At 43.4% G+C, this 288,358-nt stretch overlaps 7 protein-coding genes, 1 long non-coding RNA gene and 1 pseudogene across 14 annotated transcripts; 2 read left to right on the top strand and 7 right to left on the bottom strand.

Annotated features, from left to right (window-relative positions):
* Nucleotides 1-108,537: 108,537 nt before the first annotated feature.
* Nucleotides 108,538-124,711, bottom strand: stk33.S (serine/threonine kinase 33 S homeolog). Of its 3 annotated transcripts, XM_018260356.2 has the most exons (15): nucleotides 124,575-124,616; nucleotides 123,635-123,694; nucleotides 122,754-122,853; nucleotides 118,855-118,971; nucleotides 117,457-117,570; nucleotides 116,898-117,002; nucleotides 116,434-116,572; nucleotides 115,985-116,073; nucleotides 115,397-115,484; nucleotides 114,173-114,248; nucleotides 111,895-112,007; nucleotides 111,277-111,362; nucleotides 110,524-110,769; nucleotides 110,289-110,372; nucleotides 108,538-109,570 (listed from the first exon to the last, which is right to left on the bottom strand). In XM_018260356.2, exons 4-15 carry the CDS (start codon nucleotides 118,969-118,971, stop codon nucleotides 109,346-109,348), a joined length of 1,482 nt encoding a protein of 493 aa, XP_018115845.1. In that variant the 5' UTR covers nucleotides 122,754-122,853; nucleotides 123,635-123,694; nucleotides 124,575-124,616; the 3' UTR covers nucleotides 108,538-109,345. The 3 variants fall into 3 exon arrangements, with proteins under 3 accessions (XP_018115845.1, XP_018115844.1, XP_018115846.1); XM_018260355.2 differs by lacking the exon at nucleotides 123,635-123,694 and having other exon boundaries at nucleotides 124,575-124,711; XM_018260357.2 differs by lacking the exons at nucleotides 122,754-122,853; nucleotides 123,635-123,694 and having other exon boundaries at nucleotides 124,575-124,699.
* Nucleotides 124,712-128,566: 3,855 nt separating this feature from the next.
* Nucleotides 128,567-146,235, bottom strand: LOC108715305 (annotated as a pseudogene).
* On the top strand, nucleotides 130,386-132,041 carry LOC121393194. Its single transcript, XR_005960826.1, has 2 exons — nucleotides 130,386-130,507; nucleotides 131,860-132,041. It is a non-coding gene; the product is annotated as an uncharacterized LOC121393194 (long non-coding RNA).
* Nucleotides 146,236-150,195: 3,960 nt separating the features above from the next.
* On the bottom strand, nucleotides 150,196-172,735 carry trim66.S (tripartite motif containing 66 S homeolog). 4 transcript variants are annotated; one of them, XM_018260353.2, is made up of 20 exons: nucleotides 170,371-172,735; nucleotides 167,070-167,156; nucleotides 166,033-166,180; nucleotides 165,808-165,937; nucleotides 165,295-165,411; nucleotides 164,156-164,270; nucleotides 163,730-163,876; nucleotides 163,429-163,546; nucleotides 162,297-163,186; nucleotides 161,997-162,164; nucleotides 161,270-161,533; nucleotides 160,713-160,941; nucleotides 160,020-160,080; nucleotides 159,550-159,724; nucleotides 158,875-159,275; nucleotides 154,860-154,995; nucleotides 152,922-152,996; nucleotides 152,454-152,606; nucleotides 152,132-152,164; nucleotides 150,196-150,877 (listed from the first exon to the last, which is right to left on the bottom strand). In XM_018260353.2, the coding sequence occupies exons 2-20, from the start codon at nucleotides 167,076-167,078 to the stop codon at nucleotides 150,623-150,625; spliced, it is 3,624 nt and encodes a 1,207-aa protein (XP_018115842.1). In that variant the 5' UTR covers nucleotides 167,079-167,156; nucleotides 170,371-172,735; the 3' UTR covers nucleotides 150,196-150,622. The 4 variants fall into 4 exon arrangements, with proteins under 4 accessions (XP_018115842.1, XP_018115840.2, XP_018115843.1 ...); XM_018260351.2 differs by lacking the exon at nucleotides 170,371-172,735 and adding an exon at nucleotides 167,605-167,929 and having other exon boundaries at nucleotides 160,020-160,077; XM_018260354.2 differs by lacking the exon at nucleotides 170,371-172,735 and adding an exon at nucleotides 167,605-167,928.
* A 2,887-nt stretch (nucleotides 172,736-175,622) lies between these two features.
* Nucleotides 175,623-241,289, bottom strand: dennd2b.S (DENN domain containing 2B S homeolog). Of its 2 annotated transcripts, XM_018260346.2 has the most exons (21): nucleotides 241,167-241,289; nucleotides 229,571-229,625; nucleotides 208,701-208,805; nucleotides 196,968-198,134; nucleotides 196,013-196,149; nucleotides 189,669-189,817; nucleotides 189,151-189,366; nucleotides 188,695-188,791; nucleotides 188,415-188,459; nucleotides 188,143-188,327; nucleotides 187,603-187,712; nucleotides 187,147-187,216; nucleotides 182,868-182,945; nucleotides 181,569-181,709; nucleotides 181,323-181,471; nucleotides 179,372-179,549; nucleotides 179,002-179,043; nucleotides 178,274-178,385; nucleotides 177,726-177,965; nucleotides 176,433-176,519; nucleotides 175,623-176,207 (listed from the first exon to the last, which is right to left on the bottom strand). In XM_018260346.2, the coding sequence occupies exons 2-21, from the start codon at nucleotides 229,585-229,587 to the stop codon at nucleotides 176,173-176,175; spliced, it is 3,360 nt and encodes a 1,119-aa protein (XP_018115835.1). In that variant the 5' UTR covers nucleotides 229,588-229,625; nucleotides 241,167-241,289; the 3' UTR covers nucleotides 175,623-176,172. The 2 variants fall into 2 exon arrangements, with proteins under 2 accessions (XP_018115835.1, XP_018115836.1); XM_018260347.2 differs by lacking the exons at nucleotides 229,571-229,625; nucleotides 241,167-241,289 and adding an exon at nucleotides 222,962-223,366.
* A 10,649-nt stretch (nucleotides 241,290-251,938) lies between these two features.
* On the bottom strand, nucleotides 251,939-255,655 carry LOC121403724 (traf2 and NCK-interacting protein kinase-like). Its single transcript, XM_041591525.1, has 6 exons — nucleotides 255,466-255,655; nucleotides 255,272-255,362; nucleotides 254,601-254,713; nucleotides 253,700-253,754; nucleotides 253,220-253,303; nucleotides 251,939-252,956 (listed from the first exon to the last, which is right to left on the bottom strand). Exons 1-5 carry the CDS (start codon nucleotides 255,568-255,570, stop codon nucleotides 253,236-253,238), a joined length of 432 nt encoding a protein of 143 aa, XP_041447459.1. The 5' UTR covers nucleotides 255,571-255,655; the 3' UTR covers nucleotides 251,939-252,956; nucleotides 253,220-253,235.
* Nucleotides 255,656-257,896: 2,241 nt separating this feature from the next.
* Nucleotides 257,897-262,076, top strand: LOC108715301. The gene is made up of 2 exons (XM_018260345.2): nucleotides 257,897-258,052; nucleotides 259,079-262,076. Exon 2 carries the CDS (start codon nucleotides 259,105-259,107, stop codon nucleotides 261,337-261,339), a length of 2,235 nt encoding a protein of 744 aa, XP_018115834.1. The 5' UTR covers nucleotides 257,897-258,052; nucleotides 259,079-259,104; the 3' UTR covers nucleotides 261,340-262,076.
* Nucleotides 262,077-272,399: 10,323 nt separating this feature from the next.
* LOC108714944 (achaete-scute homolog 3-like) lies at nucleotides 272,400-272,912 on the bottom strand. Its single transcript, XM_018259820.1, has one exon. It carries the CDS (start codon nucleotides 272,910-272,912, stop codon nucleotides 272,400-272,402), a length of 513 nt encoding a protein of 170 aa, XP_018115309.1.
* A 1,943-nt stretch (nucleotides 272,913-274,855) lies between these two features.
* Nucleotides 274,856-286,950, bottom strand: tmem9b.S (TMEM9 domain family member B S homeolog). Its single transcript, XM_018260344.2, has 5 exons — nucleotides 286,712-286,950; nucleotides 286,191-286,291; nucleotides 285,589-285,697; nucleotides 285,078-285,212; nucleotides 274,856-276,877 (listed from the first exon to the last, which is right to left on the bottom strand). Exons 1-5 carry the CDS (start codon nucleotides 286,826-286,828, stop codon nucleotides 276,722-276,724), a joined length of 618 nt encoding a protein of 205 aa, XP_018115833.1. The 5' UTR covers nucleotides 286,829-286,950; the 3' UTR covers nucleotides 274,856-276,721.
* Nucleotides 286,951-288,358: the final 1,408 nt, after the last annotated feature.

Below are 288,358 nucleotides of genomic sequence, written 5' to 3'. Positions count from 1 at the left end.
AAAGTTTCAAGAAAAGTTCTGCCCTTACGTTCCCGCCGGCAGCTTATTTAATTATTTCTGGTTCCCACTGATATAATGGCATTTTAACAGTGATCATATTAGCAACTGCCAGTTGATGGTGCCCTTGGTACCCCTGGAACTAAAGCATGGTGACTGTTACCCCAATGTTTATTGTTATGATCTAAGGGGGCCCAGTTTGTAGGCCAGTTAGGGGGAGATTTGGGGTGAGTGCTTATTTGTACCCTGGGTACCCCTGGAGCATCTATAGCTCTGACCAAACATTGGACACCCAAGGAGGGGATTTGAACCCAAAATGTCTGACAAGTGAGAAACACTTGAAAGCCTGAAGATTGGATGACAATTAAAGCAGCCAATGAGGTGACAAAAGCAATGCCCATCCCCATTAATAAAACAGTAAGCTCTTTTTAGTAAAATAAAATCTTAACTGCAAGGTTATGGAGGTCAAAGTGGACTGGATGGATTTTTTTAGCATAAAAGGGCAAATGCAGTTATAATGGGTAAGTAATCAGCATTAATTGATCCATTGAGCTTTCAAGTCAAGAAGGACTTCTACCCCCAACTGTGAGGCTTAATTACAATATGACCTGCTGGGGGGATTTTTTTTTCTTCCTCTGGATTTTTAACGTTTGACTTTCTAATTAGCTGTGCTGCTGGAAAGGTGACCACTAGGGATGGGCGAATTTATTCGCCAAGCATGGATTTGCAGCGAATTTACGGATTCTGCCCGTGGCGAAACTGCTAAATGGCAAAAATCCCTTCTGAATATCAGGCAGGTTATATATAAATATATGTAGGAAAAATGTTTTTTTGTTTAAAAGAAAGCCAAAATTCACTTTTTTTGGTGCACTGTTAATTGAACTGCAATTCTTTTTAAGCGCCGACTGTGTAATCTTAGAAGTGGCACCCTGCTCAATGGTGGAGCTGTGGGAGCCCTGGCAATTAGCGCAAATACCCTATGGGTCTATAGAAATGACACGTGGAGGGGACCAGGCTGCTCTGAATACAGCTGATTGCGTTCCTTTATTTTTAGGGATTTTCTTTTGTCCTTTTCTAGCAGGTTCAATCCTTTCACTCAGCGCCATATTGTTTCCATCATCTGCCTGAATTATATTGATTACTGGATTATATTTATATAACTGCCTTTCATGAACACAAAGGCATTTGGCGTGATGGGGGGATTCCTGTAGAAACAGATTTTCTTGTAGTCCCAGAAGGTTGGAAAAGCTGCTCTCCGTCTCGTAGATTCGACCCATAAACACGTTTTTAACTAGAAATAAATATATGGATAATTTTGAGGCAAAATAAATGTATCTGGTAATATAAATAAGAGTTGCATAATGACGCAGGTGCGCAAATGCGCGCAATGGCGTGAAAATTGATCACTATAAAAGACCCATTTGGGCTTTCAGACCTTGCCCATTATAGGTTTATACTGTGGTGTTTGAGCTTTGTGCTATTTGATATTCTGATCTTGATACCTGCTTTGACCCCTGCCTGGCTTTCGACGATTCTTAACTTCTGTATCCGGACGCTTGCCTGATATCCGACTACCTCTTCTGCCTAATCCTTCTGATTGATTTACTGGTTTGACCCTTGCCTGCCTGACTTCGTTTGTACTCTGCGTGCCCCGACCCGGCCTGATCTGACTACGCCTTGTACCGCGACCTTCTGCCCAAAGACTTTGCTTTATAGTTGTGCCCCTTCTGCTTGTCCAGAATCCCTCGCCTTGCACCTCTCGTTATAAGACCTGGTGGCATCTGTGTAGCTGAGGGCTCCTCCCGAGGCCAAAGGCGGCTGCTACAGGCAGAAGCATGAGCCGAGACCAGCGTGCTTGGCATCGGTTCTGGATTTAGGGTGCCAACCATGACATTATAACGGGACAGATGGACGAAGAAGGTCACGCCGCTCCTTCCACTACTGACACGCTTCTTACGACTCTGCTACAGCGCTTGGAAGATCACGAGCGGAAGCAAGATTATTTGATGCAAGGCTTCCATAATCTGACTCGCCTGGACACTTCACAACAGTCACCGAGTCCAGTAGTCGCTCCCCCTGTGGCCGTTCCTGTGGGTTCTCCTGCCGTGATGAGTAATGTACATAAGACCCATGAACCCAAAATTTCTTTCCCCGAAAAATTTAATGGGGATAGATCCAAATGTTTTGTCTTCCAGGAGGCATGCAATTTATACCTTAGCTTCTTTCCTCAATCCTTCCCAACTGGTGAGGAGAAAGTGAGGTTTGTAATGACCCTGCTACAGGGTGACCCCCACATTTGGGCCCTAAGACTACCCTCCACTGATCCTGCCCATTTTCCCCTTGAAACCTTCTTAAACACCATGGCGATACGCTACGATGACACGGATCGAGCATCATCTGCCGATTCTGCGATTCTTAAAATTCCGCCAGGGAAAACGGGATGTGGAGGTGTATTGCACTTAGTTCCACCGGTGGGCTGTAGAAACTGGTGGGAACGACATGGCTCTTCATAGCCAGTTCCAGATAGGGCTCTCAGATTCTGTCAAAGACAGCCTAGTAAATTATCCTCTATCTACCAACTTGGATGATCTCATGTCTCTTGCCATCCAGGTAGATAGAAGACAGAGGGAGAGAAGGGGTGAGAAGGGTATTTCCTTTCATACTGGGTTTACCAATGTCAAGTCTACCTTTCCTAATGTGGTTACCAATGTTAAACCTCCTAGTCCCTCTGTGCCTCTACCTCAGGAGGAACCCATGCAACTGGGCGTATCCCATCTATCTCCTGAGGAAAAGGCTCGCAGGCGGTCCCAGGGTTTATGGATTTACTGTGGGGAAAAGGGTCATTTTCTAAACCAATGTCCTAAGAGGCCGGAAAAATTCCAAGCCTAAATGGAGAAGGCGAGCTCCATTTGGGTCGAGAAGTTTCCTCTCCCCATTTTTCCTCTAGGATTATAATACCGGTTAAATTAACCTTGCCTACGGGCTCTGTAAAGGTTTCCGCTTTTGTGGATTCTGAGGCGGAGGGGAATTTTTTGGATGCTGCCTTCGCAGTAAGGTTTAATATTCCTTTAACCTCTTTAAATCCTCCTATGAGAATCTTAGCGTTTGACAAAAAACCCTTGGGGTCAGGTCTGGTAACCAAGAAGACTGCGGTCTTATGCATGTGCTCGAACAACCTGCATTGTGAGGACTTAGTCTTTTATATGACTGAGGGAGCTTCTTCTCCTCTAATATTGGGGTTATCTTGGCTCCAAACTCATAAAACACATATTGACGGATTAACTGGGGGGACTATGATTCTGTCTAACGCCTTGTACCATGACCTTCTGCCCAAAGACTTTGCTTTATAGTTGTGTGGATACAGGAGGAGCAGCTAGTGGGCCCCATGTGTGAGGCTTCATGGAGGCCCCCCCCCCACCCCAGCCTAATAATGTTGTCACAGTAGAAACCCGTGTTCCCCGAATGCTCCACCAGGCTAATAAGAGGCTCGTTCTTTGAAACATAATGATTTCCTATGATAAAAGCCCCCCCCAGAGACTTTGCAGGGAGCCTTTAATGAACGATCCGTTTCACTTCAGTCTGAGCCCCGGAATCCTGGCAGCCCCTGTGAGTCCCTGGGAAACTGAAGAACATTTCTTTCCAGCACATTTTTTAATAACTCTCCGTGATTTAAGCTTTCAATCTGCATTCCCTTTTTTAATAATTAAAAGAAATGTATTAGCGACGGCGGCGGTGGTGGTGTGAGGGTGCAAGGGGTGTGGGGGGAAGGATGGAAAAAGAAAAAAAAATTGAAATTTTGCTTCATAAAATTTCCTTGCGCTGCTTTGAATCTTTCTGCCTTCTTTTGAATTTATGTAAGTTTAATGGAGTGACCCTTGCGAGGAGCGATCAGTAAATGAATGAGAGAAGTGTATGTCGAGGCGCCTTTACCAAGTGTCAGAGCTGCCGCAACTGCCATTAATTTCCTTATAACTCGTTTCTTTCAGGTTGGAAAGAGGCGAATTGAATGTCCCTGTCCCCCCTTATCCCCTGTTCTGCATGACAAATTGTTTTAATAAACATAAACCGGCTAATAATAAAGTCATTATCCGCCGCCTTCGATCGCTGCCGTTAAATTCCCCCCATAAGCCAATGCTGACAATTACATAAGAGGCGACGTGCGGCCGGCCAATCACAATGGACAGATTTAATATGGCTGGTATATATGATTACTGGCCTGTCATTCGATTCTGTCGCCCCAATCTCCATTAAACAGTCGCGTCACGTTGGATATTTCCCCCGTCCAACGTAATGAACAAAAGAACTCGCCGCCCATAGTTAATATTCAATGTATCAATCACTGTCTTTAAATGAATTTTCCTTCTCAAACAGAAACATTTCCAATCGAATGCACCCCTTTTCTGCCAAGTCCGACAGACCGATCTGCAGACTTTTTATATGAGAATTGTTCCAGTAATGAATGGCTGCTGTTTAGAGAAGTAATTCTGTGTAATATTATTATTATTTGCATGGATTTGTTCAGCCACTCGGTCTCCCATTCCCACGCAAACTCCACATCTCCACCATCCTTTAGGAATGAAAAAATATGGCATATTTCACCTTACCCCTGGAACTATAGCAGGGTGACTGTTACCCCAATGTTTCTATATATCTGTAACCTTGTTATGAGCTAAGGGGGTCCAGCCTGAAGGCCAGTTAGGGGGAGATTTGGGGGGAGTGCTTATTTGTGCCCTGGGTACCCCTGTAACTATAGCAGGATGAATGTTACCCCAATGTTTCTATATATATGTAACCTTGTTATGAGCTAAGGGGGCCCAGCCTGAAGGCCAGTTAGGGGGAGATTTGGGGTGAACGCTTATTTGTGCCCTGGGTACCCCTGTAACTATGGCAGGATGACTGTAACCCAATGTTTCTATATATCTGTAACCTTGTTATGAGCTAAGGGGGCCCAGCCTGAAGGCCAGTTAGGGAGAGATTTGGGGGTAGTGCTTATTTGTTGCCCTGGGTGTTTAAGAGCGGCAAGCAAGCGTCCCTAACATATTTATGACTGACAGTACAAGCCAAACTCAGACCAAACACTCCTGCACTGTACATCTGAACTTATCTTTTCCGATTTTAGGCAGATAACTAGTGTATGTTCCGTCTGCGAGTATAGCACGTGACCGTGCAACGTCGTGATGTCACTCTACGCGCGGCCAGAAAATACACTAGTTCTATATCAGATAAGGAGAAAGCTTACAGCAGTACAGTCCATGCGACAGCGATTTAATAGTGCAGGCAGGCAACAGAATTATACTGAAAATTGCATTCAAATTGAAAAAACTGTGCTCCGTTACTGTCATCTTGGTAGGTTAATTATTTTATTATACAAAATATTTCTGATTACAAAATAATGTTGCGGAGGTATAAATAATATGAATTTTCTATAAATGTTGCTGTACTGTAACTGGATTTTAAAAAATTATGAGACAGAGACAAAGTATTCTATTTACCAGCATAGCACTGGACATTCACAGAGAGACTTGCCTGCTGAATATTAAAAAGTTATTGCTGAACTTGAACAACACAGTCCTATGCCAGTAAATGGTATTGGTAAATGGTGAGCTAGTGATAGCAGGCAGCCAGTTCCTCATACTGAACATGCTAGCCTGCCCTTCATTTAATATTTAATGGTTGTTTTGTAGTGTATATATATGAAATGCCTTATGGTGGTGTATAGATATATGAAGTTATGTATGAATTGCTTATGAAATTAATCTTGCTGAAGGTGAAAATTAATGAGGTATTAATACAATTAATTTGATATAAAGACATATGTGGACAGTGGATGTATTGTGGGACAAACACTTGACTTGGTGCTCTCTGACTGTGAGGCACTTTATGCTGGTTGGTTCTGTAAGCATCAATATTGTTCAGGAATTCAGGTAGGACTTAATGGTTAACAACATTTATTATACTGAAGGAGAGTTGTGAATATATCCTCAGAGATTATGTGGTAAAAATATACATATACACAGTAAGTTATCTTGAAAAAGACACGCGTCCATCAAGTTCAACCTTTTAAGCCTAACTGCTAATTGATCCAGAGGAAGGCAAACAGGCCCTGATCTGTGGAAAGCTGGCCTAGGGCAGCAGGATTTTAGGGGGCAGCGGCATGCTGCCCAACCACACCCACGTTGGTTCAAAAACACTGGGGATGGGCTGGAGATACAATAGTTTTTTAAATTTCCTGTGTGCCAATCCCCATTTCTCCAGTCCAGATGATGAAAATGTACACGAATAAAGGGGAGGGGACAGGGGCAACAAACGGCAGTGGGCCTAGGGGGCGCCAACTTTGTAAATCCAGCCCTGAACGCAAAAAACCCCATTTGAAGCCTCTCCAATTTGCCTTCCTGACTCCAAGATGGCAATTGGACAAGTCCCTGGATCAACTTGTAATATGAGCTATCTTCCATAACCCTGTATTCCCTCACTTGCTAAACACCATCCAACCCCTTCTTAAAGCTATCTAATGTATCAGCCTGTACCACTGATTCAGGGAGAGAATTCCACATCTACACAGCTCTCACTGTAACAAACCCCTTCCCAATATTTAGTTGGAACCTCTTTTCTTCTAATCTGAATGGGTGACCTTGTGTCAGCTGCAAGAACCTACTCATATGAGTGAGGACTGGAGAAACTGGTAATAACACTATGCTGTTGGTGCATACTGTATATTGAAAGGTGAGTTATAAAGAATTAGTGGCAGGGAATGGGGTTATTACAACATAGTGTAATAGCACAAATTCTAAATATATTTTTTTATTATGGCGGAAAAAAGAAACTCAACTTTACACGTCACTCTGATCCTCTCATTTTACCCAGTGCCACTGGGTTAGGAGTGTCCTGTAAAGTACCTCTCATATTTGTATTTCATTACATCCCCACACCAATCCAAACTTAATCCTTCAAGCAGAGAAATGTTGTATTCATCTGGCTGCACACAATGATGTCAGAATGTTATGCACTGTCATGTAAAATTCTAAAAATCAACACTTTTTTTTTTTTACTGTTTTTTGTTTGCTGCCTTTACTGGTATATACATTGGTTATGTTTTAATACAAAATGATTTCCAATGTATTGTCTATGTTCTTTCATTTTGCAAAACTGTCTTAATTGGTTTAAGTGGGTTTCACTTCCAGGAGTTTTTTTTGGGCGGGGGCCTGGGGGGACAAAAAATGTAAATCCGGCCCTGGCAGGGTGACTGTTATCCCAATGTTTCTATATATCTGTAACCTTGTTATGAGCTAAGGGGGCCCAGCCTGAAGGCCAGTTAGGGGAGATTTAGGGTGAGTGCTTTTTTGTGCCCTGATTGTCAGTAATGGAGGTTAGTGAGTGGACCTTCCCCATGGAGCTGTTTATTTCCCTGTGTCTTTAGAATATATGAAATAATCTTTACTGAAGGTTCCTCTCTGAAGATCTGGTCTGGGTTGCTCACTGCTTTCTGTGGCTCCACTGTACAGAACATATTGATATTTTATATATAAAGTCAGTTCTAAGGGTTCACTCTCTGGCGGGCAGGTTACCAATTTCTAATTTGTCTCCTGAGTTGGATTTCAATTCATCTTTATCGGTCTCTCTCTCGCTCAGATAAGGAAAGGAATCTTCATCCTCTACATTTCAAAATCCAAGTTCCTACCCTGGCAGGTAAGAGGGGAGCTACAGGTACGTGGGAAGATTAAGCTAATCCCTGCTGCAGGAAATCTGCCTGTATCATAATTAATATGTAGAGCCACGCAAAGAGTGATGGGAATATGGAGAGTTCAGCAATGGCAGAATAAGGGACATCAGAGCTGAAGTTGGAGAAAAGTGTGTTGTTTATAATAGGGATGCACCAAATCCAGGATTCGGTTCTGGATTTGGCCTTTTTAAGCAGGATTCGGATTCGGCCGAATCCTTCTGCCAGGCCGAACCAAATCCAAACCCTAATTTGCAAATTAGGGGCCGGGAGGGAAATCGCGTGAATTATTGTCAGAAAACAAGGAAGTAAAAATTTTTTCCCCTTCCCATCCCTAATTAGGGTTCAGATTCGGTTCGGTATTCGGCCGAATCTTTCACAAAGGATTCGGGGGTTCGGCCGAATACAAAATAGTGGATTTGGTGCATCCCTAGTATATAATCATTCCCTATAAGGCCTGGACTGGCAATCTGTGGGTTCTGGCAAATGCCAGAGGGGCTGCTATAAGGTCCCATAGAAAGTCAATATTTAGTTCGCTGGTGGGGGCTGTTTGGGCCTCTGTGTGGGCTGATTGGGCCTCTGTGCCTGAAATGCCAGGGCCTATTTTAATTCTCAGTCCGGACCTGTTCCCTATCATTGCTTTTATACACTTATGGGAAAGACCACCTGCCCTAAATACTTCACATGTGACACAGGCCTGACAGGTTGAATGTTCATTCTGAGGTGTTAGTGAAACTGATGTTTTAGAAAGGTTCACATGTGACGTCTATGGTTGGTGGAACAGAGACTTCAACATTGGATGAGCTCATCTCCAAAAATGTCACTTTGTGATATATATTTTGTGGCTGAAAGGGGAGAAAAGTCATTAGTCTTAAACCACGTTGCCATCTTCGGTGCTGGTCGTGAGGTCCAAAGCTCACTATTTATCCTTCCCACTCACCCCTGTAATGTTTTCATACAGACCCCAGACCTGTTCTTGAAATCTAAAGAGGCTTCAATCAATTAAATGGGTTCTGGGTGCCCCCGTGGCCGAGGATGTTAATGTTCCTGAGCAGAGATAAAATATGTTTAGTCAATCAGTGGATTTTGCCCAGAAGCTTGTGTTCTATTTTAGACATTCTGGGCAGAAAGCTGCATTGCTCATTTTTAAACCAATTTTCCTTCTGGTTCCTGAGAAACAACCTTGAACTATTGGATGTTCACCAATTTGTTTTTATGAAAATCCATTCCATAGGAATGTTAGCTTGCATTATCAACGTCTCTACTGGATAACTAGTTCCAGTCAATGGATATCAAACCTCAATTATGTTTAATCCAATGTTCCTATTTAATACCAAGATGGAGCTACATTTGCCCTTGGAATAATATTGGTCCCAGGGAAGAAGGGTCAAGTGTGTGTTTGGAAACTCTGTTTCCATTTTTTGGTGGAAAAGCCTCACTTAACCTTTATATTCCCCACCTATGTTTGGACCCCCCAGAAACACAAGACCACTCCTTTAAGCAGTGTCTTAACTATATATTACATTATATTTATTTAAATTGTATATGAAATAGGGACTTGTGAGGCCCATATACCTTATGGGCCCCCTGCAGCCATAGGGTCTGCTTCCTCTGTAGTTCCACCCCTGCCTTTAAGAGTTTCATAAAGAGCAGATAAATCTATGCCTTCTCCAAGAAAATAGTGTCTTCTGGTTCATCAGCACTTCAACAATGGGCTCTCCAAAGCACGTCCCTATGGCTCCAAAGATCTCTATGTGGATCAAAAAATACTCCAATTAATGGTCTAAAATTACTTCCTATTGCTCCATCTCTCCAGACAATTGTTCAGCTCAGAACTTGCTTCATCTGCCTGACACAGTTTCTCTCCCATCATTTTTCCAGGCTTTCAAGTCCCTAATCCTAACCTCTTCAGTTAGTGGAATTTCTGTTGTTGTTTAAGACTATCCACAAAAACCATGGTGGGGCCCGCAGGTTAAAGCTTCAGGGACCAGACCAGAGTTCCTACAGGAAGGCAGAGTTTGTAAGGGGCCCATACTCAGAAATTGATTTCTTTATGGTTAATACCAAGACTAGAGAAGTTTTCAGTCATGCAGAAGTGATCTGCACCTGTTCATTAAGTGTCTGTATGGGCCATTTGGAAAATTAGAGCCAAATGTGACCGTGTCTCTATCCCAGCGAATATGAAGGCAAAGCTCAAGGTAATGAAGCTAAATCGCCAGCCATTGAAAATTGGAAAATCTATTGATTTTCTTCTTTTCCTGATCACTCAGGAGGTTTTATCAAGCATGAATGGCTGGGAGCCCATCTGCTCCTTCAGTGAGAGTCTTTTAGGATTTGTGGCCGCAGCAAATAGAAATAGTAATAGTAATAGTAAAAGGTGTCAGAACTAATTTCACGTCCTTTCTTTATATTCTGTCCCCCCTTTCTATTGATCTGCCGAGCTTGGTGCAGGGTCACAAGGCAAGGGGAAATGAGTAGAGTCCATTGCTCCAAATAATATAATGAATTTGCTATTGACAGAGATGGAAACAGATTCTTTTAACACCTTGAGACTCCCTTTGGGCAATTTGTCATTTGGCTACTTCGACCATCGAATTGGCTACTTAGAACCTTCGACTACGACTTCGAATCAATCGATTCAAACTAAAACTTGTTCGACTATTCGACCATTCGATAGTCGAAGTACTGTCTCTTTAAAAAAAACTTCGACCACCTACTTCGCCACCTAAAACCTATCGAACATCAATGTTAGCCTATGGGGAAGGTCCCCATAGGCTTTATAGCCAATTTGTGATCGAAGGAAAATCGTTCGATCGATGGATTAAAATCCTTCGAAACGTTCGATTCGAAGGATTTAATTGATTTTTCCTTTGATCGATCGATCATACTAAATGCGGTAAATCCTTCTACTTCAATATTCAAAGTCGAAGGATTTTACTTCGATGGTTGAATATCGAGGGTTAATTAACCCTTGATATTTGACCCTAAGTAACTGTGCCCCCCCCGAGAGTTATTTCTATTATGGATGTTTATTGGTTATGGGTGCCTCCAAACCAGACAGGGCTATGAGTTGCCTCTGATTGATTACAGGCCACCTTTAGAAGTACAATTCCACTGTAGCTATAGATCTGCTCATTTGGTGAGGTCTGGCCAACCAGGCGATGGGTCAAATACAATTGTTTGACCCTTGAGCCAATGATTGGATCACACAGGGCCCTTCTGCTAACTTGTCAGGAGAGGGTTGGATCAACAATGCATTTTTCAACTGATTATTTGACCCCCAACCAAGATCCCAATAAGATTTTGGTGAGAAAGTATCTCTTTTTGTCTCTATGCAGAGCACATAATCTGCTGACAGGAGTGTCTCAATTAAAAGCCACTATTGGTCCACAACTGGGCAACTTTACTAGCTCTTGCGGGTTCAAGTCAACTGCTCCACTGACGGCAGCTGCAATCAGGGAGTCTAAGGGTCTAAGGGTCAGCTTGTCCTATAGGTCCTTCCTACTTTATTATTCGTAGAAGTCTATGGGCGACAACATTTTTGACAGAATGGCAAATTGTGTAACACAATTTTCCACCCATTAGAGCCTATGGGCATCATGTATGCTGTGAAAAATTTTGCTCATCACTACCAAATACCTGTCATCAAATTGTGAGAATTTCATGAAACTAAAGTATCAATTAAACTAAATTAAATTAATCATTTATATTTAATGTAAAACTAATTTTAAAATCAAATTAAATCACACTTGTAATATTATTTAATTTCATTAAAATGTATTTAATTGTATCTTTAATTGAATTAAAATACATTTCTTTTTTTAATTCAGATTTTTTTTGTTTTATGTAAAATTTGAATTTAATTTAAATGAATGTATTAAATTTAATTTTATTTATTTGTATTACATCATACTTAATGTCATTTTTTTAAAAAAAAAATATTACAATTAATTATATTGAATTAAAAAATGAATTATAATTAATTAAAACATTGCTATAGTAGTATAGTTATTATAGTTATAATAGTAATAAAACATGTGTACACGGATAGCACATTGTCTTTAAATATTTGAAATCCAGAATCACATAAATAATACTGAACAATATGTTAGGCTGCCAATATAATATTTTCTGAGATGATTCTGTTCCTTGATCTTACTGATTGCCCTGGGTTGCCATTGATTGCTTCCTGACTCAGCCAGAGAAAATCCTTTGCAATGCAGCCAACCCCCCCCCCCCCCGCTTCTCATGTCCATAAAAATCCTATAAGTTGTGCACAAGCCTCATGTCCTGCCTTCTTCTTATGCATTACTTTTCTCATAAGCTCGTTTCCATTTTGCTCCTGCCACCCAGGTCACATTAAGAGGCTCGTTTCTCTAATATTTTATTGGGAAATTATGCTGACAATCTTGTGATGTGCCGGGATTTCATTCTCCTACAACCTCGCCTCCGTCTAATATCTTCTATCTTCCGAACGGCCTCATCAAAATTTCTCAACTTGTACTGGCGGAAAAGAAAAAAGAACATGAATAAATATATAAAGAAAATATTCCGCTTGGTCATACACAATGGCGGCTTCTAATGTAAATAACCCTTCTCCAGTTGATTGGCTTTCTCCAATGTTGAAATGTGCCGGCACACTCCTTGTTTTAATGCACCAGATGATTACAAAGCCTCTTTGGAGGCCATGAATCAAGGAAAATGTATAATAACATGAGGTTTGATTGCAGTTCAGAGAATTTCCTTTTTTTCCATTCCCCTTCATCTATTTGCAGTCTGATTTCCAAGTTAGCAGTGAATATGATTTCTGCTTTATTGGATCTATGAGTGCTGCTCTGGCCACAAGACGGAAATCTATTTTCCATCGCAAGACTTTGCTGGAGTAATAAGTTCATATGTCGTTTCACATTAGTCACTGAACTATTTTTTGTTGTTCTTGTTGGCAAAGCAGATTTGGAATGAAATCTTCGGCCAATGACTAAAGCAAAGCTGTACAGGATAATTTACATATATTAATGAATGTGTATGTTGGAAATAGCTGGGAAAAGTGCAATAGGTCCACACAGGAATTTAAGCTTTAACTTCATCATGGAGGGGCACATGAGGAGCAGTTCTGATGGGTTCTAAAGAGGATAGGTGCTGGCATCAAACCTCTATAATGTCTTAGCTAAGCTCAACATCGTTGGCTGCACCAAATACACCAATGTGCAATCTCCACTTGGAAATTGATGACTTAATATATCCTCAGTGAGAAATGCCTATGCAATGCAGCGGTTTTCACATTGTGGTGTCCAAAACCTTGGCTGGAAGGGGGGGAGCAGGCTGAAGGTCAGTAGGGTGAGATTTGAGGAGCTCACTGTTTGCATTTATGTGAGTATCCATCCATGGTCTAACTGGTCCATATGATCTTTCCTTTCACTGGAGGCTTTTTGAGTTTGCCATTGCTGTATCTGTAATAAGCAATTTTGGATTGGCCCTTTGGTCTCCACCTCCTTGTTTAGACTAGCTGCTGGTCATTGTTTAAATAAGGGTCTTTTAAATTAGGGTCTTTACAACATGTTACTACCAGTTGCTGAGCCTGGTTCCTGAGTTCCTGACCTGGTTCTGAGTTCCAGTCCTTGTTCCTGAGTTCCTCTAAAGGTCCAGAGTCCCTGCCCGGTTCCTTGACTGGTTCTTCGGTATCTCTTTTGGTTTCTTACTATCTGCTGTGGATTTCTTGGTTATGACCTTTAGCTTACTGGACCCTACCTCTACCTGCCACCTGCCCAGACCCCTGTCCTGTTCACTGGACTCAGATCCAGTCTCCATCTATTGCCAAGAGCTTATTTTATTCTCTCACCATTTTAGCAACCTGCTCATGACCCTTATACCAGTCTTACCCACCATATGAACTCCAGCTCATCTAGACATAGCCTTTATATACTGATAATTATATATATTATATACAAACTTCCACAAACTTAATTTTCTGCCCCCCCCTGATCCCACTAAGCTCCAACATTTGTTCTACCCTATCTCTCCATGTCCCATGTTCCACTCTCCACCATCCCTGATCTCTCATTGCCCCATGTCCCATTCTCCCCATTCATCTTCTGTCACTTATGACAAACTTAATTGTTTTTAGTGATGTTAATCCTCATTATCATGGCCATCAGGCAGCAGGCAGTGAGAAGGTTAATGTCTTCTCTGCCCAACAATGGATTTGCTGTTTTATCATTAACTGAAACAATGGCTCCGAGATCTTGCGTCGCACTTGACATTAAAATGTCATTAATCTCGTGTTCAGCCGTTGAATTTCTATGAACCGACGCAGAATCTCTTGCATTTTTTTGGTTTCAAATTGTTATTTGCCGCACTTGGGCCGTTCTTGTAATCTCACAAAGTCATTAATCATTTTGTCTGTGATGTTATGTAGCACTGAGTCAATAATATCTTTTATAAATTACAATTATATGCTGAGTGCGACTCTCCTGCTTCACAAGCAAATTACATTCCAGCCATTATTATTAAAAAAAAAATCTCAGCGAATACATTATCTAAATTTGATTCCACAGCAGCAAAGATTTGTCTGAAATCCTAAAAACTTTTGTTATAATTATTTTAAAACAGCATTAGAATCATTTAAATACATTATTAAACTACAAGTCCTGAAGCTCTGGGGGCAGCACCTTCACAGTTGCTAGAGACTCTCTTTTCTGATCCCCATGTGAAGTATAATTTCCAACTTATATAAAAATTTCTAGCCATCAAAATTTCCAAGTTTTTATTATGTATATTATAAAAAAATAAAGACTATTCCTAGGTTGTCCCAGTAGGTTATCAATCTGTTGAGCCAGTTCCCTTTATATCTTGCCAGAATGAGGGTTTACTCTAAGGCCCCTGCAGGACTTTTATTGCTGGACCTTCTGTTCAGTAAAAATCAATGTAGAGTGGGCCCAAAATGAGTGCTCTAAACCTCTGTACATTAAGTAATCAGGAGTTCCTTGATTTAAAGAACAGTTCTAAATATAACTTTTTATGCGCTAAAAATGAGAAGAACTTCTTATGGATACTCTGTTCCTAAGGGAGATATATGAGCAGGGGTAGACTCTGAGAAAAGGGGAAAAAAGAAAGGTTGGAGGAGAGTAAGGCAAACATTTGGGGTAGAATAAAAAAGGAAAGGAGAGTGGATGAGAGACAGAAGGAGACAAGGGAAAGTGGATTAGCGAGTAGAAAGGCAAATGGAGAGGAGAAATATAGAAGGGGAGAGAAGATGGAGGGAAGGAGAGCGTAAGGCCAAAAGGAATGGAGAAGAGAGACACACTAATGGCCATACACGTGCAGATAAAGCTGCCGATATCGGTCGTTTGGACCGATTTGACAGCTTATCTGCCCGTGTATGGGGGCTTCCGACAGGTCATCCCGATCGATATCTGGCCACGATATCGATCGGGAAGGTTGGATTTTTACCCGACCGACCCGTCGGAGCCACTTGGCGCATCGTAATTCGATCGTTCGGCCATACGGCCGAACGCTCGAATTACCCCCGATATAGCCACGCAGTTTAGTGGCATATCGGGAAAAGATCCGCTCGTTTGGCGATGTCGCCAAACGAGCGGATCTTTAAGTCTATGGCCACCTTAAGAAATATAGGAGATAAAAGAGAGGATGTGCATCTCAGATGTCTTTTGCAACAGTAACATAAACTAGTAGAATTCTGTCTGACTGCTGGACAAAATGGCATACAAATTGATGTAAGTTGTTACAAATCCCTTATATTGGAAATGTAAACCTGCTAATATCATGACAACTAAAAGAAACAAAATAAACAATGTAAATTGCTAAAGTGCTCAGAAGAAAAATTTTACATTAAACTGTATGAATATGTATTTGCCCCATTATAGGGTAACAATACTCCCAGAACCAGCAATTGCAACACTCTATATGCGAGCGACTGAAACTTTTGGCGCATCAGTATGAGTTGCACTCACATCACTTTCCTTCTCCACATCACTACCTTTTGGATAGTGATAGGAAGAAAGATAATGCAGCAAATTCATTCTAATTAATCTGAGGAAGTTTAAAATAGTTTCTTTGTTTCCCTACTCCCTGGCCAGCTCAGTTTTAAAAGCAAAAAAAAACAAGTGTTTGCATTTTATTTCATTTGTTAGGACAAATTAAAATCTGAATAACCTACTTAAAAGCTCATCATGGTTTCCATGTCGTTATTATTTGCTGGGTACAGCACGAGCTGCTGCCTGTGGCAATTTCAACACAACTGAATCAGCAAATGACTGAATAATATCTTGAAAAGAAAATTGGTCACCTGGCTCCCCCTCCCCTCCGTTATTCCTCCTCAGCCTTCTGGTGCTTATAAACAGAAATTAAATAATGGAAATAATATTGGTTTGCGCTCCGCCTTTTAAATCTACACATTCATTCCTCATTGACAAGCACATTGTTGTGTATCGCTCCAACTGAAAAAGGTTAATTTCAGTGAATTCCCCTAGAAAGGCATCACATGGTTAGAAATAGACAAAGCAAGGTGGGGCAGTAAGGAACAAAACATGGTGACAAAGTGGAAAGAAGATAGTAAAGAAAAATGGTGTCAAGTAGGACAAAATGGAGACAATATGACTAGATGGAAACAGTAGAAAAACGTGGAAACGATAGAGCAAAGACAGTAGGGAAAGATGGAAAAAGTAGGACAAGGTGGAGACAATAGGCCTAGATGGAGACAGCAGGATAAGATGGAGACGATAGAGCAAGATGGAGACAGTAGGTAAAGTTGGAAACAGTAGGCCTAGATGGAGACAGAAGGACAATGTGGAGACTATAGAGCAAGATGGAGACAGTAGGTAAAGATGGACACAGTAGGCCTAGATGGAGACAGGAGGACAATGTGGAGACAGGAGGACAATATGGAGACAGTAGGACAAAATGGAGCCAGTAGGGCAAGAATGAGACAGTAGAGTAAGATGGAGACAATAAGAAAAATAGGGTAAAATGGAGATATTGTAGCAAGGAGAAATTGGGATATTAGGACACAATTCAACCATATGAGAATATAAGGACATTTTTGGCAAGATCTAATAGTTGTCTATAAGTGACATATGGGTGACAAACTGGTGACATATGGGTAAAATGAAGATAGTAGGATAAAATGGAGGCAGCAACACAAGACAATGAAAAAGTATCAGGGTTTAACATTAGGTCATGACAAATTTGAGTCTGTAGGGCAAGATGGAGACAATGAGGAAAGTTTGTGACATTATGGCAAGATTGAGACAGCAAAGGAAGAGAGAAACAGTATGGTAAGTTATCAGTAATCCAAGGTTTAACATTAAGAGAGGATGAAGCAGCAGTTCAAGACAGAGGCTAATGATGGACGAATAAATTCGGCAGGTGCAAAATTTTTTGGGAATTTCGCGCCAGCGAATACATTTTTGAAACTGCAGCAAAAATTAGCCGGCAAAAAATCCGGCACTTCAAAAAATTTGAATACGCATATAAAAATTGTCTTGGGTGTGAAAATTGACACGCATTCAAATTATTTTGACGCCCATTGACTTCAATTTCTCTCTGAGAATTTTGCTGTAAATTCGCCCATTACTAATAGAGACTATAAGAACATATGAGGTCATATTGGGAAAGATGGAGACATTAGAGCAAGATGGTGTCATTAGTGCAAGATGTTGTCAGTAGGGCGAGATGGTAATATATGGGCAAAATGGAAACAAGATATTGACAATAAATGAGACATTGTCAATAGGGAACCATGGCGACATATGAGCAAAATTAATGTAGTAGGACAAGATGGGGCAGCCCTGCGAGACAATGACACTGAGACAGAGTGGTGGCATTAAGCCAAGATGGAGATAGCAACGTGAAGACAGCAATACAGCATTGATGTCAGTAGGACAAGATGGAAGAACATAAAGGAAACAAGTTGGAGACAGTAGGGCAAGATGGAAAAACAATACCGGAGGGTATGAAACGCGTAAGGTGTATATATATATATATATATATATATATATATATATATATACTGTATATAGCATATTGTTGGTGCCTTTGAAACCAGGGCAAGTCCTTCTGGCTCATCTTGGATTTAAAGGAATCAGAGACATGGACTCCCTATAAGAATGGACAATAAGATGGAAAAACAAGACAAGACTGTGGCATTTTCTGTGTAATATTTCTCATCTTAAATTACCAACTACACTCAAATAACAGATGTGGAATTTCAAATTTTAAACATTTGCTATGGCCTTTTTGTGAAGGCATTTGACATAATGAAGCTCCCCCATGGTGGTCTTGAACAGCAGGTTGTATAGGACACCAAGATCATGAAGGCAGACCTGTTTAAGTACTTTTCAATGTGTCTTAGTTGTTGATATCAGGAGGCATCTAGTGGTACATACACCTACTTACTCTTCTCTACAGAATTGAGAGGCTTCTCTCCTCACATGTTTCCTTCTAAGGCTGAGCGAAAGATTTGGTTTTTACCCCCGTTGCATACTTTTTCAATTATCTCTCTTCCTGTATATTGAGGTTTCTGAAAAGAAGCCCCCTGTGACACAATACTCCGGGACGTTCGGCTTCCAAGTTAATTTGAAACATTATTTAAAATCTATTGCGCTGAGCAGCCTTCAGCTATTCCCGTTACTCGCTGTCGACTTGAATCTTGAGTTTCTTTTTAATATACAGCTGCAATTTCCAGGTTCCTCTTATAATAATCTGGGCTCATCTAGGTTTTAAATTTTATTTGTGTCAGGCAAAAAAGACACACACAGGACTGTTACACAATATTATCACTTTTAAATTAATTCTTCTTTGTAAGGAAAGATGTCTCTCTGCAATATAACAATTTACTGAGCAAAGAAATTCATTAAAACATAATTATTATATTCCTTTGTAGTGCTTTCTGTTCTCTCCCTGTAGCAAAATAAACGTGTTATACAAATGAGGGAGTCACATGTTCATCTCGAAGGAGGCAGAAGTCTGCTTAGAACACAGTTTTAACAAATTAGAAAAATTCACAATACATGATCTGAAGTGATGCTTATTTATGGGGCCAGACCTAGGGGTGATTCTGCTATTATTCTAGCTTCTTTTCCTTTAAGACTTAATATATATTTATGTGACAATCAGATCAGATACCACCAAGTTTGGAAGCCAGTGGTGTGTATGTGTGAGATTATAGATTATTATCCCCAAAGTTTGGGGGTGCAGCAGTATAGAGGGGCCAGTGGGGTTCCTGGCTAATGTACAATATCAAGATATATGTGAGATACAGATCATTAGCCCCAAGGTTTGGTGGTGCAGGAGTATAGATGGGCGAGTGGGGTTCCTGACTGATGTACATTATTAATATATGTGTGAGATACAGATCATTATCCCAAGGTTTGGGGGTGCAGGAGTATAGAGGGGCCAGTGAGGCTCCTGACTGATATACAATATCAATATATGTGTGAGATACAGATCATTATCCCAAGGTTTGGGGGTGCAGGAGTATAGAGGGGCCAGTGGGGTTCCTGACTGATGTACAATATCAATATATATGTGAGATACCGATCATTATACCAAGGTTTGGGGGTGAAGGAGTATAGAGGGGCCAGTGGGGTTCCTGACTGATGTACAATATCAATATATGTGTGAGATACAGTATCTCTAAGGTTTGGGGGGGCAAAGAGTAAATAGGGGCCATTGAGGTTGTAAACTTATTATTGTATATCTCACTTTTTTATATAGGACCCATAAACTATGAACTGAAGGTGCAGACAGTAGTATTTGTGGTGGTTCCATGGATGCCCCATCACCGGTGTCCTACTTGTAATATTGATATATTGTAGACTTGGGAAACATACACTGGAAGCAGAGTAACTGCAAATTAAGCTTTTATTGTGCATCCACACAATAAAATCTTAATTTGCAGTTACTCTGCATCCAGTGTGTGTTTCTCAAGTCTACAATATACCCGTAAACTAGGTCCCAGACAAAGTCCTAGCTTCAACGAGCGCAACCTCATAAGTAAGTGAAGAAGAAGCAACTTGTTACGACGGGGATGATGGGCTGTTAAACAAAACACTGGAAACAAGGCTAAAATTAGAAATAGATGTACTGAAATTAAATAACCCAAAGCATCAAACAAGGAAATAAATGTTTGATAAGATTACAAATTAATTTGAGGACATCTCAAGTGAAGAATCGGGACACTTCACAATCAACAATTAATATAATAAGCGCCAGTCTTATCTCTCTTCATATTATTACAAGTTTATCTGGTTGTAACAGAACGAGCAGACTGTGGCCTCTTACTCCTCATCTCCGGATCCTAAAAAGGAGGAGATTAAATATTCATTACAAGCATTCTTTCTAAAGAACAGCTAACAAGTACAGTACTTAACAGACAAAATCATATTTAAGGTAGTGGAAACATAGAGAAATGCTTGAAGACAGCATTGGATTTCTAAAATATGAGGGGACAATGGGACAAAATAGAATGAGCTAATAAGAGCAGGCAGTGCGGTTCACAATAGCATTCTTCAATTCAAGAGGATTTCTGGCCACAGTCTCCTCTTAGAAAAGAAAGAATAATCAGGTCTATGGGCCTTTATATAAAGGAAGAAATAGAAAAATAAATACAGGTATGGGACCTGTTATCCAGAATGCTCGGGACCTGGGGTTTTCCGGATAATGGATTTTTCCGTAATTTGGGTCTCCATGCCTTAAGTCTACTAGAAATGTATTCAAACATTAAATAAACCCAATAGGATGGTTTTGCTTCCAATAAGGAAAAAAAGGAAATAATTTTAAAAAATTTGGATTATTTGGATAAAATGGAGTCTATGGGAGTCTATGGGAGCCATTTTGTAATTCGGAGCTTTCTGGATATCGGGTTTCCGGATAAGGGATCCTATACCTGTAATATGGGTTGAATTTTTGTCACCTGTTTTGATTATTTAGCAAACACTAAATTCAACCTAAAAAGTTTTATTTTTCGGTTTTCATTTATCTAATATATGAGGTCAATTAACTTTTCAGGGCAAAATTTGTGGTGAAATTATCATTTGACATTAACACCTTGTTGAAAATAAGACATAGTAATAGAAATGTTATATGAAATGGAAAAAATAGAATTAAATAGGGCCTTTGGGCCTTTATATAAAGAAAGAAATAGAAAAATAAATTGTTTGGGTAGAATGTCCGTCACGTACTTTGATTATTTAGCAAACTCCAATTTCAACCTAAAATGTTTTATTTTTCAGTTTCCAAGTTTCTACTTTGTGAGGGCAATGAACTTTTTGGGGCAAAGTGGCAAAATCATTACATCACATTCACAGTTTGTTGTAAATCTATGAAATATAAATAAAATGTCTGTTTTGGGACATTTGCTATTTTTATACAATGTTTAATTCCAAAATTAAAAATGTTATAAAAACAAACACATTTGTTTCTCTAATAACAACGAAAGACCTTGAGAAACTGTATCAAGAAATTGAGTGTAGGACTGGCCAGATGTGGGATGACTTTGACGTAGTTGACCAGCTTAAATGTATTGCAATATATGGACAAACAATCCCTGTTTTGTTTAAAGGGTAAGACATTTTTTAGTAGCAGTATGCACAAAATGTCTCTGTCTTAAATATATTGATAATGGGTTGAGTGCAGAGGACTCTTGTATTTGTCTATATGTATCAACTATATTGGGACTCAATGAGACCTCAAATTTTTGGAATTCAAGTTTCCAAACTCACACTTTCAAATTTAAACCTGGAGGGCCTCTAGGGAAGTTTTTGTGATTTAGGTTTTTAACACTAAGGGGGTTATTTATGAAAGTCCGATTTTATCTCAACATTTTCTGCTACAAATCTGCTTGGGTTTTTTATGCTTATTTATTACATTTTTTCGAAAATTTGCTTTGCGTAAAAAATCTGATTTTCACGATTTCTTTGGATTTTTCAGTTGAAAACTCAGATTTCTTATGCTTTTTGCCAGAAAACTCTGAAAACCAGCGCACATCAAAAAATCATTGGGACTTCTCCCGTTGACTTTTATGCAACCTTGACAGGTCTGAGATGGCGGGTTTTCAGATTCGGACTTTTCCATCCTCAGGGTTTAATAAATTCCGAAAAATTTGTGAGTTTTTAAAAGTCCTATTTTATACAAAAAAATCACAACATTTTTGGGATGTTTGCATTCAGAGTTTAGTAATTAACCACCTAATCGTAGAAAAAAACCCTCTAATTTCAAAATGAATAAATAAGTAGAGCATAATAGGAAAATTAAAGTTGTGGAACTCTTACCTGAAGATATGGACAGGTGGATTCCATTGACAGTTTTAAGAAAGGGTTATAAGCCAAAACATGCAAGGTTGCTTAGATAAAGCAAACATAGCCCATTGAAACAAGTGCATGTATAATTGGCCAACTGAATACTGTTAGTAGAAAATTAATGGGAAAAAGTAAGCCTTGTCATGTTGCTCTGATATTCAGAAAATAGGGTTAGTAAGAATGGAATCAGCTCACATTTTTCTGGTCAGCCAAAATAAACGGCAGATGTCACCGTTGTTTCAAATTCATTATATTAGTAGTGTAAAACTGCTAATGTCTTGAAATTAGTAAAACAAAAATTCTTTGGTTGAATTATGTTGCATTATTTGCTGAATTAAACTGTGTACATATGTTGTATCAGATTTTTCCAAGGATGATAATGTTCCCACACATTCAGTTATTAATAACAAACACAGTAGAGGCCCCTAATATCTTGGCTGTTGCTCTTGTAGCTTTCATCTCTGTACAGCCAAATGACAGACAAACTGAAGATAATTAGGGGTACAGGAATTTATTTAGGATATGACAACTGCAAACCCCCACAGAGAGAGAGAGAGAGAGAGAGAGAGAGAGAGAGAGAGAGAGAGAGAGAGAGACAAGCAATTAGGAAAAACGTTCACCGCAAACGTTATTTTTGTTTTGTTTTTTTTGTTTTTGGACCTGTCATTTGCTAAGAAGTCAAGTCAAACTGTTGGATTTATTTAGCCTTTTTTATTATACAACATTTTTCTTGGCGCGGAGACATCCGAAGGGAAAACACCCTTAATTTATTCTGCTGGGAAAAACATAATTGCACACAAGTCTCTTTTAATAAGCTTCTAATTATGTAAAGAGAATGTGTTGTGGTTCCAACAATAACGATCTGAGCCCCAGGCGCTTTTGGCATGTAGAATATATAGCCTCAAGCAAAATGAAAGGCCACAGACCCACTCGTTGGCTTTGTTTCAATGAAAAAGATTTATTTTGGAACAAAGTTTCTCCTTACCAAGTTGTATACTAGAGCCGCGTACGTGTAGCCTCAGAAAAAGCGCTCATTACCTAGGAATCTGCACTAGCAGGGGTATAAATAATGTTATAAACAAAGATTGAAACTATAAAAATAATAAGATAAATAACGAAAAATAAATACATCATTAAAAAATACTTCAAATCTAAATAAAAATACAAATAATTAAAAAAGATATATAACAATATGCATAATAAAATAAATCAATAATGAAGTAACAATATTTATACAAATATTAATAAAAATATATAAATAAAAAATAATTACAAAAATAAGATATAAATAAAAATACAAGTATAAATGAAAAGATCAAAATAACTACAAAAAATTAAAATGTAAATAAAAATAGACCAAAATCAAACAGTACAAACAATCTCAAAATGGAATTTAAAAAAAATTAAAATAAGTAAAGGAATACATTCATATACATAAAACGATAAAAAATAAGAATTAAATTAAAATAACCAAAAACAAGATATAGATAAACATGCACATAATTAATAAAAATAAAATATAAATGAAAGATCAAAATAATTACAAAAGATAAAATATCAATAAATTAGATTAGAGTAAACCATATAAATAAAAAAAGTAAAAAAAACTGGAAAAAAACATTTAAGGAATACATTAATACAAATAAAAAGATAAAAATATAAATAAAAATATATTCTAAAATCTATTTAAAAAAATGAACATAATTAAAAAAATGTAAATTACTTTCAGAATTAAATTAGTTATGTTTTTTAAAAAGTCCACTTTCAAAGTTGCTGGCATTGCTGTCGCAATGGCTGCTTGTGGTTCAGCCCAACAGGTGGTACATGTGGGGGTTTTCAAAAATATCCCATTTGGTCAACTGGCTCCTGATTCACTGGACTCAAATCCGCCGTGCACTATGAATTAAAGGCGCAATTTCCTTTTAAATAAACGCCAGATGGAAAAGTAAATGGAAAATGACAATCTGTCATAACCTTGGATTCAGGCAAACGATCCCTGTATTTTTTTTCGAAGCCGTTAACGCTTATTTCAATATCTGCCCAAATCAGGGAAGGGAATTGGTTTTCCAGTCAGTGACCAGTTGATGAGCACCTTGCTATATTGAGTTATAATGCGCGTCCTACAATATTGAACACTGTCCGGTCTCTGCCTTCTCCAGTAACCCTTGCAGTCGTGCAGAAGGGTGCATTGCATGCGCTGCCGGACGCCCAGGCACGGAATGTCTACAGAGGGGAAGAGGTTACACCGAATAACAATCTTCGCTATGACGGATTCTGTTGACTTGTCACAAGAGACTGAATTGCGCTTTCATATTCCATGATGGATGGGAGTTATGGATCACTCACTCGCTTGCTGAAATAAATTTACTTCTCTGCCACCAACTGAGGTTTTTTTTTTTCTTAAATTGTATTTTTGCCAAAAATAACAATTTGAAAGGCTGGGAAAAAAAAGTCACACTGCTGGACACTTTGAAATTCCTACTTACTGACAATTCTCCCTGAATATAAGTAAATATCTATATATATAGTCAGTTTGAAGCAGCCGCACTCAAATCCGGACTTTATCTGAATGATTTCGGGTGCAGGATCAAAAGTAGTATATAAACCTGTTCAAAGATCCGCACTCCACTTTATAATTTATCAAATCCTGTTTATTTTGTGCATGTCATGATTCCTTGGAGTCCATCTCATGGATTCATGACATGCACAAAATAAACACGATTTGATTAATTATAAAGTGGAGTGCGGATCTTTGAACAGATTTATATATTATATATATGTATCAATACAAAATAGTAATTAATATATATTATATTAAATATATTTAGGGGGGTTTAAACAAGGACTGACCAGTGCCCCACAAACTGTGAAACAGCAGACATAGGTAGAAAGATATAAGGTATACTAGAGTAAGATGATGTCAATAGAACAAGATGACCTATTACATTGTTATCTGCTCCAGGCCTGCATAACTATGTTTGTCAATGAGGCATACACAAGGATGCTGAAGGTAATTGAGTTGTCTCTCTGGACTTCCCTCCACCTATCTGGTGATCAGGACCAGTTTTTATGACCCCTAGTTGAGGCTGCCAATCCAGTTTCGCCGCTAGTTTTTTAAACAAGTGAGCCCCTATGTGTGGCTCATTTTTGTCTACTAGTGATACATATCTCTCACTGGAGTGTATGGACAGTCTGATGGCCATAATTCTTGCCACCCTAGGTCCAGGCCTTTTGGGCCAGTCCAGTATACACCATTCCAGTGCCTGGGGTAAATAATGAAGAAGAGTATGTGCTATCTTCCACAGTTGCCCCTAGCTGGTGATGGCTTTCCATGCCAACTTCACCCCAGTTGAGTGTTCCTCAAGGAACATCAGCATTTGGGGCATCTTCTTCTACGTTTCTATTGCCACACCTGCCCCAAATTTTCTCTCCTTCCTGAGAGTCATTGTGGGCGCTTCCTCTAGTCATGATAGGCACTATATTGGTCTGGGCTGGTCTGGTCATTTCTCACTGGGTCTTCTACCAAATGTAAGCTTTGAATATGGCATTGATTCTGTTCCTCTGACATGTGACCAATTTACTGATGGGGTCTGGGCAGGGTTCAACTGGGACATTCAGGCCCATTGGGGCTGACTTCTTGGGCCGGAACCCAGCACTACCCCCAGGGCTGGTCCTATCAAATGTGGGGCCCAATTGGGACCATGTTGGCGGGGCCCCTAGACAAAGTGTTGCTGGCTACTGACACACCAAGTATTTAGGAAAATAAGGGCATACAGGCACAAAATAGAAAGGAAAGGGGCAGACAAGGTAACATAATAGGGGCACACAGGGTAAGAGAGAGAGGGAGGAAATAGGAGAGTGGACTGGGCCAATTAGTTTGGGGCTGGGCCGATTCAGCTTGGGAGCAGGCTTGGTTGGATTGGGGGCAGGCAGGGCCTATCAAGGTTGGAGGAAAGCTGGGCCTATGAGAGTTGGGGGCAGGCTAGACCTATGGATTTGGGGATGGGCTGGACTCTCAAAGTTGGGGGCAGGCCAGGCAGCATCATGTGCTGAGGGAAATATTATCTGTGCTGCCCTGTGGTGCGGGGCCCCCCAGAGGTGCGGGGCCCAATTGGTCCAATTGGCCTAAGGCTGGCCCTGACTACCCCCCACCCTGTATGTTTTAAAACCCTTTTCTTGATCAGGGAGAGGGTAGGTCTTTGGGTGGAGTGAGGGGACGTTCCAGCTGCACTGAGGAGTGGCCTGGGTCAGCGGGTCCCACGAATGGCAGGGCCCACTGGATTTTCCTAGTGTCCCATTGGCCCAGTCTAACACTGGGTCTTGGCTGCGTTTAGGCAACAGACTGTAGGTTATGGAGAGGTTTAAGCAGGAGAACTTTTTGTGGGTTAGCATATAGCAAAGAACATGGATCTGCCCGAATGCTGTTCCTCTAGAAGATCGGAATAAAACTTTCCCTCTGCACATTAAATGAAGCTTGAAAGCAAGAGGGGGGGCTAGGGTTGCATTTCATCTTTAATCTATTTACTTCTGAATATTTAACACCCCATTCTGGCAGCGCTCGCCAGATTTAACAGGGAAATTGCTCACTAATCTGTTTGCTTATTTGGAATAATTGGGGGAGCTGCCAGCACCGAGGATTTCCTTGGCTGTTTAAAGTCTCAGTTAGTAGTCCAATTGCGGCGCGGCGGCATAATTACTCTGACAGAGCCATAGCCACAGGCCCGAGAGTGGGGGTGCTTTTTTAAATCGTAAATTACAGAGGATTAGCATTTATGAATTTGAAATGAGGCTGTGGTTGGAGACAGTAAAGCTGCTTTGCCGCTCACAAACCCAGGCGATCAGTCACTAATCATTAACACTTTATCTGCCGGGTCCTCCTGAGATGAGGGGATCGGGGCAGGGTAGAATTTTGTATCAATGCAATACACCCACCTTGGCATGTGACCCTAACTATCAGATGACCCTATTTGCTTAATCAGTAATAAGTCTGTGTGATTTCAGTTTAACAGTGGTGTAAATGTGAACTGTTTGCCGTTTGAGGACTGTTTATCCTTAGCACAGTGACATTTGCGTGGTGATTGTGGCATTATTGTGATTAGTCAATAAGTCAACAATCAGATGATTGTTAATGTATCCCACCCCTGTGGACACCCCTGTCCTTGTGGTAATTTTGGGATCCCCCTAGACAGGGGCGATCTTAGCCCCTCTGCTGCCTGAGGCACCTCGCAGCCCTCACCTTATTGGTGCCGGAGGGGGTTCAGGGTGGGTCCACATTGCCACAGGAGGGGGTGAACTCTCTGCTCTAGAAGAGAGGATTTCCAGTCTGAAAACTGGAAAACGGCTCTTACAGCTACCAGGAGTGGCATTTTAGCCACCCTTGGGAACCAGTGGGGTGCCAGTTTCTCTTTGGGGTAGTGCCCTCAGATGCGGCTGACTTTCCAAAAGTAATTGGGCATCATTTGAGTGTTATTGCTCCATCATCAGTGAGATCCCTGCCCAGGCGCATTTCAGCAAGTGATGCCGCCTGAGGCAGTGCTGAAAATGCATGAAACTGTGATCTCTGTGCTAGAAAAGTCGAATTTCCGGTTTAAAAATCGGAAATTCGGCTTTTAAAGTTACCAGGAGCGGCTTTTTTCCGCCCCTGGTAACTTCTGTGGAGCTGCCTCCTGAGGCATGCCAGAAACGCTCCTGTCCCTGCCACCCAAGCCTGCAGGACCCACTCACTTGGCAGAAGATGAATTGCAGGAAATAGGGTAGGGTTGCCACAATTTCATTGTCCTCCAACAAAACATTGAAGTCAGAGGGTGGGTCAGATCAGATAATGTTGAAGGGGAGGGTGATGACATGAGGGGGCAGGGTGATTCATTGGCATAAGAGGTGGTGCAATGACACAAGAGGGCGGGGATTGATGTTTTTCAGGGCTCTTATTGGCTGAGATTCAGAACTTTGGAACAGGGACAGGCAGTTTTGAACTAGACAGCCATGTAAAAACCAGATGGGGCAATCCTATCACCAGGCTCCTTTTCTTGTGGAAAAAAAAAGTCACTGGAAGCCAAGAAAAATGGCTGCAGCACTTCTTTACATTTACCCACCTGCTTTACTTCACAGTTCTACAGCTCAAACCTCCTATTTTGGGTGTTCAGCAATTGTCTGACTTCTGCTACAAGAATATTCTCAATTAGTGGAAAGAGCCGTTTGAAACAGTTTATCGCCGCTGCGATAAGCCACGAATACCATTTCGCCTCTGTGGCTCCACCTTCTGGTCATTGCAAGGCATGAAAGCTAAAAGCATGAAACAAATATGGCACCTTCCCTTCCTTTGGAGACCTCAATAAAGAAGCAGCCTCAGAAAAGACAACTGAACATAATATAAGTCGACATTAATATGGTTTTCTGTTATGAACTTGATGCTGAAGCACTTACTAAAGCATCGACTGAAAGTGGGGCAGTGGTGCACTGGGGGGGCAGTTAGAGGGCCATATCATTTGAGATTTTGTGTGTAGTTGATATTTATTCCTTTATGGATCATCTGTAGTAATTTCTTAGCAAACCCCCACCCAACGTCGCTCTCAGATGAGGTTAAATGTAATAACGGGCACCTGCTGATAAAGAGAAAGCACTAGTGCTATAAATCGTCCCCCCTCTCTCATTAATATCTATAATTATATTCCTTATTCTCACACATTGTCATTGGTCACACTGACTCTAATGGGATCTAGCTTCTCGGTGACAAAGATATTTACAATATCCGGGCTGGCACGTTGCATTAAACACCGGCCTGACAGCATATATTCGTTAACTCGAGTCGCATTTCTACTGAAATATATGGGACTGTCTGCTCGCTGAGGAAAATTAGGCAGGAGACATTGTTAAAAGAAAATTATGTCCGAGGCATCCCCTCATTTGTGTAAGTCAGATATATATATATATATGTGTGTGTGTATGTGCAACAATGTGAATCCCAGAAGTCTGTGCAAGATTTCTTGCCCGGTTCTTCTGAGAATTCACTGGAAGGGGTAATTGATGGTGCCCCCTTCGTACTGCCGGATCCCTGGCTGTGTTTCCTGATCACTCATTATAATTCTTTCCATACAAATAACCCTATTAACAGACCTAAATCCAACAAACCCATAAACCTTCCAACGTCCCACTGGCAAAAGTGGAGCATGAATTACAGCAGCCGGAATCCTCAGAGGTACAAGGTGGTGGGGAGTTTCTTTGCAGAAATGACTTTAACCTCTTCGAGTTCAGGTGCTGGATCTGTTATCTGGAAAACCTTTATCTAGAAAGATTAAACACCACACCCCCCACATTGTATTGTGTGCTTCTAATATTGATGCTATCAGACTGCCTTAGAAGGCAATTTTGCATTAATAAAAAAAATAAAAAATACAAGTGGCACCAGCTTTATAGCATTGTCACCAATGTGCCATCTGTGACATCACTAGTGATTAGTGGTGAAACCCCCACCCCCTGGGGGTGGCACAGGACCTATACCTCCAGATTTTTTTAAGGGATCTCCTTATGAATTCTCATACTAAACAAGTGGAATGTTCTTCAGCTTCAACCCTATCCAATGGATACTGCCCTGAAGGGTCTTAAATTGGGGATTTTTTCCACCCTCATATTCTTGTTGATCAATGACCATCAATGGCTGGTGGTCCCCCATCAGAGAAGTAATGGTTAGATATTACAGACTTGACAAGGAATACATGGATATCAAGTATGAGATATGCATCTCCAGAGAAGTAGTAGTCGAGTGACTATGGAATTAATGATTTCATAGATGGGAAAGGACCAATACTTTAGTTTAAGAACATTGAGTTTCCACCCTTTACAAATAAGAGGCAGGATAGGGGCAATACATAAAGAAGACCAATACACATCTCCATAGTGTTTGTGTCGGTAGGTAGAGGCCACTCTTAGATAGCAGAGCCTTTAGTGGGTTCCATCTAAAAAGTAGGGATGCACCAAATCCACTATTTTGGATTTGGCCGAAACCCCGAATGCTTTGTGAAAGATTCGGCCGAATACCAAACCGAATCCAACCCCTAATTTGCATATGCAAATTAAGGGTGGGAAGGGGAAAAAAATTTTCTTCCTTGTTTTGTGACGAAAAGTCACGGGATTTCCCTCCCTCGGATTCAGTTCGGCCGGGCAGAAGGATTCGGCCGAATCCAACTCCTGCTGAAAAAGTCAGAATCCTGTCCGAATCCCGAATCCTGAATTCGGTGCATCCCTACTAAAAAGCATTGTCGGAAATTATATATCTTACAAAATGAATTTTAGGTAGGCAAGAACAGCCCTGGAGACGATGGTTTGATGAGTCTTTGGAGAATACTAGCAAGTCATCCAAAAAGACAGCCATTGATTGCCCAACATGTCTCTGAGTATGTCAACTTAACAATTTTTGGAAGGCAGCTGGGGAGTTGCAGAATCCAAAGATCTTCTGTGTTGAAATAAGATTATTGGCCCATACAGATAAAGCTTGGTTGAAGAGTTTGGGAGTAAGGGTCAAGGAGTAAAAACCTTTGTTATGGTAATTTTGTTGAGGCCTCTATTATCCATACTTCAGAGGAAGAACACATAAACCCTTGCAATAAAGGTGCCGCAGAAGAAGATGCAGAATAAAAGACTTTGGTTTAGTGAAGTGTAGGTCAAAAAAATTGAAACCACACCCCACCCTAACCTGCAAAATGTTGCCATTGTGGACCCACCTCCAGCCTTTCCCTGCGTCTTCCTATGCTACTTCTGTTTTGTTCCAAGACAGGGAATCTTCAGGAAAAGAGAAGTTACTTCCATTGAAGTGCCAAACCTGAACCTGCGATGGTTGCCCAAATTTCAACCTGAACCTACAAAACCCTCAGGTCGCACTACGAATGTTCATTAAGACCATGGGGTCAAATTTGTGTTTTTTGGTTAGTTTGGAGTTCACAGAAGCAATTGTGTGGCTTGATCCATAGGGCAATTAAGTCGTCTAACTGGCAGGACACAGCTAAAACTGAATGAGGTTTTGGTTTAGAAAGCTCCTTCAAGTCTAAGGGGGTTATCACTGTAGAGATAAGGTGGAATCTGGAATCTGAAAATCAGCAGTATCATTAAAAGTGCACCTAGGAATGTAGTAGAGTAAAGTAAGACCTACAGCAGGGCATCCTATCCTATTGTCCCACAGTATGATCTGATCCTTGCCTCAGGGGTCAAAATTTGCCCAATGTGCCAGTGGCAAAGGGGGCAAAAATCTTCTCGTTTGGGCACCTCATTTAATGAGCGGATCACTGCATACCAAGAAAATCTGACATGTAACTTAATTTCCCAGCATTCCTGGATTTGCAGGTAGACACATTTCATGGCACTGATAGCAAGACGACAGGTGCATCTGTATAAATGACAGAATAACTAAGCTTTATTCCCAATGAATAACTGTGATTTCTTTATGTGGCTCCATGTGAGTCTGATGGAAAACGTCGTCGTCCTTGTTTTTTTTTTAGCTTAAACCAAAAACCCCCAGTTAAGCCGTTTATAGAAAAATGTACAAAACCAGAAGATACTGAAAGTCATTCAAAGTCTCCGTGCCCTTAATGCAACTTATATATTCCGAAAATTAGATGTCACTCTCCGTCAGATGATTCCAAACAAGACTCCTCTAATCCCCTCTGTTCTGCGGATAATTCTCTTTTCTTCTGTGAGTCTGAGGGACTTCAAAGTGACGCCGTGACAGATAATCAGAATTATCAGTGCAATATTAGGCTTTTCAAAGAAGTCCTGCAGTTTTGATTATTTCTCTGCAAATGCAACAGACTCCAATCAAGAGAGATTTTATTTTTCCTCTTATATTTTATCTGCCCCAGTCATCGTTATTCCCTTTAACTGAGGAGCCGCATCTGAGCGATAGGAGGTATGGACGCACTTTTGTTGGAATGGAAATAAGCTAAACCCAATGCAATTACCTGATTATTAAAACACAAGCTGGTACCTGAAAAATTATCAATGACCCTCAGTGATTATGTCATTTTAATTATGTCATCAGCTTTGATTGTGTTGTGCAACATGTGCTACTATACGCACCATCTCTCTGCTATGCCACAGCCACACTCCCTTCCCAGAGACTATTATCCCACTGTAACTATAGGCACCATCTCTCCCTACTATACCTGCTATCCCACAGTCACACTCCCTTCCCAGAGACTATTACCCACTGCTACTATAGGCACCATCTTTCCCTACTATACCTGCTATCCCACAGTCACACTCCCTTCCCAGAGACTATTATTCCACTGCTACTTTAGGAACCATCTCTCCCTACTATACCTGCTATCCCACAGTCACACTCCCTTCCCAGAGATTATTATCCACTGTTACTATAGACACCATCTCTCCCTACTATACCTGCTATCCCACAGTCACACTCCCTTCCCAGAGACTATTATCCCACTGTTACTATAGGCACCATCTCTCCCTACTATACCTGCTATCGAACAGTCACAGTCCATGCTCTTCAACATTTTTTTCCAGAATTCCCAGCATCCGTCAGTAAATTGTGGGCACAGGACACAGACAGGCACTATTCCGTGTATAAATTGCCACAAAATCCCTTGGCACTATGGGAACAAATTGCTGCTTGTTCTCTGTGAAAATTTTCAACATGGATTTACTGTAAAACCCGCGACTTAGGGAACATAAAACTTTATTTTATTTATTTATATTTCCTTTTGCATTTGATGATTGTGATTATTGCTGGGAAATTTAGGGAAATGTCGGTGGATGATGCTGATTATGGTTTTCTTTTTTTATTCCACTGTCAATTTCTGAGATTTCTTACAAATCACTTGCTTTTTTGTGCGTATCTTTAATTCAGGCAAAAGGAAATTATGGGAGGGAAGAGGCTCAGTGGGATTTATTAATGCACATGCTCCAAATACGGAGGCTTGTGCCGCACCAGTCCTGGGCCAGCGCAGATCTCCAAATTATATTTAATTGGACAATTATTCAAGCTTGAAAACACCACACACTCAACTAAGAAGGTCCAAAAAAAACCACATTTTCTGTTCATGAAAAACAGGCGCATCGCTGGCCGACCCCAGAGGCTCAATTGTGTTTTCAACAAATTTATTTGGAAGTGACGGTGAAGTCGAGCAGGAACCATATTTATAAGGAAAGTAGAGGGAAGGGGGGAATAATAAACAGTGTCTCTTCCTATGACTGCAGATCAAATGATATTAACAAGAGCAACTGTATGTTTTGGGGACCCCGGGCCCATATATCACCGAGTGCCAAGGAGGCAACTGACGCTGTGACATGGATTGTACATTTGTCCCAAATAGAAATAAACAGCAGGTCTGATCCGTGATTTCCTTTTGTCTTCTAAGCGCAGATGCCTTTTATCTTTCCCTTTCTTCTAAATGAGGCCCGTGGTGAATTCCACCCAGAAAAACTTCCTAATTATTTTATCCTGGAGAAATTCTGTCTCATAAACAAAGAGAAATCAGAAACTGCACAATGTTTTGGGCACAAAATACGCTATACCCTCACACTGTAGTTACATAGTTACATAATAACAGAGTTACACAGTTAAATAGTTACACAGTTACATAGTTAGACAGTTAAATTTGGTTGAAAAAAGACCAAAGTCCATTGACTTTAACCCCTCCAAATAAAACCCAACATCCATACTCACACTCACATTGATTCCTCTATACACTCACATACATATACATACACTGACTCCTCCATACACATCACATCATCCCCGGCAGTGCATTCCCCAACATCACTATCTTCACTGTGATGAACCCCCGACTCTGTTCCTTTACATAAAAGTTTTTTTCCCCTAGTCTGAACGGGTGGCCTCTGGTGCAGTGATTCTCTTTATAGGTAAAAAGTTCCATCTGCTATTTGTCTATAATGTCCTCCAATGTACTTATAAAGTGTAATCATTTTTTCCAGAGCAAAACAACCCCAACCTTGACAGTCTCCTCTCATAATTTAACTCTTCCATCCCTATAACCAGTTTAATTGCATTTAGTCTTTGCCCTCTTTCCAGCTAATTTATATCCCTCTTAAGAACTGGAGCCAAAAACTGCCCATACTGCAGATGAAGCCTTACTAGGGACCTATAAAGTGGCAAAATTATGTTTCATCCCTTGCGTTTATGCTGTTTTATATGCAGGACAGTACTTTATTTGCTTTAGTGGCCACAGAATGACACTGCCTAGAGTTACAGTTTGTTATCCACAAATACTACAAAATCCTTCTCAGTTAAGGCATTTAATGTATAACTGACATCTATATTATTTCTGACAAAGTGCATAACCTTGCATTTATCAACATTGAACCTCATTTTCCAGTTTGCTGCCCAGTTTTCCAACCTAGTCAAATCTCCCTGCAAAGTGGCAGCATCCTGCATGGGACTTATAGTTCTGCACAATTTTGTATCATCAGCAAAAATAGAAACAGTACTTTAAATGCCCACCTCCAGGTCATTAATAAACGAGTTGAAAACAAAGGACCAAGCATAGACCCCTGGGGTACTCTACTAACAACACTGGTCCAATTAGAACATGTTCCATTTACCACTTAATCTATCTTTTAGCCAGTTCTCTATCCAGGTACAAATACTATGTTCCAGGCCAACATTCCTTAATTTAACCAGTAACGTTCTGTGTGGCACTGTATCAAATGCTTTAGCAAAGTCCAAGTAGATAACATCCACTACCATCCAAGAGTCAAGGTTCCTGCTCACCTTCTCATAAAAGGCAATTCAATTAGTTTGGCAAAATCTATTATGCATAAAACTATTTGGCACAGCTATGAAGTCAAGTATTTTATCTCTTTGTACCCCTTCGAAAAGTTTTCCTACCACTTATCTCAGACTAACCGGCCTATAGTTTTGAGGCTGTGAATGGAAATCCTGAAAAATTAAGTAAAGAGGTTTTACAATCACAGAGCCAAGCTTGTTTAGTACCCCGAGATGAACACCATCCGGTCCCAGACTTTTGTTTATCTTAACATGAATTTCCTCATGTGACCCATGCATCATTAGTTGTATTAATAGAATTAGGACTATTATGAAGGAAACCTTCATTTCCCAGCTAACTTGCCTTAAAAGCAGGACTTTACTTACCCACGTCAGCACTAACACTTCTATTGAACCACAAAGTTTTTACTTTGCAACAATGTTCCTTGCATACAAGGGGAATATACTGACATATAAATTAATTAAAGGGCACCTGTGGAAATTTTTTTTATCCCCAAGCAAAGGTGCAGGCTAATAGAGCCCACACTCAAGTTGGGGGTAACATGCACATGCGTGTGCCCCAAAATGTCCCAGTGCGGGTGGCCTAGCACTGACGGGTGGCAATTTAAAAAAAATTACTTTTACCCCCAACCAGAGTGTGGGCTCTATTAGCCTGCACCTTTGCTTGGGGATAACATTTTTGCCCAACAGGTACCCTTTAAGCATCATTTTAAAGACATCCCATTTTTGTTCTGTGTTAACCCTGTGAAAAGCCTTTCCCTCTTAACATGTTGCATAGATGCCCTTATACTGTCACATTTTGCACTGTCTAAGGGAATCAATATGGTACCTCCTCCCATATGTATAAATACAAATATACAGAGAAGGAATGTTCTGGGCACACAATACACTATACCCTCATATTGTACTGTATAAGGGAATCAATATGGCACCTCCCTCCTCCCATATGTATAAATATACAGAGAAGGAATGCCCTCGGCACACAATAAGCTACAGTAGAACCCCAATTTTACATTTTTCAGGGCAGAAAATTATGTAAAATCCAGGAAAATGTAAAATCAGGGAAATATATTATGCATAATATATAGGTGGGACCACAAAACAACAATGTAAAATAAGAGAAAACTTAAAATCAGGGGATGTAAAATGGGGGTTTTACTGTATACCCTCATACTGTTCTGTACAGTTATTGTCTGGGCACACAATAAGCTATACCTTATACTGTATAAGGGACTCAATATGGCACCTCCCTCCTCCCATATGTATAAATACAAATATACAGAGAAGGAAAGTTCTGGGCACACAATAAGCTATACCCTCATAATGTACTGTCTAAAGGCAGGTGTGCTCTGCCAATGAGGCGAGTTGAGTAACCAAGTGAGAGGAAAAGTTTGCAGAGGAAAGTGAAGGCCTTGTCTGCAGCAGGAAAGAAGGAAAAAGCTTGGGAACAGCACAGTACCTGGAGAGGAAGCAGGAGGGCCAACACAAGCCATAGACTCTGTAACAGCCCTGCCTGTCTCAGCTGAGACTTCTGCCCAGTGTTGGACTGGACCACCGGGATACCAGGAAAAGTTCCGGTGGGCCCAGGTGTCAGTGGGCCCTCATGCTGTTAGACATTTGGCCTATTTCATGGCCATCCCCTATTTCAATGAGAACTAAGTGGCTTAATAAATGGAATAAGATTATAATATTATAGTATGTAAAGAAAAGAGACTAGGAGAATAGAGGTTGAGTGAGGAGAGGAAGAATAATAGTAGTGAGAGTGGGCCCCTGGTCTAAGGTTTTTGGGTGGGCCCCTGGTGTCCTAGTCCGACACTGCTTCTGCCATTAATGCCGGGGAATCTGGTCAGGACGCTGGGGAAGGAACCAGTAGCTCTGCAATCTGTTTGGCCAGATGTTTACAGCCATCATTGAGGAGGCAGAATGTCTGAGCACTGTGGAGGCCATAGACTGGAGCTGCCATGGAGTACAGGCCAGCAGTCATTCCAGCAGCAGACCAGCAGAGGGAGCCCATGAGCTGGAAAGGGCTGCAGAGGGATTGTGCTGCAAAACCAACATGGTTGCTGGAAAGGCTGAAGAAGGACTGCAAACTACTGGCAGAATCTATTGCTGAGGAAACCTGAGGGGGAATGAAGGTACTGTACCTGCAGACAAGGTAGAATATTCTATTTCTTTGGGGTCCCAGAGTGCTAGAGACTTTGCTAAACTGAATATAGATTCAGCCCCCCTAAAGCAGCACAAAGGGGAGAGTGTGTTGGTCTCTGATACAATCATTAAAGCCATTAAAGCTATGGAAAGTCTGCAGAAGAGGAAGGTGGAACTGAATGGCACATTAATCAGACATATAGAAAGCACTGGCCTTGCTAGTGGGGGATCTAGGGCATAAAGACAATGGTCCAGTTAAATAAAGAGCTGGAGGAGGTGGAACAGGACACTGCTGGGACTATGGACATTATCAATCCCTGGGAAGACTTCTACCAGAATAAAGGCCGCTTTGGGACAATGAGCGGAGGGACACAAGTGACTTCTCAGACAGTTAAACAGATGATCCTGGACTTGAACCCTGAGCTCACTGAGCAGGGCAGAACAGACTCTGGGCGTGAACCCCATGTTGCTGAGAGTATGAGTGTAAGCTGTGTGGCAAGTGGTAGTGGGGGAGGGGCATGAGTGGAGGGTGCCAGTGGAATGGATCAGATTGGGGGGAATGAGTCATACAGTGAGTGCAGGCTGGTGGGTGAGCACGTGGTGAATGGGGGGGAATCCTGTAACGCAGCCCAATATTGGGGGACAGCAGGCTGCTCACAGAGTCTGGGGGAGGAAAAAGCTCTTCCCTTATCAGTGGCAGCAAAGTGGCACTTTGGAAGGGCAAGTTTTCAAAAGGCGGAATGTTGTGAGAATCAGGTGGGATAAGTTTCCTGGGACAAGATTTGCTGCAATTTAATCAAACAGTCCATGGGCTTCACCACAGATGACATTTATGCCTTTGTAATTGACTGTGATGTTGAATATGATGTCAGTTTCAAGCTCTCTCAGGGGCTGGAGAAATTCTGGCTGCTGTATGAGGAGAAGAAGGAAGGAATGGGAGGGGTTTAGAGTCATTCTCATTACCAGGCAAGAGACAAAGGTGGTGACTATCCTCTTCAAGAATGAATCTATCCCCCCAGAGGATATCATGGTCTGGCTGAGGAGGCAGTGCAGGGTGCTGTCCCCACTCATTCGTATTTACAATAAGGAGCAGTTCTGGGTGGCGGGGTACAGGGCACAAGTCGGGTTGGAGGTGCAGAATAACGTCCCTAAACATATACCCAACTCTTTCTTCATAGGCAAGGAGAGAGGCTCCTGTTTCTACCCTGGGCAACCTCACCAGTGCTTTATGTGCGGTTCCAAATGCCATCTGGCCAGTGACTATAAGAACAAAGTGTGTGTGCTGTGTGGGGCCCAGAGCCACGTCAGCAAAGAGTGCAGCAAAATCCGGTGTAAACTGTGCAGTACCTTGGGCCACACACACAATGAATGCCCAGATGCCTGCCATAATATCACCAAGGCTTGCCCACGGGTAGAGGAGGAACTCTTTCAGCCAATAGATGAGCCTGTAACGTTGCAGGGAAGAGCGGAGGAGCCAATGGAATCAGGTAATGATGCAGAAGCAGGAGAAGTAAGGGAAGGAGTGAGGAAGAGGAGGCAGGGGAGAAAAGTCGGAAAGACAGAGCAGAAAGTTCCCTCAAGAGAATGCATCCCAAAGCTGAGGTAAGTGGGGAGAAGCAAGAGGGGTGGAAGTTTGTAAGAAAAGCAGGGAAGAAGGCTGGAAAGGACATTGTTGACAACAGCATTGAGGTGTCCAACAGATGTGCTGCCCCAGGGTAAGAACTGGGGGGAAGTGGCAGAAGAAGAGGAGAAGGAGATGAGAAGGATGGGAAGGAATACTGGGATACTGTCATGGGAAAACATGTTTTTTTCAAAACACATCAGTTAGTAGTGCTACTCCAGCAGAATTCTGCACTAAAATCCATTTCTCAAATGAGCAAACAGATTTTTTTATATTCAATTTTGAAATCTAACATGGGGCTAGACATTTTGTCAATTTCCCAGCTGCCCCTGGTCATGTGGGAAATTATCCCTTTAAGGTTCATGTGATGTGAGAAATCACTGGGAAAGTCCAAAGCACAGTAACTGTTACTGTATAGAGAAGTTTATTTTTGTTTTCTATGATATGAGATAAAATAGCAAATGTCTTTGAGACTATTTAATATTTGTAATTGCTCTTTATGATGTCTGTGCATTTGCTCTACGTATATGTTTATTTTTTATGCTTGTTTTAACCTGTAATTTGTATTAATCTAATACAAAAAATTCCAGTGACCATGATGAGATAGTGCCGTGTCCAGCTCAGCATTTCAAATCCAGTCATTTATCTTCCCGTAAGTGCGCGGTTTTATTATCACTCGCTCTGCAAATCGTTTTCCGTAAATAAAAGTGCGACTTTGTTGCTGTTACTTTTCTTTCTGATAAATGTGAACAAAAAGAGCTTGGCGGTGGGGGGAGGAGATCAAGACAAAGTTTCATTTTTGTGTCATTCGCTTATCTATTCACACGGCGCAGCGTATACGCCCGTTGCTTTTTACTCCTTCCTCCTGGTATCTCTGCGCCGGCGATATAATTGCATTCTACATTATTCTGTAATAAGTCAACGGTGGTGAGATTATGACATATTGCTGCGGTGTCCCCTCATGTTTAGTCATCCCTCGTGTTTATTCATAGGGGCATAACTACAGAGGAAGCAGACCCTGTGGCTGCAGGATTGCCCAGGACACATTGGGGGCCCGATGAGGCCCAAATTAATGAGCAATTTCAGATTTCCCTTCTTCCCCTCGTATTGGCTCTGAAGGGGGATAATGAACAGAAGAGAGTAAAAATTAACTGTCATATTTAGTTAATACCGAGGCTCACAGGGGTGCAATTTAGTGGTTAGTATCTATTCATTGTGTGTTTAATGCTCCTATATAAAAACTCAATGGCAGCATGCAAAGTTCCTTGTGTAAGTGATCTTGTAACCTATACCATCCAATAAGCATATAGCATTCACTCTTCAGCAGATGGTTGCTATGGGTTACTAGACCTTTGCTTTATTTGTAACATTAATCTGGTGTTGAAAGACATTTGTAGGGTATGTGAACCAACGACCAGTCTATGTTTACCAGGAAGGGAAAGACAGGACTTCTGTTAGGGGTTTAGGTGTAGCAGGGTCCTGACTAGAGTCCTGTGTGGATCCTTTTTGGTAGCCTATGATTAAGTGTCTTATTGATACAAAACTCGTAAGGCTGCATCCTTGTGCACTGAAATAACTACTTTTTATTATTTGACAAGTCTGTCTGGAAGATTGGTCTTTGGAAGTCAGGAAGGTAGGAAGGTGCACTGAATGAGGTTCCTATAGGTAGAAAGAAAAGGCTCTCTGGTGTATTAACCTTAATACAGGGTTCTGGTAATTAGCGTCGGATCTACTCACAATTGTAAGGTGTCATTCATGTTTTGCAAAGTAAGGTACCGAATATCGTCTAATCACGGTCACCCTTATGCCTGTTGGATAAAGATAAGAATAGTGTAGCACCCTCGGCTATCACAGAAGGGGTAAGCGGATAATGCGCTTACCTGATATTATAATACAATTGCCGTTAAATGCAGTGATGTTCTTCCTAATGCCGGTTTCTGCAGAAGCGGTTCCTTTGTTGTAAAAGCCGGTTTATGGGATCTCTTTGCGTGCAGGTCTGCGCTGGTATCAGTGCGGCCTTTCTTTATGTTCTCAACTGGATTTTCTTGGTACTCCAAGCAGTTGGCGTTTCTCTCCTCGTGGTCAGCGGCCGTGGGTGGACACGGTACTTTATTAATTCACAACAGGCTTAATAGGCTTAATGGTGCAGCTGTTGGTGGGCTGCAAGTGACTAGTGGGGGGCAGTGGGAAAGTAGGTCTGGGTTTTTATGTTTTCTAGTTGGGTCCATGGCACCCTAGTCCAAATCAGGCCTCAACTGGGTAAACACACAGCATGGGCAGGGGCGATCCTGCCCATTTTGCCCCCCGAGACGGCTTATTCACCGTCGGGGGGGGTCCATGACACTGGTGCAGGGAGCGCATTTGCGCTCTCTGCACTAGATGAGCCAAATTCCCAGGTTGAAAACTGGAAATTTGGCTCTTAAAGTTACCAGGAGCAGTATTTTTGCCACCCATGGCAACCAGGGGGGCGCTGCCTCAACTTGCCTCATTGGCGGAGCACCCCTGAGCATGGCAATATCAAAGGACCCTGTTCTATAAGTGGCAGTGCATGTGGTCAAATCCTGGCATTCCATTTTCCAGAAATGGTTAAAAAATGTAATCCCACCCCAAAATCATAAAATAACCCAATACCCAAGTCTGTACAAGAGGCACCATTGCTACAAAGTATCTTAAGTGGCCACTTGTGGTGATACCAGGATGGAATCGGCTCCAGCTCCAGGGTTGCCAGATTTCTACTTTGGAAACCAGCCAAAGTTTTTTCTTGCCCTAATGTGCCAACCCTGTGCCTCCCAATGCATGTTGGGTTATGTAGTTTTTGTTAAAAAATTTGCCAATTGCCAAGTTTAATGTAATCATGTGATCATAATTTTGTAACTAAAAAACCCCTGTCTTTGTAAATACATGCATCTGCATAGATTACTGATATGACAGGGGACCAGGGAATGTGCATTGATCAATTGTTCTTCTTTTTTCTATGTCTGTATTTAATTTGGCCAGATCAGTAGCACTTCCATTGTATTTTAGTACATTTTCATTAAGCCATGGAATGCTCCCACAACCTTTCCTTTTTGCATTTTGTATAGTAGCAGATCTATTCTGTTCGGAAGTTCAGCAGCTATGATGCAAGCCAGGCTTCCATGTGGTTGTAGCACCCCCACACCTGTCTCTTTAAATGGTGGAACAATGCCTTTGAAAATGGGTGTTGGTCTGGGCAGTTTCTCTCTCTTAAAAGCCGCAAGCGGGGGAGGATTAATCTCATGGAACCAATGCTGGCGTCTAGGTTATCTCTCCCCTTTGAAAGCTAATGGCGGGGGAGGACTAAGCCCTATGATGAAAACCAATGCCCAGGTCGGGAGACCTTTTATTTCAGGTAATGCTCTTATGCCGGGAGGCTTTAGCATTTTAAATTATGACCAGAGGCAAATAGTTAGGGACCGCCATATGGGTTATACCTTGATGTGGTATGGTGGCTTATCAATCTTATGATCATAATTTTGTAACTAAAATTTGTGCCCTAATGTGCCAACCCTGTGCCTCCCAATGCATGTTGGGTTATGTAGTTTTTGTTAAAAAATTTGCCAATTGCCAAGTTTAATGTAATCATGTGATCATAATTTTGTAACTAAAAAACCCCTGTCTTTGTAAATACATGCATCTGCATAGATTACTGATATGACTGGGGACCAGGGAATGTGCATTGATGAATTGTTCTTCTTTTTTCTATGTCTGTAGTTAATTTGGCCATTGTATTTTAGTACATTTTTATTAAGCCATGGAATGCTCACACAACCTTTCCTTTTTGCTTAAAGGAAAACTATACCCCCCAAACAATGTAGATCTCTATAAAAAGATATTGCATAAAACAGCTCATATGTAAAATCCTGCTTCATGTAAATAAACCATTTTCATAATAATATACTTTTCTAGTAGTATGTGCCATTGGATAATCATAAATAGAAAATTGCCATTTTAAAAAATAAGGGCCGCCCCCTGGGATCGTAGGATTCACTGTACTCACAAACATACCAACAAACCATACATGTTAGGTCACATGAGCCAATTAACAGACAGCGTTGTGTCTTTTGCTTCCACACTTCTTCCTGTTACAGTTAGAGTTGAAGTATTTCTGGTCAGGTGATCTCTGAGGCAGCACACAGACCATCACGAAATGGTGGCTCAAGGCAAGAGATGTAAAAGGGCAATATTTACTTAAATATATATTCCAGTTTGGTAAGATTCTTTAATATGCCACTTAATATGATATGAACTATCTGTTGCTTAAGTGTTCATTTTGGGGGTATAGTTTTCCTTTAATGTAAGACTACACTACCCAGCATTCAATGGAACTTATTTGTGTAGAAGCAGGGAGTTACCAGATTTTGAGCTCTGTACCCCAGTCTCCCGTCCCTCTTAAGCTTTCTCACATTTTTCAGTGACTTTCCTCAATTTCAGCTAATTTTGGGGCAAAAATGTGCTGGCCACCAAAATGTCTTGAGACTATGAAGATTTTCATTCATCCAGGTCATGGTATATCTAGCATAGGTAAATCTAAAAACAACTGGACTTGCTGAGCAAGTCCAGTTGTTTTTAGATTTACCTATACTAGATATAAAATGTCTAGAGGTTGACCTGTTTTACCAATATTTATTGAAATTGTTTGTATTAGGGCCTTATGATGGGCGAATCTGTGCCATTTTGCTTCATGGATGGCCAAAAATTGTGAAACTGTGAAAAATTGAAAAAAGCATATTTTCACATAAAGTATATTAATTTATTTTTAGAAATTTTTCACTGTACCTATTGTGCTTGTTTGGCAAATTTTTGAAGTGCCACTAGTTTTGGGCTGGTTTTGTAATTGACTTTGGCTGTTTTTGAAAATTAGGCCTGGCAACCCTGTCCAGCTTATTTGTGCTTTTTCAGTGAAGCGTCGGGTGCAAAATGTCCCAATTCGTGGAAATACTCTCACATTTATAACTGAGCCATTTTTTTCCGCCTCCTTATTATTTTGTATGAATTTTTAAACCCAGAACTGTCAAGATTGCAGTGTGGATAATAAGCAGTTTAAGGCTCCGGCTGCTTCTCTTCTTAATAAATCCATCCCTCCGCCGAGTCCCCCGCGCTCATCTGTAATTCTGCACCAGCCTCTAATTAGAGACGATCGAGACAGAATATTAATTTGTATTATGATAAATGCCATTCACCTTTCCTTTAATAATTTAAAGAATTTGTCATGTAAATTAGCAGCTTCTGCATTTAAAAGATTTTGTTATTTACTTTTTTCGTTGGCAGGAGAGAGCGACAATCCTTCACGCAAATAAATGTCATTCCGCTTCTACAAAAGCGTGGGCCGGCAGTGAGTGATTTCATTGACCCTGACTGTCGTCTGAATAATTGCGAATAAATGGTTTTTATAAGTGTAATCAGGGCTTAGTTTATGGGGTCCTGGGCTTTATAAGGTCTGTGGTCCCTTAGATCTTTCCTGTGTGCGGGTAAATCTTCCCAGGCACCATGGAGCAGCGTCTTTATCTGCCTCCAGGGTCGGATTTACATAGAGGGCACCCCTAGGTCCACTGTCGTTCGTCATCCCCCGATCCCTCCATTTTATTTACTCAAATCATTGGGACTGGAGCAATGGGAATTGGTACACGGGAGATTTGAAAAAACTATTGTATCTCCTGCTCATCCCCAGTGTTCCTGAAGCAATGTGGGTGTGGTTGGGCAGCATGTAGGGTTGCCACCTTTTCCTACATTTTTTACCGGCTGGTGGGGGGCGGGAACAAAAAGGGGCTGATTGTGAAGTCAAAAGGGGCGGGCCATTACGTAAAAGGGGCAGGGCTGTGACACCGAGATTTCAAGACGGAGAGGGTGTGGGCCGAGGGGTCTTTTTTGCTGGTAAATTTGTAATACTGGCCCTGGCCTTGGCAGGTGTTTTACCAGCTAGACCGATAAAATACCGGCCAGGTGTCAAGCCTAGCAGCATGCCACCCCCTAAAATTCTACTGCCCTAGGCCCGGGGCTTGGTGGTCTCTCCACAAATCCGGGCCGGTCTGCCTCTCATGTGGTTTCTGCCAAATATAGAACATTTATTAAGTCTGGGGATCTCATGGGGGGAATCACTGGAAAGACAACAGAGCTGGTATCAATTTGTACTGATGGGGGAGGAAGGAGTGAACCAGAGTCAGGGTTCCCCAGCACTGGCCAAAGCGGTAACAAGGGAAGGGGCTCAATTCCAGGAAATATGGTCCATATACAATTGTTGCTCCTAACTCTTCCTGGTTTTTGTCTGGAAAGGGGGCATCCAGGGTTGAACTGGGCAGGAGGGACACTATGAAAAAACTAGGTGGGCCCTGCTTAAGCCTGGAACGATAATTGCTGTCCGCCCTGACTTCCCCCCACAACATAAAACAAGTATAGGAGAGGAGGACCTGATGATTTTGGTGTTGGTGTGGGGGCCCCTCAGGTGGCAGATCTATGTTGAGAGCACACTGGCCTTGGGTGCCAAAGCTCCTTGTTCTAGCTCTGAGTAATGAAGAGACATTCATACAAGTGATACTTCCATCATGCTACCACCAGATGTGTCATGTAGATGGGCATGGATACCAACAGAGACTCTGAGATTCATTGGGTTCCATTGCAAAGCTTAGTGTGCATGGTACCAGCTGGGAGCATTGCATCATCTGTTTAGAACTCAAAACCATGGGCAGGGGCCCTATGATTTATCCATCACCTTAAGGAGACTGCTGTGCATAGGGTGAAGATGTAATAAAAGTAACGCACCCTGGTAGTCTAGCGGGCCGGCGGGGACCCCCGCTACGCTGGTCTTCTCTCCGTGATGCGCCGGTTAACTAAGGGGGTGCAAGGCGCACCTCTGCTGTTTTTATAGGTGCAGACGCACTGACGTGTGATATCAGCGCGCAATGGCGCGAAGCATTATGGGTATTTAAAGGCCCATTCCACTGGTATTCGGTGCCCGTGATAGGAGTTTGTTCCTGGTGCTTCTGTGAGTTGCTATTCTGTTTTTTAACCTGTTTGATCCCTGTTGTGACCCCTGCCTGGCTTTTGACTACTCTGACTTCTGTATCCTGACCCCTGCCTGAATACCGACTACCTCTTCTGCTTTAACCCTTCTGATTGACTTGCTGGTTTGACCCTTGTCTGCCTGACTACGTTTACTCTCTGCCTGCCCTGATCTGACTACTCTATTGCCTAACGCCTTGTACTACGCCCTTCAGCCCACTACTGCTAACAGTAGTGCCCCTCTGCCTATCCAGAACATCTAGCCTTGCACCTCTTGTTTAAGTCCTGGTGGCATCCAAGTAGCTGGGGGCTCCTCCAGAGGCCAAAGGCGGTCACACTACAGGTGAAGCACGAGCCGAGACCAGGGTGCTTGGCATTTGTTCTGGTGTTGGGTGCCGACCGTGACAGTAGAACACTGTGCCATTCAGCTGAGAGTCACAGTTCAGAATATCGTAACCAAAAATATCAATTTCTGTACTAAACTAATCCAAGTGCAGCACAAATCAGTTTGACTGTGAAATACCCAAACCTGGTGTCATTCGCCTCGACACGCTGGTGGTTGTGAGTGAAATGAAGACAAATTCATACAATAAACATGAGATAAAAAGTCCCCGGGCGAAACACGTCAGAGATTTACAGCCCATTTAATCTGCCGGGTAAAACAATCGCCTTGTCGACACAGGTGGGGAAACCAAAATGGTCCCCATTTAAGAACAATATCTCTTTTTCTGGCTGATTTATTAGCGCCACGTCCTCCAAGACAATCATCTGTCAGGAGTCGTTTGTCTGATTTTTTTTTTTTATTCCTTTGGAACAAAGATTCTCCCAAGTCGGGTTCATGGATTCTAATGAAATGTCACTTAGGGGCATTAGACGGGGCATCGGTTAATGGGATGCTTTTAGGCAGTGGCCGTAAGACTGCTGAGTTGTTACGCATTTCCGACTGGAGCGGGGCACCTTAAATCTCATGCGTGTGACTCCCCCCTATTATAAATAAAATTACAAGTTAATTGCATGTCACTTGTTTTTATTTAATGATAAAATATCTAATGGGAGAAATACACCGAGTGGGATTTTGTATTGGAGGATATCTCCTTACAGTCAGTATAGTAATATGTATATATCTATATATATATATATATATATATATATATTTTTTTTTTTTTTTTCTGTAGGGAAAAGAGAGCAGAGCAGGCAGTAACCCTTCCTCTTGTCTCTGTCCTTATAAATTAGGCACCTGCCTGGGTATATCTATTGGAAACCATCAAAGTCACACAGTAATCCCTTTAAATGCCATCAGACAACTGCCATGTAGCCCCCAAGAGCAGCCCACCCTTGCACAGGCTGCTTGTACCATAGCCCTATTCAGATAATACAGAAGCGCATGATAAGAATCACAAACTGAGAGGCTTCGAGTTTCAAAATTTAATTAACATTTTTGGGCTGCTTTCAGTTCATAATTCACATGTCAATTGACCTTGGTAACAAGGACGATAATTAGTTTTTGTTCTGGATTAGTATAACTGATTACTTTTCTATTACCGCATATTTAATATACAACCAGTCTGATACAATGTGATATAATTATCGCTTATGGCCAGTGCCAGAGCTTCTCTGAGTATCATCCTCATCATTCAAAGGTGCTTTAATGCTGAATTTAATGCTACACAGACTCAGTAGAAAAGAAATTGGAAAGCTTCTTTCATTATCTCTTTTTTATTAAATGGACATTTTTTTTATAAAAACTGAATTTGTGTCATGGAATCAACTATGATATTGAAACAATTTTCATCTGTCACTGTGTTTTGTGTCCAATGTCCTCCAGTCTATAAGGTTTCTTTCTGATAATAAATTGTTTTATAGTAGCATATAGTAACAGTGGGATAATAGTCTCTGGGAAGGGACTGTGACTATGGGATAGCAGGTATAGTAGGGAGAGATGGTGCCTATAGTAACACTGGGATAATAGTCTCTGGGAAGGGAGTGTGGCTGTTGGATAGCAGGTATAGTAGACAGAGACGGTGCATATAACAACAGTGGGATAATAGTCTCTGGGAAGGGAGTGTGGCTGTTGGATAGCAGGTATAGTAGGGAGAGATGGTGTCTATAGTAACAGTGGGATAATAGTCTCTGGGAAGGGAGTGTGGCTGTGGGATAGCAGGTTTAGTAGGGAGAGATGGTGCCTATAGTAACAGTGGGATAATAGTCTCTGGGAAGGGAGTGTGACTGTGGGATATCAGGTATAGTAGGGAGAGATGGTGCCTATAGTAACAGTGGGATAATAGTCTCTGGGAAGGGAGTGTGACTGTGGGATAGCAGGTATAGTAGGGAGAGATGGTGCCTATAGTAACAGTGGATAATAGTCTCTGGGAAGGGCGTGTGACTGTGGTATAGCAGGTATAGTAGGGAGAGATGGTGCCTATAGTAACAGTGGGATAATAGTCTCTGGGAAGGGAGTATGGCTGTGGGATAGCAGGTATAGTAGGGATAGATGGTGCCTATAGTAATAGTGGGATAATAGTCTCTGGGAAGGGAGTGTGGCTGTTGGATAGTAGGTATAGTAGGGAGAGATGGTGCCTATAGTAACAGTGGTATAATAGTCTCTGGGAAGGGAGTGTGACTGTGGGATAGCAGGTATAGTAGGGAGAGATGGTGCGTATAGTAACAGTGGGATAATAGTCTCTGGGAAGGGAGTGTGACTGTGGGATAGGAGGTATAGTAGGGAGAGATGGTGCCTATAGTAGCAGTGGGATAATAGTCTCTGGGAAGGGAGTGTGACTGTGGGATAGCAGGTCAGGAGATGAGGATGTACGATCGTTCGTCTGATATTGCAGGGAAATCTTTGCGTCTATGGCCAGCTTAAGTGTTGCCCTGTTAATGTATATATTATATATTATTGTACTAAAATAAATCTATATAAATTTTGGATATCATTTTTTATTATATTATTTCATTTTTTAAAACAACCCCATTGTTGAGAAACGCTCAGATTGGGTTGCAAAGCTGAGATGAGTCATTGCTATTGATTAATGTGCGGCTAATTAATCATAGTGATGGGGGAGGGGCTTATTAGCTCATATGTATCAATAGATCATTCAATTCATGTTGAAGAAATCAGATGCTTGTCATGGAGCAGCCCCCCACCCCCCAGTAATGCCATGGGGGTCATTAAATCCCCATCTCGGTGGCGTCTGGATTTTCGGACGTTACATTTACAAGACTGGAGATCATTTCTCTATTAGCGGAGAGAGGCACGTGTGCACTTTTAGATGAAACTAATTATGTGGCCTTTAAAGAAACATATCGGCACACATGGAAAGAAACAGGCTTGGGTTGGTTACTTGGATCCTGCCACAATTTCATGAGTCCTTCAATGACAAAAATGCAGAGACAGAAACAAAGCGACGTTCTGGGCAGAACACAATAATAAACCACAGAACCTGCCAGCAGCAGAATAATGGACACAATAGCCCCGGGTTTTATGGCACATGATTCGCCTGCCGCCCCCCTAAACAGAAAATACAGAGTTTAAACCCAGAATCACAGATTTCTGTTAAAGGGGAAATGTATTAAGGTTTATCTTCTGTTTCCATAGTAATGTAGTAGTTGGGGTTGAATAAGGACACGTGTCCATCAAGTGCATCAGTGGATACAGGGTCCTTGTCCTGCTCTGTGTCCCATTTGGTATCTACTAACCCTCTATGGGAAATGGCATTCCCACATTTCAGCACTTTCTGTATAACGGATTTCTGGATCATGTATCCAGGGTCATTGCTGGGTCACTGGGAAAAAACACAGACCTGCTCCTCATGCCCCTTCCTGACCTACTCTCCTGGCCCTGACCACCTCATATCTTGTTGGGGCCAAAAACATGGCTTGTCACTTCTCATATCTTACCAGGGATCTGATCTATTGGATTGGAGTCCCCGCACTCATCCAATGGGTCTGTTTAGGCACCCGCTATGGTCCCATTTTTGGCCTTGGAATAAAACCTTTTGGAATCGCTGGATACAATAGGGATAATATTATGTTTGTGTATTTTATAGCATGAATATGTTAATAGAGAGACACAAAGAATAAACATTATTAGGATATTTCCCATTGCACAGGTGCTATTGGGTAGGTAATTGTGGGTGAACTTGATGGACGTGTGTCTTTTTTCAACCTTACTTACTATGTTACTATGTTACTATCAGGGGCGTAACTACCGGGGGAGGAGAGGGTGCAACTGGGCCAGGGCCCGCACCCCCGCAGGGCCCCCCCGGCTGGAGTCGGCTGCAGGCGCAGAGAAAAATCACACGGAGGAGGGTGGGGGCGGGCCCGGCTGCACGGCCTGCTCCAGGGCCCGCCCCCACCTAGTTCCGTTACTGGTTACTATGTTACTATGTATCATTAGTCCGACCCAGATGCGTAGGGAACAAGCTATACATCCAGCAGCTCATTACTATTATACGGTGGTCAGTGCATTGGCTCATAAGGGAGCCGGTTCTTACCTACCTCTGTTCCATGTGCTTCTCAGCTCCATAATGAGAAAGGATGGCAAAAGAGTGAAAGCCAAGTTTCAACTTCACAAAGCCTGGAAATGTTTCAAGGAATTTGACCCAGGCCTCAGAGATGGAGCAAAATAGACTTCCTGTTATCTAACATGTTCCTTCTAATTGGCTTTACTGTCTCCATCTTCCTCTACTGTTTCCATAATGTCCTACTGTCTCCATCTTGCCCCACTGTCTCCATCTTGTCCTACTGTCTCCATCATTGCCCTACTGTCTCCATCTTGCCCCACTGTCTCCATCTTGCCCAACTGTCTCCATCTCAACCCTACTGCCTCCATCTTGTCCTACTGTCTCCATCTTATCCTACTCTCTACATTTTGCCCTACTGTCTCCATCTTGCCCTACTGTCTGCATCTTGTCCTACTGTCTCCATCTTGTTCTACTGTCTCCATCTTGTCATACGGTCTCCATCTTTAACATTTTATTATATATATGTCATGCCTAGCTGTATATTTCCATCTCCTACCTCTATATAACACATTTTGGTTATAGTCTGCAAAGTGACCTCTGGTAGACTTGACATAAACTTCTTAGGAATCCAGATTGACTCTCAGGGTAGATACTGTAGTCTCAACAACATTTTGCACCCCTTTTTGGTGACTAATCAAACATTGGGTTTCACTAGGTTGGTGGGTTAGGGGCCTAAATGTAGAGGAAGCAGATCCTGCAAGTGCTGGGGAGCCCAGAAGGCACGGGGGCTACACTGACATGCATTCCCAGTACAAGTGTATGACATATAAGGATCTGTATATTAATTAATAATTAATGATCTGCAGACTTTATTATATACGTTATTATATATTTTATAATTATCTCTACCAACTGCTTTAAGGCCCCCAGCTCTTATTTGCTTTGATTGGCTGATAGTTTTTTATATATTTGGTTATTAGGCAGATCCGCTGCATTATGGTACTATATGTATGTGTTTGGCTTTTTGACTTTATGAGCCAGTGATGGGGCCCCTTAACTCATTCTGCACTAAATTAGCTCATTTGTGCTAAAAAAAAAAAAAAAGCAGCAGATGGTTCATTAACATGGGCACCTCCCAAGCTCACCCAAAGGTGGCGCTAAACCTATTGCCTGGGAATTTAGCAAAGTGTCCATGAAAAGGGGAAAAATGACAATATTTTATTAATCCCTTTCGGTTCTGTGGTTCTGACTCTTGGAATAATGTAGCAGACATCATTTCTTCTCCAGGTCTCAACTGGTCTTTGCTACATAGTTTCAAGAGTCAGAACCTGCAGTGCAGCGAACATAAACAGCCAGACAGACACTGCTAGCGGTATTGGGAATGAGTTTTTTTGTGGGAGATATTTAATCAATAATACGTTTTATTTAACAAAAAAGGAACTGATGTTTCTCTGTATCTGTCCTGAATCTACTGTACCACTGTATCTAGTGCTACCAATCCCTATTTCTTTAGGGAAATGAGAGCAGAGCAGACTGTAACCCTTCCAACACTTTCCCCTTTCTATCAATTGGGTGCCAAGAAGTAAAGGAAATTAAGATTTTCTTAATAGCAGCAGGAACAATCTTTGCAGGTAGACATTTTGAAGGGAAAGGCGCCTCTCTGCACATAAATTAGGAATGGAACTTGTCCGGCCCACACGCAGGCATCTCTCTCGGGCTGCTAAACGCATGTGTAATACAATGATTGGATGGATTAAGATTCTCCTGGGGCACCAGAATTCATTCACAATTGATTTAACACTGCGTGATTTTTATCAGAGCGCAGCAATCAGTAACCAATATTACATCACCGGCCCCATCTCCCCCTGGCGCCAAATATAGACATGCTTTTCCTTACAGAAAAGTGAAATTGGCAACTATTAGCGAGTGGCTGTTCTTGCAATTTCCATTAAGTGAAACGATTTCAGCTTCTAATTAATGTCCAGCTTCCTGTTCTCCCGACTCATAACTATATAATGTATGAGGCTTGGGAGAAGTGGATATAAGCACCTCAAATCTCTCCCTTACTGGCCTTCAGGCTGGGCCCCCTTAGCTCATAACAAGGTTACAGATATATAGAAACATTGGGGTAACAGTCACCCTGCTATAGTTCCAGAGGTACCCAGGGCACAAATAAGCACTCACCCCAAATCTCCTCCTAACTGTCCTTCAGGCTGGGCCCCCTTAGCTCATAACAAGGTTACAGATATATAGAAAAATTGGGGTAACAGTCACCCTGCTATAGTTCCAGGGGTACCCAGGGCACAACTAAGCGCTCACCATATATATCTACCTAACTGGCCTTCAGGCTGGGCTCCCTTAGCTCATAACAAGGTTACAGATATATAGAAACATTGGGGTAACAATCACCCTGCTATAGTTCCAGGGGTACCCAGGGCACAAATAAGCACTCACCCCAAATCTCCCTCTATCCGGCCTTCAGGCTGGGCCCCCTTAGCTCATAACAAGGTTACAGATATATAGAAACATTGGGGTAACAGTGACCCTGCTATAGTTCCAATGGGTACCCAGGGCACAAATAAGCAGTGATTTGGATATAAGTGAACCCCATGAGTTATTGTTAGGAAATGGCACAGAAACACCCTTAATATTCCAGCGGAGCCCCAGTGCCAACACTTCTTGGAATTACAAACAATTCAGGCCAAACATAAAATGGAAAAATTTAACATTCCTGGTGTTTAGGTTTGTTGGGGTGTTTAGACTGGCCGGGGCGCAGTGGCACTGATTCAGCCTCTGAATAACATTTCAACGGCCTTTGGGCATCACATACTAAATTAACTGGAATTTATTGCCTAAATGAGTTACAATTTATGAGAGAAAATTCAAAACTGCTTTATATTCATTTGACTCCCCCCATCCAAGAATGAGAGCCCATGCGTCAGTGGCTAATTTTTTTGAAGCAAGAAACCTTTAATGGAAGGACAAGTAGTTCTTATTCTATATTGTGCAGAACCCCTCGACCCAAACACAAGAAATTCATTCCCCACTTCCCAGTTCTGGATTTTTATTTCTACCTTTTGCCGAAGTTTAGCCCCCTCCCCAACACTCCCTGCTGCCCTGTGATCTTATCAGAACAGTGTGAGGATTAATCGCTACAAAATCCTATGGGACTGGTACTGACAAGCCTGACTCCATAGAATTATTTTATAGCAGGGATTCCAGAAATCACTCACAGGCACCCACAGTCCCTACTATTATCCCACATTTACTATAGGCACCATCTCTCCCTACTATACCTGCTATCCCACAGTCACACTCACTTCCCAGAGACTATTATCCCACTGTTACTATAGGCACCATCTCTTCCTACTATACCTGCTATCCCACAGCCACACTCCCTTCCCAGAGACTATTATCCCACTGTTACTATAGGCACCATCTCTTCCTACTATACCTGCTATCCCACAGTCACACTCACTTCCCAGAGACTATTATCCCACTGTTACTATAGGCACCATCTCTCCTTACTATAGCTACAGCTACACTGTTAACACTGGGTTAAACTCAAATGACAAATTGAGGGACTTTGGAAATAGAAGTAATTTTTACATTTTTCCAATTGATTTTGCTGAAGTTATTTACCGTTTACTTCTGTTCTCGTTCCACTCGTAATTTTCTCATAAAAACTTGTGTATAAACTGGGGCTCATGTTTTAAAAATAATATCAAATGTTATGTGAAACACTCCCCCCTCAGAAAGTTTATTGCCCGAGTGTCTCCGCCGTGGTTCTGGTGTTTGGATTTAGTATTTTTTTAAAGATGGAAAAACAGGATAATTTCAGAGAGAGGAATCTTGTGGCACATATTTTATCTGGTCTTTCCAGTCTCAAGGAAATTTAGACATTGGACTAAGTCTCCATATTCATCTTGTCCTTTAATGACATATTCTGCTTTACTGAACCACTTTTCAGTACCTTTACGTTACCAGAAAGATGAAATTCTGGACAGATACCTATGGAATGATCATGTCACTAAGGCTCATGTCATAGTAGGTAACTAGAATTTACTGGGCCTCATTATTTTGCCACCCCAAAACCTTGGGGATAATGATATGTATCCCACACATATATTAATATTGTATATAGGTCTGGAGCCCCACTGGCCCCTCTATACTCCTGTACATTCTAACCTTAGGGATAATGATCTGTATTTTACACATATATTGATATTGTACATCAGTCAGGAACCCCACTGTCCCTCTATACTCCTGGGTTTTAGATGAGATTTTGGATAAATCTTGTAGGGTTGGTTATCCACCATCTATTCCTTCATATGATTGAATTATCAGGTTTTATAGATGATGAATTATTTGCTTTAGAATCTTGATAATGTCCAGGTGGGTGCAACAACACGCAGGTGTGCACCATAAGGAGGCTGTGCCTATTCCCACATGGAAAGCCTAACGTCAGACTCATTTATGGAGGTCGGCATAATGACAAGCCACAAGGGGCCGCCAGCCAAACCTGTACTCTTTGTGCCCCAACTTGTAATAAATTTCCTAATACAACAAATCCTGCTAATTTAGCTGCGAGCCTTGAGAAATATTCAATACTTTAATTTTCATAGAGGCAAAATTGCTTCCGTTAATTGGAAATGGTTAAGGCCAATCAATAAAAAGTCTTAAATCCCTTTTATTTTAATGAAGCGAGTTGGTTTAATGGACATATTGTATGGGCCTAAGCTCTTAAGGCGTTTATAAAAACACACAAGGAACCCACGGAACAAGGCCTCATTAGCACAATCACCTGTGGGGGGTCCATGACTCTGGAACATATGGCAAGTCAGCGGTTGGTACCTTGGTCCTGTCATTAGCAGAAATACATTTTACTTAACTAATTGGGAGAAAAAGCTCATGTTCTGTGCACTTTAAATCAGATTGTAGGGCATTTAAAATTATTTGAAGGGCATTGGAGCTGAACTAGGGAATGGAGGCTCTGCAGCAGCTGAAGTATCTGGGATAGGGACAACATTGTAGAGATTATAGTATAATCTCTACCTGATTACCAGGATTGTCTCCTTCACCCTCTACATGTGAGCTACAACCTAAACCACCTCCCAGCATCTTCTACATACTAAAAACTTGGTGCTAGGATACCGCCAACATCAGTGACAATAGATAGTGGAGATGACCCTTGTACCTAATTCTTGACCAGGAATTGGCCTAACACCTTCTCCAGTTTCTTTGCCAAGTCATTCCATAACCAGAATTCTCTATTGTTAAATCCATGAGCTAAGCGCTTTGCTAAATCTTGGTTCAACCTCTGTGCCATATTCTTTTCAAGTTTGGGGCCAACCTTCCTTTATTACTTAATTATCCTCCATAGAGGAAGCCTCTAGTGAAAAGACCCATTTTCATGCCATGACGAATGGGAAAGGGCAAGATGAACCAAGCCACAAATCTATACAATTGCACTTGCTTTGGGGTCTCTGGGAGCAAAATCTATGGGGTGGTAACATGTTGCTCATGAGCCACAGGTTGGAGATTCATGCTCTAGGGCAGGGTCCCTAACCTTTTTAACCCGTGAGTCACATTAAAATGGAACAAGAGCTAGGCAACACAAGCATGTTGCACACAAGCAAAAAAAAGTTCCTAGGTGTGCCAAATATGGTCTTTGATTGGCTATTTGGTAGCCCCTATGTGGACTGGCAGCCTATAAAGGGCCTCTGTTTGGTAGTACATCTGTTTTTTACTCAACCAAAACTTGCCTCCGAGCCTGGAATTCCAAAATAAGCACCTGCTTTGAAGCCACTGGGAGCATCATCCAAGTTGTTGGGGAGCAACGACTGGTTGCTCACGAGCCACTGGTTGGGGATCACTGCTCTAGGGGGTGAGAAGCCATGCCACCAGGAACATGCTGGCAGGATCTTCACTTGACAGTAAGACTGAGGTTGGGTTGCAGAGCATTGTGGTGCTTTACACTGGTGTTTTCTTTATTTTTGGTAGTTACAGTATCTGTGTCTGAAAACAGGATATGTAGATATGAACATTTCCCTTCTGTGCCACACAGGGGACCTGCTCCTTTATGTGACTAATAGGATTTTGTCTTCATTTCCCAGAACATTTAGTGACAAAATCATAATGATGGCCCCTAAAAACATTTATTGTACAAAAAGAGCATACGTGAGTGCAAGAGAGTGCAGGCAAGTGCAGGAGAGTGAAGGTGTGTGTAGTAGAAGTACAAGTGAATGCAGGAGAGGACAAATGAGTGTAGGTATGTACAAGTGAGTTGCATATAGAACAGTGCTGCAGGAGAGCTCAAATGAGTGCTGAAGAGCACAGGTGAGTGCAGTTTCATGCAGGAGAGTGCAGGTGAGTGTAGTAGAATTACAAGTACAAGTAAATGCAGGAGAGGACAAATGAGTGTAGGTATGTACAAGTAAGTGAGTGCAGGTATGCACAAGTGCTGAAGAGTAGCAAATGTAGTGTAGGTGAGTGCAGGAGAGCACTGTTGAATGTAGAAGTGTGCAGATGGCTGCAGGTGAGAGGTGTGTACAGGTTAGTGGAGGAAAGTACAGGTGAGTGCAGGAGTGCACAGAGGCATATAGGAGAGCTCAGAAGAGTACAGTTGCATATAGAACAGTGCTGTATGAGTTCTCAGGTGAATGCTGAAGAGCACAGGCGAGTGAAGGTGCATGCAGGAGAGTGCAAGTGAGTGGAGGAGAGTGCAGGTGAGTGCAGTAGTGCACAGGTGAGTGCTGAAGAGTACAGGTGAGTGCAGGTGCATGCAGGAGAGTGCAGGTGAGTGCAGCAGTGCACAAGTGAGTGCTGAAGAGTACAGGTTAGTACAGGAGAGTGCAAGTGCGTGCAGGAGAGTGCAGGTGAGTGCAAGAGTGTACAGGTTAGAGCTGAAGAGTACAGGTGAGTGTAGGTTCATGCAGGAGAGTGCAGGTGAATGCAAGAGTGCACAGGTGAGTTCAAGAGTGCATGCAGGAGAGTGAAGGAGAGCACAGGTACATGCATGAGAATGCAGTAGCACACAACAGCCATATTTAGAAATATATGAGCTTTTAGTTGCACATTCAGAATAAGAGACATAAAGGGGTCACAACCAGACCCGTTGCGGCACATGCATTGACTCCAAACATCTCTTTCACGTTCAAAGCCTATAATGCTGTCAAGTATAAGAAAAGGTTGCAGCTCAATTGGAGCCACTTTAAAATTTCCCTCATTTCTCCAAAAATAAAAGAAGCCTAAATTTCACCTTGAAATAATTAGCTGGATTTCCCCTAATTTCTCTTTGCTTTATTCTTTCTGTTTCTCTCCAAGGGAAGAGTGACATTGTCTTAATTTAGATTCCCCCTCCACCCCCAGCATTTCTGATGGAGCCAATTTATGCAGATAAAAGTCATAGCAACAACAGATTCTTCATTCGCCGGAATATTCTCCTCCTAACGCCGGCGCTGCTTTAAATCTCAATTCTCGCCTGTGTTTACTCCATGTTTATTCATCGGCTCAGTAATGCATTCTTAATCCTCGCCATTAACAGGCAGCGAATGCGCATCTCTCCCCCCCCCCAACCCCAAATAAAGAGAAATGACAAGGGAATGTGGATAAAGCACTTTTACTTCTCAATAAGACATGATAAACTTTAGCGCTAGTGAAAGGTCGCGGCGCTATTTAGCAAGGTGAGCGTGTAATGAGCTGGTGGCGACTTTATTTGCAATTTGCGACTCGCAGGAATTAATTGTCCGAACTCCGTCTCGTTTGCAGACTTAAGTCCGACGTGTCAGGATGATCCATCTCTCCTGTCCCTGGGACTCTGCTCTGATTATAAAGGTGCCATCCGATCAATAAGAGCATTTCTGGTATGTTTGTGCTCCCCCCACCCTTGCACTTTATCAATCCCTCTGATCTAATGACCAACACCCCCAGCTTTCAGATGAATTTTGACAGATTACAGGGAGACAGCCCCGTGCATTTCTAATTGGCCTCATTAGCATTAGCAGCCCTGACTGGTAATATAACAGGACAGCACCGGTGCCAGACACAACCTCTTTGTCTTAATTCCCATTTATTTTCTGCCCTGAATGTCTCCCTGCTCCATCTGTGCTATAGGCTCTGTTTCAAGTTTAGACACATGGTGGCGCTGTTCTCTGCAACCCTATAAGAACCATTGGCCTCTGTCTATATATATTGTGCTAAAGAGGAAGCGAATGTTGCAATGGAGAAAAATAAAGTAACAAAGATGTGGCATTAGAGGTTTTGGAAATCATGATTAAACTCTATTTCTCTAACATTTATTCTAACATTCTAGTCCTTTATTTAAATATCCAAAGACAAAAAGTACAAATGAAAACAGCCGTCAAAAACACCAAATGAACGAACTAAACATTTCTACGACGATGAACGTTTTGATCTCCGAAAACGTTTAAATAAAAGGCTGATCTTTGTAAGAAAAGGGCTATTCCATCGACTTCTACGTGACCCCTGCAAATTTTACTTGCCGGAGATTTTATGGTTTTGGCACTTGATTAATTATGAAAAGAATTTCGAAGTAACTATATGAAAAGTTTGTTAGTTTGCGCTACAAAGTATGATTCAGAGAAACTAATGTTCTATGCCCCTTAGTGTCAGGTGCAAAGAGGTACAAGAGGAAGAAATAGGAAGTAGGTCCTTGACCTGTAGAGCTTGCAGTCTAAATGGGTTGTTTGAGACATTGACCCATAAGCGCCAAGACTAGATAAGATACTGTGCTAGTGACCCAAAGGGAGGTTCTGGTTTGAGCTTTAAATTAGGCTGAAGGAATGGAATTCAGGAATGATAGTTCAGAGCAGAGGGAGTGGTGGCTTTTGAGTTTGGGGAGGCTAAGCTATGCCCCCAGGAACATGAAGTAATTTATGAAGAGCACAGCCCACCATGTTTTGCACCCTGACCTGCACACTAAATGAATTGCCACTGGTCTGTCAGGCACATTGAAGCACAGAGACCTCCGACTAATACCATCATTACAGGGCTCCCTGAATTCTGCAGCGAATTCCCCCTCCTGCTCCCCAACCCCTAATTGCCATGTTAGTCAGGTTACAGGTTAACTTCAGGCACAGTTTACAATCTGGGCCTCATAGCCTGTACAGAGAGATTCACCTTGAAACTATGGCAGCATAGAGATTGCCCTGTACTAAGCACAATTCAACAGGAACAGCCCCCTAAGTTTGCTCACTGTACAGAGAGATACCATAAAACTATGACAGCATAGGTATTCCCCTGTACTAAGCACAATTTAGCAGTAACAGCCCACTAAGTTTGCTCATAGCCAGTACAGAGAGATACCCTAACACTATGGCAGTATAATATTAAACTTATATGAAATAACAAATTTGTATTAAGAATTTTTTTTAGCAACTGAGTTGCAATTAGCTGATAATCCAGTTATGCATTTTAAACAAATAGATTTGATGCTTACAAATGGATTCCACATATTCTCAGACGTTGGGGAAATGGATTTGCGACTTATAAAACTGTTTACTATTCAAGGGTGCCGGACTGATTGCTTTCATGGTGTAATTGAACGCTGACAGCACTCGGGGAATTAAGAGCCTTAAAGTGTCGCCATTATAACTGCCACTTACACCCATTTCTAACTCAAAAATTTTTGCACACGTTTGAAATCTGCCTGTGGGGGGGGGGCATCAGATTTGGAACATGTTGGTGGCAAAAGGAGCAGGTTTGGGATGAGATTGTCCATTTCTGTTAAAAAAAAAAAAAAAAGATAAAAAGAGTATGAGGTTTAATGTGTTATGTTTTTAGTTTTCAAATAACAATATGGCTGAACAGTTGGCAGATCCATATGGGGTTGCAAATTGTACAAAATCATCCACAACCATCACCTGACTCTTTCTGTGTATTGGGTCATTATTTGACCAGAGGAAGCCTACAGGCAGTGTCGGACGGACGGGGGGGTCCGGGTCCACCAGGGCTACCAACATCAGGGACCCAGAACGCTCCAGCTCCCAACCCCCCTCACTAGGGTTGCCATCTTTTCTGGAAATAAAATTCCGGCCTTCCTATATATTTATCTTTTTTAATAACATTAGGATCAACCGTCATTTTTACCGATCAGGCCGGTAAAATACTGGCCAGGTGGTAACCCTACCCCTCACCAAATTCAGGGTCCCCCTTCGGCAGCCGCCAGCAACCCATCTGCCCCCTGCCCCGACCAGTATCTACCTGCATTTTTCTTCTATCAGACAGGGCAGGGAGAGATCAACAGGCAGATAGGAGTGGATCGGGACTGACGGGGCCCACCTGGTTCTTCCTTGGTGTCCCACCAGGACAGTCCAACCCTGCCTAGAGGTCTTGCAGCTTTGGGCCAACATTTTTTTCCTTCTTGGGCGGCAGGAGGCTCAGGACCCTCCCGATCATGATGTCAGTACCTCCATCATGCCCAGCTCATGCCCTCCAGTGACATCAGATATGGATGGGTAGGGTGCAAGTATATAGGAGATTGTGGGTTCCACCAGGTTTGGGTTGGGAGGGGGCAGGTTAGATTTGGCGCTGCTTAACAATTACACTGTAGTGGTGTCAGGACTGAAACTAAAGATAGGTAGAAGAGGCAGCGGCCTAGGGTGCAACCAGGTCCGGACTGAGAATTAAAATAGGCCCTGACATTTCAGGTACACAGAGGCCCAATCAGCCCACATAGAGGCCCAAACAGCCCCCATCAGCCCACTAAATACTGACTTTCTATGGGACCTTGCAGCAGCCCCTCTGGCGTTTGCCAGAACCCACAGATTGCCAGTCCAGGCCTGGGTGCAACAGGGTGGGATACAAAGAGCTAGTGGTGGATGCTCAGAGCAGTGGTGCAGAATATCTTAGCACCAGGGTTGGACTAGGACAGAAGGACACTGGGAAAACCCAGTGTGGGTCCACCGACCTACTTCCCCCTTGTATTCCCCTACAGGCCAGATCTCGTCACATCAAGAAGAAAAAAAAAGGTACTTGCAGGGTTGCCACCTTTTCCAGAGATAAATATCGGTCTTCCTATATATTTATCTTTTTTCCCTATTAATAACATTGGGATCAATCATAATTTTAACAGGCCAGTAAAATACCGGCCAGGTGGCAACCCTAGGGACGAGGGGGTAGATGAGATGGGTGCAACTGGGGCACGGGCCTGGGGAATTCGGGCCACTGATGCATCAACCCTGGTGGGCCTTGGACCTCCAGTCTGATGATGCTTAACACCAGGCCTTGGGTATCACCAGAACTTGGCCTGGCACTGGTTAGTAGTAACTGTGTCCAGCCAAATTGTTAATTGGGGGTTGAATGCTCTGGCCAATCAACATTCATGGGATTTTTACAAGCCTCCAATATTTCTACTCCTGGTAGAAGGGTGATGCAAGGGTTGCGGTAAGTGTTCAACAGGGCATGGTCTGGGTATACTAGGGTGTGGTCAGGGCCAGAAAGTTGAAGGTTAAACAGTCTGCCATTCAGGCAGCTCACTGGAGATATATATTTATAATATTCAGTGTGAAGCTCACTCTCTCTTGGCCTGGTTCCTTGGTATGTGTGAGGGGGGGGGGTGTCACATGCTTGTTTGTTTGTTTCCAGTCTCCAAAACCTGTAAAGTGAGGCAGTTAATTAAATGTGTTTATTGGTGTTAGCCCGCAGAGAACTCATTTACCCGCATTAAAGTTATGAATCATTAAATCACAGCTAAATTGGCCCCTTGGGACAGACCGTTGCGCCGAGTCGCTGCAGTACGTCCTGTCCTGGGTGTGGCGAGCGAGTACTGCAAGTGCGAGTATCTTCGACTGCCTCTCTCTCTGGGATAGAAAATTGCACAAGTACTGACAAATTCCAGTTGCACTTACTTTGATTAATGATAGTATTTGAAAGGCAAATAACAGTTTTTCCTCCAACTGCTTATCAATAAGGGCCCCCTATTCAACTCCATTTGTCCCTTTGTTTTGCTCCTTCCTAAAAAAAAAAAAATATATATATATATATATATATATATATATATATATATTTTTTTTTTGAAATTGAGGAACCAGGGACCTTTAATCAGTGGCAGAGGAATAACTTACCCTTTAATGCAATAAGGTGTCATTACTAAACAAGGCGCAGATAAAAACCCAGTTAGCGCCAGATATTAGCACAGCACCATTCATTTTCCAGCTGATAAAACAACAGAATTCCATTCATATTCGCCAAGAGATTGAAAGAGAAAGGACGCTTTCCCCTTGTCTCGACGACTTTTCCATTTGACACTTTGTAGCTTCTGAATTTCAAAGAAGGATTTATTCTATTCTTCTACCCCAACCTCTCACGGTTATTTAGAAAGGGGGGGAGTGTCAGCATATATAAATCGCAATTACAATGTGTCTGTTCTCTTTCCTACTTCCTTCCATTAAGGGTTTTTCTTCATAATTTGAAAAAAAGAGATAGATAATGGGGAAATGGGGCAAAAAGTGACAGTCAATGTACCTGTAATTACCTACAGGATGTCAGGGGTCCCCAACTTATGCATCTCCCATAGACACTTCTACTTGCAACCCAAGAAAATATCCAATAGGCAAAAACATTGAATAATGAGCAATAAACCTTTCTCTATTTTGACACAAACTCTCAGTAAATGGGCAAAGCTTATTGTGTGCCCAGAACATTCCTTCGCTGTATATTTGTATTTATACATATGGGAGGAGGGAACTTTTTTTGTTTATGAGATTAATACAAATGACAGGTTAAAACAAACATAAACATAAAATAACAGATTTAACCTACTAAATGCAGAACAAATGCACAGACATCATAAAGAGCAATTAAAAATATTAAATAGACCCAAAGACATTTGCTATTTTATCTCATATCATAGAAAACAAAAATAAACTTCTCTATACAGTAACAGTTACTGTGCTTTGCACTTTTCCAGTGATTTCTCACATCACATGAACCTTAAATGCTGATTAATTACCCAACATTAGGAGAATCCTCTGACTTTCTGAGAGTTTAAGTGATTTGCTTTGAACACCTTCCCCACTGTATCTCTTCACAACCCCCATCTTCTTCCAGGAAAAGAAGTTCATCTCTTTTCAACTCTTCTTGTTCCATCTCTTTGGAAATTCTCCCCTTTCTCTTCTTGCCCTGATCTTCAGTTATTTCCCCTTCCTGGGGTTTTGGATTGTTAGCGGAACTTTCCTTTACTTGCCCTTTAACTGCTTGTTGCTTCTCCCTTTCCTCCCCCTTTTCTTTTGCATTTCGCCTTTCCTGTTCCTTCCTTTTCATTATTCTCAGCTCCTCCTCCTCTGCCACTTCCCCTCAGCTCTTACCCTGGGGCAGCACATATCTGTTTTCAAAAAGGACCTTCCCAGCCTTCTTCCCTGCCTTTCCTACCACCTTCCACCCTTCTTCCTTCTCCCCACTTGCCTTGACATTGGGATGCATTCTCTTGGGGGACTCTCTGCTCTGTCTTTCTGACTTTTCTCCCCTGCCTCCTCTTCCTCACTATCTCTTTCCCTCACTTCTCCTACTTCTGCATCATTACATGATTCCATTGGCTCCTCCGCTCTTCCCTGCTCCGTTACAGGCTCATCTATTGGCTAAAAGAGTTCCTCCTCCACCCGTGGGCAAGCCTTGGTGATATTATGCCAGGCATCTGGGCATTCACGGTGTGTGTGGCCCAAGGTACCACACAGGTTACACCAGATCTTGCTGCACTCTTTACTGACGTGGCCCTGGGCCCCACACACCTTGTTCTCACAGTCACTGGCCAGATGGTGTTTGGAGCCGCACCTGAAGCACTGGCGAGGTTGCCCAGGGTAGAAACAGGAGCCTGTCTCCTTGCCTATGAAGAAAGAGTTGGGGAGATGTTTAGGGACGTTATTCTGCACCTCCAACCTGACTTGTGCCCTGTACCCTGCCACCCAGAATGGCTCCTCATTGTAAATACAGGTGAGTGGGGACAGCACCCTGCACTGCCTCCTCAGCCAGACCATAATATCCTCCGGGGGGATAGATTAATTTTTAAAGAGGATAGTCACCACCTTTGTCTCTGGCCTGGTTATGGGAATGGTTATGGGAATGGTTATGGGAATGGCTCTAAACCCCTCCCATTCCTGCACCCCCTTCTTCTCCTCATACAGTGCCCAGAATTTCTCCAGCCCCTGAGAGAGCTTGAAACTGACATCATATTCAACATTACAGGCAGTTACAAAGGCATAAATGTCATCTGGGCAGAAGCCCATGGACTGTTTGATTAAATTGGGGCAAATAAATCTTGTCCCAGGAAACTTCTCCTTCTCCCCATCCCACCTGATTCTCACAACATTCCTCCTTTTGAAAACTTGTCCTTCCAAAGTGCCACTTTACTGCCCTGATTAGTGAATTGTTTTTTCCTCCCCCAGACACTGTGAGCAGCCTGCTGTCCCCCAATATTGGGCTGCGTTACTGGATTCCCCCCATTCACCACGTGCTTACCCACCAGCCTGCACTCACTCTGTGACTCATTCCCCCCAATCTCATCCATTCCACTGGCACCCTCCACTCGTGCCCCTCCACCACTCGCCACACAACTCACACTCATACTCTCAGCAGTATCAGTACTGGCAACATTGGGTTCAAGCCAGGATAATTTTTTTTAACAGTCTAAGAAGTCACTTGTGTCCCTACTCTCACTGTCCCAAAGAAGGCTTTATTCTGGTAGAAGTCTTCCCAGGGATTGATAATGTCCATAGTCCTGTTCCACCTCTTTATTTAACTGGACCATTGTCCTTATGCCCTGGATTCCCCACTAGCAAGGCCAGTGCTTTCTATATGTCTCATTAATGTGCCATTCAGTTCCACCTTCCTCTTCTGCAGACTTTCCATAGCTTTAATGGCCTTAATGATTGTATCAGAGACCAACACACTCTCCCCCTAGCAAAGTCTCTAGCACTCTGGAACCCGAAAGAAATAGAATGTTTTACCTTGTCTGCAGGTACACCTTCATTGCCCCTCAGGGTTTCCTCAGCAATAGATTCTGCCAGTAGTTTGCAGTCCTCCTCCAGCCTTTTCAGCAGCCATGTTAGTTTTGCAGCACAATCCCAATGCAGAACTTTCCAGCTCATGGGCTCCCTCTGCTGGTCTGCTGCTGGAATCACTGCTGGCCTGTACTCCATGGCAGCTCCCTTCCAAGGCCTCCCCAGTTCCTTCCCCAGCGTCCTGACCAGATTCTCCCAGCAGTAATGGCAGAAGTGCTCTGAGCTGAGACAGGCAGGGCTGTTACAGAGTCCATGGCTTGTGTTGGCCCTCCTGCTTCCTCTCCAGGTACTGTGCTGTTCCCATGCTTTGCATTTTCCTTCTTTCCCAATGCAGACAAGGCCTTCGCTTTCCTCTGAAAACTTTTCCTCTCACTCTGCTTCTTTGCTTCCCTGAACTCTGGATTTAACTGCACGTTTGCCAGTACCCACACGTGCTCCGGTTCCCTAACTTCAGCCCCACTGCACTTGGCACGAAACATTTAGGCAGAAACAAAAAATTTGAAAAGAAAAGCTTAGCAAGGACTAACCCTGCAATTTCTGTTGCAAATGGATCTCCACCAGATCCTCACGGGCCTGAGAAAACCACTACTCCAGCAGCAGCACTCACTAGCTCCTCACTGTATGAAGGTATAGCTTATTGTGTGCCCAGCACATTCCTTCCCTGTATATTTGTATTTATACTGTTGTTTACATGTTGGATATTTGTTGGTGTGACAATATTTATTACATGCTGTACTTGAACCCAGTGTAAAATCATACTGCTCACAAGCTACAGTGTAAAAGGGAAACCACATTTCACAGTGAAACTAATGAGAAAAAACTGAGGTTGTATCTGCTTGGAAACCATTCTTCTCCCTGTTGTAATGATTTGTAATTGTCACCCGCGAAATGTAACCCTAAATAAGCCCATTAATAAAATGTAATTAAATCTCCAGCAATCAATTGATGTAACATAATGCTTCTAATTTTCCACTGTGACAGGCAAAAGGACTGAATGTAAAGATTTTCTCCCGCTGTTAATTTATGGGAAGAATTTTAATCACTGCAAACATGTAGACAAAAGACATGGGAATGGTATAACAGCTATAGTAGGGAGAGATGGAGCCTATAGTAACAGTGGGATAATAGTCTCTGGGAAGGGAGTGTGGCTGTGGGATAGCAGGTATAGTAGGGAGAGATGGAGCCTATAGTAACAGTGAGATAATAGTCTCTGAGAAGGGAGTGTGACTGTGGGATAGCAGGTATAGTAGGGAGAGATGGTGCCTATAGTAACAGTGGTATAATAGTCTCTGGGAAGGGAGTGTGGCTGTGGGATAGCAGGTATAGTAGGGAGAGATGGTGCCTATAGTAACAGTGGGATAATAGTCTCTGGGAAGGGAGTGTGGCTGTGGGATAGCAGGTATAGTAGGGAGAGATGGTGCCTATAGTAATAGTGGGATAATAGTCTCTGGAAAGGGAGTGTGACTGTGGGATAGCAGGTATAGTAGGGAGAGATGGTGCCTATAGTAACAGTGAATAATAGTCTCTGGGAAGGGACTGTGACTGTGGGATAGCAGGTATAGTAGGGAGAGATGATGCCTATAGTAACAGTGAATAATAGTCTCTGGGAAGGGACTGTGACTGTGGGATAGCAGGTATACATTGAGATGGAAATCATTATAGGATGCAGCTTTATGACTGAGTTGACTAGGCAGGGATTATATCATTGTGTGTCTGGATGTGGCAGAGAGAGGTGACAGTGAGGCACAAATCTGTAAGTGTGTTTGTGGGATGTATTGTGGGAGATATGAGTTGACCAGCTCCTGACATTTAATTCTTTTGTGGATTGTGCAACTAAGTTGCAGGGTGTATTTTCCTTATGTGGCAGCTCATAAAAGGGAAAGTTAACCTTTCGTAAAGGAGCCAACATATTTAAACTGCCATAAATTATTGTACAACTTCTCTGTGACAGTGCCTTGTGCCAGAATATATTGCCTCTGCGTAGGCAATTTTTTTCGGGTGATTGAAAACAAATAATTATCAGTTTGTAGGGACAGTGGGCCCTGGTGCAGGATCGTGCTAATGACACTGTGCAAAATGTTTAAATTAACCCGTAACCATATTAGAGGAGAATTTGCCTTTTTTCTCTCCCCCCGCTGTTCATGCCTGGAAGCAGCCCGTCCCCATTATATCGAAGCAGCGGCGGAGTCTGCGCACCAGGAGCAGCAGGGGTCGTTGCCTATGTGGAATCATGACAAAGCTATAATTAGGGAGATTAACGAAGCATCACCCAGCACAGACACATGCACGTCTCCCATATTCTGTATACCATCCCGCCCGCGTTCCTTACGAGAGAGGCCTAATTACCCGCCTGCGCTTGTTAAACTCCAGGAATATTAAGCGCCAGGCGACTCCACACTCGGGTTCTAATTAAAGCAAAAGGAGCTCTGGGAGTTACATGAAAAAACATGAAGTGTTGGTTGGCCGGAATAACAGCTGAGATTATTTCAGGAGGCAGGGCAGGGTGTCAGCCACACAAGTAGTGGGAGGGGCTAAACACTCTGATGGAAGCCTATAGGTTCATGGTTGTTCATGGTACATCCTCTGCTTGGAGTAAGGTTCTTAGTGGAGTCCTTCAGGCAGGGCCGCTATCAGGGGGGGACAGGGGGGACAAGTGTCCCGGGCCCGAGCAAGAAGGGGGGCCCGGCAGTACTGCACTACCGGTGTCTTCTCATCAGCAGCGTAACAAGCGATTGCGGGCCCCCTTTAAAAATCTTTAAAGGGGCCCAGCGCGCATAGAATCGTCTGGCACTCCTCCCCCTCCAACGCTTGAGCGGCGCACCTGCTCGATGCGGTGTGCACGCAAATTTTTCTTTAATACATCGTCGGAGGGAGGTTTTTGGTGCTGCAGACCCCGTGGTCCGGGCCCCCCTGTTCCCCGTGGCCCCCCCGCGACCACGGTGACTGCTTCCTCTATAGTTGCGCCCTCTCATCAATAAAGTCAATTTCGCATGCGCATTAGCGCAACAAATACTTGCAGCGATTTGCGCATGCACACTACGAGGCACAGTGATTTAGTTAATAAAGTATTACAGTGTGGGGAAGTGATTCTTCTTTAGTGAACACTCCCAAACGTCCCAACTCCGCTTTTTATGCTGCATCTTGCTGTCCTGAAAATGTCTAGCTTTTCGGCTCTTCTTGGCTTCACCAATCGGCTTTTTCTGGCAGCCTTTCGGAACGTTACATTACAGTCTTGCGACGTCACGACTAAATATTATATAATCTAGTGGTGCTGCTAGCGTATGGGATAAGGGAATCATATCTCATATGCCAATGTTTTTTTTTAAAAAATATTCTTTGGGGCCCCAATTTTTTTTTTTACTTATAAGGGGGGACCTGGCACCAATGCTTTTTTTCCTTAACTTATAAGGGGGCCCTGACCATCAATAGCTTTTTATAACTTGTGTGTGGGGGGGGTTACTTTTTTAGCGTTGATGTCTGTGTGGTCTTTTAACTGTGATGTGGAGTGGGCGGGATCGGGGGTGGGGCTTGGGAGCCAGGGTGGGCAGGGCCAAGGGGGCCCAGAGAATTTTGTTGTACGGGGCCCCGTGATTTCTAATGGCGGCCCTGCCCTCAGGGCTCCGTATTGGGTCCACTTTTATTTAACTTGTTCATTAATGACTTAGGGGAGGGTGTTGTAAGTAATGTATCAGAGTTTGCAGATGATACAAAACTATCCAGCCCAATTAATTCCATCCAGGATGTGGCATCCTTGCAACAGGATCTTGACAAACTGGCAATCTGGCCAGCTAAGTGGCAAATGAGATTCAATGTTGATAAATGTAAAGTCATGCACCTGGGATGTAAAAATATCCAAGCCACGTATACCCTTAATGGGACTGCACTAGGCAAATCCAGAATGGTAAAGGACGTTGGAGTCCTTGCAGATGATAAACTTGACTGTAGCAAGTGTAGCGCTATAGTAAACTGACTTGTGCTAGGGCAGTTTTAGCTACTTTCCTTTGTGGGCTGAGACCACAGATGAGCTCTCTTTCTCAGGGGTAAGCCCTCGCAACGGTGTGGAGGCAAGGGTGTAGTGTAACTGTAACCTGGTGCGATAGCACAATGATGGACGCCAGTAGATCTTTAACAGTTGAACAAAGAACAGTATTTATTGAACAATAGCACATAGATCATTTAGCACATTGATCCACAATGGAGTATAGAACATATACAGCAGCATAAAGGAAGCATATACTCACAGCACGTATAGGCTGAATCCCCACAGGCTAGGGAATATACAGCAGAGAGTAAGTTGACAGCATGTGATGGGTATTGCCCAGTTTTCAGGATATCTTCCAGTGGCAGACTAGGGGAACTCCTGACATCCCTATCTCAACACCTGGTTCCTTACTCTGGGTCAGTAATACCCTGGGATCTTAATCCCTCTAATCTCCTCGGCTGCTCAACTAAATAACCTCTCTATCACTCCTAGAGCGATCTATAAAACGAGTATAGCTGTCTAATTACTAGGGCCAAGGCGCCTAGGGTCAGCACTACCCATTCCCTTCCAGCCTGCTTGGTTGGGCTAAAGCAATGGACCCAGAGCACATGGTTCCTAAACCTTTTATACTCTGGCACAGTGCCATCTGGTGTACACTGTGTGAACTGCAGGGGTTACATAAGCACAAGGTCCCCATAAGGACCCACTGATGTGTCCATATTACTAGGGATGTGCCTGTCTGTAAGGTGTAAGGGTGTCTAAGATTTTCACATCCCTACATTCTCCCCCTGGTGAATTCCTTCCGTCCCGGCAAGGAACCTTTCAAAGAGCAAATACTGAAAATATAGCAGTTAAGGCACATCATGCAAGAAACCTTTTCAGAGACCAAAATACATTGCACTTAGGTATATGTATTGCATTTCTATACCATTACCTTATAACCTCTTCGGGGTAACTCTCCTGAGTAACCCAGGTACAATGGCATAGCTGGAAAGAAACATATCAATAGCAACAGTTTCATTCATGGGCAGGTAAACTTTATCAGTAAACACCTGCAAAAGAAGGTACAAGTTAGAAATACTGCATTTCAAACACATCAGTATTCTAGTCCATCAAATAGTCGAACCCACAGTCCTTTTTCAAATGCACCAAAGGGGAAATTGGATGAACCTACCAACAGGCAGGTGTTAACTAAAACAGTCCTTGGACCTAACTTAAAAAGGAGCAAAAGAAGAAAAATCCTTCCCTGAAGAAAGTTCAGTCACTTTGGAGGGACAGGAAAAATGTAACCGGAACAAACTCCCAATGGAGCATCATTAGTGGGAAAACACAATGTCCTTTCAAAAAGAAACCACCACCCACCAGTAGACTCAGATCATGTGAAGAAACCTGGCCTTGGTGTCTTCATAGGGGATGTAGTATTTGGGATGGGGTTTGTCCACCCATTGTCCATCTCCCAAATAGACTTCTAAGTTGAAATACTTGGTGGGGTTGTACTTCCCACAGTTCTTGACAGCATTTGGAAGAATGGTGCGGCCATACCACCACTCTTTCTCGATGGAGCGCAGGTACTGCCAATCCTGCTCACGCCTCACCTTGTCAGGGTTTGTGAGGCAACTGTGGTGCATATTTTCTTTTCTTAGGATCTCGTCAATCAACCAGTTCTCGTAAGATGCAGCCACCTTTTCGTACACCCACAGAGGAGCATAGGGCATAAAGTACCCCCAAGTTCGATGGACATGGAAGTTGATTACTCTCTGCACTCTGGAGACAGAAGTGAAAACATTCGGATCTGCCCGTCCTGGCAGCACCCAAAAATCTTTTTCCTCCTTGGGGCCTATGATAGGAGGAGCAATAAAGCTACGAGGCACTTCTGTGGGAGGACCTGGACCCTGCTCAGCTCCTGGAGGCTCTTCATATTCTTCCCATCCTGGAACAGGTCCTAAGGAATTGTCGTCTTAGGCTTGGGGATAGCAGCAAGCAAATTCTTTTTCTGTAACAACCATAGGAGTATTGGAAACTTGAGATTCAACAAGAGGGTTCTCTGTTCCAGAATTCGAAACATGCTGAAAGTATTCCTCCTCCGAGGATACAAGAACAGTGTCAGGCCTGCAGGCCGCATCAACTTCAGGCGCGTGCCACGCCCTTTCCAGACAGTCTTCTGGTGGCGGTTCTGTAACAGGAACACAACAAACTGGGGCCCCTATAGCAGAAGGGGTACACACTTCGCCCCCTGGTGCATCCGACACTGTTGTAGATACAACCAAAGGTGTAGGCATCATGGCTGCCAAAACATCACACAAGCCCTCAGGCTTCAACAAAGGGGTAGTGGAACACACATCTGCCGTCCAGCCGGATGGGGTGATTTCACTGACCACAGCCGCGGTCACGGGCACATCTCCCTCAAGCTGAACCACTTTGGTTGGGGAGGCACATTCTGAATTGAGTGAAGACTCATCTAGTACGGCTTCGGGTAAGGGGACAAAGGCCGGCTCTTGCGCAGGTTCTGGGACAGGTTCCGGTGCGGGGGTCGCAGCCGCTGACACCCCCGGGGCACCCTCTATCTCTTAGTAGATGAGAATAGTTTTGCCGCTCACCTTGTCCCGTGTCGTCTCCACCAATGGAGGTTGATCAGCCCGGTTGAATGGTCCCATCCATAAGCTGGTCTCGCAATGCAAACACACGCCATCCGAGTCCTCCAAGGCATTGGGCGCTTCCATATCACACACGCCACAGGCCGGAATCATCATTCCCCTTTCGCTTGGGATAAAGGTACCCTGTTATACATACTGCCGTTCGGGCTCCACCCGTGTAGTAGCACAGGGCAGAGGCTCCATTTTAGGCTCCGGAACCTCCGGTTCAGTAATAAATTCAACAATCAGTTCGGCAACACACCTCTCTGACTCAGCCGAGTCTAACAGCATGGAAACCAAACTCAATATGGCGGCAGTACTATCCTCCAGGGTGGGACATCGCGCCATGGCTCTGGTAACACCCCCTTGGGATAATCTAGTACGCCCTGTTCTACTTTTTCGTGCATTTCCCTTCTTAACCCATGCAGGGTAGGGCATTGGCACTGGAGGTTGCGCAACACAAAATTCCTTCACAGCAACTTTTCCTACATGAGGGGGTATAGGTGGCGGTGAAGGTGGTGGTGTCGCAGGGCAACTGTCCACCAATGGTTCTGTTCCCAGGGCCAAACAAACAGGTTCCTCAGCTAGCAGAAAGTCATTAAAGTCTATGGCATCAGCAGCTAGGAATGAATTAAGCCCAGGGGTAGACATTTTAATTTCAGCGTAGCCTGAATCCTTGATGCTACAGCCCTTTTTCTCTTCCCATAAGCTAGAGCTATAATAGGATTCATCTATCATTGGATCCTCACACTCAGAAGTCAGATTAAGCAATGATATAGGGGGACTGCATATGAGCTGGGCAGACTTAGGCAGGCTCTGATACCGGCACGGACACCTCTCTGCAGAGACTCCCAATAGGGTATACCTTGGAAGGCCATGTATCACTGCTAGGTACAGCAGGGACCCAATACAAGAACCGGACAAATCCTTTCTCATCGGACGGTTCTTGCGCAACATACTCAAAAGCATTAAATATGGGGTTGCCCCTTATGGAGTGATTCACAATATCTATGGGGCACCCCTCTGGGACATTATCCACTACAAACGTGTAGTCAGGATCCGCTCCCATTTCTAAGGACCAGTCCCACAATGCAGCTTCAGACGGGAGCCATTATGCTTTTACTGTGACCGAAATGTGTGAGGCATACACGCTCACAATATAATCAGTAGGCACACCGCTCGGGGAATAAGAACTACAGACTTTCCCCGCCTAGGTGCCTTTTTCCTACTGAGTCCGCACACGCAGCGCCTGTCACACTAGGCTGCGTGTGGTGTTACAGTTCAACCCTTTAAGAGCCCCACGTTGGGCGCCAAAATGTAGCGCTATAGTAAACTCACTTGTGGTAGGGCAGTTTTATCTACTTTCCTTTGTGGGCTGAGACCACAGATGAGCTCTCTTTCTCAGGGGTAAGCCCTCGCAACGGTGTGGAGGCAAGGGTGTAGTGTATCTGTAACCTGGTGCGATAGCACAATGATAGGCGCCAGTAGTTTTTTAACAGTTGAACAAAGAACAGTATTTATTGAACAATAGCACATAGATCATTTAGCACATTGATCTACAATGGAGTATAGAACATACACAGCAGCATAAAGGAAGCATATACTCACCACGTATAGGCTGAATCCCCACAGGCTAGGGAATATACAGCAGAGAGTAAGTTGACAGCATGTGATGGGTATTGCCCACTTTTCAGGATATCTTCCAGTGGCAGACTAGGGGAACTCCTGACATCCCTATCTCAACACCTGGTTCCTTACTCTGGGTCAGTAATACCCTGGGATCTTAATCCCTCTAATCTCCTCGGCAGAGCCTTGAGCTGCTCAACTAAATAACCTCTCTATCACTCCTAGAGCGATCTATAAAACGAGTATAGCTGTCTAATTACTAGGGCCAAGGAGCCTAGGGTCAGCACTACCCATTCCCTTCCAGCCTGCTTGGTTGGGCTAAAGCAAAGGACCCAGAGCACATGGTTCCAAAACCTTTTATACTCTGGCACAGTGCCATCTGGTGTACACTGTGTGAACTGCAGGGGTTACATAAGCACAAGGTCCCCATAAGGACCCACTGAGGTGTCCATATTACTAGGGATGTGCCTGTCTATAAGGTGTAAGGGCATCTAAGATTTTCACATCCCTACACAAGCAATGCCAGTCAGCAGCATCAAGGGCAAATAAGGTCTTGAGATGTATTAAAAGGGGCATTGATTAACGGGAGGAGGGGGTCATTCTCAGTGGCGGAACTACCGGGGGTGCGAGCGGGCCAGGGCCTGCACCCCCTCAGGGCCAGCCGGCAGTCCGTTCGCCATTGAAAATGTGGCCAAATGCGGCCGCACGGAGGGGGCGGGGCCCGGCTGCGCGTCACGCACCAGGGCCCGCCCCCACTTTATAGAGCACTTGTAAGGCCCCATCTAGAATATGCCGTACAGTTTTGGTCTCCCCACGTTTGGGGATGTTCACGCTGGAGAAGAGGCGCTTAAGGGGTGATATGATAACTATGTATAAATATATAAGGGGATCATATAATAATCTCTCTAATGCTTTATTTACTAGTAGGTCTTTCCAGCTGACACGAGGTCACCCATTCCGATTAGAAAAAAGAGGTTCCGCCTAAATATTCAGAAGGGTTTTTTTTTTTATAGTGAGAGCTGTGAAGATGTGGAATTCTCTCCCTGAATCAGTTGTACAGGTAGCTACATTAGATAGGTTTAAGAAGGGGTTGGGTGGTGTTTAGCAAGTGAGGGAATACAAGGTTATGGAAGATAGCTCATAGTACAAGTTGATCCAGGGACTAGTTCGATTGCCATTTTGGAGTCATTAAGGAATTTTTCCCCCTTCTGAGGCAAATTGGAGAGGTTTTTTGCCTTCCTCTGGATCAACTGGAAGTTAGGCAGGTTAACTTGATGGACGGGTGTCTTTTTTCAACCTAACTAACTATATTACTATGTTACAGGTAGGAAGGGCTAGAACATTCTGATATAAACTTACAGGGGACTGACAAGGAGTCTGTAACTCAAGCAGTGGGTGGTGCTAAAACACTCTGATGGAAGATTACAGGGGCAGGATGTCTGTCACACAAGCAGTGGGTGGGGTTACAACACTCTGGAAGCCTACAGGTGGAGAAGTGTGTCTGTCACGCAAGCAGTAGGAAGGGCTAGAACACTCTGATGGAAACTTACAGGGGGACAGACAAGGAGTCTGTAACTCAAGCAGTGGGAGGGACTAGAACACTCATGGAAGATTACAGGGAGAAGGGCTGGGTGTCTGTCACACAAGCAGTGGGTGGGGCTAGAACACTGATAGAAGCTTACAGGGGAGGGGCAGGGTGCGGTGTGTCTGTCACTCAAGCAGTGGAAGGGACTAGAACACTGATGGAAGCTTTCTTAGGGGAGGGGCATGGAGTCTGAAACTCAAACAGATGAAAACTGAATGTTAGACACTCTCAGTCTAATAAGAAATACATCCATTTGCAAACTGGTAATAAGGGATGTGTAAACGTATAATGAGTAAGTGATAATTAGGCACTTGCACAGTTCTAGTGGGGAGTTGGGGTCTGATGAGAAGAACAAGTTTTGGAGTGTGAGTTTATTAGAAGGCAGAGAACGCGAGGCCTAAGTGAGTGGGTTCCAATCCATTCCTCCCTGACAGACATGTATATTAATAGTTGACACTTATTGAACTAAATATGAATATTCATCTTCATTTATATTTCAAGGCTTTTCATTCCTGGAGGATTGCTGAGCTTTTGACCAATTTCCCTGCACATTACAGAAATGACAGCTCTCACTCCTGGGCCCTGACAGAGGTCTGCGCAATTCATCGGGGTGAGGGGGCTCCCAGCTGTCCGCAAACACTCATTAAGAAAGGCAAATATCCGGCGGAATCTCTGGAAGAATATTTAATCACGTAAAGGCTCTGCTAATTAGGCAGCTGATGGGGCATGCAGAGCACAAGGACGAATCCTCACAACAAAGGACTGGAAACTTTACCGGAATTAATGGCGCAGAGTTCATTGCCAAACTTGGGAGCAAATTATTCTCACCACAGGGCAGCCTGTCTGTGTTACAGGGAACTTTGTGCAGGGTTCAGTCTCACTCAGACTGCATTGGAATAATAGGGAATTCAATAGGAGGGACCCCCCGACTTGTATATAAAACATGATAGGAAACCCAGTATGGAGACAGGCCTTGGCAGAACTACAGAAATACAGCCTGAATGTAACCTGAATGTTTACCTACAATATAATAATAGGAGGTACTGGGACAGGTCCTGATGGGAATGGGATAGAGATCTTAGATTGTAAGCTCACTGGGGCATGGACTGATGTGAATGTGATAGGGACCTTAGATTGTAAGCTCAATGGGGCATGGACTGATGGGAATGTGATAGGGACCTTAGATTGTAAGCTCACTCGGGCAGGCGCTGATGGAAATGATGTATAATCTCTGTACAGAGCTCTGTAATTGTGCAGTAGATTCAACTGATCAGTAAGATAATCTTAGACACTGTGGCTGTGCTTAAGGGATACTGTCATGGGTAAAAAAAAATTTAAAAAAATGAATCAGTTAATAGTGCTGCTCCATCAGAATTCTGCACTGAAATCCATTTCTCAAAAGAGCAAACAGATTTTTTTATATTCAATTTTGAAATCTGACATGGGGCTAGACATATTGTCAATTTCCCAGCTGCCCCAAGTTATGTGACTTGTGCTCTGATAAACTTCGATCACTCTTTACTGCTGTACTGCAAGTTGGAGTGATATCACCCCCTCCCTTCCCCCCTCCCAGCAGCCAAACAAAAGAACAATGGGAAGGTAACCAGATAACAGCTCCCTAACACAAGATAACCACTGCCTGGTAGATCTAAGAACAACACTCAATAGTATAAACCCATGTCCCACTGATATTCAGTTACATTGAGAAGGAAAAACAGCAGCCTGCCAGAAAGCATTTCTCTCCTAAAGTGCAGGCACAAGTCACATGACCGGGGGCAGCTGGGAAATTGACAAAATGTCTAGCCCCATGTCAGATTTCAAAATTGAATATAAAAAAATCTGTTTGCTTTTTTGAGAAATTGATTTCAGTGCAGAATTCTGCTGGAGCAGCACTTTTAACTGATTCATTTTGAAAAAAATGTTTTCCCCATGTGATGAAGCACCCCCTCTAGGCAGGATAGTGGAGCTGCACTCAGCCTATGACACTAATATACAGTGAAAGCCCTGATTTTAAGTTTTGCCTCATATTACTCTGTTTTTCTGCCCCTCATATATTATGCAGAAATAATACATTTTGCTGATTTCTGGATTTTTCTTGGAGTTTTTTCCTGGTCCCAAGAGAAATGTAAAATGTAAACCTCAAATGAAAAGATAATGGCAGAACATGTAGTAACCAAATCAGTGCTGAACCAGAGGGATTATACATACAGTAACCCCATCAGTGCTGAACCAGAGTGAGTTACACATACAGTTACACCATCAGTGCTGAATCAGAGTGAGTTACACATACAGTAACCCCATCAGTGCTGAAACAGAGTGAGTTACACATACAGTTATGCCATCAGTGCTGAACAGTGTTGCTCTGGGACACCAGGGGCCCACCCAAAAACCTTAGACCAGGGGCCCACACTCAGTACTAATATTCTTAATCTCCTCAATCAACCTCTATTCTCCAAGTCTGCTCTCTTTATACTATAATCACTTATTCCATCTATTTAGCCTCTTTGTTATCATAGAAATAGGGAATGGCCATGAAATAGGCCAAAAGTTAACAGCATGAGGGCCCACTGGCACCTGGGCCCAATGGGGTTTTTCCTCGTATCCCGGTGGGCCAGTCCGACACTGGTGCTGATGAACCAGAGTGAGTTACACATACAGTAACCCCATCAGTGCTGAACTAGAGTGAGGTACATATACAGTAACACCATCAGTGTTGAACCTGGACAGTAACCCCACCAGTGCTGAACCAGAGTGAGTTACACATACAGTAACATAATCAGTGCTAAAGCTGAGTGAGTTACACATACAGTAACCTCATCAGTGCTGAACCAGAGTGAGTTACAATTACAGTAACACCATCAGTGCATGAAACTGAGTGAATTACACATACAGTAACCCAATCAGTGCTAAAGCAGAGTGAGTTAAATCACCCATCAGTGCTGAGCCAGGACCAGTGACACATAAATTCACCTCATCAGTGCTGAACCAGAGTGAGTTAAACATAATGTAACCCCATCAGTGCTGAACCAAAGTGAGTTATACATACAGTAACCCCATCAGTGCTGAACCAGAGTGAGTTACACATACAGTAACCCCATCAGTGCTGAACCAGAGTGAGTTACACATACGGACAATATAACAGAGTGACTGGGGGACTGGCAGCTATGCTCTCAATCTCAGCAAGGCACCCCCGCTCCAGGTGTAGGATATGAAGTCAATTAACAAGAGAGCTGAGAGAAAGCAAACGAAGAGGCAGAACTTGCTGCTAAGTTCTTTATTGCACACAACATGTTTCGGGCCCACACTTGATAAAGGGCTCTGGGCCCGAAACATGTTGTGTGCAATAAAGAGCACTTAGAAGCAAGTTCTGCCTCTTCGTTTGCTTTCTCTCAGCTCTCTTGTTAATTGAGTTACACATACATTTACCCCATCAGCACTGAACTAGAGTGAGTTACATGTACATTAACACCACCAGCGCTGAACCAGAGTGAGTTACACATACAGTAACCCCACCAGTACTGAAGCAGAGTGAGTTACACATACAGTAACCCCATCAGCACTGAACTAGAGTGAGTTACAGGTACATTAACATCACCAGCTCTGAACCAGAGTGAGTTATGCATACAGTAACCCTATCAGTGCTGAGCCAGAACCTGTGACACACAAGTTAACCCTATCCATGCTGCCTGGCACATAAAGTAACCCTCATCCCTTCTGAGCCTGAGCACGTGGCAGTTACCATGAGTATTTCTCTTTTGTGATTTTCTTCTGAGCCGATACCTATTTTATATTCTCTCCCAGCAATTGGGAAAATAAAGATGATTTTAGCTCTTTTTTAACAAGGTCACCAAAGAAGGAGCGAGCGGGAAAGTAATAGTCTTTTCATCAAGTTTTTAACTAGAAAAATAGTGTGCCCATTTCTCTGCAATGCACCTCTGGGCTTTTGCCTTTTTGTGTCATTATTATGGCTTCATTTCCGCTTGTAATATTGGCAATGTGCTATAATTGGATGGTGTAATGGAGTCTAATAGAATTTCATTTGGAGCTGCGAGCGGCCTGTGCCATCTCTGCCCATTCCCGGGAAAATAATGATTTTTAATGTCCGCAAGTGGCTCCTCCTGACCCTTTTCAATCTTTGGGTGGATCAGGAACTATATTGATTCAATTACGTGCAGATGATAAATGCGTAGAGCGGAAAAGGTCAGTGGGCATCTGAAAATGTAAATCATACCAATGACTGTTGGGTCGGCCCCAAAAAATTCCCAAAATGCCACGTTCTGTAGATCAGCTCATTCCTGCTCCTTCTGAGTGAGTTTAAATTATAGGCTAATGAGATTCACTTCTCTCTCCTCTTCTAATACCGTATATTAACTCCTCATGCTGACTTTGTTGGGGGGGTAACAGTCTATTAGAAGCAATATGGCAGCTCCTCTCACCATTCTATTACTACACAGCAGTATACATTAATCCTATATTACTTTCAATTACTTTAAGTCCTATCTGCTAAGATAGGCAGGTTCACTTTCTGTCAATTGTCTGTTACTGGAATTCATTGGTTGTGGCTTTTCATTGACTTGGCCCTATTGGAGTTGCTCAAATGTGATAGTTCTTCAATCTGCACAGCCATGCAATGGTCATGTGAGCAGAACCCATGCCTAAGTGAGCCTGCCCAGGTTGATAGGTAGGTTTGCCTTTACTGATATACTTTGATTATAGAATTATAATGAATGCCCATGATGCTCTGCTGATTCTCCATTCTCCACTTTGCTTTGCCCTATTAATGCCATAGGCACCCTGCCAATCAGACTGCAAAGTTATGGGTCAAGCAAAAACCGCAGCTCCATCCTCTGGGCTCTTTATAAAGTGATGGAGAGTTTGGTAGTTTGGAAGGTTCACGCACATTTGTCTCCATTGGGCTAATGTCATACAGATTGGAACTCGCCTGCAGGAGATGCTGAAATCAGTATCAATCAGCCTGAAGTGCACTTCCCCTCATCCCTATAATCCAACTAACGGCCGGCACTCGATCATCTCATTACACAGCAGGGCGCTTCTTTCTGGGATAGTCTTACACTTATGTACCATTTCCATATATCCCATAACCAGGACAGTTATCCATAAGCTCATCCCCCTCCATGAGCAGCACCGTCAGTCTGATTTCATATTTTATATGTTTAAAAGATACCGACACAGAACAATGTACAATGCTCTGTTATACATATAGCTAGAATCTCAGCTGCCACAAAGTAGGGCAGGACTGCTGCTTCCAATGGGGATTGGATAGGATCTGTGCAGCCACTGGCACAGAATGTTCTCCATCTTGTCCTACTGTGTCCATCTTGTCCTTCTGTCTCCATCTTGCACTTCTGTCTCCATCTTTCCTACTGTCTCCATCTTGCCCAACTGTCTCCATCTTGCCCTACTGTCTCCATCTTGCCCTACAGCCTCCATCTTGCCCTACAGCCTCCATCTTGCCCTACTGTCTCCATCTTGCCCTACTGTCTCCAGCTTGCCCTACTTTCTCCATCTTGCCCTACTATCTCCATTTTATCCTACTGTCTCCATCTTGCCCTACTATCTCCATCTTGTCCCACTGTCTCCATCTTGCCATACTGTCTCCATCTTGCCCTACTGTCTCCACCTTGTCCTACTGTCTGCATCTTGCCCTACTATCTCCATCTTGCCCTACTGTCTCCATCTTGTCCCGCTGTCTCCATCTTTTCCTACTGTCTCTATCTTGTCCTACTGTCTCCATCTTGCACTTCTGTCTCCATCTTTTCCTACTGTCTCCATCTTGCCCTACTGTCTCCATCTTGCCCTACAGCCTCCATCTTGCCCTACAGCCTCCATCTTGCCCTACTGTCTCCAGCTTGCCCTACTGTCTCCAGCTTGCCCTACTATCTCCATCTTGCCCTACTATCTCCATCTTGCCCTACTATCTCCATCTTATCTTATCCTACTGTCTCCATCTTGCCCTACTATCTCCATCTTGTCCCACTGTCTCCATCTTGCCATTCTGTCTCCATCTTGGCCTACTGTCTCCATCTTGTCCTACTGTCTCAATCTTGCCCTACTATTTCCATCTTGCCCTACTGTCTTCCATCTTGCCCTACCGTCTCCATCTTGTCCCGCTGTCTCCATATTGCCCTACTGTCTCCATATTGCCCTACTGTCTCCATCTTGCCCTACTTTCAACACCCCAGCTCTGTGGTTGCCCATTCTAAGTCCATGACACCCACCCCTTTGTACAATTTGTACTTTACCACATATCTCTTTTAGTCTTTATTCCAACAGACGCTTAGCAATTAATCTGCCGAACTTTTAGAAAACACGTTTTAATGAGATCCCAAAGGAACTCAGATCAATTTTCCTCGGTGATGCAATATATAATCTCAACGGCAGCAGATAAAATAAATTCCAATGGATTAGCCGACACCCTCTCACTTGTTGCAATGGGTATTATTCCTTTATTTTCTCTGCTTTCTGCCGGCGGTTATCACAAAGCCTGTGCAGTAGGTTTGGGTAAAATGAATTTCAAACATTTGATAAAAGGGAATTACAAGGTAGGAGATGGGCATCTCAAGAGATCTCAGAGCAAACACAGCCCAACACCTCTCTCTCTGCTATGGAAACTGGGAAAACAGAGTTAAGAGGGAGAGGCAGCTCAGAGCCAGATGTTGGGAATTCTTGCAACGAGCATTCAATTCAGTGTTTCCTTGTGATTCCTTTGTTTGTCTTCAAATAATCGCCAATAATAAAACTGAATAATAACTGAAAGCAGCAGATGGACCAGTGCAATGCAATATTTTTTGTCATATAGGGACTTCCATCGTGATCTCATATAGGTAATGTAACCTCGATGACACCATGTCACCTATAATGCCACCTAATGTCTTATAGGTAGTGTCACCTTGATGTCACATAGGGACTTCCACCGTGATCTCATATAGGTAATGTAACCTCGATGACATATAGGAAATGCCACCGTGATATCATATAGGAAATGCCACCTTGATGTCATATAAGGACTTCCACTGTGATCTCATATAGGTAATGCCACTGTGATGTCATATAGGGAATGCCACAGTCATGTCATATAGGGAATATTACTGTGATGTCAAAAAGGGAATACGACTGTGATGTTATATAGGGAATGCCACCATGATGTAATATAGGGAATGCCACCATGATATACTATAGTGTTTCTTGACCAGAATTCCCCTGTTTCAGAGCAGTTACATTGTATAAATACACAAAGCATGCTGGGAGCAACATTGACAATAAGAATTTCCCCAGCTCTCTAAGGGTCAAAGGCCCAATTAAAATGCAAAAACTCCTCTGATGAGAATCCGAGGTGACGTGGCTACATGTTCTTTGTTTCTGCAACTGGAAGGGTTAAACCCGGTTGTCTGTCTCAAAACAACTAAGCAGCAGGCTATCCTCCCTCCTGAAGTTTGATTCCGATGCTACCATAGTGTCTAATCAACCCAATAATCTCCATAAGCAAGATAACAGCGAGACAGCTGAGAAGCAGCATTTTCATTGGTCAAAGTTTTTTTGTAAGTGCACCCGTCTACTCCACCAGCGGTGAAACAAGATGGCTGCCCAGCCCCTCCCCCACTGGTCTAGGAGGGGTGCGTCTCCTGTTAATCACAGATGAAGGATTCAAGTTTGTCTATTGACTTTCTCCTTCTTTCATGTCACATGTGCGGTGTACAGATTCTCAGCCAGTGGATCAATATGGAACTGCCTGAACCAAAGAAATACAATTCCACTCAGTGATGAAGTGCTTAACCCCTGTATTCTTCCTTTTCGGATCTGGTGCCAAACAGTGTATTACCCAACCTGCCATGGGTCAGGAAAATCCCATATAGTCCAAATAACTGTTGCACACTGACTTTTTGTACAACTTTTTAGTTGTAGCCATTAAAATTGCACAACTAAAAAGTTGATTCACTCTGTCAGTGTGCAACAGTAATTTGGACTATGTGAACCAAAGATATAAACATCTTTCAACTTTCCTTCACCCCTACAGTAAAAACCCGGCGATGAGGCTGATGCTTTATTTGACTGAAGTTTCCCTTCCATTAGACTCCTGTCTTCTACCCAGGCCCGGATTTGTGGAAAGGCCACCTAGGCCCGGGCAGCAGGATTTTAGGGGGGAGCGGCATGCTGCCCAACCACACCCACGTTGGTTCAAAAACACTGGGGATGGGCTGGAGATACAATCGTTTTTTAAATTTCCCGTGCGCCAATCCCCATTTCTCCAGTCCAGATGATGAAAATTTACACGAATAAAGGGGAGGGGACAGGGGCAAGAAACGGCAGTGGGCCTAGGGGGCACCCACTTCTCCAATTTGCCTTCCTGACTCCAAGATGGCAATTGGACAAGTCCCTGGATCAACTTGTACTATGAGCTATCTTCCATAACCCTGTATTCCCTCACTTGCTAAACACCATCCAACCCCTTCTTAAAGCTATCTAATGTATCAGATTGTACAACTGATTCAGGGAGACAATTCCACATCTTCACAGCTCTCACTGTAACAAACCCCTTCCCAATATTTAGTTGGAACCTCTTTTCTTCTAATCAGAATGGGTGACCTTGTGTCAGCTGCAAGGACCTACTCATATGAGTGAGGACTGGAGAAACTGGTAATAACACTATGCTGTTGGTGCATACTGTATATTGATAGATAGGTGGGTTATAAAGAATTAGTGGCAGGGAATGGGGTTATTACACCATAGTGGAATAGCCCAAATTCTAAATATATTTTTTTTATTATGGAGGAAAAAAGAAACTCACTTTACACGGCACTCTGAACCTCTCATTTTACCCAGTTCTACTGGGTTAGGAGTGTCCTGTAAAGTACCTCTCATATTTGTATTTTATTACATCCCCACACCAATCCGAAATGAATCCTTCAAGCAGAGAAATGTTGTATTCATCTGGCTGCACACAGTGATGTCAGAATGTTATGCACTGTCATGTATCTAAAATTCTAAAATCAACACTTTTTTTGTTTTGTTTGCTGCCTTTACTGGTATATACATTGGTTACGTTTTAATACAAAATTATTTCCAATGTATTGTCTATGTTCTTTAATTTTGCAAAACTGTCTTAATTGGTTTCAGTGGGTTTCACTTCCAGGAGTTTTTTTTTGGGTGGGGGGGGGCTGGCAAAGCAGCTGGGCCTGGGGGGACAAAAAATGTAAATCCGGCCCTGCTTCTACCCTCAACACCATGTGCTGTTCTGTCTGATACAAAACTTCCATTCATATATTATTTATGGTTACGAAAAGTGGGAGGGGCACTCACCCCAAATCTCCCCCTAATGGGCCTTCAGGCTGGGCCCCCTTAGCTAATGACAAGGTGACAGATATATAGAAATATATATAGTGAATAAAGTACCCCCTATTGTAAAATAAAAGGATATTATAAGTTACCGAGGAGTTTCATGACCAATATACATTTTATACAGATCATGGAACTCCGAGGTAATTTCTAATATCCTCATATTTTGCAACTGGGGGTACTTTATTATAATACACACGTTTCAGTGAGTCATGCGACTGAAATTACATCAGAACTCACCGTTTATTACTGATGACATCACTAGTCACTGTTTATAAGAATATTATTTACAAGATATTAACGGCTTTTGTGTATTATAACAATATATTCTGGTTATTACAAGGAAGGAATGAGGAAGTGGATTTAGAATATAAAACACAAGTTCACTTTGTGAGTTCAGTAAAGTATTTTGTCTCTCTGTGCTTAATTACTTGTCATTAATCAATCAGTTCTGAAACCTTATACTGATATGAAAAATGTTCTTTTCAAAATATTAATCTATAGTACATCAAAAGTTACATATAGGTCACGTTGATCGTTTTTCGCTGACAGTTCTGCTTTTGTAAGAAATTGTCACTTGAAGTTCCTAAACCTGATTGTTTTACCGACCTGACTGTCAGTTAGAGTTTCTAATGCTAACGGACTACAGGACTACAGGAACAGGGTAGTAAGAAAGGTAATGTAAAAGTATCAGGCTAATACTTTTATGGCAAAATTATAAATCACATTCAAAGACAACGTTATGATGGATAATAAAAAAAGGTTATTTTCTCATGTCATTATCTCTTTAAAGAACTGATAACTATTCATAAATAAATGAAGGGGGTCTATCACAGAAGTAGAAAGTTTCATTACAAAGAGTTTATTCATACGTTTCCAATGTTTATGTAACTGCCAGTTTTGGGCTGAAAAACTCTGGGTCTATGTCTGCCATTAATTCATCAGTGGCGGGATAGTGTCGTTGAAACAGTCAATCTGCAGAAACCAGAAATCCTTTGCACCTCTTTGTATTTCCTTTATATGCAGAGTTGACTGTGTATCTAGGGTCCCAGAGATCCCCAAACTGTACTAAATCTCCCAGAATCTCATGGGGGAAGGTCACAGCTGGAGGTCACAGGCTGGACATCCTTGATCTACTCATCTCTCGACTTGGGGTCCCAACCTTTTTTCATTACCCAGCCCCCCTCAGCTCCCTAGTTCTGATTTCTGCTGGGTGCATTGGCTTTTATCAGCCATGTCCATCTGTTAGGGACGTGCAATGCTCTGCAGAACCAACACACAAGGGAATCTAATGAAAAGCTTTGGTAGAGAAGCAATTAGGGGCCTGCACAATTAATGGTCAGCGAGGAGAATATTCCATTGACTTGGCTTCCTGTGAGGAAATAGAATAACGAAGGTTAAAAGGATGAAAAGTGAATGGGACTTGTCTTGTTAATAGGGGAGGTAATTGACTTTTGTGCATTTGGAAAGCAATACTCTGCTGTGTGTTTATATCCCACAGGGACATTCTGGCCTCTTGTGATAACTCTCTCTTCCTCCTCTATGTTACTTATATTCTGACATGTATGTTCCTGACACTGACAAACTGTATGGCCACTAAATGTAAATAGGAAACCATTTTACCTGGGTCATTTCTATTAGACATCAGGAAGGAACTAATGTATATCTGGATGAATTTGCCCATGGTGTTGGGTTTCAGAACATCAGAAAGTGCAGTGAACTGGTGTTTTGGTGGTAGGAGCCCAAGCCCACCTTGAATCATTAGATATAGGTCCCTAACCCTTATCCTCTCTAATCTGCTTCCTGCTCTTCTGTCCTGTGTTTTACCTCTTTTTCCCATTTTATCTTTCTTTGTGTATTTCTTTCATTCTCTCTATTTTCTGTTCTCCCCCAACTGTTTGGCCTTACTTTCCCCCATCCTCCCTCTTCTCTCACCTTCTATATTTCTTCTCTCCTCCATTTGTCTTTCTACTCCCTAACCCCTTTCCCTTCTCTCCTTCTGTCTCTCATCCCCTTTCCTTTTCTCCCCCAACCGTTTGGCCTTACTCTCCCCCATCCTCCCTCTTCTCTCCCCTTCTATATTTCTCCTCCCCATTTCTCTCTCTAGTCCCTAACCCCATTTTCCTTCTCTCCTTCAGTCTCTCATCCCCTCTCCTTTCCTTTTCTCCTCCAACTGTTTGGCCTTACTCTCCCACACCCCTCCCTCTTCTTTGCACTTCTATATTTCTCTTCTCCCCATGTCTCTCTACTCCCTAACCCCCTTTCCCTACTCTCCTTCTGTCTCTCATCCCCTTTCCTTTTCTCCCTCAACAGTTTTGCCTTACTCTACCCCATCTTCCCTCTTCCCTCACCTTCTATATTTCTCCTCTCCCCCATTTGTCTCCCTAGTCCTCTTTCCCTTCTCTCATTCTGTCTCTCATCCCCTCCCCTTTCCTTTTCTGTTGTGTCCCCGACTGTTACTCTCCCCATTCTCCCTCTTCTCTCCCCTTCTTTTTTCTCCTCTCCTACTATACATTGTCGCTTTATTATTGGATCCCCAAAAAAGAGTCATTCTTAAAGGGACCCTGATCGCTTTAATATTTATCTCTGCAGAATGTGGTTGTGGTGAAAAAAATTGCCAAGAGAAGTTGTAGGAAACAAGGTTTTAGACATTTCCTCCATTGAGAATCCCTAATCAATGACATTTTTATCACAGTTCTGCCCCACTAAACAGGTTCTTGGCATTTTCTACTTGAAACATTCATGGAACAGATTCATTATTAATTGTTCCTTAAAACAAGGGGCTAGTTGCGTCTGGCTAATGAGTTGATAACCTTGAACTTTTCCAGTGCAATATTCATGTGGAAATTATAAAGGAAAAGGAATGTGATGGTCATTATGAGATGGTCCCTTCTCCCCACAACGCTCCTTGGAATAAATGAGATCTGACTGGGAATTAATCGTGTATTAAGAGAAATATGTTAAGGACAAGGTATCTGACTTGGCATTAATGCTCTGATTTGAATTCCAGCAAAGCTTTATTCCCATGCAAACAGCGCCGGTGACCTTCTTCTCTGTGTCAATAATGTTATTTGAATAAGATATTGATAACAAGTCATTATAATCGCAAAATGTTAATGAGACCAATTAATTCCTAATCTGTTAGGGGCCCATTGTGTGTTTTTTGTTTGCCCGGAGGTTAAAGTCACACATGCTCCATGCCGCGCTGTGCCCTATAGATTGGATTAGAGAGGCACATCTGCATATTTGCTCCCATATTATTGTGGGTCCGTTAATAAATTCTCAGTAGCTGCTGGACTTTTCCTGTTGTCACAGAGAATTAAAGCTGTTGTGATGAATCTCTTTCCTTTCCTTTCAAGCATTTAATTTCTGTGTTACACAGGCTGATGGGAATTGACCCACCCTGGGCCCACTGGGAGACTTTCTGGAGTTCTGGAAGGCTGGTCTGACCTGTATATGTATGGAACTCTCTTAGGAAGGTCTGGTGACCTTGTAACACCCATGAAGGCTCTTTAGGACATTCCCTTGTACAAAGCCCACCTTAGTGGTTTTTTGAAATGCATGAAAGTTCTTTGGGTAACTGTCGTGTCTGTTGATCCTAGGCTATTTTGGTCATTCCCTGGTACACAGCCTACCTTAGTGGTGTCTAGAGATCCAAGAAAGTTCTTTGGGTGACTGCCTGTGATGGACCACCCCTTAATCGTGTCTGGTGAGCCTGTAGCATGCATGAAGGCTATTTGGGACATTCCCTGGTACTAAGCACACCTTGGTGGTTATTGAGACCCATGAAAGTTCTTTGGGTGCCTGCCAGTCTCAGAGTCCCCCTTAATGGTATATGTTGATCATGTAGACCCCATGAAGGCACTTTGGGACATTCCCTGGTACAAAGCCCACTTTAGTGGTTTCTAGAGACCCATGAAAGTTCTTTGGGTGACTGCCAGACCACCTGTCAGGAGCTACCTGGGATCGAACTCTGAACTATACACTCACAAGCTCCTGCATTATTTCATTGAGCCACTGGAGACCTTTGGAATCTGATTCTACTGGTATGATTAAAGACCTTCTTCCTTATACATTTGCTCACCTCCTCCTCCATGCTCTACCAGGTGTTGGTAATTTGCTAATTAAGGGGCTTTATAAGCCTGTTGCTAATGATACCCCGGTGCTTGATCATTGAAGCTCCCAAGCTAGATCCAGCATACTACTTGTTCCTGTGACTCCTTGTTCCTGTGACTCCTTGTTCCTGTGACTCCTTGTTCCTGTGACTCCTTGTTCCTGTGACTCCTTGTTCCTGTAACTCCTTGTTCCTGTAACTCCTTGTTCCTGATTCCTGCCTAGTTCCTGATTCCTGCCTTGTTCCCTGTTTCCATTTACTATTGGATCTCCTGGTATTTGACCCCGGCCTGTCTCTTCGACCATGCTCTGCCTTCTTCCTGCCCCTGACCTCGGCCAGATTACCGGACTCTCCAAGTTTGCTGCCAGTTCTGACCTTTTGCCTATTCTTTGGATCACTCTTGCCTGCAGCCTGCCTCTGACCACTGACCCGGTAATATGACTTCTGTTTTTCTTGCAAATAACCATTTGTGTTGCCTCCACTTAACTTTAATAAATCTTTCCACGCTGCAACATGTTTCCTGTGTATCAGCACCTCAAATACCCCCTGTTTCCATGTTACACAGTACCTAGGCTCTTACCTGTAAGCCACTCACCTGTGGACAAGCCTGACACCACCCTTTAATCGTGTCTGGTGATCCTGTAGCACCCATGAAGGCTATTTGGGACATTCCCTGGTACTAAGCCCACCTTAGTGGTTTCTTGAGACCCATGAAAGTTGTTTGGGTGACTGCTAGTCTCAGAGTCCCCCTTAATGGTGTCTGTTGATCATGTAGCACCCATGAAGGCTCTTTGGGACATTCCCTGGTACAAAGCCCACCTTAGTGGTTTCTTGATACCCATGAAAATTCTTTGGGTGACTGCTAGACCACCCCTTAATCGTGTCTGGTGATCCTGTAGCACCCATGAAGGCTATTTGGGACATTCCTTGGTACTAAGCCCACCTTAGTGATTTCTTGAGGCCCATGAAAGTTCTTTGGATGACTGCCTGTCTCATAGCCTTCCTTAATGTTGTCTGTTGGTCCTGTAGGACCCATGAAGGCTCTTTTGGACATTCCCTGACACACAGCCCACCTTAGTGTTTTTTTTAGGCCTATGAAAGTTCTGTGGGTGACTTCCTGGCTCAGGTCCCCCCTTAATGGTCCAGTGTATTGAGAAATGTGGGAATCAATCACAACAGCAGGTTACCTGCAATTCAGCTGTTTATTGTGTAACCACACAACATGTTTCGGGCCTATTGGCCCTTTTTCAAGTGTGTCACACACTTGAAAAAGGGCCAATAGGCCAGAAACATGTCGTGTGGATACACAATAAACAGCTGAATTGCAGGTAACCTGCTGTTGTGATTGATTCCCACATTTCACAATACATTGGATCTATATAGGGTGCCAGAGACGGAGCATCCAGCGAAACATCACAAGAAGTGAGATACAAACGCTAATCAGTGTAAAACCTTTGTTTATAGACCCCCCTTAATGGTGTCTGGTTATCCTGTGGCACCCATGAGAATTCTAAGGTTAATGCCCTAGGCTTGGTCACTATTAGTGGTTTGAGTGGTTTGTGGCATCATGAAGGTTCATTGAGAGATAAGGATGGTGCAAATGGGGCAGGACAGTGTCTCAGAAGCTCTATGGCACATGTTGGTCGGTAGATGGAAGCATCATTGCATTTTCTGATGGATCATCAAGAATTGTTTTAATCAGGGCTCTATTCAAAGTGTGCAAAAATACGGGTGCAATCAGCATGTGTTTTGTATACTTGGTCCCTAACCTGCACTTTTCTGAAATACCACAGGTTTCTGCACCCCAAAATACTTAATCCCTCCCGTCCAATACCCCTATGGAAGGCTCCCAGTGCCTGCACCTAGTGCCAGATATCCAGTTTTAAGTGCAGAGTGCATCAAGGCCCTGGACACAAGCAATCTATAAATGAGCAAGTATGCTTGAGATTTTGGTCATAGTGAATGTGCCCCATGTATATATGATTTGTTATTATTGTAATTATTATTAACACATATTTATAAAGTGCCAACTTATTCTGTACAATAAATGGGTGTATACACTGAACATACAGATTATATACAAAAAACAATCTGTAACTGATTCAAGAGGTATAGAGAGGTCCCAAATAAAGGGGTTCCTACAGATATGTCTCCACATCCCATAGGCCTGAACAACTGAACCCCTAGTTAGAATTCTGACCAATGAAGCCTGAGTTATGGCCATGATAATTAATAATCAATAGAGTTACAGTATTCTCTTCCAGCAGATTGTGCATTTCGTTACCATTACCAAACAGTTCCCAAGTTTTCAGCCCGACATCAGAACTGCACAAATGCCATTTATTGCGAAAATGACTGGGCTCTGGCATGTCAGGAGTAAAAGGAGCGAGGCCAATATACAAATGAGAGGGGGCACGGCAGGTGGCACCGAGGCACAAATCATCAGTACAAATGAGCGGCACTGCGACTTGTGGGTGAGGCTAAATGTGACATTTGTAAATGGGCGCCTGCAGCAGGGACCCCTGACAGATGGGAAAGGAGCAATTTCCAGCTATGACTCCGCAGCATGAAACGGGCTGTAAAACTGCGCTGAAGATAAGCAGGAGATGCGCCAAACCCATTTTTTCCCCCAAAGTCTAGGGTCTGGCAAATGGGGGGGGGGGGCTGCTGTAAGATGCCATTGACACTCACTATTTATTGGGGGCTGCTGTAAGATGCCATAGACACTCATTTATTGAGGGACTATAAAATGACATAGACACTTACTATTTATTGGGGGCTGCTGTAAGATGCAATATACACTCACTATTTATTGGGGGGTTGCTGTAAGGTGCCATAGACACTCACTATTTTCTGGGGGGTTGCTGTAAGGTGCCATAGACACTCACTATTTATTGGGGGGCTGCTGTAAGATGCCATAGACACTCACTATTTATTAGGGGGCTGCTGTAAGATACCATAGACACTCGGGCCGTTCCTGCCATGAGACAAGGTGAGCTTGCCTCAGGCAGCAGTGAACGGCTAGTTACAAGGGGTGGCAAAAAGCTGCCTCCCGTAACTTTAAGAGCCGAATTTCCGGTTTTTAAACTAGTGCAGAAAGCGAATTTCGCTCTTTTGCGCTAGCGATGCAGCCCCTTTTGACCCGCTCCGACGCTAAACTTTTAAGCGTGGAGCGGGGGGCTGCATCGGGGTTGCTGCCTCAGACGGCAGCAGCCCACGGATCACCCTATAGACACTCACTATTGTAAGATGTCATAGACACATTATTTTGGGGGCTATAAGATGCCCCAGATACTCGCTATTTATTGGGGAGGGCTGCTGTAAGATGCCATAGAAGCACTATTTATTGGGGGTTATAATATGCCATATAGACACTCACTATTTATTGGGGGATGTAATGCCATAGACACTCACTGTTTATTGGCAACTATAAGATGCCATAGACACTCACTATTTATTGGGGGATGTAAGAGGCCATAGACACTCACTATTTATTGGGGGGTTGCTGTAAGATGCCATAGACACTCACTATTTATTGGGGGGGTGCTGTAAGATGCCTTATAGACACTCACTATTGGGGGATTTAAGATGCCATAGACACTCATTATTTATTGGGGGGGGCTGCTGTAAGATGCCATTGACACTCACTATTTATTGGGGCTATAAGATGCCTTAGACACTCACTATTTATTGGGGGGCTGCTTTAAGATGCCATTGACACTCACTATTTATTGGGGGGACTATAAGATGCCATAGACACTCACTATTTTTGGGGGGTTGCTGTAAAATGCCATTGACACTATTTATTGGGGGATGTAAGATACTATAGACGCTCACTATTTATTGGGGGGCTGCTGTAAGATGCCATTGACACTCACTATTTATTGGGGGACTATAAGATGCCATAGACACTCACTATTTTTGGGGGGTTGCTGTAAAATGCCATTGACACTATTTATTGGGGGATGTAAGATACCATAGACGCTCACTATTTACTGGGGGGCTGCTATAAGATGCCATAGACACTCATTATTTATTAGGGGGCTATAAGATTGCCATTGACACTCACTATTTATTGGGGGGGGCTGCTGTAAGATGCCATTGACACTCACTATTTATTGGGGCTATAAGATGCCTTAGACACTCACTATTTATTGGGGGGCTGCTTTAAGATGCCATTGACACTCACTATTTATTGGGGGGACTATAAGATGCCATAGACACTCACTATTTTTGGGGGGTTGCTGTAAAATGCCATTGACACTATTTATTGGGGGATGTAAGATACCATAGACGCTCACTATTTATTGGGGGGCTGCTGTAAGATGAAGAAAAGAATTCACCGGCACACAGGTATTGCTGGCAGGGTGAAAGCCCTTGCTTTAAAGTTTAATAGTGCGACATGCAACGTTTCGGGGACAACCCCTTTATCAAGCATACTGAAACAGAATGCACGGAGCAATTTAAAGCATAGGTTAGTGACGTAACAATTACATATGTGTGCATATAATTAACATAATGAATTAACATAATAAATTACCATCACAAAGAAAAAATTTTTTTCAAAAAAAGTTTTTTCAAAAAAAAAGAAGAAAAGAAAACAACAAGAAAAATTAACAAGAAAATATTAAACACCCAAAAAAATGTTACTTGTAGTAAAGTGTCCCAATAATCGATATCCAAAAATTGTTTAGGAAAAATCACTAAAAAAATAGAAAAATAATTACAGATATTATATCAAATACTTGATTAAAAACCATTATTTTTACATAGTAAAACATGAATGTATTACCAAATATACAAAGATTAAAAACATAGTATCCAGTTAAACTTAAAGGGAGCAGCAGAGTTGAAGGTAAGTATGTAACACTTTTTAGCTACTTTTATTACTTGACACTTAAAGAATGTAACACTTTTTAGCTAATTTTATTACTTGACACTTAAAGAAACAAAATAGCTTACCCTACATATGGGAAGCTGTCCCTGGCATATAATCCGGCTGTAATTGTTATCTACAAGAGAAGAACAGAACACATTAGAGAATGGGATTACAGATATCATACTGTTATACCTAAAAAAAGGTTTCACAAATAACAGGCCATATTAAAATCTTCATTTAACCCTTTAGGGTGGCGTGTCTGTAGTAGCCAAATCCAATAGCATTCTCGCTGTAAGATATTTTTCTTTTTATCAATACCCTTGCAGGAATTCACTTTCTCAATCACTTGCCATCGCAATTGCGATACTCGATGTCCATGTTCAAAAAAGTGTTTGGCTAATAAAGATTCAGATTTAAATTTATTTATTTTGTCCACTGGTTTTTTACCATGTGATAAGGTTATAGGTAAATCAGGGCGATAAGTCCTAATATTTGATTTGTGTTCATTAAGCCTGATTTTAATCGTTCTACTTGTTTGACCAATATATATAGTAACCCGCAAGGGCATTTGAGGCAATATACAACCTCAGATGTATCACAAGTAGAAAAACCATAAATTTTATGTTTCTGTCCTGTCTGTGGATGTGTCACACAGTTACCAGGGATAATGGCACTGCAATGACTGCAGTTTCTGCAGGGGAAAGTTCCCATGCTTTGTGTGCCCAATATATTACGTATCCCTTTTTGTGGAATAGTTTTACGTTTAATCAGTTCACCAACATTCTTGCCCCTTCTATACGAAAAAATTGGGGGTACTTTGAACAAATGGCCATGTTTAGTATCAGTACTTAAAATATTCCAATGTTTTAACACTACCTTACGGTAATATTTTGAATTAGTATCATAGGACGTAACAAAGGGAATTCTTTGAATGGCAGATTTCGGTCTCAATTTCTTAGTTAATGCTACTTCTCTAGATATAAGTTCAACCTCATTTTGTGTAGCCACCAATTTAGATTTATCATACCCCCTTTCCACGAATTTTTCTACCATCGTACAAGATTCAGATTTGTAAAGCTCAGGCGTGGACGTAATTCTTTTTACCCTCATTAATTGGCTTCGTGGAAGCCCTTTAAACAAGCTAGGTGGATGGAAACTTGAAGGGCGCAGTAAATTATTCTTATCCGTAGGCTTACTGTAAATTGATGTAACAAAGGTAGTCCCTTCTAACTGGATATTAACATCCAGGAAGTGGAGGTTGCTAGGGCTAGCTTCAAAAGTAAATTTAATCGTCGGATGGACCTCATTCAAATGAGAAACAAAATTTTCTAATGTTTGCATATCCCCAGACCATATAAAAAAGGTATCGTCGACATACCTCATATATTGCTGTATGTGCTGTTTGTAGACGCTATTGGAGAAAATGTATGCTTTTTCAAAATGGTCCATAAAAATATTGGCGTAGGCCGGCGCCATGTTAGCACCCATGGCGCAGCCTTGCGTTTGTAAAAAATATTCATTATTATACAAAAAATAATTTTTGGTAAGGACCATCTCCAATAGCTGACATATGAATGAAACAGTATGCATAGGTAAATTTGATGTTAGTAAGTAATCATGTACACACTCGATCCCCTCGTTGTGGGGTATTGAGGTAAAAAGGTCTTTAACATCAAGTGAGCACAAAAGAAAATTTCCAGATGGTATAGATACTTGGTTAAGTTTCTTTAAAAATTCAGTTGTGTCAGTTAGACAAGGTTTTAATGATGGCAATATTTCCTGTAGGTGCATATCGATATAGATGGCAGCAGGTTGCCATAAGGAACCTACATTAGAGACAATTGGTCTCCCAGGTGGTTTACTTAAACTTTTATGCACCTTAGGCAGGAAATATATATGTGGAACTTTAGGAAATTTTTCAATAAGCAATTGCATAATATCCTCAGAGATGACTCCTTCCATTACAGCACCATTCAAAAAGATGTTCAATTCGTTTTTAAATTTAATAGTAGGATCACTGGATAATCTCTGATAGTGAGCCTCATTATTTAACTGCCCTATTGCCTCCGTATCGTAATCACTTAGATTCATAACAACAGTGCCTCCACCTTTATCAGCTCTAGTAATGAATATGTCGGTATTGTTTTGTAGGGATTTTAAAGCTTTACGTTCATTAGCTGTAATATTCTGTTGTTTAAAATGTGCTCTTTTATCAGTTAAACAATTGTTATATACGCAAGGCTGCGCCATGGGTGCTAACATGGCGCCGGCCTACGCCAATATTTTTATGGACCATTTTGAAAAAGCATACATTTTCTCCAATAGCGTCTACAAACAGCACATACAGCAATATATGAGGTATGTCGACGATACCTTTTTTATATGGTCTGGGGATATGCAAACATTAGAAAATTTTGTTTCTCATTTGAATGAGGTCCATCCGACGATTAAATTTACTTTTGAAGCTAGCCCTAGCAACCTCCACTTCCTGGATGTTAATATCCAGTTAGAAGGGACTACCTTTGTTACATCAATTTACAGTAAGCCTACGGATAAGAATAATTTACTGCGCCCTTCAAGTTTCCATCCACCTAGCTTGTTTAAAGGGCTTCCACGAAGCCAATTAATGAGGGTAAAAAGAATTACGTCCACGCCTGAGCTTTACAAATCTGAATCTTGTACGATGGTAGAAAAATTCGTGGAAAGGGGGTATGATAAATCTAAATTGGTGGCTACACAAAATGAGGTTGAACTTATATCTAGAGAAGTAGCATTAACTAAGAAATTGAGACCGAAATCTGCCATTCAAAGAATTCCCTTTGTTACGTCCTATGATACTAATTCAAAATATTACCGTAAGGTAGTGTTAAAACATTGGAATATTTTAAGTACTGATACTAAACATGGCCATTTGTTCAAAGTACCCCCAATTTTTTCGTATAGAAGGGGCAAGAATGTTGGTGAACTGATTAAACGTAAAACTATTCCACAAAAAGGGATACGTAATATATTGGGCACACAAAGCATGGGAACTTTCCCCTGCAGAAACTGCAGTCATTGCAGTGCCATTATCCCTGGTAACTGTGTGACACATCCACAGACAGGACAGAAACATAAAATTTATGGTTTTTCTACTTGTGATACATCTGAGGTTGTATATTGCCTCAAATGCCCTTGCGGGTTACTATATATATTGGTCAAACAAGTAGAACGATTAAAATCAGGCTTAATGAACACAAATCAAATATTAGGACTTATCGCCCTGATTTACCTATAACCTTATCACATGGTAAAAAACCAGTGGACAAAATAAATAAATTTAAATCTGAATCTTTATTAGCCAAACACTTTTTTGAACATGGACATCGAGTATCGCAATTGCGATGGCAAGTGATTGAGAAAGTGAATTCCTGCAAGGGTATTGATAAAAGAAAAATATCTTACAGCGAGAATGCTATTGGATTTGGCTACTACAGACACACCACCCTAAAGGGTTAAATGAAGATTTTAATATGGCCTGTTATTTGTGAAACCTTTTTTTAGGTATAACAGTATGATATCTGTAATCCCATTCTCTAATGTGTTCTGTTCTTCTCTTGTAGATAACAATTACAGCCGGATTATATGCCAGGGACAGCTTCCCATATGTAGGGTAAGCTAGTTATTTTGTTTCTTTAAGTGTCAAGTAATAAAATTAGCTAAAAAGTGTTACATTCTTTAAGTGTCAAGTAATAAAAGTAGCTAAAAAGTGTTACATACTTACCTTCAACTCTGCTGCTCCCTTTAAGTTTAACTGGATACTATGTTTTTAATCTTTGTATATTTGGTAATACATTCATGTTTTACTATGTAAAAATAATGGTTTTTAATCAAGTATTTGATATAATATCTGTAATTATTTTTCTATTTTTTTAGTGATTTTTCCTAAACAATTTTTGGATATCGATTATTGGGACACTTTACTACAAGTAACATTTTTTTGGGTGTTTAATATTTTCTTGTTAATTTTTCTTGTTGTTTTCTTTTCTTCTTTTTTTTGAAAAAACTTTTTTTGAAAAAATTTTTTTCTTTGTGATGGTAATTTATTATGTTAATTCATTATGTTAATTATATGCACACATATGTAATTGTTACGTCACTAACCTATGCTTTAAATTGCTCCGTGCATTCTGTTTCAGTATGCTTGATAAAGGGGTTGTCCCCGAAACGTTGCATGTCGCACTATTAAACTTTAAAGCAAGGGCTTTCACCCTGCCAGCAATACCTGTGTGCCGGTGAATTCTTTTCTTCATATTGTTGTGGGTTTGCCGAAGCCCTTTTCCCCGAGCACCAGGGTTAGTATTCTACTGGGTGTGCGTGAGCAGTTTGAATTTTTTCCACAAGGGCTGCTGTAAGATGCCATTGACACTCACTATTTATTGGGGGACTATAAGATGCCATAGACACTCACTATTTTTGGGGGGTTGCTGTAAAATGCCATTGACACTATTTATTGGGGGATGTAAGATACCATAGACGCTCACTATTTACTGGGGGGCTGCTATAAGATGCCATAGACACTCATTATTTATTAGGGGGCTATAAGATTGCCATTGACACTCACTATTTATTGGGGGATGTAAGATGGCATAGACACTCATTATTGAGGGGCTGCTGTTAGGTGCTATAGACACTCACTATTTATTGGGGGGCTGCTGTAAGGTCCATAGATACTCACTATTTATTGGGGGGCTGCAGTAATGTGCCATAGACACTCACTATTTATTGAGGGGGCTGCTGCCGGGGCGTAACTATAGAGGAAGCAGAGCCTGTGACTGCAGGGGGGCCCAGGAAGTATAGGGGCCCTAATTCATGTACAATTTTAATAAATAATGGTAAAACAAGTCAACCTCTAGACATTTTGGGGACCTGAAAAATAATTTGCAGTGGGCCCAGCGATATCTAGTTACACCACTGGGCTGCGGTAAGGTGCTATAGATACTCACTTTTTATTGGGGGCTGCTGTAAGGTGCCATAGACACTCATTTATTAGGGGGCTGTTAGGTGTAATAGACACTCACTATTTATTGGGGGCTGCTGTAAGGTGCCATAGACACTCACTATTTATTGAGGGGCTTCTGTAAGGAGCTATAGACACTCACTATTTAATGGGGGGGGCTGCTGTAAGATGCCATAGACACTAACTATTTATTGGGGGGCTGCTGTAAGGAGCTATAGACACTCACTATTTATTGGGGGGTGCTGCTGTAAGGTGCAATAGACACTCACTATTTATTGAGGGGCTGCTGTAAGGAGCTAAAGACACTCACTATTTATTGGGGGGTTGCTGTAAGGTGCTATAGACACTCACTATTTATTGAGGGGTTGCTGTAAGGTGCTATAGACACTCAGTCACTATCTATTGGGGCGCTGCTGTAAGATGCCATAGACACTTACTATTTGGGGTGATGTAGGATGACAAAGACACTCACTATTTACTGGGGGATATAGGATGCCATAGACACTTACCATTTATTGCTCTAAGGTGCAATAGACACTATTTATTGAGGGGCTGCTGTAAGGTGCTATAAATATAGACACTCACTATTTATTGGGGGGATGTAAGATGCCATAGACGAAATTACTATTTATTGGGCTACTGGGGGGCTGTTTGGGCCTCTGTGAAGGGAAATGCCAGACAGACTAATGGACAGAATTGGACAGACAGAGAGAGACAGATGGACAGACAGAACAGGACAGATGGACAGACAGACAGATAGGGATGTAGCGAACGTCGGAAAAAAAGTTCGCGAACATATTCGCGAACTTGCGCAAAAACGCGAGCGGTTCGCGAACGGTTCGCGAACCCCATAGACTTCAATGGGAAGGCGAACTTTAACATCTAGAAAAGACATTTCTGGCCAGAAAAATGATTTTAAAGTTGTTTAAAGGGTGCAACGACCTGGACAGTGGCATGCCAGAGGGGGATCAAGGGCAAAAATGTATCTGAAAAATCTGCCTGTGTGTGCTTGGAAGAGATAGTGTAGGGGGAGAGCTGTTAGTGATTTCAGGGACAGATGATAGTAAGTTTGCTGGCTAGTAATCTGCTTGATACTGCTCTGTATTGGAGGGACAGAAGTCTGCAGGGATTTGAGGGACATTTTAGCTTAGGTAGCTTTGCTGGCTAGTAATCTACTGTTCTCTTTAAACAACTGCCATACGTTGACCTTGTAGGCATTGTTTGCCCAGTTTTTTTGGACGCAGCCACTGAAGCACAGTTGCCATAAAAAATATGCCATATAAATGCTGAAAATAGTCATTTTTCGCCATACGTTGACCTTGTAGACATTGTTTGCCCAGTTTTTTTGGTTGCAGCCACTGAAGCACAGTTGCCAGAAAAAATATGCCATATAAATGCTGAAAATAGTCATTTTTTGCCATACGTTGACCTTGTAGGCATTGTTTGCCCAGTTTTTTTGGTCGCAGCCACTGAAGCACAGTTGCCAGAAAAAATATGCCATATAAATGCTGAAAATAGTCATTTTTTGCCATATACGTTGAGTCAACGTATGGCAAAAAATGACTATTTTCAGCATTTATATGGCATATTTTTTCTGGCCTCTGTGCTTCAGTGGCTGCGGCCAAAAAAACTGGGCAAACAATGCCTACAAGGTCAACGTATACACTACTACAGCGGTGGATACGGATTACGTAAAATATATTATGGCTGCTTGAAAAAAGTCACTCCGGTGTTTTTTCTGGAGACGGTAATATTATGGATATTTAGACAGAATGTGAACAAGGTCACACAGCTAGATGGCGGGTTGAAGAAAACAGTGTGCAAATAATGCCTACAAGGTCAACGTATACACTACTACAGCGGTGGATACGGATTACGTAAAATATATTATGGCTGCTTGAAAAAGTCACTCCGGTGTTTTTTCTGGAGACGGTAATATTATGGATATTTAGACAGAATGTGAACAAGGTCACACAGCTAGATGGCGGGTTGAAGAAAACACTGTGCAAATAATGCCTACAAGGTCAACGTATACACTACTACAGCGGTGGATACGGATTACGTAAAATATATGAATGCTGCTTGAAAAAAAGTAACTCAAGTGGTTTTTCTAGAGACGATAATATTATGGATATTTAGACAGAATGTGAACAAGGTCACACAGCTAGATGGCGGGTTGAAGAAAACACTGTGCAAATAATGCCTACAAGGTCAACGTATACACTACTACAGCGGTGGATACGGATTACGTAAAATATATTATGGCTGCTTGAAAAAAAGTAACTCAAGTGGTTTTTCTAGAGACGATAATATTATCAATATTTAGACAAAATGTGAACAAGGTCACACAGCTAGATGGCGGGTTGAAGAAAACAGTGTGCAAATAATGCCTACAAGGTCAACGTATACACTACTACAGCGGTGGATACGGATTACGTAAAATATATTATGGCTGCTTGAAAAAAGTCACTCCGGTGTTTTTTCTGGAGACGGTAATATTATGGATATTTAGACAGAATGTGAACAAGGTCACACAGCTAGATGGCGGGTTGAAGAAAACAGTGTGCAAATAATGCCTACAGGGCAAATAATGCCTAAAAGGTCAACTTATACACTACTACAGCGGTAGTAAAATAAAAAAAGTAAAATAAAAAAAAATGAATATTAAAAAAAAAAAATTAAAGTTGGTGCTGCTGAACTACTAGGAGCAGCAGATTAGCACACCAGTCCCACTCCCCAACACTGCTAGACTAATAGCACTGGGCTCTTATAGTAGTAGTAGTAGTAGTAGTAAAAAACAAAAAAATAAATAAAAGCAGTCCTTACAAGGACTACTGTTATTGCAGCAGTCAGCAGATGAGATCAGAAGCAGGACAGCTGCCCACTGCAGCTACATACAGAGCACTGCAGTAGAAGGTAGATTACTAGCCAGCAAAGCTACCTAAGCTAAAATGTCCCTCAAACCCCTGCAGACTTCTGTCACTCCAATAACAGAGCAGTATCAAAACGATTACTAGCCAGCAAACTTTCAACTGTCCCTGAAATCACTAACAGGCAGCAGCTCTCTCCCTACACTATCTCTTCAGCACACACAGGCAGAGTGAAAAAACGCTGCAGGGCTTCGGTTTTTATAGGGAAGGGGAGTGGTCCAGGGGAGAGCTTCCTGATTGGCTGCCATGTACCTGCTGGTCTGGGGTGAGAGGGCAAAAAAAAGCGCCAACAATGGCGAACCCAAAATGGCGAACGTCGCGCGACGTTCGCGAACTTCCGGCGAGCGCGAACACCCGATGTTCGCCGGCGAACAGTTCGCGACATCTCTACAGACAGACAGATAACAGAGAGAGAGAGAGAGAAACACAGATGATCTATAGAGATTGTTTCTTGTTGCTGGGGAAACAATAAGATCTCAGTATATTTCTGGAAAAAAGAATATGATGTCAAAATAAGCGATAACCTGCAGGATGATAGTTGGAGGTGTAGCTATTCCCCCAATTATGCTTGCTGGGATGTTGCCTATTACATATTGTACTGACCTGTCCCTAGCCCATATAAGAGGGCAGCGTGGGCCTGACTTGCCTACTAGCTTTAACCAATCACTTGCTCCAACTGTCCCCTCTTAAGGGCAAGGTCAGACGTGGCGTTTTTGCGGCGTTTTTACATTGTGTTTTTAAAAAAGAACAGCCAGGCGTAAATACGCATAAACTGCACTACCACTGAAACTAATGGAAAATGTACTATGGCAATTCACACAGGGCGCTTGCAAGCTGAAATCCGCCACAGGACGCCAGTATTGGCGTTTTTTAGCAGAAACGCCAAAACATCAAGAAACTACCAAATCAATAGACTCTATGGGATCTATGGGATCTGCACGTTTGAAACCACACAGTAAATACGCAGCGTATTTTAAACATGGCATCCAAATTCTCAATGAGAACAATGAAAACAATGAGAAGCACATGTTGTGAAAAGAATCATACGTACTGAAAAACGTATGTTGACGGTCGCATGTGGTTTCAGTGGCTTATTTACGCCTGGCTGTTATTTTTTAAAAACACAATGTAAAAATGCAGCAAAAACGCCAAGTCTGGCCTTGCCCTTAGGGGCCACACAGCTGCCCTGACATTTGAGCAAATGGTTCTATTTGTCGGACTCAGTACCATGGTCACTGTGACTCACTGACTATCTGCGCACACGCCCATGGGGCACCCAGTAAGAACAAGCGGCAGCCCCAGTGCCAGTCTTGCTGTTGGTTCTTTAGAGATATATATATATATATATATATATATATATATATATATATATATATATATATATATATATATATATATATATATATATATATATATATATATATATACACACATAAATACAGTATATGTGCTGTTAATGATGTACATTACATTGTGTTGATAAGGAGATAATCCTAAATAAGGAATGTGCTAATTAACTCGCAAACACCTTGAGGCCTGAACTTTTAAATAATGGAAAATCCTACCTAATTATTGAGAGATACGAGTGCTGCGTCTCTGCATTTCTGATTAGCATGAATTAAATCTCAGCCTAATGACACTCCTTCACTGCTGGATGGCGATATGCCTTGGCTTAACCCTCTCACTGCTGAATGATATGAGACATGTTGGGGAGGTGGTTTCAGGGGTAAGTCCAAGATGAAACCTGGGCCCACTAGCAATCTTCATTCTTTACTTACCGGGCTGTTCTCTTTCCTATGGTCAAGTAAGGGGCAGGTCTTCAGTACCAATTAAAGTTCTAACTGGGGGTTTGCTTTAATTTGTGAATGCACCTCACTGACAGATCTTTCCCCCGACCCCCACATAAACATGTGGAAAAGATCAGCCCATATTCATTAAGTTCAGAGAATTATAGCATGGTGCCTTGGTAAGAACTCTTACCATGCTTCATTTAACTACTTGACCATGGGAAAGAGAGCAGCCTAGAAGTAGGAAGTAGAAAGAATCATAGTACTTTGGTAAATACTGCGGGAGACTGGAGCACTTTCACTGGGGAGGTTCCTGTCTGCCCATAAGAAAAGGATCATAGGTGCAGGAAGCACAGAGAAGCAGAGCTATGTACCTTAGAAAGAACTAGATGTAAATTAGATTCACTTATCTTACTGACCATGGATGGGAGAGCAGCCCAGGAGCAGGAAGAAGAAAGGATTAGAGCTCTGAAACTGGGTAAGTACTGGGGAGATAGGATTCACTTACCAAGGTGAGGTTCCTATTTTACCATGGGGAAGAGAGCAGTCCTGGAGCAGAAAGTACATAAAAAATGTTGTGCATGGGTTAGTAATGGGGTAAAGTTGATTGACCTCCCAGGGAAAGGTCCCTACTTGACTGTGGAAAGAGAACAGCCCAGGATAAGGAAGTACAGGGAATCGGAGATTTGTACCTGGATAACACACCTGGCATCTCATAGGTAACAATAACACAATCAAAATTATTTTCTATCAACATCGAAATTATTTCTTATTTCATTGTCCAACATTCATTATCTTTCCCATTATGTGGGATCATGAGCAAGGATTGTCTGAATGATTCACATCACCATTTAGTGTCAGTCTTGCCTGAACCCAGCCAGGCGCCTTCTCCGTGCCCAGATGTTCCGATAAAGAATTAAGCACACAATCTGCATTCATTTACATATATGCAAATCAGGGCTTAACTCGCCTAACTGAGGCTGCAAGTGCTGCAATGAATATATATATATATATATATATATATTTCTCTCTCTCTCTCTCTCTCTCTCTCTCTCTCTCTCTCTCTCTCTCTCTCTCTCTCTCTCTCTCTCTCTCTCTATATATATATATACTGTATATGACTGTCTATCAGCTAGTAAGCTGGGGGGTTCTGTCCAAATGGATTTACAGGGAAAAGATTTACATGCTCCCGAGAAAGTTACTGGAAAATGTACCACATACAGTAAGACTACTAATATCCTTATAATTTACAGTAGGGGGTACATGATCCCTTATAATACATGAGTGATACTCAGAGTTCCCTGTATAATTCAGCCTGCAGCCTTGTACCTTTACATAGTCACATAACCCCTCAGTGACTTCTAATTAGGGATGTGCTGAATCCACTATTTTGGATTCGGCCGAAAAATCCTTTGTGAAAGATTTGGCCGAATACCGAACCCTAATTTGCATATGCAAATTAGGGGTGGGAAGGGGAAAAAATGTTGCTTCCTTGTTTTGTGGCGAAAAGTCACGCGATTTCCCTCCCCACCCCTAATTCGCATATGCAAATTAGGATTCGGTTCGGCCGGGCAGAAGGATTCGGACAAATCCGAAACCTGCTGAAAAAGGCCGAATCCCGAACCGAATCCTGGACTTCTAATATCCTTATCATTTACAGTAGGGGTGCACTGTTCCCTATAAGATTTATTATAATGTCCTTCTGCGCATAAGTGGGGCCACATAAAGCCAGGGGCACCTTCCTTATATCTTTCTGCCCAGTTTTACATGAAACAAACTCAACAGAAATTAACATAAGAAAGTACAATTAATTCGAGATAAGGCGCCCGAGTCCCAGTGCACGTTTGTCTATTATCTGGATAAATTCTTAATCCTTTATTATTCCAAAAAAAATTAGAAAATAAAGTAGATTTGCTACAATTCATATCAGCACGATGGGGCCCCCGCCTCTCTCTCATTTGCAGTCAATAATAATGGCTTTGTGCTATTGATTCTACATAAGTCCCTTTTGTCTCATCATAATGAACTTTGGATGTTGGGGCCCCTCAGACTATTATTTCTGCCTAATAAAATCCAGATTTGACAATAGCTGTGAATTGCAGATAGATATAACGAGGTCATTGTTAATAACTTTTTGTTTACCCCGAATATTGTAATTTGCAAAGTTTCGCATTTAACGAGTGGAATTTCTTTTTTTTTGGAGCTCCCAGCAGAGTTGACATTTTTAATCTCCATAAAAGTATTTAGCGTTTTTCATTTTTACCTATTTTCCATTCTTTGTTTCATAAATTGTGAATTGAGTGGAAGAGGTGAGATACGGCGCGGGACCCTGTTGGAAATAACATCTCTGTGTTTTAATTGAGTGTCGGAGGGTGCATAATTTACAGGGTCATTTAATAGCGGACAATGGAGAAAAATGAAAAATTTTAATATTTTGGTTTTAAGCTTATATTCTTAGAATTTATTTTATAACCCTTTTCCTTCCACCCATCATAGAAATACCAGCAAGGCATTGTGTTCCTGGGTCACAGGGAAGTCAAGGAGAGTCATTATGGCCCTCAAAACCACATAAAAAAAATGCACCCCATCCCTTCCTCCCAGAACATCATTGTTATTGTAACCCCAATAAAGGTCATGGAGAATGGATCAGTAGGGCAAGATGGTTTTTATTATTGCAAGACATAAGGGCAAGATGGAGACAGTAGGGAAAGATAAAGATAGTAAGGCAAGATGGACACAGTAGATCGAGACAGTAGGGCAAGATGGAGACATTAGGGCAAGATGGAGACAGTAAGACAAGATGGAGACAGAAGGGCAAGTTGGAGACAGTAGGGCAAGATGGAGACAGTAGGACCAAGTGGAGGCAGTAAGTAAAGATGGAGATGGAAGGCAAAGATGGAAATAGTAGGTATCGAGGAACTAGGGGCAGCAGAGTTACCAGATTTTCTTCTCTATCCTCTGGTCTCCTGTCACTCCCTCCCGATTTCTGAAGATTGCTGCCAATTTCCAGCAATTTGCTGTCAAATATGTGGTGTAGGAATGTTCATGATGTACCTGACCCGTCATGTTACTGAGGCTCATACCCAAGTGCACCCCCTGCACTGCGCATCCTTGCACACTCATTCACATGCGGGAGCCGGGGGGCCCGGCGCTGTGAGATGGAGACATGAGTTCTGCTGGGTATATACAGTACAAATCTCAATGTTTAACCCCTGTTCTTTCACATACCCCCTAGTTTCACTGGCTAATGCCCTAAGCTCTGTAATTTCATAATCAATTTCCCTGATCCGCTGTGTCTTCATCTTGCTTCTAGGAAAAAAAAGTAGGAAAATTTCAGTAACAATCCGGGACTGCGGGTTGAGCTGTCAAAATCAGGACTGTCCCATGAAAAGCAGGATAGTTGGAAGTTATCCAGTTCTATCCAGCCGCCCGGCACAGTGTTCCGATTCACTGCATCTTCTTCCATTGTTTTCACTCTCCCAGATCACATCTTATCCACCCAGTGATTCCAAGTCGCATAATTCCCATTATATTCTGATTCCGCCTATGTTCAGCTGCGCTCTTTTTCCTCCTGGACAGTCGTATCGAAGCGCATGAATATTGTATTAGATGAAGCACAATCACTTCTTCATTCTTAATTGGTGCTTACATTTTTTTCTCTTCTGGTGAAATTACTGATTGATTTGAAGTCTAAATGAACTCATTTATTATAATTGCAAAAGTCCTGAATATAAAGTAGTTTCAAATAAGGAATGTCATTAGAAGATTGATAGCCGCTGCAGCGAAAAAACTATTTATGTTTCCTTGGCCGCCACCAGGGGGTGATATACTGCAATGGGACAATATGGAAAGGTCTTGGCCTTGCCTTTTTTTTATTTATTTTTTTTATGGCTCCCCCTCTCCTGCACCCCCAAACCTTGGGGATAATGCTCTGTCACTCATATATTGATATTGCACATCAGTCAGGAACCCCACTGGCCCCGCTATGCTCCAGGCACCCTTCTGTTTCGAACAAGCTTTATTAGCCCATGCTATGAATTCATGGTTCTATGTTCAGTTTAATGCATATTTCAGGCCTATAACTGTGTATCAATGAAGGAGACTGAGTATCCAGGGTAAAAGTAACAATGTCTTGTTTTATTAAGCAGTAGGGCAGCCCCTGCATTCGTCAACAGCATTGAAAGATCATAATACAATTAAAGCATCTCGTAAAGATTCAATTAATCAAACAGTTTAATGAACAAACTGCATGGATAACACACACGCAAACCTGTGGATCAGACACTCGAAAGCAGCTCAGTTCAGTTTCAGCTAAAATAAAAACCTCTCCCTTCCAATTTGTAATGGAATAAAAGATTTTTTTAATAAAAAATGGTCCTGCATAGCCCTCTGCATAGGTAACACCTAAATACTGGAAACGTATCCAAATCTGAAATGTTGTCTAGAAATAATTATTAGTCATAACAGTATTAGCCAGATCAAGCAGGCTTGATAAACAACACAAAAAATGGACAAATCTGCTTCTCGTATGGCGTTTAAAGGAACTTAAGATATTTAACGGCTTTTTTACTAAACAGGACCAAACAACCAGACTGGTTGCAATGGTTTTTGCCTCTTTAATCCTTCTTCATTCTTCTTATTTATTTTCCCTTTTTGGGATTTCTTCTTAAAGGGATACCGAGAAAAAATATTTTTTTCAAAATGCATAAGTTAACAGTGCTGCTCCAGCAGAATTCTGCACTGAAATCCATTTATCAAAAGAGCAAACAGATTTTTTTATATAAAATGTTGAAATCTGACATGGGGCTAGACATATTGTGAGTTTCTTAGCTGCCCCCAGTCATGTGACTTGTGCTCTGCTAAATTTCAGTCACTCTTTACTGCAAGTTGGAGAGATATCACCCAGCTCTCCCCCCCTCCAGCAGCCTAACAGATCAATGGGCAGATAACCAAATAGCAGCTGCCTAACACAAGATAATAGCTCCCAGGTAGATCTAAGAACAGCATTCAATAGTGAAATCTAGGTCCCACGTTCAGTTACATTGAGTAGGAATAACAACAGCCTGCCAGTTCCATCCTAAAGTGCTGGCTCTTTCTGAAAGCACATGGCCAGGTAAAATGACCTGAAATGGCGGCCTACACACCAATATTACAACTAAAATACACTTGCTGGTTCAGGAATGACATTTTAGATTGTAGAGTGAATTATTTGCAGTGTAAACAGTTTTTATAAATAAAAACTACGTCATAACAAATCATGACAGAATCCCTTTAACACTTGCCATTAGCACTGCAACATATAAACCCCCCCTGCTGCTAACATATTATTCTCCACTCGCCTTTTCATATTCACGATGTGTTATTCTAACTGCTGCCTGGTTGCTAGGGTAAGGAAGGCCCCCTAGCAACCAGACATCTGTTTAATTAATGACTGAGAATGCTGCAAAGTGAAACAGTTCAATAGTTTCCAAAACCACAAGGAATACCAGCAACTATTTGCCTTCGAATATCTCTTGCTGCATGTTAGTGACACTACACACGGTGCATGGAATGTCAGGAATATAAGGTGCGTTGTCAGGCCCAAATGTAATGGGTTTGTTGGCTGGAAGGCACATGGACAGGCAGAAGGTCAGTCACCCGTTTCAGATAATGTATTGCACGACCAGGGGCCGTTACTTGTGCACTTGTAGAAAAATGTAGTAGTTAAGGCTGAAAAAAGACAAGTCCATCAACCTTGGTCAGGCATTAAACTACTAGTATTAGTGTCATTGACCCTTGTGCTCCTAACTAGACCCCACATACATGATGACCAAGGGCAGAAACCACAAAGAAATAGACTTGGAGCTTGTGGGGTACAGATAAGTTTGGTCATGGGCAGGTGTGTTATATTCTGATTGGGTTTCTATTTGGGGCCCATCTTCTACTTATTTGGGAGGGTCCACCACCCTGGGGAACCAGTAGGATAGTCAACAACTGTATGGGAGAGAAGAGGGATGATGGGGGAGAGTAAAGCCAAATAGTTGGGGGAGAATAGAAAAGGAAAGGAGAGGGGATGAGAGACAAAAAGAGAGAAGGGAAAGGGGGTTAGGGAGTAGAGCGACAAATTACAGGAGAAGGGAGATACAAAACAGTAGAGAAAATGGGAATGCATCGAGAAAGAACAGGATTTGTTGGCACTATGTCCCCACCACCCTAGTCCTATACTGATCACAGAACAAGACCACCCTTGCAACATGCTTTTGGAAGTTCTGTGCCCAAACAATGGTTTCAGTAGGAATATTTAAGTCATTGGTTAACACTTAGCTGAGAAGTTTACGGGGAATATCTAGGGGATCCTTCCCCTGTCCAATCCTCTTTGTTTTGGCACAAATACAAATCCCACATGTGAGCTGGCGTGCAAGGCTTTTTCACTAGGAAGCCTTCTTTATTCCAACAGTTCTGGGGGTCGGGGAAACTCTGGGGGTCAGCTTCGGGCCCAGTACTTTGTTTGTGGATACATTCATTTTGCCAGACTCATTTTTCCCACTGCCTGATGCTCGTCTGAATGACCGGGAGAGAGATCCTACTGGGTTCTCTTGGTTTTCTGGGGTCCTTCTTGGATTAGAGCATGGCGATATGGTTCCATTTGTTGAGGGCTACAAAGACACAAGATTAAGTGAGAGAGAAGAAAGGAGGAGTATGAAATGACTAATGTATAACCAGTTATTTTCTGCACAATATCTGAAAGCCCCGACTCCTGGGGAATCACTCCAACCAGTGGGCTTCCTGGATACTGCACTATATATGTAATAAATGTTGACTTATCTGAGCTCGGGGGTGTAGGAACCAAGTCATATTCATTTTTGGAACTGTGTTCTACCATAGGTTTGTGTTGAAGTGTCACCTGGGCTGCCCAGTAGGTAAGTCTGGATGTCCCAAATGTGTTCCACCATAGGTTTGTGTTGAACTGTCACCTGGGCTGTCTAGTAGTAAGTCTGGGTGGCCCATGTGTGTTCTACCATAGGTTAGAGTTAAAGTGACACCTGGGCTGTCCAGTAGAAGTCTGGATGTCCCATGTTTGTTCTACCATAGGTTATTGTTAAAGTGTCACCTGAACTACCCAATAGGTAAGCCTGGATGTACCAACTGTGTTCTACCACAGGTTAGTGTTGGAATGTCACTTGGGATGTCCAATAAGATAGTCTGGACATCCCAATGGGATCTACCATAGGTTAGAGTGGAAGTGTCAGCTGAGTTGCTTGATAGGTATCAAAGGTTACAGCCCAGGTGGGCCAACCTGGGTGCCAACTGGCTAGGTTCTGCATGTTGATGCTACCATGTACCTTAAACATATTTCCATAAAAATCTACTTACAGAGTTGGCAGGCTTGAGAGTGGAACTTTTCTTTTTAATGGTTCTGCTGGTTAGAGAAGAAGAAACAGCTTTTTTCTTGTTTACCTACAAAGCAACAAGAGGAATGAGATGAGGACTTGGCCTTGTGAAGAATGAGTTATAATGTAAGATAGATGACATCTAGAGAGGGGAAAATTTTAGTAAGCTAGAAAGGGAAAGAGAGAGTTAGAGGAGACAGTAAAAAGTTTCTCCTCACCTGATTTGTTGGAGTGGACGGCTTGCTGCTACTGCTATCTGTCTCAGTGTCCAGACCCAATTCAGAGGTCCCGTTACTACTAGCAGGACTGGCCCTTTCTTCCGCCGAGGGGATGTCAGGGAGGTGAACTAAAAACAAGCCATTCGAATTCTCATCCAAGCGATTGAGCTCATCTGCGTCAAGGTTCTTCCACTCATTCATCAACTCCAAGACGTTGGTTGGTCTCTGAACAAGGGTGGTCTCACCCTACAGAGCAAGAGATTGCATAGAATATGGTTGCCATGGGTGGTTCTTTCCACTAGGTACTGTAAACTCTTCCCATATACTGGATCTCTTGTTCTTCAACAAGAGGACTTTTAATGACATAGGCCACCACATGGGTCTTCTATATTTGCCCATGGACAATGACAGTGCCATAGTAATTTATTTCTAGGGGTACTTATAATGAAAGGGCAATTCAGATGGAGCTTTGACCTCGGAGATGTTCAGATCTGTTTCGCTAAGGAGAGGTGTCCAACACAAGGTCTGGAGCCCTCTAGTGAATGCAGAGAGACTCATGATCATACAGTTTGGTCAAGATTCGCTTGTACACAACCCTCTATATTGGTTATGTTGTTTTTTTTAGGACCAAGCAGGTATGAGAAGAAGGCCACCATTGTGCCCATATCCAAGGTAAGGGCCACCTGGGGTGGTGGTAGTTATAGTATCCAACTGTTGGAAACCCCTGATTTATAATCTCAAGAGGAAACCCACCGTGATCCAAGGATTGTCGAGCAGTTCATTCGCAGTGATCCTGTGTGCCGGGTCCACCTTCAAGAGGCGCTGTAACACATCTTTTGCTGCAGAAAAAAGGCATTATTATTAATAATAATACAAGTAAACAGTGCTTACTTCCCTTCTGGCAAAGAACAGCAGCCCTGCCTTGTTTTTTAGAGCTACACAGGGAAGGAAAGCTTAACTTTAAACATTACATTCCCCATATACAATAAATACTGGATTTTATACAATAAAATTGTAACTGAGGGTGAATATGGGGTGTCGGAAGAATAATACTCCCCCCCACCAGGAATATGACATTCGGGAACAAACGAGTGGACTTGTCCTTTATTGTCGGGACACAGGCCTAATGCAATGGATCAATATTTTACCCTTTTCCTAAATTAGAATTCTTGTAGCAGAACAATGGCCTGTCCGGCCCCCGGGGCTCTGCCTGTTAAAAGGCCTTTTACAGCGTCTGAGTTGTCCCCAAGACACCCCAGGGCACAGAAATGTGCACGGATATGAAATGCAGCTCTCAGGGGGTGCCTGCTGTGCCTGTCCTCAAATCTGTAACATAAAACACTTTCCCTTTCCTGAGCTCCAAGCACTTACCGGCATCGCTAATGCTCTGCCACACGGTGTCCGAAAAGTTCAGCTCCCCCCTCTTTATGTGCTCAAAGAGCTTCTCCTCAGAGCTGCCCATAAAGGGCGGATTCCCGGATAACCTGGGGACGGAAGGAAAGTCAGGGGTCATGTGAGTGTATTTAGTTGGTTAATCATTGGGAGATATATAAAGGGAAGATTAGATAGAGCACTGAGCTTTCTAGACACCACCTGCAGACCAATACAGTGTCTTGTATCCCCCCTTGGTATAAATACAGATGGAGCAGCTGACAAAGAGCCACCAAGTGTCACAGAGAAATGAAAGGACTCTGGGGCCAATAACCATCCCTTCACCAGCACTATTCAAGTATGGTCCATAAAGAGTTAAGTAAACAGAAATGACATCTGTACTCACATAGATGCTTGCATAAAACTGAGGGAGCAAAGATATTCTAGCAAACAGACTTTTTATTGTAAAAAAAATAGTAGAAAGCTTCCCCCTTCTGGCAGATGTATGTACTGCACTAGGCCTATAAAACAGAACAGACCTCTGTCTGCTTCTCTTAGGGCGGCTGTTGGTATGTAGCTGCCAGCAAGGTGATCAGCACACCAATTTATACCTTTGCTCAGGGGAAGTTTCAGCAAAAACGGCTGGGTGTGGGGCAAAGGCCATATCATATTGTAGAGCAATCGTATTTATAAGAAACTTCCATTCATTCCTCATTCTCACTGGGTTTAGAATTCTGTGTAACTGTCCCTTTCTATGCACTGCTGCCTCTGACTCCTGATGAACATCCCTTGATAAACTGATCCCTTCTATGCCATTGAAAGAGTCAGAGAAGAAGACACTTCCTTTTAACAGTAATTACATTTACAAATAACTTAATAAAACCAGTGAAAATATTTCAATAACTTTTTTTCATTTTGGGGCGGCGTTCCCCTTTAATCGCACAAGGGAGATGATAATTAATATGGCATTTCTTGGAATAATAACCCTGAAGTCAAAGTCAGATCTCTCTTATTTGCAGAGACTGTAACTTTGCAGGCGTCTCATTTCCAGATGCAAATATATACATGAATCTGCTGTTCCATCCAGCGCGCATAATTGAATAAGCATTTATCAGATTAATTACTGACGCTCAAGAGAAAACAGGCATGCAATTAATTCCTGGGTAGGTACCTCATGTTTCAGGGGCCGAGCTGCTGCCACCGCTACAAACTGAAGGAAATAAATCTGTTTCCCAAATTACTTTAGTTTTCTCTTATATTTTTGGGGCTATATAACGGTTAATTGGCGCTCTGCCACAAACAGGACAAATTTCCAAATTTTCTAAGAAATCACCGTGGGGCTTGTTTATCAAAAAAAATGCAGCTGCAAAGATTTTTGCGATTTTGAGCAAATTTATGAAAATCACATTCATGAAAAGTTGCAAGAATATATCAAATTTTTGTATGCATTTTTTTAGGAAGTGGGAAAAAAATAGGAGATTCGAGAGAGAGAGAGAGAGAGAGAGAGAGAGAGAGAGAGAGAGAGAGAGAGAGAGAGAGAGAGAGAGAGAGAGAGAGAGAGAAAAAAAAGATTGATGGAAGGAGATAAAAAAATGTCACAAAAAACTAATAAGGAAATTCGGGAAACATAAAATTACACGTTTTTCCCCACCAGGGCTCATATGATGACTGTATTGCTGCCAATTTCTTAGTTATACCAGTCACAGACCTCTCCAAGCAGCAGCAAATTAAAGGCGATATATACCCCAAAATTCAAATTTGGCTCATGACAGGCAACTTCCCCATATACTTTCATGACACATTTCTGCTGGTTTTCATCCTATTATGGATGAAGTCACTTCCTGTTCTCTGCCATGATGGTGGAACATGACACAATGTATCATGAGCAGCCGATTCCCAGAACTGACATCTGTTACATTGTTTCATAAGGACAGAAATGGCCGGACAGACACTGGTTTCAATAGAAAGAACATTTCCTCATATCTATTAAACCGGTGAGAAATAGTAATTAAAGTGAATTGGAATGTTGCTTCGATTTATATTTTCTTTCATTCGGTACGTTTTTTATTTTAGGGTTTACATTGCCTTTAAATATGTATCTACAATCCCTGCCATAAAGCGAGACAAGGAATTGTCATATCAAGACAAGCTGGCCATCCCCACACCTTATGTGCCTTAACCCTTTCTCCTATTAGATTGTAAGCTCTATTAACAGGGCCCTGTTAGTATAGTATTAGTTAGTATAGTGCATGCGGTTGTGTAATTGGGGCAGACTTACAGCATGTACATGATGACCCCCGTGCTCCAGATGTCACACTGATGGCTATAATCATGATCGTTGATAACTTCTGGGGCTGCAAAGGGAAAGTAAAGCAGAGTTATGAATAATAGAGAAGTAAATGGGGCTGTGGCGGATGTGCGGATGCCGGATAATTTATCCCCCTGACGAGGGAGAGAGGGTGGCAGATGTTCCAATGAATTATGTACCGACTCACACCCCACAGAAGTGATGACTGTGTGAATAATGAGAATAAATTTGACTTTTTAATTGTCGGCAGCGAGTGTGCAACACAGATGGGGCGGAAGTTGTGGGGCCATTGTACTGATCACTGTTTAAGCCTTGACATGTCAAGTGCTGATGTTGCAGGAGCTGTCAGAGGAACACAGATTGGATGCCAAAATAAATGCAGGTTATTAGCGCACGCTGCTATTTTTGACAATCAGACTTCACCGCTCTCTCTCCCGCCGTTGTGTGTGACAGGGTTGTTAATGGGGGCCCAGAACTATCAAACATGAAACAAACAAAAAAAGAAAAGCAACAGTTGGGACTGGAGTAACTTGTGTTCAATCGGGTGCTAAAGCTTTTAAAGGGGAAGTAAAGTCAAATCACTATAGGCCTATGTTAGGTTAATGCCATTGAACAGGGCTGCTGTACAAATTGCCACGAACAGTAGCTATAGTCCTGCCCTTACAGAAGGAAGCCTATGGCCACAGCAACTAGAGACATTGAGGAATATGCCAAAGTGGAGGTGATAGCGCAACCCCTCCTTTATTGCAGTTTGCTTTCCACTATTCCTACTGCAGTAGAGAAGTTGCTTTGGTCTACTGACCTCACAATCACAATTAGGGGGGGGGGCCCAAGATTGATAAAGATGTGATTTACAAGGGGACAGGGCTTGCAGGGAGTTGTTGGATTTTGGTAAATTGTTGGTGGGACTTCAGCATACTTGGGCATGGCTGATTGGATCAGGGCAGAGCAACCAATAGGTTAATAATCGGGGGCCTCAAGGAAGAAGGGCTCTACCTACTTAGAAGCACAATATAATCCTCTATTGTCAGGGACCAGACTAGGGAGTCACTGACATTTCTGGGGTGCAGATATGGTTGCACTACAACTCCCAGAATCCACTCTCTCTGCCTTGGGTTGGACTATTACTGACATTGTCTTGCATTAAAGCAGAGGATGTCAAGGCTTTTAAAAAACAAGACCCTAGACACTTACCCATGTATATAGGGGTCCCGCAGGTGGACTGTAACATATTTTCACTGCCAACACCCCCTTTCTGCACCGATAAGCCGAAATCCGTCACCTGAACTCAAAAGAACATAAAGAAATAGGGACCCATTGCGGTTTCAGCTCATTCATCTACCGACGCTGGTATCGACGTCTGATAATAAAGTAATAAGTAGTAATAGTAACAGCACCAGAAATAAAGGGGAACTATTATTCTTCGATAAGACCATCATTTTTTTTTTATGAATAATTGTACTTTATTTTCCTCCAGCTCTTCATCATGGCATTTCATCCACTACCTGACTCCTAGAGTCTGAAACTGTAGCAACCAGTCAGAATGAAGGAGGAAAAGGAGAGGATATAAATCAGATTATGAATTTTCACCTTATACACTGTTGGTAAAAGACTTTGCTTTGCGGCACTGGGGCAATATCACCCAGTAACCCAAGTTTTTGTAAAGGCAGTGTTACTCCTCCCATGGGGGTGAATGATCATGTAGAGTTATGTTCGATTTTACACCTGGATGCATGAGTGACCAAGGGGTTAAAGTAAATGCATTCAACAGAGGTTCCTTACCTTTATATTCAGGATCATTTCCTTATTGTCTGCCCCATCAATGCTCTTCACTAAAATATTCTCCAGCTTTAAATCCCTGTGTACGATTCCTGCAATAAGCACAGATATTGTAGAGCAGGCAGTAATCCTTCCAACACTTTCCTCTTGTCTCTATCCCTATATATTTGGTACCTATCTAGTGTTACCAATCCCTATTTCTGTAGTGAAATGAGAGAAGAGCAGGTAGTAACCCTTCCAACACTTTCCTCTTGTCTCTATCCCTATATATTAGGTACCTATCTAGTGTTACCAATACCTATTTCTGTAGGGAAATGAGAGCAGAGCAGACAGTCACCCTTCCAACACTTTCTTCATGTCTCTGTCCCTATATATTAGGCACCTATCTAGTGTTACCAATCCCTATTTCTGTAGGGAAATGAGAGAAGAGCAGGCAGTAACCCTTTCATTACCTTTCTTGTGCAGGTAGGCTATGGCACAGCCGAGGCTGCGTATGACATGTCTGGTTTCTGCTTCGGAGAGATGTTTTTTCCGGTGCAGAATTTCTCTGAGTTCTCCCCCTTCGCAGAGCTCGGTTACCAGATACATGCGCTGGGGATTTCAATCAAAAGAGATAAAGTGACTTTTTGGTAGAGAAAAGAGAGAAATGAGCAGGAGACAATATTATATCCAAATAAGATCAGAGAGGAATATCTGTGCTGATCTCTAAGTACTGACCCATTACTGCTCTATAAATGCAGAGTTTTACTCGATATCTGTAATTTATTGTGTTCTCTGTTTCCTCCCTATAGTGAAAGTAACAGAATGAAATGCAGACTGGAAGAACAGAATTGTACATAAGAAATGAGGCTCCTGCTCACAAAAGCTTACACTCTAATGGCATGTTGCTTCCTGTTCAGGAGTAGTTGCCTCTCACCTTGGGAGTTTCAAATACTTCCTCCAGGTGAATGATGTGTTCATGCTTAACTCCCTTCAGAATTGAAACTTCTCTCTCCAGGAGCTTCACTGCTGAACTGCCAGCCTTAAAGACACAATATAAAGAAATAATGGACCTCCTACTGTAAATGATAATCACTCATGTATTATAAGGGATAATATACCCCCTACTGTAAATGATAAGGATATTAGAAGTCACTGAGGGGTTCTGTGACCATATAAAGGCACAAGGCTGCAGGGAACTCTGAGTATCACTCATGTATTATAAGGGATAATATACCCACTACTGTAAATGATAAGGATATTAGAAGTCACTGAGGGGTTCTGTGACCATATAAAGGCACAAGGCTGCAGGGAACTCTGAGTATCACTCATGTATTATAAGGGATGATATACCCCCTACTGTAAATGATAAGGATATGGATAGCATGTTATTTCTTTCCAGTAACAAGGGGTTTATACAGTGGAACTAATTGATAGGGAAAGTATGTTGAATTAAACTTTAAGTGGTCGCTACTCAGAGCCAGCAGGGTCCTTACCTTTTCTCGATTTACTTTTTTCATAGCCCATTTGGTGTTGGTTTCCTTGTGGGTGGCTTCAATCACAACCCCGAAGCTTCCTTGGCCCAATTTTTTCCCAAACGTGTAGATTTGCTGGAAGATAAAGTCACAAGTGTTGTTAACTTTTAGTATGTTATAGAATGGCAACTTTTCAATTGGTCTTTATTTTTTATTCTTTTTGAATGATATGCCTTCTTCTGACTCTTTCCAGCTTTCCAATTGGGTTAACTGACCCCATCTAAAAACAAATGCTCTGTAAGACTACAAATGTATTGTTATTGGCCTCTCCTATTAGTATTCCAGTCTCTTATTCAAATCAATGCATGGTTGCTAGGGGAATTTGGACCCTAGTTACCAGACAGCTGTAATTACAAACTGGAGAGCTGCTGGATAAAAAGCTAAATAACTCAAAAAACACAAATAATAAAAAATTGAAGCCAATTGCAAATTGTTACAGAATATACCTTTCTACATCATGCTAAAAGTTGATTTAAAGGTAGAAAACCCCTTTTAATTAACACAGGCAGTTTATTTTTGTGGAGTTGTCTGATTTAAATAAGGACCAAAAATATATCTAACAAGCAACAACACAAAAACAATCCCCATGCGACCGACTTGTGGCCCTAGAATTACTAACTAGAGCCCAGGGCCGGATCATTATGGCTCCAGAGAGCAGATATATTTCTCAGAAGCGATGACTGATTGTTTTGATTGTTATTACCTTCAGAGAAAGGGCTGGGCCGCGTGCAAAGGGAAATTTGCATTGCTGCTAAGTACACACAGGGTCAGATTTCCCACAAGGCAAAGCTGGGGAGCATAAGGTCAGTATCTACTAAACAGGAAACATGGCCTTAACAAGGTTTAGGAATGCCCCCAGTCACATTAGGTGCCAGTGGGTTGTGACCATCTATTGCAATCAGGGTTTGTCTGTCTGTAAGGGACAATATGAGCAGATCCACCTGTCGCTCATAGACTTGACTGTAGCCAATCAGAACACTCCGAGGGTCTGAGTAACCTGTAGCCAATCAGAACACTCAGAGGGTCAGAGTAACCTGTAGCCAATCAGAGCACTCCGAGGGTCAGAGTAACCTGTAGCCAATCAGAACACTCCGAGGGTCTGAGTAACCTGTAGCCAATCAGATCACTCCGAGGGTCAGAGTAACCTGTAGCCAATCAGAACACTCCGAGGGTCTGAGTAACCTGTAGCCAATCAGATCACTCCGAGGGTCAGAGTAACCTGTAGCCAATCAGAACACTCCGAGGGTCAGAGTAACCTGTAGCCAATCAGAACAGTAGAATATCCCCAAGTATAAGAGGCTGCTGGATCTAAAGGGAATGTAGCAGGGTGGGTGCAGAATGTAGGTGTTCCCACTGTACCTGTATGGCAGCTTCATCGTCCATTCGCGTATGTGGAACTTTGCTCTCAGCGCTGTTGTCACGGGACCACTGGGACGGCATTTTCCTACCGGTGTCTCTCCCTTCTGTCTGCAGCATCTGGTGCACAAATACAAGGGCAACATAGAATTCATCAATGCCCCTGGGGGCCCATATTAGGAGAAGGTCACAGCCCAATGGAGGGGGAGGGAGGTTACACCTAGGGTTGCCACCTTTTCTGGAAAAATATATAATGGCCTTTCTATATATTTATCTTTTTTCCCTATTAATAAAATTGTGATCAACCATCATTATTACCGGCCAGTGACAACCCTAGTTACACCCTTTCTAATATAACAGCAGAGCCCCATACAGGAGGCTGTCAGTGGACTATGAAAACAGCCCCTCCCCCATGTATGTTTGGGTTCATTTAAAAAAACACTTACTTTCTGTCCCAAGCCATATACATGTACCATGTAATGTTTCGCCCTGAGACTGTATGGGAGGCTATGTGGGTAAGGATCAGGGATTTACCAGGGTAAAAGCATAACAGTAGCAACCAAAATGAAGGTCCAGGGTCTGACGTACCCCTTGGTATTTACAGATCATATATAAAGAAATATAAAACCCGCATTTAAGAGAGAGAGAGAGAGAGAGAGAGAGTGAGAGAGAGTATTTCACCACTAGATGGCAGCAAATGACCATTCTCTTATGCAGGAGAATTTGGAAAAGTTATAGTGCAACAACAGGAAAATGCCCCCCTCTACAAATGATGTAACCCCCAGCATCAGATGCAACCTTACTGTTTAACTCTGACCCTACTGAGTCACTTCCGACTGGGAGATGAGTGGACATTATATCATTTATAGGGGGATCAGAAAATCCCACCTGGGAGCAGAATAAAGATGAGACCTGAATAAAAGCCTCAGGCTGTGGGAGACAGATAATGTGAACAGCCCCCAATCCCCCACCCATGACACATTACTGTGCGCCCACTACTAAGGTCTCAGCCTATTCAGGGGCTACATTTAAAGGCTTGAGGCCCCACTCCCCAGAGATCAGGGACAGCCTGTAAAGTCATCAGTTACTGTAATGCTATTAAAGGGGACCTGTCGTCCAGACATAAAAAGTTATATAATAAACGTCCTTTTCAAATTAAACATGTAAACTCATTTAAAAATCTCAGCTGTCAATCAAATATTGTCTGCCCCTTCTCTATGCTTTAGGCATAGATGCGGGGCAGACAATTACTTTCACTTTCCATTTAGCATTTCCTAGATGTCACTGCTCTCCACAAATTCCCTCGTTCTCATCACCATTTAATTGTGTAGCCAGGGCATGGGGATGGACATCAGGTCCCCCATTCTGGTGCACAAACAAGATTCTGAGATGCTGCAAGGCTTGCCTTAATAACAGTGTTAACAAATGGCTCCTGTCTGCTTGCTATAATTATGAATTCCCAGACCAAATGAAACAAATAATCAAATAATTTATATTTTGTAATTAAAGTTCATTTTGTCTTAACTAATGTGATGAAATAGGATTCTGAATACTTTTTTTGGGTGACGGGTCGTCTTTAATAATCATTTTTGCTGCCATAGCACCAACCTGTACCACAGCACAGTAGGTAATGCACAGGAGCTTACAATCTAACTCTGATCTATGTGGCAGGTTCAGATCCTTCCAGCTGATGATATTGTCCCGTACCAAAGTCCCTTTAGGAGAGATATTGGCCTGGGCATATAAAAGGCAATGTGGGGGGGTTAGATGAATGAGAATGCGGCATGCCAGGGCTTGCGTGCTGCAACTTGTGCCGACTCATTAGAAATGCAGCTTCCGGCCGGACATCACTCTTTGCAAGAGGTCTGAAATTCCCTTCTGCCTGTTCAGTTTCCTTTGTTGCCGTCTGATACCATAGCAACGGCATTCACACACTAAACGCACGGCAACCCTAGCCACGGTGCCTCATAATGTCCCGGATGACTTATTTTCATTCGTTTTCTTCTCTCCCGTATTGAGTTGCACCGAGAGGGATCGGCGGGACCAGGGGAAGCAATTCTGTCCCTCTAGAAATGGCACACCAGTGCCTCTGTAGTTAAAGGGCAACTTCACCCAAAAAATAAAAGACAATATCCATTTTCATCTGTCTGTCCCTTTCTGTTCTCTGCACTGCTGGTTCTGACGCCTAGCTCCCGGTCTGCTAGTATCTGCTACACTGGCTCAGGAGTCAGGACTGGCAGTGCAGACAATGTAAAAAGCCATTGATGTTGCATACTGGTCTGATTTTTGTGCAGCCATGAAATGGACTCATTAGCCCCTCTCTTAATCTGGCACATACATTCCATAGCTTCAAGGAAGGGGTGGGTGCCCTTTTTAGCAAGGCAGAAATGATAAAGCTAAAATGTAGATCCAGGGCCTGGCCTGATTGCCCCTCTCTTCCTTCCTACACTTTTTTATCTGTACAATTTGCCCACACACAGACAGAGCAATGAGTGACAGACAGAGATCAGTGCTGCTCTGCTATTTATTTACGTTGCTATCTGTCAGCTCCAACTCCCACCCGGTATCTCTGCATAACTGACGTCAATGTGAGAATAAAAGGACAATAAAGAGGGTGCGGGTTCTGCGGTTCTGATGTTTGTTGAAGCGTTGCGGCAGCACCACGACTGAATGGCAGGTCATTGGGCAACGGGTCGTGACTTGGTCTAAGGAAATCCATGTGTGTGTGTTCTCTTCGCACGCACAGGTGTGTAACTGCCAGCCAATAGGAACACAGTATGAGTCAATGAATTAGGGGGGGGGGCCCAGCCTGAAGGCCAATTAGGGGGATATTTGGTGTAAGCGCTTATTTGTGCCCTGGGTACCCCTGGAACTATAGCAGGGTGACTGTTACCCAATGTTTCTATATATCTGTAACCTTGTGATGAGCTAAGGGGGCCCAGCCTGAAGGCCAGTTAGGGGGAGATTTGGGGTGAGTGCTTATTTTTGCCCTGAGTACCCCTGGAAATATAGCACGGTGACTGTTACCCCAATGTTTCTATATATCTATAACATTGTTATGAGCTAAGGGGGCCCAGCCTGAAGGCCAGTTAGGGGGAGATTTGGGGTGAGTGCTTATTTTTGCCCTGGGTACCCCTGGAAATATAGCAGGGTGACTGTTACCTCAATGTTTCTATATATCTGTAACCTTGTTATGAGCTAAGGGGGCCCAGCCTGAAGGCCAGTTAGGGGGAGATTTGGGGTGAGTGCTTATTTTTGCCCTGGGTACCCCTGGAAATATAGCAGGGTGACTGTTACCTCAATGTTTCTATATATCTGTAACCTTGTTATGAGCTAAGGGGGCCCAGCCTGAAGGCCAGTTAGGGGGAGATTTGAGTTGAGGGCCTAATTAGAAAGTTCACAGAAGGGAAGTAGAGACACATTTGTAACTAGAAATAGAGACATTGTTAGAATTAACCCTAGAATTAAGGTATCAAGTTACTCAATGTTCATTTCAGGAGAGCGATTGTCTGGTAATTATGGGATGGAAGGCACATACTGATTACCCAGGCCATACAATCCTTAGGAATGTACAGAGAGATTTAGGTTAAGGGACACTCAGACCCTCAGACCCTATTGTTGCATATGATGATTGGCCGACACAAGGAAAACACTGAGTGCTCATTTGCTACTCTCAACCTCCTGTTGCTCGGAGACTAAAAGCAACAAAATTATAAAGGAATTTCTGAAAGCCCTAAAAAGACCAAAATGATAGTAAGGATCCTAAATGGAACCACTGCTTTTTTTCTAAAGATCTATTTATATTACAGCACTGCTGCCTGGAGAAAACTGTGCCCTCCCTGGAACCTGTTACCCCTGATATAAAATACCCCACAACTAGCATAAGGGGGTGCATCACATACCTCTGGGTTCTATGTTAGGACTGACTGGCGCTTTCCATGGTTCCCGTTGGCAATTTGGGTTTCACAGGGGCTGAAGGGACAGGAAGGGAGCCGCAGGATTCTGCAGAGAAACCCGACACACAAGGCGATTAGAATACAAAGAGATCCATTAGCAAAGCCTTGGGCAGGATATGATCCTGTTACTACTGAGTCCCACACTCCCTAAGGTCAGTGTAAGGTGCCAGCGTCTCACCCCTCGGCTGTGTGGGGCTTTATAGGGGAGACCCCGCTGTTTTAGGGAGTCATTAGGCCACAGTAAAATGAAAGGCTTTGCTATAGTCATGCAAATGAAGAGCTATGGAACGGATAGTTTTGTTTAAAAGGCAATAAAGAAGCTAACAAAATAGATTGCAAGCTTTTGGGATGCCATCTATACAAATAAAGTATAAGCCTTTACTGTAAATGGAGTTAAAGGGAAGTATCTGGGGCCCCTGCAACATGGGGGTGGGGAAGTCTGTGAAGTCACACCATGAGCTGCAGTTATGCCCTGAATGTGCCAACCAGCCCCTGGGTACATATTGCTGTATTTAAAAGAAAGGCACACAGTCACTGCCGTTGCATATCTGAATAATAGGAAGCACCCAGGAGGGGGATCTGCACCCCTGGAACCCATTAGGTAGGGGCCCTGTGTATGTACACAAACCTGACTACTGCTGGAGGTTCATAGATACAGATATTCTTATGCCTGATAAACTTTCAGTGTCAGACTGGGGTGTCCGGGAGCCCACTGGAGCTGCCAGCTGGGGGTCCCCCATCCCAGCTGCAAGTGCCACCAACCAACCCCCACACACACAAAGTGACACCATTGGGGGGACACGATTGGCGCAGAAGAAAAAGTATACCTGGTTCAGTCGCCGGTTCCACCAGTTTTATTCCCAGTGTCCTGCCGGTCCAGTCCAACCCTATATATGTTTAGTGGTTTTGTTGTCAATGCTTTAGCACAGCTCTCCTGTATCTTCCCTACAGTTCACAGATGAAACTTCTTTGTTGTTTACAAATGTGACGTTACTTTGCACAATTGTGTATTTCCAGCAGGAGTAAATTCTATCACATACACCAGCACATACACCAGCACAACCCTGCACCCCCCAGTGAATACACTGGCTAGGGGGTCTGGATCCCCTGCACATACTGACCATAGGGATAAAGCCTACAGCTGTTCCTTTAAGGCTACAACTATCAAGAGACTAGAACTCCCAGCACCCCCAACAGCCCTCAGCTCTGTCTAAAGTACAGCTTTACAACTATTGCTGAACTACATCCTTCAGCATCTAGCCTAGCTATGCAGCTACTCCCAGCATCTACAGCTATGTGTAACCTTTAGCCTTTCCAGCTGTTGCGGAGCTGCAACTCCCAGCAAAAGGTAAGGTACTGGTTGATGGGTGCTGTATAGAATATCCATATCATAATCATCTAAGACCCGCAGCCAGTCAGATATTAGTAAGGCAAACCCCTCCCCAATCTCACCCCACATTCCTGCAGCATAGTGCCCGGCACAAAACGTATAATTTTCTATGAAAGCTGCAAAAATGCATGAACCCATATCAACCAATCATCAGCCCCCACCCATCAGTCCAGGACCCCGGGTTGAATGAAAGCAGATTTCTGATTGGTTGCTATGGGTTACAGCATTTGTGTACCTGTGTTAGTAAGGGGTTCCCAGTGGTGGGCTGCAAAGGCAGACGTTCCCTTAAAGGGGGACAACAGGCACCAATACTAATGATACTAAGGTGCCAATGTAAAAAGATAAAATATTTTGAGGGGGGAAAAAGCAGAAATTACCTTTTTTTCAAAGCATTTTGCTGCTGCATTTCTCCATGCTGAGCGCTGTTTGCCTGGCAGTTAGCAACTGAATAGGGGGGTGGAGACTTGGGGAAAAGCTCCTATTGCCCTCCCCCCTCTCTTAATTGGATGAGGATTGTGAGCCAGTTATCAGCCAAGGTTCTGAGACTTCAGCCTGAACATGTGCAGTGCATACATGCTTGGTTACAGCCACTTGCACAAAGCTCATAATGCTAAACATTAAGCTGATAAAAAAAGAAGGGCAGTTGCAAATTGTTTTTTGGAACATTACTAAAATTACTAAAATATAAAAGGGTTAAAGGGTTAAAGTTAGTTTCCAGGTAAACTTCCCCTTGAAAGGGCTTGGAGGGGGAATTGAATAAACGTTACAGGGAAGGGTTACAGGGAAGTGAGTGTTAGTTAAACTGCACAGTGACCCTGTGGCCCCTGGAATACGATGCTGCTCGCCTGGATAAGATGGGTAATAGATCTTTGAGCTTGTGAATAGTGGCGTAACTACCGGGGGAGCAGGGGGTGCAATTGGGCCAGGGCCCCCGGCAGCTCGCACACCGCTGATTCTGGGCGGATTCCGGGCGTACAGAGGGGGCGGGGGGCCCGGCTGCACATCCCGCACCAGGGCCCGCCTCCCTCTAGTTACGTTGCTGTTTTTATGCATTATGGTTTCCAAACCGGCAACAAATCAACAGATTCATTTCACAGCCCTGTGTGCATTGTTACAGCATGAAAATCTCAGCAGAAACATTGTATCAGTGTGTAACACACGGCTGCCATTTCCTGTACTTCACATGGCAGTGGGTACTTATTCCCACTGCCACGCTTCAGTACAGGAAATGAAAATCTCGGTAAGTATGATATGATTTTCCTTTATACTGTGCCTATGGGGTCTCTCTGTACAGGCTATGAGCATACTTAAGGGGCTGTTCCTGCTGAACTGTGCTTAGTACAGGGGAATACATATGCTGCCATAGTTTTATGGTATCTCTCTGTACAGATTGTGAGCAAACTTAGGGGCTGTTCCTGCTGAATTGTGCTTAGTACAGGTGAAACTATGCTGCCATAGTTTTATGGTATCTCTCTGTACAGATTATGAGCAAACTTGGGGGCTGTTCCTGCTGAACTGTGCTTAGTACAGGAAAATACCTATGCTGCCATAGTTTTATGGTATCTCTCTGTACAGTCTATGAGCAAACATAGGTGCTGTTCCTGCTGAATTGTGCTTTGTATGGGGGAATACACAGTGTATCTATGCAGGAGAGTGCCATTATGATACACAGAAGAGATCTGGTACAGAAACTATATGCCTGAACAGATAATGCCCAGTTTAGCAGAAACAGTAGTAAATATAGTAAACATATTAAATATTCATGAGGAATTAGTCCCCTGACAATCAGAAAGAACAGGAATCCATTGCCAGACTGTGCCATACGGGCTGAATGTGCCAATGTGTTCTCTGTTAATCCCTCACAGGTTGGCATCACAGGACGAGGCTGGCACAGATAATAATAGTAACAACAGCGCAGCTCTGAGTATTTGTTCTAAAGCAATTCTGGAAAAAGCCTTTGTAAATTGGATCTGTTGGCAAAAGCCCAAACCCCCTCTGTGCGCCTATTGAGTTCAACACTGGGATTGGGGTTGAAACGTGGCAAGGGCTTGCTGTGCTCATACAGGGGACTGAAATTCCTGGTATTCTGCAGCACTGACCTGCTTTATGGGAGTCCAGTACCATTGATCTGTACAGCACTGCTGCCTAGAGAAACCTGTGATTTATTCATCCAGCAGCAGACTCACCTTGTAACTCACCTTGGGCACAGGATTAACAACATCAGAATAAGAATGAGATACCAGAATCAGTAGAAGAGACCAACTACAACCTCCAATTACAATACAATGTGTTAAAGCACCTGTTCTGTCCTGTGTTTCAGCTCTTTAACACACAGGGATAGTATAATAGTTTACCTTTTGGTCATTATTTTCCCTCATCTATTCTGTCCTGCATTGCCGGGGACTAGTCCGGATTATATAAACCCTACTGCAAATGATACGAATATTAGATATTAGAAGTCACTGAGAAGTTCTGTGATCATATAAAGCAGGAGTGCCCATACTTTACTAATTCGAGGTCTACTTTTAGTGATGTTGTCCAATTATGACCTACATACATAAAAGCATTGTTAGCATTCTGTTCCATGGACAATTTTACTTAAATATTACATTGATTTATGAAAGATTTTATATCACTATATTTAACAAACAACTATTTGTTATGAAGGGTGATTTAGACAAGCTGTTTTGTTGACAGTGTCTTGAGATCTACTGATCCCCTGCTAAAGGTCTACTGGGCCTTTTGGGCACCCCTGATATAAAGGCACAAGGCTGAAGGCTTAGTTATACATGGAACTCTGAGTATCACTCATGTATTATAAGGGATAATGTACCCCCTACTGTAAATGATAAGGATATTAGAAGTCACTGAGGGGTTCTGTGACCATATAAAGGCACAAGGCTGCAGACTTAGTTATACATGGAACTCCCAAGTATCACTCATGTATTATAAGGGATAATGTACCCCCTACTGTAAATAATAAGGATATTAGAAGTCACAGAGGGCCTCGGTGACCATATGTTGCTCTAATTGAATCCCAGTGCATGGATCTCATTCAGTGCAAAGAACACTTACCTGAAGTGCTTGGGGTTCCTCAGGGTGCCCCTGTAGCAAAGTGACTCAGAGACACCCAACTTCACACTTCTAATTCCAAATTGATTTAACGACTACATCCCTTATTAACCGCCCCTATTATTATTTGTTCTGGAACAAGCCAGTTTTGTTTGGGCACAGTGCACAATGGCCAGTAAGACACTGGCAGGGCACAGGCTGGAGTGAGTTGCCAATAAGAGGTTGGTGTTGGGAAACAGAGTCACTATGTACTTTAGACTCTGGATAATTTACATTCCATAACACTTCATGGATGAACATAGAGACCCAGACAGAAAAATGACCCAACAACAATATATGAACACAAAGCCAACCAATTGCATTGTTTATCAAGGTATAAAGCGCCCACTAATCTGATTAAATAGAAAATAACTTTGTCTGGCATCTGGGAGTCAACTTGTCCTAAAACCTGATGACTCGCAGTATAACCACCAATAGATAAGCTTAAATTAATACAGCTAAAGGGCCCCTCTGATGCTGGGTGCTGGATAATACTTGCGTCCCACATAACTTTTGCTTGGGGTTCTGCAGAAACTTTGTAACTGTGCTGTAACTAGAATAAGTATTTAGTGCCCTATATAGAAGTGACCAGTAGATGGCAGTGTGCTCATTCTTTTTATCATAACTGAGCAGTGATTTCTCACCTGTAATTAAAACAGCACATGAACGAATACAAAGGGTATATGTACAGGTGTGTGTGTATATTTATACAGCGCTCATGGTATAAACAGCAATGTACAGTCAACTGAGGAGGAAATGACAATAAAACATCAAAGACTGTTCAATATATATATATATATATATACACATTTTTTTTTAAAACAATGTAATGACATACAAGTAGTGAAGGCAAAGTAAAACCAAATGCACAGCTGCACACTTAAAACATAAGTATATAAGTATGTGTGTCAGTTGGATGTAAATAACTAAAAATATAAGAGTGAACTATAATAAATAAAGGACAAACAAAATTAAGTGTAATGATAAGAGTAATAAGTGTAAATGGATTCAAAGTGTTACTTGGTGCAGTTAAAAACATAGGACCACCTTTAGTTTGAAGGGGTGGGTATGGGGTGCTATTAGAAAACCACATGAAGCTCAGCCACAGCTTCCAGCTAATACAATATACAAAATTCAGGGGGTTGTGGAAGCACTCTTAAGGCGAAATTAAAGTATATTTAAGTATAGTGGAAGTGCTACTTACAATGCACTTCCCTTGGCCCCTGCCTCATAAGTAATTCAGTATAAATGCAAGTACATGTGTTTAAGGACAGGGGTTTTTAGTTACAAAGTTATGATCATAAAGTTGAAAAGCCACCATACCACATCAAGTTAAAACCCATATGGCGGTCCCTAACTTGTTTAACTCTGGTCATAGTAGTATAAAGAATCTAGTGCCTCTCTGCATAGTAGAATTAATTGAAGTAAATGTCTGCTGAGCTTTGGTTTCAATCTGAAGGCTATATCCTCCCCCACAGCCATTGCCTTGTGCATTGTAAGTAGCACTTCCACTATACTTAAATATACTTTAATTTACCCTTAAGAGTGCTTCCAAAACCCACGAATTTTGTATAGTTCCAGGGGTACCCAGGGTACAAATAAGCATTCACCCAAAATCTCCCCCTAACTGGCCTTCAGGCTGGGCCCCCTTAACTCATAAAAAGGTTACAAATGGATCAATGCAGGTTCTGAGAGACAATGTCCGTGTAAAGAAGTTGCCGGAAATGGAGCATGTCTTCTACATCTTTGTGCAAGAGAATTTCCTCAATGGAGACCCTTTTAGCATTTGCCAGAATCCCCAAAGAGTCCCTGAAGGTCACCACTCCCCCAAGCATTTCTATAGATAATTTAACAGAATCTGCTAAAGTCGACCCCACCGGGAATATTCGTGCGGTCCACAGACTCAGAGCTTTGGGGTCCCCTGAAAAAAGTTCTTCTGAAACACAAATTCCCCAAAGATCCAGGCATTCTGATAGGCTCCTCCCACAGAACTGAAGAGAACAGACGTCGTCCAAGGAGCTGACACTTGTTTTTAATTTGTCGTCTATGCCCAATGTGACTGTTGAATAAACATGCTGCTCACCCACCCTCAGACTAAATGAGCTCACAAAGGATTTGGGGGGGACGTGAGATCCGGTAGGTAAGGAGACACCACTAACAATACAATGTCCGGCTACAGTAACATTGGGGCCCAGTCTGGAATATTCCACCACTGAGTGCGGTGAAACAGTGGCTGTCGGGTCCAGAACACTCTGAATGACGCATGTCATTTCTTCGGCTCCGCCTGGGATGACGCTAAAAACCTCTGACCTCAATCCAAGTTCTGCCCTGAGTTTGGCGTCGGAGGTGAAGTGGTGCAGATATTCCTGCGTGGTTCCGATGTGGTAGAACTTGGAGTTATTCAGAAGTATGACGGTGAAATCGATGCCATGTAGGAGATAATAGATTTTCTTCCTGACGTCCGTCAGCTGGGATTCGATTTTGGAAACGTTGGCCACGTTTTCCGTGTATTCTATAGTGGCGTCGGGCCCCAGAACCTGGAGAAAGTCCCCGTAGGCGTCGATTTAACAGGACAGCCCCCCCAGGTCATGGAAGAACCCAAGTAACATGGTATAATGGTCCATATAGAATAAACTGTCGGTGTATACAACCTCAGCATCTGGCATACTGGCTTCTGATTGGAGGATATTGACGGCCCCTGATTGGTGCATCTTCTCAATGGAAGGTTTATGGAGATAAGACTTGCACTGTCTGTACTGAAGCTCCTCGTACCCAGAAACAAAATCCCCCAACACAAACACCCCGTGTGTTGTACCAATAGTTAATGTCGAAGGATGCGCCAGGGCAGTGATGCCCGGCTTATTGAAGGCAACCGCTAAATCCCCGCTGGCGTAAAGTTCAAGGTCATCGGCGCAGGTAACTAAGACCCCCGGCTTCATGTTCTTGGGAAAGCCAATGTACATGGCTAATTTCACATTCAGCATCTGATAGGTCGGCTCTCCGAGGGGCAAAGCGGTAAATATCTTCCCCAGGGCACTGGCATTGGGCAGGCGCTGACTGTATCCACCTATCAGAGAAGAGAAAGAATCAGACACGGCTGCTCTTTTAGATTTGATTAAATCAAGACTGATGGTGCAGAGATATCACTGCACAGCCTTACCCCGCTCCACGGCGCAGATCGAAGGGAACACAAGAGACGGTATTTTTCAATTTTCTTGCGGCTTTATTTGGCACATCTTAGTGAGTTTCTAGCAGTGGGTTGGTGAGAAAAACCTACGCGTTTCGTGCCCTCCCTCCAGGCACTTCGTCAGGGTCTAGTGTTAATCACGTGTTCAGGGCTTTAAATAGACTAATTAATGGGTGTCAATCAAATACATTGGAAACTCCGTGTAAAAAGTTGTGAATTACTATAACAATTATTCATTATAGGTAATAAAACATCATACGATACATCCTACATATTGAATAATTAAAAAATATATTATGGACATTATTCTTTCATATAGTGATTACAGAATTCATTCGTGACACTCATTAATTGAAATATATCTATTTATAATACCTACATCCATCAGTCACTTGTTGTTTCAGCATATTTCACCTTTATTAAATTAGTTCTTAAATGAATGGATAGGGACTTCTTATAATCAATATAATGTTTTAAAACTTTTTTTAAAAAACTTTTTAGAGACCAACTATTAACTGATTGGATGCTGTTATCATAAAATATAAAAGTAAAAAATTAAAAATAATACACCGTCTATATTTCTTTTGTTTTTTGTTATATTTTATCTTTATATTATTCATTTATTTATTTATCTTTAATATTTGTATTTTAGACGGTGTATAATGTTATCCCTGGTATTTTCTACTTCGCCTTGTTTGAAAACCATATTATTATTTATTCATTAGTGTTATTCAACTCTATATATAACAATTGCCTGCTTATTTATACGGGGGTCATTGCTATCCAATATTTCCCTTTAAATTAATTACCCAAATTCTAAAATGTTTGAAAATTCGGATTGGATTGCTTTATTAATGGTAATCAAATAATGTTTCAATCTACAACTGATTTAACGTCACATTCTCTGTTAAGTCCCTTTGGTGACACTGTGTCCAATAAGAGTATCCATTTTATCTCTCTCTTAGATAACAGTTTATCAATATCTCCTTTCCTTTTTCCAAGTTTCACTGTTTCAATGGCCTGAAAAGAAACAAAGTTGTCATTAGCACCATGTTCATCTACTATGTGTGCTGATATAGCAGAGGTAACATCTCTCCAATTTATACAGGCAAGATGCTCCAAAACTCGATCTTTTAATCTTCTGGTGGTCTTACCTATATATTGCTTGCCGCAGCGACACGTCGCTAGGTATATTACATTACTTGTGCGGCAATTCACATAGGTTTTATAGTCATAAGTTCTCCCTGTACTGGTACTGTGTATTTCCTTTGATATTTTAATAAACCCACAGCATTTACATATTTTAGCTCCACATTTATAAGTGCCTGTCATTTGTAACCAATTCCTATCTTGTTTTCTTTCAGATAGCATACTCGGTGACACTTTATCTCTCAGGTTATATCCTCTCCTATACACAAACTGCGGCCTCTCAATGTTCAACCTTGACAACACCGGATCTGACCTCAAGATTCCCCAGTGTTTCGACACTATTTGTTGTATTTCCTTCGCTTCTGTACTATATTCTGTAATAAATCTTATTTTTCCATCTCTTTGTTTATTCCATTTTGCTTTTTGTGATTTATGCTGTAATAGTAACTCTGCTCTATTACTTAGTACTGCTTTATCATATGCCATTTTTATATTATTAGGCTCATAGCCTCTAGCAATTAGTCTATCCCACAATTCCATAGACCTATGTTCAAACGCTGACCATGTGGAACAGTTGCGGCGTAGCCGCAAAAACTGTCCAATCGGTATACCCCGTAGTAAAGGTTGGGGATGATTACTATGTCTGTGGAGAAGGGAGTTCCTACTTATCGGCTTTCTGTATACATCAGTAAGTACTGTCGTTGTTCCGACATAAATTGTATATCCAGAAATTCAATAGTATTCTGGTTCATCTTATGAGTGAATCGTATGTTGTTATCATTAGTGTTACAACTATTGACAAAAGACTCTAATTCCATCTCTGTGCCTTCCCATACAATTATAAGATCATCGATATAACGATGATATTTAATTACCTTCTGAAAGAGTGGTATACACTGTATATGGAATTTCTCCAACCAGCCCATAAACAGGTTGGCATATGAGGGCGCAAATCGTGCCCCCATCGCCGTACCACATTGCTGTAAATAATACACTCCATTGAACATAAAGTAGTTGTGACTCAACAGATATTCAACTGCTTCCTTAATAAAGTCATTCTGCTCTTGGCTGTATAAATTCATTTCTTTCAGCCAGTAATTTAAGGCCATCAAACCAAAATCAAAATAAGCCAAGAAGAAGAGGACGAAGAAATGACCAGCTTTACCAAAAGGAAAAAGATAGGAAAAGAAAAAGAGGTACGAGAGGAGGAACCAACAAACACAAAAAGAGAGATGAAAAACAAAAGAGGCCAGACGAAATACAACATGAGGAACAAATAGACCAACAAGAGGTCAACACGGAGGATTTGGTAATTAACCTCTCCAAATACACATTAACTGATTGTGAAAGAGAACTATTGAATAAGGGACTTACGTTTTGTCCTAGTAAACATTTCTCTATCATAGATACTATTATAGATGTGAACAGATTGACAAGATTGTTGACTTTGAAAAGATTTTTTGGATCTAATGATAATGTACAGAATGAGATTTATAATGACCAAGATGCACAAGATTTTTTGACACAGGATGTATTGGAGGCCATAAGTCGAATTGAGCATAAGGATGATCTGAGTCAAACACAGATGTCAGAGAACGAAAGTACTGACAAACCTGTGGTTCACACAGATCTAAAGGCAAAGTCAAACTTCAATCCATTGGGACATAGGGGCCCCTTTGTAGACAGATACTATGATTTGGTCATCAGTGATCTAAAAGCGTTAGCTAAGAAAGTAGAAGATAAACAAACTAAGAATAAACAGAATAATTTATCAAAAGTAGAAAGACTGGCTTTGAAATCACTGATGGCCAATCAAGATATAGTGATAAGGAATTCTGACAAAGGGGGCTCGATTGTGGTATTGGATAGGGAGTACTACGAAGGAGAGATTTTACAGCAACTAAGCAATAGTACTGATTACCTGAGATTAGATAGTGATCCAACAGCACGCTTTCAAGGGAAACTTCGCAATTTAATAGATTATGGTAAGAGTATGGGAATCCTAAATGCGAATGAAGTGGAATAGATTTGGGTCGAGCACCCTAAGATACCTATCTTTCACACATTTCCCAAGGTACATAAGGACCCTAGAACCCCCAAGGGGAGGCCCATAGTAGCGGGTATTGGTTCACTTAATGAGAGACTGAGTGAATATGTTGACAAGCTGATACAACCCATAGTGGTCAAATTACCATCGTACCTTAGGGACAGTGGTGATGCCATAAATAAATTGAGTAATCTTTGAGTAATCTTGAGTGGTTACAACAATACCAGTGGGTCACTGCCCTTTATTCCTCCATTGAACACAAGGATGGTTTGTTGGCCTTAAATTACTGGCTGAAAGAAATGAATTTATAAAGCCAGGAGCAGAATGACTTTATTAAGGAAGCAGTTGAATATCTGTTGAGTCACAACTACTTTATGTTCAATGGAGTGTATTATTTACAGCAATGTGGTACGGAGATGGGGGCACGATTTGCGCCCTCATATGCCAACCTGTTTATGGGCTGGTTGGAGAAATTCCATATACAGTGTATACCACTCTTTCAGAAGGTAATTAAATATCATCGTTATATCGATGATCTTATAATTGTATGGGAAGGCACAGAGATGGAATTAGAGTCTTTTGTCAATAGTTGTAACACTAATGATAACAACATACGATTCACTCATAAGATGAACCAGAATACTATTGAATTTCTGGATATACAATTTATGTCGGAACAACAAACAGTACTTACTGATGTATACAGAAAGCCGATAAGTAGGAACTCCCTTCTCCACAGACATAGTAATCATCCCCAACCTTTACTACGGGGTATACCGATTGGACAGTTTTTGCGACTACGCGGCAACTGTTCCACATGGTCAGCGTTTGAACATAGGTCTATGGAATTGTGGGATAGACTAATTGCTAGAGGCTATGAGCCTAATAATATAAAAATGGCATATGATAAAGCAGTACTAAGTAATAGAGCAGAGTTACTATTACAGCATAAATCACAAAAAGCAAAATGGAATAAACAAAGAGATGGAAAAATAAGATTTATTACAGAATATAGTACAGAAGCGAAGGAAATACAACAAATAGTGTCGAAACACTGGGGAATCTTGAGGTCAGATCCGGTGTTGTCAAGGTTGAACATTGAGAGGCCGCAGTCTGTGTATAGGAGAGGATATAACCTGAGAGATAAAGTGTCACCGAGTATGCTATCTGAAAGAAAACAAGATAGGAATTGGTTACAAATGACAGGCACTTATAAATGTGGAGCTAAAATATGTAAATGCTGTGGGTTTATTAAAATATCAAAGGAAATACACAGTACCAGTACAGGGAGAACTTATGACTGTAAAACCTATGTGAATTGCCGCACAAGTAATGTAATATACCTAGCGACGTGTCGCTGCGGCAAGCAATATATAGGTAAGACCACCAGAAGATTAAAAGATCGAGTTTTGGAGCATCTTGCCTGTATAAATCGGAGAGATATTACCTCTGCTATATCAGCACACATAGTAGATGAACATGGTGCTAATGACAACTTTGTTTCTTTTCAGGCCATTGAAACAGTGAAACTTGGAAAAAGGAAAGGAGATATTGATAAACTGTTATCTAAGAGAGAGATAAAATGGATACTCTTATTGGACACAGTGTCACCAAAGGGACTTAACAGAGAATGTGACGTTAAATCAGTTGTAGATTGAAACATTATTTGATTACCATTAATAAAGCAATCCAATCCGAATTTTCAAACATTTTAGAATTTGGGTAATTAATTTAAAGGGAAATATTGGATAGCAATGACCCCCGTATAAATAAGCAGGCAATTGTTTATATATAGAGTTGAATAACACTAATGAATAAATAATAATATGGTTTTCAAACAAGGCGAAGTAGAAAATACCAGGGATAACATTATACACCGTCTAAAATACAAATATTAAAGATAAATAAATAAATGAATAATATAAAGATATAATATAACAAAAAACAAAAGAAATATAGACGGTGTATTATTTTTAATTTTTAACTTTTATATTTTATGATAACAGCATCCAATCAGTTAATAGTTGGTCTCTAAAAAGTTTTTTAAAAAAAGTTTTAAAACATTATATTGATTATAAGAAGTCCCTATCCATTCATTTAAGAACTAATTTAATAAAGGTGAAATATGCTGAAACAACAAGTGACTGATGGATGTAGGTATTATAAATAGATATATTTCAATTAATGAGTGTCACGAATTAATTCTGTAATCACTATATGAAAGAATAATGTCCATAATATATTTTTTAATTATTCAATATGTATGATGTATCGTATGATGTTTTATTACCTATAATGAATAATTGTTATAGTAATTCACAACTTTTTACACGGAGTTTCCAATGTATTTGATTGACACCCATTAATAAGTCTATTTAAAGCCCTGAACATGTGATAAACACTAGACCCTGACGAAGTGCCTGGAGGGAGGGCACGAAACGCGTAGGTTTTTCTCACCAACCCACTGCTAGAAACTCACTAAGATGTGCCAAATAAAGCCGCAAGAAAATTGAAAAATACCGTCTCTTGTGTTCCCTTCGATCTGCGCCGTGGAGCGGGGTAAGGCTGTGCAGTGATTGTTACTTCCTCGGCGAGGTGAGGGAGATCCCGCGAGAGCTGCGATCGAAGTAAGAGACGTTTCATCAAGAAGGGTGAGCTCCGATTTAATGTCTAGACCTGTTCCTTAAGTCTAGGTGCAGAGATATCCCTGTCCTGAGAAATACGAAAATGATAAAAGTGTTGAAAACAAAAACTTACCAGCATGAATTAGTATAACCACTAGGGATGTAGCGAACGTCGGAAAAAAAGTTCGCGAACATATTCGCGAACTTGCGCAAAAACGCGAGCGGTTCGCGAACGGTTCGCGAACCCCATAGACTTCAATGGGAAGGCGAACTTTAACATCTAGAAAAGACATTTCTGGCCAGAAAAATGATTTTAAAGTTGTTTAAAGGGTGCAACGACCTGGACAGTGGCATGCCAGAGGGGGATCAAGGGCAAAAATGTATCTGAAAAATCTGCCTGTGTGTGCTTGGAAGAGATAGTGTAGGGGGAGAGCTGTTAGTGATTTCAGGGACAGATGATAGTAAGTTTGCTGGCTAGTAATCTGCTTGATACTGCTCTGTATTGGAGGGACAGAAGTCTGCAGGGATTTGAGGGACATTTTAGCTTAGGTAGCTTTGCTGGCTAGTAATCTACTGTTCTCTTTAAACAACTGCCATACGTTGACCTTGTAGACATTGTTTGCCCAGTTTTTTTGGTTGCAGCCACTGAAGCACAGTTGCCAGAAAAAATATGCCATATAAATGCTGAAAATAGTCATTTTTTGCCATATACGTTGAGTCAACGTATGGCAAAAAATGACTATTTTCAGCATTTATATGGCATATTTTTTCTGGCCTCTGTGCTTCAGTGGCTGCGGCCAAAAAAACTGGGCAAACAATGCCTACAAGGTCAACGTCGTTGACCTTGTAGGCATTGTTTGCCCAGTTTTTTTGGCCGCAGCCACTGAAGCACAGAGGCCAGAAAAAATATGCCATATAAATGCTGAAAATAGTCATTTTTTTGGTCGCAGCCACTGAAGCACAGTTGCCAGAAAAATTATGCCATATAAATGCTGAAAATATGCATTTTTTTGGTTGCAGCCACTGAAGCACAGAGGCCAGAAAAATTATGCCATATAAATGCTGAAAATATAAATTTTTTTGGTTGCAGCCACTGAAGCACAGAGGCCAGAAAAATTATGCCATATAAATGCTGAAAATATGCATTTTTTTGGTTGCAGCCACTGAAGCACAGAGGCCAGAAAAATTATGCCATATAAATGCTGAAAATATAAATTTTTTTGGTTGCAGCCACTGAAGCACAGAGGCCAGAAAAATTATGCCATATAAATGCTGAAAATATGCATTTTTTTGGTTGCAGCCACTGAAGCACAGAGGCCAGAAAAATTATGCCATATAAATGCAGAAAATATGCATTTTTTTGGACGCAGCCACTGAAGCACAGTTGCCAGAAAAAATATGCCATATAAATGCTGAAAATAGTCATTTTTTGCCATACGTTGACCTTGTAGACATTGTTTGCCCAGTTTTTTTGGTTGCAGCCACTGAAGCACAGAGGCCAGAAAAAATTAAACCAGTAGGGTTTGCACCCTAGTTTGTAACGGTGGCGGAGGGAGGAGGAGGACGCTAAAGGACAGCTGTGTGTGGAGTCATGAGGCTTGAAGAGAAGGACAGCTGCATAGAAGTCAGAACAAGTCTTCCGGCGTGCAGTAACCCTCCGAGATCCACCCCTCATTCATTTTAATAAAGGTCAGGTAATCGACACTTTTGTGACCTAGGCGAGTTCTCTTCTCAGTTACAATCCCTCCTGCTGCACTGAAGGTCCTTTCTGAGAGCACACTTGAGGCTGGGCAAGACAAGAGGTTCATGGCAAATTGTGACAGCTCTGGCCACAGATCAAGCCTGCGCACCCAGTAGTCCAGGGGTTCATCGCTCCTCAGAGTGTCGATATCTGCAGTTAATGCCAGGTAGTCCGCTACCTGCCGGTCGAGGCGTTCTTTGAGGGTGGATCCAGAAGGGTTGTGGCGCTGCCTTGGACAGAAAAACATTTGCATGTCTGACGTTACAGACTGGCCAAAGGGCTTTGTCCTTGCAGGTGTGCTCGTGGCAGGATTACTGGCACCTCTGCCCCTGGAATGTTGATGAGTTCCTGAAGTGACATCACCCTTAAAAGCATTGTACAACATGTTTTGCAGGCTGGTTTGTAAATGCCGCATCTTTTCGGACTTGTGGTATGTTGGTAACATTTCTGACACTTTATGCTTGTACCGAGGGTCTAGTAGCGTTGCGACCCAGTACAGGTCCTTCTCCTTAAGCCTCTTGATACGGGGGTCCTTCAACAGGCATGACAGCATGAAAGACCCCATTCTCACAAGGTTGGATGCAGAGCTATCCATCTCCGCTTCCTCATTATCAAGGACTGCATCATCCACCGTCTCCTCCCCCCAGCCACGTACAAGACCAGGGGTCCCCAAAAGGTCACCACTAGCCCCCTGGGAAGCCTGCTCCTGTTGGTCCTCCTCCTCCACAAAGCCACCTTCCTCCTCTGACTCCACTTCTGGCACCTCTCCCTGCGTTGCAGCAGGTGCCTGGGTTCGTTCTGGTGATTCCGACCAGAAATCGTGCGCTTCCAGCTCCTCGTCACGCTGGTCTACAGCCTCATCTGTCACTCGTCGCACGGCACGCTCCAGGAATAAAGCGAAGGGTATTAGGTCGCTGATGGTGCCTTCGGTGCGACTGACCATATTTGTCACCTCTTCAAAAGGTCGCATGAGCCTGCAGGCATCGCGCATAAGCACCCAGTAACGGGGGAAAAAAATCCCCAGCTGTGCAGATCCAGTCCTACCACCCAGTTCAAAAAGGTACTCGTTGACGGCCCTTTGTTGTTGCAGCAGACGTTCCAACATAAGGAGCGTTGAATTCCAGCGAGTCTGGCTGTCAGAAATCAAACGCCTGACTGGCATGTTGTAGCGCTGCTGAATGTCAGCAAGGCGTGCCATGGCTGTGTAGGAACGTCTGAAATGGGCCGACACCTTTCTGGACTGGGTGAGAACGTCCTGGAATCCTGGGTACTTGGAGACAAAACGTTGGACTATTAAATTTAACACATGTGCCATGCAGGGCACATGTGTTAAATTGCCTAGTCTCAACGCTGCCAACAGATTGCTTCCATTGTCACACACCACTTTTCCGATCTGCAGTTGGTGTGGGGTCAGCCACCGATCGGCCTGTGACTGCAGAGATGACAGGAGTACAGATCCGGTATGGTTTTTGCTTTCCAGGCACGTCATCCCCAAGACAGCGTGACAACGGCGTACCTGGCACGTCGAATAGCCTAGGGGGAGCTGGGGGTGCACAGGTGTGGAGGAGGAGAAGGAGGACCCAGCAGCAGAGTAAGAAGAAGAAGAAGACGAGGTAGAGAGCGATGGAGGAGTAGAGGTGGTGGCAGAACCGCGTGCAATCCGTGGCGGTGACACCAACTCCACTGTTGTTGTTGAGCTACCCATTCCCTGCTTCCCAGCCATTACCAAGTTCACCCAGTGGGCAGTGTAGGTGACATACCTGCCCTGACCATGCTTGGAGGACCATGCGTCAGTAGTCATATGGACCTTTGGCCCAACACTAAGTGACAGAGATGCGGTAACTTGGCTCTGCACATGTTGGTACAGGTGTGGTATTCCCTTTTTAGCAAAAAAATTGCGGCTGGGTACCTTCCACTGCGGTGTCCCAATTGCTACAAATTTGCGGAAGGCCTCAGAGTCCACCAGCTGGTATGGTAAAAGCTGGCGGGCTAAGAGTGCAGACAAGCCAGCTGTCAGACGCCAGGCAAGGGGGTGACAGTCAGACATTGGCTTCTTACGCTCAAACATGGCCTTCACAGAAACTTGGCTGGTGGCAGATGACTGGGAATGGGAACAGGTGGTCAAGGTGGAAGGCGGAGTGGAGGGTGGTTCAGACGGGTCAAGGAGAGCAGAGGTAGAGCAGTAAGATGCTGGACCAGAAGGAGTGTGGCTTTTAGTTTGCCTGTTGCCTTTGAGGTGTTGCTCCCAAAGTGCTTTGTGCTTGCCGCTCATGTGCCTTCGCATAGAAGTTGTACCTATGTGGCTGTTGGGCTTACCAAGGCTCAGTTTCTGACTGCACTCATTGCAAATTACAATGCTTTTGTCAGAGGCACACACATTAAAAAAATCCCACACTGCTGACTTTTTGGAAGTGTGCGATCTGGCGGTAACAGTAGAAGTTGGCGGCATTGGCGGCAATGGCGGGTGCGTTGGCCGGCTGAACACAGGTGCCGATACATGTTGTTGCCCTACTGATCCCTGCGGGCTGTCCTCCCTGCTTCTTCTAAGTCTTATTCTCCTACTGCCTCTCTGACTCTCCGTCTCTCCATCTGAACTACCCTCCTCTTGCTCTCTTCTACTAGGCACCCACAAAACATCAATCTCCTCATCATCATTCTCCTCAGATGCATCAATTTCTTCTGACACATCACAGAAGGAAGCAGCAGCGGGGACCTCCTCCTCATCACTCATTATGTCCATCTCTATCGTGTTCTCTGCCAGAATTAAATCTGGTGTAAGGTCCTCATCTCCTTCATCTTCTTCTGGCAATAATGGTTGCGCATTACTCAGTTCAAGAAACTCATGGGAAAATAACTCCTCTGACCCCAGTGAAGAAGGGGCACCGGTGGTGGAGGAAGTGTTACGTGGGGTGGCCATAGCAGTGGAGGATGAGGAGGATGTTGTGGTAAAGTTAGAAACGGTAGAGGATGGGGTGTGCTGTGTAAGCCAGTCAACTACCTCTTCAGCATTTTGGGAGTTCAGGGTCATTGGCTTTTTAAAACTGGGCAATTTGCTAGGGCCACAGGATTGCATAGCAGCACGGCCCCTAGCACGGCCTCTGCGTGGCGGCCTGCCTTTGCCTGGCATTATTTTTAAAAAAACAACAACAACAACAAAAACTCAGTTGGTTTTTCTGGAAACGATAATACACACAGCTAGATGGCGGGTTGAAGAAAACACTGTGCAAATAATGCCTACAAGGTCAACGTATACACTACTACAGCGGTGGATACGGATTACGTAAAATATATGAATGCTGCTTGAAAAAAAGTAACTCAAGTGGTTTTTCTAGAGACGATAATATTATCAATATTTAGACAAAATGTGAACAAGCTCACACAGCTAGATGGCGGGTTGAAGAAAACAGTGTGCAAATAATGCCTACAAGGTCAACGTATACACTACTACAGCGGTGGATACGGATTACGTAAAATATATTATGGCTGCTTGAAAAAAGTCACTCCGGTGTTTTTTCTGGAGACGGTAATATTATGGATATTTAGACAGAATGTGAACAAGGTCACACAGCTAGATGGCGGGTTGAAGAAAACAGTGTGCAAATAATGCCTACAAGGTCAACGTATACACTACTACAGCGGTGGATACGGATTACGTAAAATATATTATGGCTGCTTGAAAAAAGTCACTCCGGTGTTTTTTCTGGAGACGGTAATATTATGGATATTTAGACAGAATGTGAACAAGGTCACACAGCTAGATGGCGGGTTGAAGAAAACACTGTGCAAATAATGCCTACAAGGTTAACGTATACACTACTACAGCGGTGGATACGGATTACGTAAAATATATGAATGCTGCTTGAAAAAAAGTAACTCAAGTGGTTTTTCTAGAGACGATAATATTATCAATATTTAGACAAAATGTGAACAAGCTCACACAGCTAGATGGCGGGTTGAAGAAAACAGTGTGCAAATAATGCCTACAAGGTCAACGTATACACTACTACAGCGGTGGATACGGATTACGTAAAATATATTATGGCTGCTTGAAAAAAGTCACTCCGGTGTTTTTTCTGGAGACGGTAATATTATGGATATTTAGACAGAATGTGAACAAGGTCACACAGCTAGATGGCGGGTTGAAGAAAACACTGTGCAAATAATGCCTACAAGGTCAACGTATACACTACTACAGCGGTGGATACGGATTACGTAAAATATATGAATGCTGCTTGAAAAAAAGTAACTCAAGTGGTTTTTCTAGAGACGATAATATTATCAATATTTAGACAAAATGTGAACAAGCTCACACAGCTAGATGGCGTGTTGAAGAAAACAGTGTGCAAATAATGCCTACAAGGTCAACGTATACACTACTACAGCGGTGGATACGGATTACGTAAAATATATTATGGCTGCTTGAAAAAAGTCACTCCGGTGTTTTTTCTGGAGACGGTAATATTATGGATATTTAGACAAAATGTGAACAAGCTCACACAGCTAGATGGCGGGTTGAAGAAAACAGTGTGCAAATAATGCCTACAAAGTCAACGTATACACTACTACAGCGGTGGATACGGATTACGTAAAATATATTATGGCTGCTTGAAAAAAGTCACTCCGGTGTTTTTTCTGGAGACGGTAATATTATGGATATTTAGACAGAATGTGAACAAGGTCACACAGCTAGATGGCGGGTTGAAGAAAACAGTGTGCAAATAATGCCTACAAGGTCAACGTATACACTACTACAGCGGTGGATACGGATTACGTAAAATATATTATGGCTGCTTGAAAAAAGTCACTCCGGTGTTTTTTCTGGAGACGGTAATATTATGGATATTTAGACAGAATGTGAACAAGGTCACACAGCTAGATGGCGGGTTGAAGAAAACACTGTGCAAATAATGCCTACAAGGTCAACGTATACACTACTACAGCGGTGGATACGGATTACGTAAAATATATGAATGCTGCTTGAAAAAAAGTAACTCAAGTGGTTTTTCTAGAGACGATAATATTATCAATATTTAGACAAAATGTGAACAAGCTCACACAGCTAGATGGCGGGTTGAAGAAAACAGTGTGCAAATAATGCCTACAAGGTCAACGTATACACTACTACAGCGGTGGATACGGATTACGTAAAATATATTATGGCTGCTTGAAAAAAGTCACTCCGGTGTTTTTTCTGGAGACGGTAATATTATGGATATTTAGACAGAATGTGAACAAGGTCACACAGCTAGATGGCGGGTTGAAGAAAACACTGTGCAAATAATGCCTACAAGGTCAACGTATACACTACTACAGCGGTGGATACGGATTACGTAAAATATATGAATGCTGCTTGAAAAAAAGTAACTCAAGTGGTTTTTCTAGAGACGATAATATTATCAATATTTAGACAAAATGTGAACAAGCTCACACAGCTAGATGGCGGGTTGAAGAAAACAGTGTGCAAATAATGCCTACAAGGTCAACGTATACACTACTACAGCGGTGGATACGGATTACGTAAAATATATTATGGCTGCTTGAAAAAAGTCACTCCGGTGTTTTTTCTGGAGACGGTAATATTATGGATATTTAGACAGAATGTGAACAAGGTCACACAGCTAGATGGCGGGTTGAAGAAAACACTGTGCAAATAATGCCTACAGGGCAAATAATGCCTAAAAGGTCAACTTATACACTACTACAGCGGTAGTAAAATAAAAAAAAGTAAAATAAAAAAAAATGAATATTAAAAAAAAAAAATTAAAGTTGGTGCTGCTGAACTACTAGGAGCAGCAGATTAGCACACCAGTCCCACTCCCCAACACTGCTAGACTAATAGCACTGGGCTCTTATAGTAGTAGTAGTAGTAGTAGTAAAACAACAAAAAAATAAATAAAAGCAGTCCTTACAAGGACTACTGTTATTGCAGCAGTCAGCAGATGAGATCAGAAGCAGGACAGCTGCCCACTGCAGCTACATACAGAGCACTGCAGTAGAAGGTAGATTACTAGCCAGCAAAGCTACCTAAGCTAAAATGTCCCTCAAACCCCTGCAGACTTCTGTCCCTCCAATAACAGAGCAGTATCAAAACGATTACTAGCCAGCAAACTTTCAACTGTCCCTGAAATCACTAACAGGCAGCAGCTCTCTCCCTACACTATCTCTTCAGCACACACAGGCAGAGTGAAAAAACGCTGCAGGGCTTCGGTTTTTATAGGGAAGGGGAGTGGTCCAGGGGAGAGCTTCCTGATTGGCTGCCATGTACCTGCTGGTCTGGGGTGAGAGGGCAAAAAAAAGCGCCAACAATGGCGAACCCAAAATGGCGAACGTCGCGCGACGTTCGCGAACTTCCGGCGAGCGCGAACACCCGATGTTCGCGCGAACAAGTTCGCCGGCGAACAGTTCGCGACATCTCTAATAACCACAAACTCCTCCAGCTCAGCCGCATAGATCTGCTGTAAACACCGCAGAGCATAAAGGGTCGACCCCCCATTACCTGAAATAAGAGCATATTTATATCAGTCATATGAGCCATAATATACTGTATAATACTTGTTGCAGCCTCATTCATTTATAAGGTCCCAAAACCCCTCAGTGACTTCTAATATCCTTATCATTTACAGTGGGGGGTACAATATCCCTTATAATACATGAGTGATACTCAGAGTTCCCTGTATAACTCAGCCTGCAGCCTTGTGCCTTTATATGGTCTAATATCTTTATACAGTAGAACCACAATTTTAAATCCCCTGATTTAAGGTTTTCCCCTCATTTTACACTGTTGTTTTGAGGTCCCGCCTATATATTATGTATAATACATTTCCCTGATTTTATATTTTCCTGGATTTTACACCATTTTTTCCCTTTCCCCTGAAAAATGTAAAATGGGGGTTCTAATGTATATATTTTTTTTTACTTGCCCTTTAAGATTCCCATTTCTAAATTAAAATCTCACCTATTTTTGGTCCCGGTGGATCAGAAAAGACATGATAATGAATCCCTAGGGGAAGTTCTCTCCTTGCCAGTTTCTCGTTGATCTTGCTGCCGGTTCACGGCCGTAATGACCACAACGTCCCAGAATTCCCCAGGCTGCACCTCCTTACCTGGATAGTTACAAATACCAGAAACAAGCACAGAATCAGTGAAGATAAAATTTGTGTTTATTAACAAGCCCACGACACAGCGGCTCATATGAAGCGAATAAAGAGCCTCAGTACAGTGTAGGGCTGATGGCTGCAGTGCAGGAAGGGTAGACATATCAACCCCAACTTGTCTTGGACTACAACTCCCAACTTCCTAAGGAAACAGCTGATAGTCTGCCAGGGGCCCTCTGGTGCTGGAGGTTCAGGGGAAAACCCTGCACATGTCAGCATTTAACCAACAGAGCAGAAGTCCCTTATAGGAAACCTGTGCAACTTTACTCTCCAGGGGTGCGAGAGCTGCCAGACTGGCCAGACTGGTCAGACAAGGGGTCACTCAATGAGCTGGAAGCACAGCAGCAATGCTGGGCTGAACTTCTATTTCAAAGGGTAACTAAGCATTAAATAATTTTTGATTCTGCCTGACAACAGGAAATCCCACTGATATAGATATAAAGCCCCCCACGCATCCAGTCCTGCAGCTTGACTCCGAGCCACTGGAGGGGGGTTTGACACCCATGGTTTTTAAGTATTTGTTAATCTGCCTTTTGCGTGTGATATTATTTACATTAGTGTCTGAGCCATATATGATATGGAGTAACAAGTAAGACTAGCAACCTCTTTAGCAGAACTACAAATCCCATTATCCCACAATCCCCTGCCAGTTCAGCCAGAAAGAGTAGTTACATGGCAGGTGTAGAAGGTCACCTGACCCAGGGTTACAGACATTGCAAGCAGCTAAAGCATTCTGGGAGTTGTAGTTCATCAGTGGCATAGCCACAACCACCCCCAGAACAGAAAGTTGTTTGTTAGCTCTTCTATGACTCTTGTTAGCTCCTCAAATGAACTGTGCTTTTACAATTTATACAACTAATAATGAACGAGTAGCCAATATATAAAGAGGCAGCTTGTGCCCCAATGTGGGGCAGTCTAACCAGCTACCATATTACCCACATGCCCCTGCTACCTCTGAGACTGCCATACTGCTTCAGCCTGCGGTGGGTTTCCCTCTGTAGTCGGACCTCTTGGTACCCAGACATCCTGATTCACTGACTGTCACCTCCGCCACTCTAGTGTACAGCTGTCATGTGACCAGGCTCTAGCTGGGAGGGGCTGAAGGGATTAAAGGAGAAGTGAAAGTTCAACTGAGCACGAGAATTGCAGCAAGTTGGGAAGCAAGTGTTGTTCGTAGGGATGCTCTGAATGCAAGACTCAGTTTGGGATTTGGTCCCGGAAGCAAATGTAATATTTAAAGGGATCTAAACCCCAAAAAAGAATTAATGCGAAAGGGCACTATTTTCATTCATTTTCTGTTTTTGGTTAAAAGGGTGGTTCACCTTTACGTTAACTTTTAGTGTGTTATAGGATGGGCAATTTTAAACAACTTTTTAATTGGTCTTCCTTGTTTATTTTTTATGGTTTTTGTATTTTTACCTTCTGCTTCTGCTTCTTTCCAGCTTTCAAATGGGGGGTCAAATTGCTTTGAAAGGCTACAAATGTATTGATATTGTTTTTTATTCATCATCTTTCTATTCAGGCCTCTCCAATTAATATTCTAGGCTCTTATTCAAATCAGTGCATGGTTGCTAGGGGAATTTAGATCTTAGCAACCAGATTGCTGAAACTGCAAACTAGAGAGCTGCTGAATAAAAAGCTAACTCAAAACCACAAATAATAAAAAATGAAAACCAATTGCAAATTGTCTCAGAATATCACTCTCTACATCATACTACGGGTTAATGAAAAGGTGAACAACTCCTTTAACAATATTCTGTTAACCCTGGGGTTGCTGACTCTCCGTTAATCCAAATGCCAGTTAGTGGCATACGGGAAATGGCCGCAACCAGCTAAAAATAGAAAATATATCGGAAAGGGAAGCACCCTGGGCACATTTACATCAATTCAGTTTCTTTTCCTTTTGTAAGCTTTTTTTCTTACTGAAAAATATGGAATAAGTAAACATTAAGGGCCCTTACTCAAGAGCGGTTGTAGCTGCGCCCCCCTGCGTTCCATTTTTCTGCGTTCAGCCACAGGAGATCGCAGGAATAGACCCATTACATTTTTTTCCAATGGGGCTGTACTCACACAGGCGCATGTAGGCGCCGAACGCAGGTTGAGACGCAACATGCTGCATTTTTCCTGCGTTCGTCGCCTACACGCGCCTGTGTGAGTACAGCCCCATTGGAAAAAATGTAATGGGTCTATTCCTGCGCTCCCCTGTGGCTGAACGCAGAAAAATGGAACGTAGGGGAGCACAGCTACAACCGCTCGTGAGTAAGAGCCCTTAGTCTTGTCAGGTATCAACTCTCAGAAGGCTGCTCGGAGCAGGGCTGGGCCAAGCCGACTGGGCACCCTAGCAGGGCCGGATTTACAAAAGTGGGAACCCCTAGGCCTGCTGCCATTCGTCGCCCCTGTCCCCTCCCCTTTATTCATGCAAATTTTCATCATCTGGACTGGAGCTATGGGGATTGGTGCAAGGGAAATTTTAAAAATGATTGTATCTCCAGTGCATCCCCAGTGTTTTTGAACCAATGTGGGTGTGGTTAGGCAGCATGCCCGCCCTCTAAAATCCTGCCACCCTAGGCCCGGGCCTAGGTGGCCTTTCCACAAATCCGGGCCTGCACCCTATGCAACCCGGCCGGCAACAATGCACCCCACTGTATACGTGCACCCACTTGGCCTGTAACAGAGGAGAGGGAGGGCTGGGAGAAGTGAGAGTGAAAGAACTGAGGTAGGGGCGAGCGGTGGAGGGGTAGGGTTGCCTGGCCGGTATTTTACCACTCTGGTCGGTAAAAATGATGCTTGATGCTAATGTTATTATTAGGAAAAAAAAGGCAAGAATATAGGAAGGCCAGTATTGGCAACCCGATGGAGGGGGGACCCTTCAACAGGTTCCTGCCCAGCCCCCCCCCATCATTGTGCCCTAGGCAGGTACCTCTTCTGCCTACCCCTAGTTCCGGCCCTGGCTGGGAGTTACAGTGGCCTTTCAGTAGGAGAGCAGGAGCAGTCCCTCCCCCCAGTTCCAAAGTGTGCATGTTTATGGGTCAGTCCCCCTAAGCCCAGAGTCTAGCAACGCAGTCAGTGAAGTTACTATAAGGGGAGCAGATATCCAGCCTTGGGGTGGTCAGCAGAGAGATGGGGGCCCAGTAAGGACATCCCCCCCCAGCCCATTCCTGCACACGTCTCCCAGTTCCAGTCCTGCAGTTAAATGGGGCCTATGGGCGGCAGGGGGCTGTGGGGGAGTCTAGGGGTGGGTGTCCAAGTGTACTACTGTCCTATATACAGATACTATATTTATTCCTTTGTATTATCCCATAGTATTGGTATCAACTCAACCCCATGATTCCCGGCAAACCACACCCTTCTGCAAACAAGTCGCCACAACTCCTGAAGGGGCACCATTTCTCCTACCAATTCATTTAACCTTGTCTGTGCCAGTAAATAGAATCAGCATAATTTATTTATGGAGGAGGGTAAAGGATTTGCCTTTCACTCTTTCCCAGGGGACTAAAGGACATTATGGTGCCAGTCAAGGGTCAATTCCCAACATGTAATACATTTTAAAAGCAAGGCTGGAGGGGGGCAGAGGAAGAAAAGAATGAAAGATATCAGTAAGTGGCTGGAAAACTGCTCTAATGGACACTCCACTTCCTGCTGTCCCCCAGGCAGCACTTGGCAGCCAATTAGAGGCAACTTCCTGCCAATTGGAGAACTTCCTGTAGCCAATAGAGGAGAGATTCCTGCTGCCAATGAGGAGGAAGCTTCTGGCAGTGAGAGGGGATTCTCTGGGTTCAGATCTGTAACTGCTCATTTCCTGTCTAAATGAATGTGTTGGGCTGTAGAGAGACTTGTAGGGGGAGTAGAGTAGCTATAGTAGGCTACGTAGAGGCGCCAGAAGCAGGACTTGTTTCATGTGCTGAGGAGGAAACAGCCGGTTACCAGCAAACCAATTCTCCTCTCCCCAGTGCTGCCACAACAAGGGACTGGGACCCCACAGCTTAGAGCCCCTCTTAACCACGAGAATAAGAGAAACATAAACTGTTGGAGCCCTTTACCTCCTGGGCCCTCATCATTGACAGAGTCTGCCACTCCAGCCTGAACCCCTTCCTTCCCTTCTGCTCTCCAATTCAGCAGCCTGTTCTAAGCCTGTACAGAGAGATCCCATAAAACTATGGCAGCATAGGTATTCCCCTGTACTAAGCACAATTCAGCAGGAACAGCCCCCTAAGTTTGCTCATAGCATGTACAGTGAGATCCCATGAAACTATGGCAGCATAGGTATTCTCCTGTACTAAGCACAATTCAGCAGGAACAGCCCCCTAAGTTTGCTCATAGCCTGTACAGTGAGATCCCATGAAACTATCGCAGCATAGGTATTCCCCTGTACTAAGCACAATTCAGCAGGAACAGCCCCCTAAGTTTGCTCATAGTCTGTACGGAGAGATCTCATAAAACTATGGCAGCATAGCACAGTAGAGAAAAAGGCACAGTAGAGGAATGGGCATGGCAGAAGAATTGGCACAGCAGAGGAATTGGCATGGTAGAAAGATTGCCACAGCAGGGAGTGGGCATGGTAAGGGGTGTGCAAGACAGGTATTTCTTTCTCGCAGCACCTGCCCGATTGGCAGAATGGGTTCCGGAGAATGGAGGTTTTTGGGGGTCAGCCCCCTAAGTTTGCTCATAGCCTGTACAGAGCTCCCATAAAGCTATTGCACCATAGGTATTCCCCTGAACTAAGCACAATTCAGCTGGAACAGCCCCCTAAGTTTGCTCATAGCCTGTACAGAGAGATCCCATAAAACTATGGCAGCATAGGTATTCCCCTGAACTAAGCACAATTCAGCAGGAACAGTCCCCTAAGTTTGCTTATAGTCTGTACAGAGAGATATCATAAAACTATGGCAGCATAGGTATTCCCCTGTACGAAGCACAATTCAGCAGGAACATGTTTGAGTCCATTTAAAACCAAACAAACCACAGGCATCATTGAATAATATTTCTTTTCTCAGAGACTTCACTTTCAGTTTATTAGTGACTATCTAACAGAATGAAAAGAGCAATAATTAGACAAATTATTATATATATGGAATGGCAGTTACAAAACCTGATAGACGATCTATCTTCAAACTTGACTTGTTATGGTGAGAAGCTGCACTTTGTTTAATAGTAAAAAAAAAGTTTCCAGTGTTTTGGAAGGGAAAGTGTATTTGCCCATTGAATGGAGGGATAATATGTTTCCATGTAGACAGTGTGGGGGGGCAGGTTACAGTAGGAGAATAAAGGGAGGGAAGATCTCAGATACATAACTCAGCCATGAGCCTTTATAGGACAGTTGTTAAGGTCAGTATCAGTGACATTTATTTCAGCCCTTGAGTTTGCCCTTTAACCCATAGTTTGCCAGAGTGCCACAATGTAACTGCAGGGAATTCAGCAAATGTCAAAGTCCCGTGGCTTCTGGGTGAGAGTGTGGCGTCTCCGGCGCTTGGGCTGCAGGTAGTCGGGCCCGTAGGGAGGCCAGTGAAAGCCCTTTAGGTTCAAGTGGCAACTCTCACTGCCGATCTCCTCCGTGTCGGAATCTTCCTCCTGTGGGAAAGGGAAGACCTTCTCAGGGTAGGCCTCCTTCAGCATGTTCTCAAAATACATCTCCAGGTTCCGGCCGGCCTCTGCCACTTCCGAGTCTTCCTATAGGAGGGAACAGGAGAAATGTTATGCTGAACTGCATATCTCCACCCGCATAGACACGGCATGTACATTCAGAATAGTGGAATGAAAAGGCACAGTATATCTCAAAGGGCAACTAAAGCCAAACGATAATTATAATAATAAGAGCTCATGCTGTCAGTATTGTAGCAGGGCTGAGAAAATATGTGCAACAGAAACTGCATAAACCCTCTGGAGTCTCTCACCAACTCTGGCTAGCTGTCTCTCTTATTCCACCAGTCTATGCTTTATCATCAATGAGTCCCTCTCCCTCTCTGGCTAGCTGTCTCTTTTATTGCTCCAGTCCTTGCATTATCATGAATGACTCTCTCCGTCTCTAGCAAGCTGTCTCTTTTATTGCAACAGACCTTGCATTATCATCAATTATTCTCTACCTCTCTAACTACCTGTCTTTTATTGCACCAGTTTCTGCATTATCATCAATGACTCTGTAGCTGGCTGTCTCTTGTATTGCTCCAGCCCTTGCATCATCATAAATGACTCTCTCTCCGTCTCTAGCTAGCTGTCTCTTTTATTGCACCAGTCCCTGCATTATCAACAATAACTCCCTAGCTAGCTGTCTCTTTTATTGCACCAGTCCCTGCATTATCATGAATGACTCTCTAGCTAGCTGTCTCTTTTATTGCACCAGTCCTTGCATTATCATCAATGACTCCCTAGCTAGCTGTCTCACTTATTGCAGCAGTCTTTGCATTATTATCATTGACTCTCTGCCTCTCTGGCTCACTGTCTCCTCAGTGCATCACTTGTATATGTGTAATGCTTTGTGCATAGGCTCTAAGTGATAATTAGAGATCACTATAATAATAGATGAGCCCTTTGTACTTCCTGGGTGCCAATTTAAGGTTGGCACCATAAGGAATAAATGCAATGAGAAAATTGGCCAAAAGGCCTCAGAAGGTAGATTCACCTGTATATTATATAAGCAAGGGTCAGGTGACTGTCTCTTGGAAACACTGCGGGGTGCCTTCCCAAGCTATAATCACCTGCCCCATCATTGTCAGGGCAATCACCATTAAAATCAATGGAGGGACACCAGGCCCATGTGCCATTGCCCTGAGCAGATATAGACCAATGTTATGATGGGAGATGACTGGAGAGCAATGCAGGGGTTACAGGAGAGCAATGCAGGGGTTACAGGAGCACTAGATTGTGGAGGAAGAGGGGTTAATAGCAGAAACATGGAGGACGCATTTGTCGATGGTGAGGCCTCACCTTGAATATTGCCTTCTGCTCTGCGGGCCCTATCTATAGAAAGATATTAACAAAACAGAGACGGTTCAGAGGATGGCAGCTAAACGGTTAAATGGTTTTAATGACAAAGAATATCAAGCAAAGGGGCAGCGTTAGTGAATAGGCCCCCACCCCCAAGTAACAAGGGAAACTTAATTTAAGGGTCCTTTGAGGAGAAGTTAAAATGTTAAAGAGCTCAACATCTCCAGGATACAAAAAGCTCATAAAATGAATAAATATCCCCTCTCCCCCCCCCTCTATGTTTAATACAGGACGGGAAAATGGGGCTCATTCCAACACTCACATAATTAAACTTTGCACAGTTCCAGAACATGAGTCGAATATCGTACACCAGTTCCTCCGGGGCGGAATAATGTGGAATGTTGCGTCTCTGAAGTTTCTTCCGTATAATGGACAGGTCCATCGGGCGCTTTATGATCTGGTAATAGTGCCGGGCCTGAAACAGAACCACATTCATCAGCCCATAAACTTCCCACCAACTGATGTGGAGGTAGGAGGGAACCAATCAAATCATACAGAGGTTTTAACTGATGCAGAATAAAATAGTGCAGTGATGATTGGGCACTCTGGGTGGGCCTGGGTGCTCTGGATATGACTGTTCAGTTTGTGTCTGGACAGATCGAATGCTTTTCACCCCAGAGGGGCACAAGGTGAAATGTGAAGTTTGTGTATAATGTATTATAAGTGACTGAGCCTTCCCTGCTACCAAAAGAATAACATTTTATGGGGCAGCAGGTCCAGTTGCACTTACCAAGGGGCTGACAGGTTCCTGGAAGGGGAGGCTCAGACTGTTACAGCACAGCGACAGCACCAGTTTCTCACACTTCTGCAACCAGAAATATAATGAATTCCTTTAATTCAAGGGAAATGTGCTATATAAAACGGTGTGTATAAGCCGCACACCCTGAATATATTTGAGACCTGGGTGCTCATGCATAAGGAGTAGATACAAAGTGCAAAATTATGGCACTCACAGGATTTTGAGCAAAAACAGACAACGTGTGTCAAAATAAGAAAAAAGGTTTATTTGTCTAGCGTTTCAGTCCCACACAGGAACCTTTGGGACCGAAACGTTGGACGAATAAACCTTTTTTCTTTTTTTGACACCTGTTGTGTTCCTGTGTGAGACTGAAACGTTGGACTAATAAACCTTTTTTTGTTTTTTGACACCTGTTGTCTATTTTTGCTCAAAATCCTGTGAGTGCCATCATTTTGCACTTTGTGTATATATATATATATATATATATATATATATATATATATATATATATATATATATATATATATATATATATATATATATATATATATATATATTTACTTTCCTATAAAAGTTCTGCTTACTCTGTTTAGGGAGACGTATCCCCCGGATCCTTATCAGAGCAGCCACTTAAATTTCTTCTATACACTCCAATAAAACAGCACACTCCAGTGTCTGACTCCCCACTGACTTTACCTTGTACTAAGCACAATTCAGCAGAAACAGCCCCTAAGTTTGCTCATAGCTTGTACAGAGAGATACCATAAAACTATGGCAGCATAGGTATTCCCCTGTTCTAAGCACAATTCAGCAGGAAAAGGTGCAGCAGTTTTTAGGTGAAAGTGTTGTTGAGAGACAGGAATTATGGTGGTAGAGAGAACAGAACAATACAATTGTTAGAAATTAATTTAGCATTAGTAATGAATTGAACTTCATTAAACAAATCACAATTCATTTGTGTACAGTTTTCATTTAACTAAAGAAATCCAAATACTTAATACTGAATGTTAATTCAATTTCACCCTCAAACAATTCTCTTGTGAGTGTGAGTCCTGGCAGGACGGTCGCTGTTATTGTGCATCAAATAACTGAAATACTGAAACTGGATTGTGTGCTTTGGCACAAGGAAAGTCAGTTGGCAGGGATCACGCAGGAATGTGCCAAGAGACTCCATTCAGATTATTTTTATTATATATACACCATGCTAAATATTCTGCCACACTTTGGGGACATATACATGGACAGGCTGGAGCAGCACTGATTTGTGCTACATTATAGCAAGAGTCAGACCCAGAGAAGAGAAAAGGACAAAAAGATAGATAAACCACATGAGAACAGTGCAGTTCTTGGCCAGATGTCCCATTTATATATATATATATATATATATATATATATATATATATATATATATATATATATAACAAACAAGGGAAAGTTGTGCTCACCACTATTTTTTAAAACCATTAGGCGGGGGTGCAATGAGGCTGTGACCACAAAATACATATAGTCAAATACAAGAGTCCTCTGCACTCAACCCATTATCAATATATTTAAGACAGCGACATTTTGTGCATACTGCTACTAAAAAATGCCTTACCCTTTAAACAAAACAGGGATTGTTTGTCCATATATTGCAATATATTTAAGCTGGCCAACTACGTCAAAGTCTTCCCATATTAGTCAATCCCTGTTTTGTTTAAAGGGTAAGGCATTTTTTAGTAGCAGTATGCACAAAATGTCGCTGTCTTAAATATATTGATAATGGGTTGAGTGCAGAGGACTCTTGTATTTGACTATATATATATATATATATATATATATATATATATATATATATATATATATATATATATATATATATATATATGATTTGGGTGCCTTTGTGCAGCTAAGTCATTTCTGCATTTATATTTTGTCCCTTTTACTTACCCTTTGGTCGTAGTCGTCGAGATTTGGAAAAGCCGCAATCTCCAATTTATTCTCAAGACTGTACCGGACATTGTCACAGTCATACTCTACCTCCGGCTTGGTCATGTTTCGGCACAGAGTGCAAAGCCATTCTCCCCTAAAATGATCATCAAAAATGTGTTCAGTCACATTACATCAGAACATTGTTATACCCTTAAAACAAAGGTTTATCCTATTCTAAAAATATAACTTTTTGTACTAAATAGGGTGTTTCTGCTACTGGTACCAGAGAAATTAGGGCCAAGCTTTTCACTACCCAGACAGTTGGACTAATCAGCTGTCAGACATAGACAATTAGAAATGTCACTTCTGGGCCACAGAAATTTGGGACTTTGTGGTTTTAGTACCCTTTCTAACCCCCTTATGGCTGTTCTGCACCTGAGGGACCTATGCAGATGGGTGGGAAATACAGAAGGGGACAGACAGAAAAACTATTGTGTAGAAAGTGTAAGGGGTATTCAAAAAAGTGATATGGGGTACAAGAATTGAGAGACAAATCGAGCAAATGTAGAGAATATGGAGAGAGACAAATGGGGAGGAGAAATATAGAAGGGGAGCGAAGAGGGGAGATGTGGGAGAATAAGGCCAAACAGTTGTGGGAGGGGAGAAAAGGAAAGGAGAGGGGATGAGAGACAAGGAGAGAAGGGAAAGGGGGGTAGGGAGTGGAAAGGGGGTTAGGGAGTAGACAGAGGGATTAAAAGGGTGGAGGAGTGTGTTTGTATGTAAAGCCTGAATTAAAGCCATGCACTAAAGAAATAACCATTGCTGCTGAGGGTGTAGAATCCCTCTGGGTAGAGATTTAGACAGAGCAAAAGGTTACAAAGAAAATTATCATTGATGTATGCTATAAACCACCTCGTAAGGGTGACAAGTATAAAGCCTAGCTACTTTTAAAAATAGAATCATTTTCACAACTAGGTCAAGTTATAACTATGGGTGACTTTAATTATCTGGACATTGACTGGGGTAATGCCGTTGCCAATACAGAAAAAGCTAGTAGGTTCGTAAAAATTCTGAATGATAACTTTTTATTCCAGCTCATTCAAGAACCTACTAGGAATAACTCTCTTTTGGATCTTGTAATAACTAATAATACTGAACTCATCTCTAGCATTTGTGTGGGTGATAGGGTTCCCACCTGGGCGGTATTTTACCGGCCTGGCCGGTAAAAATGATGCTTGATGCCAATGTTATTAATAGGAAAAAATGGCAAGAATATAGGAAGGCCGGTATTTTTTTCCAGAAAAGGTGGCAACCCTAGTGGGTGAGCATTTAGGGAATAGTGATCCTATCATGGTCTCCTTTGAGATTCTGTTGCAGAGGCAATTCTATAAGGGAGTAACTAAAACACTAAATTTTAGAAGTGCAAACTTTGACAGTATAAGGCAGGGGTGCCCAAAAATGTGTGGGGGGCCGACCATTCAGCCAACATTCTTTGAGCCATTAACATTAAATTACAGGAATAGAGTAACCGTAGCAGTAATATTTGGGCACATTAGTGAAATTATCTGCCACTTGGTCTATACTGCTGCCTGTGTGCTGAATGTGTTAGTAATGGACACGTACTGACACATAGTGACGCCATACTTCTTTAGTTTACTGTACTGGCATGTCAGTACGTCTATTGACACCTTCAGCTCTAAAGAAGTATGTGAAAACAGCGCGTCTCTACGTGCCAGTACGTGTCTATTGCTTACACCTTCAGCCCAGAGGCAGCAATAAAGACCAAGTGGCAGATCATTTCACTAATGTGTCTTAATATTAATATTACTGCTATGGGATTCCTGATTGCACTGTTCTGGGGGCCTCATTATTAATTTCATGATGGAGTTTAAGGGCTGGTGTAAATTTGAAAACGGCCGCAATTGGCCCCCGGTCCGCACTTTGGACATGCCTGGTAAAAGGGCATCTCTGCAACATATTAAGTGGAAAATGCTTTTTACAGGGTTAAACACAGAACAAATGGAAAGTGTTTAAAAGTGTTTAAAATGCTGCTTAATAAATATACATGTCGGTATATTCCCCTTGTTAGCTGGGACAGCCAAATCATTAATTAGGTACAAGGAGGCCAATAAGTCGAACTATCAGGCAAGCTAAAATCTATATGGAAAAGGATATTGCAGCAAGCAGTAAAAATAATCCAAAATTATTTTTTAAATATGTAAATAGTAAAAAAAAATTAAGCAGGAAGGGATGGGACCCTTAATATCAGAGGGGGGGTCAGCTGGTTAATGAAAACGAAAAAAAGCTGAGATTCTGAACTCATATTTTTTGTCTGTCTACACAAATGAGGAACCAGTTAATGAAGTTTTCCTTCTTAATAGTCCCAATTCTAGTAATACAACTAATTATGCATGGTTCACACATGAGGAAATTCAAAAGAGACTGGTGTTAAGATAAACAAAGGTCCGGGCCGGATGGTATTCATCCAAGGGTACTTAGCGAGCTTAGCTCTGTGATTGCCAAACCTCTTTACTTAATTTTTCAGGATTCATTGAGGTCTCGCATGGTGCAGAGAGACTGGCGAATTGCTAATGTGGTGCCGCTATTCAAAAAGGGTTCCCGTTCTCAGCCTCAAAACTATAGACCAGTTAGTCTGACGTCTGTGGTAGGAAGGCTTTTTAAAGGGTTAATAAAGGATAAGATACTGGACTTCATAGCAAATTATAATACTACGAGTTTGTGCCAGAATGGTTTTATGCGTAATAGATTTTGCCAGACTAATTTAATTTCTTTTTATGAGAAGGTAAACAAAGCTCTGTACTAGGTCCTTTGCTTTTAAACTTGTTTATTAATGACCTGGACGTGGGCATTGAAAGTACTGTTTCTATTTTTGCAGATGATACTAAATTGTGCAGAACTATAAGTTCCATGCAGGATGCTGCCACTTTGCAGAGTGATTTAACTAAGTTGGAATTCTGGGCAGCAAACTGGAAAATTAGGTTCATGTTGATAAATGCAAGGTTATGCACTTTGGCGAAAATAATGTAAATGCAAGTTATACACTAAATGGCAGTGTGTTGGGCGTTTCCTTAACTGAGAACGATCTAGGGGTTTTTGTAGATTATAAATTTCAGGCAGTGTCATTCTGTGGCCTCTAAAGCAAATAAAGTTCTGTCTTGCATAAAAAGGACATTGATTCAAGAGATGAAAATATAATTATGCCTTTTATAGGTCCCTGGTAAGGCCTCACTTGGAGTATGCAGTGCAGTTCTGGACTCCAGTCCTTATAATATAAGGATATAAATGAGCTGGAGAAAAGAACTTTCATTTGAAGCAACGTAGGTGGTTCTTTACAGTGAGGTTGTGGAATGCACTGCTGTGTGATGTTGTGATGGCTAATTCTGTTAATGCTTTTAAGAGTGGCTTGGAAGATTTCTCCGACAGACAAAATATCAAAGGCTATTGTGATACTAAACTCTACATTTAGTATAGATTTGGGTATATATAATTTATGTGAAGGTACGGAGGGGTATGTGTATGGGTAAGGGCACACCTGGCCTCACGAGGAAACTTGAGGTGACTTCAAAATACAATGCACTGAGTGTGCCATGCCGCAGGCGATTTTTCATTATAGCCAGCGGAAGACGGGGGAAGCCATTCGGGGAGATTAATCGCCCCAAAGAAGAGGCGATTAGTTGCCAGGCGATCCCTTACCCTATGAATGCTGGGTTTTTAGTTGGAGGGGTTGAACTTGATGGACTTTGTCTTTTTTCAACCCAATTTAATTATATAACTATGAGGAGAAATATAGAAGGGGAGAGAAGAGGGAGGATGGGGGAGAGTAAGGCCAAACAGTTGGGGGAGAAAAGGAAAGGAGAGGGGATGAGAGACAGAAGGAGAGAAGGTAAAGGGGGTTAGGGAGTAGAGAGACAGATGGGGAGGAGATATATAGAAGGGGAGAGAAGAGGATGGGAGAGAGTAGGTCCAGGAGTGGGGATGAGAAAGAAGGACAAGTCGGTAGGGTGTTACTCACACAGGGAAGCTGAGCAGGGCTGGAACGTGGCAGGAGAGGTGATAGACTTTTGGGCAGTGATCACAGCAGAGCATTTCCCCTCCGTTCAGACAAACAGCACAGAAATCCTCATTCTCAATCTGATTATGATCTTCTGATTGGACAAGCTTTCTGATTGGCTGAGGGACAGCATTGACCTTGCGAGTCAAGTCAAGATCTTCTGCAGGAACCGCTGGGATCTCAATTCTGTTGTGGATTGTTGAGGTATCCCCGCTGTACGGGCTCACCCTCGCCAAATTGTTGACTTGTTGTTCCAGTTCAGAAATAGTTTGACTGGTGGTGTAAGATAATGGATCTGTCTCATAAGACACCGTAGGCTGTGGGGTGGTTTGTGGGGATGGGGATGGGCAATCTGGATTAACCTAGAAACAAATGATTTCAGTTGGGCAGCTGGTGGCAAATACAAATAGCAAAAAATATATATATACTGTATACTGCATGTGAGATTCATGCTCTATGGGGCAGTGCAGACCCCTTGTGGTCTATACATGTACTGCACAGAGCAGTGTTTAACATGTTGCTCTATATTTAATGATACAGACGGTCAAGTGTTACATTGTATCAAGCAGGGGAATGTTACATATACTGATCACTTCCTGTACTTGGATAGATGCACAGTGAATCTATGGCACTTACCTTTATGGACATACTTTTGCACTGGGCACCATATTTGACGACTAAACGCACTGACCCGTCTTCATCTTTTTTCTGAGGTTGCACCTTAAAAACAGGGAGCTCCCCGGAGTTTTGTGCCTGGATCTTTAGTCGCTCCAATCGCACATATGGGATCATAGTTTCCTTCACTGGTGCCCTTGTGGATGACACAATTTATAGGGGCAGTTTTACAATAATTTCATATTTTTGATTTCAGTTTTCAGATTTCAGTTTTGAATTTCCAATTGGTTTCTTTTGTCAGGGAGCTGAGCAGAGAGGTGCTTGAATAATGGAATGGAAGGAGAATAGAGCTGAAAATATACATATTCTAATAAATAAGAATCTCACTGTCGTCTGCCTTTGGGTTACCAGGGCCACTGTCCATAGCAACTTATAATAATAATATGAATGATGATTTATTAGTCGGAATGTGGTGCAAAGGTCTGTTTTACCTGGATTTGCTTTTCTTGCCCTTTCTGTTATCTGCAAAGTGTTGCTTGAATCCACTGTCTTCTACGGCAACAACAAAAAATTACAGGTAAGATCATTTGCACAATTCAGCAGGAACAGTCTCTAAAGTTTGCTCATAACCTGTACAGAGAGATACCATAAAACTATAGCAGCATAGGTATTCACCTGTACTAAGCACAATTCAGCAGGAACAGCCCCTAAGTTTGCTCATAACCTGTACAGAGAGAGATACCATAAAACTGTGGCAGCATACATATCCCCCTGTACTAAGCAAAATTCAGCAAGAACAGCCCCCTCAATTTGCTCATGGCTTGTACAGAGAGATACCATACAACTATGGCAGCGTCAGTATTCCCCTGTACTAAGCACAATTCAGCAGGAATAGCCCCTAAGTTTCCTCATAGCCTGTACAGAGAGATGCCATACAACTAATGCAGCATAAGTATCCCCCTGTACTAAGCACAATTCAGCAGGAACAGCCCCCTAAGTTTGCTCATAGTCTGTACAGAGATATCCCATAAAACTATGGCAGCATACACATTCCCCTGTACTAAGCACAATTCAGCAGGAACAGCTGCTCAAATCAACATAATTTGTTTTCTTTGGATTCTGTCTGATTTTTCTACCATTTTTCTGCCCATTCACAGACCAAGACCACACAGGGGTGGGAATACCTGTCTCATGTTTAAGTGGTTTAGCAGGGGCAGGTGGAAGGTTAGTGCGTTTCTTCACAATCACTGAGGAGCTTTCTGGTGGGGGACACTTCTTTACTGAGAGGTTAATTGGTTCCTCGAATGCCTCGGGCAGCGGCAGGATGAATTCGCTGACTGTTGGGGCACTTTCAGGCTGCAGGTCAGTCTCTATGGCAGAGTTGTTAGCGCAGCTAAAGTTTTCAATCTCAACCTGTTAATATTGGTTAATGGAAAGAAATTACATACAGATTAACATGCAGGTCTGTGAATCTGAACTTTATCTAAGACCCTGCTTCATATTAGCTTATCGTGTGCCCACGATATTCCTCCTGATGTGGAAGGATTTATAAAGTGACAGGCGTGATTACCTTTACAGCACTGCTGGTTGGAGATACCTTTGACTGATTTTACAGTTTGCCTCTGATAGAGCAATCAAGCTGATATATTAAGGTAGCTGAACCTTTAATGAGACATCTAAGGCCTAACCTCCCTGTCTCTTTGGTATAATTTCAATCCCCACGTGTGCCAACACATCTCACCTTGCATATGGCATTTCCCAAGGCAGAGGCTGCGGTTGCTTGGTGATCCTCGGTTGCTATGTGTATATTGTCCGTGACACCTGCTTCCACCGCACTGTATTCTGCCAATCTCTCTGCCTCTGTGGCAGGTAGGAACCCCCTGTCCTCTGGATGCTCAAAGAACTGGCAGGAGACAGTTGGCATCTGAGGGTCCACAGACCTAGAAAGTCTCGGAGAAGAGAGCTCCATCTCTGCCGCATTACAGAAACCCACCGAGGCCGACCTCTGAAAGGCAACATATACATTGCTTGATACAAGGGACTGTGGGGCCCAGAGACCTTCTCAAATGGAGAAGGAAACATCAAATGATAGACATTCTGTTACTGACTGCCCTTCTATTGGCTGACCTCTGCTCGATCAGGAGACGATTGATCTTCTATAAGGGATGTTATAAAAGTGTTGGTGCTGGGGTTGCCATGGAAGTGGTAGGAGGAAGGAGTCCAGACTACTGAAAAAGGAGTCAGAGCTTGGGTGGATCAGTGGTGGAGTGTTGGTGGTACAGTGATGGTGGTGGAGGGCCAGGGTGCAGTTTAGGTAGATCAGGATGGGGCTGGGCAGATTAAGGGAAAGGCCTGAAATATATATATGGGGCCCCATCAATCTTGTCAGCAACTTGTGTGGTACTAAACAATTTAGGATGCCCACTGCAGAATTGGTAAAGAGGTATACCTTTAGGTAAAATAAATACCTTCCTGTCTGGGTTGTCAGCCAGCTGGTTCCTCTGGCATGCGTCATTTTCCACAGCAGCGATGATTTCATCTGCTATAGACTGGGACTGCATGTTGCCGGGAGAAATGGTGGTGACCGGCGAAAGGTCCACAGTGTGACTGCCTGGTGATATGGGGTCATCACAGACCTGAATTCCAATCAAACACACTTTATGTAACTAAAGGGATTTGGCAGTAAGTGGCAGGTGTGGGCACAGTTGCACTACAAAGAATGTGGCTTATGTGCCCACAATATTCCCACTGAAGTGCAAGGAACTCACCTGTGGAATTTCCTCTGGGGGCTGCAGTGGGGCTGCTGCTGGCTGTCTGACTATGTAGTTGATCTGCCCCACTATAGTCTGTTGCACGTGTTGGGGCTGCTTTGCCTGGTTCAGTTGCACGTTGGAAGGTTGACTTTGGAGAAGAAGTTCTAGCCCCTTCTGCATCTGTTCCAACTCAAACTGTTGGTTTATAATGTCCAGACTGTGATGCATGACCTGCTCATGGGCACTCTCAGCCTGGCACAGTGCTGCTTGCTGCCTTTGCGGTTGGATGTGGCTAAGACTGTGCACTGAGCTGACCTGCATTTGTACTGATGGTACCTGGAGCACGGAGGGGGTCTGCAGGGAGGTTGGCGTGGTGATGGGCACTGTGTGCTGGATTGGATGCACATTGTGCACTTGATTGAAGTCCTGTGGGGTGACTGGGCAAACAGGGGGAGCATTTGGTTGGCTTGGTGGCACTTGTGGCTTCTGTTGCTGATGGTCCAACCAGTATGATGAGTTCTCCGGTTCCGAGTGAGGTTGGTGGGACACCCAAGGTTGGATGACTCTCAAGGGGCGGACAGTTGGCTTTTGCTCTTTGCCAGAGTTATACTGTGCAGATGGGGGCTGCTGTTTTATTGGTGTTGGGTGGGCGAAGCTCATATGGGGAGTTATGGTGCCTGTGGCTGGCTGATTCTTTGGCATGGTTGGCAAGGTATGGCAGTGAGTACAACACATGGGCGTAGGACACTGGACTGAAGATGTATAATGTGGAGAGCTGGTGATGGTTCCAGGATGGGCTGTAATGGGTGCATGGGGCATTGGGTAATAAGAGGTTTGGGCACTTTCTGTTCCATAGCTTGGTATCTCTGGGGTTGGCAGTTGGGCTCCATCTGCCATTATACAGCCTGAAGGCAAGGAGAGGTAAGAGGTGAGCTACCACTCTTCATAAATAGCTGCAAGTCAAGTAAGTGCCCCCTATCACAGTTACTATTAATAAGCATTCATAGTGCCAACGTATACAATAGGAGGGCATATAGATCAGCTTCAACTACTGACAGATACAGGAGATAAAGAAGGCTCATTACAGAGATGGGGACCCTCCAACAAGAAAGCAGGCACAACAACTACTTTGTGCCCAATCACTTACCTAAGTTAGAAATTTGTTTAGTCCAGAAAGACGGCTCCCAGCTAAATCGGATCTTGGATGGGCGCCCAACATCGCCCCCACAGCTTGTGTCCAGAAGGTGCTGCATCTGATAGACAATCTAAGGCAAAAACTAATATTAAGGCTCAAGAAAATGCCACCCATAGGGTATAATTTGGCAGAGATGCCAGCCTGTGCCCAGTACAGGGGAAAATGACAGTTGCAAAAGAGGTTGTGAATGGTTCTTACATCCCAAACAGACCCAAATAATCTCCGGTATGTGCCCTGCTTGGTCAGTACTTACCAGCTCCTTGCTGAAGAGGAACGGGATACTGTTCTTTCCATACATTGCCCAGTTAATAAAGTTCTGCACGTGTTCCAACTGCCGATTCAGAACCAAAACTGACTGGAGCTGCTGCTCGTATTTGTGGCGCTTTTCTGTTGTGGTTTTCTGCAGTGAAATCAACGGTAACAAAGGAATATCTGATGAAAAGAAGGTTCAACTGACAAATGGTACTTACAGTCTTAAGGGAATTAATATGGCAGCTCCATCCTATGTGTATAACTACAAATATATAGAGAAGGAATGTTCTGGGCATACAGTAAACTGAACTCTGTATACAGTTGAATCTAGTGCAAGCAAGTGTAGATTATACTATTATATCGGATTATATTAATTTAATTATAGTGAGGCAAAACAATATGGCAGCTCCCACCCAGTCTCACTGACCTCAAGCTGTTCCATCAGCACATTGGTCCTCTTGTTCAACTCGTTGATTAACACCATTTTGGTCACTTTGATCTGATTTTCTACTTTACTGTGCATGTGTTTAATTTCATACAGCCTGGGGAATAAGTTATAACAGTGTTTCCTTGTTAGTCTTTCTAAACAACATCGCAATGGGCTGAGCCATTGGAAGCACCCATAGGAGAACAAAACAATCATATCCTCAAAATACAGGGACTCTCGTCTCCTAATCATTATCGTTATGGGTGATGCTGTAAAGCACCAATAGCAACAGCTTATTAATGTATTACTATGTGTGCAACCAAAGTGGTGCCTATAGCAGTTCCCGAAAAAGCTGTTCTGTTTTGTCACAGTACCTCTGAGAGTTCCCTACCCTGTATAACTCAGCCTGCAGCCTTGTGCCTTTATATGGTCGCAGAACCCCTCAGTGACTTCTAATATCCTTATCATTTACAGTAGGAGGTACATATCCCTTATAATACATGAGTGATATTCAGAGTTCCCTGTACAACTCAGCCTGCAGCCATGTGCCTTTATATGGTCACAGAGGCCCTCTGTGACTTCTAATATCCTTATTATTTACAGTAGGGGGTACATTATGCCTTATAATACATAAGTGATGCTTGGAGTTCAATGTATAACTAAGTCTGCAGCCTTGTGCCTTTATATGGTCACAGAACCCTTCAGTGACTTCTAATATCCATATCATTTACAGTAGGGGGTACATTATGACTTATAAAACATGAGTGATACTCAGAGTTCCCTGTATAACTCAGCCTGCAGCCTTGTGTCTTGATATGGTTGCAGAACCCCTCAGTGACTTCTAATATCCTTATCATTTACATTAGGGGGTACATTATCCCTTATAATACATGAGTGATACTCAGAGTTCCCTGTATAACTCAGCCTGCAGCCGTGTGCCTTTATATGGTTACAGAACCCCTCAATTACTTCTAATATTCTTATCGTTTACAGTAGGGGGTAAATTATCCCTTGTGCCTTTATATAGCTACAGAACTCGTGACTGATCACTAATAAATCCCATCAGAAATAACTGATCTATTAGCCATTAGTTCTCAGTAAGTACTTGGTTCTATTTCGGATACTCATGCGCCTTTTACCTGTCCTCGATTTGTTTCCCTGCCGCCTGGACAACTATCTTCTTCTCCTCCACTTGGGTTATCACGTTCTCCAGGAGGGCTCTCTGGTGTTGCAAGGCCTCGTCAAGCCTTCGGAATCTGAGTAATAAAATAAATACTTTAAGTCTTTACGCAGCTCTCTTTCCCATAGTCAGACAGAGACCTACCCCTGGGTAAGTGAACCCGAGGCACCGACAGTACTTATGCAGGTGCAGAGTTCTGATTCTTGGAACTTTGGGCTACTCTATCCCGCTTGGTCATACAGGAACCTCTCAATGAGTAAGTGAATCCTAACTGTTCCCAATGAATTACCCAGCTCTGGGGTGTTCTCTTCCTCGTGGTCAGGTTACTGCAACTCTAATGTTCTACTGTTATTAGCACATTTCGCTCACTTTGCACTTCTTTACTCTATCGGCCAGTTTTTTGGACCTGAGCTAGGAATGACCTACAGCAAACCAGTCCCCATATTGAGGGGGGGGGGCTGATGGGCCTTACCTGTGGTCCTTGTGTTCCATGACTACACAGTGACGGCACATTAGGGTATCGCAGTTCTCGCAGAATAACTTGAGGGGTTCCTGGTGGTGCATCGGGCAGCTAAGGAAATTTCCCGAGGTGCCATCACCTCCTGTAGGGAGAAAGGAACCAAAAGCTCATGGGAATAAGGGAATGAGGGGGGGGGCAATTATATAAAGCCATAGCTTGTCAGTATAATGTTTATACCTAAAGACCCCCTCTGGGCAGAGGGCAGGAAGGGGTCAGTGACGCTCTTGGTGTGTCGGTGTTGCTCGGCGCAGGTGCTGCACAACCATTTGTTGCACGTGATGCACAGGCTGTGGGCTGAGTTTTTCTCGGTACAATCAAAGCAGCTCTGAAACAAAAAAAAAAAGTTGAGAAAAAAAATTGGGGCCCTCCAGCCAGTGGTATAACTGGATATTACTGGGTCCTAACCTTAGGGGCCCCGCCATATCCAGAGGTTGCCTTTTTTTACTTATATATGTTGAAATTGCTCATGGGATCCTATATACCTCCTGGGCCTTCCTGCAGCCGCAGGGTCTGCTTCCTCTATGCCCGTCTGTTGCTAAACTACAACTGCCAGCATCCAGCCATATGTAATACTGTATAATACACTCATACTTCTTTTGCCGTCAGTGTTCTAGTCCTGGTTTTCTTTCATTAAGCAAATGTTATTTTTGGGTTTATATCCCCTTTAGTGTGACTAAATATGCATTTTGTATGACAGGGAGTAGCAGTACATAATTGTTCCGTGCGGATGATAGAAACCAATGCTATGCACCCAGTTCTGTAATTGCCTAACGGCTAGGAGATTGGTCTAAAAATAGTGTATTTTCCAGCAGTGCAAGGAAAACAAGTTAATTGCTGGGTCGCTGCTGAGAAAAGTCCCAATAAGCCATATGGTTCCCTCCTGCTGTGTATTTATCAGGCAGCACTAACCCTCGCTGGGGCAGGTGAATAATCAGGGAGAGGAGGGTAGAAATTGCCTGGTTTATAAAACTGCCACATTTGTCACTGGCGCTCAGTGGTTTGTTCTGCATTACGTATGGGGACCTGATAGGCTAGAGGAACTTGACTGCCACTAAACACAATAAAATAACCTGGGTGGGGCCAAATGAATTCTATCTAGACAGTTCCATATAATGAGTTTTTGGGTTAAGCTCCCCTTTAACTACCCACTATAAATGCACTACTGGATAAAGGATTATTATTACATATATAAACTGAAGAGGCTGGATACTCACCTTGGCCATGATGGAATTTGCATCTGAAAAATCCTTCAGAAAAATGACATCCCCTGCGAGGCACTGCTGGCTGCAGGTGTGACACCCCTGAAACATAACCCATCCAAAATGCCATCAGTCCTGGGAAACTTCTAGGTCTGATTATGTCATCCAGGTTTCCAAAAGTAAAAGATTAGTTCATGGGGAGGGGTCTGTCTGTCTAAATAAACCAGCATGGCAGCTCCCGCCAATATACAAATATACAGAGAAACAATGGGGCTCATTTATAAACAGTGGGCAAATTTCCACCTGGGCAGTAACCCTTAGCAACCAATCAGTGATTAGCTTTTTTCAGCCAGCTGCAGGTTGAGCAGTGAAAGCAATCATCTGATTGGTTGCCATGGGTTACTGCCCAGGAGCAAATTTGCCCACTGTTTATAAATGAGTTCCACAGTCTCATAGATGCACATTTTGTTACAATTTGATAATAGATGAGTTTATAGCACCCCATGTCTAAGGGTCTCCTCCTTTAAAGTTACCCCACTGGTACACCAACCTTTCAAACCTGCAAGGCCTGTACTCCCAGTGTAGACCATAAAACAAATACACGTGTGAAAATGAAAGGAAACCATGAAAGTTTTTCTGTGTGTTCATTGGGACTGGTTCCCCATCCCCCTTAGGCTCACAGTGCAATGCAACTCCTCCCTTAATTTGTTTCATTGGTGAAGAGATGGATTCTGGGAATCAGAGAATCTCTGCTCCACCTACTATGGAAAGCAGAGCGATTTCTAGTCCCAGATAAATCACTTCACCAATGAAACAATGGGGAAAATTCACTAAGATTCGTAGTTGCGCCAGGCGTAACATTGCCGCACTTCGACAGGCGTAGTTTCAGCGCTTCGCAAATTCACTAAAATCCGAAGTTGCACTCAGGGGTAGCGTAAGGTTGCGAAGTTGCGCTAGCGTTGATTCGCTAAGCGAAGTTACGCTAGCAATGGTTAATTTGCATATGGCGCCAAATTCACATTTCAATGGAGGAATATGTAGCAGCACTACAAATGCCTGGGAAACCTTCAAAACATCAAATAAAATTTTTATTTTGCCCTACACATGTGCCCACAGTATAGTTAAGTTGCCATCAGTTAGGAAATGTAGGGGGGAAGGAGGGGAGCCCCAAAAAATTTTTCGATCTTTTTCAGCCTATCACCCATCAGCCAGCGTTTTTTGGGACTTAGAAAAAACGTTAACTCTTTTTGAAGAAATACCTATCTACTCAATTGCGCTTCGCCTGGTCTGAGGTGGCGAAGGAAGTCTAGCGTAAAAGGTAGCGTTCAGAACAATGCGCGCGTTAGTGAATTTGCGTAGTTACGTCGGTTGCGCAAATTTGCCAGGTGTAAGGGTGCAAGTTACACTAGCGAAGTTACGCCAGCGTCCGTTAGTGAAGTAATTTGCGCTAGCGAATTGACGCTAGCGTTAGGCGCATAGTGAATTTGCCCCAATGTGAGGGAGGGATTACATTGCACTGTGAGCCTAAGGGGGGGATGTTCATATGGAATTTATTTTTGGCAGTTTAGATCAGAAAGCATCATTGCCTTTATCCATGTTTTCTGCAGTAGAAATAGACACAAAGTAGTAACAAAAAAAGACTGTATAAAATGTAACATAACAGCCCCCGAGAGCACAATGGCAGCTCCTGCTTCAGAGCTTCACACTAGTTCCAGGCTTCTAGGGCTGCTGGGAAACTGGGGAGGAGGATGAACATTTTGTTGAGGGGCTGCCAATAAAAAATGTTCATTTTCCAGTACAAATAGGGAAATATAGAATTTTATATGTATATTGCAATTGGTCTCTTAATCTTCATTATTCTGCACCTGAATGTTGGGGGACAAGATTTATAGAGCAGCAAGCGTCGGGTACATTCTCTATCAATGGGCACAGTCCCTCTTTCAAAGAGCTTGCAATCAAAATGTTCATCCCCACAAACCCATTGCTCAGAATGTGTCTAATTCTCCACTCTGTCCAAGGTACCAATTGTCCTTGGCTTAGCGAGGGGAAGAATATTTTCTTGTAATTCCTGTACATATTTGTACCAAGCCACTCTAACTACAACCCCCAGCAGCCTTCTGTTGTCAATGGAAGCTGATAGTTGTAGTTTAACTGAGGCACAGTCTCCCAGTACTTCGCAGTGTCGGGGTTTGATTCCTGCCTGGGGTTAACTGAATGGTCTGCTTAATGCACCAGAGTCCATTGAAGCTTAATAAAGGTACAGGGCTAAAACTTTAACCCCCAGTGTGTGTTATGGGCCTGGAGAGGCACCTGGGAGTCCAAGTCTACACCTATTGCATCATAAGTGGCTTTTCTCTCAGGGACTGGCTGAGGCAATCTGATATCACACACAGCATCTAACCTACTGGGGGGAGTCAGGGGATCCATTGGTTACAGTTCCCCAGCTCCACAATGAAAACTATTTAATGCCCAAAAAGTCTAAATATTTTATTTTCTCTTTCTTTCATTTTTGCAAAGGCATATAAACTGTAAGGGTAGTAGAGACCGTGACTGATGTACCAGTAAAGGAGGGGCTGACTGACCGTGGAAGAGGCAGGGCCCCATGCAACTAATGGTCGGGCCCCTTGTTGTGCCATGACCAGTGCAGAGGGATCATCACTAGGGATGTTGCCTTCCCAGGAGCAGGAGGGCTAACCTAAGATTTATGTCGCTAGTGGTTGCCTAAAAATTCAGTTCCCTTGTGATTGGCTGTTCCTCAGCTCCCATCAGCCCCTTTTAACCTTTCCCTTACCCGTGTGCCTCCTGACCACCTGCCTGTATTCCCATAGTGCCCTGCAGAAATACACTCCAACTATGATAAAGGGAGAGCACAAACACATACGTTTTATTATATATGTACTAATCCTGCCCAGTAATGGCTCTAATCCCTATAGTATGCTGCCCTTCTGCAGTGACTGCATTCTGTCCCAGTGGCTGCAGAGATCCTATCTGATCCCCATTGGAACCACCAGTCCTGCCCTGCTCTATTGCTGAAATTCTAGCTATCTGTATAACAGAACATTCTATCTCAGTGGCTGGACAGATCTTATCTGACCCCCATCTGAAGCAGCAGTCCTGTGTTACTAATGGCTGAGCTCAAATTGCAAAGTGTTAGATATCCCCTAGAAATAAAAGGATTAATACTACACTAAGTATATACTTCATGGTACCTTTGCATTTTTTTCCTATTACTGACCACTGGAGGCCCAAGCAAATAACTCTCTTCCCTTCCATAACCCCGTCCTGCCTCTGTGTCTCTGTTTGGGATCCCCCTTACCTTAGTCTCTCTGGATATTCAGTCTTCTCTTCCCCTCCTTGTTACAATGTATCCCATTCCAGTAAGACGAGTAGAATCCAGGTCCCTGCGCATTTCAGTCCCCCCTTTGCCCACACATTAGCACTCGCTGCTTGCGCCCAGCACCTCGCCCAGCTCCGAGAGGTATCGCACTGCCAGTAAGAAAACCAGGAGTTGTCAGGCTGCTCCCCAGTGACCAGCTGTTTATACGAAATTGTGCCTGATGCAACCCTGGTATCCAAATAGCAACCCAGGAGGAATATGCCAGGCTTTGGGGAGCTGGGGACCTGACAGGAGAAGAACTAACAAAGGCCCCCAGAGCAGGAGAGGGTTAATTCTACCAGATGTCTCCCCCTAGCAGCTGCCACTTTCCCTGACAGGAAGAGGTGTGAATGCCACCAGTCGGCAGGCAAATATGAAGGTTTCAGCCTATTCCCTGGCCTGACCTTGGATAGTGCAGCACCTGAGTGAGAGCCTTGTACTCAATAGCAACAACAAGAGGTGCATTGGTTAACTCCTTCCATTACAACTAGAAGTTACAGTGCCACGCAATACACTACAATAGCACCCCCACTGTAAGCATTCTACTCCTGCCTCTCCTCCTCCCCAGCCTCTTTGCTTCCTTCCATTGAACTACAACTCCCAGAAATAACACACATATGTATATAAGCATTGTACTCCTGCCCCTGCTGACGCTTATGTATCTACTAATATGCCTTTACTCCCTACTATTGGACTACAACTCCCAGCACCAACACACATATAAATAAAAGCACTGTACTTCTGCTCCCCCAGCCCCTGCTGGCTCTTCTGTGTCTACTGATATGACTTTGTTCCCTACTGCTGAACTACAACTCCTAGTAACAACACACATATGTATATAAGCACTGTACTCCAGCCCCTGCTGACACTTCTCTACTGATCTACTGATATGTCTTTACTCCGTACTGTCGGACTACAACTCCTAGCGACAACACACAAAGTGTCACTGACTCCCTAAATTATTGCAGTTTGATATATTAATTGATATCAGTTATGTGACTGCTCCCTGATACACTGGGTTACTGTGTTGATATATTGGGTTCCAGCTATTTCCCAGTAGAATTCAATACATTACTGGCCAAGCAGAACTCAGTTAACCCTCTCCTGCCTGCTGACTAACCCACAGTAGCTATCTCCTGAATGGCAACGTCTCCTTACATCACTGTCATGGAGGGGTTAAATCAGAGCACAGATTGCATTGTTTTCCCAGTAGCGTCTCCCGTGGGTGCCAAAGGCTGACAGACAAGTACATCTTACACCCGCTTCTTAGAGACCAAATAAACCCAAGGTGATAAAGGTCCTGTTTTGTTGTGACTATAACTCCCACACATTTTCCCTCTGTACTGTCTAAATGCCCACTCCATCCCTTCTCCCAGAATCCTTTGTAAGACACCTGCCTGGCACCAGCTGGATAATTACTCTCCCTGAGTTCTCTACTTAGTTCTCGCTCTCTACTTGTGACAATGATTCTCCGCACCCCTGGGACCCAATTAGAAATAACGAAAATATATTTGAAAGTATCTGATCCAGAGAGAAATAAAATCATGCCGTAAATATGGTGAATTTTATCTAGCTGCTTCTTTTCAATTATGTGGGGAGATTTGGATTTCAGAAGGAGGGCAGTGAGGCTCATGTATTGGTCCCCATGTCTTACAGAAAACAAACACCTTTATATATTGTTAATATGGATAATAAAGGTTACACTCATTATTAAATCAAGTCTTTACTATTGCTGAACCACAATTCAGAAAAAGCAGAGGAATGTAAGATGTAAGTGCTGCAACTAATATCTCCCTGCATCCGTAAACTTGTTATGAGCTAAGGGGCCCAGCCTAAAGGCCAGTTAGGGGGAGATTTGGGGTGAGTGCTTATTTGTGCCCTGGGTACCCCTGGAATATGTCTGTATATAAGAATGTATTGTAATGGAACACATTAATATAATAATAAAAAAGGCGGAGTAGTGCAAGCATTTGGTTTATAAAGATTTTCTCTATTTGTTGAATATGAATTTATTGCCACATGTTACATCATTAGCCCCAGGGTGACTCCTGGTCTCTATAGGACGGGGGCTGATGACAACAAATTAATGTCTGGGGTAATGATGAATTTCACTCAATGCAAGAATCCTGAGTGGCCTCTCCCCCTGAGTATTCCTGTATTTGTAATAACAAAATTGTAAATTCATGCTCTTGGCATGGATCCCGAGTCTGTGATTTTTTTTATATTTGGGGAAGAAAAGAAATTCCATTCCCTTTATCAGCTTAGTGACACTTCTCTGTACTTTCTCAATTTCATTACTGCCCCTCTCATATACAGTATTTATACATAGTGATCATATCCCCCTTAACTGTCTCTTCTCCAGTGTAACCAATCCCAACTTGCCTTTCCCCATAACTGATCCCTTCCATTCCCTTTATCAGCTTAGTCGCTCTTCTTTGTACTTTCCTCTATTTCATTACTGTCCCCAGGCCCGGACTGGCAATCTGTGGGTTCTGGCAAATGCCAGAGGGGCTGCTATAAGGTCCCATAGAAAGTCAGTATTTAGTGGGCTGGTGGGGGCTGTTTGGGCCTCTATGTGGGCTTATTGGGCCTCTGTGTACCTGAAATGCCAGGGCCTATTTTAATTCTCAGTCCGGACCTGACTGTCCCCCTTATATATTTATACATTTTGTGATCATATCCCCCTTAACTGCCTCTTCTCCAGTGTAACCAATCCCAGCTTACCTTTCCCCATAACTGATCCCTTCCATTCCCTTTACCAGCTTAGTCGCTCTTCTCTGTACTTTATTTCATTACTGTCCCTTAAATATTTACAGATAGTGATCATATCCCCTTAACTGTCTCTTCTCCAGTGTAACCATTCCTAGCTTGCCTTTCCCCATAACTGATCCCTTCCATTCCCTTTATTAGCTTAGTCGCTCTTCTCTGTACTCTCTCTATTTCATTACTGCCCCCCTTATATATGTATATTTAGTAATTAGAAGAGAGTTAGAAACACTAGATACACAAGAGTCATTTCACTTCAAGAGACTCATTCTTTCAACCAAACCTTCTCGGTACAGAACATTGGACTCCGGGGAAGGAAATCAGTTTTTGTTGGAATAAAGAAATTCACTATTTTGTCCACCAATGGCCAAGAAGCCAGCAAATATACTACCCCCCCCCCCAACCCACATACAGAAGCAGTGTCGGACTGGGACACCAGGGGCCCACCCAAAAACCTTAGACCAGGGACCCACCAAAAAAACGTAGGCAAGGCGCCCACTCTCAGCGCTTTTATGTTTTTTCTCTTCTCATTAACCTCTATTTGCCTATTCTGTTTTCTTTACATACTATAATCTATTATTCCATCTATTTAGTCTCTTTGATATCATAGAAATAGGAAATGTCCATGAAATAGGCCAAATATGGCAGCATGAGGGCCCACTGACACCTGGGCCCACGGGGAGTTTTCCTGGTATCCTGGTGGGCCAGTCCGACGCTGTACAGAAGGCAGATACTTGTAGTTACCTTGGTTGGTTTTGTACCCTAGTGGGAGGCAAAGGCAGTGCTGAACCAGCTCTCTAAGGCAACCGCCAGAAGGAGTGGAGAAGGTAAGAGCAGAGGGTCCCTAAAACGCAGTTGTTGGTGCACATTAAACAGCTTTCCAGGAGGTCCAGAATCTCAGCCATAAACAGGGTTCAGATCTTGAGGACACTGGTCTGCGCCATTTCCCTTGTAGCTAATTAATCATATTTAGGAGCCAAACCAATATAAGTGCATTGCATGGAATCTTGGACTCCCTGCTCACCCCAAGTTCTGATTTTGTTTGTGTTGGTGAGTTCTCTCCCAATGCCTGCAGGTGTTACATGTTGTGTCTGAGCACAGCCGGGGTGCAATGTTAATTTTGGCGAGTGCACTTCCTGTGTGATGGCAAGTTTGTGTACCTGTCTGCGCTGGTTTTTCCAGGTACATAAACCTCCCTTTGGTTACAAGAGATTCACCTCATTCTTATTTATGTTCTCTCTTCTGATACGAGAGCAGAAATTTTTCCCCTAGTTACAGATGATGGTATAGCTGGAGCTGACATACTGCTCCTTATCTAGACTCCCCTATATCCTGAGACTCCAACCTCTGCCAACAGTGCTCCCTAAATGGGCTCAGACTGGCCTATAGGGATCCCAGGAAATATCCAGGTGGACCCCCCTGCTGCTGCTCCCTCTATACTTGTACTGAGTCTGTTATGCCAACCCAATGTAGAGGGAACTAGAAATGGGGGCTCACAGAGACAAGGAAGACAACAGAAGGGGAGAAAAAAGAAAGAAAGGGAAACCAGGAAAGGAGGCCGAACAGAAGTAAAAGAAGTTTTATGGGATCTCTCTGTACAGGCTATGAGCAAACTCAGAGGGCTGATCCTGCTGAATTGTGCTTAGACAGGGGAATACTTATGCTGTCATAGTTGTATGGGATCTCTCTCTGTACAGACTATGAGCAAACGTATGGGTCTGTTCCTGCTGAATTGTGCTTAGACAGGGGAATACCTATGCTGTCATAGTTTTATGGGATCTCTCTCTGTACAGGCTTTGAATGTTGGAGGAGTGTTTGTAGGAAGATAATATCTGTATATTCCCAGCACACACACCCTCCTGCTGCTCTGTGAGACTGTAAGCAACCCCCAGTCAATGCTAGAGAGGGGCCTGCGCAAGTCTCAGCCACACACTATTTATTGTGTAATTTGGCCCCTCCTTCTGTGCACAATGCAGGGCCCCAGCTCTGTACCCCCAGCCCTGAATGCAATGATAGTGAAGGATTTTCCAGAATAAAACATAACACTACCGGATGCCGGTAGGATCTGGTTCCAACTGTGGGTACTGATGCCAGGGTTACTGAGCCGTTCTGCCATTGAGGGGTTAAAGCTCCAGAGCTGGTTAACTCTTTCCTGCCTCTCTATGGCCCCAGGCTTGTCCTGGTATTACACAAAATTATAAACCTCAATATCACTGGGGCATGGGAGGGGCAAAACCATGACATCATCCCACTCCCACCCCAGTCACATGACTGAGCAGGGTCGATTATTAAAGGGCAAGTAGAAACAATAAAATTACTTATGGTGCTTATTTAAGTGCAAAAAGAAAAACATTGAAATTCACCTTATTTACCCACAATGCAACATTTGGCATTTCAGCACCACCGAGAGGCGAGGGACACACGAGTTTCTGTACACGGTTTATTGGACACACTCATACTATGAAGGGCTGTACCTTAAATGCAGCAGGGGGGAACTGCACAAGCATCGTCTCTGGGGCATTTGGCAAAGTCATAGTGCAGAAGGGGCACAATACAGTTTACTGACCATAACAACAAAGCAAATTATCAGCATTCTTCAGCTGGAGTGTAGCTGGAGGAGGAGCCAATACAGGTTTAAGAACACGCATCTCATCCATGGATTCCGCCGCACTCCTCTTCCACGCCCACTCTCATCCCGACACAGTGGTTCTGTAGGAGCTGCCATACTGCAGTGTCAGTCCCCGGGCAGCAGCGCACTTTCTTTTAAATTCCATAGAAAAAGCCTATGGCGCATTATTTACAATATATATAAGAATCCGGTGGGGCCACAAAGATTTGCTTTTTGGAGCAGCTTTTACAGTGGTTGTAATTTGGGGGGGGCCCGGGGGCCGCACGTGGCTTGTTGGGGGACCCCCAGCTCTGTAAATAGTACTATAGAGAGTCAATAATAATAACTACCAGGAGGGGGCGCACTTCTCAGTTTTTCTTGTGAAGAAACTTCATTTTGTTGCCTGCATGGAAGGGAGAAGAGGAAAAGTATCAGCAGGGGGGCCCCAGGCTTGACATCACCCCCTTATGTATATACACAATATAATGTGCCCTATGGCAGCTTCAGCGTTGGCTGTTTTGCACTGTAAATGCTAGCATCTAATTGGCAGTAGTTGTTTCCCAAACCTCTTAAACTTCCCTCACTCATGTTCCCCCGGATTTAAGAAATGATTGGGATTCAAACTCACCAAGTCCTCTCCAAAACTTATTGACTCCACTCTGTTCCGTGTCAGGCAGCTCCTCCAAGTACTGCTCCACCCTCTGCTCAAAGAGACCTGTAATGAGAAAGAGAAATGAGAGTTAAGTCTGGAAACCACAGGGCTAACACTTCAATTGTGTCCAAATATGTGCCCAGTGTGACAGAATACTCTGTTATACAGATAGCTAGAATCTCAGCCATAAAGCAGGGAAGGACTGCTGCTGACAATGGGGATCAGATAGGAATTTTTTATTTAGTAAAAACTTATCAATTTGCAATAATCATTAGCTCAGCTAAATCAAAACTGATTTTAAACTATTTACCACCAATAAGCAAAATATAGTCCATGAATCTTTGGCTTGGCTCAGCAGTATCTCCCACCACCAAACCCTCTTGGAGTCCTTCCTCTGTCCATAATTCCCAAACCAACCCTGGCAAAGTCTTTTCCTTTGTCCATGAGAAAGGTTTTCCTCCCTCCCTTCACCACCACAAACCCGGCCACAAAGTCCAAAGTTTGGCTTTCTATTAGTGGGCCATTAGTGGGCCATCGCACCACCCTTCCCACATACACCCCCCCAACCCAGAAATATATATTGCTGAGCCAAAGAGCTTGCAGAACTTTTCCACTGAAAAGCATGAGCTGGTGTTATTACATTGAAAGAGAAACATGTCAGACATCACAGGCATTTGTATCATAAATACATCAGTATAAGTCACAGTTTCACACCTCTCCATTTGGATGCATTCAGGCAGCTTTGCTTAACCTCTCTTTCCCTCAGGAAACCCAAATCAGCCACCACAGACTTCACTATTTGGTCTATAACAACATCCTCATGGCTAATGGACCTTCTGCAGCGGAACTGCCATAGGTGGTACCTCATCACCGATATCATTAGATACACTGTCCCTCTATCCAGGGGATGTGGGACAGACAGAACACCATTGGCCGCATCAGCATAGGACAGGTGTTTGATGTGGGGAACGTTGAGAGGCTCTGCCAGACGATATTTTAAAACTTTTGTCACAGGACAATCCACAAGAAAATGTTCTATCAGATAGGATCTGTGCAGCCACTGGGACAGAATGCTCTGTTATACAGATAGCTAGAATCTCAGCTGCCATAAAGCAAGACAGGACTGCTGCTTACAATGGGGATCAGATAGGATCTATGCAGCCACTGGGACAGAATGCTCTGTTATACAGATAGCTAGAATCTCAGCTGCCATAAAGCAGGGCAGGACTGCTGCTAATTTGATGACAGCGCCCTATTTACAAATCTAACCTTTTGCCCGGCACTTTCGCAGTTCCCTATCCTGGATGAAGCCGGTGAACATCTGAGACTCCATGAAGACCTCTAGGAAGCGTCGGATGCTCTTGGAGGCCACAGACTTTCGGAAAGTTTCTCTCTGAAACACTCGCTCCCCCCTCTCGTTTTGAACCAGGAACAGGGAGTAGTGGCCAATAGTCTCCACGAAGAAGCGGATGAAGACCTCTGAGACGAGGGCATTGAGGGAGTTGTATTCTGTACAGAGGGGAAGGGACACAGTGATGAACTTGGAGATAAAAGATTAATTTAATTCAGTGAAAGAACATGAGAACCCAATTCCTTCTGCAGTGGGAAAAGTGTAAGGAGGCAACTCTAAGCTTGTTGCTATGGTCAGTGACCCCAGTTATGGGAAATCCCTGGGCCCTTTTCCTGTGAATATAAAATTTATATCCCTAATTTGAGAACCAAGCATCATTTCCAGTACACAGAGGGGTTCGGCCGGGCCCTATGACTTTAGTACAGGGACATTTCCCATAATGCCTTTCTATGGAACAGACACACACCTTCATCAGAGTCGCTGTCAGAATCTTGATTGATCAGGTCGTTTTTCCGCTCTAGGGCTTGTTCCAGGGCTGCTTGTAGCTTCCGAGGTAACAGGGAGTCTTCATCGTCCATCTGTCAGGGAGGCATTACATACGGCTCAGAATGAGAAGCATAAGCTTTATAGCACCACCTGCTGTCTAACAGAGGCACTGCAACTGCCATTCTCAGGATTTCTCTAACATTAACTTAGTGTTACTGCCCCCTTAGCTCATAACAAGGTTACAGATATATAGAAACATTGGGGTAACAGTCACCCTGCTATAATTCCAGGGGTACCCAGGGCACAAATAAGCACTCACCCCAAATCTCCCCCTACCGGGCCTTCAAGCTGGGGCCCCTTAGCTCATCACAAGGTTACAGATATATAGAAACATTGGGGTAACAGTCACCCTGCTATAGTTACAGGGGTACCCAGGGCACAAATAAGCACTCACCCCAAATCTCCCCCTAACTGGCCTTCACGCTGGGCGCCCTTAGCTCATAACAATGTTACAGATATATAGAAATATTGGGGTAACAGTCACCCTGCTATAATTCCAAGGGTACCCAGGGCACAAATAAGCACTCACCCCAAATCTCCCCTTAACTGGCCTTCAGTCTGGGCCCCCTTAGCTCATAAAAAGGTTACAGATATATAGAAACATTGCGGTAACAGTCAACAGTTTTGCTAAACATTAAATTCACTTACCTGCCGTAGGAAACGGTCTGAGCCCAAGTCCACCATCAAGGCCTTAAAGGATGAATAAAAAAAAATGCAAGACTGGCTTAAAATCACTGTATAAAAGATAAAACAAAGGATTTTCTCTTAAATACACAAGGAATTGGGATTTTTGTCATTTACCAAAAGTTTAAAGGGAAAGGGAACCTTAACAAAGACATGAATCCAATTCAATTACATTTGGCTACACTGCCCGTCCTTACCAGCAGGTGGAGCAAATGAACCAAGATAAAGGCAGGGATAACAGTGACAAATGCAGCTAAGTTTGCATCTTTTTGCATTTTTTTTTTTAAAGGGGCCAGAGCAGCTCAGCCCAATATCATGTTCTCCCAGGACTTACCTCTTCCACAGGCAGTTCCTTCAGTTTAGGCAGAGAGCTGGACAGCAGGCCGACCAGGAAAGGGGTTGGGCAGCAGACAATGTCAATCATAGAGGAGGGCAGCACAGGTATGAAAGTATGTTGCCAGGAAAAGGGGTACAGTAAGGCCACAATGGCGTGTGAACAGCTAGACAAGGTGCTGGGGAAACAAGACAGGAATAAGTCTGTAGGTGGCGCTATTAACCTTTAGGGCCCCCCTTTCCAACTTAGCATTGAATAAACGAGAATGAGGGGCTTCTGCACAGCTGAAAGGGTTAAAAATGAACCTTGGCCTCTCGGATTCAGGAGAGAGAAGATGCGTCTCAGACACTAATGGGTCTCCAGCTGATTTACTGGCACCGGCACTCAGCCCACAGGAAGGAACATTACACTGGAACAAGCTGACCAAATATCCGTGTCCATGGGTCAGGGAATGTGCAAGCTCTGCTGCTGCGGAACTTCCAGGCCCAGAACCACAGGACAGGCACCCGGGAATCCAAACACATTTGTGGTCTGGAACAACTATGCAAATCTGGCACCGAAACAATGAGACACCAGGTGTGTAAACAAGCGCCCCTCCAGTTTCTCCCCACTATCAGAAGCCACTGAGGGGTTTTGTGACCATGTAAAGGAACAAGGCTGCAGATTGAGTTATACAGGGAACTCTGAGTATCACTAATGTATTATAAGGGATAATGTACCCCCTATTGTAAATGATAAGGATATTAGAAGTCACTGAGGTGTTCTGTGACCATATAAAGACACAAGGCTGCAGGCTGAGTTGTACCCCCTACTGTAAATGATAAGTGTTCTAAGTTGAAAGGTAAATAACAATAGGGATTTTCACCCACAAATAAATTGGTTTTAGCCAGTATAAATTTCCCAGAGACAAAAGTTAATTGTGTAGCTCCAGAGAAAGGATCTCAGGTAATGTTTAGCTACTGCATCAGAGGGCTGGTTAGGGATTTCCTTTAATCGCCAACAACTCACTTCTAGGTATTATCTACTAACAGTTCAGCAGGAACTGTCCCTAGGTTTGCCCATAGCCTGTACAGAGAAATCCCATAAAACTATGGCAGTACAGGTATTCCACTGTACTAAGCACAATTCAGCAGGAACAGCCCCCTAAATTTGCTCATAGTCTGTACAGAGAGAAACCATAAAACTATGGCAGCATACTGTAGGTATTCCCCTGTACTAAGCACAGTTCAGTAGGAACAGCCCCCTAAGTTTGCCCATAGCTGGTAGAATTCAGAAGAAAATTTGGATGAGGGTAAGTTAAATCTGAAAGGAGGGACTTTAAACACTTTAATTTTTAATTAAAGGGACTGAGATAAAGCCGAGTCAGAGTGGGGGGCCATGGAGAAATAATGACTTGACCCCTTGGGTGGGCTACTAGTGGAGCAGGGGGTAACCCGGGGCCTCTGGATAAAAAATCATTGAAACAGAGTAAGGAGATACTCAGACATTGCCCCGAAAGTAAACAGGCCCCTCCTGCGGATCCCGTGTTGTCTGTCGGTCTGCTATAATTAAAAATCTTCCTGCCAGCCCTAGGCTAAGGGGAAGGGCCCCTGGGGCCCCATTGAAATGAAAACATAAAGTACAAAGGAATGCCCAACCTGCAGTGCTGTCTATGTACTTGCAACTCCCAGTTATCCTGCAGAGAGGCAAATATTGCACCTTCACAGAAGGGCCCCTTCTAGCAGCTGGAGGGCCAGAAAGATTTTAGATGGGAATTCTGGGCGTTTATTATCCAGGTTGCTAAAAGGGTTGATTTGACTTGCAATACTACTTTACACCTGTTGCTGGCAGTGAATCCTTTCCAATGACTGCAATAGAATAGCGCCACCACTCATGGACATTATGAGGTGTTTGGTGCATCAGGGGGGGTCAGGGGCTTATCCATTTATCCTCACCATTTTGGGGGGCCTACCTTAGCTTCTCTGCGACAAAAATGACTCTGCGCTCCAGGAGCAGCGAAGCGAAGATGCGGACAATCTGTCTGACACTGAGGCACCTGAAGAGGCAATCGAAGTCCACGTGTTCCAGTCGCGAGTCCATCGGTCGCCGCAGCTCGATCACCTGGAACAGAAACCGATCTCCGTTTAAGAAAACTCCTGGGACCCTCTTATGTCTTAGAAGTACCTAGCAGGGGGTGCAGAATTCCTTGTTCTCTCACCTCATTTCCGGCGCCAGGCAGGAACGTTTTCACACAGATGGTCTTCCCGGGTGCGGGGAATGGGGACTCCATTAAACTCCGCATGAACGGGTACACGAGCGCCGCCGAAATTCCGCGCCTTCTCTCCACCTCATCCAGGATCTGAGGGGTAAAAAAAGGGGGGAGTCAGTTGACAGACTAAATATGTTTACCTGTCAGGTCATCTGAAGGAGTGTGATTCCAGCTTGGCCGCCAAATGCCCCAAAAAACCCCTGCCCTTGCGGCCTTTCTCCAAAATATAAGCAAGCATTTAACCCTTTCCATGCCACAGATCTTTCATCTTGCTTTCCACTGTGCTGCCAGTAAACACAGATAATAGAAGAACCCAGAACTGAAGGCACTGGGAAATGTCCTTTTGATACAATGTAACACCACCACAATGAACACACACAAATACAGATATGGTTTCCCATGCCACACGAATTGGGGCGCGGGGGGGGACGTCATTCAGGGGATGTCTATCCTGGGACCCTTTGGCTGTTGTTGGACTGCAAGTCCCAGAATCTCCTCTAAAAGTTGTTTCAATAGTCATGTGATCACAGGATAGGGGCAAATGTCCAACTGAAAATGAACAACTGACCGGTCATTGTGGTCTAAAGGGGCAACATTTAAAGTAGCGATGCACCGAATCCAGGATTCAGTTCGGGATTCGGCCAGGATTCAGCCTTTTTCAGCAGGATTCGGATTCGGCCGAATCCTTCTGCCTGCCCGAACCAAATCCGAATTTGCATATGCAAATTAGGGGCGGGGGTGGAAATCACGTGACTTTTTGTCACAAAACAAGAAGTAAAAAATATTTTCCCACCCCTATTTGCATATTCAAATTAGAATTCGGATTCGGTTCAGTATTTGGTCGAATCTTTCGCAAAGGATTCGGGGGTTCGGCCGAATCCAAAATAGTGGATGCGGTGCATCCCTAATTTTAAGGGATGCCCTGATAACTGCCCCATGCCAGGCTTACAGGGGTCTCTGCTTAAAGGCATAAACAATCACCTTTACCTATTGGACATATATTAAATCCATGTATGAAATGCCTAATTGAAATCAGTGCAGTCGCCACCATGCCTCTCAATCATTGCTAATTAGACATGTAGGGTGTGAGTTAATATATATATATATATATATATATAATATATATATATATATATATATATATATATATATATATATATATATATATATATATATATATATATATATATATATATATATATATATATATATATATATATATATATATATATTATCTCCAGTCCTTACCTTGGAAAAGAGGTCGAAGCAGCCGAGGCGGCTGATGACACAATAGACTTCCGGTAGCCGTGGTCCTTTCCCGCTGGGCTGAAAAGGGAAAAAACAATTGTCAGCTCTTTTGCCCAGAATGCCTTGCGCATTAAAGGCCAAATATAGGGACTCAGGTGAATCTGTTTGGGGAGACCCAACCCATGTGATTGGGCGACTCAGTTTAAATTAGGCAGCAAAGAGATACCAATGAGATTATCCAGTTGGTCCCTCCAATATCTGAATGAGGCCCAATTATTTGGGGTGCTGTTGTATTGGCCCAATACATGAACCAATAAGCTCAGAGAGGTGTGGTCAATCTATTATTCAGGTAAGCATTCGGCCATTCTCAGTTTGACCAATAGAGGCCACTGCATCACTCTGGCATTAAATAGCTTATTGGACTATGTATGGGTCCAAGTGGATAAGTGTAATGGAATTATAACCAAGACAAATTAACACATTCTATTAATGTTGTGTGTCTGTGTGTACAGTGCTGGGTATACAAGTATCACTGTACAATAAACACACACAATACAAGTCAGGCCTGTGTTTATAGATTGACATTGAAAAAGGCAAATGTAATAGAAACGTCCTATATCCTTGCTGCTGGAAATGCTTGGAAATGTAGTTCTGCAACTCCTGACACTACATTGATGATAATAATGAAGATTAATGCCCTGTCTGCTACAATGTATAGTGTGTATAGGAAGGCAAGTAATTGTGGATAGTGTGTATAGTAAGGCAAGTAATTGTGGGATAGTGTGTATAGTAAGGCAAATGATTGTGGGATCGTGTGTAGAGTAAGGCAAGTCATTGTGGGATATGGTGTATAGTAAGGCAAATAATTGTGGGATAGTGTGTATAGGAAGGCAAGTAATTGTGGGATAGTGTGTATAGTAAGGCAAGTAATTGTGGAATAGGGTGTATAGTAAAGCAAATAATTGTTGGATAGGGTGGATAGTAAGGCAAGTAATTGTGGGATAGTGTGTATAGTAAGGTAGATTTCACAAGCTGCTTTATATTAATTGTCATATTTGTGAAGGACATAACGGAATTCTGGAAGCTGTAGTTCAGCAACAGCTGCTCAAATTCCCTGGTCTATGGAAACAATATCGCCTTACTAGGGCATTGGCTTGGACACAGGTGAAGAATACAGTCTGATCTCCATGGAAACAAATTGAATTTTATTGTGAACCCCCCCCCGGCCTATGCCTCACAGGGACCCTGATTTTGCCCTTTTTAGGTCGAGGAGCCTCCATTCTATTCACTTTGTTGTATTTTGGTTAAAAACCCTTCGGTGTGTCAGAGCTGCAGGAATGCCGAGCCTGCGCCAAGGGCCTTGGAGTGACACCAGGAACGAGAGCTTGCGTCCGCCAGATTCCTGGGTCACATTAAAGTGCACAGACAATAAACCCTACAAGCTCAGAAATCCACCCTGCTGACACCCCATTCCAAGAAGGAAAGGACTGGGGCAGCACATGAGACTGAGCATCCCCCGGGACACCCTTTATACCCGTTATACTGTACTGTCTAAGGCAGTGATCCCCAACCAGTAGCTCGTGAGCAACATGTTGCTCTTCAACCCCTTGGATGTTGCTCCCAGTGGCCTCAAAGCTGGTGCTTATTTTGGAATTCCTGGCTTGGAGGCAAGTTTTGGTTGTATAAAAACCATGTGCGCTGCCAAACAGAGCTTCAATGTAGGTTGACAATCCATATAGGGGCTACTAAATGTCCAATCAGAGCCCTTATTTGGCACCCCAAGAACATTTTTCATTCTTGTGTTGCTCCCCAACTCCTTTTACTTCTGAATGTTGCTCACGGGTTCAAAAGGTTGGGGATCCCTGGTCTAAGGGAATCAATATGGCACCTCCTCCCATATGTATAAATACAAATATACAGGAATGTTCTGGGCGCATAATCAGCTGTACACTCATACTGTACTGTCTCTAAGGTAACCAATATGGCACCTCCCTCCTTTATGTATAAACACAAATATACAGAGGAGGAATGTTCTGGGCACACAGTAAGATATACCTTCATACTGTACTGTCTAAGGGAATCAATATGGCACCTCCCTCCTCCCATATGTATAAATACAAATATACAGGCATACAATACCTAGGAATATTACCCCATATAGCAGTGGGGTGTGTTTATGATATACACTGAAGCATGGGAACACACAACGCCAAAAGAGGCCTTCAGAGCACTTAAGAGTAATTGGGGGGGGGGGGGGTAAAATGACTCTGAACTGTTTTGGTAACAAATAATTGAAACACAAACACTGATTTGGCCCAGAATATGCTGGACGCAAAGCATCATTGAGTTCAGTGATTAGCACACACCGTAATTAATCAAAGAGTGACACAAACACACATTTGCATCACACTCGCTGTCTAGATTTCAGCAGGAATTTATTTGCAAAGAAAACCATGGAAGTGGATCCTATTACTCACACCATAGGTAGCGCTGTAGAGAGCAAAAAAGAATGCTGTTCCCAGTACCCACCACTAGAGGATAACATATTCAAATATACCTCAAGCTTCAGGGACAAGACCTGGCTGAACAGAAAACTAGAATCTTGCCTGTCACAGCCAAACCCGGTCTGAAATGAGCTCATCTCCCCGGCAGAATCACATGGTACAGCCTTATAGATATAATGCACCCAACTGTACTATGAACTGTGTAGCTTGAGGAAGAGGAGCCTCCAAACTGCAAATTCTTGTGCCATTCTAACCTATACTGTCTTAATCCATGATATATACATAGAACGAGGAAGCACAGATGGAGCTTGCCCAGACAGAGGGGAAGGTGAGGGGGTACACACAGAATGAGGAACCACAGATGGACCCTGCCCGGACAGTGGGAAAGGTGAGAGGTACATATAGAATGAGGAACCACAGATGGACTCTGCCCAGAGGGGAAGGTGAGGGGCACATACAAAATTAGAAACAACAAATTGACCCTGCTCAGACAGAGGGGATGGTGAGGGGCACATATAGAATGAGGAACCACAGAGGGACCCTGCCCAGACAGCGGGGAAGGTGAGGGCACATACAGAATTAGAAACCACAAATTGACCCTGCTCAGACAGAGGGGAAAGTGAGGGGTACATACAGAATGATGAACCACAGATGGACCCTGCCCAGAGGGGAAGGTGAGGGGCACATACAAAATTAGAAACAACAAATTGACCCTGCTCAGACAGAGGGGATGGTGAGGGGCACATATAGAATGAGGAACCACAGAGGGACCCTGCCCAGACAGCGGGGAAGGTGAGGGCACATACAGAATTAGAAACCACAAATAGACCCTGCCCAGACAGCGGGGAAGGTGAGGGCACATACAGAATTAGAAACCACAAATTGACCCTGCTCAGACAGAGGGGAAAGTGAGGGGTACATACAGAATGATGAACCACAGATGGACCCTGCCCAGAGGGGAAGGTGAGGGGCACATACAAAATTAGAAACAACAAATTGACCCTGCTCAGACAGAGGGGATGGTGAGGGGCACATATAGAATGAGGAACCACAGAGGGACCCTGCCCAGACAGCGGGGAAGGTGAGGGCACATACAGAATTAGAAACCACAAATAGACCCTGCTCAGACAGAGGGGAAGGTGAAGGGCACATACAGAATTAGAAACCACAAAAAGACCCTGCTCAGACAGATAGGAGAAGGTGAGTGGCACATACAGAATTAGAAACCACAAATAGACCCTGCTCAGACAGAGGGGAAGGTGAGGGGCACATACAGAATGAGGAACCACAGATGGACCCTGCCCAGACAGAGGGGAAGTTGAGGGGCACATACAGAATGAGGAACCACAGATGGACCCTGCCCAGACAGTGGGAAAGGTGAGGGGTACATACAGAATGAGAAACCACAGATGGACCCTGCCCAGAGGGGAAGGTGAGGGCACATAGAGAATGAGGAACCACGGAGGGACTCTGCCCAGAAAGAGGGGAAGGTGAGGGCACATACAGAATTAGAAACCACAGATAGAGCCAGAGGGAAGGTGAGTGGTACCCATGGGCACATATAAATTAACCTTTCACTGTAGTCTGGGGACAAACCCACAAAACCTTATAATGAGAGACAGAGTTGCATTTAGGAAATCGATGGTCAATGAGGGTAAAGGTGTTGGGTCCAATGAGAGAGCTCTGTACCAAATTTTATGCCTGGGCCCGGGCCCGGCCCCCCCCCCCAATTGATCCCCCCCCAATTGATTCCAATGTTTTCATTCAAGTCTTACCAACAATCGTCGGCAGTATCCGAACCTCCGGCTGCCGTCTTCTCCAGTGAGCATGAAGGAAAAGGTCTCACTGTAAGGAGAAAGCAAACGATTGATCGTGATTTGCATATCTCAATAACCAATAGGATCATTCGTGGCGCACAATGAACTGTGACTGGGGGTAACAATGTGTATTTCTCAGTATGAAGATCCTATAAATACAGTGTAAATTGGGGTGCAGATTAGTGCAAGGGGTGCGGGAGTGACTGATTGGAGCTTGTGTTCTGAGCAGAGACTGGCTCCCGGGCTGCGAATTTTTCCATTGTTTGGCGAGACAATCAGCAGCAGCTTCTAACATTCCAGCACAAACAGGCAAATAGGAACCAGCTGGTGTTTGAGGCAGAAATATCCTGGTGCTCAACTGCCGCCGAGTACAATTAGAAGGTAAGTCTGCTCACAAACAAGAAACGCACTTACCTGATATATTCTGACACCGGCATCCAATCACGTGCGTCAGGGAAGCAGAACTGGGGGATGGCTTTAAGACGTTCCTCCGCCTCTCGCACCTGCTTCGTCTGCCTCTCTAACTATGAGTAAGGAAGACTCACTTAGTAATATGGCAGTGCACAGGAATACAGTACAGAGGGGGATGGGCATTTAGCAGGTAAAGGGGTAAACCCAAATATTAGCAACTTTTCACATTTTCAGCATTTTTTTTGTTACATTGTAAAAGTAATGCAAATTGAAAGCAGCCCCTGCCTGTCCCTCACTGGTTTGTGAACAGCTGGTCCTGACTACATAAACTACTGAAACAGTGTTGAAGCCTCCTCCAGCCCAGACCCCATTTACCACAATGCCTTGTATGCTGTAAGATTGTTTTTCTTTATTCAGGGAACATGCAGTGCATTGTTGGAACTGAAGTCTGGGCTGGAGACCCTGTTGCAATTGTACATGCAGTCAGGACCAGCAGTGTCACTATTAGCGGTACATGCGTTAGTTATACTGTTTGTGACGCACCTTGGGGAACTGATATGTCACTTCTGGGATATACGTGTTTTTCATGGGCTTCTTCTTCATTGACACAACCACGAAATACTCAAACAGCTCCCGCTCCTGCCACTCAATGAGTTCCAGCTCCAGGGTCCGGTAACTGGGCGCCCGCTTCAGCATGGACTGGATGTGAACCAGGCGCTGTGTGTGCGCTGGAGGAGGAGGAGTCAGTGTTTCCAAGGGTTACATTGTAACTGTTCTATTGAACTTCCCCTTTAAACTGGACCCCATTGTCTCACCTTTAAACCTGTCGTCTGAGTCGCTTTCGCTCTCGCTGTTTTCATCTGAGCAGAAAGACAAAACGTGGGTTACAGAATTAATAGACAGATGATGACAGATGTCGCCCCCTGTCCTGTAGATACTTTTACTGGTTCAGTTTCTGAAGAGTTTCACTTTCCTTCTTAAACCATATGACTCACGCTGTGTACCCCCCGGCATACAGCATGAACCTGATATAGGAAATCCCAATCTGTACTGTAAATGGGGTGCAGAGGATTTTTGGTGCGCTGGTCATCGTACCTCGCAATGACGCAGTCTCCAGGTTGGACATGGACAGTTTCTTGAGGCGCTTCTTGCCCCGCTTTGCACTGTAGATGGAGTTGATCCTCTGCACCAGCTTTGGGAAAGATATTTGCAGTGGTTAGACACTATAGCAGCTGCAGCATCTCTTTCTGATTGGCCCTTTGTATATATAGGAGGGGTGGGTTTTGGACAGATTTACAGGAGAGGTCCCCCCTGGCTATGCAGAAATATTAAGAGTCAGATCTGAACTGGACCTTGAGCAGTGAGTGTGACTAGAACACTCTGATGAAAGCTTACAGGGGGGGAGAGGCAGGGAGTCTGTGACTCAAGCAGTGGGTGGGACTAGAACACAACGATGGAAACTTGCAGGGTATGGCAAAGAGAAACTCCCCTTTAAGGAGATCATGCCCATGTAAACCTATTGAATTTTAGGAGTCCTTGGCTGCATTCTACCTTGGGGATCCTCCTCGACCTGCGTGAGGACAGCAGCCCGCTACTGGTACTCAGACTGTCGTCATTCAGACTGGATGGAGATGGAGGGACAGCGAGCTGGGCCAGTAACAACATGTCATCGTGGCTGTGGCGCTTGGGCAATCGCGGCACATGGCGACTTTTTCGCTCAGACTGGCTTCCGATCCGTAAGGACTGGCTACTGCCCTTGGTGGGGAGCTTTTGGGAGGCAAATAAAAAGAGCAGTGAGAGTTGCAGGATTGGAGATTTGCATATCAGCACGTCTATGGCGCAACATCGGCACCAAATGTGAATTATGTGAGATAATCAGAGGTAAATACAGAGCTGCAGGTGGGCCCCTCATTAATAATGTATATAATTATTAATGTATTAGTAAAACTAATCAAGTTGGGGGCCCTAAAAAGAATTGGCTGTGAGGCCCAGTAACATCTTGCTATGTCACTGCCAGCAAGTTCCATAAGGACCTGTGGCCCTGAGATGTGACCACAGCGGGGTCCTACCTGGGTGGGGGAGGTGTACTTCCGCTCCTGCAACCGCCACATCCTGCTGGTGGTCTCTATGGAACTGTCAGGGGACGGCTGAGACTTCCGACTCAAGTGCCTCCCTTTCAGATCCACATCTTCATAAGGGTTCTCCTTAGGGGATTCGCCTGTTTGTTGCAGAAAAAGGGGACAAATAAAAGTGTTTGGTTTAAAGAAACCAGAATCCTGTGAACTAAACGAGAGCTCAGCACAAAATCTCTTTAGATTCCAGAGTGACTCATTCTCCGTCTGCACATGGAATCTGCCAGCGACTCCCCAAACATCTCTCTCTTTTCTATTTCTTTTTTTTTTTCTCTTCCAAAGGCACACACACACTCGAAATTCCCTGTCTGGCCTCTAAGCCCGACCAGATGGGTACAGACACTAACAGGGCATGCTGGGAGATGTAGATTAACCACAAATTACTGTACTCGTAGCGACTGGAAATAAGATAAGAACATTGGTGTTCACTTTCATGCTCACCCTCCCTACTATACCTGCTATCCAAAAGCCACACTCCCTTCACAGAGACTATAATCCCACTGTTACTATAGGCACCATCTCTCCCTACTATACCTGCTATCCCACAGTCACACTCCCTTCCCAAAGACTATTATCCCACTTTTACTATAGGCACCATCTCTCCCTACTATACCTGCTATCCCACAGTCACACTCCCTTCCCAGAGACTATTATCCACTGTAACTATAGGCACCATCTCTCCCTACTATACCTTCTATCCCACAGCCACACTCCCTTCCCAGAGACTATTATCCACTGTTACTATAGACACCATCTCTCCCTACTATACCTGCTATCCCACAGTCACACTCCCTTCCCAAAGACTATTATCCCACTGTTACTATAGGCACCATCTCTCCCTACTATACCTGCTATCCCACAGTCACAGTCCCTTCCCAGAGACTATTATCCACTGTTACTATAGGCACCATCTCTCCCTACTATACCTGCTATCCCACAGTCACACTCCCTTCCCAGAGACTATTATCCCACTGTAACTATAGGCACCATCTCTCCCTACTATACCTGCTATCCCACAGTCACACTCCCTTCCCAAAGACTATTTTCTCCCTTCCCAAAGATTATTTTCGTCTGTGCTCTCTGCACAGACGAAAAGAGATGAATATTTAGTGTATGTGTGGGGAGGGATATCTCACAACCTCAATTTGCTACAATGAGGGTGCAGGTTATGTGTATTTGGGAAGAGGGGCGAGTGCAGCTGTCTAATCACAGGCGTTTTTCACCCAGAGCATTAGCAATAGGAAAAAACAGGCAGAATTACTATGGCTGCAGTTCTACTCTACATATGGATATAGTTTGTTTTGACGCATTATGGCTCCAGTTGTATTCAGTCTGTTACTAGCAACTGCCAAAACTGAAGAGTAGAGACCCAGGCATTTTTGAGATTCCCAAAAAACTTTGACCCTTTACAGTCTCCTCTCAAATGGTTCATGGGTATGGGACCAGTGGAATGGAGAAGAGGGCCTGGGGCCAATGTAGAGACTTCAGGTTAAGATGCCAGGTTTGCCAAGCTGTGACTCCATTCCCAATTGCTTTGCTCCTCGTTCCCTGAATCTGAGCAACGTCAAGGGGAACAGCGGAGGGTGACTCACAGCCCAAATATCTTGGGATAGAAAGAATGTTAAATTGTGCATCGAATTAGGCATACATTACGCTCCAGTGTCCCCCTAATGAAGTTGTGATTGAGAAAGACTATCATGCTGGGATGCAGCTTATTACATTGTGACTCAGCGGTGAGTTTTGGGGATGAGCCAGGAAAGATCCCCGAGCAGTCACAGCCCTGACCCCTCTCTCCAGCTTCCAAACTGCCGCCCTGACAGTTACTGTTCTTTACATAGAACAATAAATATGACCTCAGGTTCCTTCAGCTTTCAGCATTGGCTGCTCCAGCCTGATTATACCCCTAATCCAAGGAGAAACACTTTATGGCACGCTGCAATCCTGGGAAACTGCAATACTTCAACCCTCACTGCACAAAGTCTATTTGGTATCAGCACTCTCTGCCAATTTGCAGTTGGTCTCCACTTTTCACTTCTTCAGGTTTTTGCTTAGGATAGGTCCATGGGTGCCATAGTAGCCATATATGTAACGATGAACTTCCCCTTTAAAGAAACCTGTGCGTGACCTACCAGTGCAGGTATGTGGTACAGGGGCCTATAGAAGGAGCTGAGCCATAACAAAGAGCATGGAAGGTCCCCGCCCTGTGTAAATACACCTGTGTGATACTCCCGGCACTTTAATCCCACGGGGAGAGTAGAGTTGACATTCGCTAAATGTGGGCTCCCTCTAGTCAGGAATAATCTTTAGACAGATTGTAGGGGGGTGTCAATTAATACTCAATGTCTCTAGGTTCCTCAGTGACCTGCTCTACACATTCCCATGTACAACATGATCAGGTTCCTGTTCCTCAATCTCCTGGCAAACCCCTTCTGTCAGCTATTTAGTACTTCCCACCTACCTCACTACTGCTGCTGATACCACCATCCCCATCTAAATCTTATAAATGGAAGAAATGTATCAGGCAGTGGGGCCACAGGATAGAATGCAGTACTCCGGTCTCAGGGAAACTGTTCCCACGCAGCCCCCCCGTATCACCTTACAGCTCCAGGACAGGGAATATTTGAGGCATGACTCACCTGGGACCCCTCGCTGGAGGCTTGTTTCTTTCCTACTGGAGTGATTCATCTTTAACATGTAAATATTTGGCTTAGCAAATCAGGGGCCCACGTGGGTCCCTAATGATCCCAGTGTTCTGTATGTGTCAGGGTTAAGGGTGATTATTCTTTGATCCTAAAACTCAGCCCAGTAACAGCACAATCATCCAGCTTTCACAGAAAGACAATACATTGGCCAAAACTGATTTAAAGTAGTAAAATACATTACTGATACAATATAGAAAATAAATTCCGGTCTCACGAAATCCAGTGGCGTAACTACCGGGGGAGCAATTGGGCCAGGGCCCCCCGGCAGCTCACGCGCCACTGGATTCTGGACGAAAATAGCGTACGGGGGGGCGGCTGCACGTCCCGCGCCAGGGCCCGTCCCCCTCTAGTTACATTACTGTAGAAACCAGCGCTGGGGGGGGCAGGACGATGGGAGAAACTTCCAGTTGCATCGCAGAACCCAGTCACAGAGGAGGATATATATATTAAAGTGGTGGTTGATTAAATTAAAGGGTTGCCTCAACTTGAAGTGTGATAATTGGTAACAAATATGTGTCTCTAATGCAGTGTTCCCCAACCAGTAGCTTGCGAGCAACATGTTGCTCTCCAATGCCTTGGGTGTTGCTCCCAGTAGCCTCAAAGCAGGTGCCTAGTTTGGAATTCCTGGTTTGGAGACAAGTTTTGCGTGTATAAAAAACAGGTGTAATGCTATATAGAGCCTCCTGTAGTCTGCCAGTCCACATAGGGACCACAAAAATAGCCAAGCACAGCCCTTATTTGGCACCCCAGAATCTTTTTGCATGCCTGTGTTGCTCCCCAACTCTTTTTATTTTTGAATGTGGCTCACGGGTAAAAAAGGTTGGGGACCACTGCTCTAATGTATTGTCTTTTGGGTTATGAATTCCAATTTTACTCACCCCGCCCCCAATACCAAGCTATTATATCCCCAGATTAGTGGTCACCATCTTGGAAATCTTGCACAGGCCTCTTCTGGGCATAGAAAGGCTCAGATTATAATGTTTGTGAGCTGAGATGCTTATAAAGAACTTGAAAGTGGACCTGTCATCCAGAAATAAAACTCTGTATAATAAATGTCATTTTCAAATTAAACATGAAACCCAAATCATTTTTTTTTTTTTCATTTAAGCATTCATAGCTGTAAACTTATTTCAAAATCTCAGCTGTCAATCAAATATTGCCTGCCCCTCCTTAATTGTGTAGCCAGGGCATGGGGATGGACATCAGGTCCCCCATTCTGGTGCACAAACAAGATTCTGAGATGATACAAGACATGTCTTAACAGTGTGCACAAAATGGCTGCTGCCTGCTTGATATAATTATTAATTCCCAGATGGGAGGAAACAAGATTCAAAACATTTTTACAGTGTAAATTAAAGTTCATTTTGCTTGACTAACATGATAAAATAGGATTTGGGATTATTTTTTTGGGTCCCCTTTACATGGTCAGTACCTTGGTCTCCTGATATAGGAAATCAGTTATTCTAGATAAGGGGTCACTTTATGATATAGACTAGAGCACCAGCCCTTAAAGAGGTAGCAATTGGAATGATAACAGTAAACATGACTTATCCTTAGCCACTCTCATTGAATATTTGCTGGTTGGGACTCTTGAAACAATGTAGCAGCAGTCAGCACTCCTTTAGCCGAGACCCATTTCCCACAATGCCTTGCGTGCCTCTTCATAGGCTACACTGTCAGAAACAGCAGTGCAGTGAACAGGGCCGCTTTAATAAAGGGGCAAAAGGGCATCTGCCGAAGGCCCACCTCTGTTGGGCTCCGCCATCAAGGATCCAGCCATCCGCACCAAAATCCCCCCCAGAAATCCGTGCCTGGTAGATCCTCCGTGCCGCTGCATGGAAAATCCTCTCCGTATATAAGCGCCTGCTGGAGGAGGTGCTGCCGCATTCTACAGAGTGGCACCAGAGTGGGAGGGAGCGTGTATCGCATGACAAGTCATTAAGATACAGGATATAGTTTGCCAAATGTTGGGAGCCCCATGGGGGGGGATTGGATGGAAAGGATTACTGTACAGAATGGATTACTGTACAATATATGATCTTCCAGTAGGCCCAACCCAAGCACTAATGGACCCCAGCTTAGGGTGATTCCAATCAGCCCTTCATAGCATTTAGAACTCTCTCGGTGATCCACCTGTGTTGTGAGTGAAAGTGAGCTCTGGATTTTAGTAACTCTGGTCTGGTGGACCCAAATCTGTCTGGAGTCTAGTGGAGGATAATGACCCCATAGTGAAGCCCGAGGAGAATTTGCAGTACTGTTACTAAGTATTACAGACTCAATAATAAATCTGTAGATTAGGGTCTACAAGTAGAAATTGATGACTCACACACAAGGGAAGAGGCCCAGGTGCATTGTCCCGAGCCCTCAGCACAGGGAGCAGATAAACTGAAAAAAACCTTTGGAGCAGGCACTCAATGAAGGCAATCTTCCACCAGGCAAAGGAATTCAAAGTGTGGAGTCTACTGTGTCCCCAATAAACAATTTATTGTGGACACAATAAACTCTTTACTTTTAATTGATTTGCCTGGTGGAAGATTGCCTTCATTGAGTGCCTGCTCCAAAGGTTTTTTTTCTTTTTGAGTATTACAGACTGTCTGTAAGGACTATTCTTGCTTATCAACCAGCCTTATGGCAATTGATGTTGAGTTTCTCTGACACTCCAGCTAAACTCAGGAGGATTTTCAACAAACACCATGTCCCTGTGTTTTTCAAACCTAGCAACACACTGAGACAAAAACTGGTACACCCAAAGGATCCAACACCAAAAGAAAAACAAAGCAATGTGGTATACGGAGTCCAGTGTAGCGAGGAGTGCACAGATCTATACATTGGGGAGACAAAACAACTGCTCTCCAAGCGAATAGCTCAGCACAGGAGGGAGAACTCTACAGGGCAAAACTCAGCTGTCTTTCTACACTTAAAAGACAAGGGACACTCCTTTGAAGATAGCAAGGTCCAAATCTTGGATAAAGAAGACCGCTGGTTTGAACGAGGCTTGAAAGAGTCGATTCATGTCAAGGTGGAGAGACCATCTCTGAACAGAGGCGGGGGCCTTCGACACCACCTGTCTGCTACATACAATGATGTTCTAACATCTGTACCCCGGCGGATTCAGAACACTTCACACATCCATTCATGCAACTCTCACAAGTAACACCTGTATCTAGGAGTTGCATGACACATTGGATAATCCTATCACAACTACACAGAATCAACACCTCTGTGAATTTTCTTCAGATGTCAGCTCTTTGAAGAGTTACAATGTGCCATTGTAAATGGATTAGTGGAAGAGTTTATATGCCGAAAACTTCCCACACCAGTCAGTTCAACTGAAGAAGCTGCTCAGATGAGTAGTGAAACGTCTGCATTGATTACTCAGCAAGTTCAGTTGTTTTTAGATTGACCTATACTAGATATGACTAAGTTACGTTTTGTTTGGCAAAAAGTGGGCGTGATTTCACGAAAAAAATTGACGCTACGCCCACCAGGGGTATGAGACCCACAAGCTAGCTCTTTGCCCAGGGCCCACAAGGCCTTAAAACGGCCCTGGCAGTGAATAATTAAATTACCCGCACTTACCTACAATATCTTCATATGTGTTCTCTTCTAAAGTGCTTTTGGGCCCCGAGTGGTGCTGCTTTTCCGTACCGTTTTCTACTGGGGAAGACGGACTCAAGGGCTGGGCACTCAACGCGTCCTCGAACTCGAGAGATTTTCTGGAAGATCCAAAATATTCATAAGCATTACAGGTTAATTTAACATATGTAGGAGCCATTACCAAAATGTGAAATGTGACCAACCGACAGAAAGGGAGTCGCACAGCCAGTCTGTTGTTGCTAGTCGGGGTCACTGACCCCACCAGGCAAAACATCATTTAAATTCAATAGAGGCAGAAATACAGACAGTGTTAATGTAGAAGTGAACTTCCCCTTGAGTATCATAAAGCAAAGAGACCCTTCCAGAATAAACCAGCAAATGCCAAAATTTGACCCTCTGCATTATATATATCTCAAATGCTCCTCAGCCAAGAGGCAGCACTGAATCTTCTGATTGGTGCAACATACAAGGCTGTATTTATATTTAGGTAAGAAAAGAAAATTCTCCCGGCTGCCACCGGATTTGAAGTTTTTGAGGCGGCTCGGGAGATTTAATTTTAGGGGGAGTGGAGGGCACCTGGAACTTTGTAGCGTCTCGGGGAGGAAATTAGATGACACGCAACAGGAAAATAAGTCATGTGCATGCTGAGATCCTGAGCTGGGGGGGGATGCACCTTGGGTGACAACGGACCTAAATAAAGCAATGAGCACATGCCACTCTTGCCTGGATACAAAGAGATAGAAGTGTACCAATACGCTGAGTGTTATAATGTTGCACCAACTTTTATCAATGAGCCGCAAGGTGCAAAGTTTCACCACCACTTGATTTACCAATGCAGATACCAATTTGCCCCTATATTGCTCAACCACGTGCAAGTTGTGGCTTGTGTTTATTGCCCCTCCCCGGAACCCACGCCAGTATAAAGGCAGTGATTTACCTGCTTTGGCTTTTCCGGTGAGAGTCTTTCTTCGCCCTCCTTGTGACCGGGGGCGCTGGGGTTGAGGGGAGAGGAGGTGGCGAAACAGCAGCAGGAGAACAAGTCAGGCCATTGCTGGATTTGCCCCTGTGGTTTCTGTCGGCTTCATACTCAAAGGTCCGTTTGGGTTTGGGAACGGGGTTGACCTCGGGGCTGGGGGTTTGACAAATGTTCGGCACAGTTTTGGAGTTTTCATCAAGTGATATTTCCTTGTTATTTACATTATGTACAGGTCCAACCTTGCCACTGGCCCCCGTGTCAATGGGACTGTCTAAAGTACCGTATGTAATGGACTTTTTCCTGGCCGCTTCCACACTGTAACAACTGCTGGGCAACTGAGGGAGGCCCAAGCCAGGGTTTTCCTTCAGGGCCTTCTCAATCTTCTGGATTCTGTTGAGCACAGCAGAAGAGTCCTTCCTCAAGCACCCCCTGATAAAAGCATTGGCCGGCTCGGTCCGACTTGACCTCCTTTCGAACCTGTGAAGAGAGTCCCGTTCCAAACCTGCCTCCTCCTCTTCAGTTTCTGGGTAGGAACACTCCGAAAACGTCTTGCTCATTCTCCGATACCCTTTAAAGTCAAAGGTCTTTTCGCTGCATGGTGAAGTCAACATGCTGGAACATCCTTCACTTGTGGAAAGGTCGCCCTGGTCTCCTCTGTCCACGAACAAGATTAGTTTGGGGGTGCAATCCTTGCGGCACTCCCATTCTGAAATTTTCCGCCGAATGTCGAGAGCTTGGCTGCGCACTGGGGTCCTATTGAGGGAGCGATTACGCTGGTTGGCAGCAGATCCCAAGGAAAGCGTGCTCCGATTCAGCTGGAGGTTCCCAATCCCATCCTTGGAGTCCTCAACATTTTCCTTTTGGCTGGGCCCTTTAAAGACAGAGAGTCTATTATCCAGGCAAGCAACGCTGACCGACTTTAGAAGGGCATTGGAAGAATCAGCCCCTGAAGGCGTTAGACGGCTATCACGGATGTTTGATCCTCGCAGGGTCCAGTCCTTGATGACCAGCTTATTACTGGCGATGCTGGGAAAGTGGGTCGTTCGGCAGAATTCTTCACTGTCGCTCAGAGGGTAGGAAGTGATTCTGATTGGAGAGAGCACAGGTGGGGGGGACACTGACTGAGACCTGGAAATACAAAAAAACTAAGGTTAGTGCCCTGATGGGAGACATAGGTAAAAGCAAACTCAATGCAAACACTCCCAAAGTGAGTATCAGTAGCCATGAATGGCAGTTCACCTCTGGTTATTGGCTTGTGCAAGAGCTAAAACCAGTCACCCTAACCTTAACCCGAGGTCATCAGACATCAAGTTAGTACTATATTTAAAGTGATTTATGTTCTGTAGTCATGAAGCGGACACGTCTATTAAACTGCTCTCTATTGGTCTTGAAAACATGGGCCATGCAGACACATCTACTTCATTCAAAAACCTTACAAAATAATAAAGACCAATTGAAAAGCTATTTAGAACAGATTCATCCATAGCATACTAATCAAAAGTGAACTTTTCCCCTTAAATATGTCACCATTTCTTATTCTGTGATGCCCAAAATCCCCACTGATCCTTCCCCCGTGAGTATTTGGCAGAGCAAAGGACAACAGCGCGGGATGGCGACGCTCGCAATTACAATACCCGGCTGTCGCCAGTTGGAAGTTGCAAATATTTATAGCGATGACTTTATTTCCAGTGTAAAATTGGAGACAAATTCATGGATCATTCCTGCAAAAAAATTATTTATGTTGTCAGAAGCGTCCAAATTTCCCGTAAAACTGCGAGAAGTCACAAGGGAGTGATGAATGTTGTATCAGTGCGAGAGAGAAAAAGCAGATCAGCGATTCTGCCTCTCGGGGTTCCTTAGGTTTTATTCAGTCTGGTTGTTGCCAATTGTTATCTTTAGCTTTCAGGGCGAGAGCAAATTTGTATCTACGAGGATTTGCCTGGCAACCGGGAATAACAGTCATTCTCCGTGTTCCCTGAGCTCTTGCTGGGTTTGAACTTTGTAACTTATTGCAGAGACTTTTATATCCTTGTAAGTCGTGATCTCCGAGACAATATTCCTGAAATAAATTTCTCATAAACATCTCACCGACCAGGCAAATAGAAACAATGTAACATTTTCATGTAAAGGTGCTGGTTTATATATGTCCCTACGTATTAACTATATAGTGCTACCAATCCCTAATTCTGTAGGGAAATGAGAGCAGAGCAGGCAGTAACCCTTCCAACACTTTCCTCTTGTCCCTGTCATTGCTACCAACCCCTATTTCTTAGGGGAAATTAATAAACTAAGACCAACTGCAACAGTTATCCACCTTTTCTGGAAAAAAATACCCGCCTTCCTATATATTTATCTTTTTTCCCTATTAATAACATTGGGATCAGTCATCATTTTAACCGGCCAGGCTGGTAAAATACCGGCCAGGTGGCAACCCTATCTGCAACATACAAATTCATCTTTATAGTTTACACTCCTGTATCGCAGCAAATTATTTTTAAATATCACTGCCCCTTCTTTTCCCTATAGCTTTGATCTACAGAGCCTTGCGCTAGACAGCAGCCGACTTCCCGAGAGACCATGAGATGCGTTACGCTACCTCCGAGCTCCCTTCCTGTTTCCTGTTTAGCTCAGGCTCATGTCGGCTTATCAATAAGGGCCACACAGGACAGGCTGACGACAGAGAAAGCCCAGAGACAATTACAAGAGTCGCTGTTTCCGGCTGATGCGAAATGTTACATCCACAAACAATATTAGGGCCCCCTGTTTCCTGCGCTGGAGAATTGGCCGTGCAGAGTCCAACACTAGCGGAAGCTTCTAACAAGCTGCCACTATGGGGAGAAGCAAAGGGAACAGGACAGGCAGAAAAGTCAGATACTGGGTGGGCTGAGGTTCCTTACTGCAGGTTATAACACTACCACTAGGGGGCGAATTAAAGGGAAATATACTTTAGAGAGAAGGGGCAGAAGAGAAGGGGGAAAAAGTGCAGAAGGAGAGGGCATGAACTAAAGAAACACTGGTCACTCACTGACCCCTCTTCCATTCAGATGGACAGGGCTTGACTGAGCTCAGAACCAGGAAGTAGTGCAGGTAGGGAGGGACAGGTGAGTACTGCAGGTGCCTCAACAATCTGACCCACTTGTTCAGCAACAACAACTCACTGTGCCCTGGGAATAAATCACCCAGCCAAGCATTACTAATCATAACGCACCGCTGCATCCCACCCACCCCTCCTCAGCTCATAGCCCTGATATAATGTTGAGCCAGAACTCCCAATAAGCTTTCTGAGGATACTGACAGTTGTAGTCAAACACGTCTTTCCCCTAAACCCATCTGCACACAAAGCTCGGCTATGAGTATTTTACAGGTACTTAAATTAATAACTGTAATGGATCTGAGTCTCCCTTGCAGGGCTGGCAGGAGGGGTGAAACCCCAGAGTATGATCACATGTGACAGGGTGTGGCGTGGGGATTAATGGGGTGCAAACAGAGCCAGGCACAGAGCCAGGCTGGTCCTCACAAGCTGCTGACATCATCCTGGGAGATTCGAAATATAAAAAGCCAAAGTCTGAGCTAATATGGTAAAGGCTGGGGAGGAATGTGCTCTGTACGTGCGAGAATGTTCCTTTTGTATTAAAGCAAGCAAAAGGGGGCATGGCCACTGCACTAGAATGTATGGGAAATGGGGTCTCTCTGATTCTCTCCACAGGCTGCCCTAAATCCATGTCTGACAGTTAGTAGGCTGGGTATTATGGGTCAGGGGTCTCCCAGCTGCACTGCCGTATCGCCTCTAACAGCTACAGAGTTTGTATCTAATTACAGTTCTGCATCTCCAAGTATCAAGGCTGGGTCTCCCCTAGTGTATCTCCAAGTACCAAGGTTGGGTCTCCCCTAGTGTTTCTCTAAGTACCAAGATTGAGTCTCCCCTAATGTATCTCCAAGTACCAAGGTTAGGTCTCCCCTAGTGTATCTCCAAGTACCAAGATTGAGTCTCCCCTAGTGTTTCTCTAAGTACAAAGATTGAGTCTCCCCTAATGTATCTCCAAGTACCAAGGTTAGGTCTCCCCTAGTGTATCTCCAAGTACCAAGGTTGGGTTTCCCCTAGTGTTTCTCTAAGTACCAAGATCGAGTGTCCCCTAGTGTTTCTCCAAGTAATCTCCATGTACCAAAGTTAGGTCTCCCCTAGTGTTTCTCCAAGTACCAAGGCTGGGTCTCCCCTAGTGTTTCTCCAAGTACCAAATATACCTCAAAGTACCAAGGTCTGAGAGTCTGTAAATACCAAGTTCCTGGTACCAAGGTTCTGTATCTCCTGCTACCGAGTCTTTACATACAAAGACACTATGGCTGTCACTTGCGTCAGAGAAGGAGGTTTAGAACAGGGATCCCCAACCAGTAGCTCGTGAGCAACATGTTGCTCTCCAACAGCTTGGAAGTTGCTCTCAGTGTCCTCAAAGCAGGTGCTTATTTTTGAATTCCAGGCTTGGAAGCAAGTTTTAATTGCATAAAAACTAAGTATAGTACCTAATAGAGCCTCCTGTAAGGCTGTCAGTTCACATAGGGGCCAATAAATAGCCAATCACAGCCCTTTTTTGGCACCCCAAGGGACCTTTTCATGCTTGTGTTGCTCCCCAACTCTTTTTGCATTTTAATATGGCTCGTGGGTAAAAAAGGTTGGGGATCCCTGGTTTAGAAGAACAGACTCTACTGTCTCCATCTTATCCTGCTCTCAACATCTTGTCCTGTTGTCTCTTATCTTACTGTCTCATGCTTGTCCTGCTGTCTCTTATCTTACTGTCTCGTGCTTGTCCTGCTGTCCCTGCCTCGCAGCTCTCTCTATTCGAGAGAGTCCCCTGTATAATTGTCTCCTTCAGTGTATTCCCTTTCAGATGTTGTTTTTGAGTAATGGCCAAGAGTGACAGAGACGGGATAAAGAACATATTAACCACCGCAAGGGATAAATAAATATCTAGAAGTTATGTACTTTTCATTTCATGGAGCCAACGTGACAGGGTCTCAGCAGGGAGAAGGGGAAGAGATGAATCTTAGACTATGCAAAACCTTATTTCTCAAAATACAGCAAAATATAGTGGGTGTTTAACAATTTTCGTGCTGGACAATTGCATTGCTCCCTATTTAACAGGCAGTAACCACTCCAACACTTTCCTCTTGTCTGTCTCTATATATTAGGTACCTATCTAGTGCTACCAATCCCTATTTCTGTAGGGAAATGAGAGCAGAGCAGGCAGTAACCCTTCCAATACTTTCTCTTGTCCTGTCCCTATATACTAGGTACCTATCTAGTGCTACCAATCCCTATTTCTGTAGGGAAATGAGAGCAGAGCAGGTAGTAACCCTTTCCTCTTGTCTCTGTCCCCACAATTACCAGTGGTGTAACCATAAAGGAGGGGTTGCCAGAGCCCCAAGTCATATCATAGGTGACAGGGCCTGTGCTGGAAGTGGTGCACATTTTGGGTAGATATGTCCATGGTCACTGCTTATTAGTATGAGTGGAGATGCCATTGGATAGAGATCATTCCCAGTAGCAGGAGATAAGGGGATTTCTTTCTAATCACCTCTTGGCTAAAAATAAAGGACAAGAAACCCCCTAGATAAGAGCAAACACTTAATGAACCTCTGGGTGCACCCCCCCTCGTGCACCTGTATGGAATAATATGGTGCTCCTCCCATCCCGATGCTTCCACTCACTATACTCACCCTGTGATGTGTCGCTGGGGTCACCTGAAAGTCCTTCCTTGGATTCTCCACCTTTGTCCACCCACCAATCACATGTCCTGCCCAAATACCCTCAGTCTGTTGCTCAGTACTCCCCGCTACTCCCTGCACCTCCCCTGTACTCTGGCTCACACCTTGTGGGTGGCTACACCTGTGTTACCTACAGACTAACAGAGGCTGGGAGTGAGGAGACCTGTCAGTGGGCGGTCTCTGCAATCTCTGTGCGTGACGAGAGGTTTATATTCGGGATTAACCCTTCCAGGGCCATAAATACACCAATTTGTCAGTCTAGAGAGGAGGGTCATAGCACCCTATTACACTGTACAGGAATCAATAGCTGTGGAATATTTTGCTTCACAAACCACATATAGTTCATTCAACCCCAGTTTTATATCAAACTAGACCTTCCGTATTGTCCCCTTACACAGTACAGTGCTGTGCCCAGAACATTCCTTCTCCTCTTTTATCTTTCACAGACCTTTTTATAGTGGTGTTTATTGCCCTAATGTGCCTATAAAACACACATATATATAGTTAGTAGGTAAGTTCATAGGAGTAAATACCATTTCCAAGCATTGCTGTTCCTTAGTGGGTTGTTCACCTTTAAATGAACCCTTATATGCCACAGAGAGGGACATTGTGAGACAATTTGCAATTGGTTTTCATTTAAGTTGTGGTTTTTGAGTTATTTAGCTTTGTATTCAGCAGCTCCTCCGGCTTCCTATTTCAGCCATGTGGTTGCTAGGGTCCAAATTAACCTAGCGACCATGCATTGATTTGAATAGGAGACTGGAATATGAACAGAAAGACGAGGAATAAAAAGCAGCAAAAACAATACATCTGTAGCCTTACAGAGAATTTGTTTTTTAGATGGGGTCAATGACTCTCATTTAGAGGCTGGAAAGAGCAAGAAGATGAAGGCAAATATTTTAAGAACTATTAAAAAAGAAACAATGAAGGCCAACTGAAAAGTTTCTTAGAATTAGCCATTCTATAACATACTAAATTAAACTTAAAGCTGAAACCCCCCCCCCCCTTTGAAATCTGCTGCAAACTCCTTCCCACCGTGCACCCTTTCCAGGGCAAACACAGCAGATATTTAAACTGGCTGATGACTATTATGGTCTATTACATCTTGTAGGGGGCATTTGTGATTATTTTGGGGTCCACAGATCCCTGCCTGACAGCCCCGCAACTCGACACGTCACTGATACCTCCCTGGCAAGTCTCTGGTATGTGGCACCTCCTTGTCTTGAAACATCAGGGAGTTTCCAGCACCGTCACAAGTGGAATTATTAACCACATTGTGTTTTTAAAAAAGCTCAGTCGGGCGTAAATACGCATACACTGCACTACTACTGAAACTAATAGAAAACGCACAGAATTCTCACAGGGTGCTTGCAAGCTGAAATCCGCCACAGGACGCCAGTATTGGCGTTTTTTAGCAGAAACGCCAGTACGTCAAGAAACTACCAAATCAATAGACTCTATGGGATCTGCAAGTTTGAAACCACACTTTACGTAAATACGCAGCGTATTTTAAATATGTCGTCCAAATTCTTGCGAGATAAATGACGCATATACGTTTTTACGGCCAGTGACGTAATTATGTTGCGTATTGACGATCATTCCTGCTCTATTTTGCAATCTGAATAGTTTTTCTATTTCTAAATAGCTTTTCTATTTTCTATTTCCAGCCAGCGGAATTATGGGGAACGAGAACAATGAGAAGTGCATGTTGGGAAAAGAAACCTACGTGCTGAAAAACGCATGAAAAACGCATGTTGACTGTCGCGTGTGGTTTTAGTGACGTATTTACGCAAAGTAAAAACGCCATGTCTGGCCTTGCCCTTATGGGCAGCTTGGAGTGCAGGATACAATGTTTCGTCAATGTTCTTACACTATATATGAAATGTTCAGGCAAAACTTGTTTGTGCTGATACCACTTACCTAATACCCATGGGTGGAGAATACAGGGGCCCCTGGTAAGCCCCACTTAAAGAGGAGATATATAATAAAGAGGAGATATATAATAATATATATAATGCCAGCTGCACTTCTATTTAGGGGGTTTAGAATTGATAAATTGATATTTGGATAACAATATTACTGTTATCCCAACTAGAATCTGACCACGGGAAAAAAGCAGCCCAGGAGCAGGTGCAGCGATTTCGATCTGGTACTAGGGTATGAGCTAAATTGGATTTATTTCCTACCCCGACAACAGGAAAGAGAGCAGCATAGAATCAGCAAGTACAGATAATCTCTGCACCTGAGAAAGTATTAGGAGGAGACTGGATTCACTTGCCCAGTAGCAGGTTTCTGCATGGCCATTGGAAAGAGAGCAGCCCAGGAGAAATAAGAAATACAGAGAATCAGAGCGCTGTGTCTGGTTAAGTATTGGGGAGACAGGCAGGGCAGAATTTACCTAGCGGGTGCCACAAGGCCCACCGCCACTCATTGCCGCTGACTCCTCCCCTTGCTGGGTGGCATGTCGCCCCTAAAATCCTGCAGCCCTTGATCCGGGCCTTCCCATAATTAAATAAATCTGAGCCTGAAGACTGGATTCACCCTACCAGGAGGATGTTGCTGCCTGATCAAAGGAAAGAGATCAACCCTCAACTAGGGTTGCCACCTTTTAAAATAATCTTCACCGGCAGGTGGAGGGGCGGGGTTAAACGGGGGTGTTACGCTAAAGGGGGCGGGTTGTGGCGCGCTATTGGCTGGACAGTTGTGACGTCAAAGGGGGCGGAGCCAAACGTGCGCATTTGGCAAGAAGCCCAGGAAAAAAAAAGGTGAGTTTGGAGCAGGCTGGGGGTAGGCCACGGGCTTTTTTTAGGTGTATTACAAATTTACCGGCAGCTACATTGCCGGTAAATTTGTAATACCGGCCCCGGCTTTGGCTGGTGTTTTACCGGCCGGGTGGCAACACTACCCTCAACCAGGAAGAACAAAAAAATACAGGGGAGAATGGGTTCACCTTCCCAGGGAGAGGTTCCTGCCTGACCATGGGAAAGAGAGCAGCACAGGAACAGGAAGTACAGAGAAGTACTACAAATCATACAATAACCTTTTATAAGGGACCATTAAAGACTACAAATTCATAACAACCGGCAGCTTTCCACTCCCTGGAGGAGCCCTGCTTTGTTGTGTCACTAGGTCATGTGGTTGGATGTCAACCAATCCACTTGATCTGTGTCAGAGCAGCAGTGCCCTTCCCAGGTGGAGCAGAGGGGCTGAACTTAATATCACTGGGTACCCAGGTCATAAACCCAAGGTAACATTAGGTTCTTCTACCTGGTGACCTTGCTACATGAGTGGGAGCTGCCATGTTGTTATTTCTGAATCACTTAGATCCAATTCTTGCAATGAACAGCACTTGCTCTTTATACTATAATCTGCTCTGGGGGAGCCTCAAATGGTAAATTATATGTTTTCTCTACATGTAAATAACCAGACCAGGCAATTAGCATTTCAATTCCCAAGGGGCCTCTTATGATGCTTAGGGGCACAGCGTAACAGGGCCTGCAAGCTGACACTTAGCAACTTAATTGGAAGAATTTGAGACAATCTGCCCCAAGCGTAACATTACATGGATGATTAAAGTGCCTGACACAAAAAAAGTGCCACTGCCCGGGGGAGAGGAACATCCAGTAGGAGTGGCCCAACTGACTCAGCAAATTAACAGACAAACAGGTTTAATCACAGGGTTATGGTGAGGTCCCAGATAGGAGACATGTTTTAGCAGCCGGCTCTCTAGCAGCTCCCACAATGCATTGCATGTTCAGCAATTTGTAGGGTATCCAGTCTCATTTGACATTCCCACCATGCAGAGTTTTTGGAGAAGAACCTGAAATGTGGCTTGGACGGCTCCCGATTCCCACGGAGAGTGAAGGATTTGCGGCAGCGGGACACTGGGAATTCAATGGCCGGGATTTGCCTGGAATAAACTCATCCCACTAAGTGGATAATTAGCCTGTTACTGAAGGGCTGAACAGGGATTCACCGTGTTGGTGGAACTGAAACCATAACCCCCCTGTACTCAAGGAAAGCACCTAAGTGCACCACTGCCCCAGCACCCAACAGCCTCACTAGATGGAATATCCCACCTACTGTGTAAAATTTTAGCAACCCACACATTCTCTTATCCCAGCCAACTCCCGGGTAAGTCAATGTCCTCTTCAGTATTGTCCCAGGTAAAGATTCTCCAATTCCCATTCCTAGGCTGCTCTCTTTCCCATGGTAACGAACAGGCTTTAATATTACCCTGTCTCCTTTGCATCAGAAAAACACTTGTAAAGTTCTTTGATGGGGGTAAGAGCTGTTCCTAGTGACCTTAGATATCATAAATCTCATGCTTCTCAACTGGGATTGAGCTGGGTAAGTGTTGGGGGGGGAGTGGATGGCTTCACTTACCAAGGGGGATGTTCCTGCATGACCATGGCAAAGAGAGCAGCCCAGGTGCTTGGAATCATTTATCTATTGGTAGGGTTAGTAGTTAACAATCATACAGCAGACCCCTTGATTGTTGAGGACAAGAAGGGGAGGGGGGTCTGCTCTATGGAATTCTCCCTCCCTAGTCTCTTCTGCCACTTTAACTTGGCTGCCCACCATAAATGATTAAGAGATCATGTAAGGTGTAAGGACCATGCATTCTGGGCCCCCGACGATTCTTTTCATGCAAATAAGGGATGCTGTTGGGGAGGTTACTACCTGACTATGGAAAAGGAAGCAGCCAATACCCAAGTAAATAGCGGGGACGAGCTTTGATGCACTTACTCAGGGGTGGCTCCTGTACCTGGGTAAGAATTGGAGAACTTTATATGGCCAAGGGGAGGCCTCTAGTGGAGCTCATGCAAACAGGCCAGGGATTAATCCCAAATTAACATTCACTCCAATCTTGCTATTGGGAGATTTGCAGGCCACATGGTCAGATTAAATATTTTAGCAAGCCACACCCATTTTAAAGCCACGTCAAATTTAAAATAATCAAGAAAAAAAAAACTCAAGAAGTTCATTTGAAGATTCACAGAAAATGGCACAAAACCAGGATCAGGAAACTGTTGCAACAGTGGTATTTGAAAAGGGGAGTGATCTCTTGCAAAATCAAGGTGCCCCAAAAGAAAAGCACATTGCTCACATGGATAATGAAGTCATTGTGCTACCAAGTCAATCACACCTGACCCCAATAAAGAAGAAGACGTATTGCACTGCTATGAGTAACACAAATATGGGAAATCTGTAGAATTCTGTCAGGGGTTGTTGAAAGCTGTAGGGTTCTGGGTTACTTGTTCCTAATCAGAGAGTATGAGGGGGAAGAGCAAGAGAAGAGAGAGCAAGAGCACAGTCGAGGCCAAAAGGTAAGAAAAAAAATTAGGAGTGAGAAAGCGAGGAAGAGAGTTGGGGGAGCAAGGAAAGAACAAATAAAGTAGAAAGGAAAAGGTAAAGAGAGGGAGGAATCGATAGGGGGTTGGAAAACAAGAAATGGGGTAATAAACAGAAAAAAAGGAAAAAGCCAAGAAGAGAAGTGGGGAGGGCAAGGCACAAAGGAGAGAAAGTGTAATTGGGGAGGACGGGGCAGAAAAAGAGAGAGAATAATAATAAAACATGGGAGAGTGCAAGTACAAAAGAGACAGACAGAGACATAAAGGAGAGATCTTGAAAGAAACAGCCAGCAGGAAATTCCTTGACATAATGTAACAATCAAATAAAGAGAGAAACACCAGAGGAAAATTCCAAGTGTTGCGCCCAAGACGATCAGTTTCCTCTTTATTGTGTTTGCAAATCCATGTTTGCCAAAGCAAAACCAACTGAAAACTACTTGCGGGGCACATCCCATGTTACGAGTTACAGTGTATTTAACTCAAATACTTCTTCCACCAACGGCTCCCAACAGAGAACTGAAGAAGGAAATACCCATGTGCCAAATAATGCCCGAGGTACCCACGTAACAGGGATTCTTACCGTTCCAGAGTGTCCCTGGGTAATTTACACCAGCCTGTTCTTTGAGCGATGGGGGCATTTTGGTTGGCAGTCATGGTCATTTCTGCCCTCGATGAACTGAAGTACCTAGAAGGAAAGCAAGTAATGTGAGTTGCTTCTGAATGTCCTTACTCCTGGTGCATCTCGGCATTCTCTAATGGAAGTCTCCAGCTTATCTCTGGCGTTTTATGGCTTGTGATGCCTGTGAGCAGTGTGTTCCCCCCGCTAGCTACTGGGGATTAAGGATATGGTTATGACATGCACTCAGATACTAGATTTGATGTGTTTCCTAAACTTTAAAGACCCCGTGTCTTAATGACATTTTAAAAAGCCATAAGAAACATCTGTCAAATTCCAAATCATGTTTAAATATATACAAGTGCTTGGGGGCAAATTCCTCCTCACAACTCTTTCTTAGCATATCCTGACATCCATCAAATCTATTACTTCTCACTTTCTACTTAATGTATCCCAAAGTCTGCCTTATGAACCTTAACTTTCTGCCTGATATGCCCCAATCCCAATGTCTACATAATGCATCCAAACGTTCACCTAATATCTCCCAAATTCCACTTAATCTCTCCCAACTTCTACTAAGTCTTCCTACGTCTACCAATTGTCTCACATCTTCCACCTAATGCCTCCCAACTTCAACCCAATGTCTTCAAACTTCCACCCAATGTCTCCCAACTTCCACCAAAAGTATCCCGACTTATACCCAATGTATCCCAACTTCCACCTAAAGTATCCCAACTTATACCCAATGTATCCCAACTTCCACCTAAAGTATCCCAACTTATACCCAATGTATCCCAACTTCCACCTAATGTATCCCAACTTATACCCAATGCAATGTATCCAACTTATACCTAACTTCCAACTTTTACTTAATTTATCTTAACAATCTAATGTCTCCCAACTTCTACTAAATGTTTCACAAAATCCACCCAATGTATCTCAACTTCCACTGAATGTATGCCATTTTCTGCATGTGCGAATGTATTGCCTATTATATTTTCTATTCTACTATATTGTAGACTCTGATCTACCTGTCCCCAACCTACACCATGTCTAAAATACCACCCTCACCCTATTGAATGCTTCCCTCTCCCTTTTCCTTGCTCTGCTTCTAAAGACTCAGCAAACATTCACACAACTTTAAAAACCAAAACTGTGTTCCTGCACCAAAGGAGGCGATACTATTTGGCAGGACACACAAATATGTACAGTTTAACTTCTCACAACACAAGTAAAGCAAAAACAATCACGGAGTAACAATTCAGTAGAAGAAACAGATTGAACAAGTCTAATCAATGTTCTGGAAACCACACAGAGAGACTGATCTTTTATTAAACTGACAGATGTTACAGAGACAAAACCCTATCCCTTCTTCCTTCTATTTGTTTTCTGACAGCAGCAGGAGGTGGATGGGCAACAATCAGAACAAATCTTCCAGTCTTCCCAATTCAGAACTAGATAATGACATGACTATAAAGATTTTCATTCATCCAGGTCATGGTATATCTAGTATAGGTAGATCTAAAACAACTGGACTTGCTGAGTAATCATTGAAGACGTTTCACTACTCATCCGAGCAGATAGCAAGGTCCAAATCTTGGATAAAGAAGACGTCTGGTTTGAATGAGGCGTGAAAGAGGCGATTCATGTCAAGGTGGAGAAACCATCCCTGAACAGAGGCGGGGGCCTTCAACACCACCTGTCTGCTACATATAATGCTGTTCTAGATAATGACATCAATACATTTATAGGTACATTTACAGGTTCAGACACTTTGTAAAATGTATCACTGAGATCCATTGACCTAGACCAGTGATTCCTAAACTGGGGGGCCGGAAGCAGAGACATGGTGTTCAGTCCAACCACCTGTTGAGATAAAATGCTTTACTAGATACAATTGAAAGCAAGGGGGAGATTTGGGTCATTATTTGCACTCAGGGTACCCCTGGAACTATAGCAGGGTGACTGTTACCCCAATGTTTCTATATATCTGTAACCTTGTTATGAGCTAAGGGGGCCCAGCCTGAAGGTCAATTAGGGGGAGATTTGGGGTGAGTGCTTATTTGTGCCCTGGGTACCCCTGGAACTATAGCAGGGTGACTGTTAGTTTCACTCCATTTTGTAGCCCATTATCAGTAAAGCTCAGCTGCCCTAACCAGTTGGTACTCAGGCAATATAACTCCCGCCACCCACTTTGTATATTTAAACAGATAATATAAACAGATCATTATCCCCAAGGTTTGAGGGTACAGGAGTATAGAGGGGTCAGTAGGGTTCCTGACTGATGTACAATATCAATATATGTGTGAGATACAGATCATTATCCCAAGGTTTGGGGGTGCAGGAGTATAGAGGGACAATGTGTGGGACAATTTGGGTAGATGCAATGCGCCTTGTCCCTTCCGTGTCACACAACACTCACTATTAAATTGCACGATCGCTGTGCCCCATGCATTACTAGTGAGTTCAATGCCCTGTGTCAGTGACAGATTTGGTTCCCAGGGGGAGGAAATTCCTGTATCAATCGTTTCCTCTGGGCCACTCCCCATATGAATCTTTAATTTCTCTTATAACGAGGCAGGAGATAGGGGGCACTGGGCACCAGGCAGGGTGCAGAGGTCCAATCACATTCGCTGCCCAGGACGGGGCTTATTTATAACACGACCGTTGCTACAACTGATCTGCTTTAAATATTTAAACATCACGTTGGGGTTGTGCGTCACAAGGCCCCTTTGGTCTATTTTTGGGCTACGAAAGTTTTTTTTTTTTTTTAAATTGCAAGGTTCTGTGTCCGACTAATAACAATGAGTGTTTGGTTTCCATAGTTACAGTTTGCAGTCTGGAATATGAAGATTACTGAAATATGCACCGCTGGGATGGGGCAATGCTGGGAATTGTAGTCCAACAGCTGCTAGGGCATCCCAATATTAAAGGGGAACTCCACCTGAAAATTAAATTAATTCCTCCTTCTTTCTGAGTTTATATAAATGTGCCTAGGTTTGCGTTATATGCCATTGCTATTGTCTGCCACTGTCTCTATTCTCTGCACTGCTGGCTCTGACTCCTGTAACAATGTAGCCGCTACTGTTTAAGCTTCAGCTTCCGATACATGGTTTGTAGAAAAGCACCTGGCCCCAGATTTCCATCATTCTGCACAGAGGGAAGCAGAACTTAACCCCCAGGATATGAATTGAGTTCCCCAGCATCTGATTGGACAGACGACAAACTGGTGTAGCAAGTGCTGGAGGGGACTGACATTAGCCCGCGGACAGATTTTTCCAATATGTGGTCTTGATTTAAATTTTCAAGAAGGGCTATCTAAAAGCAGGACTTGCTTCCAACACTCAGAGCTCCCTGGGACCCAAACGCATATATAGAATTGTTATAGAATGGCAAATTCTAAGCAACTTTTCAATGGGTTGTCATTATTTATTTTTTATAGTCTTTAAATGATATGCCTTCTTCTTCTGACTCTTTGCAGCTTTCAAATGGGGTCACTGACCCCATCTAAAAACAAATGCTCTGTAGGGCTACACATTTATTGTTATTGCTACTTTTTATCACTCATCGTTTATTTAGACCTCTCCTACTCATATTCCAGTCTCTTATTCAAATTAATGCATGGTTGCTAGGGTAATTTGGACCCCAGCAACCATATTGCTGAAACTGCAAACTGGAGAGCTGCTGAATAAAAGCTAAATAACGCAAAACCCACAAATAATAAGAAATGAAAACCAATTGCAAATGTCTCAGAATATTACTCTTTACATCATATTAACAGTTCATTTATAGGAGAACAACCCCTTTAAAGGCATATTCGTGATTGATAATATATTGCTAACTAAATTCCCCTTGTGACCTCTCACCTAAGTTGCAGACAAGTCTTATGACATTAGCGCCTAACAAGCCAAGCAGAGATATCCACTGTTGCGTCGTTTCCATGGTTACTGTTTTAAAGAATCCAATATCTGGGGCCCATGCCCCCTAATTTGTCTGCCCATAACCCATTAATAACAATCGGGGCTCACTATTTGGAGGTACTTGGGAAAGTTGACGCTCACGGCGAGTGTTACAAGTCACAGACTTCCCCAACCATCAAAAAAAGCCATTGGAGAACTAGTAGCCCTTCCACTGCAGCAAAGGGTGCAGGGAGTTGTACAAAGAACAGCAATCCCTGGCACCGGCGTTCATGAGTCAGACTAGGCACTTGTGTCAGCGGAGAGCAACGAGTTCCGACTGCCAAAGCCCTGGAAAAGCACGGAGTCTGTCCAAATTTGCTTTTAATCAGTTAAACAAACCATAAAACGTCTGTTTTTTTTCTGTAGTTTTGAGTCACGGCGAGGGAAATTAATCTGTGACGGCAAAAGAGAATAAAGCAGAAAAACAGTCAGGATGTGTTTCTCCAAGGTTTCTTTTTTCAAGGTTTTGCCAGATGTCCCTATTAGGCAGTAACATCTCATTGTTACTCGGCAGTCACAATAAATAAGAGTCAGCGAGGGGTCTGTAACCATTCGCCTGCACCACCAACGCATGATTAAAGGGCAACTAGACCTTCAATTGATTTCTTTTTTTATTTGTATTGGTCTAAAAGTTTAATGCATTAAAAGTCTCCTCTTGCTTCTGCCTCGGTTCAGCCATGCTTTTATCTCCATTATTCTCCTGCCGGGTTATAACCACCCTTTTTCATACTGTAGTGTTATAATTGCTTTACATGAGACCAGCAGGGGGCACAATATGGCATCTGTAGGCTCATCAGGGCTGCCATCGGGGGATCAGGGGGTACTTCAGTTAAGGGGCCCCAAGAGAAATGTAGGTGCAAATCAAAGGTCATGAAGGTGCAGGGCCTGTGGATTGTGGCTAGGATTTTGGCAAATCATTAGTGGGGGGGTTTATATAAAAGGGTGTGGCCTGTGCAGATCAGGGCAAGACCACAAGGCAGAAACTAGGGGTAGGGTCGAGCATTGCAGTAATTACTGAACTACATATCCCAGCAGCCGCTGAGCTACAGATCAGACAGAGGGTTCAGGATGTGCAGGGGGTGGAACGTGCCAGAGCTCAGGCTCCAGATCCATCAGAAAGGTCAGTCCTTTCCACTCGTCCCGCTGCTTACAATGAAACAACTGATCCTGCAGTTCCCAATGAGGCAGCAAGCGGCACAGATGGATCCTGGGATATCGTGATCACACGTGTTTCCTACCAAGTTAATAAGATACTACTTAGGGCTCTTATTGTCTAGCAGTTGAAGCTGCGCTCCCCTGCTATCCGTTTTTCTGCGTTCAGCCGCAGGGGAGCGCAGGAATAGATGCATTTAGCTTTTTTCAATGGGGCTGTACTCACACAGGCGTGTGTAGGCACCGAACGCAGGTTGAGACACAACATGCTGCATTTTTCCTGCGCCTACATACGCCTGTGTGAGTACAGCCCCATTGAAAAAAGCTAAATGCATCTATTCCTGCGCTCCCCTGCGGCTGTACGCCGAGAAACGGAACGCAGGGGAGCGCAGCTTCAACCGCTCGTCAGTAAGAGCCCTTAAAGGGATACAATCATATATTTAAAAGCTGTGGTGGTTTTGCTTGTTCAGGCTTTGCTAAGCTTTCTTATTGATCTCCATCCTCCACACCTTATCTATTGTACACACACTGGGCCCCCAACAGACCATCCTAACTCCAATGGATCCATTCTCACCCCGCTAACTTCCCCTACTTCAGACACCGCAACTGTACATGAGATAAAAACTGTATATGTGGGTGCACCCTCACCCTAACATTTTCATCCTGCTGCAAATAACCGAACCACGCTGGGTGTCGGCAGTGCATTGTCATTGGCTTCCTCATGCAGGAATCAGCCAATTAGAGCAGCAGAAATCTGCCATCGGCTCTCGGATAAATGATTCAATACATAAAACTACTGTATATAAAGACCAGGAGCGTAACTATGGAGGAAGCAGATTCAGGGGGGCCCAGGATTAATATTAACGAGCAATTTTAACATATATTGGTAAACAGGACAACCTCTGGATATGTTGGGGGGGGGGCCCCAGAATGAAATAGCTGTGGGGACCAGGAACATCTACTTCCGCCACTGATAAAGACACATGAATTCTGGGTGGTATTAAATGTGACATTTGTGTCCAAAAATATACTTTGCTCATACCTCCCAACTGTCTCGTTTTTAGAGGGACAGTCCCTCATTTGTACTTGAAAGTCCCGTTTTTCTCTGCAATGAACAGACAGTAACTTAACTGGCTTTTGGCAGAGAGTCCAGAATAGCCACCAGGTGCAGATAAGATACTTTTGTAACAATTTTGAGATAAGCAAATAAGTAATTGTAACAATATAAGATAACAGGTCCCTTGGGAAAAGTGAGACTCACAGCTTAAAGGGCAATTTACCTTCATTAGCAAAACTGTAATAACTGAAATAAACCACAGAAATATGTTCAGACTTTCATAACCTGCCAAATTTTGTAAAATGAACATGGTAATTATGGGGTGTGGCAACAGAAATTGGCATGGTCAACAAATTGCCACGCTACATGCACCAACTTTTTTGTCCCTCTTTTTTTTCCAAAATGTTGGGAGGTATGCTTTGCTCACTGTATGCTTTGCTCAAGTGAATGGGACCAAATATCTGTTCAACAGAGGACCCAGTTTGGACTAAATGACTCGGCCAGCACACTCCCAATACACAGAGATTCCAGGAAAGTGTGATTGTGAAATACCCAAACAAGGCCGGGATCAAACCATCCGTGCTGCTGCCGTCATTGCTCAAATTGAAGACACACGTTGGGCTTATCCCCCCTCCTGTTAGTCATTGCCCCTCGCTCACTTCCAGTAATCAGCCCTGGGATCACGAGTAACAGATCATTAATAGGACAGCAGTCACGTGGCCAGACACATTATGGGGCGACGGCCCCCAGAGCAAACTAATCCCAGTGATACATTGTATCAGCTTCTCTCACCAATATTTATATCTACAGATAAGGTCACATTCTAGGGGTAGTTTCAGGGTAGGGCAGAAAGAGCATGTACCCTGGGACCCCAACTCAAGGAGGGACCCTGGAGGGGTATGTAGACAGAACAGTTTGATACTCAGGGGAATAATAATAAACACAGTAGCCCCAGTGGCAGGTTTTCTGCCAATACACAGAAATAATGGCATTTGTCGCTTTAAAAAAAATAAAATTAAAGGAAAACTAACCCTAAAATCATCCTTATAATGAAAACATTTTCAGCAGCTGCTGAAAGCCTCATATTCCCCTGCTCCGGACAGCAGTCACCTAATGCCCCCCATAATGCCCATATAACAATAGGGACACAGAACGGCTGACTCAGCTCAGTTACGTTGCCCAGTGATTCAGGAAATCCTCTATTCCCCGGCTTTCAACAGGCAGCCGGCAAATTGCCTATATAAGGAACCTGATTGTTCCCGTCTGCAGGAGCCATTCTTAGACATCCTGCTCTTAAAATAAATAGACTTTGCGTAAAAAAAATCTGCGGCTGCAGCAATAAAACAAAAACAACCCCCCAAAAAAAGACGTTTGCGTCTGAATTAAACATCTTGGAAACATATGTCCCACTTTAGCGGGAAATAGGTTTTCATTCTGTAGAGATTAAGACCACTATTTATCTTGCTGTGTAAGAACTAAAACCATTGTATTCTACACAGTGTATCTGTGCTATATATAAATGCGTGCCCCCCACCTCCACAACGCAGCTACATAGCGTTTGTACCAGTGAGGGGTAACACTAGATTATATTCAGAGGTAGAACTACCGGGGATGCAGGGGGTATGATTGCACAAGGGCCCGGACCCCCGTGGGGCCCGCCGGATGCTTGCGCTGACCGGAATCTGGCACCAAATCATTCATTCATGGGTCACCCCAATCTGAACCTTGATATATCAGTAATATTCCTATAGGTGGGGCCAGACATATGTTATAGCAGGCATGTCCAAAATCAGGCCCGGGGGCCAATTGCGGCCCATTTTCAAATTTACACCGGCCCTCTGCCTCCATCATGAAATTAATAATAATGCGGCCCTCCATTTCACATTAATGAAATGATCTGCCACTTGGTCTATATTGCTGTGTGCTGAAGGTGTTAGCAATGGACACGTACTGACACATAGTGACGCACCGCTCTCACATACTTCTTTAGGGCTGAAGGTGTCAATAGACGTACGGACGTGCCGGTGCAGTAAAATAAAGGAGTATCCGAGAGCGGCGCGTCACCACATGCAGGTACGTCTATTGCCAACACATTCAGCACACAGGCAGCAGTATAGACCAAGTGGCAGATCATTTCACTAATGTGCCCAAATATTACTGCTACAGCTACGCGATTCCTTGTTTAAATGAGTTAAATTATGTTAAATGTCAGGCTGAATGGTCGGCCCCCATATTTTCACCTGGCCCACGTTACAAAAAGTTTGGACACCCCTGTGTTATATAGAATGGATGATCGTAAGCAACTTTTCAATTGGTCATTATTTTTTTTTAGAAGTTTTGCATTATCTGCCTTCTGACCCCATCTAAAAAAACAAACTCTATGTAAGGCTACAAATGTATTGTTACTGCTACTTTTTATTCCTCATCGTTCTACTCAGGCCTCTCCTATTCATAGTCCAGGCTCTTATTCATATCAAGGCATGTTTGCTAGGGGAATTTGGACCTTAGCAACCAGAATGCAGAAATTGGAGAGCTTTTGAATAAAAAGCTAAATAACTCAAAAACCAGGCAGCTCTTTGTTCCCGATATTTTTGCCATTGTATCAATAGAGAAGAGATAGAGGCCAGGGGGCCAGAGAGCGGGCCAGCTCCTGAATCTCTATAAACAGCCAAATAAATATTGATGTTCCGCTTAGAGGGATTCCAGAGTTTCTGTCCTAAAAGTAAATATTTTCTACAGATGATGGAAGGGAAAGGCCCATCTGGTTATTTTATGTACTGAGAGTCTGAACTTGAAATAAAGTGAAGGGCAGGGACCTCAAACTTTATAGCTGAGGGTTCATTAGCCAACCATAGTGGCTGGGTGACATATAGACCATGCAGGGGCCGTTACTCATGATAATATTGCATTTTTAGGTGCACCAAGCCTCTTATACCCTCTTCCATAGGCAGCAGCTGTAAGAGATGAATTAGTGACCATGGGGCCCAGGTTATATTTCTAGACCAGGGATCCCCAACCTTTTTCAACCGTGAGCAACAATCAGATGTAAAAAGAGTTGGGGAGCAACACAAGCATGAAAAATGTTCCTGGATGGAGCCAAATAATAGATGTGATTGGCTACTGGTAGCCCCTATGTGGACTGGCTGCCTACAGGAGGTTCTGTTTAGTAGTACATCTGTTTTTTATGCAATCAAAACTTGCCTCCAAAACAGAAATTAAAAAATAAGCACCTACTTTGAGGCCACTGAGAGCAACATCCAAGGGTTTGGGGAGCAACATGTTGCTCGTGAGCTACTGGTTGGGGATCACTGTTCTAGACAGTGCTTCCTATGCTGACTGTGCCCACCCCTGGTATAGTCCAAGTGCAAGAGGCAATGAACAAAGGACAGGAAAACAAGGTAGTTTGGACTTTGTACTTTAAAAAAATAGAGTAGAGACGCCTGCTCTCTAAATCCGTGTATCTAACCAAATTTCCAATTTCATACACCAGGACAAACAGACTTCACAGCAGTGATAGTGAGGCCATAGTCCAGGACTTCAGAGCAGGGGGTGCCAGACCTTGTCTTTCCAGCATCAATTGAGGTTTCACTATCAGCATAGGAAGGGTTTCTTTACTCTATAGGCAGTCAGGTTATGGGAATCCCTACCAAGAGAGGGAGAATAAGTGATTCATTGGTGGGGAGGAATGAGTGATTCACCTGTGGGGAGAAAAGGAGATCTCGCCATCAGCATAGGAAGGGGTCCTTTACAAAAGGGCAGTCAGGTTATGGCATGCCCTACCAAGAGAGAGAGAATGTGTGATTCATTGGTGGAAGGGAAAGGAGATTTCACATGAGCATAGGAGAGGGTTCTGTACTGTAAGGGCAGTCAGGTTTTGAAATTCCCTACCAAAAGGGAGAGAGAATAAATGTGTCATTGACAGGGAGGAAAGAAGATTTCACCATCAGCATAGAATATGGTTCTCCAACCCTTGACATTAGGAATCAGCAACCCTGCACCTTAGAGTGCTCAGAGCAATGTTGGGGGTGCAGAATTGCCCCATTACTACAAAGCTCCCCTTGGATTTCAGCTGGGGAAATAAACTGTGGGGAAGTCCCGTTAATGGGTGTGAAACAGTTAATGAAGTCAGAGTTACAGTGTAACAATGTTATAAATATTGATGTGCCCTGGGACCTTCAGGTCTCTCCCTTGGGGTCTGTGTTTTGTTGAGGTGGCGCTGACTGAAATTCCCCTAAACACGGTGCGCCTGACCTGAATTAAGGCCATTGATGACGGCGGCCCCCATAACTCAACTCAAGAAAGCCCAGGCTCCTGTACTGGAGGGAATAAGTTGTTAGGGAAACACTGCAGATGGAGTCTAAAAGCTCCGGCGCTTCTGGACAATAAGCAGAGGCGTCTTTAAGTGCCACGTGACGTGATCCCATGCAAGTTTAACCCTATAAAGTGCACAGACATTAAGGACTGAGTAAGGGAAGTACCAGAGGCACAAGTCAATATGTGAACTATGCAACCTGTTTTAATGTTTTTTTAGAGGGATTGCTTCCCCTTTTATTACTGCCCACAAATAACCCCCTAGTAAGTCATTTTAACTTGCAGCTTCATCTCATTGCTTGCCTGACTTGAGGGACAAAGGTGAAACACATTTTGGGTTATTTTTGGGGAGGGACTAATTATCAGCCTGTCAGCCAATCAGCCGCAAGCACTAATCTAGGGAACCCAGGCTCGTTATGGACTTCGTTCAAAAATGTAAATCAATTGGGGGAGGGGTTGCTGCACCTGGCCAGAACCTTCTCCTGCTTCCAGGATAAATCAATTATTTTCCTATCTCCCTGCCAAGGTCAGCTGGTCCCTGAGCGCCAGTGAAAGAGCTGGTACTTAGCAAACTGGCCAATAATGCAGCTGCTTAAAGTCGCAGTGCCCACTTGGCAGCGAGTCTCCAGCCACGTCACTGCCGACTGTACAAGGAACCTGCTTCATGTTCCCAAGGACGCAAAAGCAACATGTTGTTATTTTCAGCCCACAAGCACAAACTGACAGCTGATAAGGAATGTGCTGCCAAACTGTCAGCTCAGACCTCATGTAAAGTGGTACACCGTCCTCTCTCTGCCCCATGGGGATCTGCTCTGTAGAACTGAACCCAGAGCTTTAGGCGAGACCTTACCAGGGAGATTCCAGCAACACCACAATGGGACAAAGCACCTTATTTGCACCCATAGACTGGAAACTGGAACTGGGAATCCCGTATTAATTAGCCTACATGTCACCCCTGAAATCATCAGGTAGAAGGTTATTTAAGAATTTTGGATTTCGCCAGCAAATATAAATAGCAGTGTAGTCAGCAGCATTAACTAATATACCTGTAATAAGCTATAACCTCATACTGTACTGTCTAAGGGAATCGATATGGCAACTCCCTCCTCCCATATGTATAAAAACAAATATAAAGAGACGGAATGTTCTGGGCACACAATAAGCTATACCCTCATACTGTACTGTCTAAGGGAATCGATATGGCAACTCCCTCCTCCCATATTTATAAATACAAATATACAGAGACGGAATGTTCTGGGCACACAATAAGCTATACCCTCATACTGTACTGTCTAAGGGAATCGATATGGCAACTCCCTCCTCCCATATGTATAAAAACAAATATAAAGAGACGGAATGTTCTGGGCACACAATAAGCTATACCCTCATAATGTACTGTCTAAGGGAATCGATATGGCAACTCCCTCCTCCCATATTTATAAATACAAATATACAGAGACGGAATGTTCTGGGCACACAATAAGCTATACCCTTATACTGTACTGTCTCTAAGGGAATCAATATGGCAACTCTCTCCTCCCATATGTATAAATACAAATATACAGAGAAGGAATGCTCTTGGCACACAATAAGCTATACCCTCATACTGTACTGTAAGGGAATCAATATGGCACCTCCTCCCATTTGTATAAATACAAATATACAGACAAGGCCCCATATTACACACAAAGAGGGTGTAGGTTCAATTTGCCTTATCAGGACAGAGTGTTCTTCAGAGGTGGAACACAACAGAGATAAAGTCACACAGTAAATACTGTATGGAGCTGATCTACATGTCATGTTGTAATAAAGAGATGGTAGAGACTAAAACTGAAACTAAATAAAACTAGTGGGTCTGTGGGAGGAAGATAATGAGCTGATACAAATGTCTGCAGGATTGGATCAGCCAAGGCCTGTTAGGATTCTGGGAGTTGTAGTCCAACATTGCCAGGCTGCATACCTCCCAACTGTCCCGTTTTTAGAGGGACAGTGCCTCTTTTGACAGCTCAACCCGCAGTCACTCATTTGTACTTGATAGTCCGGTTTTTCTTTTCTAACTTAACTGGCTTTTGGCAGAGAGCCCAGAACAGCCACCAGGTGCAGATAAGATGCTTTTGTAACAATTTGGAGACAAGCAAACAAGTAATTGTAACAATATAAGATAACAGGTCCCTTGGGAAAAGTTAGACTCACAGCTTAAAGGGCAATTCACCTTCATTAGCAAAACTGTAATAACTGAAATAAACCACAGAAATATCTTCAAACTTTCATAACCTGCCAAATATTGTAAAATGAATATGGTAATTAGGGGGTGTGTCCTCTTCCATTACTATTTGCTGCACTCAATAGGGAACCATTCTGCAGACTGTCCTAGGACAAGAGAATAAATGTCCAACCTGCTGCCCTCCAGGTCCCCTGAGAACTTAAGACAGCAGGAGGGCCACAAGCTGAACACCCCTTTACTGAGAATGTGGTACATTAGGCTGCGACTGCATTTGACAGCATAGTTCCCCTTTAAAACATATCTTGTGTATCCCCCCTCTCCTACACTGTCTCCCTGTTGTGTTTGCCTCCTTCCTGACGGCATTTTCCCAGGAAAGATCAGAGAGCCCCATGCCAGCCAATCACAGAGCCGCCTCATTGTCCCATACAACACAAAAGACGCTCTGTTTAGAAACCACAGGAACTTGTAATCTGTCCATCCGTCCCCAAAACAAAATAGACTGACAGACAAAAAATAAAATAACTGCTGCGGGTCCACAAAATGCTTTTCTTCTTCCCCCAAATGGTCCAGGACACCAGTCATAACTATTTCCCATTTTCTTCTCAGGGTTTTGTTTATTGCTATTCCCAGCCCAGGCAAAACCCCCCAGTTAAAGGCTCAACCGCTGCCTTTTCACATCAATACGAGAGATTTTTGTCAAGTTCTTTCTTCTTTTTTTTTTTCGTCCAAATAGAAGACGCTTTATAACTGCAATCGCTCCCTGTGATCAACCTACCCCACACCCCCCCAAAAGCCCACCGGGGACAGTGCACTGAAACGGTAAACTTCGGGCGACTACAGAAAACAAAACGCTGGAGATATACATTGTAGCCGGCAGGAAGGCAGTTCGGGGAGAGTAGTCGCCCCGAAGAAGAGGAGATTTGTCGCCGGCGACTAATCTCCCTGAATCTGACCGTTTCTCTGTCCCTTTCAAGAGGCACAAAAAGAAAAACATTGATTTCTAAAAATACCTACAGAAAAAAAAAAACAGGAAGTGAACTGTCAAAAAAGTTAAAAAAGGGAATTTAATTCCCCCAGAAAAAGCATGTGCCCCTTATCCTATGTCATTTCCTGTCCTGGGGGGCGGGGGGATCCCTTAAAAACAGGTAAATAGATGGACGTGAACCCCCTCGTGTTCATTTACACAAATGAGGGATTGGTGCTTCTCATTGCTGCATGTTTTGGTGCGTGCGCAGGAGTCACAACCCACAGTGCAGCCAATATTTATATATATTTATATACATTGTATCAGTAGAATCCATCAGCTGATGCTGCCTATGAAATAAAGAATCCCTGCCGCTGGTACAAACCCAAAGTGATACAAACCCCCCCCAGAACTTTTCTTTCTTTTCAAATTCTTTTTCCCACCTTCCCACCGGCTTCAGTTTGGGGGGCAGCAAACAAAAGGCTCTGCTGAATTGAGTCTGGAAGGTTAATTCCCTGCTATTTAACCCCTCGTGTCCCAGCCCCCTCTCCCTATTACCTCTCCAGGGCAGCGGCACCCCCGGTTCTCCATGCTGACGTTTGTATCTGGCAGACAAATCTACGTCCTAAGGGCAAGTTCCCATGGAAAGAATCAGCATTGAGGTCCCTCCGACCGACATGTGCCCATTGCAGCCGCTCTCTGTGCTTCCCCAGGGGGGATTGTCATGGTGACCGACCCCCTTAGCTCCTGTTTGGGGATAATTTCCAGCCTCTCTGTTGTTCTCTGGGGGCCGAGCTCTCACTCACTCACAGTCACTCACAGTCACACACAATAGGGGAGGAATCCATAGAAATGCTGCCGCCGCTGCTGCTGTTGGAGCCTTTTCATCAGAAAGAGACTTTTTTTTCTTTTCTCTCTCACATTCCTATTTCGCTCCCTCCCAGCCAATCCGCTTGCCCTGCTGACACTGCCGCTCCAATGTACATCTGCCCCCGGCACAGGCTCTGCCTTTCTCTCTCTGTAACTAAATTTAAGCAACTTCCCCATATTTACGAATTACAACTGTGTGTTATATAAATATGGAAGTGCTTATATGCACTGCTGGTTCTGACTCTTGAACTAAGCTGAATTTTTTTAATTTGAGATTTCAGCAGTTATCTGGATGTAGCCTCACAATAGTATTTTGGCTGCTGCGGTCTGACCCCTTTAATGATTTCTGTTTCCTGTTGTCCCTTTCTCCAGCCTGGCACCCGGCATCAGGGTCGCTGACCCCCCCCCCCCAACCAGAAAGTGTCTTACATTTGTGTGTTTGTGTGCAGGAGTGCAGACCTATTTCTGGGGACAATAACACTGCTTGTGGGACAGACATATTGACACTCTGCTTGCGGGACAGACATATTGACACTCTGCTTGTGGGACAGACATACTGACACTCTGCTTGAGGGACAGACATACTGACACTCTGCTTGCGGGACAGACATACTGACACTCTGCTTGCGGGACAGACATAATCACACTCTGCTTGCGGGACAGACATACTGACACTCTGCTTGCGGGACAGACATACTGAAACTCTGCTTGCGGGACAGACATACTGAAACTCTGCTTGCGGGACAGACATACTGACACTCTGCTTGCGGGACAGACATACTGACACTCTGCTTGAGGGACAGACATACTGACACTCTGCTTGAGGGACAGACATACTGACACTCTGCTTGGGGGACAGACATATTGACACTGCTTGTGGGACAGACATACTGACACTCTGCTTGTGGGACAGACATACTGACACCCTGCTTGTGGGACAGACATACTGACACTCTGCTTGAGGGACAGACATACTGACACTCTGCTTAAGGGACAGACATACTGACACTCTGCTTGGGGGACAGACATACTGACACTCTGCTTGTGGGACAGACATACTGACACTCTGCTTGTTGGACAGACATACTGACACTCTGCTTGTGGGACAGACATACTGACACTCTGCTTGAGGGACAGACATACTGACACTCTGCTTGAGGGACAGACATACTGACACTCTGCTTGGGGGACAAACATACTGACACTCTGCTTGTGGGACAGACATATTGACACTGCTTGTGGGACAGACATACTGACACTCTGTTTGTTGGACAGACATACTGACACTCTGCTTGAGGGACAGACATACTGACACTCTGCTTGATGGACAGACATACTGACACTATGCTTGGGGGACAGACATATTGACACTGCTTGTGGGACAGACATACTGACATTCTGCTTGTGGGACAGACATACTGACACCCTGCTTGTGGGACAGACATACTGACACTCTGCTTGAGGGACAGACATACTGACACTCTGCTTGAGGGACAGACATACTGACACTCTGCTTGGGGGACAGACATACTGACACTCTGCTTGTGGGACAGACATACTGACACTCTGCTTGTGGGACAGACATACTGACACTCTGCTTGAGGGACAGACATACTGACACTCTGCTTGAGGGACAGACATACTGACACTCTGCTTGGGGGACAAACATATTGACACTCTGCTTGTGGGACAGACATATTGACACTGCTTGTGGGACAGACATACTGACACTCTGCTTGCTGGACAGACATACTGACACTCTGCTTGCGGGACAGACATACTGACACCCTGCTTGTGGGACAGACATACTGACACTCTGCTTGCAGGACAGACATACTGACACTCTGCTTGTTGGACAGACATACTGACACTCTGCTTGCGGGACAGACATACTGACACTCTGCTTGCGGGACAGACATACTGACACTCTGCTTGCGGGACAGACATACTGACACTCTGCTTGAGGGACAGACAAACTGACACTCTGCTTGAGGGACAGACATACTGACACTCTGCTTGGGGAACAGACATATTGACACTGCTTGTGGGACAGACATACTGACACTCTGCTTGTGGGACAGACATACTGACACCCTGCTTGTGGGACAGACATACTGACACTCTGCTTGAGGGACAGACATACTGACACTCTGCTTGAGGGACAGACATACTGAAACTCTGCTTGGGGGACAGACATACTGACACTCTGCTTGTTGGACAGACATACTGACACTCTGCTTGTGGGACAGACATACTGACACTCTGCTTGTTGGACAGACATACTGACACTCTGCTTGTGGGACAGACATACTGACACTCTGCTTGAGGGACAGACATACTGACACTCTGCTTGAGGGACAGACATACTGACACTCTGCTTGGGGGACAGACATACTGACACTCTGCTTGTGGGACAGACATATTGACACTGCTTGTGGGACAGACATACTGACACTCTGCTTGTTGGACAGACATACTGACACTCTGCTTGTGGGACAGACATACTGACACTCTGCTTGTGTGACAGACATACTGACACTCTGCTTGCGGGACAGATATACTGACACTCTGCTTGTGGGACAGACATACTGACACTCTGCTTGAGGGACAGACATACTGACACTCTGCTTGAGGAACAGACATACTGACACTCTGCTTGGGGGACAGACATACTGACACTCTGCTTGTGGGACAGACATACTGACACTCTGCTTGTTGGACAGACATACTGACACTCTGCTTGTGGGACAGACATACTGACACTCTGCTTGAGGGACAGACATACTGACACTCTGCTTGAGGGACAGACATACTGACACTCTGCTTGGGGGACAAACATACTGACACTCTGCTTGTGGGACAGACATATTGACACTGCTTGTGGGACAGACATACTGACACTCTGTTTGTTGGACAGACATACTGACACTCTGCTTGAGGGACAGACATACTGACACTCTGCTTGTGGGACAGACATACTGACACTCTGCTTGCGGGACAGACATACTGACACTCTGCTTGGGGGACAGACATACTGACACTCTGCTTGCGGGACAAATATACTGACACTCTGCTTGTGGGACAGACATACTGACACTCTGCTTGCGGGACAGACATACTGACACTCTGCTTGCGGGACAGATATACTGACACTCTGCTTGTGGGACAGACATACTGACACTCTGCTTGTGGGACAGATATACTGACACTCTGCTTGCGAGACAGACATACTGACACTCTGCTTGCGGGACAGATATACTGACACTCTGCTTGCGGGACAGACATACTGACACTCTGCTTGCGGGACAGACATACTGACACTCTGCTTGCGGGACAGACATACTGACACTCTGCTTGGGGGACAGACATACTGACACTCTGCTTGTGGGACAGACATACTGGCACTCTGCTTGTGGGACAGACATACTGACACTCTGCTTGAGGGACAGACATACTGACACTCTGCTTGAGGGACAGACATACTGACACTCTGCTTGCAGAACAGACATACTGACACTCTGCTTGTGGGACAGACATATTGACACTGCTTGTGGGACAGACATATTGACACTGCTTGTGGGACAGACATACTGACACTCTGCTTGTTGGACAGACATACTGACACTCTGCTTGTGGGACAGACATACTGACACCCTGCTTGTGGGACAGACATACTGACACTCTGCTTGCAGAACAGACATACTGACACTCTGCTTGTTGGACAGACATACTGACACTCTGCTTGCGGGACAGACATACTGACACTCTGCTTGCGGGACAGACATACTGACACTCTGCTTGCGGGACAGACATACTGACACTCTGCTTGGGGAACAGACACATTGACACTGCTTGTGGGACAGACATACTGACACTCTGCTTGTGGGACAGACATACTGACACCCTGCTTGTGGGACAGACATACTGACACTCTGCTTGAGGGACAGACATACTGACACTCTGCTTGAGGGACAGACATACTGACACTCTGCTTGGGGGACAGACATACTGACACTCTGCTTGTTGGACAGACATACCGACACTCTGCTTGTGGGACAGACATACTGACACTCTGCTTGTTGGACAGACATACTGACACTCTGCTTGTGGGACAGACATACTGACACTCTGCTTGAGGGACAGACATACTGACACTCTGCTTGAGGGACAGACATACTGACACTCTGCTTGGGGGACAGACATACTGACACTCTGCTTGTGGGACAGACATATTGACACTGCTTGTGGGACAGACATACTGACACTCTGCTTGTGGGACAGACATACTGACACTCTGCTTGTGGGACAGACATACTGACACTCTGCTTGTGGGACAGACATACTGACACTCTGCTTGCGGGACAGATATACTGACACTCTGCTTGTGGGACAGACATACTGACACTCTGCTTGCGGGACAGACATATTGACACTGCTTGTGGGACAGACATACTGACACCCTGCTTGTGGGACAGACATACTGACACTCTACTTGAGGGACAGACATACTGACACTCTGCTTGCGGGACAGACATACTGACACTCTGCTTGGGGGACAGACATACTGACACTCTGCTTGTGGGACAGACATACTGGCACTCTGCTTGTTGGACAGACATACTGACACTCTGCTTGTGGGACAGACATACTGACACTCTGCTTGAGGGACAGACATACTGACACTCTGCTTGAGGGACAGACATACTGACACTCTGCTTGCAGAACAGACATACTGACACTCTGCTTGGGGGACAAACATATTGACACTGCTTGCGGGACAAATATACTGACACTCTGCTTGTGGGACAGACATACTGACACTCTGCTTGCGGGACAGACATACTGACACTCTGCTTGCGGGACAGATATACTGACACTCTGCTTGCGGGACAGACATACTGACACTCTGCTTGTGGGACAGATATACTGACACTCTGCTTGCGGGACAGACATACTGACACTCTGCTTGCGGGACAGACATACTGACACTCTGCTTGCGGGACAGATATACTGACACTCTGCTTGCGGGACAGATATACTGACACTCTGCTTGCGGGACAGACATACTGACACTCTGCTTGCGGGACAGACATACTGACACTCTGCTTGCGGGACAGACATACTGACACTCTGCTTGCGGGACAGACATACTGACACTCTGCTTGTGGGACAGACAAACTGCTGGAAGCAAGATGTGCCACTAAGAGTCCATGATTGCCTTTGTTCCACAAACAGCTGTTGCACCAGTCATGTGAGTCAAGCAATAAGCAGGCCCTGGGTTCAATTGACTCCCCATGGCTGCTGAAGGGCCGACACACATTGTTCAATGTAGGTGCAGTATTGTAATGCTCAGGATACCTGGGGGCACATTTACATATATCATCAGCCAAATGTTTTCTACACTTAATAGGACACAGATTTACCCCCAGATATACAGCCCACTAATCCTGCTTCACGCTCCTTTTATCTGCCATTCAGACCAACCACCTGGTTGCTAAGGTAAGTGAGACCCTAGCAACTGCATAATAGTTTGAACTCTCCCCCCTAGGCTGGGCTATGGAAACCAATAGATTCAGCAGGAACAAAGTCACAACTTTTCTCATTGTGTTTAAAAGCCCCTTTTTACCCCTCTGGCCCAATGGGGATGGAGGCAACATTTTGGGCATTCCTTATAGGGCAGCAATTGAGACTGACAAGGCCACACTGACAGTTACAGCCCATCTCTCTGTCACTTGTGCCCAAATTCAGATGAAATGCAATCTCATCACAGGAGAGTCTCTCATACTTGCCCCCTTGGTGCACTTCAATCCCAGACATTGGGGCAAATCCTTTGCATTTCTCTCATGTGCTGCAGAGACAGTGTAGGGGGAAAGGGGGTGATTTGGTCACTTCTCTTTTGGGGGGCAGCCACTGTATAGACAATAGTCAGAGCCCAGTGCCCAGTGGTGCAGGGAGTTGCTATTCATATCAAAAGACCAAGGGCCCCAGATTAAAGGAGAGCCGGTACTTACTATGCACTTACTATGCACTCACTATGCACTCACTATGCACTTACTATGCACTCACTATGCACTCACTATGCACTTACTATGTACTTACTATGCACTTACTATGTACTTACTATGCACTCGCTATGTACTTACTATGCACTTACTATGCACTCACTATGTACTTACTATGTACTTACTATGCACTTACTATGTACTTACTATGCATTTACTATGCACTCACTATGTACTTACTATGCACTTACTATGTACTTACTATGCATTTACTATGTACTTGCTATGTACTTACTCAGTATGTTCCCTCATTGGTGCCGATGTCACCAGCAGCCGATCTCCTCATCCTCCTGCCACATAACAGAGAAGATTAGGGTTAGGCACATGAAACATTATTGACCCCCAGGGGGCCAGGACAGAGCACCATTACACACATTATCGCATGGGGCGGTAGTAAAACTTTATTTGCAGAGTAAATAGTGCTCAGTAGTCCTGCTGCTCACACAATATTGACTGTAACAGATGGGGGGCCCTGCTGAGACCTCGCAGCCCATCTGCTCTCATCAGATTACTGTACATAAGTCATAGGGAGCGACTGCAAGCTCTTCCCAGCGTTTGTGTATACGGGGCATGTGCTACACAGTCAATTTTGCCCAACTTTATTGTGAATATAGCATACGTCAGCTCTTTCCAGGACTTGTGCAACATAATTTCAGTAGTCAGAATCAGCAGTGCAGAGACTGGAAACAGACAGGAGATAAGAGGGTACCTTGTTTCAATTCACACTTGTAAAACAGGTTGATATTTGGAAGGTTTTGGGGGGACTTTGCTGTGGGGCCCAGTAACATCTAGTTGCTCCACTACTGTCTATGTTACCTCCCCCACTCACAACCCCCATTGTGATATTTCTCCCCATGTCTCTCTGTATTGCGACTCAGCAGAAGGCCGGCTGTTTATCTACTGTAGTCCCAGTATGATGTGAGTTAAGACTTCAGACAAATAAATACGTTTGGAAGCAGCAGCCCCGGCAGTGTAACCGGAGCCCAGACCCCTCTAGGACATTATCTCAGCAGCTGATGATTTGCCTTTAGCCCTGGGAGTTCTGGAACCCGGAAAGCTGATCTCTTCCAAGATAAATCTGCTGCTAATTTCGATCATGATTCAGACCTGAAGCCTCAATTCTCCCCCCACCGCCCCCTGAGCTGTGCACTTCTACCCCAGGGGGGGTCAGGGCAAGATCTAAGCAGATACCCATGTATGGTGGAACCTGCTCCATCATTGAATACTACTGTCACCCCCCCCCCTTAACCCCCACCTCTTTACATCCATCCTAAACCTCCTACAAAGGATGCTGGGAGTTATAGTTGAACAGACAGTGCTACCGAGCAGGTTAAATAACTCCGCATCTGTTATTAGAGACCAAACTGCTGCCCTTACCATCAGTCTTGTACTTAGGGTTGCCAGATGGTCTGTATTTTACTGGCGTGGCCGGTAGAAATGATGGTTGATCCCAATGTTATTAACAGGGAAAAAAGATAAATTTATAGGAAGGCTGGTATTATTTTTCACAAAAGGTGGCAATGGTCTGTGCCAGAGTGCAACTGAGTCTTAAAGCCCCGACTGCCCTGACAGCCTCTGATGCTGAACATTCCTTCTATTTGTTTACAAACAGGGTTTAGTTTCCCTTTACTGTTCTGTAAATGTCCAGTAAAACTAAAACTAATGAACTTTGGCTGTTCTATACAATGAGGGGATCCAGCAACAGTATCTGATGAAACAGCGCCCCCCCGGTGGGCAAAATGCTGCAATGGAACCTGTGAGTTTTGCACAAAGAACATTCCTCGGCCATGAAGGATGAGCCCAGCAGGGGGAATATATGGCCTTATCAGTCTAATATTGATCGTTGTACTGTGCCTTTAATAATCTAGGAAAATGCAGGGTTCCCCGCAATCCATTTTAGAAAACAACTTACAAATTGAAGGCTTAGTTATAGTTGAACCCTGTGACACAGACAGTAGCTAAAGGTGGGAAAGACTTACATTGGCCATCTGGTTGAAAGCATTACTTTTACTACTTCTATAAACCTGCCCCTCTAAGTAGAACTAATGTTGCTGGGATTTGGGGCAGAAGGAGTTAACTAACTGCAGTCTGGGCTGAGACACCGGCCACAGAGCTTCCTGTTAGCCAATCGCTGTTTTTGGGTTTGTGTCCTTTTTTGGTCTGAATGTGACCGACTGCACATGGAGAATGCACAGAATCAGATGCTGCATTTATATGGGGGGAGGGGGTGCGCTGACTGCGCTGGAACTCTTATGAGATTCTTCGATTTCCAAAGTCGCCCGAAATTGCCTCACGAGGAAACTTCTGGCGACTTCGGAAAATGAAGCGCTACAAGTGCCATCCCACCGGCAATTTACATTCAAGCCTGCGGGAAAGCAGGGGAAAGCAGTTCAGGGAGATTAGTCGCCCAGAAGAAGAGATTTGTCGCGGGGCGACTAATCTCTCCGAATCTGACTGTGTGTTTCTGCCCTTAAAGGGGATTTGACACATTGTTTCAGGAGTCAGAACCAAAAGTGCAGAGAATATTTACAGCCACACACTTATACTGCTGTCACTAGCAATGACAGTTACACAGACCTATAAATAGAGTAAGAATGAGGAATGAATGGATATTGGGAAGTTGTATCAGGAGTCAGAGGCAGCAGTGCAGAGAAGAGAAAGGGACAGACACAATGACAGTTACACAGAACTATAAACCCAGTAAGAATGAGCAATGAATGGATATTGGGAAGTTGTATCAGGAGTCAGAGGCAGCAGTGCAGAGAAAGCGACAGACGCAATGACAGTTAAAGAGAACTATAAACCCAGTGAGAATGAGAAATGAATGGATATTGGGAAGTTGTATCAGGAGTCAGAGGCAGCAGTGCAGAGAAAGGGACAGACACGATGACAGTTACACAGAACTATAGACCCAGTGAGAATGATGAATGAATGGACATTGGGAAGTTACAGTTTCTTTCATTACATAAAAACAGTTTGTGGATGTAGTTCCCCTTGAATGAATGGATATTGGGAAGATACAATTTCTTTCATTACAAAAAAAAACAGCTTGTGGATGTAGTTCCCCTTTAATTCTGCTATAGGAATGGAGCACTGATGCCCCTGCATGTCCTGAGGAAGTGCAGTACTTACTGTAACCCTGAATCTGATTCACAACTTAACTGACCTTGGGACATCCTGCCACCTAGTGGCCACTGAAAGAATGAGCATAATAAAAAAAGGCAGAGAGACTAAAACTGACAATTTTACACCAATTTTCCTTTTTCACCTGTTTGAATTGTTTCTGGTGCAATGAAAATTACTTCCTTGCCGAATTCATGCCTAAAACTGCCCAGGCAATATCAATGTAAAGAAAATTATTTTGGGGGGGGTATTCACTACATTGCCTGGATAATTGATGATAATTGTAACCGTTCGTTTTTGCTAATTAATGTATAATAATAAAACGACCAATGTGTGCCCATTAATTAATTAACGGACTTTATGCTGAAGGTGAACCACCCCTTTAAGCTGGGAAATCCCTATACCAGGGAAGAACCAGTCACTGACTATGAAAATACAACAGATGTCTGTGTACATGACATTTGAAATTAGATTGTAAGCACTTTGGACAGGGACCTCTATCTTCCTATGCCACTCAGTCTTTTTAACTGTGCCTATATATTTTGTTTATTACTGTGTATATTAAATTATACCGATAATATTGTGTACTTTTTTTCTGGCAAAAACACAACAGCTCTGTCTTGCTTTACAGCAGGGATGTTAAGATGTAATCTCAGGACAATAGTCTCACAGGACACAAGACAGACGACTTATTATCATTTGGACCTACAGCACTGCTGCCTGGAGATGCCCTGAGATTTAATTAGCAACAAGTCAAGGAAAGATCAGTAAGTTTGGCCTAGGCAGAACAAACAAAACCACTAAACTATTAATATACAAAATCTGAACCTCTAAGATGACAAATAAATAATACACAATCTTAAAAGCAAGAGCCCCCCATTTACCCGCAAGAGCCCTCCATCTCACCTTAACTAACTGCCCTTCCCCTGCTGATCTTCCCCTTTCTTAGTATTTTGTACTTGGGGGGTTAAACTCTGTATATCTCAGGCAGCTCCCCTTGAGGCTTCCGAAGTCAGAAATGACATCATAATTCTTGGGGATAAATAATGCAGAATTGGCAGGCGCAGGGCAGGGGAAATATGCTAAATATTGCTTTCCCATATTGAATTCATTATAGCGCCGTGCTGTTCCTGCTAGGTATTTATACAGCAGTGCAAAGGTATCCTATGGACAAGGCAGAGACCCTCTATAGGGCTGACAGTTTGGGAGGGGGGTTCCTGTTTCCTTATGATTCTCTTCAGGGGGCACAGTGGGAGTATTTGGCTGTGTACATCCTTTGAATAGATACAATGTAGCAGCAATCGATGATTAGCAGACCTGGAAGAGAACAGATTTCTGCTACATTGTTACAAGGCAGAGAATATCTAACACTCACAGACAATAAATGACAGTTGCAGTGTTCCCATCCCTGCCAGCCGTAGAGAAACACATTAAAAGGTTCATTTAGCACGTTATAGAGTGGCCTATTCTTAGCATATTTTCAATTAGTCTTAATTTTTTTTTATTATTATTTGCCTTCCTCAAATTCAAGTTTTCAAATGGGGGTCACTGACCCCAGCAGCAGCCAAAAAAAAAAAAAAAAGGTTGCTCTGTGAAGCTACAATGTTATTGTTACTTTTTATTATTTCTCTTTCCATTTAGGCCCCTCCTCTATTTATATCCCTGGGTCTCTTCCAGACCACTGCCAGATAGCTGCTGAAACATCAGACCGGAAAACTGCTGAATAAAAAGCTAATTTTTTTTCAAAATGATGACCAATTGCAAGTTGTCTCAGAATAGCATACTTTACATCATACTTAAAGTTCATTTAAAGGAATGGAGTCAATATACACACAACGTCCTTTCTTATTATCATTATATGGGCCGTACTATTCAGCAACCCACAAGGATAGTCCATGTGCAAAGTTATTATCAAATAGGGAAATCTGCCCCTTTCATATTTGACTATTTTTTGGGGGGGGGGGCACTTTCTATCGGCACAAGGTGCAGCTCGCTGCTGCTGGGAGTCTGGCTGAGATCCTCGGCACATTCCTTGGATTAGGGGGTTTATAGAATTCCTGGATTGAAGATTGGGATTTGCACAAAGAATTTGGCTTTTCTCCTTCTGTCTCCCTTTTTCACTGAGGGTCAGAGGGGGGAGGGGTATACTATTTGGTGGGGCAGGGGGCAAGATTCAAGCTGCAATGTTTTTAGGTACCCTGCCCCACTGTCAGTGCACCCCATCCTGCTCTCTATGTGTCCCCCAGCCATTTCAGTGACTTAAATTAAGGTGCACTGGTGGGCGCAGGGTGCAGGAAGATGGGTCCTTACCACCTCTACATAATAGGGGAAGCTGCAGCAATGCCAGTGGCCACATGTGGATCAGGTGTGGTAGTGACCATTCATATTTACCCACCCAGCACCCAACCAGTATGTGCATTTAGGGAACCTGCTGGTACTGGACCCAGTTCACTCACTCAACAGGCGCAGTCTATGAACTGTATGTTGCTAATTGGGCAGGAGCCAGAGCATTCCTCAGTGCTGCACAACACAACGTTGGCACGCTCCGACTTGTCTCAGTGCAGATCCGTTTCTCAACTGGCCTCATCCAGAACCAACAAATCCATATAACACCAAGCAACAAGGGATCCTTAATGCTTTGTGGCATCTGCTGCTCCTGACTTCAGAGAATATTATAGGGCAGCTTTGCTGGTCACTAGCGGTGCAACCAGGGGTTTCTACACATGCCCAGATTTAAGTGGACACATCCATTATATCTAGGGTTGCCACCTGGCCGGTAAAAATGATGGTTGATCCCAATGTTATTAATAGGGAAAAAAGATAAATATATAGGAAGGCCGGTATTTTTTTCCAGAAAAGGAGGCAACCCTAGTTATATCTGATCTTCTAGCTCAACTGAGTATGTAAAATTCCTTGGGGGCGGGTTCAACAGCTCCTTTCAGATATCCAATCAGATCGGAGTCAGTCTGCCCTCCTCACCAGGTGGATGGGAAAGACTTGTTTGAACAATCTAATATGTATGGACAGATTGAACAGTGTCCCACCAATCAGGTGCAGACTGCTCATTGGATGGAATGGCTGATGGTTCTTTCCTACTGAGCAGCAGCAGAGAATGATGGGAAATGTATAATGTGATTTTGGGGTATGGGGGGGTGAGTGTGGAGTGAGTGTCGAGCAGTTCCACTAGGCTGGGGCTGGGGGTTAGGGATGGGGTTAGGAGTTACAGTACTTGCTCAAAGTGATGGGCTCTCCCCCCTCTTAGTCACACAATATTTCCCTTTGTCCCAAGGGCCTAGCCCTGCCTAATGTCACAGCCCCACAGACAATACCCCAATTATTTGTGTGGCCATCACTTGTGCCCCCGGGCCACTCTCAGTCCTCTGACCCGCTCAGCCCCAGACAGAGACACCTCTGTGCTCCGACCCATTCACACACCAGTTATTCATCCACAGCAACCAGAACTGACATTAGGCACAGTGGGGCTCATTTATGAAAACTGGGCAAATTTGCCCTCGGGCAGTAACCCATGGCAACCAATCAGATTGCTGCATTCATTGTTCTACTTGCAGCTAGTTTCAAAAAGCTAATCACTGATTGGTTGCTATAGGTAACTGCCCATGGGCAAATTTGCCCAGTGTTGATAAATGAGCCCCAGTGTGTTAAACTACAACTCCCAGAATCCCATGACAACCAGAGACTTGAGTCCTCTGGAAACATGAAAAGCTCCCTCTGCTGCCCAATGTGAGAGCTGCAAGCAGGAGACACAACTGCATGGGTCACTCTCTAACCCTGGCTGTGTCAGCTGCTCTACCAGTAAATGTGCCTCTAATACTTAATGATTGTCACTAAGGAGTGAAATAGAATATGAAACTAGTGATAAAGCAGAGCTTCTTGCTATGAATGTTAACTGAACCACCCTGGCACATCTCAGACCAGTTTCCTCCCCCATTGGTCCTCAGACTAAACATCTTGATTCTTTCCAACCATTGGCACTTGGAGACCAATAAAAGACAAAAAGGGGAGGCAGTTGGGGAGCCCACACTAGCTGAAACCCATACAAATAAGGGAAAAGGGAATAATGCAGGAATTGCAAAAATGTCCCCAGCCAAAAATTTCCAAGAGACTTCAAAGTGAGAGTTTGGGATGCGCCTCTTGCTAAGTCTTCATATACCCTCCCCCCACCAACTAATAAATACACTGGGCCTAAATGATGTATTTCCCTGATATAAGGCCAGACTGCCATTATTCTGCATTTGAACATCACAGGACTATACAGGGGGGTTTTGTAGAAGGGCACAAGGCAGCCAATACCAGGTCACCATTTGGATGTGAGCTTTGGTGGTTTCTATGAAGACTTGTGACTTGTATCTAAGACGTCAACAGTAACAAATAAAATTCAGAAATAACCGGGATTGGGGCAGTTTAAGTGTCAGAGGGGTCAACATACCGTATGTCCTTAAAATCACAAATGACCTATAACACAATATATATAATACTGTACGGTTGTGTAGACAGTAGGACAAGATGGAGATTGTAGTTCTAGATAGAGACAGCAGTGCAAGACAGAGACAGTAGGGCAAGATGGAGAGAGTATGACAAGCTGGAGACAGTAGGGCAAGATGGAGACAGTAAGACAAAATGGAGACAGTAGGGCAAGATGGCGACAGTAGGGACAGTAGTTCTAGATGGAGACAGTAGTGCAAGATGGAGACAGTAGGACCAGATGGAGAGAGTAGGACAAGATAAAGAAAGACAATAGGACAAGATTGAAACAGTAGAGCAAGATGGAGACAGTACGACAAGATGGAGAGAGTACGACAAGATGGAGTAGTTCTAGATGGAGACAGTAGTGCAAGATGGATACAGTAGGGCAAGATGGAGACAGTAGGCAAGATGGAAACAGAAGAGCAAGATGGAGAGAGTAAGGCAAGATGGAGAGAGTAGGACAAGATAAAGACAATAAGATGAGATTGAGACAGTAGGGCAAGATGGAGACAGTAGGACAAGATGGAGAGAGTAGGACAAGATAAAGAAAGACAATAGGACAAGATTGAAACAGTAGGGCAAGATGGAGACAGTACGACAAGATGGAGAGAGTACGACAAGATGGAGTAGTTCTAGATGGAGACAGTAGTGCAAGATGGATACAGTAGGGCAAGATGGAGACAGTAGGCAAGATGGAAACAGAAGAGCAAGATGGAGAGAGTAGGGCAAGATGGAGAGAGTAGGACAAGATAAAGACAATAAGATGAGATTGAGACAGTAGGGCAAGATGGAAACAGTAGTTACACAGTCCATCAAGTTCAACCCCTCCAAATGAAAACCCAGCATCCATACACACACCCCTCCATACTTTCACATAAATTCTATATACCCATACCTATACTAACTATAGAGTTTAGTATCACAATAGCCTTTGATATTATGTGTGTCCAAAAAATCATCCAAGCCATTCTTAAAGACATTAACTGAATCAGCCATCACAACATCACCCGGCAGTGCATTCCACAACCTCACTGTCCTGACTGTGAAGAACCCCCTACGTTGCTTCAAATGAAAGTTCTTTTCTTCTAGTCTGAAGGGGTGGCCTCTGGTACGGTGATCCACTTTATGGGTAAAAAGGTCCCCTGCTATTTGTCTATAATGTCCTGTAATGTACTTGTAAAGTGTAATCATGTCCCCTCGCAAGCGCCTGGAGCAAGGGCAAGATGGAGACTTTAGGTCTAGATGGAGCCAGTAGGACAAGATGGAGAGGGTAGGACAAAATGAAGACAGTAGGGCAAGATGGAGACAGTAGGAAAAGATAGAGACAGTAGTGTGACGTTTGGTCTCCCAAACCCAGAGTAAACCCCAAGGTCCTGGTCACGGCTCACTGTTTTGCCTTTCACTTCGGGAGGAGCCATGAACGTAGTCGGGGTCACAGCCCGAGTCAGAATACGAAATCATGCAGCGCGGTACAAAATCAAAAGACAGGAGCATAATCAAGGTCACAGGCCAGGTCGTAATACAAATGGTCAGGATAATGGTCAGAAAACAGGCAAGAGTCAGGACAGGCAGCAATCAGGACAAGAACCAGTATCAGGCAAGGTCAAACACAGAATAACAAACTAGAAATAGCACCCAGGAACTATCAGAATAGACCTACGTTGGGCAATGACACCGAGTACACCAGCGTTTTAAATATTTGAATTTTCACTAAAAGCACAATGACATCAGATGCACGCCACGTCAAAACCTGCCAGAGGGTGCAACGGGCGTCTCCAATGGCCCCCACTAGACCCCCAGGTGTGAGTTTACTTACAAGTAGGACACAAAGGAAAAAGTAGGACAAAACAGAGACTGTAACATTTCATATAAGTTATTTAAATTCAGGATCAAAGTCTAACAAGACACAAGGCAGGTGAAAAGCTAATTAAGGGGACCCTGCACAGATCTGATTGGGCAGTTGGGGCAATATTAGTGGTACTGCTAGGCCATCTGTCTGCCGTCTGTGCATGTTTATACAGATATTTACTATACATATAACTGAGACAGTCAGACTTTGGGTTCCTCTGGAGCCGTTTCTGTGTTTATAGATCTGCGGTGCAGTTAAAAGGCAAAAAGGCTAAATATTGATGTTTTAGGGGAGAAGCTTAATAGGGATGAGGAGCAACTGGGAAACATCCCCACAATGAGCAGATTTGGGTTTATCCTCCTTTACTGCATTTTGCTTACCACAGTCATGTCCCAAGGGGCTGTATCAGGGCTTGGCCTATGGGGGCTGTTTTGAGAATTTAGGGAGACTTAAAAGCCATGGCATCTAAAACACCCAATCACCCCTATGTGACATTGGGGCTCATCTACACTCGTTCCCCATTACACCCCAGTAAGTCTGAAAATTGATGGGGGGCGGGGGTCAGCTGCATTTTTAGCCACCAAGTGACCCCAAAGGTTTGTGTGCAGAGGCGTAACTAGAAGTTACTGTGCCCCACAGCAAATTAATTTTAGAGCCCCCAACATATCCAGAGGTTATCTGGTTTTACCAATATATGTTGAAATTGTTCTTTATTTGGGCCTTATGGGGCCTCCTATACCTCCTAGGCCCCCTAAGCAGAGTCTGCTTCCTCTTTAGTTACACCCCTATTTGTGTGGTCAACCCTTTTACACTCCCAGCACCCCATAACCATATAATCACTCAAACCGCAGTTATATTTGTGCCCCCCTGACCCCCTTAACTACAGCCCCTGCACTGTCGCTCTCCTCACTCTGACATTATAGACCAGTAAAGCCTGGGAAAGCCATAAGAGCGCATGGAATGCAGGACGCTGAGAGCTGCGCAGCAATGGCACAAATATGCAACTCCCTGCAAGCAACTCCCTTTCCTCCTCCCCTGTCAGTGATCCGCGGCGCAGCATCACCACTGGCCCACGGGAAAAGCAGAATGTGAAAAAGAATGATGTCACGTTCACACACTCGGGGGGTCTCTCCGGAGGGCAGAGGTCAAAGCAAAATCCTGGATTATTTTCTGTATACACTCTGAAATATTTCTATTGGCCAGTCTTAAACAATCCTATACGTAGTTTATAGTTACGCCGTGCGGATACTTGTAAATTTGTGCCATCTAAACACACACAGTCGCTAATGATGCTGATAATGCGTGACCCCCACCTCCCACTCCTATACAACTTAACTACCACTTAAGCTGGCCATAGACGCAAAGATTTGATCTTTTACGAATCGAGGATTCGTACGATTTTCGGACCGTGTGTTGAGAGTCCCGACATTTTTCTTCCGGCGGAGATAGGTCGTTTGGTCAATCGGACAGGTTAAAAGATTTCTGTCGGCTGCGGGTAATATCTCTGTATGTATTGCCGATCATACGATTTTCAGAGGGAGACTAGCATTGGTCGGACATAACTTTCGTACGATTGCTGTCAGGGGCAGAACATCAGCTCATCTGTTCTTTTGTACTTTTGATCGGAATGGTTAGTGGCAGGTTAATGGGGAAGTCCGATCGTACTATGATTCGTACGACCGGATCTTTGCGTCTATGGCCAGTTTAAATGTTAAAAAGAGTCATCCAACCCATCCTTGAAACTGTCTAATGTATCTGCAATTCCATCACTTTCCAGCTGTCATATTTCCTACGGTCTCTGAACCTGTTATTAGTGCCAATCAGTGTATACATACATACACACATGGGGTCAGTCTCTCTTCCCCAGTAGTGTTTGTTTGAACTAAAAGGGGAATTAATTCCCAGTATGCCTTGGCATATAAACAAAGTTAAAAGGATGCTGGAAGTTTTAGTCCAATAAGCTCCAGGGACATAAGGTTAACTTAGTAGCTGGTTCTGCCATTTCTGGATGAGGCCACATCCAGGTAACTGCAGATAAATCTGTATTGGTTTATAGATGATGAGTTGCAGTACCACCTCTCACCAGTTTCTGCAGACAGCCAGCATTTCCAATAGGACTGCAATAGAACAGCGCCACCATCTGTTTAATCCCAGCAATAAACACCGATATCTGAAATGGGAATAACTTGACGCCAAAACTTTCCTTTCCCCTTAAGAAAGTGGTTAAAATCCATTTAACGTGGTCTTTTCTGCTGATTCCTCGCTGCTAAACAATAGAGTCTCTCCATCTCTCACAGAGCCCCCCAGACATCCTGCAGGAAGGGGTCAGACCCCACAGGACAGAGAATAAGAAATAAAAGCAAAGAGAACTCACCCAGGTGAATATCCCCAAGTGCGGGGGGACGCTGGGGAGCAGTTGATAACCCCTCTCTTTGGTATCTCCCCTCGCAGACCCTCCTGCTTCCAGCCCCGCTCTGATCTCTGCGCCTGAAACTAATTTTTGGAAGCTGATGGGGGGAAAAATGCAAAGACAGGAAGTGAAGGAAAAGAGTGACGGGGAGACGAATGTGAAATGTTAAACCAAAACCGCCAGGGAAGAAGCTGAAGGAGGTGGAGGGGGGGTATGGACTGGGAAATATGCCACTCGGCATCACTCTAGACCTGACGACTTTATTCTGCGCTAACAATGAAGATTGGAAAGACCCCCAAAAAAATTTTTTATTTTCCGCCTGGAATGTGAGTGCGGAGTAAAGTGCTGCCTACGACACAATGTATGTGTGCAGGTCTGTTAATCAGCTGGCTTCTGCTACAATGTTTCATGAGTCGCACCCATGCAACAATCAAAATGATATCCTGAGCAACCAGATATTGTTATACATTTGTTTCATATTACTTGAAAGCAAATGGGCCCTTTCATGGAAGTGGGGACACCCAGTAATTATTAGTGGTAAAGCTGAGAAAAAAGGGTTCATTATTGAGTATTACAGACAGAACTTGTTTTTAAATCATTTACCTACCTACTTGCTGTTGCTGAACTACAACTCCCAACATCCATCAACAGACAGAAGCAAGAACCCAATATGTCAGATATCATAAATCTAAATAATTTCTTATTCAAAGGTGGGGGTAGAATTCAGATTTTGCCCTGGACCCCCAGTCCTACAACAGCCAAGAGAGCCAATGTCCAACACTGCAGAAAGAGAGAGGAACAGGTTGGAACCAACACTCCCTTCCACCCACTCTTCCTGCTCTCACTGACCCGAAAGCATCTGTTATACTCATTCCCCAAAACACAGATGTCTCACAAGGACGAGTAACTGGACCCCAGACAATGACCATCCCAGATGCACTTCCCGGGGCCCGGGGGGGGCACGTTATAATTCCTCCAAGAATGGAGCACCCTGGAATGTGACACACGGCTTCAATGATATGGCAATAATGGGCAAAATTCCCTTTCCTGCCCAAAACACTTCCAGACAGGGGCTTTACAAGCAGTGCATGCCATGAGGAAAGGTCATCGAATTCTCGTACTGGGGCGGCAAACTTAAAGGGGCAGTTCAACTTCACAAAATGTAACAAATCCAGTGGGGGCTGCTGGGAAATGGACCGACTAATGAACCATTTCCTCAGTGACACGTGTACCCAACCAGAGCACCCAGGTCCCTATTACACCCATATTCATTTCATCTCCACAAAAGGCAAATGTGCCATAAGTTATAAGAACAAAGAAAAAGGAAACAGTTCAGTCCTTCAAACTCAACCAATGATTTATATTTCTCCACTTCTGCTGCGCAACCACCTGAATATCAACACAGACCTTTCCACTGAGTATTTATATAAGTATTACGAGTAGAGAGAAATTTTACTGATAATACAGCTCCCGGGCAATGGTTCAGCAAGGTACTCTCCTCTGCCCCTACTATACCTGCTGCCCCACAGTCACACTCCCTTCCCAGAGACTATTATCACACTGTTACTATAGGCACCATCTCTCCCTACTATACCTGATATCCCACAGTCACACTCCCTCCCCAGAGACTATTATCCCCACTGTTAATATAGGCACCATCTCTCCCTACTATACCTGCTATCCCACAGTCACACTCCCTTCCCAGAGACTATTATCCCACTGTTACTATAGGTACCATCTCTCCCTACTATACCTGATATCCCACAGTCACACTCCCTTCCCAGAGACTATTATCCCACTGTTACTATAGGCACCATCTCTCCCTGCTATACCCGCTATCCCACAGTCACACTCCCTTCCCAGAGACTATTATCCCACTGTTACTATAGGCACCATCTCTCCCTACTATACCTGCTATCCCACAGTCACACTCCCTTCCTAGAGATTATTTCAATAAAACAATAAAGATACCAGATCACTGGTATAACCAGGCCTGGACTGGGAGTCAAAATAGGCCCTGCCATTCCAAGTAAACAGATGCTCAAACATCCCCCTACCAGCCCACTATATGGTAACTTTCTATTGAACCATACAGCAGCCCCTCTGGCATTTGCCAGAACCCACAGATTGCCAGTCCGGGCCGGGGAATATAAATATAAGCTACTGTGCCCCACAGCAGATTAATTTTAGGACCACCAAAATATCAAGAAATTGTCCTGGTTTACCAATATATGTTGAAATCTCTCATTATTTGGGCCTGATTGGGCCCCCTGCAGCCACAGGGTCTGCATTCTCTGTAGTTATGCCCCTGCACCAGATCAATTAACCTGTTAAGCTAAAGCCCCAGACTGATTCTGCCCCCTATCTTTAGTAACATCACATTGTTACAGTGCAGGAACCTTCTCTACAAAGAGACATGTATTTCCAGCACAGGGTAAATCTGTTCTACTTACCTGCTATAAACCCCTGCAGGTCCTTGTGGGACTCTCTGGCTTTGAAAATAAGGGGTTTATGGATTCTTTTAAAGGATAAGTAAACCTTTAAAATAAGTGAATGTAAAATTTATGAGGGGGCTATTCTAAGCGCTTTTGTAATTAATATTCATTAATTATTTTCTTTAATTTCCAAGATATTAAAGGAATTTGTCAGGAGAATGAAAGAGGCTGCTCTGATATTCTTCTACTTGGGAATAAAATTAGAAACCTTTCTCACATTTTTCTTAAGTTGAAGAACATCAGAGCAGCCTCTTTCTTTCTCCTGACAAATACTGAACAGCAGGTGCCACTGTTGGAACAAAATTCATTCATATTAACAGCACATATATCCATTAATATCTTAGAATTTAAAGAAGAAAATAAATAATGAATGTAAATTACAAAAGTGCTTAGAATAGCCCCCACATCAGTTTTACATTCACTTATTTTAAAAGTTTACTTATCCTTTAAAGGCAATGTAGTTGCTGAGAAACGGAAGAAATCTGTTTTTGAAAGGGCCCTCCTGCTGCCACTGAACTACAACTCCCGGCTACTCAATGGCAGCTTTCTCAGGAAAAGTCAACATTCAACATTCCTTAAAGGGGAATTTAAACTGTAAATTAACTCTTGGTTTTTATTTTTCCAATATTATTATTTATAGTTTGCTTTTTATTTTTTAAAATGTCAAATTTGTCCCTTTTTCTCTCTTTTTAGACTTAGTTGTAAATGCAGACCAACTGCATGTTGACAGATAAAGGAACTTTCACTGTAATATAGAGCCCTCTAATTAAGGAGAAGGACCAGAGAGTGGGGTAAGAAGCAGAGAAAAGCAGGGGTGGAATTGGGAAATAAGACAAAGCAAATTCCCCCATGTCCATGGAAGAATCCAGAACAATCTGTGCAGCAGGAAATTCTTCAACAGCCCAAAATAAATACAGTGGATGCTGCGCATTCCTTACTATCTGAGCAGATTCCCCGGCCTGTGTCATTGTCCTGCACTGGGGATCATTGTCCTGAACTGGGGGGGGGGGTAAAGACCCTATAATTAGAGAATTACTGAATTCTATTAAACTTTACTACCATGGGGCAAGATGCAGGCAAATTAATGATTCTCAGTGGGGAAATAAGTTGAACTGGGCCCCTTCCACGAGGAGTTAGTAGATAAATAGGAAGATGGACCTCTTTGTGTAAGTGTGCCTCTTAGGTTTGTGTTACATAGTTACATAGTTAAATCAGGTTGAAAAAATACAAAGTATTTGTAAGTAGCCAAGGAAGTTGTCAGGAGAATTAAATAGGCTGCTCTGATGTTCTTCTACAACTCCTCCAAATGAAACCCAGCATCCATACACACACCCTCCCTACTTTCACATAAATTCTATATACCCATACCTATACTAACTATAGAATTTAGTATCACAATAGCCTTTGATATTATGTATATCCAAGAAATCATCCAAGCCACTCTTAAAGGCATTAACTGAATCCGCCATCACATCATCCGGCAGTGCATTCCACAACCTCACTGTCCTCACTGTAAAGAACCCCCTACGTTGCATCAAAAGAAAGTTATTTTTTTCTAGTCTTAAGGGGGGGTTCTGGTGCGGACAGTAACGTAACTAGAGGGGGGCAGGCCCTGGTGCGGGACACGCAGCCGGGCCCCCCGTCCGTACGTGATTTTCGGCCTGCATTTCAGTGGAGCGCGAGCTGCCGGGGGGCCCTGGCCCGCTCGCACCCCCTGCTCCCCCGGTAGTTCCGCCACTGGGTGCGGTGATCCTCTTTATGGGTAAAAATGTCCCCTGCTATACTCTATAATGTCCTCTGATGTACTTGTAAAGTGTAATCATGTCCCCTCGCAAATGCCTTTTTTCCAGAGAAAACAACCCCAACCTTGAAAGTCTACCCTCATAATTTAAGTCTTCCGTCCCTCTAACCAGTTTAGTTGCACTTACACTCTCTCCAGCTCATTTATATCCCTCTTAAGGACTGGAGTCCAAAACTGCACTAAATAGTCCAAATGAGGCCTTACCAGGGACCTATAAAGAGGCATTTATATATTTTTGCCAAAGTGCATAACCTGCATTTATCAACATTGAACCTCATTTTCCAGTTTGCTGCCCAGTTTCCCAACTTAGACAAATCACTCTGCATAGTGTCAGCATCCTGCATGGAACCTATAGTTCTGCACAATTTAGTATCATCTGCAAAAATAGAAACAGTACTTTCAATGCCCACGTCCAGGTCATTAATAAACAAGTTAAATAACAAAGGACCAACCATTTGGGGTATGGGAAAATGTTCAAAAAGTTATTACATTGTTGACAGCAGCTACAAAGAAATTGTTATTCTTAAACTGGTTATCTGTATCTACACCTTCAATACACCTTAAATCACTTATGCTGGCAAGAATCGATAAGGATTAAGACTGCTGACCCTCACCTTAAACAAGATTTCATTAATAATTGGTTGTTATATTGGGACTTTTTTGACTCTACTAACAAACTCCGTTCACTTGGACTGCTACATTCATAATTGTAGATTGTAACTCATTTTAAAATGTTTATTTACATTTGTGATGTGTTTGTAGTCACTTATATGTTCCAGCATATCCTTAATTTTATCTTTCTTGTTCAACTTTCAAGATTAGCTGAGCATTATTAGGTTAATATGTTTTGTTTTACTTTTGTTTTCTTACTTAGTTCTAATAACAGCTTAGGTGTATTCTCACATCATCAAATTCTTCTAGGACACCTAACTCTCTAAGCTGTATAAGTTTGTGTTATAGTCCTTCAATGGACAAATGTTATATCTTGCTTGTTTTTGTAAAACCCAATAAAACTTTAAAAAAAAAACCCAAAAAAAACAAAGGACCAAGTACAAAGCCCTGTGGAACTCCGCTAACAACACTGGTCCAATTAGAAAATGTTCCATTTACCACCACTCTTTGTAGTCTATATTTTAGCCAGTTCTCTATTCAGGTACAAATATTATGTTGCCATTCTGCTTAAGAGATTGCATAACCAGTAGCTCAATCTCATGTGAGCCTGCAACTTTCTTTTAGACAGAGGAGAAACTGCACACAGACACCATGCTTCTCTTGCTTTATGAAGATATAATTTTATTAACATGTCTTCATTAGCAGACAAAAATCATGTCACATGACACTGTATCAGTGACAGATCAGTAAGGGATCTGTATGAGAGCACACCCATTAATACATATCTTAACATACTATGTTCCAGGCCAAAATTCTTTAATTTAACCAGTAACCTTTTGTGTGGCACTGTATCTAATGCTTTAGCAAAGTCTAAGTAAATCACATCCACTGCCATCCCAGAATAGATGTCCCTGCTCACCTTATAAAAAGAAATTAAGAAATCGGCAAGAACTATTACGCATAAAACCATGCTGACACAAACTAATAGTATTATGATTTGCTATGAAGTCCAGTATCTTATCCTTTATGAACCCTTTAAAAAGCTTTCCTACCACTGACGTCAGACTAATTGGCTTATAGTTTTGAGGCTGAGAACAGGATCCCTTTTTGAATAGTGGCACCACATTAGCAATTCACCAGTCTCTCTGCACCATGCCAGACCTCAATGAATCCTGAAAAATTAAGTAAAGACGACAATCACAGAGCTAAGCTCGCTAAGAACCCTGGGATGAATACCATTCATCTCTGGACCTTTGTTTGTCTTAACATGTTCTAGTCTCTTTTGAATTTCCTCCTGTGTGAACCATGCATTATTAGTTGTATTACTAGAATGAGCACTATAAAGAAGGAAACCTTCATTAACTGGTTCCTTATTTGTGTAGACCAGGGGTAGGCAACCTGCGGCTCCGGATCCTCATGCGGCTCTTCATCCTGCTTCCTGCGGTTCAGTTTTGTGGCTTTGCTTGTCACGTTGTCTATACAGCCCTTGCTGGCGGCTTCTTGAGTGTGTGACCATGCTAAGCTAACGGTTATCTTACCGCTGTTGCACACTCAGAAGCCGCCTGCAGGTGTGAGGGCTGTATAAACGTCCCATGAGTGACAGGCAAGACTGAGCAGCAGCAAGATGATTCATCATGATCCTTAACGCGATAACACACTCAAGACTAGAGAGGGAAGATCAGCATGGAGCTTCAGAAACAGAAGTCACATTAAACATATGAGAACACTAGCAATTAATAGGGCTATTCAGTGTTTAATTTATTTCAAAGTAGGCCTACACATACACACTGCACCAGTGGCGGAACTACCGGGGGAGCAGGGGGTGCGAGCGGTCCAGGGCCCGCACCCCCTCAGGGCCCCCCGGCAGTCCGTGCGCCACACGGAGGGGGCGGGCCTGGCTGCGCGTCACGCACCAGGGCCCGTCCCCCTCTAGGATCGCTACTGCACTGCACTTCTGTTTGTTGTATTCTGTTGTTGTAACAGTTACAATTAAAAAAAAGGTTAAAACTTTTAAATGTTTATAACCTGTGTTATGTTTTGCGGCTCCAGACTATTTTTCTTTAGTGGAAGAGGGGGCAAAATGGCCAGCAACCAGTAAAGGTTGCTGACCCCTGCCTTAGAAAGTACAGTATTTTTACTTAAGATTACACTGACATGCTTGGGGTTAAAAAGATGATTATCAATTTTCTGTAGTAAGTATGTTGGAACGTCTGGGGTTAAAATGCTCATTATCCGTTCTATATTCCGCTAGTTCGGTGCTTAACCCTTTGCCTGCCAAGCACGTACGGCGTACGTGCTGGCAGGCAAATGCTCAGGCTGCCAAGAACGTACATTGTACGTTCTTTGGCAGCTGAGCTCTCTCTCTGCTTCGGCGGCTTTTGCCGCCTCCGCAGAGAGTGGGGAGAGAAGACAGCCCCCTAGGCAACGAGGCTGGGGGGCTGTCAAGTCGGATCTGCGACTCGATTGTCGCAGATCCGACTTCAAAGTAGCAGACGCATCGCATGGAGCGTCTGCTACTACACTCACCTTCTTCCTGCCTGCAGAGCCGCCCACGCACTTCCTGCTGCGCAACAACTCTGCAGACACGCTGCCAGGACTCCTCCAAAGAAGACAGCGATTCTCCTGCTCCAAAAACGGTAAGTGCACGTTTTTTTTACACACTTACCTGCACCTACACATACTTACAGTACATTTATACATTTTAGTAAAGATTGGAATTTTTTTTAAAATTTTTTTTTTAATTTTAGCACACTTGGTCCCTTTTGTACAGTTATTTACACTTATTTACACTTATTTACATGTATTTGCACACTCAGATAACTTTTATTAGTGCACAAATATGTATACACAAACAGGTGTTTTTTTTTTTTTTACGAATTCATTATACTGTTATCTTTTGTTTTTTTTGCCTAAAAACGTGTTATTTTGGCAGCGTGACTATTGGATAATCGATTTCGGCCACTAATTACGCTGTCAGAACAATTATTTTGTTATTTCATTGATTTACGCTATTTTTGTGGTTTTATTGCAATTTTATCCTTGCATTATTGTTCCTTATGTATCTTTAGTATAGTTTTGCTGTTTGGTGCTTTGGTATAGAAAGATAGATTTTACTTAGTTTGATCCGCCAAAATATGTGTTGATTTTGCAGCACCTGAAATGACAGACCATATGGGGGGGTCTTCCTTTTGGGGCCCCTATATGCCTCATGCTTGGGTACACCTATACATATTGGGCATAAAACTCTTCAGAGGACCCTAGGCTTTCATATTTGGGGTGATTTCTCTTGATACCTAAAAGTATGTGGGAAATACGATGCTGCAGGGTGGAAAATTTAAGGTGATTTTTGGAAATGTCACCAAAATTGCCAAATTTAGGAACGTTTTGCAGCTTGGTGCTTTGGAGTACAAAGACATGCATACCCAATTTAGATTCATGGGAATGTGTACTTTCCGAAAACATATGGTTTTCTAGGGTGAACTTACTTTTTTCTACCTTTGCCCCCCCAAAAACGATGTAAATGTGTTGATTTTTCAGTACCTGAAATGACAGACCAAATGGGGGGGTCTTCATTTTGGGGCCCCTATAGGCCAAGTGCTTGGGTACACCTATACATATCGGGCATCAAACTGTTCAGAGGACCCCAGGCTTTTATATTTGGGGTGATTTATTTTTATACTCAATAGTATGTGGGACATACGATGCTGCATGTTGGACGTGTAGAGGTTATTTTTGAAAATGTCCCTAAAATTGCCAAACTTAGGAAGGTTTTGCAGCTTGGTGCTTTGGAGTAGAAAGACATGCATACCCATATTGGATTCGGGGGAATGTGTACTTTCCGAAAATATATGGTTTTCTGGGGTGAACTTACTTTTTTCTACTTTTACCCTCCCCCAAAACGATGCAAATGTGTTGATTTTGCAGTATCTGGAATTACAGAACTGATAGCTCAAATGGGGTGTCTACATTTTATGGCCCCTATATACCACGTGTTTAGGTAAACTGATACATATTGGGCATCAAACTGTTCAGTGGACCCCAGGCTTTCATATTTGGGGTGTTTTACATTGATACCTAATGATGTGTGGGAGATATGATGCTGTAGAGTGGAAGCTTTGAGTTAATTTTTCAAAAAATTCACCAATTTCTATAAAACATTATAACTTTAGGAAACAATAGCAACTTGGCAGTTTGGAGTACAAAGATATATTTACCCATTTTTGATTCACCAGAATCTGTTCTTTCTAATAATGGGTAGTTTTCTTGGGTAAACCTACTGTTAGTGGAATGTTTGGCCTTGAAATCAGAAGTATGCTGTTTGGGGAGCGGTGCTTTAGAAATTTGGTAGTGTACTGCTTAGAGATTTTGATCTATACAAGTGAGAAATCTCCATAAAACTATATATATTTGGTATTGCCGCGTTCAGGAGACATAGACCTTTCCAAATCGGCTGTGTTCTCGTACATAAAATAAATGATGTTTCTGATATATGTGATTGTTCTTTGTGAAACATGATTTTTTTCATTTTATTAGACACTTAGAAGCCTATATTTTTTTACAGAAGTAAAATTACACCAAAATTCTTACATATTTTTAAAGTTCAGGTTGTCCTGAAAAAACAATATATTGTTTTACTGGGTAAACTAAAAGACCGCCCCAGGAAAGGCCCTTAAAGTTAAAGAGTACAAAATGTCTAAAAACTGCTTGGCAATAGATGTTCGCATCTAGGACAAAACAGCTGGCAGGGAAAGGGTTAAAGGGCATGTAAAGGCAAAAAAATAAAATCCCATTTTTACTTTCTTTAATGAAAAATCTTCAATTTACTTTAATTTAATTTAAAAATGTGAACCGTTTTTATAAGAAACCTGACTGTATGCAGTGAAATTATCCCTTCATTTACTGCTGTGGATAGGAATTGTCAGACATTCCCTAACTGCTCTGCAGGGAAACAATCATACTTATGAACAGCAGGGGGAGCCCCCACCTTACTTCCCAGCCATGCAGAACTCAAGCAGCTTTGTTTGTTTCCCTGTTTTGATAATTTATGATGATCGCTAAGTAGCCCAGACCACACTGAGCATGTGCACAGTCTTGGTCTTGCAAAGATGTATAATAAAGTTACAAGATGACAGCCCCCTGTTGCCAACTTTGAAAGCATAAATCATTTGTTTGATTAGGCTTGTGGTGCCACAAGTTCATGTTTATGTTTAGTATACAAAATACAGTATTTCTAGCCTTGTCCAATAAGGCAGTTTTTCCCTGACACCAACGTGTGTGTATGTGAGAGATGATAAACTCACAGAGGGGCGACAGGTGCTCCAGATTACTGCCCCGCCTTCTGGCCATAATCCATGGGGGAAAGGGGGTAAAAGAATCTCTCATGTGGATTCAAACTCAAGGAAATAGTCCTGCCCAGCGGGTTCCTATAGTTTTTGATATCTGATAAGAATTGCCCTAGGATCCCATAGAGCAGAGCTGGAACCATACCTCCCAACATTTTGGAAATAAGAAGAGGGACAAAAAAGTTGGAGCAAGTAGCGCAGAAATTTTTTTTGACCACACACTGCCCTTTTAAGAGATTTAACTTGCTTGTTTACTAGAGCCTATGGGGATCATTCGGTAGACTTTGGAATAGTGAGAGCTGCACTCACCCATATCAGTGTAATAAACCATTGATTATTTGTGCATAAATCTACCCCTCCTCTTTAAACAAAATATGAAATAGAAAAAATAGACTGCATTCATTATTATTAATTGTAACATTATGTTTATTTACATATTATACAAACTGAATTTTACAAACATAGTAACATCATACGTTGAAAAAATACACATAGTTCAACTTTTATGTCTATATCTAATGAAATGTGCCTCCTTCCTACTCTTTTCCATACTTCCCAATGTAGAAAAACATTTTACAAAAAGCCTCATGTCCTTGTATAATAATAGAGTGCCAGCAACTATGTGGAGCCTCCTCAGAATCACCCATGTCAATATGGCAAACAGTGGTCTGTTCCTCTTCAGTGTCGGTTGAGCCGACTTCCTCTTGTGGAGACAACTCCTGAGGAACTGACAGTTCTGGGGCTCCTTCACTGGACTGAAGTGGTCCTCCATAGGTGTAGTTGAGCCTTCAATATCCTTCTCAGATTCACCTATGTTAATATGATATATGGTGTCCTGTTTCTCCTCAATGTCGGTTGAGCCGACATCTTGTGGTAAAATTGCCTCCACAACTTCACTGGCTGGTTCATCCACCTGAATCTCTGAAGCAGTTTCTTCAGCATTCTCTGCTGTTTTTTCTATTTTTGTGTCCAGTGACACAACAACGTCACTGTTTACTTCTTCTACAGCAGTATTAGGAATGTCTTCTGCTGGTTTTGAGGCTAGCTCTTCATCTTCAGCATTCTCTGCAGTTTCTTCTATTTTTGTGTCCAGTGACACAACAACGTCACTGGGCACTTCTTCTACAGCAGCACTAGGAATGTCTTCTGCTGGTTTTGAGGCTAGATCTACATCATTGGATCTTGTATTCTTATCTGGCATCTCAGATATTTTCTCAATGGATTCTATTCTAGCTCTTTCTTCTGCAAATAAAATAAATAAGTAAAATAAAATGTAGGATCGTATTTATCTATGTTTGATAATGCCTGAATTGATAATAATCCTCATTTCTATACTAGTCCCTTACCTTGTCTTCTGACTAAGTCTTTCAATTCTGCTATCACTTGCATTTCATCCTGTATATCTGCTATGAAAGGATGATTTTGGAGCAGAAACGCAGCCGTTGGTCTGTCTTTGGGATTCTTGGTTAGACAGACCTCAATAAATGAGTTAAACGCTGTAGACCTGGAAAGAAAATAAAAGGGTATTGATTTAGAGATAATGTAAGATGCTCCTGATAACTTTAAGAGCAGAATGGCTGGTTTTCAAACTGGAAATTAGGTTCTTCTAGTGCACTCTCTGTACTAGGGAAGAGAACCATCCTGGACCCCCTCTGGTGCTAAAAAGGTGAATGGGAAAAGCAGGGCAGAGCCTCCCCATGGTTGAAATGGGGTCAGGATCACCTCTTCAGATTGTGACTAAAGTAAAATGGGATGTGGTTAGCTTACCATCTGTATGGTTGACTTAAGAGTTGGAGGATCGCAAAAAAATGATTTCTTCTCCAACTTCTTCTGGCTGTAAATGGACCAGTGCTAATGGGTATAAATAAATACATGTCAGATTCCAGATGTTCCAAAAAAGTCTAGGTTGTTGTTTTGAAAATCTTTACTGCCTGCCAAGCAAACCTTACAATCTGATGAATCATACACCAGTAATTTTCAATCTGGGTCCCTTTATTCATTGTTAAGAAATAATTCCCAGGGTTCCAACTAAATGCTACAGAGCTAGCAAACTGTTATATCTTTATTTCATTATTAATCATAGTTAATAGCACTAATCTGTTCCTAAACTTCATGTTGCATTCTTACTTCCCTCGGAGTTGGGGAGAGCTAGGCTTATGTACAACATTACAACTAATATCTATATGTGTTTGGCGAAAGCCCCAAACAAGTGTAATACAACACAAAAAAATACTTAAAAATACTCACGGCATCTTGCTTCTGCCATCTGAATGTCTGTAATGCCCAAAGCCCATATGTCGCACTGAAAATTAAAAGAAAGACAATTATTTCAATTATTGTACTTTTCAGTTACATATTATTATAGAAGAAATGGTTTGATGTAAGAAAACCATATAAATATCTCTTTTTACCTTCAACTGCTATTCATATATTGCGTATATAATAAAACAGAATATATATATATATATTTATATATATATCTCTATCTATCTATCTATCTATCTATATATATATATATATATATATATATATATATATATATATATATATATATATAGTCAAATACAAGAGTCCTCTGCACTCAACCCATTATCAATATATTTAAGACAGCGACATTTTGTGCATACTGCTACTAAAAAATGCCTTACCCTTTAAACAAAACAGGGATTGTTTGTCCATATATTGCAATATATTTAAGCTGGCCAACTACGTCAAAGTCATCCCATATCTGGCCAGTCCTATGCTCAATTTTATCTGATTCATTAAGAATTCTGTTGCTTCATTATACATTTTACAAAGGGACTTGGTTTTACCTGCAACTTAACTTGCTGCTTTCAAAGTAAACCTCCATACTTGGCTGCCCTTTTATTAGACACCAGTGGGATCACCTGACTATAGCTGGGAAGGGTGGGAGCTACAACATGGAGCTGGTCACTGCTCCTGTATAAACTATAACAAACAAGGGAAAGTTGTGCTCATATATATATATATATACACACACATGCATACATAATACTGACAGCTGATAGAATTGTGTGTGTTTTATTTATTCTTAGGCCTATGGGGACAGTGGTGGTCAAAACACTAATGTTATTTAATCAGAAAGGTGTAAAGCATTCAAAAATACTTGCTTAAGGTAACGTCTTACCTTGAAATCATGTGAGCTGCATGTCCACACTTCCGGTGCTATGTAGTGTGGTGTTCCCCGTAGCTCTTTACAACGCTGGAATCTTTTCACTTTTCGTGCAAGCCCAAAATCAACTGAAAATCAACAAAAATTTAATAAAAAAGTTAAATGATAAAGTAATTAGACTGATCTCAAAGTGAAAAACAGAAAACAATGGATAAAATAATTAGGTGTTGTCATTCAGCTGTTGTTTTGCAAGAGCTGTACATATTTATATATATATATATATATATTTGATAGAAATTAAAAGTTTCTTATAGGCATGTACATTTTAAACACTACCATAGCTAGAATTTGGCCTGGCCATGGCTTGACATGATCAAAGGGTGCCATAGTTTTGGTTAAAGTTTTGTAGTAACAGTTTTTACAATGGTATCCTATACAGCCGTCTTAGGAAAGGTATTGCTGTATACTAAACTAGAATTCTATAAATATAAAAACACCCTTTGAAGCCAGAATTGACACAATTTTTGGCATGCCATTGGAATGTTTATCTATGTTATTAATATCATTGATATCAAGAATAATAAGCAAGGTGTTTAAAATACTGCCAGGTGACAAACCTATCTACAGTGGATTAATAAAAAAAATGATCTTCTATGATTATCATATTTTAGATATATTTTTCTTACTTAAATGTATACCGGTGTCTTCGGTTATGGCAATATTAAGGGCCTTGATGTCTTGGTGCATTATCTTGTTTTTGTGGAGGTGTGACAGACCCTGTAAGAAAGAAAAAGCAAAAAACAGCAATTTGTCAATGTTCTTTAACACAAAATATAAACAAATACTTAGAACATGCATGAATAAGTTGAGCTTGACATACCTTTAAGACTTTCCGACATATATAAGCAATGAAAGGTTCGGGAAGACCTCTATTTAATGGGTTGTCAATCAGTTCGGAGAGTGTTCCACCCCCACAAAATTCCATTTCAATCTGCGAGAAAAAACCCCAAATATTAATAGCTTGTTCCTGTAAGCTCCCCAAAGTAGTAGAAAACAAGGATGTACTACATATTCCCTCATATTCATCCAGCCAACAGTTTTAGCTGAACAATACATGGGAAAGAGTAGACAACTCTATGGGGCACATTTACTATTGGTCGAATATCGAGGGTTAATTAACCCTCGATATTCGAACTTCGAAGTAAAATCCTTCGACTTCGAATATCGAAGTCGAAGGATTTACCGCATTTCGTTCGAAAAAATTGTTTGATCGAACGATTAAATCCTTCGAATCGAACGATTCAAAGGATTTTAATGCATCAATCGAAGGATTTTCCTTCGATCAAAAAAAGCTTAGAAAGCTTAGGGGGACCTTCCCAATAGGCTAACATTGGTGCTCGGTAGGTTTTTAGTAGGTAGTCGAAGTTTTTTTTAAAGAGACAGTACTTCGATTATCGAATAGTCAAACGATTTTTAGTTCGAATCGTTCGATTCAAAGTCGAAGTCAAAGGTCGAAGTAGCCAATTTGATGGTCAAAGTAGCCAAAAAAAACTTAAGGAACACTTAAAGGAACAGTAACATCAAAAAATACAAGTGTTTTAAAGAAATGACAATATAATGCAGTGTTGACCTGCACTAGTACAACTGGTGTGTTTGCTTCAGAAACTCTACTGTAGTTGATATAAACAAGCTGCTGTGTAGCCATGGGGGCAGCCATTCAAGCACAGGATACACAGTAGATAACAGATAAGCTCTATAGAATCCCATTGTAAACTACATAGCTAATCTATGATCTGATGTGTATCCTGTGCCTTTTCTCCGTTTTCCATCTTGAATGGCTGCCCCATGGCTACACAACAGCTTGTTTATATAAACTATAGTAGCGTTTTTGAAGCAAACACAACAGTTGTGCCAGTGCAGGGTAACACTACATTATATTTTTAATTTAAAACATTTTTAATTTTTGGCGTTACTGTTACTTTAATGTTTAAGGCTTACAGATATGCCAATTAGTCAAACAGCTGGTGCCCAAATTATCTTAAAGGGACAGTAACACTTAAATACAACTTTTTTATATTTAAAATTACCCATAATTCATGTTGGCCATTTTTCACAGAGAGGGCTACTTTTATAATTAAAACTTACAAAGATTTGTATGATTTTCGGACCGTGTGTGGAGAGTGCAGACATTTTTCGTCCGGCGGAGATCGGTCATTTGGTCAATCGGACAGGTTAAAAGATTTCTGTTGGCTGCAGATAATATCTCTGCTTGTATTGCCGATCATACGATTTTCAGAGGGAGACTGTCACTAGCTTTTGTCAGACAGAACTATCGTACGATTGCTGTCAGATGTAGTATATTGGCTGATCTGTTTTCATTTCTACTTTATTTGATCGGAATGGTTAGTGGCAGGTCGGAAGATGGGAAAGTCCGATCGTACTGTGATTCGTACGATCGGATCTTTGCGTCTATGGCCATCTTAACTGTATAAATGCTGCTGATAATCCATTTAATTTGATTTAAAAACAGACAAACCTGACGGATCTAATTATATGAATGTCCTTCACTACTACTCTTCCTCACTTGTCACATTCTCTGTAAAGTGGAAGCAGTTTAAAATAATGATGTGTTAATTGTTCCTTCTCCCCTGTCTATTTTCTGCATATAAATATAAGGAAATGTGATGATACTTGAATAGTATGCAGCATATTTATCAGTGCGCAAAAGCACATTCTTAAGAAACTACTAAGTTTGGGCATAAAAACTTGATTCTAAACTTAAAAAGGGACAGTTTCTATGGAAAAAATGTTTGTTTGTTTTTCAAAATGCAAATGCATTTGCCCTGAAATCCATTTCTCAAAAGATCAAATATATTTTTTTATATTTAATTTTGAATTCTGACATGGGGCTAGACATATTGTCAGTTTCCCAGCTGCCCCCAGTCATGTGACTTGTGCTCTGATAAACTTCAATCACTCTTTACTGCTGTACTGCAAGTTGGCGTGATATCACCCCCTCCCTTCCCCCCAGCAGCCTAATAAGAAAAATCTACCAGGCCTGTATGGGGCTCTAAAATTCTGGGGGTCGGGGTTAATGCCTCCTGATTTAGCCCAGTGCGGACTATTAATGGTATGCGTTTGGCGGCCTCTGACCCATGGAACTCCGGGTATAGAACACCCGGAAAATACTCAGCGTTCCCTTACAATCAACCTGACTCGCTGCGGGACTGGGGTGCAATTTCGCATGTGCCCGGGAGGCGGGGCCGTACAGAGAAAGAACTAATGACTGGTGCCCGGAAGCGCGACGTCACTCCACCGCTGTTCCGCGTGTGCCCACAAGATGGCGGTGTAGCTGCTCTTCTAAGAAGCGCTTCCGGGTTGGAGTACGTCCGGGTGTATCTATGCTGATGGTCTGGGCGGTATCGGGTGCTTTCGGGGAGAGAGAGAGAGAGAGAGAGATAGAGCAGGTCAGTAGCACCGACCGGAAGGGTCTTTGATCTGGCTGGGGTTTTGCACTGTCTGTATCTAGTGCTGCTCCCTCTACCTGCCACTTCCTTCTCATAGGGAAAGTCCATTGCACACAGGACGGGGGTCCGTTTGTCCTGAATTCTTTTCTGCTGCTTCCCCAAAATATGCACTGTATCCCCTGTATAACTCAGCCGACAGCCTTGTGCCTTTATATGGTCACAGAACTCCTCAGTGACTTCTAATATCCTTATCATATACAGTAGGGGGTACATTATTCCTTATACATGAGCAATACTCAGAGTTCCCTGTAAAACTCAGCCTGCAGGCTTGTGCCTTTATATGGTCACAGAACCCCTCAGTGACTTCTAAGATCCTTATCATGTACAGTAGGGGTACATTATCCCTTATAATACATGAGTGATACTCAGAGTTCCCTGTATAACTCAGCCTGCAGCCTTGTGTCTTTATATGGTCACAGAAAAACCCCTCAGTGACTTCTAATACCCTTATGATTTACAGTAGGGGGTAGATTATTACTTATAATACATGAGTGATACTCAGAGTTCCCTGTATAACTCAGCCTGCAGCCTTGTGTCTTTATATGGTCACAGAAAAACCCCTCAGTGACTTCTAATACCCTTATGATTTACAGTAGGGGGTAGATTATTACTTATAATACATGAGTGATACTCAGAGTTCCCTGTATAACTCAGCCTGCAGCCTTGTGTCTTTATATGGTCACAGAAAAACCCCTCAGTGACTTCTAATATCCTTATCATTTACAGAAGGGGGTAGGTTATTACTTATAATACGAGTGATACTCAGATTTCCCTGTATAACTCAGCCTGCAGCCTTGTGCCTTTATATGGTCACAGAACCCCTTAGTGACTTCTAATATCATTATTTACAGTAGGGGGAACACTATCACTTTCAGGGTTGTGCTGGCTCTGTATTAAAGGATAAGTAAAGTATGCAAATTGGGATATTGTAGTTACACCTTTGTCTTTATTTTTATCTAATCTTAGGGAACGTGCCAGCACGTACCAGCACCATGCCGAAGTGTATTGTCATACACTGTCCCCACTCATGTTCCAAGAAGGTAACCAAAAACACAGGGGTGGTTATGCACACGTTCCCTTTTAACTTGGACAGAATCAAGAACTGGCTCCTGAGCATTGACCAGAATTTTGGGAACATAGACACACTCGCTAATCGGATTCTAGAGGAGAAGAAGAAGCATTCGGACCTGTATCGCTTGTGTTCGGAACACTTTACTCCACAATGTTACATCAGCACCGGGAAAAGGATGAGCCTCAGACCAGACGCAATTCCGACAATATTCAAAGACCGACCTCCGAACAAAGAGAAAAAGCCAAGTATTAATCCCCAAAATCCAATAACGAACGTAAAACCCAATTTAAATTCCAACCAGGATAAATACGTGGATGTTGGCACCAATACTGAGACTGTTGTTATGAAAGATATCAGCACCCGCACCGACATCTACCATTGTGTGAAACACCGTGGCACCCGCACAGACCCATTTTGGGGCAAGAAAAATGTCAAAACGAAGACCGATCCCCTTTTTGGGATGAAAAATGCCAGTACAAGCATGGAGCCCGCCGCTGGCGAAAGAGGGACAGACACACATCGACTTGAATGTGACAATAGTTTTTCAAAACCAGGAAAGCGCAAGCGAATGGACACAGAAAATCTGGATGCAGTGCCTTGTCATTCCATGATCTCAGAGGGAGCACCTTCGAGGCGCAAATCCAGAAGCAATAAAAACCCACATTGCATCCTGCTGAGAAGCAAAGAGCTGGAAAGCGTCACATCCGACAGCAGCGCTAATTCTGACAACGATTCTGCTGGAAATGTGGACGAATTGATGGCGGATCAGGCGGATGTTCTCGTTCACGAATCCAAGTACATTGTGTTTGAGTCGTGCCTCGATGAACTGCTGCTGAAAATGAACTGTAGTTGTGGCCGTGCCATTGCAGAGCTCATCAAAAGCGTGCAGGGGACCTTTTTGTCCGTTTCGGGGCGATGCGAGGTCGGCCACGTGGGGCATTTGTGGGACAGCCAGCCGAAAAACGGAGGTACCCCCGCTGGAAACATCTTGTGCTCTGCCGCTGTTTTTTTCAGCGGCAGTCGTTTCCAACAAGTGGACGAACTGTTCCGCTTCATGGGGCTGCAGTTCATCGCCCAATACGCTTACTACCAGTATGAGAAGCGTTTTCTCTTTCCTGTTCTCAACAGCCATTGGCAGAATGAGCGCCGGGTGGTGGCAGCAAGTTTACCAAGCAGATCTGTTTGCCTGAGTGGCGACGGGCAGTTCAGCAGACCGGGCAACAAGTACTGCACCTACACTTTATTGGAAACGGCCAGCAAAAAAATCATTGACTTCAGCGTCGTAAAGAGAACAGAAAAATGGTCACTGGACGCCATAAAAAAACGCGCTTTTGAGACTTGTCTGAACAACGTGTTGGCAGAGAAACTGACAGTGGAGACGGTGGCCACGGAGCGGCACGATGGGATACGATGGTTAATGTCCGAGGAGTTTTCCCCTGTTTACCATGAGTACGACGTGTGGCACTACGGCAGAGCCATACGGAGAAAACTCCTCGCGGCCAGTAAGAAACGAAGCTGCCGGGATATCGCCACTTGGACGCCAGCCATTATTAAGCACCTGTGGCATGTGTGCAAGTGCAGTGCTGGGGACTGTGACTTACTCCAAGAGAAGTGGAGGTCCATCCTGCGCCACATCAGGAATGAGCATCAATGGACTAACGGACTCGTGCTCCATAACTGCGGCCACAGGAGACTTTCCTCGGCAGAGGCCAAGCAGCGCCGCTGGCTGAAAGTGGACTCCCGGGCATATCAACAACTGAAAAAAATCATCACCGACCCCTTAGTTCTGGGGGACCTGACCCACCTCAGTTCTGTTAGCCACACTGATCAGGTTGAGGTCTTCCACAGTTTCATGTTGAAGTATCAGCCAAAGAGAGCCCATGTTAGTCAGGACGCAATGGAGGCTAGTACCCAATTAGCAGCGCTTGCCCACAATGCCAACGTCCACCGCCATCAGTCCATGAGCAGAAACCTGGGCGCAAACAGAGAACTTAGTTCTACTTTGCCCAAAGCTAGAAAACCTTGGACTGCCAGGAGGATATACGATCCGAAGTCCTCGGCACATTTGTTTCCCATGTTGGTTGACATTCTGAAACTGGCCAATGGGGAGCTGGGCCACAGCTGGCGGCTGCATGAAACGCAGCAAAATAGTTGAAGCTCATCCTCCTATCATTATATATAAGGATGTAGAGACATTCCTCTTTGTTGTCGTGTTCCCTGGCCCTTGCCCCCCCCCCTGTAGACAGGACCAAGATGAGACCCAGATGTTGGGGCCCTCACCATGGAGAATTCAGGGACACTCACTACTAAGGAGCACCCTTGAGGGTGAATTGGGTCCAGGTTGAAATCTAGAATAAAAAGGGTCTCCTAGTTTTAAAATGTCACCTTCCCCTAGACCCTCTCTGTTCCGTTACTGTATCAGTAATGAGTGGTAGAAACAATTGGATGTTAGGAGCCAATCACACAAAGAATGATAGGATGCTGTCAGGTCCACTTAGCTGTTATGTGGCTGTCACCCTAAGGGGCTGAGAGATACTGACCCAATATCTACCCTTTAAAAAAAAAATTACGATGACCAGGGAGGGCTGAGAGCTGTAGTTCAACAACTGCTCAAGGTTGGCCAGTAAGCTTGCCTTTATATAACCCCGCCCCTTACTGCCCCACCCACCAACACTACTTTGCAGAGGGTTCGCTTTCATTGTCTATCCCCTGAGCTTTTATATGGTGACACCCTTCTCTTTCGCCTGCCCCCCCCCCCCCCGCTTGCCTTTATTTTCTTATTCCTTAATTATCCATTTTTTAATTTTGTTTCAGTATTGTACTGTACTCCAGCCCCAACAAGGGGCCCACCTTTCTGGCCTGGGACCCAAATTAGACCTCTTCTCCCATTAACCTTTTGCTTTTTATGGATTTTCTTTAGACTTGAGGGCCATGGTAGGGGTGCACTGTAGGAGGAGAGGGGAGACTTGGGGGAACTCACAGGGTCTGCAATGTGTTTATAAATTGGTGGAAGTGAAAAAGTCATGGCCACTTAGTGAAACTGGGACCCCCTGGATAATCTTTAGACCCCTAATAAGCCACAACAAGACTTTTAGGGCCACATTGTGCCTCCTGTAACTGATTGTGCCCTGTGCCTTCACCTCCTGCCTCTTCTCCCACCTGCTTGTCTCTGCGTCGCTACCTACTGGCTGAGGTTATTATGTATCTAGATGCGGGGAATATGTCTGTGTATATATGTGTGTGTGTCTGTGTATCTGATTGGAGGGAGTGCATCTCTGGGTACGTGTCAAATAGGGCAGAATAATATATAGGGAGAATAATATAATGTTATTGTCTTTCCATTTTTTTTTTTATAAAAAAAAAAGTATACAAAACCTTCAATGAAATCAATGTATTGTTTGTGTTCTGTCAATATCTACTCTGTATGCGGCAACCTGGGTTCATACATTATACACACAGCAGGGTTAGAACAAACATGACTTTCTCTACTCAGTTGTCTTGCCCAGTGTAATATAAGGGATAGAGCTGAGCAGAGGAGCATCCAGAGACCCTTCCTGCAGCAATATCTTAAGCAGTGTCTATTACACATCGCCTGCTGAGAGGGCTGTGTAAGTTCTGGCATCTAAATCTTTATGAATGCTGCGGGTTGTAGCGGTGCAATATACCTGTCCCCAGTTACGGTGTGATCTGCAGAGTTGCCGTGTGATAATTAGGGCAGAACAAAGACTTGAAGCCTGTCAGTGGATGCCGAGGGTTGAGGTGAGAGTTGACAATCTAGTTTTTGACGGGCTGGTACAGTCGAATTGTGTAGTTAGGGATAAGTGCCCTGAGGATTAAGGGTAAGGGCACAACTGGAGATTCGGGGAGATTTGGTCACCCGGCGACTAATCGCCTCTTCTTTGGGTCGACTAATCGACCCAAACTGCTTCCCCGAGTCTTCCGCCTGCTTCAATGAAAAACGCCTGCTGCAATGCACTCGTGGCGCTTCGATTTCCGAAGTCACCTAAAGTTTCCTCGTGAGGAAATCTCCCCAAATCTCCAGGTGTGCTCTTACCATAAGGGCAGGGGCACACGGCAAATTCGGGGAGATTTAGTCGCCTGTCGACTAATCGCCTCTTCTTCGGAGCTACAATCTTCCCGAACTGCCTTCCGCCTGCTATAATGAGAAAACGCCAACGCAATGGCACTCGTGGTGCTTCGATTTCCGAAGTCGCCCTAAGCTGCCTCACGAGCAAACTTTGGGACGACTTCGGAAATCTAAGCGCCGCGAGTGCATTGCTGCAAGAGGCACTTAGGGGAGATTGTCACCCCGAAGAAGAGGCAATTAGTCGTCAGGCGACTAACCCTAACCCTAAAGTGCTAACATTCAGATCTGACCCTGGGTTTTAAACCTCCACCTGGGCCTTGTGCCTTCCTCTTCGTTGGGTTTTCTGCTGCTCCGCCTGGAAGACTGTTTCCGCCACTTCTTTGTAGTGATTGTCCACCCTCCTCCTGTGGGAATCCTGCACTCGGAGAGGAGAGACTTGGGGATCAGGGATATACCCAGCAGCCATTTATATCTGTGTATTTACCGCATCCTCATACCTTAATTACCTCCATCTATACAATCTTCTCTATCCCACTTACAACCAATTCCCCTAATCAGAATAACTTTACAATCCTCTCTCTCACTCTGCCATCACCCAACTCCTATCTGACGCTTTCTCTTGTATTTAATTTACCGCAATCTCAGCTTCTTTCAGCTCATTGGCTGCACATTTCTCATATTCCTTTTGGTCAATCTTCTCCTGTACGTGTCTAAAATGATTTAACCTGCGATTCTCTCTCTGTTTCTCCTCTGCAGCCAGTCTTTCTGCTCCTTTGCCTCCTTCTTGGCCTTTCTGATTTCACCCTGTCTTTTCTCTTCCTCCTTCATCTTCAGCTCCTCATTATGCCATCGCTGCAATGTCTTCTTTCTTCCAGGCAAACTGTACAGTATTCGGGTATAGCTTATTGTGTGCCCAGAGCATTCCTTCTCTCTATATTTGTATTTATACATATGGGAGGATGTGCTATATTGGTTCTGTACACAGTAAGGGTACAGATAATCCTTGGGGTTCGGGGTACCTGTGTATCTCCTGGCTCTCCCTGTACTTCTGCTCCGCTTGGTCCTCTCTCCTCTTCCCATTCCCTGTGTTGGATCTTGTTCAGCTTTTTCTCTAGAATAGATTGTTGGCAATTCAAGTTTTTCCTGCTCTGTGTTTCCCAGACTCTGCAGCAGGGGGGGGGGGGGGGTTCAGCTGTGGCTGAAAATAAGGAGCAATTGATAAAAGCTAAAATTTCAGCCATGAAGCAAGGCATGAGCTGTGCCCCCTCCATGTAGGATGGATGAAAGTCCTTGTGAATTAACGGATCTCTCACTGTAAGTCTCCAGGCCAGGGCATCACTCATTGTACCAAACAGGGCGCTCTGATTGTCCAGTGCAGCTATGTCAGAGAGGGGCCTTGGTATCTGGTTTGTCCAGTCTCAGCTTAGAATCTCTGCTTCTTTATAAACCAACAGAATGTGGACATCAGTAAAGGAACAACTCCAGTTCCATCACCCTCACTAAACTATCAAAGCAGTTATCAGCAGCACACCGTAGATTTGAATAAATGTGAAATTTATTGTGTCAAAACATTTCAAAAAGGGCAACTGTTTGAAATGTTTTGATACAATAAATTTCACGTTTATTCAAATCTACGGTCCTTCAGTACAGCACCTGGTACCGCAAAGGTATGTGTTCAAGGCCTTAAGCTCTCCACCTCTGTTTCTCCTCACTATTAAACTGACTTAATCTTAATTTATCTTAACTGAAATTATCTTAATGGGGGTTGGGGGGTGAATGAATAATCTTATTTTGGGGTGAATTCATTTAACATGGGCAGAGAAGCGGATTTATGGCACTTATTTACAACAGAGAGTATCCTCACAACTCACACACTGCTAATGTACCTGCACCTGTGAAATGTGTAGAGAGTAGAGAGAATGGGGGGAACAAAAAGTTCAGTGTGAGAGAAACAAGAAGGAAAGAAAAGGAAAATGCAAAAGAGAATGAAAGGACAGAAGTGAAATATAAGAGGAGAAGATGGAGGGGAGAGACTGGCAGAAGACTATGGAGAGAAGGAAGTTGGCAGAGGAAGAGGACAACATACAGGGGACTTAAATAAATGGCAAAATGATGGAAGGAAAGAAAGAAAAGTTTTGTAACATAGAAAGGGGAGAATAAATTAAAGGGTACAAAGGAAAAGCCAAACAAGAAATGCCAAAAGTCAGAATGAAGGAATAGGAGAGGATTATGGGAAGGTGAGAGCGGAAGAGCGAATGAGAATAAATGAGGGCCGTAGATAAAGGGAAAAAGAAGATAAAACAAGAAACGGAAGGAGAATAGAAGGAAGAAGTGTAATTCATGGGGCTAGAGAGAATGATAGAGGTGAAGAGAAAGGGATGGGCAATATAGAAGAAAACTACAAATGAATGGGAAAGCAGAAGAAAAACTTGGTAAAGGATGGGAAAGTCCAGAAGAGGGGTACAAGAGAATGAGGGGGACAAATAAGTGAAGGGAGAATAGATTAGTAGAATGGAGAGAAGATGGAAATCTAGAAAAGAAGAGGAAAGTGAGGAGGAATATAATGAAGGGAAGAAGCTAAATAAGTAAAAGAAAGGGAAGGGTAGAAGGAAATAAATCAGAAGGTGATTGGAGAAGTTCAGAGAAAGGCAGAAGACAACTAGGAAGACTAGAAAGGAGAAGGTAAGGGATGAAGGAAGGAATAAACATTGAACAAAGAGCAGAGAAGTGCAGGGACAATGGACCAATAAGAAAAGGATTTCTGTGGTTTCAGGGCAAGTGTCAGGACAAGTAGCCCAATTCAGAATATTCTGAGGTGAGGGAGTCTTTCCTGTATCTGAAACAACCCAATTTACTAGAGGCTTGTGGTTGGTTCCTTAGAAGGTCGCCATCTGAGAGGCACTTGCTTGAGGCTCTGTCTCCTAGGAAAGCACTTAGGAAGTAGACCTTACAGACCCCATATTGAGGTATTGGGTGCCACTGGCAAGAGCATGCATAAATGAGACATGAGGTACCTGGTTTGCTATAGAATGGTTCTGGTTGGTTATGTTTCCAGTACTTCCAATCGGACCGGTCGCTAATATCAAGCCAGGGCATATCCCACAGACCGGAGTCCAAATTCACTCCACTGTCTACCAGTGTTGTCTGGGTGGTCTTTGAGAGCCATGTTTCATTGTCACTCTCCTCATCATCATTTCCATCAATGTCATCTTCAGAGGAAAGGGAGTAGTGAGATGTTTCTCCTCATTTGGGACTTTCCCTTCCACTTCTGGTGGATCTGTAGGTTCTTTCATCATCATCATCTTCTTTTCTGCTATTAATGTAGACCGTAGTGGTGAGGGACAGTGGCCACCAATCCTGACACTTGGTTTTATGACAAAAGGTGCACCTGGTGTGGGTGGGGAAGCAGCAGCAAGAGAAATGCTGATGAGTGACATGGGGGTGGCAATTGTGGTTGTAGCGGTGCTAGACTGGGCACATGGGGACGGGCACAGTGGTATTACGGTCTGTGATGACATAGGTGGTGGAGTTTGGGTCTCTCACCTGGAACCTGCCTGTGGTGCTGATTGGATGTTGCATCAGGTCTATAACCCTCCGATAGGGGAGATCCAAATCGCCACTCCATGAGGAACCTTTGTCTTTTTCCCATTCCAGATTCATTCCCATTCTCAGCTCCTCATCTTCACATGCGTTGTTCAACAAGAAGCAAAGTGTCATTATTGTAATACGCAACATGGCAGCACTACCTTTCCTTGTGTCCGAATACACATAATATTTATATAGTTTATATTGGCGGTACCTCTTAAAGAAGACATATAGGATAAATGAAAAAACCCTAAATTTGTAGGCAATTATGAATAATATATGGTGTTAACAAATTCGATGAACAGACAGCACCACACTTGAGATAAATTCTTAAAAGGCCTTTATTCCAAAAGGGCTTATTTCGGGATAAACAAATAGCAGCGACGTTTCAGGCTCACAATCGCCTTTTTTCAAGCTACTGGATACAAATTAGTGCAGGCATTTGATACCTTCTGACACCGCCATCTAGTGGCTAATCAAAATATCAACGACACAGCTGCATTCACTTCCAATGATCATGTATATCTACAGTATTGCAACTTGAATATAAAACAATGTATCAAACACATCCATCTTGTTAAGCTATTGGGACCTGTCCATTGATATATCAATCCACTTGCCTGTAATGACAAATATATAACAAAATAGTATTTCTTAAAAATTACTATGTACAATAAAAAAATTTTTATCGAAAAATGTTATGCAATTCGTACTCTCTATTGAGTCCAGAGGGGGTAAGAGTGCCTAATGTACGAATCCACATGGCTTCCCTCTTAAGCAGTTCTTTTAGTCTATCCCCCCGTCGGTGAAGTCTGGGTACCTGATCTACCACCTGATATTTCAATTGTTGGACCCCATGTCCTTTCTCCACAAAATGACAAGCAACTGCCTGTTCTATCTTTTTAGTTTTAATCGCGGACTTGTGTTCGTGTATACGATCTTTAACCAGGCGGGACGTTTGCCCCACATACTGCAAGCCACACGGGCATTTAATCACATAAATCACGAATGTGGAAGAACAGGTAAAATGTCCCCTAATTTTTATCGGGGTACCCTTATGTGAGTGATAAATCACTTCACCACGTTGGCAATTGGAGCAACAATTGCATGCTAAGCAGGGGAAGGTGCCATTTTTTATAGGTCTAAGTACTTGCTGCGTATCCTTAGTGTCCCCAATGTCTGATCTAACTAAACTCGACCCCACTGTTTTACTCTTTTTGAAGGCCATAATGGGGGGTGACTTAAATTCTCGCACATTAGGAATGCCATCTCTCAGCAGCCCCCAATGTTTCTGCACAATCTTAGTAATATGTGATAATATGGTGTTATCACATTGTGTTAAAAATTAATATTATCTTTAAAAATAGCACCTTTATTGGAGCTCCCTATAGATGTTCACTGGTCCCCATCCCTGTTTCAAATGAGAGGTGGGCGTGTCCTAAATGTCCCTGCCAGAAGCACAGTAGCAGGGGGACAGCCAATCACATCCCTGCAGTCACACAAGCAAAGACAGGCTTCAGTTCCCTATCAGGTCCTGCTAGCTGCTGTTTGGTTTCTGTCATACAGTGCAGTGCACTGAGAGCCACCAGCTCCCCTGCACAGCCTGGGAATTCAGGGAGCAGAAAGTGGATGAGAAGGGAGGGACTATTAGGGTTTTTGTATAAATATTCAATAAATCAGCCTGAAACCCTACATTTCTTACAATTCTTCTATGTCTAAGAGTATAACGCACTAGTACGTTATTATTTTTTACAGAAAATGTCTACTTTAATGGATTCCTGGTCTCGAGGCCCAGAGTGACAGTTCCTGGTTTGTATCTGACCAAATCAGGTTCCCAAGGGGCCAACACATTGTCTCTGGAGAGAAACAAATGTTTTAGGGGCTTATAATATAGTAGAATGTCAGTGGCTTGTGTCTTCTGTAGCCTGGACCGGAAGCTCTCTTCTTCTGCACATGGACTGCTGAACTCCACCAGGAACACCTCGAGCTCCTCCTGTAGAGCAGATGTACATACAATACTGGACCTAGAGTTACCCATGCCACAATAGTTTCATGTGTAAAACATGGTCTCACCTCCTGCTTTATGGTGCCCAGGTAATAGAATCCATTGTGGTTCCTCCGTGCCAGCAGAGGGCAGACAGGGGGTCACATTCCACCTTCTTACAGCTCACATAGGAGACACAAAGATAGTGACTTGTGAACAAATATCTGGACAAAAAGTAGGGTCCCAGGCTATACATGGAATTTGGGGTCCCAGGAGGAAAGAAAGTTATATAATCAGGAATGTCCAACCTGTTACCTTCCATCTAGGGGCCCTGATAATATGCTGCAGGCTACATTGTTTCAACAATCAGGACAAGCCATGCAGAGAACAGAAAGGATCAGACATACTGTATATTACCTGTGGTTTGGTGACTCTATAACTGACCCACCGATTTACAATCTACTAACCCTCCCCCTACAGGGAATCTAACCCTGTTCTGTTTTCCTGTGTTGGACAGAGTGATGGGAAAGGAAACAGGTTCCAGCCTCCAAATAATTACTTGAAATTGTTTAAACAGCTATTTTACTATTCAGTCTATTACTGCTAGTATAGGCACAAGTCTCCCTACTATCCCACAGCCTCTCTCCCTTCCCAGAGACTATTATCCCACTGTTACTATAAGCACCATCTCTCCCTACTATACCTGCTATCCCACAGCCACACTCCCTTCCCAGAGACTATTATCCCACTGTTACTTTAAGCACCATCTCTCCCTACTATACCTGCTATCCCACAGCCACACTCCCTTCCCAGAGACTATTATCCCACTGTTACTTTAAGCACCATCTCTCCCTACTATACCTGCTATCCCACAGTCACACTCCCTTCACAGAGACTATTATCCCACTGCTACTACAGGCACCATCTCTCTCTACTATACCTGCTATCTCACAGTCACACTTCCTTCACAGAGACATCCCACTGTTACTATAGGCACCATCTCTTCCTACTATACCTGCTATCCCACAGTCACACTCCCTTCCCAGAGACTATTATCCCACTGTTATTATAGGCACCATCTCTCCCTACTATACCTGCTATCCCTCAGCCACACTCCCTTCCCAGAGACTATTATCCCACTGTTACTTTAAGCACCATCTCTCCCTACTATACCTGCTATCCCACAGCCACACTCCCTTCCCAGAGACTATTATCCCACTGCTACTATAGGCACCATCTCTCCCTACTATACCTGCTATCCCACAGTTACACTCCCTTCCCAGAGACTATTATTCCACTGTTACTATAGGCACCATCTCTCTCTACTATACCTGCTATCCCACAGTCACACTTCCTTCCCAGAGACATCCCACTGTTACTATAGGCACCATCTCTTCCTACTATACCTGCTATCCCACAGTCACACTCCCTTCACAGAGACTATTATCCCACTGTTATTATAGGCACCATCTCTCCCTACTATGCCTGCTATCCCTCAGCCACACTCCCTTCCCAGAGACTATTATCCCACTGTTACTTTAAGCACCATCTCTCCCTACTATACCTGCTATCCCACAGCCACACTCCCTTCACAGAGACTATTATCCCACTGCTACTATAGGCACCATCTCTCCCTACTATACCTGCTATCCCACAGTTACACTCCCTTCCCAGAGACTATTATTCCACTGTTACTATAGGCACCATCTCTCTCTACTACACCTGCTATCCCACAGTCACACTCCCTTCCCAGAGACTATAATCCCACTGCTACTATAGGCACAATCTCTTTCTACTATACCTGATATCCCACAGTCATACCCCCTTCCTAGAGACATTGGGGCAGCTCAGTTAGAGGCTGGGGAATGTCTTGTCTGCAGTGCATAGGCATTACCAGCAGGTGGCTGGTTTTCTGTGGCCCATAGAGGCTAGTGGCACCCATTTTCTGACCACGGGAAAGAGGGATAAACAGAATGGACAACTAATTAGCAAATGCATTCAAAACCTGACTTCTTTATAAAGCCCACAGAAGAGACTGTAGGTTGAGTACACAAAGTAACATTAGCTGCCTGTCCCTATGAAAGAGAGAACTGAGCTGGAAAGGTACAGGGACACACAAGAGCATGGGACAGTTAGGCTATGAGGGCAGACTGCAAGGACTGAATATTTTCTGGAGAACAGGTTGTGTTGTGATGTTTTGATTATGTTAGAAGTGAATAAGGATAAAAAGCTTGAAACCTGTGCCTACTGTCTCCATCTTGTCATCCTGTCTCCGTGTTATCCTACTGTCATCATCTTCTCCTACTGTCCCCATCTTGTCCTCCTGTCTCAATCTTATCCTACTTTCATCATCTTTTCCTTCTTTCATCATCTTATGCTACTGTCCCCCTGTCTCCATCTTGTCATCCTGTCTCCATTTTGTCCTACTGTCATCATCTTGTCCTTTTGTCTCCATCTTGTCCTCTTGTCTCCATCTTGTCATCCTGTCTCCATCTTGTCCTACTGTCATCATCTTGTCCTTCTGTCTCCATCTTGTCCTACTTTCATCATCTTGTTCTCCTGTTTCCATCTTGTCCTACTTTCATCATCTTGTCCTACTGTCCCCATCTTGTCCCACTTTCATCATCTTGTCCTATTGTCCCCATCTTGTCCTACTTTCATCATCTTGTCCTTCTGTCTCCATCTTGTGCTACTTTCATCATATTGTCCTCCTGTCTCCATCTTGTCCTACTGTCCTCATATTGTCTTGTTGTCATCATCTTGTCCTCCTGTCCACATCTTGCCCTACTTTCATAATCTTGTCCTCCTGTCCCCAGCTTGTCCTACTTTCATCATCTTGTCCTACTTTCACCATCTTGTCCTACTGTCCCTATCTTGTGCTATTTCATCATCTTGTCCTCCTGTCTCCATCTTGTCCTACTTTCATCATCTTGTCCTCCTGTCTCCATCTTGTTCTACTGTCATCATCTTGTCCTACTGTCTCCATCTTGTCATCCTGTCTCAATCTTGTCCTACTGTCTCCATCTGGCCCTACTGTCTCCATCCTGCTCTTCTGTCTCCATCTTGTTCTACTGTCTCCATCTTGCCCTACTATACCTGCTATTCTCCACTCCTCCTAAGCCCAATTGTAGTTTGGCAGGGCCCCTTACTGTCTGAATCCAAGGGCAGGTGCCCCTATTAGCTCTCCCCTAAAGACAGCTTTGGTTCTGCATCAGCCTTATGAGAAAAATTGCCAAAATATAGTAAAAAAAAAAAGTTTCCACTAAACATGCAAATAATATTTTAATTACATTTTAATATTTTAATTACCATAAATGCAATGAATCCCCTACAGCAGTCAAGAGTCAAGAGTTCTACAACAAGTTCATATTGATCAGAGGAAATGAACCCCCCATTTAGAACTCTGCTTGCCAATGATTGCTCCGTGCAAGAGGAGCTTTACTGTCTTATATTTGTGAGGTCATTTATAACATTAAAATAAACTTTTTCCTAATAAACTTTTTTATATAATGGTCCTGTTAAGAATAAAATAATATCATGTTTTATGGCAGAATGTCTTCTAGACTCGGGAAGACCCCTTCTGTTGCCCATTAGATGCATATCTTCCACTGAGGGGTTCCTGCATGACATCCCTTGGATCTGCTCCCTGCCCTCTACTCAGGACCTCTTGTAGGTGGCGGATGTAGCAGATTGCTGCTCTGAGGGTCTGCACCTTGCTGAGACGTTTCTCCACATATTCCTGGGGCAGATGTCTCCTGAGCTTGGTGTAGCCCTCATTGACGCATTTCACTCTCTTCCTCTCTCGCTCATTCCTTTTTCGGACATAGGAGGGTCCATAGCTACCTTCATATTTGCCAAAGGTGGTACAGGATAGTAGGGAGGGGGCACTACAGGTGCTGATGTAAGAGTTTTTAATGCTGGTCTGGTGGGCAATACAGGAAAGTTGAGTGTCATCTTGTGGGTACAGTGGGTAGTTGGCAGTAGGATTCACACAAACTGGCACCTCCCCAGTATTTTGTGGCTCTTCTGCAACGGGTAGAATCTCTAGAAGAGCGTAGATAAAACTATCCATGACTGGGGATTATCTGCACAGAAATAAGGCATTTGTACTTAATGATGCATTAAAAACATGAAGTGCAAATGAGACGGATTACAAGTGCATAGAGATCCTGTTGGAAGCCCCACGAAAATAACTTATGTGGCAAATTGGTTTTTTAAGGCCTTGTCACCCAAATACCTAATTTTTTAATGGAATCACCACACTTGCATCCTTTACCATTGATATACTTTAAAACAATTTTGGAATTAGTCTTTGCAAGTGAAGTGGTTAGTTCCCCATTTGCTAGTTTTTTATGGTCACTGTGTCCTCAAAAATTTGTGATATGAAATTTGTCCTACAGCACATATATATGTTTATCTCCATAAAAAGTGCTGGCTGTATCATTGCTCAAATCCATAACTGATTAATTAAAATCGTCCATGATTAAGGGGTTGTTCACCTTTAAATTAACTTTTAGTTTGAAGTAGAGAGGGATAGTCTGAGACAATTTGCAATTGGTTTAAATTTTTCATTATTTGTGTGAGATATTTAGCTTTTTATTCAGCAGCTCTCCAGTTTGCAATTGCAGTCATCTGGTTGAAGAATCCAAATTACCCTAGCAACCATGCATTGATTTGAATAAGAGACTGGAATATGAATTGGAGAGGCCTGAATAGAAAGATGAGTAATAAAAAGTAGCAATAACAATACATTTTTAGCCTTACAGAGCATTTGTTTTATAGACGGGGTCAATGACCCCCATTTGAAAGCAGGAAAGATAGAGGAGAAGAAGGCAAATAATCCAAAAAACGATAAAAAAGAAAAAATGAAGACCAATTGAAAAGTTGCTTATTTGCCACAAACAATTTGCAGCATGAACTGAGCCTCCTAATTTTCACTTATAAAAGGTATAGAATGTAGATTATTGTCAACAGGGGGGTTATTGGTTCTTGAAGAAGAATAGGAGAGTCCTGAATAGAGAATTAAAAATTAATAACATTATAACCTTTTAGGTTGCCGGGGTCAGTGACCCCTCCTGAATTCTGATAAACGGCAAAATAAAAATCATTTAATAAATGGCAAAAATTACCAATTAAAAAGTTGCTAACAGTAGCCTATTACATGCTAATGGTTAACTTACAGATGAATGACCCATTTAAGAACAACTATCCCTGAAAAAACTGCAGGGTACTTCCCAATGAAAATGTACGAATTCAATTCAATGTCACATAGGCATAAGTAATAAGCTCTGGCATCAGCTGGCAGCTCAGGTGACACTTGCACGGAGCTCCTTACCTGCGTGAGTATTGCCCTTACCTGCGCCCGCAGCACTGAGCCCATATGACAAGGTGCAGAGTTGCTCCATATAAATAGCACCTCACTCTGCCACTCAGGATTCCTGCCCTTTAGCCCCCGCTGTGTACACTATAAACAGTCTGGGGCAAGTGTGAAATGAATATAAAGTCTCTGAGCCATATCCTTCCCAGTATAACAATAGTTGTGTTTAGTGAATAATAAGCGAGCGAGTAATTGCTTTATATCTGTATATATACTGTACATACTGTAAGTGCCTGGGCATTGGCACTCGCCCACACTATCACCTGCCCCAGCCCAGTGCCCCCTCAATGATCCTTGAGATATTATTGCACCCATTCCTGCCCTGTCCAAAGGGATTCATCTGTCCAACCAGCACCCAATGTCCTGGCCCTGAGACGTGTGCAACTGGGCCTCACTGCCCCCTGCTTCTGTGTGATTGGCTGCCCCCCCCCTCCCACACACACACGCACCCCCCGCTTTTTATAGGAAATTTACATGAGCCTTTTTATTTGTTGGTGTTACTGTTTCTTTCAGGCAAGAGCAGAAGCAGCTGTACTGGCAGATACACTGGATAGCTTCAAGGAAGGGTCGTTGCATTTTAGCAGAGAGGGCGGTGCTTAGGCAAAGAATATATTAAGAAAAATAAGTAAAAGCTGGAATGTAACTGTACAAGTTTATTATTCAGTCTTTAACAATAAAATAATAAAATAATCAAGACAGCAACTTCTGAAATTGATATTTCCATTCAAATGAGTGGAGTGCGAGCAGGGTGAGGGAATAGGCGGGGTTAGGGGCCAAGGGAGAGGATAAGAGGGGGGAAAAATAACATTTGAAGGAAGGGGTGGGGTTAGGATCCAGTGTAAAGGAATAAATTCTTAGGAAAGGGGCGGGATTAAAGTTGAATTCAACCTGTAATAAAAAAAAACCTCCCCCCCCCGGGTAAATGCCCCTAATTGTTTACTCATCCCTCCGTGCAGATTCTGGCCTTGGAGTTCACAGCAGCCATCTTCTTCTTCTCTGGTAATCTTCATGTCTTGACGGCATTTTCAACACATGCGCAGTTGGAGTAAATTTCCCGAATTTTCGTGACTTTCGGCACATTCGCAGTGGTTCGGGACCGGAAATTTACTCCAACTGCACATGTGCCGAAACTTCCTGAAAGGACTGAAGAAAGAAGATGGCTGCCGTGAACTCAGAGGCCAGAATCTGCACAGAGGGGTGAGTAAAAAAAATCAGTGGCATTTGCCCAGGGGGGGAAGGTAGGCTGAGTGGGAGGAGGTCTACCTAGGGTAGGGGGAGGTTTTTTTTTTTTATTACAGGTTGAATTCTCCTTTAAGGAATACAGTGTGAGGAAGATGAGGTGGACAAGGCAGAATAATTAATTCTAAGAAACATGCTAAGGGGACAGAAGCCAAGAGGGTGTAATCCTGTCTGAGCATAAAGATGAGAGTGGGGGTGAGTGACAAGACCATAGGGAGGAAAACAGCCCATCAGGATATACAGATCAAAACCAACTGCAGAGACACAAATCAATCATAAAACTGATCAGGTGATCAAATAACCCAACACCCCTGGGGAGCAAAGAGATGGAACAGGGACACCCACCACATTAACCCCCGTGGTGCTGGAGCCAAAACATAGATGACCCATATGCAAAGGAATGCACTAGTCCTATGTCCAAAGAGGTTGTTTCCATTTGCATCAACCCTAAGGAGCAACTGCCGTCTGGCTAGGTAATTGCAGACTTCCGTCCGGTTAATGGACTTCTGGAAACCAAGCCCCAACCCCTACTTGACTAGAGGAAAGAAAGCAGCCTGGGGATAGTAAGAAAGACCATGTTCCACCCCCACGTGGGAAAGAGAACAGCCTAGCAAAAGGAATTAAGAACAATCCCCACCATTCTCCTGACCATGGAAAGACAGCAGCCCAGGTCTCACAGTACTGGGGGATAAATGACAAGTAACTTACCCTTTAAAAAAAATGCTGTTTGGGGTATCTACTTAGTTTGGTGCAAGGCTCATAAGTGTTAACCCCAAAATTGCTAAACTGAGTTTAAAAGTAGGGAATGACCTCCATTAGTTTCTCTCTGCTCCCATGTGAAACGCAGCCATGCAGCTTGTTAGTAACACTGAATGCCCACTGCCGCCCTGCCATCAATACTGTGTCATTTACATGGAGATATCAGCGGGCGGCAGTTAGCAACATCAAAGAGTGTCCACACCCCCCCCCCCATGCACGAAGGCAAACGAGCAGCAGCGCTAATTAGCAGCAGAACCAGCATGTGGCATTTATTATAGAGATAAGGAATCATTAAATGGAGCCTCCGAATGTGAGCTGATCGGTTGGGGGAGGAGCTTCATCATCAATTACATTAACACATATATACAGACTCTTCAGTCACCGGGAGGGAGCGAAGTCTGGCTCTGTACAGAAAACCAGCCTTTTTATTGGATCAGAAGGAATGGGAGGAAGGAAGGACGGACGGTGCCAGGATCTCCTAATCCGGTTCTTCTCGGCCCACCCAATTAACTCAGCACAACGTGGCGGTCGAAAACGGACTTGCGCTGCTCCTGCACCTGCAGCTTCCAGCGATGCTGGGCATACTCCACCTTGTTCAGCACATTGGCCCGACTCCTTGATCGCGCCAGCACGTCGTGGGCATTGGCAAAGGGCTGGTGATCCTGAGCGAAAGACACAACTGGTTAATGACAGACTGCACGAGCAGCTCTAGAACATGTTCTCATGTATAGTTCCCATCTCTCGAGCTGGCCAGGCTCACTTTATCTCTCGCTGTTTCCACATAGGCCTCAGGCTCACGTCTAAGTGAGTCTGCTCACACTGGCGGGCAATGTAAGTGTTAAATACGTTACCTTAGTATAGGGTTAGCTCAGTTCCAATGTGATTTGCAGTTACATCGTTTCCCCCGACAGCTGCCCCAGTGCAAACAACAAACACAGATCCCTTTGTGCTTCCCTACTTACTATATCCCACCCCCCTCCTCAGATAATGTTTCCCTGTATTTGTAGGGAACACAAGGGACCGGGCACCGAGCCAGAATACACCAAGCGTCTGGGACACCAACCCTGTATGTATGGCTGCTGTGCAGAACTAACACTCTCAGTTAGCAGGGACTGGTGCATCCCATCCATTCTAGTTATCTGTATAAGGGTAAGGCCACACTGGGTATTTGGGGAGATTTGGTCGCCTGGCGACTAATTGCCTCGTCTTTGTGGCGACCAATCTCCCCAAACGCCTTCCCTCACTAAAATGAAAAAAACGCCGGCGCTAATCACACGCGGCGATTCGTTTTCGCCAGACGACCAAATCTCCCCAAAACACCCAGTGTGACCTTACCCTAACAGAGCATTCTGTCCCAGAGGCTGCACAGATCTTATCTGATCCCCATTGGAAGCAGCAGTCCTGAGATTCTAGCTATCATTGATGGCATGGAAACAGTTAAAGAACAGAAATGATAAAGAAAATCTTTTTCCTAGAGAATCGTAGGTCTGTCTGTCTGTCTCTGTCCCTACATCACAAGAAGTACAAACCAAGCATTTATTTTAATCTGATTCTCAACGACTCTCTTCATTTAACACTAATTAGTCCCTAATAAGACTGAATTAAACAGGAGATACAGAAGAACAAGGACACTAATTTAAAAAAAAACCCTAATTATATTCCTTGGCTGTTTATTGGGAACGACGCGTCCCATAACAGTGTAATTCAGTGAGCGCCAGCAACTTCCATTATACAATTAATGACTGTGATGAGACAGAACAGGACAAATAAAGATGCACAATCCTATTCCTCTCCCCCCCCCCCCCAACTATCAGACAAATGTGCCCCCCACCTACAGAACCGAGAGCAGGAAATATTACTGATATTTAGCTAATAGTCTGCACAGTGTGATTATTGTAAATACAGGGACTGGGATCAGCTGCTTTGGAAACACAGACACCAGATTATTGGTTATTTGATATATTCACTCATTAACAAACCCACACTCTATCCAGATATACAGAGAAGGAATGTTCTGGGCACACAATAAGCTATACCCTCATACTGTACTGTCTAAGTGAATCTATATGGCACCTCCCTCCCATATGTATAAATACAAATATACAGAGAAGGAATGTTCTGGGCACACAATAAGCTATACTCTCATACTGTCTAAGGGAATCAATATGGCACCTCCTCCCATATGTATAAATTCAAATATACAGAGAAGGAATGTTCTGGACACACAATAAGCTATACTCTCATACTGTACTGTCTAAGGGAATCAATATGGCACCTCCTCCCATATGTATAAACACAAATATACAGAGAAGGAATGTTCTGGGCACACAATAAGCTATACACTCATACTGTACTGTTTAAGGAAGTGCTGTCCGACTTCTTTGGTCCCAAGGGCCAGAATTTCTCTGGCCTACATGGTGGAGGGTGATAATGGAGTGTTGACCACTCCCTGTTTTTAAAGCACACCCATGTTACCACAAGATCATGTCCACTTGAACTGTGGTAGCACACCAAAAAAGGAGATTTTTAGTACTACTTACTGTTAAATCTCCTTCTCTCTACGCACTTGGGGGACACAGGAACCAGGAGGCAGGACACATACTAAACAAAAAAGCTGGACTCCTCCTTCTCCCTCTATATACTCTCCTGCTTAACTCCCCCACATCAGTTTCAATAACAAGCCCATAACAAGGACTATATGTATATACACAAACTAAAAGAACAAACGTTTCCCCTGTAAACCCCCTAACCGGGGTACGTTTTGGGGAGGGCGTTCCTGTGCCCCCCCCAAGTGCCTAGAGAGAAAGAGATTTAATGGTAAGTTCTACTAAAAATCTCCTTTTCTCTTACGGCCTTGGGGGACACAGGAACCACGGGGATTTATCAAAGCAGTCCCATAATCCCATATTGAGGGAGGGAAGAAACAAAGACCAGTGCTTGTGTCAGTCTGAACCTAAGACTGATTGCAGGACTTTTCTGCCAAAGCTCGCTTCAGCAGACGAGTATGTATCAAAATGATAAAACTTTGTAAAGGTGTGCACAGATAACCATGTGGCAGCTCTGCAGAGCTGGTCAGCAGAAGCATCATTCCTCCATGCCCACGAAGTGCTTAGGGCCCTAGTCGAATGGGCTCTGACTCTTTTGTGGGGACTTCTGTGGGCGGCTAAGTATGCCTGACGGATCGTCTCTCTGATCCATTGCAAAATCGTCACCTTGGACGCCGCAAAGATCCTGACTTCCAAATTGAAGCCGTTCTCTCTATGCATGTTGACAATGCCCTGACAACGTCCAGAGAATGAAGACGAGTCTCATTTTTATTCCTCGGATTCGGACAGAAGGAAGGTACCACAATCGACTGGTTAACATGAAAACTCGACACTACCTTGGGAAGGAAGGAGGGTCTAATCCGCAATACCACCTTGTCTGGGTGAAAAACCATGAACGGCGGAGCCATGGATAGTGCCCCTAACTCCGAGACCCTTCTGGCCGAGGCAATGGCCACCAAAAACACTACCTTCCAGGTCAGGGAAGGCAAGTCCACCGACCGCAAAGGTTTGAATGGTGCATCCTGAAGTGATCTCACACCGGTGCCAGTTGTTTGAAAGGCGAAGCTACATGGGCCACACCCTGGAGAAAAGTCTGAATGTCGTCCTTTAAGGCCAGCCGGTCCTGGAAGAGAACTGACAGGGCTGAGACTTGCACCTTTAGAGATGACTGTCTCGAGCCCCTTTCGAGCCCCTTCTGCAGAAACAGAAGCACACGCGATAAATCAAGTTCATTGATCTCTGGGTTCACACCATGCTGCGTAGGCCTTCCACACCCCGTAGTATGCCTTGGCGGAGGATGTGTTTCTTGCCTTGATCATTGTGTTGATCACCGTACCAGCAAAACCCTTGTCTCTCAGGATGGTGGTCTCAACAGCCATGCCATCAAGTTCAAGAGACCTGGATTTTGATGTTGTATTGGGCCCTGCTGAAGTAAGTCCGGACGTCGCGGATAGGGATATGAGGTCCGTGAACCAGGCTCTTCGGGGCCAATATGGGGCCACAACGATTAAACTCAGCTTCTCGTGACGAAACTTCCTTAATACCCGTGGTAGCATGGGCAAGGGAGGGAAGATGTACGCTCATTGGAACTGCCATGGTAGAGTCATCGCGTCCACTCCTGATGCTTGTGGGTCTCTGCTTCTGACAAAGAACCATGGCACCTTCTTGTTGTGTCGAGATGCCATCAGATGGACTTCTGGTTGTCCCCACCTGTGCACGATCGTGTCGAACACCTCTGGTATGAGTTCCTACTCTCCTGGATCCAGATAGTGTTGACTTAGGTAGTCGGCTTCCCAGTTTTGAATTCCTGGAATATGAACCGCGGATATTTCTGGAATTCGAGCCTCTGCCCAGGACAGAATCTTTCCACCTCTAACCAGGCTGCGGAGCTGCGGGTTCCCCCTGATGATTTATATATGCGACTGCGGTCACATTGCCTGTCTGTATGCGCACTGAGAGACCCGTCAGGAGATCCTCCCAATGGCGCAGTGCTAGGTAAATGGCCCGAAGCTCTAAGACATTTATTGACCGTCTGGACTCCTCTGGAGACCACCTTCCTTGAGCCGAACTTTGAGCGAACTGTGCTCCCCATTCAGTTAGGCTTGCGTTGGTGGTGATGACTGTCCATTGAGTCTCTCCCATCGCCAACCTCCGTCTAGATTTTGGGTGTTTGTCCACTACTGCAGGGACTGCCGTGTCGGCCGATCCAGAACGATCTTCTGCGTTAGCGACTCCTTCTTCCCCAATTCAACAGAATGCACAACTGGAGAGGACGCCAATGAAATTGTGCAAAAGGTGCTGCCTCCATGGTTGATACCATATACCCCAGTACCTGCATGCAAAGCCGAATCGAGGGAGATCTGGTCTGGATAAGCGGTCTGGACAGGTACTGCAACCTCTCCTGCTTCTCCTGAGGGAGCACCACTATCTGAGTGTCTTTATTGAATATCAGTCCCAGAAATAGCATGACCTGGTTCGAGACGAGAAAGGTTTTTTTCCTGTTGATTAACCATTCGAACTGCTCCAGAGTTTTAATGGTTATTGCTAGATGTTCCTGCATCTCCTCCAGAGATGCTGCCCTCACCTAGATATGGCGTAATGTATATGCCCTGCAAGCGCAAGACTGCCGTCATGGCTGCCATGATCTTGGTGAAGACCCGAGGAGCTGACGACAGGCTGAAGGGAAGGGCCACAAACTGATAATGCCGCTGGAGAAAGGCAAAACGCAGGTACTTGTGATGGCCTGGCCAAATGGGAACATGCAGGTACGTGTCCTTGATGTCCAAGGATGCGAGGAATTCGCCCCTGTTCAGAGATCTGATCACAGAGCAGATGGTTTTCATGCGGAACTGGTGATACCTGATGAACCTGTTGAGGCACTTTAAGTCCAAAACTGGGAGGAATGATCCATCCTTTTTGGGCACGATAAATACGTTTGAATAGGATCCTTGACGTAGTTGGTCCAATGGAACGGGAACTATAACCCCCGCATGTAGAACAGCCTGAACCAGAAGGTGGGGAACCTTTCGAGGAGCGGAATCATGAGCCACGAAAAAACTTGTCCCGTCTCTGTACTGTATTGGAGCGGGTCCTTGGCTGGGGTAATAGTGTGCTCTTCCCCCCTGTGGCCTGGGATATCACCTTCTCTAGCCCCTCGCCAAACAGGCGCTTTCCTTTAAAAGCCATGGCCATCAGAGCTTCCTTGGAGCTGGGGTCGGCTGCCCAGTGCTTAAGCCAGAGTGCTTAAGCCAGAGTGCTTAAGCCAGAGTGCTTAAGCCAGAGTGCTTAAGCCAGAGTGCTCTGCGCGCTGCAACTGCCATGGCAGATGTTCTGGCTGTTGTATGTAGAGAGTCTAGGAGGGCATCTCCTAGGAAGGCATTCGCATCCACAAACTGGGATGCCAGCGAGGATAATTTATACCGAGAAGAATTAACCCTGAGACTCTCCAATATCTCCTGTGCCCAGTCAGCCATTGCCCTGCTGACCCATGCTGCTGCGATGATAGGTCTAAAAGTGGAACCTGCCGAAATAAAGGTGGAGCGGAGAAAACCCTCCAGTCGTTTGTCTGTCGGATTCTTAAAGGCTGCCGAAACTGGGACAGGAGAGCTGTGTTCTTTGAAAGTCGTGACACTGGAGCGTCAACCGCTGGTGGCATACCCCATTTGTCTGTGAGATCCTTCGCAAAGGGGTAAGAGCGAGAAAACCTGCGAGAAGGTTGAAACTTTTTCCTCTGGGCTATCCCACTCCTGTTGAATAACGCCCCCAACTGCTCATGAAAAGGGAACTCTGCGTTTTGCTTGCGCTGGCGTCTAAAGGGACCCTTGGATCCTGATGCCTCCTCTAGCTTTAAGGAGTGCATAATGGGCCAGATAATTCCCTCTACATCATGGGGAATTCTCTGTCGGGCTCGGGGAGATCCTCAGATGAGGCTGAGGAAATCTCTCCCTCACTTAATTCGGTATCGCTCACCTCATCAGCCAACTCCCCAGATGATGCTGACAGGACAGTCTTTCTTTTACTAGCTGACTTCCTGCTCCTAGTGTGGGGCTGCACCAACAGGTGCCTAACAAACCTGTCCAGTGAGGCAGATAGGTTATCGATTCCCTGCAGGTTAGCCAGGGACTGGGACAACTGAAGCGCCCAAGGTGGAGGGCTATCCCCCCTAGTGTTGGGCAGGGATGCTGTAGCCCCCACAGAATCCCCAGCAGTTGTCAGAGTAGGGGTAATGCTCCCTAGACCTTTACGGTCTGTTTGTACAGGAGGGACTGATGGTTTCTCAATAGCAGAGCAGGCTGCGCACACTGGGTTCTCCTGACCCTTGGAAAATTTTGCAGAGCATAAAGAGCATGCCAAATATGTTTAGCTCTCCTGCAGTCCTGCCCAGCTCTATACCGCCTCCCCACCTACCGTACCTCCCAATGCAGGGAGTATAGAGAGAGAGAGCAAGATCCAGACTCGGGCACTGTGCGTGCGAGATACCAACTCTGCGTCTTGCTCAAGGTTTCCGGCGCTTTCCAATGAAGCTTTTGTTCCTTGGCAGACGCTGACGTCATACGAACGCACCAGCGTAAACCCAGAAGAAGAACCTACGGGGAGGAGAGTGCCGTCAGTCACAACGGACCCACCCCTCAGGACAGCACAACCCGACTCTTTCTTTCTCTCTACATCCCCCTCACACCATCAGGCAGGACTTGGGGGACACAGGAAACACGGCAGGCGGGCGGGAGGCTAAGCCAGAAGCGGGGGGTGAGAAGGGGTAGGAGGTGCGCTCGGCAACCAGCCTGCCTACTTACCCCAGGAGGGTTTTCTGATCGCTTCCCCTCCTTAGCCTCTCTGTATGGCCATCACCTGTCCCACTGTGGCGTGGAAACAGGTACGTGATGGGTGGTCCACTCTTATGAGTCTTACCGACTCCAGCAGAGGGCTAACCTTAGAGATCAAGAGTGGCCCTGACTCTTGTCACACCCCGGGTGTCAATGCTAACCGTTGTCCGTAGAATCCTTTAGTAGGACCTCCTAGAGGCCATCCTACCTCCTTGGCAGGACATTAAAAAACTGATGTGGGGGAGTTAAGCAGGAGAGGATATAGAGGGAGAAGGAGGAGTCCAGCTTTTTTGTTTAGTATGTGTCTTGCCTCATGGAGGGAGGAGCTAAACGAAGTGGTTCCTGTGTCCCCCAAGGCCGTAAGAGAAAACCAAATGGTTGGTGCTCACTAGAGGGATATCACTTTTCACTCATATGTGAAAAAAGTTAAGCCATATTAAGACATACCCTTAAATCCATGTGCCTTCTCCAGTGCATAACACAGCGCCCCAGCTCATGATTAAACACATTAGGGGCCCCCAACAATTTTCAGATGTTAACAAACCCCCATAACAAACAGGCAGAGCAGAGTACGCACAGGCACACACAGGGAGCATAGGGCGAACAGAGCAGGAGACAGGGAAACTTATCAGGACCACGCTAAGATGTACTACATACAGTGACTCAGTGCTGGTGCCCCTCCTGCAGTTTGTGAGTGTTAACAATGTGGACAGTTTCAGTCATGTTCTCAGGTGTGAACAGTACAGGGCTTTAGGGGTGTGAACAATAGAGGTGTTACATGCTCTTCCTGTGGAACATAAGCCTGGTATTTTTTCTGGGGGTTTGTTAGTATTTGAAAATGATTGTTAGGGGACCCAAAAAAGTGTTTAATCATGTGCTGGGGGGCTGGGTTATCCACAGGGGAGGATGAGGCATATGGATTTAAGGGTATGTCTTAATATGACAACTTTTTCACATACGAGTAATGAGCGATATCCCTGCATTTGATTTTCGGTGTGTTACAACCATTAATGTGGAGGTGGTCTTGTAGTGACATGGGCGTGGTTTAAGTGGGTGTGGTTTAAAAACAGGGAGTGGCCAACACTGGCTTCTATTATCAGCCCTCCACCATGTAGGTAAGAAAAATTCTGTGGCACTTGGTCCCACAGAAGTCGGACAGCACTGGTCTAAGGGAATCAATATGGAACCTCCCATATGTATGAATACAAATATACAGAGAAGGAATGTTCTGGGCACACAATAAGCTATATCCTCATACTGTACTGTCTAAGGGAATCAATATGGCATCTCCTCCCATATGTATGAATACAAATATACAGAGTAGAAATGTTCTGGGCACACAAAGGAATTAATATGGCACCTCTTCCCATATGTATACATGTAAATATACAGAGAAGGAATTCACATCCCATTGTGTATGTAAGATGGGGCAGTAGCAGCAGTGGCTGATTGGCAGGTCTAATAACCAACAGTGTTATAGAGTAGAGACTTACCCCCACATCATGTTCACTCTGTATGAGCTGAGAATGACCAAAAAGTTTCCTCTTTAATATGGGTTCCACTATGGTCAGGTAGAACATGTAGAGCAGAAGCATCCCCAGCACAGACAGGTAGATTATAATGGTCACCTGAGCACAGGGAAAAGTAAGTAATAGCTGATCATTTACTTTGCAATTTCTTTGTATTTTTATAATCCATAACCCTGGAGTTTTAACTGTTATACTGATATTGTTAATCAGTACCATAGAGCGGGGATACATTTAATTTAATTTGGCTTTACAGCCCCTAACTTCGAATTTCTGAATGCCTTACTAGATGAGCCTGCAGTTTCAGCCTTGCCAAAATTCACATTGTTACTCAAAATATATTCCTTATTGTTTAATAATCCCATTACTGGATGAAGAGCCGCATGATGCTCCTGAGCCACGGGTTGCCTACCCCTGGGTTAGAGATTGGTTCTGGAGTTGGACTGAATCTATTACCAGGCTGAGGGGAGGTCATTACCTTGATGGTGGAAGAGCTTCTCTCTTCATATTTGCACTCACAGCGCAGGCAGTAAGCCTCGACATCAGCCCCCGGAACCGGCATAGGGTCCACCACATGGAGACAGTCACTGCACAAGACAATATATAATCATAGTGAGGCACAGTTGTAGCCTAGGCACCCCCATGTTTAAATCCAGGGCAGAGGTGCTCAGCACACATAATACGCCCCCACCCATACATTTAAATACAACTATATATAAATGAGATGTTCATTTGAGTCTTAAATTCTGTTCCCCGGAGTTGCCCCTCGGAATGATAACAAGCACCCCAGCCTGAGTGCCCCATCTAGACGGGTTGGGTAGCACACACACATATAGAATAATATAACAGGATACCCCCATGTGTTACAATGGAGCCAACAGGAAGCTCTTTGTCTTAAAGGGCCGCTACACTTCATAAGAGCACTTATCCACAGCTTCACCATTTGCTTCCTACAACATTACAATGGGCTGCAAGATTGCTCCACCCTCCGTCCCCTACAGGCCTCATATAGACTGGCAATTGCATGGGCAATGAGTGAATCAATTACAGAACCCCCAAATGAATGAAACGGCCTCTTACCAGTCTTTCTGTGTCACATTCTTGTTGAATATGTTTCCCTTCTTATCCTTGTAGGGGGGACAAATACATTTGCAACGTGCGTCCACTGAGCTTCCGCTGTCCTGCAACACAAGGGACATTTCTGTTTCCCACATCACATCTCTTCCTCCCATCAGTTCCTTTATATTAACACCTGGGGGCACATGTCTCCCCTCTACTCTACCAGTACTGATCTCACTGCACATGGGAAAGGGTTGCAGCCCTGCAGTTGGTCAGGTTCTTATGGGAGATGCACTTTGTGTGGGGGGAGTAAGGGGGCTGCAGTCTTCGGCTCATTTCCCTGCACTTCAGAAGCAGTTGGGAAATCTCAGCCCTGCCCCCTCCCCAAAGTCACTGATCCCCCCATTCTCCTCTACCGAGCTTGTCCTAATTTACCCCCTGATCCCCGATCAGTTCCCATTAACGCCCAATAATCCCAAAAGGGTCCCCACAAGGGGCAGCACCATCACTAGGCCCAGCAGCTGAACTGAGGATGCACTCACCTTATCCCCAGAGCCGCCTTCCGCAGCCGCCACCAGCAGCAGCACGAACACAACCCAAACGATCCCCTTGAACGCCCAATACCGAGTCATCATCACAACCGGACCGACAGCTCGCATAGGAAATCAGCTGACTGCCACTACAAAACACTGGCGATTCCCCACTTCCGCCCGACTTCCGGGTCTGTGAGTGCACAGCCAGCAGCTTTCCGTGCGGAGCCTGGGCACACGGAAACATAGTTCCGGGACTGCACCGAGAAAAGAGACGGAGATGTTCCACGGCTGCAGCCTGTTGGAAATACAGGGGGAAAGAAAACTTGTATTGACAGAGGAAACCAGGGCTGGACTTCATTTAAACGATATTGTCTTACAGTGGCTTTACTACTATGTTATAGAATGACTCATTTAAAATAACTTTTAGTATACTATAGAATGGCTCACTCTAAGCAACTTTTCAATTGGTCTTCAATATTTCTTTTTTATAGTTTTTAAAGGGGTGGTTCACCTTTATGATAACTTTTAGTATACTATTGAATGGCTCATTCTAATCAACATTTCAAATGGTCTTCATTTTTTCTTCTTTTTTTTAATCATTTTTAAAGGGGTGGTTCATCTTTAAGATAACTTTTAGTATATTATAGAATTGCTAATTCTCAGTAACTTTTCAATTGGTCTTCATTATTTCTTTTTTATAGTTTTTGAAGTATTTGCTTTCTCTTCTAATGACTGTCAGGTCTCTCCTATTCATATTCCAGCCTCTTATTCAAATCGATGCTTGGTTGCTACGATCCAAATAACCATTGCATAAGAGACTGTGAAAATTGCAAACTGGAAAACTGCTGAATAAAAAGCCAGTTCAATTGCAAATTGTCTCAGAATATCCCTCTCTGCATCATACTAAGAGTTAATTTAAAGGTGAAAAACCCCTTTAAATCTTCTTCTAGCTCTTTTCAGCTTTGAGATGGGGGTCACTGACTTGTGGCCATGTCTATGACACCCCCAGCCGCACCCATGTGCCCAGACAATTATGTTCTGATTTTACCCCTTGCTCCTTCCCACAATGAGATATAGAAATGGGTCAATCCTGCAGAATCTTGGAGGGTTATTGGGTCTGGGGAGGGGGGTGATAAATTTGCGGCGACTTCTTGTTTATTTATTGCACATTATGGAAAGAATCCCTTTTTTTCTGTTATTTCTAAGGATTTTGTGTATGATTGGGTAATTTAGCACTTGGCTTGACTCAACCTTGACCCCCAAAACCCCTTGATTGGCTGCCATAAACAGAATGTATTCTAATAAAATGAATGTTCCCATTATGGAGCTGATATGTTTAACCCCCGGCAGAAGCTCCATGTGACACAGACTTTGCATCACAATTATTCTGTTTTTTGCTGACTAATATTGATTTTCTGTTCATCTCTCTCTGAATATGAAACTCTCCACTTGTACCGCATTTCCATGGCAACACAATGAGAAAATCTTCTCTCCAATTTGTCACCGACTGACTCATTCCATTTCATTCTGCCCGACCCACCTGCTCCTGTTTTTCTTCCTTCTCCCCTGACTCAAGGGTTTTAGTGATTTTCTCTTAATGAGCAGAGAATTCATAACATTGGTATCTATTGAATTGGAACAGAAAAAAGGATATAA

The sequence above is a fragment of the Xenopus laevis genome, chromosome 4S (genome assembly GCF_017654675.1).
Source record: "Xenopus laevis strain J_2021 chromosome 4S, Xenopus_laevis_v10.1, whole genome shotgun sequence".
In the NCBI taxonomy this organism is placed as follows: Eukaryota; Metazoa; Chordata; class Amphibia; order Anura; family Pipidae; genus Xenopus; species Xenopus laevis.
Note: the sequence above shows the minus strand (reverse complement) of the source record. Positions and strands in the feature narration are given on the sequence as shown.

What these genes read in the sequence shown, in the direction of transcription:
- stk33.S (XM_018260355.2), bottom strand. Translation starts at nt 118,971, where the DNA reads ATGCTGCAGACAGAAGGGAGAGACACCGGTAGGAAAATGCCGTCCCAG. An exon ending in TCGACAATCCTTGGATCACG is followed by an intron (nt 110,770 to 111,276) that starts GTGGGTTTCCTC and finishes CTTGCTCTGTAG; the next exon opens with GGTGAGACCACCCTTGTTCA. An exon ending in CTCTCAAGCCTGCCAACTCT is followed by an intron (nt 109,571 to 110,288) that starts GTAAGTAGATTT and finishes GTGTCTTTGTAG; the next exon opens with CCCTCAACAAATGGAACCAT.
- trim66.S (XM_018260353.2), bottom strand. An exon ending in ACCACTTAAACATGAGACAG is followed by an intron (nt 160,081 to 160,712) that starts GTATTCCCACCC and finishes TTGTTGCCGTAG; the next exon opens with AAGACAGTGGATTCAAGCAA. An exon ending in GCAAAAGTATGTCCATAAAG is followed by an intron (nt 159,276 to 159,549) that starts GTAAGTGCCATA and finishes ATTTGTTTCTAG; the next exon opens with GTTAATCCAGATTGCCCATC.
- dennd2b.S (XM_018260346.2), bottom strand. An exon ending in CCCAGGGACACTCTGGAACG is followed by an intron (nt 198,135 to 208,700) that starts GTAAGAATCCCT and finishes TTGTATTTCCAG; the next exon opens with GTCTCAGTCAGTGTCCCCCC. An exon ending in CACCGGAAAAGCCAAAGCAG is followed by an intron (nt 196,150 to 196,967) that starts GTAAATCACTGC and finishes TGGATCTTCCAG; the next exon opens with AAAATCTCTCGAGTTCGAGG.
- LOC121403724 (XM_041591525.1), bottom strand. Translation starts at nt 255,570, where the DNA reads ATGGAATTTTGTGGGGGTGGAACACTCTCCGAACTGATTGACAACCCA. An exon ending in AGACACCGGTATACATTTAA is followed by an intron (nt 254,714 to 255,271) that starts GTAAGAAAAATA and finishes GTTGATTTTCAG; the next exon opens with TTGATTTTGGGCTTGCACGA. An exon ending in GCAGCTCACATGATTTCAAG is followed by an intron (nt 253,755 to 254,600) that starts GTAAGACGTTAC and finishes TTTAATTTTCAG; the next exon opens with TGCGACATATGGGCTTTGGG.
- LOC108715301 (XM_018260345.2), top strand. Translation starts at nt 259,105, where the DNA reads ATGCCGAAGTGTATTGTCATACACTGTCCCCACTCATGTTCCAAGAAG.
- LOC108714944 (XM_018259820.1), bottom strand. Translation starts at nt 272,912, where the DNA reads ATGGATAGTTTTATCTACGCTCTTCTAGAGATTCTACCCGTTGCAGAA.
- tmem9b.S (XM_018260344.2), bottom strand. Translation starts at nt 286,828, where the DNA reads ATGCGAGCTGTCGGTCCGGTTGTGATGATGACTCGGTATTGGGCGTTC. An exon ending in AATGTGACACAGAAAGACTG is followed by an intron (nt 285,698 to 286,190) that starts GTAAGAGGCCGT and finishes TGTCTTGTGCAG; the next exon opens with TGACTGTCTCCATGTGGTGG. An exon ending in GAAGCTCTTCCACCATCAAG is followed by an intron (nt 285,213 to 285,588) that starts GTAATGACCTCC and finishes CCCTGTGCTCAG; the next exon opens with GTGACCATTATAATCTACCT.